The sequence below is a fragment of the Lynx canadensis genome, chromosome D1, assembly GCF_007474595.2.
Source record: "Lynx canadensis isolate LIC74 chromosome D1, mLynCan4.pri.v2, whole genome shotgun sequence".
Classification (NCBI taxonomy): domain Eukaryota; kingdom Metazoa; phylum Chordata; class Mammalia; order Carnivora; family Felidae; genus Lynx; species Lynx canadensis.
The window spans coordinates 92,532,975-92,821,332 of NC_044312.2; the positions used below are offsets into that span (position 1 = coordinate 92,532,975).

Genomic DNA, 288,358 nt, shown 5'->3' on the forward strand with positions numbered 1-288,358 from the left:
TCCAAATGAAACCACGCAACATAATTTGAAGAGCCTTGTGGGAATTCGGACCAAACGTGTGAAACTTCTGATACTGTATTAGAGCTAAAATACGGGCGGTTATAGGAAATCCTTTAGATTTTAAATTCTGGGAGTTAATTTTAAAAACTTACAATCAATGCTGACCATTTTACTGGGCAAGATCTTACATGGCGCCCGCCCCGCAATTTGTAATCTCACTTGTATACGGTAAGTGAAAGAGGTATTTGTGCATACAACCAAGTAACCATCACCCAGTCAAGATGTACAATTTTCTAATACCCTAGAGCATTCCCTTGCAACGTTTCACAATTAGTGTCACGCCCCTTCCACAAGGACATAACTATTCTGACTTACATCAATAACGATTGGCTTTGCCATGTTAGCAGTGTTGCTCTTTGTTTATTCTTGTCCTGGAGTTTACAGTGTGACTTCACAGTGATATATTTATCCATTCTTTTCATGAGTATCAAGATTCTTATTTATGAGTGGGAGATGGTACTTAGACAATTAATATCAACATTCATATAAAAAGTAAGCAAGCAATCATTTTCATAGAAACATGGTAAGTGTAAGATAACAAGGAGAGATTCATGCTATCATGACGTAGGCAAATATTAAAAAACTCTAATGATTGAAAAGTATGTAATTAATGTGAACCAACACAGATCAACAAATCAGAATATAAAGCTCAGGGGAGGATCCTAGAACATAGAAAATTCAATGTACAACTTAGTCTGCCAATCGGTAGGAAAAATAAGATTATTCCATAAATGATTTTGGAAGAAGTGAGTAGCCATAAATATATCCATGAATAAAGTTGGTTATAAAACTCATCCTTTGTAAAAGAATAAATTCCAAGCAGCACAAGATGAAAATTGTATATTTAATGTATTTTCTAACAACAGCAATAACAATAAACACCCTACAACCAGGAAGACATAAGTAGGCATTTCAAAGAAAAGGAAATACACACGGTTGGTATATCTATACCTATCTGATTAACTACTATAATAAGACAAATGCAATTGTCTTTCTCTTATCAGATTTGAAGAATTCAAGGAGTCTGATACCACAGTGAACTGATGAGCATATGAAAATGAGACATTATTAGAAGGTAAATTTAGATATATTTGTCAAAATCCAAAACATGCATAACTTTCACCCAGTAATTTTTCTTCCTAAAATCTTATAGGTTTAAAATTTGAAATAATAAAATGTAAAATATTTTTCCTTCCTTACTGTTTGCAATAAATTCTGAAAGACCTAAATACTCATGAATAGGACACTGGCTAAATAAGTTACAGTGTATCCATAAAACAGACTATAATGTTAGAGAACATAATGAGAAAGTTCTGCATGCACTAATCGGAATATTCTCTAAGATACATGATTAAATAAAAACCCTGGAATATTCTCTAAGATACATGATTAAATAAAAACTAAGGAGAATGATAATGTATCTAATAAGTTTCCATTTGTATAAAAAGGGAAAATGATACACATTTGATTTTATATGCATAAATACTCTGGAAGAATACAAGAAATTTCTAATAACATTGACTAACTCTAGCAAAGGAATATGAGTTTCTTGGGGTCAAGGAGAAAAATTTTCACATGTGTTTTTGTATACTTCACATTTCGAATCATATGAATGGGTTACTTTAAAAAATTAGGTAATTATTTTTTACAAGGAGAATGTCATAATAAAGGTTTATAAACTATAAAGCACTATGCAAATGTAGGAATTTATTTCATATTATATTGCCTTTAGGCACCACCTAGCTAGGAAACTTTTTTAATGATAAGGAATAGAAATTTTAAATTACATTTATTATAGAAACTATAAATGCTCATTTGCTCATTGCAAGAAATGTGGGAAGACATAAGGCTAATAACTTTAATATACAAAGAACTCTCTCCAAATTGCCAAAAAAAAATTCAAACATATAAAAAGGCAATTTTTTAAGGGTGAAATGCAAGTGAATAATAAACGTATGAACAGATATTCAACCCCACTACTAGACAAGATAATAAATATTTCAGCAATGATATAATTCTTTGCACCCTTTAAAATGACAACAATTGTCGGGGCGCCTGGGTGGCGCAGTCGGTTAAGCGTCCGACTTCAGCCAGGTCACGATCTCGCGGTCCGTGAGTTTGAGCCCCGCGTCAGGCTCTGGGCTGATGGCTCAGAGCCTGGAGCCTGTTTCTGATTCTGTGTCTCCCTCTCTCTCTGCCCCTCCCCCGTTCATGCTCTGTCTCTCTCTGTCCCAAAAATAAATAAACGTTGAAAAAAAAAAATTTTTTTTAAAAATAAAAAAAAAATAAAATGAAAACAATTGTAAAGATTAATAACATTGAGTACCAATAATTATAAGTACGCCATGAAACAGGTAGTCTCATGAATTACTGGTGGAAGTTTGAACTGCTGTTACTTATTAGCAAACCAAACTAAGCTCGGCCAAAAGAAGTTTTCTTTCTTTTTTCTTTCTTTCTCTCTTTTTCTTTCTTTCTTCCTTCCTTCCTTCCTTCCTTCCTTCCTTCCTTCCTTCCTTCCTTTCTCTCTCTTTCTTTCTCCCTCCGTCCCTTCCTTTCTTCTTTCCTTTCTTCCTTCCTTCTCTCCTTTCTTGTTTTCTTGTTGTTGAAGTAATATATTCACATAACTGACATAATTTAAAAATCAAAAGACAGAAGGGATGGAGAGTGAAAAGTCTCCCAGAAAATAGTGCCCTCCCATTCTTCTTTCTGAAGGCAACTAATGGCATCATTGCCTTTTAAATTTTTCCAGAGGTATATGTATGTATATGTGTGCATATATGTATACAAATATACATATATGCCTATATATACATCTATACTATTGATGTATCATATATTCATGTATATAACATTAAGTCTCTTCTACTTATGATAGCATATTGCATACATCGGCTACAATTTTCTTTTCTTCACCTATTGACATCAAGTTTTTGGGTGGTGGTGGTGTGGAGGTGACTGCCTATTCCAATGTATGAAAGTACCATAATTTATTTGCTATTGTTTTTGTGAAAATCTGTTTCTTTACAACTGCTGTTTTGAGCAACATCACAGTGAATAAATGTACACATACTTAATTTCAAAAAGGAAAAAGGGAGAAAGCAAACTTTCACATTGGAAAAGAGATCAGGGACATAAACTCAGATAAATACAAAAAACAAGAATTATAGGATAATTCTTTGCTCAATTTACATTAATAGATTTTAATACTTTAAATATTGATATACTGGAATATGTAACATTCTGAGGCTGACCCAATATAGAAAAATCTATACAAACAATTACTATAAGAATATCTAAAAATGGTATTTTAAAAATTCCCTATTACCTTCATTCACTATTTCAACTTTCAAATCTATTCTCTGCCAAAATTTAAAAAAAATGCCTGAAAGATTTCATGAGAGAATGCTTACAAGTTTTTCAATGAATGTATAACTCTGAATTTACTTAATATATTCCAAGAAGCAGTAAAGAAAGCAATGCTCCCAAATTATTGTTGTGGCGTCAGCAGAATAGTAACTGCACGGCCTAACTTTAACAGTGTGAATTAATATGATACTGAAAGCGGAATTGTAATACCATTCATCTGGTTATTAAACAATATTATAGGGCATTGCATGTAAATACTGTGCATATAGTTTGGTATATTAAAATATGCCCGGAAAGAGTTTCCAGCAATTCATGATAATAAGTACCTACATTAAAAGAACTTAGAGAAAAAAAGGAGCGATGGTTTTATTTGCAATGTTTCATTTATTTAAAAATGATTTGAAATATACAAATAGTTCAATGTCTAAATACAAAGCCACCAAAAAAATGTGCATGTATATCCACTGTAAACATATTACAAGAATAGTCCTAGTTGCATCCTGGTTAAAAAAAAGTAAATAAAACACAACTCAAAACAACCTATATGTCTACCAAAGGAAAATGATTACACATTTTATTATACTTAATATGGAATAATTATACAGCAATAATACAGCAATTATACAGCAATTAAATAATTGTATATTATTAAATGAATGTATGCATTAGTATACACAACATAGATGAATTCCACAAACTGTTTTGGGGGGGTGGAGATTGTTTTTGAGGTGGTTGTTATCTTCATTGGTTTGGAGGTGGGGAGCAGGTGCTCAGGAGGTCTTGGTGGGGCGGGATGCATCCCTTTCAGCATCACAGCCTTCTGGCTGGGTGGGATGGGGCTGGCTCTATGAACTGCCGCCACGTGCGGATCTGGGCTGCACTTGTTCTTGTGGATCATGTCCCGGTTGCTGCTGAGGGCGGCCTTGGCGTTCTTGTAATGGCGGTCTGCCTGTAGGAGGTGGCAGGCTTTCTCTGGCCAGATCTCCACTTCTTGACCACCACCACACTTTAGCCTTCAGCTGCAGGCTCCATGCCCACAGCCTTGAGGTGAATCAGCCTATTATAGCAGAAGGGTTATTGGGCTCCACGCTGTGTATCTGCTCGTTCCCCTGGATCAGAGAGTTGAAGCAGTTGTGCAGGACCATCCATTGTGGCTGTGCAGACATGGCTGCTGCTGGTCTCGCTAGGGTAGCTGGAAGCAGAACGAGCCCCAAACGTATTTTTGATGAAAAAAGGCCAGTATAAAGTAATATGAAATGTAGGATTCCATTTACATAAAATTTACAACAGGCAAACATATCTCTGGTGTTAGTAGTCAGTTGTTAACCTCAGCAGGGTGTATCTTGACAGAAGGGGACAGAGGGGGTAATGTAGTATTGCTGGATCTAGGTTCTGCTTACACACAAGTGAACATAGTTTGTCAGAATTCATTAGGCTATACTCATGTTTTATGTTCTATTCTGTGTGCAACTTACGTGTCAATATAAAATATACCGTCACTAGACTGACCTGAAGCAAATATGCAAACTAGTAGATGTTAAATGTGAATGGCAGAATCACAGGTGTGTATATTCTTTTTGTAATAGTGTCTAACTTAATATTAAATAAATTCCTTTTATTTTCATCTATGAAGCATTGACTAGTGGCGGCATTTTCCTCTCACTGTAATCGTGTAGCAGCAGAATAAAATGTATGAAGCAAATAGTTTTAGACATTAGATGGTAGGTACTGAATTTCTCTGATGCTTGGAATAAGGGAAACGTTTAAAGTAAGCCCTGAAATTGTTCCAGCTTCCTGCATAGAATGAGTTTCCAGATCACAGTGCAGGGAGTGAGATTCCCCAAAGACTCCAGAGGGCTCAATGACTTACACAGTTGGTATTTGGGAAGGGAGAAGGGGCTCAAATTCATGATGTCGAATGCAGATGAAGACAGAAAAGTGGAAGGCTGAGAGAGAGAGAGAGAGAGAGAGAGAGAGAGACCCACAGATCTTCAAAGAACTCTGTTAAATTTTTAGCTAAGTATTGAACAGAAATACAAGTAAGGAACAACCCCAAAATACATTAAAGAACCAGAGGAAAGCAATAGCCTAGACAATTACCAGGACTCACACAAGGGGAGAAATAGTTCATGTTTCTATCAACCAGAGTGGATAGACTTCAAGATAAATATATATAACTGTATTAATAATACATTAAATATCCAATATACCAGGGGTGCCTGGGTGGCTCAGTCGGTTAAGCATCTGACTTCAGCTCAGGTCATGATCTTATGATTTGTGAGTTCAAGCCCCATGTCAGGCTCTGTGCTGTCAGTTCACAGCCTGGAGCTTGCTTCGGATTCTGTGTCTCCCTCTCTCTCTTCCCCTCCCCCACTCACATTCTGTCTCTCTCCATCTTTCAAAAAATGAATAAATGTTTAAAAATTTTTTTAAATAAAAAATATCCAATATATCAGTGTATTTAATGTTCACAAGTATTTCACTTTACCATCAGGTCTACAGTGGAATTAGAATGAAGACTATCCTGGACTCACCATAATAAAGCTTAAATACAAGTCGAGAGTAATCAAACTGATCTTTAAGTAACTTAACTGTGTGTTGGAACAAACTCATCCACTCTTTAAAGGCATACAACAATATACACTTAATGTAAACGTTTAACTAAAAGTTTCAAGCCATACAAAGAAGCAGCGGAATGTGATGCATAATGAAGAGAAATATAAATCAATAGAAACAGACCAGAAATGATAAAAATGATGGAACTAGAGGGCTATAACGTCAAAATAGTTATTTTAAGCCTTAGAATATACTCAAGGATGTAAAGGAAAACATGAAATCTGTCAAGGAAAATGTTGGAGCTATAGAACTAGAAATTATAGTGTTAAAAGTCTATCTCTTAAGTGAAAAATACACTGAAGAGAATTAGCAGAAAATTGTAAGCTATATAAAACAATCAATATAGTTGAAAATAGTAACAAAATTATTTAAAAAACACAGAGAAAAATATTTAAAAATAATAAACAGAATAATGAGCTGTACAACATTTTTCACTATAATATATGAGTGATTTTGGTTCAGAAGGTGCAAAAGGTGGGGAATATATGAGAAAATAATAACAGAAAGTTTTCCAAATTTTAAGTTATATCCAAATCCCTAACATAAGAAAAACACTACAAAAAGAGATGTTATTATCAAATTGCTGAAAAACAGTAATTAAAAGAAACTTTAAAACTAATAAGACCAAAAAGATACCTCACATGTAGAAGAAGAAATATAATAACAGTGGATTTGTTTACAGAAACTATAGAGGTGAGAAGTCAATGAATGGCATTTTTAAGTGTCACACAAAGGGGACAAAGTTTGTTTAGATTTCTGTACCCAGCAGAAATACTCTTCAAAATTTAAGGAAAAATAAAGATCTTTAAAAACTAGCAAAAGCTGAGAGGATCAATGTTTTCTCGTATGCATTGTAAAAAATAGTAATGGAGGCTTTTTTTGTTTTGTTTTTTGGCAAAAAGTATATCAAATAGAAATATTTATCTTCTCTTCTTATAATATGTACTATATGAAGTATTAGAACATAATAAGAATTAAAGCAAGTTTGTTTAAATACATACTTTTATCTATATATGTATGAATTATGAAATTGTATTAAATCTTTTTTTAATGTTCATTTATATTTGAGACAGAGAGAAAGAGAGTGTGTGTGTGTGTGAGTGGGGGAAGAGTAGAGAGAGACAGAGACAGAATCTGAAGCAGGCCCCAGGCTCTGGGCTATTAGCCCAGAGCCCTACGCAGGGCTCAAACTCAGAGCCGTGAGATCATGACCTGAGCCTAAGTCAGATGCTTAACCGACTAGGCCACCCAAGTGCTCAAAACTGTATTAAATCTTAAAAGGATCTGAATGGTTACATTTACATAATAGTTGAAATAGTACTTTATATAGAGTAAATAAATGGGATGGATAAAATGAATGAATTGTTGAATTGGAATATCAGATTGAAGAATTTTTTTTGGGGGGGGAGTAGGAAATAATACAGGATAAAACATATAAAATATTAACAGGCAATAAAATCTAAAAATATTTGTCGATATCAGTACCCAAAAAATAAGGCCAAGAAGGAATGAAATGAGGAGAACACAAAGCACAGGTAAATAGACATAAATTAAAAAGGAAGAAGGAACTCATTGAAATTTTTCACTGAGAGTCAAACAGGACAAATAAAGTGATGCCTGTGCAAACATATTTTACAGTGGCTTAAAAGAACAGAGGAGAAAATGTTAAAACTTCCAGAGAAAAGACCAAGCTCCCTAAAAATATATGACATTCGTATTGATACTGGATGTCTTAACCACAGTAATAGCTACAATATGAAGTTTAAAAAACTTAAAACTATTAATGACAAAAGGCATTGAACAAAGAATGCAATATCCGGTCAGATTTTCATTAAAATGTGGGATATATTAAAAACAGTACACAATACACATGGTCTTTAAAGTGTGCCAAAAAAATAAAGCCCTTTTGTGAGCAGATCAGTGGCTGCCTAGGGCTAGGGGAATGGGATGGGCCTGGGCTTGGGAAGTGATGCACTGGAAGAACATTTTCTGGGTGATGTAAATATTCTGGTGGTGGATACTTGGATATATACCTCAGCCAAATCACACTTCCAGAGATGACAAACACTCTAGGTTCTTCCCACATAAATAATAAGAAAAAGACAGTGATGAAAATGGAAACTGTAGATTGAAAGAGAATTAATCTTATCCTTATTGTTAATGATCAAGACTCACCTATATCTTTATATGAGGGAAGAAAATACAAGGAGATAAGGTCATGGTCACTATAAAAGTCGGGATAGTGAGTAATGTTGGAAGGAAGGTCAAACCTGTGGTTGAGACAGGGCACATTGAGACACTTCTAAGGTGGCTGGTGAAATTCCAGTTCTTGACCAGGGTGCTTATTACAAGGGAGGTAAGAGGGTGAGAGACACAGCATGGAGCCCAACATGGGGCTGGATCTCACAACCCTGAGATCATGACCTGAGCCGAAATCAAGAGTAGGATGCTTAATGGACTGAGCCACCCAGGTGCCCTGTTAATATTTTCCAATAACAAAATTAAAATTACTGATTCAAAAATCAATATTGACACAGAAACTTGCATAAATACCACACAGATAATTTTGCAAGCTTTTTAAGAAATATTCAAATCTTATATAAGGTAGGCTAAATGGTTTTGAAAAAACATGATCAACCCTCCTCATTATATAAGGGTATTGAAATTTTGCCTACCAGCAAGGGTAGACAGCTTGGTTATGTCTCTACTACCTTAGTAAAAATGATTTCCTATATGAGTTAACACATGCAGATTGCCTAGGAAGCATGGACCTGCTTGGAACAACATTTTTATTTTAAAAAGATAAAATCCAGAAATGATCTACTACCAACTATGATTTGGTGGGGTAAATCCTAAATTCCTGAGAAAAAGAGACAAGAAAAAGAGAAAAAAAGTAACATTTAGTGAGGATCTAACATGTGCCAGGAATTTTATATCCATTACTGCATTTTCCCATTCTTCATGGTCAATGCTAATATTACTAACCCATTTTACAGTGAGGAAACAGGCTCAGAGAAGTTAAATATCCTACTTATTACCATATAGACAATTAGTTTAATAGATGAAGCTTGAACCTATATACGAATATTGTATCTTTTTAGTTCCTAATCCAATTGACATTGTTATTGGATTTTAAACTTGAAAGAGTTATTCATTCACGGGTTAAATTATTAATTTACCAAGAATTTATAAAGAACCTACTATCATAGCTCAGAATGCAAGTTTCTACTTTAAAGCAAACACTCCATTCAGTGAAAGCAGTATTTTTTTCCAAAGGCATAAACATTGCTACGTTAAGAGCTTTTATATGTGTCTAAAGGAATAAAGCCTCCCATTTCTAAGCAACCCATTAGTATTTGCGATTAATTAGCGTGAAGAATAATGAGGTGACTGAGACCAGAGTACCCTTGCTTTAATTGATTGCCTGAGTTCCTGGATTAATAAAATCCAATTATTTTCTTATGTAATTGGCACAAAGTTTATTTGTATTTCCTTTTTAATAAGTTTGCTAATGGTATAAGAAAGTAAACAAAACAAACTAATCGTAAATGAATACCAAGTTCAATTAAATCTCCAGGCCTGACCAAATATCCCTGTATACAGATTAGTTCAAAATCCTTATTTATCTGTAAAACACACACCAAGTTAATGGCCCCTTCTATCCTGACTTGTGTGTTGAAGTGGGAGCAAGAAAGCATTATAGCTTTTAAATAGAAGTGAAAGATCATAGCTCTCTGGAATTACAAAAAGGCCAATCAGAGGGAAATCTCTAGTGTTTCAGAGACTGAACTTTAACTGAGAGACTAGAAGAGTCGTTTCCATGACACTGATTTTAAGATGTCTCTCAAGTGACTCTAATGGTGCCTTCTGGAATCCTTTGCCAAATCAGCCCCTGTTCCTGCTGTGACTTACTTGTCCTCATTGTCAGATTTGCATACCCCCAGTCCTGCCTGGTTTGAGCTTATGTCCTCTTGTATGCACACTCTAGACTCAAGTTTGAGTATTTCCAGACCACTTAGGACTGGACCACCAAACGTATGCCTGGAATCATATGAGTTGGGGTGAACCTTGGGCAACTCCGTGCTCAGTGAGATTCATTCCTCAGTTCATCATTATTTGGCCTCTGGAGCTTTACCTTACTGAATCTTTATTTCCACTGTTTTAAAAGAAATTGTTCCTTAACCTCAAGCTCTTTGGTTGAGGTTTAAAAAAATGTTTTGAGTACCTTACAAGATATCTAAGAACTGGGGAGCGCCTGGGTGGCTTAGTCGGTTAAGCGTCCAACTGTGGCTCAAGTCATGATCTCACGGTTCGTGAGTTTGAGCCCTGCAGTGGGCTCTGTGCTGACAGCTCAGGGCCTGGAGCTTGCTTCAGATTCCGTGTCTCCCTCTCTCTGCCCCTTCACCACTCACACTCTGTCTCTCTCACACTGTCTCTCAAAAATAAGTAAACATTAAAGAAAAACACTTTAAAAAAAAGAACTCTAAGACAGAATGCTAGATAGTATAGGCACTCCGAGTCTAGTAGAATCTTAAAAAAAGTTGGTGAAAAATATACATTTGCTTTTTTTTTAATTTAATGGATTGATATAGTAACTGTATTTGACAACTATGCCTAATGTGACTGTAGTTTTAAACATCATTCATGCTGAAGACTTATCTGTGCATACCTTTAGCTCTCACCTCCCCCCAAAAATTTAGGCTTAAATGCATGACTATCTGCATGATGTCTCTACTTTGATAACATCCACAGCCAAGCTTCTCATTATCACCAAAATCCTAACGACTTCCATATCCTTTCCATCTCTGGTAGTGGTCACTTCTACATCGTAGGTGCTTAGACCAAAAATTTTGAAGGCAGTTCTTCTCCTCTCCTCTGTCATCCAATCTTTCAGTCAATACTGTCAATTCTCCCTTAAAATAAATCCAGACTTGGGCAATCTCTTGCCATCTCTGCCACTATGGCGCTGGTCCAAAGCTCCAATCCACCATCCTACCTCATCTAAAGTATTGCAATAGTCTCTCTGCTTCCTCCCTCTCTGCCTACATTCTATTCTCAATAAAACAGGCAGAATGAGATTGTTAAAACTTACATCTGGTCATGTCACAAAAATCTGCAGCTGCCTTTGCTTTCACTCAGAGTGAAAGGCACCGTCTTTACAGTGGTTTATGAAGCCACCATATGCTCTTTCCTATCACTCTGGTTTCATCCCCTTCTTTGCATAACTTCACTGGCTTCAGTTTTGGAGACTGCATTTACCGCTTTCCTGTTTTATTATTTTTTTAAGTTTATTTGTTTATTTTGAGAGGGAGACAGAGCAGGGTTGGGGCAGAGAGAGGGAGACACAATCCCAAACAGGCTGTGTGCTGTCAGTACAGAGCCCAATGTGGAGCTTGAACCCACAAACCATGAGATCATGAGCTGAGCCAAAATCAAGAGTTGGACGCTTAACCAACTGAGCCATCCAGGCACCCCTTACTGCTTTCTTGATTAGCTGAAACATTCACTGAAATCCTAATTTATCTGTATAGTGTCCTCACTTCCTTTACATTTTTAGTTAAATGTCCCCTCCCCACTGTGTCTTTCTTTTATCATCCTACTTAAAATATTATAGGCAGTAGCACCTGGGTGGCTCAGTTGCTTAAGAGTCCAACTGGACTCAGCTCACAATCTCATGGTTCGTGAGTTTAAGCCCCACATCAGGCTCTCTGCTGTCAGCATGAAGCCCACCTTGGGTAGTCTATCTGCCTCTCTCTCTCTTCCCTTCCCTGCTCATGCTCCCTCTGTCTCTCTCTCTCAAAAATAAATAATAAAGCATTTTAAAATAATAATAAAAATATTATAATAAATTATGGAAAGAGCTCAAATGTGTCCATCGACTGACAAATGGATAAGGATGGCGCGCACACACACACACACACACACACACACACAATGGAATACTACTCTGTGATCAAAAATAATGAAATGTTGCCATTTGCAACAATGTGGTTGGAACCTGAGTGTATTATGCTAAGTGAAATAAGACAACCAGAGAAAGATAAGTATCATATGATATCACTCATATATGCAACTTAAGAAACAAAACTGATATAAACATAGGCAAAGGGAAGGAAAAATAAAATAAAAACAGAGAGGAAAGCAAACCATAAGAGAGTCTTAGATTCAGAGAACAAACTGTGGGTTCCTGGTAGGGTGTTAGATGGGGGGTGGGCTAAATGGGTGATGGGTATTAAGGAAGGTACCTGTTGGGATGAGCACTGAGTGTTACATGAATCACTAAATACTACTACTGAAACCACTTTACACTATATGTTAACTAACTTGGATTTAAATAAAATTTAAAAATAAAATAAAATAAAATAAATATTATCCCCTAATGCTCCTCATTCTCCTTCCCTGCTTTATATTATTTACTACAATATTATCGTGATCTAAGGAGTACATTATGTATTTCATTTATATATTTTATTTTCTGTTTTTCTCCCCTAAAATATTAATTCTGAGAGACAAGTTATTTTGTTTCCAGCTATATCCCCTGTACCTACATAGATCCTGTCACATATAAATTGCTCAAAAATTATCTGTTGAGTAAATGGCTGAATAGGACTATAGTGGACAGATACTGTTACTATTCTCCATATTCTGCCAGTAACAGGACAGGACATCCATTCTTTTCCCCATGTATCTTTGTATGGTGTTCTTTCACTTTGGGGGTAAGGTGAGGAGCGTTGCCCTTCCTTAACTAAGGACTCAACCATGTAATTTGTTTTGGTCAATGGGCTTTTAGGAAACACAGTACAAGTACAGCACCTGAACAGTCACATAGGCATCTTGCCAGTACCTCTTCTGTCACATGAGAACATACCTCAAGCAAACCAACCAAATCCAACTGAGATCAGTAACACTGTTCAGCTGTGCTGTACTTTATTATAGTAAATTATAGTATAGTACTTTATTTTTATAGTATTTTTACTATTATAGTATATTATAGTAATTATTTTGCTTTTTTTATATTATGGTAATGTACTTTAGCATAGATTTCAGGATATAATCATTTTCTTCTCCCATAAACTATTCATTTATTACTTGATTCTGTTTTCAATCTTTTTTAAAATACAGGTTTTTTTCCCTGTTTTACTTTAATTTATTTCATTTTTTTAATAAATAGGAGTCATGTAAATTAACAATGATAACAATTATTATAATACTGTACTCAGTAGAATTTATATGTTGATACTGCAACATAAGGCTTATTAATCTTTAATTAATCTCACGGGGCCCATGTTCTAGCCTATATAATATTAAGAGGGTAAGTTCTATCATCTATTTTCTGTGTCTTCATAGCTTAGATCTGAGCCGACTAGTAAGATGGAGCTCTGAAGTGAAACTAAATATTTTACTGACGCTTAAATCATTAATTTTTAAACTGATTTCTATATCATGGTAGTTAAATTAGTTCCTATGACAATTCATGTAATAAAACATAAAGTCACTTGCTGAAATAATAAATTCTGAAATGAATAATAAATTATAATATGAAGATTCTAAGTCACTTTTAGTCTCTATTCTTTTATCTGAAAAGAGTTGCAAAATTTCCCCAAAATACTAGGTTAAAATAACAGGTGGTCAAATGTTTCTAAAATGTTCATGTTAGCCTTTAATTTACATAATTAATTTACAGCAGGAATTACTCTTCATATACAAATCTCTCTCTGTCTCTCACTTTCTCACTGTCTCTTCTCTGTCTCACACACAATGCACACAAATTCACTGAGCAGAATATTAATTTTTGAAATTTTCTTTTTGTCTATGTTCAATTATTCCAAAGTATCCTGAATCAATCTTAAGAGCATACACAGAATCATTCTTGACTATGAGTAGATCTATCATTTCATTCATTATATCAGCAGGCTGAGTCTGGTAAGTATAGTATAAAATTCATTCAGGAATTAAAAGTAAAATTAACCCAAGGATTGAAAAGAAAAAAAAATAATGAAGTGAGTAACAAATCATTTTGTTGAGTTTTTCCAGTTTATTAATAGAACTTATTTACTCATTACCCATTTTTCAATTCAATTGAAGTGTTGTGAAAGGAAAGTCAAGTGAAAAAATTCACTTTGTTTCTAAAGCTTGATAAAGTTTGGACAGGTCCTTTTGAGAAACGAGAGGGAATAAGATCAGAACTGAGGAATCAAACTGGAAATAGAATTAATCACTGAAGTATGGTAACCAGATATAAAACACAGATATCTAGATAAATCAAGTGAACTTGGCCTTGGTGCAAATTGGTAGAAGATAAATGATGTTAGAGGATTCAAATTCCCAGTGATGTCCTACCTTTCAAGGGCTGTCTTTGTGACTCCAAGCAATTTCTCTTTGGATCAGGATCTCAACCAATGGTTGAGGTTAAAGGGTACATGATCCAAAATATATTCCACAGAATTTCAGTGTTCTACCCCAGTTTCTTGGACTTATGGAAGACATGCAGTCCTCATGGGAGACTGGACTCTAAAAGGGAAAACAAGATCTTATGAGATACAGAAGTCTGATTAGATGGAAAAGAACAACATGATTGGGAAGGACAGGTTGTGATAGGATTGACATGAGTTGGCTCCTGTTCTTCATCAGTGCTTCTCTTTAACTTGTTTTGTCAGTGAATATTTAATGAGCATCTTCATTGTACTCAAATCTAGTATGCAAGGTTGAACAACATGTCCACCGTAAGTGTGGTACCTACTGCAGGAAGATAGTCAAAGAATTAGGTAATTTTAATAGAATGTGACATATACTGTTTCTCCATAAGAGCAGTACCATTTGTATTAGACCCCTTCTACTGTCAGGTGGAAACCCCTAAAGGGGTCTTCAGATCCATGAGCAGAATTTGCTCAGGAACTGGTTAGAATAGAGCTAATCTTGTAATGGTTACATTTACTAGCTTGGGTAAGTTGCTAACTGATTTAATCTTGGATTATCCTATTTATAAAATGAGTAACAGCATTAAGTATGTCACTGAACTTAGTGATACTAAGTAACACTGCTTTGAGAGAGATTAGTAGAGTGCCTGGCACTCCTAATTATGGCATAGTTATTAGGGTTACTATTTCCAATACTCCTATAATTAGCTATAATTGAACAAAACTAAGGAGAGAGGCATTAGTGTACAACATAAAATACTGTACATGAACAGTATACAAAATCTGGAAGGTAAGAGTTAAAATCTCAGGAAGAGTTTACCATAATTCATATGAATGTCTTTCATGCTGAAAAGCAAAACTAATATTCTTTATAGCCTGATCACAAAAACATCAATAAGCATTTTACCAGAGATCCGCATCCTTTCTAGCCTTATTTAACTAGATTGCATGAATTACGCAAGTTACCCCAACCTCTTTTCCCTCATGAATAAATTCATTCCCTATTTAACTTTGCTTCACATGATACAGCATATTACATTTTGGAAATATGAGGTTCCAGAAGTGTCACACAAATATAGAGCTCTAATGCTTTCTGATCACTCAAAACCCATGGTTAAAAAAATAATAATCCTAAATAGAGATGGACTGATAGTATGCTAGGAGATATTGCTGCTGCTCAGTTTAATAAAATATGATTGACATGCTTAGATTTATCATGGGAAGGATCACATTTTTATAACAATCCAAAATGACATGGAGCAAAATTTGCTGCCAGTGAGTGGAATGAGAAACACAATGCTCTGTGCTCTGTAGCAGAGCATTAGCAACCCAGCATTGAAAGAGACAATGCTTGTTTGTTCAGGGACCTCACACCTTCCTTCATGAGTGTGGCTCCCAGGACCTGTCTCTATTATCTAAGCACCTTCACACACTGCTTTGCACTGTGCTCTCCCCCTATTACAACATTTGCTGGGAGGCCGGTTGTTCTTATTCCTAAAAGCTTTCAACTCGGCCAGTTGATTTTCAGAAAGATGACAGAGGGTTGAAATTCCCAAATACTGGGAAGCATTTCGATAGGATCTAGTGTGGAATGGAAAGGCAAGGTCTTCTTTTCTCCTTTTAGCATTTATGTTAAGCATCATTCTCTTCGACTAAAGGAAATGAGAATTTAAAAGGGAAAAACACACACATGTTCACAGAAACATTATTCATAATAGTCCAAAAGTGGAAAAAAAACCACGAAATTTTCATCAATGGATGCATGAATAAATAACATGTAGTATATGCCTACAACGGAATGTCATTAAGCAATAAAAACACATGAAGCATTGGTACATGCTACGACATGGATGAACCTTGAGAACTTGCTAAGCGAAATAAGCCAGTCATGAAAGACCACATATTGTATGATTATATTTTTATGAAATGTCCAAAATAAGCTGATCTATGCGGACAAGAATAGATTAATAGTTGCCAAAGGCTGGAAGTGGGAGTGGAGTAAAAACGCAGAGTGACTGCTAATGAGTATGAGTATTTGAGAGTGAGGATGAGTAATAAAAAATGTTCTTAAATTGATTATGGTGATGGTGGGGCAACTCTATGACAATCCTAAAAGGCATTGAATTTAAATAGTTAATTCTATGGTAAATGAATTATAGCTCAAGAAAGCTGTTATTTAAAAAAGACATTCATAATGAGAGCTAGCCCTATCGATTTTTTGTGAGGGTAAAAAAGGGCATATAAGATGCAACACCACATCTAATAGACATAGAGCAAAAGACATAGGACTTTTTACTTCTTCCCTAACTGCCCAGGGTGTTTCCATACAGAGTCCAAGAAAGCAGTGGTTATAGTTTCTTAAAGCCCTGTAAACTCAGATTCCAGGCTTATGTTGAATTGTGTATGGTTATGCAACTAGCACGTAATGGAAATGAATCTTCAATTACTTTTTCTGACCACACATTACCTACTCTTTCCACTACACCCCAGTAAACGAGCTCCAACACAACCTATTTTTTCATCTCTTAGGATTTTCTTAAAGTCCTAAAGGCTGCTTTTTATGTTGATAATAGTAATAGTAATAATATTTCAGTTTTCCTTTATAGCATATATCCTTTCTGAAAGTACGTACATCATCTTTTATATTTTCTCTTATTTTCCTCTAATTAGATTTTACTTTAATAAGCCAATTGTAACTATTATAATTTTACTGTTTTATCTTCATCCTACTCTTAAAATTCAATTTTTTTTTTATTTTTTTTAAATTTTTTTTTTCAACGTTTATTTATTTTTGGGACAGAGAGAGACAGAGCATGAACGGGGGAGGGGCAGAGAGAGAGGGAGACACAGAATCGGAAACAGGCTCCAGGCTCTGAGCCATCAGCCCAGAGCCTGACGCGGGGCTCGAACTCCCGGACCGCGAGATTGTGACCTGGCTGAAGTCGGACGCTTAACCGACTGCGCCACCCAGGCGCCCCAAAATTCAATTTTTATAGTAAAGAAGCATTCAAGATTATTCTGCATTCTTAAATTAAAACAACCATTTTTTTACAGGTAGGATGTTGCTTTTTATTTTTTTTTATTTTATTTTTTTTTAATTAATTAATTTATTTATTTATTTTTTTGGGACAGAGAGAGACAGAGCATGAACGGGGGAGGGGCAGAGAGAGAGGGAGACACAGAATCGGAAACAGGCTCCAGGCTCCGAGCCATCAGCCCAGAGCCTGACGCGGGGCTCGAACTCACGGACCGCGAGATCGTGACCTGGCTGAAGTCGGACGCTTAACCGACTGCGCCACCCAGGCGCCCCAGGATGTTGCTTTTTAAAGCATGTTAAATTTGGTAAGGCTTGGTGGGAGATGGAAAGCTTTATGAGGTTTCATTAGTTTGATTGCATTATCTAGTTTCTTCTTTGCTTAAAATTCTTATTTCATGCTCGTTATAAATTACATGTTAACGTTATACATTTTTACATTCTAAACTGCATTTGAAGATATCAATACTATTTGGGATCAATTAATATGAAAATTGTATTATTGGTGTTTTTTATGTCTGTTATTTAAAGAATATTATTTTTGAGGCTAGTATCAGGCTTTGGCAAGAGGAAATCATAAAATTTAAATTGTAATGTTCATAAGTTAAAATACACTAGTTGCTCAGGGAAAGCACTCTTAGTCCTGGTTATATGCCAGGAAGAAATCTCAATTGTGGACTCGCAGAGAGAGAGAATTGTGTAAAACACCGAGCATCCTTTTAAGTCAAACCTTCAGCAAAGTCTAATTTTTATCTTATTTCTGAAGATAGGTCTTTGGAATCATGTAAAGTCACACACAACTTGTTCAATTGGATTCTTTAGGTGACAAGAGGATATGGTGCTAAGCATTAGTTCATTTATGACTTGATGATTTCAGGATAGATTCTCAACGCATGCCCTTCAGTATAGTAGCCACTAGCCACATGTGGCTATTTAAATTAAAATTGACTAAAATTGAAAACTCTATGTCTCAGCCTGAGTAGCCACATTTCAAGTGCTAATGGTGATTGTGTTGAACACAATTATAAAACACTTTTGTCGTTACAGTTTTATTGGACAGCATGCCTTGATTTTATAGACTAGTCATTTTCTCTGCCCCTGGATTCAGTGTTCTTTTGAAAATGCAATGAAATCTGATCCAAAAGAACCAATAGATTGAGATTCTGCCACCTTCCAGCAATCATCCATAATATAGTTTGCTAAGGTGAGTTTTGGAAATTGTTGCTTAAATGTTATCTTTCTTGAAGATTATTAGAAGTTCAGCTACTTAATGTGGCAATCTAAAGACAAAGTCATAACTGAAAGAAAAAAGCCAATTACAGATTATGAATGACATCATCCCCTAAAAACTAAAGAACTGCACAGAAGCTACTTAAATTCTACTGAAGAGGTGATGATAGTAATTATAACAAAACAAAATTGAGAATTACAGTATCAAGTGCGATCACATATATCACCTCATTTAATCTTCAAAAATCCTATGTGTCAGGCACTACTCTTGTACCAAGTTGAGAGAAAAAAAATAAAAAGACCCTCCAACAAAAAGGGTTAAGTAAATTGCCAAAGATAATTCATACTTTGTAAGAGATGAATCAAGGATTATACTCACTTCTCTTTGATTCAGTTCAGATTTAAGGTTTGTTAGATACAGAAAAGGTGATGAGCAGAGCTCCCTTAAGTCACAATTACAAAAATTTTATTATGAAAATGTGAAGGCAGATATAACCATGTGCCCAACTTGCTTATTAAAAGAAAAATAAATAATTGTAAGTCACCTTTGTACACTTAGCTTGAAATTCTTTCCCTTCCTAGAATACAAAAAACTAACCAAAAAACTTGTAAAAAGAAACAAACCTATGTTACTAAATGATTGTCTAGAACGTTGTATGAATATTTTTCCATTGAAATTATGAGTCACAAGCCATCTGTTTCCCTGCAATTTTGCTTTTGGTATATTTTCCCTGATATCCTTTCTTTTTATGTAAATTAATTGAGAAATGCAAACACATATTTGGACCTTAATATCTCTGGGAATTTTTAAAAGACGTATCTAAACGTTGTACTTTAAATTCTTGTATGTCAAATGGGGATGGTGGTGGTGGTTAGTGAATCTGTTCTTTTAGAATTGTCGGGGATAGAGAAAGTTGAATCAGATGGCATGTGTGAAGGTGTTATGCAAGAATCTAAAGCATTACGTTTTGATTGGTATGATTTATAATTCTTGCTCTTTTTTTCCAGTTCACTTTGCTGAACTGCCCAAAATGCAATGATGTAAGAAGTTGAAATAATGTATCCTAAGAGTCTATTATTCATTCTTTTTTTAAACAGCCAATATATTCTACAGTTCACAACCAAATTCACCACAGAATAGCACCAAACAGATCTGTGTTAGCACTCAATTCATACACACACACACACACACACACACACACACACACACTTCTCCATATAATTCATTCATTTGGGTATATATACTTCTAAGTAAATGTTCAGCCAACAAATCTAACCAATCTGACAATAGCTTGATAGCTAAGAATCACTAAGAAGTTTATGCTTTTCCTGATTTTTATCATACTAAGAATTCAGGCTAGATTTACCTATAAAGATGGAAGTAAAGTACTTTTTAGTGCTTTAAATATACCTTTTTCATTCCATGAAATACCTCATTAGGGTCTTAAAACACTCAGTATTTGACTAAGCATATATAAGTTATAAAGAACAAGAGATTTTTATTTTCAACCACTGACATTTTTCTAGATCATTCTAAAATAATAAGCTTAACCACCTCCAGAACTTTCTTCCTACCTGAATATCTTAAAGACCAGATTTTCAGGTGGCTTGACATAGTAAAAAAAGCACTGATAAAGTTATGAGACAGAACACCTGAATTTAAGTACCATTTTGGCTCTAGATTTGTTTCAGAATGACTATTTTCTCATCTATAATTGGGGCTATGATACCTTCCTCAAAAGGCTGTTTTGTGGTTGGAGGGAGATGAGGTATATGAAAGAACTCTACAAATGTAATGAATTACAATTATCATTTTCATTAATGCAATGTTTGGCAAAGCGAAATAGAAATAGCATGACTGATTAGCTCCTGAAAGGGACTCAGCACCCATATGACCTGCAGTTCTTTTCTTCTTTTTTAGTTTTAAAGGTTCCAGAGCCCACTGTAATATTTCTTTTAACTGCCACATATGTGGTATAATTTTCTTTCAAAATTTAATGAAAAATTAGCTTTTTACCATCTTCAGCAAATTGTCTTTTTTTAAGCTAAAAAATGTTTTAGTGTTTATTTATTTTTGAGGGGGGGTGGGAGGGGCAGAGAGAGAGGGAGACTCAGAATCTGAAGCAGGCTCCAGGCTCTGAGCTGTCAGCACAGAGCCGGATGCGGGGCTGGTTCAAGCTGTGAGATCATGACCTGAGCCGAAGTCAGATGCTTAACCAACTGAGCCACCCAGGCACTCCAGAAAATTGTCTTTAATTCTTGTTTTCTGTATTCTTAATTGAGTGACATTTGTGACTTTTGAGAGTCTTCAACATACTGGAAGCCAAAGTTATTAATGCGGTTGACTCTTCAAATCATAAACTAATTCATTAACTCCTCAAGTGTGGGGTCTCTCTCTAACTTTGTTATTCTATTCCACAATGGTCAGCATACAAGACATTCAATGAACACCATTCAATAACAACTCAGATATAGATGGGAGTGTGGAAAAGGACACATTTCAACTAACGAGTTTTCTTCCTCTGAGTCTGAAAGTTAAGACCAATCCCAGAATTAAAGAAAATGATGTAAGAGAAAGAAGTTTAAACTAATTGGCAGAAAGCCTGGCAAAAAATGTGGTAACCATGAGGCGAAATTGAAATTAATATTAGCTGTATAAAATCACAATCATAATTTCCTGTGTGGTAAAAAGCAAGGTAAGAATTAAAACATATGGCAACAGTTATCTGTAAGGAGGGGAGTTTATGGGGTGACTGGGTGGCACAGTCAGTTGAGCGTCAGACTTCAGCTCAGGTCGTGGTCTCACAGTCTGTGAGTTCTAGTGCCGCGTCAGGCTCTGTGCTGACAGCGCAGAGCCTGGAGCCTGCTTCAGATTCTGTGTCTCCCTCTCTCTCTGCCCCTCCCCCACTCATGCTCTATCTCTCTCACTCTCAAAAATGAATAAACGTTAAAGAAAAAAATGTATAAGGAGGGGAGTTTATAGTGGTGTCTGCGGTTCTTCTTTGGTAGAGGGAGGGGGTAAAATGATTGACTACACTTATATTTTGATAAGGAAGTATGCACATTATAATTTCTCAGATAACCAATAGAATATATTTACTCTATATAGTATGTAGGAATAAAATGAATTATAAAAATGTTTAGTCAACCCAAAAGAAGGCAAAAAGGAGAGAAAAAGAAATATAGAACATGCAAGATATATAAAAAAGTAGAATATATGATGACATGTATCAAAAGCATGTGATGTGTTAACTGTAAACAGATGAAATTCTCTGATTAAAGTAAAAAGATTATCACAAAGCAAACTCCACCTATATGCCATTTTCAAGAGGCAAAGATAAAATACATACACACACACACTTTTAAGTTAAATAAAGTTATAACTTAACCCAGGAAATGATAAATGAAATAATCTTGGAATCATTTTATTAATGTTAAATAAAATAATATTCAGAGAATAGGACACTACTCTAAATAAAGAGGGTCAATGTATAATGATGTGTTTTAAATTTACTAAGAATATATTATAATTTAAAAACACATATACTATCTGGTGATATAGTCTCTGGCTATTTTTAAAGAAGATTAAATGAAAATGTATTTTTAAATTGACAAAATATATTCATAATGAGTGATTTTTCATGTTTATCTCTATAACTGACATAACAAGCAATGAATATAAGTATAAATTTATAACTGACTAAGAAACCCAGCCAAGATACAGAAGATTTCAACAGCGTAACTAACATATAATCTTAACACACACACACACACACACACACACACACACACACACACACACTGCATCCAGCATATATATATATACTAGGATGTTAAGAATAGCAAACTAACAGATTTAGCTTACTGAACTTTTTAGAAAATAATTTACATAAAATAAATACTATCTGTTATTGTTATGGTTTAAAAATACTCCTAGGAACTGTTGTCTACCTACTTCTCTAAACTTTTCTCTTGCCATTCATGTATTGATTTAAATATTCAAGTAGATTTTTATAAACCTTATAGCTTCCTGCGATCACATTCGGTTTCATGCTCCTCTGACTTTGTCATTTCAGATCTTTCTGCCTCAAATATTCCAGGTTATTTCTACTCTTGTACATACTGTATTATGATTCAGCTTTATGAAAATAACTTCTCTTTTTTGTCCCTTTTAATCAGGATTCCCTATACCAATACAGGTGACTGTAGAAATGCCCTTTCAATACCTAATTTACCTGATAAGTCTATTGCTTCAGTAGTGATAGTTTCTTAAAGTTGTTACTCCAGTGCGTAAAACTATGTTTTTTTTTTTAATTTGCTTCTCTCCCTGTGCTGAATTTCTATCTTTATTACCCACCTTGATCCCAAATTTAGAAACCTTTGCTAATTCCCACACTAAATATTTAATTTCTAGGGGCACCTGGGTGGCTCAGTCGGTTAAGCTTCCGACTTCAGCTCAGGTCATGATCTCACGGTCCGTGAGTTCGAGCCCCATGTCGGGCTCTGTGCTGACAGCTCAGAGCCTGGAGCCTGTTTCCGATTCTGTGTCTCCCTCTCTCTCAGACCCTCCCCCGTTCATGCTCTGTCTCTCTCTGTCTCAAAAATAAATAAACGTTAATTTCTATTGCCTAGATTCTTCCTTGTCCTCACATCGGAACCCACCCTTCTTTTTAAATCAAATACCTATGATTATATTAATCGTATTAATCATTTATTCTTTATCTTTCCTCTTAGAGCTCAACAAGTTAGCTTTCTTCCAAGATGCAAACAGTTCCCCAAATGATGCTTCCTACTTGAAGTTAGCTCTGATTATTTGGAAGATTCACCAAACTAACTATATTCTGCCTTCTTATAAACAAACCCAAGAATGCAGGTGTACTTTCTTGCCACATATATTAAACTATGTTTAGTGTATATTTATAACATGAACAAATTATATGACTTAGGTTGCACATTTATAGAAAAAAATCAACCATTCTTTAAAGATCCCTTTAAATATTATCCACTACCTATGAAATCATTCAGCAATGTTGGTGGATTTTGTGTGCCAACTGTTTCTCCAATCTTTACTGCTTCTGTTTTCTCAAGAAAAGAATACTGTGGTAATCCCTATGCTTATATTATTATACTGCTTACTGTATACACTTATTATGCATACTTTTATTTTATTTTTTTTTTAATTTTTTTTTTCAACGTTTATTTATTTTTGGGACAGAGAGAGACAGAGCATGAACAGGGGGAGGATCAGAGAGAGAGGGAGACACAGAATCGGAAACAGGCTCCAGGCTCTGAGCCATCAGCCCAGAGCCTGACGCGGGGCTCGAACTCACGGACCGCGAGATCGTGACCTGGCTGAAGTCGGACGCTTAACCGACTGCGCCACCCAGGCGCCCCTGCATACTTTTAACTCTACAATTTGAAAACAAGGTGGAGGTGAAATTTCTGTGAGGTTGAAGATATTGCAAAGGTATCTTTGAGTCTATAAGATAAAAGAAACATTCATTTTGATCTATCAAAGGTAATTACTTCTCTTCAGTTTAAGTGCATTGAAATTGTTGGGAACATTTTATTATTATCCTTAAGTAGGAAATTATACTCTGAAATGCCAGGTTTTAAATATTTAATTTTAGAAATAATGCCAGCTCCTATGTCCCTGTTAACATAGAACAGAGAAAATCAATAGCTCCTAGCAGGGTGATATGTCACCTAAGAAAGGTTATCTTTATGATGAAACTGTGCCAAATGTATTAACTAATTTTCTTATTATTCTGGACCAAAAACATAATTAGGTTCACAAACCTATGGCAGTTGGTGTGGCTTTAATTTTGTTACTCTCAAATGGAAGTTGAGAGGACTACATATTGAATTGATTTTGCTAAGATATGTAAAATATCTGTGGCTCTTCATTTACACATTCACTATTAAACCTCTTTTTTCCCGTGACTTCTTCATCACAGTAAAGATGAACTATGCCCACTCACTTGCTCAAACTAAAAACCCAAGGGTCACCTTCAATTCTTCATTTCGTCTCACATACCAAATTCAGTCCAGTAGTAAGTTGCTGGTTCCACCTCCTGATACATACTGTATTTCATAGCTCCTTTCCATGCTCATGGCAGGCTAGCGTCCTCTCCCAGCCCATTACAGTAGACTCTCGACTGCACTTCCTGAACTTCTCTTACCCTCATGTAATAGTTAACTTTACATATAGATAAATCACCAAATGCTTCAGACTACAATCCTCTAATGATTTCTTAATGCACTCAAGGTATAATTAAGAACTCCTTATCAAAGACAACAAAAGACTTCATATGGCATAGGTGTTGCCCCTGTACTGGACCTCGTTCTGTCAATCCCTCAGTAGCAACCAGCTCAGTCACACTGGTGTTCTTTCCATTTCTTGAACATGTACATACATCTCATTCTCATACTTGCTCTTCCTGTTCTGCCTAAAGAGAGTGCTTTCGTCCCAGATATTCTCTTTGCTATTTCCCCCCAAATGTTAATGCTTCAGAGAATTCTTCCCCAGTTACTTTTCTAAAGTAAGCTGCAAAACCAGAGAACAATTTCTTTATCACCTTGTTTCATTTTATACATAGTATATGTGACTGTTTATTGTGCACATCTCTTCTGCTAGAATTCTTGCTTGTCTCATGCGCCACTTTGTCTGGAAGCTAGGGATAATGACCTGTGTGCGACAGAACATCAATTACTTTTTTAATGAACAAAATCCACTTTTTTTGATAAAGGTTATAGTTTAATTTGATTTTTAATAGAAAGTACAGGTACAACATAAAAACTATGATTCTGAAAATCCTTAAAAATATGAAATCTCAATTCATACACCCCCAAGATGAAAATTTATAAATATTTGACTTTCTTACCATAAGGGTAATAGACTCTTGGATGTTACTGCTGCCTTGAAACTTTAATTCCATTTCTGTTAGGTGGTGAAGAAAATCATCATACAGTGTGGACCATATCACTTGACTAGATTTACAAGTGGTTAAACCTAAAACCTAAAAGTGGCAGAAAGCCTAATTATGTAGAACATGGTGAAAACAGATGCTCACTAACATATAATAGATTGCGTACACTGTCACAATTCATTGCAGCTGAGAGCATCTGAATGACAAGACTTGGCTCTTTTGGAGGCCTGGCACATGATGACAAACAGGATTGTGGGTTGCCTCTCTTAGGGTTGCAAGATGAGTGATTACAGTCCAAAAGTTCTGGTTCCCAGTTCTCACTACTAATGCTGAGTTCTTATGACACTGGAAATGTTCAGTGTTACAAAGGAAGAGCCAAAATTGCCAAAAGGAATCATATATTTTCTAGCAAATCCTGTGAAAATAAAAAAAAAACCTGAGAGAGACCATGTAGAGCAAAACTTTATATTACATGATCACCTGAACCCTGAAGAGACTCAACTCAGTTTTCTAAGCTCTATTGATGTAGAATTGATACACACACCAAAATGCACTCATTTAATATACTGTTGACCCTTGAACAATATGTTTGAAGGGCACGGGTCCATTATAGGTGGCTTTAAAAAAAATAAATACAGTATAGTACTGTAAATATATTTTCCTTCTTATTGTCTCAATAACATTTTATTTTCTCTATCTTACTTTATTGTAAGAATACAGTATATACTACCTATGACATACAAAATATGTATTACTCAACTATTTATGTCATTGGTAGGGCTTGAATTCAACAGTAGACTATTAGTAGTTAAATTTGGGGGGAGTCAAAACTTATATGTGGATTTTTTGATGTCATGAGGAGCCTGCACCACTAAGTTCTGTGTTGTTCAAGGGTGGACTGTATACATCTTGATGAGTGTGGACACACGCAAACACCAATGAACCACCACCACGATCAATGTATTAAACCTTCAAAATTTTCCGTGTGTGTGTGTGTGTGTGTGTGTGTGTGTGTGTGTTTGGTGGCAAGAACATTTAACATGAGATCTATTCTTTCAACATTATTTTCCAGCTTGATGGGGATATTATTGACATAACATGTAAATGTAGATGTGATGACTCAATACATTGAAAAATTATGACCACAGTAAAGGTTAATTAACACTCCACATACCCTTCCTATTTGTGGTGATAAAACTTAAGATTAACTCTCTTAACAATTTTCAAGTGTATAATATTGTATTGTTAATTATAGTAATCTTACTATTACATCCTCAGAATTTATTCATTTTATAGCTGACAGTTTGTATCCTTTGACCAACATCTCCCAATTTCACCCAGCTCCCAGCTTCTGGCAATCACCATTTTACTCCATTTCTATGAACTCAGTTTTTTTAGATTCCACATATAAATGAGAACATAACGTATCTGTCTTTTATGTCTGACTTTTTTACTTACCATAATATCCTCAAGGTTCATACATGTTTTTGGAAAAGGCAGAATTTTCTTCCTTTTATGACTGAATAATATTCATATATATGATATTATGTATGATATAATATATATATTATATGATATTTTTGTTATACACTCATCCTTTAATGAACACTTAGCTGTTTCCATGCCATGGCTATAGTAAATAATGCTGCAGTGAACATGGGGGTGCAGATACCACCTAGACATAGCGATTTGACCTCCTCTGGATATGTACTTAGAAATGGGATTGCTGGATCATATGGCAGTTCTATTTTTAATATTTTTGAAGAAACACCATACTTTTTTCCATAGTATCTGTACTAATTTCCATTCTCACCACATTGTGCAAAACTCTAGACACAGATTAAAGTGCACCGTAATGTATTGTTAACTATAGGTACTATGTGGTATAGCAGATCTCTAGAACTTATTTGTCTTGTGCAACAGAAACTTTACATCCATTGAACAATAATTCTCTATTTCCTGTTGTCCTCAGCATCTGCCAACCACTGTTCAAATTTCTGCTTCTATAAGTTTGACAATTTTAGAGACCTCATATAAGGGCAATCATGCAGTATATGTTCTTATGTGATTAGCTTATTTACTTAGCATACTGTAATATCTTCAGGGTTCATCCATGCCACAAATGTCAGGATTTCCTTTTTATAAAGGCTGAATAATATTCCATTGTGTGTGTATATATATATATATATATATATGTATATATATATATAACCACATTTTCTTTATCCATTCATCTGTCAACTGACCTTTGGATTGTTTCCATATCTTGGCTTTTGTGAAAATTGCTGCAATGAACATGGGAGTGCAGATATCTCTTTGAGATCCATATTTCAATTCTTTTGGCTGTATATCCAGAAGTAGGATTGCTGGAGTATATTGTAGTTCTATTTTTAATTTTTTGAGGAAACTCCATACTGTTTTCCATACTGGCTGCAGCATTTTACATCCATTCTACATGCCCATCAATAGTATATAAAGATTCCTTTTTTTCTACATCATACCAATATTTCTTTTTTTATAATAGTCATCTTAATAGGTGTGAATTGATATTTCAGTGTGGCTTTGATCTGTGTTTCCTTGATGCTTATGATGATTTCATATACATGGTGTCCATTTGTATGTCTTTGGAGAAAGGTCTATATAAGTCCTTTGTCCATCAAATCAGGGGTGTTTTTTTGTTTAGAGAGAGAATGAGCAAGTGAGTCGTGGGGGGGGCGGCAGAGAGAAAGAATGAAAGGATCTCAAGTAGAATCCATTCTCAGTGTGGAATCCAACATGGGGCTCCATCCCACAATCCTGGGATCATGACCTGAGCTGAAAGCAAGAGTCAGATGCTCAAGCGAATGAGCCACCCAGGCACCTCCATCAAATTAGTTTTAAGTCAAGCCAGAACTAGCCTCAATTACCCAGTCCTCTCTTTATAATATTCTCACATTTTCCCAATATGCCATACACTGATTTCTTTGAAAGAAACTTAATTTTTAAAATTTAGCCACAAAAATGCTGAAAATAAATTATGTGATCCATATGTAATTGGCTCATCATATATTACACTGCTACTATAATAAAATGGCTCTAATATGCCTTTTTATGTTCAAATTTGCATACAGTAAAACAAACTAACAAAAAGGTAAACTCATTAGAATATAAGTTCCATCAGTGCTGATACATTAATTACCAAGACCAAAGATTTCTTTTTTTCTTTCTCCCCTTCTTCCCATTCCTCCATCCTGGTGTGAACAAGTTATAAAGAAAGTTGCATTTTTTTTTTTGTAAAAGCAATAGAAGTTCGGAGAAGAGATTACATACTGGTGTTGGGGCACTGGAGGGTAATTAGATATTAATCACTTTTGGTATTGATGTAAGTTGGAGAAGCAAGATGTAGGTAGAGCAGTTTGACCACTGTGAAGCCATCCAGGGGAAATAGTGCTAAGCTCAGAGCACTGAAGAATCATCTTGTTATGTGGGATTTAAGCAAATGAGGGAGGAAAAGATCATTCCACAGGGGATTATTTGCATATTCTCTTGAAGCCTGTATAACGGTGAGAGAATGGGCAGTGCATATCTAGTGATCTGTATGGAGGACACCTCCATCAGCATTTTTAAAATTGGAAATTACAGCATTTAACCCAAGCTAGTTTATTAAAGAAAAAGTATTGATTCATTATATGAAACAAGTCTAGAGTTCTCCTAACGTCAGGAAAAGCAGATGTCAGATTTTATTTTTTTACTTCAGTTTCCTCATCTGTAAAATGGAAAAGAAATATTAGCATTTATTCATATGCTCGTTATGAAAACTGTGAATTGGCATATGTAATGTACTCGTGAAAATGCTTATTACAAAGTATTACCTATAATTCTTTTTTATTAACAAAAATATTTGTAAAAGCCTACAGAATAATTTGTGCACGCTCCGGTTTTCTTTCAGGAGAGACTTGACTAGTGAGGAAACCAAACATTTCAATGAAACTAAAGTAAAATGATTTCAACACAATTAAACAGGAACATTTTGAGTGAAAAAATCAGCAAAATATTTAATAATTATTCTGTCTTCCAGGGATAGGATCCTCCTCTCTTGTTAATAGTGTTAAGAGGAATTATTGCTCACTGTAACTTTTAAACCTGAAACACATTAAAGCATTCATTTTAATTTATGCCCCCCTCTTTAATATTCACAATTATTGGTATTTCCAAATATGTGGGCAAAGAATGTGAATAAAATAGATGAGCAGGACATATTTCCTAAAACTCTCATGGTAATATCTTACATGGTATGTTCAACAAACAACAATCAAATAACACAAGCAGTAAGTCTGGCAAATGTTAAAGCATATGCTCAAGCCACAGGCTGTAAGACTCAGTCAGGTGTAAAATCCCTTAACCTTCAGCCTTCCTTGCCCCAAATGCAACACCTCCCTTACACTGATATCCAAATTCCCCTCCTTCCTTTTCATTCAAAGGAGAGTGTTTTCTCTCTGCCTGACCAAGTTGGAGTCTCCACATGTGCACTGATTCTAATCCCCTCTCAGTCTCAATAAATAAATACCCCCCCAAAAACAGACAAAACAAAACAAAAAAACCCCAAAAACAAAAACAAACAAAAAACACATACTCAACCTCTCTTCTCTTTCCCTTTGTCATGTGACTATAAATTCTACCTCTCCATGTGCTTTTTTGCCTTCTGCTAATCATTATATTAATTAATGATTAACTTTCTCATATTAAAACCTGTCCCTTCACCCTGCCTTTATTGAGGTCATGTCATTTGTCTCTGGCAACTTGATCAATCTAAATACCTCACTAGATAGCTCATACTCAGTAGCTCCTAAGGGTTCATTACTCCTTCTTCACTGCAACCAGATTACCATTTTCTTCATGTCAACATATATATTCTGACCGTGGACAATTTGGCTAGCATCTAGCCTTAGTTGTTTTTAGTTGTTGTTGTTGTTTTAATGATATTTTTTATTTTAATTCCAATATAGTTAACAGTTAATTTCAGTTAATAGTTAATTTCAGATATGCAGTACAGTGATTCAATTCTATACATTACTCAATTCTCTAGTCTTAGATTTGCCATTTGCAAAGAGAAATGTCACACTTGCTTTTTAGGGTTATTGTGAAGATTTAATGAAATAACATATAGGAATTTTAATGTACAATACCTGGCACATAAGAAGCATGCCAATAAATCTTAATTAATTAATAATAATGACACATTTACTGAATAAATTAAAGTTGTTCCCATGAAATTTTTGCCAATAGAATGTAAGCAGAAAACTAGACATGGGAAATTGATAAGGCATGAAGGTGAGCATATTTTCAGGAATGAGTGTTTGCTTCATGGTGGTGATCCTGGGGAGACTCTTATTTCAGTAGATTGACATTTTATGAATTTCTTCAAATTTTCACCTGCAGCAGACTAGTACCTGTCAATCAAAGATTCATGTTTCCTTATTTTTTTCAAACACATGTTTCTGAGAACATCTACCCAAGCTGAGGCTACATTTAGTACACTTAGGGGATGGCTTTGAACCAATTTGTCCCCCAAACATTATGAGTTAACATGTGTGTGTTTCCTGAACTGGCATAATTAAGAATTAGATAAGCTTCCTTTCATCCTCTCTGTCCCTTTACATTGCTGCCTAGAAGAGCCCCATTATGAAGGTACCTGGATTCTTGAATAATGTGGAACATCTGGCATATACCAACATCTGGGAGTTGTGTAAAGGGGAGATAAACGCCTACTGTATTAAATCTACAGAGATTTTTGGATGGGTCTGAGTTACCATAACAAATACATCTTCTGACCTTTTTGTGAGAACATCCACGTTTTTGTGAATTCAGGTACAAGAAGGTTTCTCTCTTTGGGCAGTAAACATGACGTTGATATTTTTATCTCAATTTACCAACTTCACATAGAACCAATGGCTCTTAGATAAATTATTGAATCACTCTTTAAAATGATACACCGACATTATCTATACAATCTTAGATATTTGGACAATTAAAGGGAGCAATCCTGATTTCTCTTAACTTTATTTTCTAGGAAATATTGAATTCATATTTTGTCTAAACAAGGCCACTGTTAAGGAGCAGGGACTGAGTGTTACTTTTAGAAGAACAAATGTGCTTTCTTGAAGCAGGAAATTAAAAAAAGTCTTAATGTTTATTAATTTTTGAGAGAGAGAGAGAGAGAGAGTGAACAGGGGAGAAGCAGAGAGAGAGAGACACAGAATCAGATGTAGGCTCCAGGCTCTGAGCTGCCAGCACAAAGCCTGACCCCGGGCTTGAACTCACAAGCCACGAGATCATGACCTGAGCCGAAGTTGGATGCTTAACTGACTGAGCCACCCAGGCGCCCCAAAGCCAGAAATTGAAATGGTAGATATATGCTAGTCCACGGAAAACTCATCCAAATTGTCAAGGAGTGCAGTGAGCGTAGAAGAGCAGGCCATATAGTGGTTCATTAGCTTCTGTTTTCTCCAGGATATTCCCATTGGTGATAGAAAGATGTTGTAAATCCCTTTTAAAAATAATGAGAAAAATGCAAATGAATATCATTTTCAAAATAAACAAATGCAAAATATAAGCTATGTTAGTGTGCATTTCACAGATTGAGTGTTTATGTTTGATTATGCCATCAGGTAGGGAAAATAACTTTTTTTCTGAAGTTGGGAGAATGGCATAGGACTCATGGTCCCATATGTCATGTTATTTTTTCTTTATTATAATGTAGAAAAGTTGTCCATATAATTGAACTTTGTCAATTTACTTTGGTACCTTGTGTTTATTGGGTGATTACTGTTTTAAAAAACAATGAAGAGCTCTATGCTTGCTTTATAGTAATGGGTTTTCTACAAAATACTTTCTGGAATGGAAAGAAACAGATGAGAATAAAATCAACTTATTTTATCCATAATGTTTTTTTTTAAACAGACCCTATGATCCTAGGAAAAGGGGCTTCCTTATATTCCATCTGGGTAATGCATTTATGTGTTCTTTTCACTAGCATTTTGAGTTTTTGTCTATGTCCTCATCATGAGGCAATTACCCTATTGTTCGCTAATTTTGATTTTTCCATGATTGGCAACATTTATACAGTAATTGTCCATGTATATGGTTGCTTTTAATATCTCAAAGATAGTTAATAACATGTCTAGAAATCATATAGAATGATTAATTTATCAGGACACTGTCTTAATAAGTGATATTTTGAAAAATCTCATATGTCTATGTAAATAAAAATGTTATGGAGCAGGTAATAGAGGGATCACTTTGCTACAGTTTGTATCATTATAAGATTTACTATTAGTGAAAATACCAAAATAAGCCAGGACACAATAATATAAAGTAGAGAATAGAAAAAATAAAATGATGAAACAAACAATTACCACATTTATCATATATGGAAAACTGATGTATGTAATTTAGAGATTTTTTTTAATTAAATATGCAGGGGCACCTGAGTGGCTCAGTCAGTTAAGCATCTGACCTCGGCTCAGGTCAAAATCTTGTGGTTCGTGAGTTGGAGCCCCACATCGGGCTCTGTGCTGACAGCTGGAAGCCTGGAGCCTGCTTCGGATTCTGTGTCTCCCTCTCTCTCTGCCCCTCCACTGCTCTTGCTGTGTGTCAAACATAAATAAACATTAAAAAATTTTAAATTAAATACGCAATTATTATGGGAAGCAGAGCTACATATAAAACCCAATTTAATGGTAAACAGAAAGTAAAATTTTAAATTTGATTTGCTTTTATTAAGCTTAATAGGGTATTTCAAAATCTCATTAACACATCTATCATTTTTTTTGGCCTAAAAGTATGCTGTATGTTTTGTGTTCATTAATTTCTCAAGCACTTTGACTGACTGATGAATTGATTCATGCACACATTGAGGTCTAGACACATTAAAATTAGAATGTAAGTTTAGATCTAGGCTTCAGTTTAGAGGAAATACAGGAGAAAAGGAAAGAGTCAGCACCTTTAAAACCAATGGGACAATTACAAAATATGGGACGTTCTACAAAAATAATTAATACGGTACCTGATATAAGTCAATGTCAATTTTAAAAGTAGGAACTGTTCTAAAATAAGAAACCAAAAAAATAATTTTGAGCATCTTGATTGGGGAATGGTGGGAAAAAAAAAGATTTTAAAAAGACACTTGAGATATAATCTGTAATATTTAAGTATTTCAATTCCACTATAGAGGTCATTAGAGAATTATTGCTATCATTCTTCATTGTGATAACATTATTTTATTTATGTGAAATAGCATTCTTATTTTTCAAAGACATATACTGAAGTATTTAAGAAAGAAGTGCTGTGTCCACAACTTACTTTGAAGTGGCTCAGCAAAATACACACATACACACACGCACACACATACGTGTGCACAATATACATACACGGAACAAAATTATAGCAAAATATGCAATATCGTTGAATCTAGATGGTGGAAATGTGGGTACATTATTCTACTATCCTTTTATTCACCATATTTTTGAAAATTGTTATAAAATCTTGAAAAAGTATAAAGCCACTGCTTAGAAGTTGGAACTAGAAAGTTGAAAAGGGGAAAGACTCTGTGTCAAGTAACTCATAGAGTACATGCCAAATTCATACTCAAAGTGTTTGCAACAGCCATTCTTAACCTTTTAAGGTAAATTCCGAAATTCTACACTAGTGTAATATTGTACCTGAACTTTTCAAGATCTCTCCTGGCACATTGTCCAATGGTAAGCTAATCCATGTGACTGCCACTGACCTCTCTAAAGGTCAGGAGCTCCCCAGACTCTTACATTTTTAATGATCTTATTTCCATTTGCATTCATTGTTCTAGATAAAATTATCAGAAAACATAGCTTTATGAACTTTTTAGAACCTGAACTGAATGAAGTCCCCCTTAATTTGGGGTATCTTAGTTACATTCTCTTGGGCTCCGTCTTGGTCTATTGATTTTTAGATGCTTTCTACAATAGGAATATTATTACTGTAAAATATTTTAGTGGACAGAAATATAGATGCAAGTGAACACTTTTTTTTCAAAGTTATTATTTATATACTCTTTGAAGAGAGTCATATCTCTATGGTATTAAGTGAGTTTCTATACAGTGCGAATGTTAGAAACAGGATTGAAGATCAGGCAAAATTTTGAAAGTTAATCATCAGTAAAGATTTAGAATCAAAAGTTACAGTCAGCCAAAAAGAAAATCATTATGAAATCTCTTATGAAGTTACTTAAATATAACTATAATCAATTAATATAGGTATTCATATCAATATAAATATAATTAAAAGTACAACTGTATTGGTTAATGATTGAGATGGCATATTATTAGTTTTATATATTTATGATAAAAAACAGAGACAAATAAATACAAAATTATGTAATCATGGAGCAAATGGAATAAATGGAATTTAACAAATGGAAGATTAAATAAAATCCATCCTAAAATAGCCATAACTACTAAAACAATTATACCACTCATAGTCATGGATAAATTCCAAGATTCAATTTGTTTTTCTTTGCAATACTTCAAAGCTTAACTCTAATCAAATAGCTAATTGATTTTAAGGACTTTTTTCCTTCAGTTTTCACACCAGTTTATCAATACTAAATTATTCAATTAGTATTTCAAAATACTTGGCTCATGCAGAACATATATAAAGGAGAGTGTGAGTTTAATCCATTTTCTATTAGAAGATTTTGTTGGAAAAGCCTCATTGTTTTCAGTCACATTTTCATAATGGAAATTGGTTCCTGTCCCTAATCTGACTTAATGGAAAGGAAGATCAAGTTCTTGACATATCTGATAGGATATCAACACAATTTGCTGGAACACTTGCCACTTGATGATGAAACTGTCAGGACTGTACTAATGAGAAAGGGATGCTTTGATTAGATGCCTTGTTGAATGTTAATTATGCAGTTAGGAAAATAGAGAGTTTATATTCTGACATGAAATTCCTAGTAGAATAAAATGGATTCATAAAAGACCAGGAAGTCAAGCTAAAACAAAGTACTCTTTATCTTATATATTGACCAAATAAACATCTTCACTATGACCTTGAAAATTCATATAATTTTCTGGTATTAATAGACAGCATCCATCCAGATTCCAGGATACAATGCTCAGGAGGATAAGTTTTAGTAATGTTGGTTCCATGTTCTAAGAGAAGCAGTTGCAAGATAGTGTGGAGTGAGAGATAAGCAATTAAGGTGAAATATCCAGCAACTATGTTACATAAGAAATACATAAAATAGTGTGATAAGTTTTGTTTAAACAACTATATGTTAGCCATCTTCAAACTCTTGAAACTCTATCATGTGGAAGAGAGACGAGGTTTATTCCTACCGGTTAAATTTGCAAGCATGACTTGTACCACAAATGTAGCTATCCAACTATGGAAAGAATAATGTCTAAAGAAGAAGTGTCTAAAGAATAGTGTCTAAAAAAGAGATTCTATGTTAGCACAGCTTCCATTAAGTTAGGTCTCATTTCTTTGAATTTGATTTTTTATAATTTGCCAAAATTAATAATTTCATCTTCTGTAAGTTACAATAAGATTGACATATACTATTAAAGTACTTTGGAAGTAAGTTATTTGACTGTTAGCTTCAAGGGAGTATTATTATATATTTATCAGAAATTCTGTATTTGGTTCCACTCAGAAATTTCCCATTGACCAATTACAACCATTTTATCTATCAGGAACTAATCCAGTTTCCTACTGGTTGAAGTACCATAAAGTAGGAGATAGTAATAAGACCATTTTTTATTTTATAATCATTCAAGGAGGACAATAAGATTGCATCTGCTGAAAAACAGAGGCAATTTTCTAGTTAATTTAATTTGCAAACCACTTTTACTTGACATTTCAGGCAACTTGGGAAAAAGCTATTTTATTTTCAATTTTACTTGTAGAAACATGAAGTCACTTGAATATTGCACCTTTACTTTGCAAGTGAAGCTTTAATCAACTTGGATAATTTGATAATATTGTGCCTACATAGAGAGATTTTTGCATGCATGCCTGTGAATGTTTTATTCTTGTCACTCTTGGTAATGTATGAAATCTGAAGGACTATGCAATAATCCCCATATAATATCTTCATGTACACCAACTGCAGCAGTTCCATTTATATATTCCACAAACACTAATTATTTTCATAGAATGCACTTAATTAACTCCATCCCACAGCAGAAATCTCATCTAGAGGAGATGATGAAACTCAGTTAATTGCAATCTGAGAGAGCATGTGCCTTAAACAGGTGCAACCTCCTGCATCTATTTTGTGACTCTGTTTATGAATAAACATAAATTTTAGGATATCATGTTTAGTCTCATTCTATCTTGTTCTATACACAAATGATAATTTATGGGTGTTTTCATCCAAGTCTTTGGTACCTGGTGTTAGGTTATTATTAGAAAAATAAGTAAAATTAAATCATGTTGCATAACCTACAAGAAGTATTTATAGGTATTTTAATTTAGGCAAATTCCCTATCAGTGTCTGCTTTTAACTTAGAATGAAAAAAAAAATCAAATCAGTCTACTCTAAAGTCATGGCTGGTGAATTGTTATTGCTTAATACGTTTGGCAAATGTTTCTAAATTCTTTGCAGTATAGGACATTGGAAGAAATTGAAATCATTCTTCCATAGGGAGTTGGAAGCATTTTAAATGCTTTTCAACATCTATAAACTCTATAACTTATCAATTTTATAGTATATTCAATATTTTGACCTTACAGTATGTGCCTTCTAGAGCAGAGCCTATCAACAACTTTATTTAATTTTGTGCACAAGTGAAAAAAGAAAGAATATGATACATAATATATATTCTGTAATGTTGTGAATAAATAGCTTACTTACTGGCCCTTCAACAGTCTCAGAAATTACAGTATTATTTGTGGCCTCCATATGTAATTTAAAAAATAAGCAAACAACCAAAGCAAAGTCCAAACATACCAAAACAAAAGCAAAGCAAACCAACAACACACATAGATACACACACACACACACACACACACACACACACACACACACAAATAAGTACTGGTAAGTCCAATAAAATCTTGATATTCCCCATGAAGATATATTAGAATAGTTTTAAAATTTAGAACTATTTTCAAAATTTATGTTTTGCAGCCTCTGCTTTGTTGACTCCATGGCCTGTGTTACCCTACATTGTAGATAGAATTCAAAAATAGCTCCCAAATTCCTTGTCCCCTGGGTCCATGTCACACAAATATGATGGATTTTATTTGTATGATTAGATTATGTGATATGACACACTTAACAGATTATCCAAGTGATCTTTGTCTAATCACCGGTCTTTTAGAAAGCAGGGGTTTTTCTTCTAACCATAACCCTAAACCTAACCCTGTGGAGGGGTCTCTGAACTGCAGGATACCAGGCACATACTCTCACCCTGGCCCTAATTTTAACCCTAATCCTAACTCTGGACATAACCCTAACCGCAGATCTCAGACAAAAAAACATATTTTACACACACACACACACACACACACACACACACACTCATGTGGAATATTAGCCATAAAAAATTGAAATCTTGCCATTTGTAATTACATGGATGGAGCTAGAGAGCAATTATTCTCTTAAGCAAAATAAGTCAAAGACAAAGACCGTATAATTTCATTCATATGTGGAATTTAAGAAACAAAACAAAGGAGCAAAGGAGGACAAGAAAGACAGAGGCAAACCAAGAAACAGACTGTTAACTTTAAAGAACAAGCTGATGGTTATTAGAAGGGAAGTGGGTGGGAGATGGGTGTAACAGGTGACGGGGATTAAGGAGTGCACTTATTGGGAAGAGCACAGGGTGTTTTTGTGGAAGTGTGGAGTAAGTATATTGTACACCTGAAAATAATATTACACTGTATGTCAGTTAACTGAAATGTAAATAAAAACATAAAAAAAGAGAGAGAGAAAGAAAGAAAGAAAGCAGAAAGTTTTCTCTGACAGGTAGAAGCAGAATAAGAAGTTGGAGATTCAGTGCATGAGGATTCAATATGCCATTGCTGGTTAGAGACGTTGGGAGTCACGTAAGAAAGAATGTGGGTGGTCTCTAGGAGTTGAGAGCAGCCACTGGCCAATAGTTATGAATTAAATGGAGATCTCAGTCCTATAACTGTGAGGAACTGAATTCTTCCAACATCAAGAATACACTGAGGATCAGATTTTCCCCAGAGCTTCCAGGTCAGAAGTCAATATGGCCAACATCTTGATTTGAGTCTGAGACTCTAGACATTGAACCCAGTTAAGTCCACTAGACTTCTGACCTACAGAGCTCTGAGCACAAATACAGATTTCTTTTAAGAGACATAAAGTTTGTACCAGAAAAAAAAAGTTATAAAAATCACACAAAAAAAAATTGAATACAATTAATATTACCAAACCTCAGAGGGTCTGCTGCTAAGGTCCAAGGCATTAGTTTTCCAACTTATTTTATTAGCATTATTCACTTTTGAGGTGAAAAATATGACATGTACCCTCAATATATATAATAAATAAATATGTATCACTCTAGTTGAATTGAGACAAGTTTGCCTGGACTAAGGCAGGTTCTGTTCAATATCAGTTTAACACAAATATTTCACTAATATTACATGCTAAGTCATATTTTATTTCATATTCTCAATGCATAGTTGGTATTCTGTACAATATTCCTAAAAGTTCAAGTAATAAATGTTCTGAAAAAAATAACATAAAGTAATATGACAAGGGATGATTAGCATTTCACATATATGAGACATCTAAAAAACCAAACAAATGAATAAACAAACAAACAAACAAAAAAGCAGAATCAGACATATAAGTACAGAGAACAAACTGATGGTGGCCAGAGGGAAGGGTGGGGATGAGCAAAATGGGTGAAGAGGAGTGGGAGATACAGGCTTCGGGTTATGGTATGAATTAGTCATGAGAATAAAAGTTACAGCATAGGGAATATAGTCAATGGCATTGTAATAGCATTGTATGTGATATATGGCAACTACACTTGCGATGAACAAGGGTAACATATAGAGCTGTTGAATCACCATGTTGTATACCTGAAACTAATGTAATATTGTGTGTCAATGATACTCAAATTAAAAAAGAAGAATTGGCATTTAGAAGGACCACTTTTGAGGGAAGGTTAAGGAAAGCCTGGGAGTGAAAGTAATATTTCAGCTGAAATCTAAGTGCAGAGATGAAGCAACCAGGAAAATCTGGTGGTGGCGCATTCTAAGTAACCTTTTGTTCATCACTAGGAGATGTCCACTACAAGAAATAATTATAGGCAATAGTTAAGAACTATGTGTTTTTTCTCCAGACCCAAACACCATTAAGATCACAGAATGATTTATCATTGACTATTACACTGCCCTCCTGTGCCCATGCATACTGTCACTCTCTCAGTGTTCTCACTGGTTCAGCAGGAAAGGAGTATACAGGACAGTTGGCAACTGGAAGCGTGGTTATGGTCAGCACGTAATTTTCCATTGCTTAATATGGAGAATGGACAAGTAGGGTCACACCGAGGAACTCTAAATGGGGTCATACAGACAAATGGCAGCTCTGATAAGACTAATACAAAAAGAGGAGTGCCATCTCACTGAACACACCATAAAAATGTATTTTCTATGCCCCCATTACACTTGAGGAAAAGTAAATCACGCTAATCACTATGAGATTTTAGTGTGATTTCATCAGTTTTAGAGAAATAGGGCTGGACTCCTGTCTTATTCACTTAGCTCTGTCAATCTAGTTAGGACATCATCATCCTAGAGGACGTCATCATCCATATGAAATTCCATAACACATTATGCTAGTGGGTAGAGAAGGAAGGTTTAATAGAATTTCCCCTTTGACTCTCCTTTGCAGAGTTTACTCTCTGTGACTCTATAAATGCGTATTATGTAATTTTCATCATAGTTACTGATTTATACAACTGACCCCTACCCCCACATGACCGTGCATGTTTCCAAGGCAAAGTCAGTGTCAGTTGGGTTTGTACCAGCATCCAAATAGCAATCTAACAATACATGTTTGTTAAATGAATAAAACTAATTTATGTTGTAGTGTTATTAGCTGATGACAGTTCTTTATGTTAATGCTTTCAGAGCAGTGGGGACTGGCATAAAGTTGGCCTTTAATACAAAAGTGTAGGCTGAATGAAGATAATGTAGACAAATATGAATCTTGGGGGGTTTTCCTACCAAGTTTGTCTGAAAAATATAGAGAAATATTTCTTTCTACATGTGTAGGTAGGGAAGGGTGATACGGGAATGGTGTGTAAGCCAGAAATAGGAATTGAAATAATTGCTCATGTGGTATTTGACACAGAAACATGCTGTACACAAACAGTTATCTATGCGTGGCTATATGTAAAGACTATGTCTCTGTGTATATTTGTAACAAGAAGTACTATATTTCATTTCTAATCCCAAAGTATGTACACTGAGCCATGTTTACTGTATGTCTTAACGGAGCCTATTTTAACCAATCGCTAATTGGAACTGGGAAGGAGGTGGTGGGAGCGATTCAGAAATAGGCAACTATTTCAAATCTATTGAGAACAAGGTACATGTAGAAATAGTGGAAGGTGGTCAGGGATTCTTTGTCTTATTTTTAGGCAGTGCAGGACAGATCTCAGGTGTCCTTACTAGATACAGGAAAGAGGAGCCGAATGCTTTCTAAACACAGGATGTAAATCATAAACTCTGTAATGTTTGCTATTAAAGCATTTGTTTTCCATATAAATAAGGCATCGTGCATTTCTTTCTTGTTTTTCATTTTTATTTGAAATATTTCCTGTTTGTGCTGTTTGCCAAACGTTAGCCTCTCAAACTTGCAGTCCATGATAGTCCCTCAAAGGGGATTTCTTGCAGAATAATCCACTAATACTAATGCCAAGGGAAAAGTAATGCCTGTGTCAAAACTATAGAACAAAATACAATTAAGTGAGACAGTCTGTATATTATAAAATGAGAAATAGATTTTTTCATTATTTTAAACCTTCTCTATTTCAAAGCAGGATTTATTAGCCACTGTTTTATTTTCTGTGAGGTCTACAGACCGCCATGGATCAATGAGAAAATAGACATTGGCTTCAGTATCATCAATTTTGCCTACATGTTGGCATTCTTAAATTCTCATCAGTACTAGATTGTTTTAATTAAAAACAAAAAAAAAATCAGAGCATCACATGTAATTTGCACACATTTGGATTTTTCTCTTAGAAATACATTTTTAGATCCTGAAATACAATACATGCCCATACTAGAAAATGTGAAACACATAGAAAAGTGTGATGAGTCACAGAGTAGTCAAGTAAGTAGCAATATACAAACTTGGAGAGGAAATATGCCATCTCTTTATGTATTTTAATGACTACCTTCACAACTCAGCACACTGACTAAAAACTTACCCCCTGGGTTGCACTATAGTTTTGGAGACCCTTCATAAAATGAAACGGGAGTGATTCTGGCACATTGTAATCTGTCCACACAAGTTACCTTAGTGTCCCATAGGAAGGGTCAATTTAGGTCAGCCATTTGGTGTTGGTTCTCTGAACTAATTGAACAAAATAATTTTTTATACGGCTGCTTCTTGCCCTTATTGAGACCAGCCATTTTTCCAGGAGGCTCACCTATCATTGAAAGGCAGCCAGCTAACCGGTCTTGCTATGCAACCTATTCTGTCTTCACCACTTCTGATGCTTCAAATCATTAATTGTCCTCTTCAAGTTGGAAGACCCTTTTCTCTCCCTTCTTTCAGGTCTCTTTTTTTTTACCCCACCTGCTTCACTCTTATTCTTCAACAGATCTCAATAGCCCATTAATACAAATATTACAGATTGTTTTCCTTCCAAATTAAGGAAAAACTTGACCTGAAACTATTACTACTTCAACAAAGAAAACAAAAAAAAATTAAAACAGTTATAATTTCATATTAAAATAGATGGGCCATTCAAATCCTACAACACTGTCTGACTTGTATGTCAACAAAAACATTATCTTTTCTTTTCAATATTTGCTGCCTGAATCACGTCATGAGTGGGACCTTCATGAAGGAGGGACCTGATCTGTGAACCATATGGGCTCCTTTAGGATGATAAAAAAACCCCATGTAAAGGAGCACATGTCTTTGTGGATAGTATTCTCCCCAGGCTATTCAGGTCTTTTATTTTGTCTTGAGTTCTACATGAGTATTTTTGCCTCCATCTTCTTGAGTATTGATTCTTCTGGGTGATTTTTCTCCTTCTCCATTCTAGCTCCATTTCCGGGGAAGTTAAAATTTTAGCACAAGCTGAATGTACTATAGTTGTGGTTACGGCTCTGATCTGTGTTATGTTTTGGGATGTGTAATGTGGGCTGGTTCTCAAGTTTCCTGTTGGAGCTTCATCATCCTTGGCATCATTTTCTTCTTTCAAACTCTGGGACACACAGACTCAGGTGACATCTTGGCTTACATTTGGCATTGTAGAGAAATGAGCAGTGGGAAGCTGTTATATCCCTGTTCAGTTTCCTTCCGTACGTGATACAGTTTCCTTCAGTAGGTGATACTTCCTATTTCTACCATTTCGTGGCTTTCAACTGTCAGATGATAAAAAAACCAAACAAAATAAAACAAAACTCTGGTGCCAGCAAAGTTTAGGCTCTTGTGGAAACTGAGGGATTCCTCTTTTTGGCTTATCTGTACTTCCTAAACCCCCAACTTCTCTGTCATCTGAACTAACATTTGTGTGTTCTCTCCATGAAATTGTCATAAAAGCTCAATTATCAATATAAGAAATATGTTAGCAATTAATACTCCTGTATAAAATTTATAACAACCCATGGGAAAACATGATAAACAGCTTGATATCCTTCTAGTGTTTATATATTTAACATAATCAGATAACATTTATAAATTTCTGTGTAATTTTATATTTATTTTTATCAATTAACAGTGCAACAGAAGGTGCAAACCAAAATCTGAATTTTTCTAAGAAGAAGATTGGTTAGCAGAGTATTTTAAAAAATAAATTAATTCTCAATATTTAAAAAATAAGAGTTTCAGATGTGTGTGGTTTTTTTCCTTAAAAAAGGGAATTAGCAACACTGGATCTGAATTTGAGTCTTAGAATACTCAGCAGTAATAACGTAGGGATGGCAGGTCCTTCTAGTTGGAGCACGTGTTATGAGCTCTTAGTTTATCGCAGTCCCCAGCTGTGATTTCCATTCACTTACTATATTTTCCTGTCCCACAGAGTTGTTTGTGATTTCTGTTACTCACAGGTTTCTATAAAATGAATATACTATTATGTCCCAAATCATTCTCTATTTTTATATATGTAAGGGAGTGATTTGCAGTCTGGGTTGGGGGATTTTGCCTTGCCAGGGAACATCTGACATGGCTGGAGACATTGTTGCTTGTGCAAATGTTGGGGATTGGTGGATGATTATATTAGAATCTAGAGGTTAGAAACTAAAGTTGCTGCTGCTGGACATCCAGTGAAGTATGAGAGACACCACAACAAGGGATAATCCCACTCAAGCAGTTGTACGGTTGTTGAAAATCCTAAATGTAGACATTGTACCTCTAATGATTGAACTTTTAAAAGTATTAAAGTGGATTTCTATAAAGGTCAAAGGGTATGGATAGATTTTATGTAATTGGTGGACATTGTCAAATTTCTCTCGAGAAAGATTTTTCCAATAGACACTGTTTTAAATTTATAGTTATTGATTTAATAAGAAAAGTCATAAATAAATACAAGATAGAGTGTAGCAGAATTTGGGTAAAAAAAGTCTTGGGTACATAATCTTGCCTTGATGTACTTGGAGCACAAGAATGTCTTTGAAGTAGAAACTTTTCCTGTACCTTTTTACAGTGTTGAGGACACACTTCAAGTTCAATAAATATTTAATCACGATAATGGGACATTTTGAGGCGGTCTGCTAGAAAAACATTGTAGTAAGCAGTTCAGTGTTAATTAGCATTCATGGCCATTAACAATGCCTGGGGACTACACATAAGCTGAGAAGTTATGACATACTTTAAAAAGTAATTTGAAAATAATATTAAAAGACTTCCTTTTCTGTTAGCTTTTTTCCTCCTATTTAATTTTTTTTTTTTTTTTTTTACCTAATAAAGTTCTGAATGTTCTAGAAGGAGATTTAAGAATTCAAATTATCAGAGATAAAATTTCAAGGGTATCTACTTTACAAAACTAAGGAAATTGAAGGCTAGAGAGAGACATTTCAGCTTGACTCATTACGATAGCCCAAACTCTGATGTAGGCTCAAATGAATAGAAATTAAACTCAAATGGGATGAGGTACGTCCCAGTGTAGGAGACATTGAATGAAGCAAATGCCTGGTGTGAAGAGTCAGAGCCCCAGCAAAGTGAGGGGGTTGTAAGGAAGGGGGCAGGCAGGGACTCTGCATAACATGCTGAAGCCCAAAGAGGTTGCAGGGGAGTAGTCTTAGGAAGGGGAGTCAGGTTAGAAAGGCATCCATGAAAGTGTGGAATAGTGGTGGGCGTGGCCTGTTATATGTGCCATAGCTGAGGTGGGGTGAGGTAGGTACTGTGCATGGGGACAGTGATAGCTGGCTGGCACAGAATTTCAGTTCCATCAGAGCTGGGGCATACATATTTGGGTGGGTCGTAGTGGCAGCTGCAACCCAGCACAGTGAGTCGTTGTATGCAAGGGTGTGAGATGCTGGAATTCAGTGGGTGTAGAGGGCTTACCTGTGGTGAAGGGAACGGTACATGGTCAGAAGATCACAGAGATGGCAGATGGTTCACATATAGGGAGATTAACTAAATAAGTAAATATGCTAAGGATAATAGAAGCTGATTTTCTGGCTGCCATGGGACGAATCTGCAAATATGTGAAGGGGGAGAACTACAGCAAATCCTATATGGGAGATTGAAATAGGAAGTTAACAGTGTAGCTCAAAGGTTGCCGTATAAATAGACATTAAAATTAATTCAGATGCATGTGTGTGATGCATGTTTACTGAGAGAGTCTTAGAGCAGCAACACCTCAGTAGCTGTGAGCAAACCTATCCCCCAGATCTCAGTTTCTAAATTTTGTTTCTCCACTGGAAGTAATGAAACTATTTGAAGACATGGTAAATTACAGGGCCGTTATAAAAAAAATATACAAAATGATCCTTGAATAACTGCATCATGCCAGAGAGGAAGGAAATGCTGAAAGAATGATGGGTATAGGTGAAGAGTTATTCCCTGGCCAAAATGGAGACAATCTAAAATACTATTAAATAATAATAGTAACTGATTATGAAGCACTGAATAAAATAGGAATTCATGTGTCCATGCTGGTAAAAATACATAAATGAATAAATGATAAAACATGGAGAAAAGAGTTTTTCCTTAGGGTAAAATGCCATCTAATAAAAGTGAAAAGAATGATTGATTTATAATCAAAATTTGACAGCTATCAAAGTAATAATTCAGCCAAGTATTGTCAATGGATGCTAAAATAAGAGGATAGAAGTTTGATAAGATATTAGATATTGACATAATCATAAAAGACCTCCCCAGAATATACTTATTAATTATAATAGTGAAAAAAGTACTTTTTCTGAGAAGAAACACTAAAAGGGTTTCTTATTCAAGTACTAACATTTAATAGGCAAAAAAATAAATGGAATTTGGGACAAATCAAAATCATATGCCACATGGCAACATAAAATGATACTAACCTGAATCTCATCATGGGGAAACATTAGACAAACTAAATTGATGGCTGTTTTACAAAATAACTAGTCCATAATTTTAAAAATTAACTCCTGAAAATCAAGGAAGATTAAGGTATGCCAGATTGGAATAGATAAAAGGATATGACATCTAAATGTGACACATTTTGAATAGGTTGTTTTGCTGTAATGGAGATTATTGAAAGGATGGGTAAATTTGAAATAATTCTTTGAATTATCTGATATCACTTTGGTTTCCACTTTATATCAATGGTACAATATCATTATATAGGAGATATTCTTGACACTATATATGGCATATTGGCAACTTACATTCAAATAGTTCAGGGCAAATAATTATTTTATTATTCTTGCAACTTTTTGTAGGTTTGAAACTATTTTGAAATATACAAAACTTAATACTTTTAAGTTTATCTTTATTTATTTTGAGAGAGAGTGGAGGAGGCGCAGTGAGAGAAGGAGAGAGAGAATCCCAAGCTGGCCTCTGTGTTGTTAGTGGAGAGCCCAACATGGGGCTTGAACTCACCATGGGATCGTGATCTGAGATGAAATCAAGAGTCGGTTGCTTAACTGACTGAGCCACCCAGGTGCCCCAATATTTTCTTTTTTTAAATAAAATTTAAATTTCTTCAGCATATCATGCTAAGAAATGTGACTGGCAAAAATAATACCTTTTATGATTATATTCTTTCACTTAGTAATATTCATTCAAAGTTACTCCATGTCTTTTCATGGCTTGATTGTTCATTTCTTTTTAGTGATGCATAATATTCCGTTGTCTTGGATATACCACAATTTATTTATCACTTCACCTACGAGGATATCTTGGTTGCTTCCAATTAGGCAAGTAGACATAAAGCTGCTATGAATATCCATGTGCAGATTTTTGTGTGGACATGTTTCCAACTCCTTTGGAGAAATACCAAGGTGTAGGATTTCTGGATCATACAGTAAGAATACGTACTGTTTTCCAAAGTGGCTGCACCATTTTGCATTCCCACCAGCAAGGAATAAGAGCCCCTGCTGCTCCACATACTTGTCAGCATTTGGTATTCTTAGTTTTCTGTATTTTAGCCACTCTAATGGGTATGTGGTAATATCTTATTGTATTTCTTATTTAAAATTTTTTTTCAACGTTTATTTATTTTTGGGACAGAGAGAGACAGAGCATGAACGGGGGAGGGGCAGAGAGAGAGGGAGACACAGAATCGGAAACAGGCTCCAGGCTCTGAGCCATCAGCCCAGAGCCCGACGCGGGGCTCGAACTCACGGAGCGCGAGATCGTGACCTGGCTGAAGTCGGACGCTTAACCGACTGCGCCACCCAGGCGCCCCTATTTCTTATTTTAAAAACCACATTAAGGGTGCCTACGTCCTCGGTTGAGTGGCCAACAGTTAATTTTGGCTTCAGTCATGATCTTACTGCTGTGAGATTGAGACCCACATCAGGCTCCATGCTGAACATGAAGACTGTTTAAGATTTTCTCTTTCTCCTTCCCTCCCTCTTTCTCTCTCCCTCTCTCTCTCTCTCTCTCAAATGAAAAAACAAACAAACAAACAAAAAAAACAAAAAAAAAACAGGGGCACCTGAGTGGCTCAGTTGTTTAAGCATCCCACTTCAGCTTAGTTCATGATCTCACAGTTTGTGAGTTTAAGCCCCATATCAGGCTCTAGGCTGACAGCTCAGAGCCTGGAACCTGCTTCAGACTCTCTCTCTCTCTCTCTCTCTCTCTCTCTCTTTCTGCCCCTCCCCTGCTTGTGCTCTGTCTTTCAAAAATAAATAAATATTTTTAAAAATTCTTAAAATAAACAAGCAAACCCACATTCATAGGCACTTACAGCGTCACAAATGATGTGCAATGTTTTCCAAGGAGGCAAAAAATGAAACAAGGTCAAAAGTGATTGCACATAAATGCTAAAATGTATAGCATTATAAAGAGATACTATCTGCTAGTTATAGATTTTTTTAAAATACTAATAAAAATACATGAAATTCTTTAACAACAGGGAAATAAAATGGAGGGATTTAAACACAAATGTTTATGTTGGAATCATGCTGAAAAGCAGGATGAACCCTTACCCAAAATTTGGTTCAGATATTGAGACTAATTGTTAAGGAATGAAAAGCAGCAATTGCCCATTGGTGACAATGCCTTCCATAAAATATATGAACTCCACCTTTGTTGACTCACTTAATCTTAAGGTAACCAATGAGTTTGGAAGAGGGCTAAACTTCTACAAGACCACAGCATCTGACAAGAGAATAAGGACAGGAGAGGCCTCCCCCTCCTGCAAGTGGTATATACCAAAGGGCCGATATTTGGATCCATCCTGTAGCAAGAAGGTCTTTGTCATCTTACCGAGTCTGTGGGGTGCTTCTTTCATGACCCAAGCAAGGCAATAAGCAGCTGAGTACAGAATATTACAGGCTCAGGGCTTGTGACAGTCTCTGTTTTTAGGAGAACCTAGTTTTGTGGTTAACAATTGCTGCTTTAATGATGTATATAGCACAGGGCTGAAGAGGGCAATTTCTTGCATCAGAAATCCATGGCCAACTTATGGATGTCATGGATGGTCCAGAGATTCCAAGAGACATGAGATGTTATTGTTAAAGCATGGGCCGTTAATGCAGTGCCCATTGTATTGTAGTTAGGATTTCTGGAGACTCTTGTTGGGGGAAGACCCATTCAAAGCGGGCCAATTTGCAAGTCACCGTGCAAGTAGGCTTTAGTCAGATTTGTAAATGAGGAATATGTTGCCCTCCAAATCAGAGAGATTCTTTAAAAAAGTTGTAGTGTTGACCAAGTCAATAGGTGTTCTTTGGCAGTGCCAAGGATGGAGCAGCCCTCAAGTTATCAAGTAATTAGCAGGCATTTAACTGTAAGGGTCTTGCATGATGTGTGGGGCAAGAGCTTATTCCTATTTTTGAGCTCCTCATCAGTATGCATATGTCCTGAATGAGTAGTGCCAAGTGAGTAAAGACACCTTTCTCTTCAGAGGAGAATATCACCAATGTAATGTCACACCTATGCTCGTGGAGAAAGTTGTATGCAGTCAAGGTCTTGACTACAAAGACTGAACAAGCCTGCTGAGGTACCCATAAGTAGACAGGTGAAAATGTAGTAACTCCCTTTGGAGATGAAGACAAACTGGCCAAGAGGTTTTGAACTAGGCATGAAATAGAACATATTAGCCGAATCTATAACAGAAAACACAGTTTGGTTTCTGATTATGTGGAGTCAGTAATTTCAATAATATTGCATAAGGGGGGCTTAATGAGTAGAACCATAGCATTCAATGTGCTAAAATGCATGAGCCAATAACCTTCATGTTCTTAATTAATACTGGGACTCAAATTGCAGTTATAAGTTGGGAATCCACTAAATTTTTCTACGGTCAAAGATTTTATTACTGCTTTCACAGATTTTAAGTTTAACATTAAAAATGTTTTTAACCTAAGCATAATCAGAAAGCTAAAGTATTAATTTGATTCTCTTTCCACTAGCCCCCTTGAAATTTGGTTTTGATGCCAAGCCCAATAACACCACACACATACCAAGACAATATTAAAAAGTTTATTACTTAACATAATTGAGGGTTTCTAGGGAGAACAAGGCAGGTTTCCAAAGACATTCCAAAACAGACTGGAAACAGCAGGTGCAGGTGACTGGCTTGGTGCTGTTATTGTGTTTAGGTGTGGAGATGTTTTGAGGATTCTCACGTAGGCAGGTACTTCCAAGTTGCATCTCTTGCCAATGCTAGAGTCTTTCTTACCAGCTTGCCTAGATGTGGGACAGAATAAGAGAGAAGGGTGAGGCTCAATGCTGTAAGTAGTCAAATACCAAGAAATGGAGTCCATCTCTTTAATGTAGTAAAATAAATGTCCTATTGAATATTTTCTTTTAAAACAGTAGTTTACATTTTCTATTGTGAATTCATCAAATCACAAGAACAATATAATGAGTTTATTGTCAGATTACAGGAAACAGCAGTGCTCTCTGAAGCATCTGAAACAAACTTCTAATTTTATGGATGAAAAAAAGCCCTCTGGTGCTTAATGTATTTCTCAAAGGGCAAGTTCAGCGAACATTTCACAGAGTACTGGTCAATATATCTAGGCAGGAGTCTAGAAGCTTTTGTTGAACTCAATTCTTGTCCTCAGGTACTTATAATCTAGAAAAGGAGACAGACCAATAAACAAAACAAAATAAAGCTGTTCAAACAGAAAGAGATAATGAAGTCATATAACTTGCTATTTGAGCAGAGAAGAGAGAATTCTGGATTAACAAACATGGTCAAAACATGGTTCATAGGAAAGGAAACATTCATGATGTAACTTTCATAATGAGTAGAAGCCTTTGAACCATGACTTCTACCTTTGGTAGAGGCTACATTGTATATAAATCATCCTTCACTCCCAATATGAGAGAAGGAAGGCAATTATAAAATATTTCTCTGGCATTTAGTGCAAACTCTCAGTTCTCAGTGATCTCTTTTGTCCCTTGTCTTTGAAATTCTTTAGTATAGCCAGGCATGAAAAATGGTAGTTTTAAATCTCTGACTTGAATTCCCACAGATAATGTGATTATTCTCTGTTGAAATCTATTTATATGAAAAACCACAACAATATTAAGTCAACCTGTATACTTTTCTTAATAAAAGAAGTGTTTATTTTCTTATATTTGCATAATAGGTATACTTAATGTAATATGATTTAAGATTTTAAAAGATGTTCTATGTGCGTGTCTGTGCACAAGAGTTATAACATTTACCTAAAGAAGAAGAATATTTGGTTCATAAACCCACAAATATTTCATAAAGTCATCAGTGATGGATTTTTGTTTGTTTTGGTTATAGTTCCATATGGGTAACATGTCGTGGGATTTTAATCTGAAATTATGAGCTGCCTCTACTAATTCTTACTAAGTTATTGAGAAAAAGTTCTCAGTGTCAGAATTTTATCACCTGTCTTCCTACATATTCCTTTATTAACTAATCTTACTAATAAACAATAACAATAACAGGTGTAGAAAGTAATTTAAAGACATTTATTTATCACTCTGTATGTGCTGAACAATGTCCTACAAAGTGACAATGAGCTGGAGTACAAGACAGTCACCATCCCTTTTCCTCATGGAACTTCTATAGCATACAAAAACTAAAACATACTACCAATGTGTACAAAGAAAAGGGTAAAAGTTATGTTTTGTTATAAATCAAAATAGGCTTAAGTCAGCAACTTTTAGTTTTTTAACTAAAACTAAAATTGTTTTAGGATTTTTCAAATTTTTAGTTGTATATTTAAAATTTATGAAAGAAATAAAGCTTTCAATTGCAGAAAACTTAACTGAAGGATACATGATTTCTAATCCAAAAGAAAATTAGTAGAATGCAACTCCTAATTCAGTTACCTATAAGTAAATTACTTAGTCCTCATTAAGAAGTTTCTGAGTACTTCCTCTTATCTCCTAAACACATTTTTCAGATTAAGTGTCTGTACTTTTGCACAAAACCAGGAAAAGGAGTAAAGTAGAAATGTGTACTTGTTATCTATGGCCCCATGAAAAAGCAATACCCCAACATTTATTGGCTTAAAACAATAAGTTTTTATTATCTCACAGTTTTCTGTGCGTTTGGAATCCAGTTGCTCCTTACTGAGTGTTTCTTACTTAATTATCTCATTAAATTATGGTCAATTTGTTGGCTGGGACATTAATCATCTCAAGACTTAACTGGAGATAAAAATATGCTTCCAGGCTCCCTCACATGTTTGTTGGCAAATATCAGAAGATCTGCTTCCAAACTCATTAACTTCATGTTTCCATGGGCTATCTTACAACATGGCAGCTAGTTTCCTGCAGAGCTAGTCATCCAGGAAAGAGCAAGATTAGAGTGGCCAACAAGGACGTCACAGTCTTTTTATAGCCTAGCCTCAGAAGTAGCATACCATCACACCTCCCATATTCTACTCAGTAGAAGAAAGTCCAACCTACATTAAAGAGGAGGGAATTACATATGCACATAAATACAAGGTGGTGGAGATCACTGAAGTTTAATTATAGACTGCAACGTGCCCTCTTGCCTTCAATAATTCATGTCCAGCACACAGGGAACATACACTCACCTCCTCCCAAGTTCCCCGTAGTCTCATAGTATTACAGTTGAAAACCTATAATGTCATCTTCCAAATCAGGTATAGGTATGGATGAGACCCCTTAGCTATGGTTCTTTAAGTACAGTTCCTCATATGTGACCTCGCTTTAATTGTAGATATGGGATAATAAATACATAATTATTTACTTCATAAGCACCTAATCTCCAGTAGCCAGATAGCATAGGAAAACCTCTGTGGATACTCCTGTTCCAAAGGGGTAAAAGGGAACTGTTTTAGGGATACCCAGGACTCGTTTTCATCAGGTAGGTAAGACACTCAGACATGGAAATGAGTGTCATGAAGAGAAAATTTTATACTCACAGTTCCCTAGAAACAAGAGGCACAGCACACTTTATCAGGAAGCACTGGAGTAAGTCAAAGGCAGACAGGACAAAAAAAAAAATGGTGGGCTAAAGCCTTTATTGTGGTTTCTGTAGGAAGAAAGAAGTGGGGTAGGGTATGTAGGCTCAGTGGCTTGCTTGAAGAATTTTAGCAGGTTCTGAGTTGTATGGGCTGACCCTAGTTGTATGGTAACTGACCCTGGGGTGATTAGCTCAAAGGAATAGCAGCCCAGAGTGTAAGAGCCCTATAATCTAAGTGTTTGGTGAATGAGTTCTGGATTAGTTGCCTTGCATTTGAAAAGTGCATTCAGAGGCAAGTTGTTTATTATCTCTAGGAAATGGCTAACCCTGAGGGGCAATCCTCTAGACTCAGTAGGCCCCCAGAAGTCAAAGTATCAGAATATAGAAAATAAAAAGACATGTTAATAGTGAGATAAAATGGGACATTGGTCCGTAGCAGTTCTGAAATCGAGTTTGGCAATCACAGGAACGTTCTTGATTAATTATTAATGACTGAGAATACCTCATGGCTCTTCACTTTCCCTTCCTTGGTCTTGTTTTTTTTTTTTTTTTTTTTTTTTCCTCAGAATTAGCTTTTCTTTTTCAAAGTGACACATATTTGCAGCTCAGCAACTTTCTCATCCTCAATTCTGCCATGGTATTGTGTGGTCAAAAGGCCTCTTCTCAATCAGTATCACCTCTATGCTCATTAGTCAAAGCAGGTGATGTCTCTGCATTAAGCAAAGTCATACCCATAAATCCCTGGGAGAGAAGCATGGATCTATTTGGGGTTCATCCTGGGAGAACCCTTAAGAGTCCTTAAGCTTTCTACTTCTCAATTGTTTGACAAGAGGATCCTGGAGGCACACCTTTAATCTTTTCAAAGGGCCTGTTGTGTGACTGAATATACAGAGACATGGCCTTTGATCTTTCAGAAGTATTATAAAACATTTACAGTAATACCCTTGGATTCATCTTTTGACCAAGTTTTCCTGGCAGTAGAGTGGATTTTATGTCTGCTTAAAAGCTATTCCTTAATTTTAGTATCGCTGGCCATCTGGAAAGGTTGAGGATTTATAAAACCATCAAATCTTGGCTCCTTCTTGTTTAACAGTCCTTATTTCCATTTATCTATTTTTTTCCTTGTGTTTTACCATAGCAGCTAAAAGACACAGTTGTGGCACCTTTAATACTTTGCTTAGAAGTCTCCTTAGTTAAATCACCCCCTTTGGGTATACTCTCTACTTTCCACATAACTGCAGGCAATATTGTTGCTACATTTCTGTCTTTATATAACAATCGCCTATTCTTTGCTTGCTTTTGAGCCTTAGATTCAGCATCCTCAAAGTGCACATTTCTACTATAAATCTACTTAATGAAATTTTAGCTTTGCCTACCAAGTTAACTGCAATCCTTTTCACATCTTTCTACTTCCTGGTTCCAAAGTTATTCTTACTTTTTCAGATATTTATTATAATGACATCTGTCTCCTGGAACCGAAATCTGTATTAGTTATCAATTTTTTGTGTAACAATTTACTCCCATATTTAGTGGCTTAAAATTAAAAAAAAATTAAAAACTCATAGTTTCTGTGGTTAAGTATCTGGGTGCGAGTTTCCGAGTGTCTGTGACTCAAGCTTTCTGCTGTGGTTGCAATCAAGCTGTTGGCTGAGGTACAGTCATCTCAAGCCACAACCGGGGCTGAAGGATCTGTCTCCAACTTTCCCATTAGGCTACTGGCAGTCTTCAGAAGATCTGCTTCCAAACTCATTCATGTGGACCTCTACACAGGGCTGCCTCGTGACATGACAGTTAGCTTCCCCAGAACAATCAAAGAGAGACAGAGTGTTCAAGAAGAAAGCCATTATCTTTTTATAACTGAATATCAGCAGAGACATCCAATCACTTCTTCCTTTGTCTATTTATCAGATATCACTAAGTAAGTACAGGCAAGGGAAGGGTATTACAAATGTATGTAGACACCAGGAAGCAGGGGTCTCTGAGGATCACTGTAAGAGTTTCCAACCAATACAAATTTTCCTAATGATATGTATATATGTAGATCTAGACCCTATCCGAGCATATTCTACCAATTTCTACAGACTTGGGAGATCTGTCCTTCATAATGGACATTTACATATTTGTCAATATGAATATGTGAGGTAATTGTTTCTCCAATGACCTCCCAATGAAAAAGAGGTGGTTAAGTCAAAAGGAAAGATTAGGAATTGCTGCTGCTCTCACCACCTTAATTGGTGGCAAAAGCAATATTCAAATGAGGAATGTGATATCACAGGCTTCACTAAAATGATACAGAATTTAAGACAATTAAATACCCTGTCTCTAATTCTCTGCAGAGAATCCTCTTTATTATCTCTCTGTCTCTCTCTTTTTAAATTTAGTTATTTTGAGAGAGAGAGAGAGAGAAAATACACATGCGAATGAGCAGGGGAGGGGCAGAGAGAGGGAGAGAGAGAATCTCAAGATGCTGAGCCTGAAGCAGGACTTAATCTCAAGAACTGTAAGACCATGACTTGGGTGGAAACCAAGGGTCCAACATTTAAAAACTGAGCCCCAACCCACCCCTCCGGGAGCTCCTATTGTCTCTTTTTGATAAACAGTAATCCCCTCCTTAACCTTGGTTTTGCTTTCCAGTTGTAGTCACCAGAGGCTAATTGTGGTCCCTAGTGGTGATCCTCCTTCTAACAAATCATCAGAAGATCAATATCAGCCTAATGCATCATCCCACATCATCACAAGAAGAGTGAGTACAGTAAGATACAGAGAGAGAGAGGGGGGGGGGGGCACCTGGGTGGCTCAGTGGGTTAAGTGTCCAACTTCAGCTCAGGTCATGATCTCGCAGTTTGTGAGTTCAAGCCCCACATCTCACTCTGTGCTGACAGCTCAGAGCCTGGAGCCTGCTTCGGGTTCTTGGTCTCCTCTCTTTGTCCCTCCCCGACTTGTGCTCAGTCTCTCTCTGTCTCAAAAATAAACAGTAAAAAAAAAAGAGAGAGAGAGAGAGAGACCACATTCACATAATTTTTATTACAGTATATTGTTATAATTTTTCTATTTTATTATTATTGTTAATGTTTTACTAAGCCTAATTTACAAATTAAACTTTGCCCTAGGTATGTATGCACAGGAAAAAAACATAGTATGTGTAAAATTCAGTACTATCAATGGTTTCAGGCATCTGCTAGGAGGTCTGGGAACTTAATCCCTGCGGATAAGGTTGAGGGTTGGGTGGGGAGACTACTATACATCCATTTAATATAGGAAAGAGACAGGTAGGTAAAGCATGCAGGAAATTTAAATGGGCAATTGCCAAATACGTGGGTCATGGTGGGTTTATGGGAGGCAAATAATGGAAGCAAGATTTTCTGACTACTATAACAATTTTTGCACAAAGTATAAGCATATTGGTTAAGAATTAGTTCCACTAGAACCTATGGATATGGATATATATATATATATATATATATATATATATATGTAATGATTTCTGCTCCCAAATACATTCTGGTGTTCAATACACTTATGATGATTTTTGAATCAACTGCAAGCGTATTAACATGGTACACTGTGCATAGGACACTTTGAAATATGCCTAACACAGATTTTTGAGAGGTTAGTGCAGTATTTTAGCAAAAGCAGTATCGTTGTAATGACAAGTCAGATTAATGATTTAAATTTCAGCTTTGTCATTTATTTTAAGTAATGAATATTCATGCATATCTTATAGGATGTTTTTGAGGATTATAGGAGAAAATAATATTAAAGTCCCAAATAGGGCTTGTTACATTAAAAAAAAAAGCTCAAAAAATACCATTTTAACTATCTTTCCTTTTTAGCAAACATTAACTGAGAAAAGCTGCTTGCCTGTGTTCCCTCCCTAGTGCCAGATTTCTATTCATTTACCTTTTAAATTCAGTCAGTTTAAACATATGTAATTATTCCTGAGAAAGATTTACCATTTAATTTATTGTATGTTAATTTTGTACACAATGCAAAGGGTAAAGTATTCTGAGTAATGTGGAGCTGACTACACTTTAATTTGTAGAGAAAGAGCAAGTTGGTAGGTTTGACTGATGTGCATTGTCAGGGCCGAAAAAATTGTAATCTTGATGTGTGGGACACTTCACCTGCAAAATAACAAGGGAGCACAGATGAGTAGGTCTAAGCATGTAGAACATGTTTATATATATTTACATAGTAAATTAAATTTGAACTTGGGTTTCATATAACTCAAAGTTTTAATCTACTTGAGGTCTTCAATAGGTAAATGCCAACATGAAAATGTAGTTCAAGGAAGGTTTTTCTAGTACCTTTAAGTACAGTAAATTTGGTAAAGAAAAAGGGCAAGGGAAAAATGGAAAGTTGACATATCAATAAGTGAAAAAAGGAATAGATGTGACAAACTCCCTAGTGCTTAAATCAGTGAGTGATTCATAAGCCTATTTTTATCCTGTAAGTTGCAATTCATTGAAATAAGTCATATAAAGTATGTATCTAAATTAGTAAGAAGCATGTTTGTGTGTTCCATTTTAATAGGTGTATATCATTTTGCAATCTCATACAATATCGTGTTTTGTGGGAAATTCAATTATAAAATCTAAATGGCTGATTCAGAGAACTCTGACAGTATTTTTTATCTGAGAAATTCTAAGGATTAATTAGATGTTTCACATAGTCCATAATATATGAAACAGTTTTTCAATAAGCAAACTGAACCATTATTTCCTTAGACCTCTCTGATAAAGACTGTTGGTCCAAATCGTTGGCATGATAAAACCACATTCATTCATTAATAGTCTGCTCTACTGGAACTGTCTGCCAGCTTAAACCATTGAACAGCCCAGTGGAAAAATACACAAAGGGAGTAGACGAGATTGCAAATGATCGTGCTGTTCAGGAAACATATAAGGCATTTTATATACCATCTCCTCAGAGTGTTTAGAACCATCTATTTCTAGAACTGCATGGATCTAATATTCTTGGGTTGAAACTCAGTTTGAAGTGTATCATTTAGATCATTATAACTCTGTTGGATATATTCTTTTATTCCAACAAAATGCTTGGGAAATAATCTTTCCACACTCTCATTGAATTTTTCCATCTCTGTTTTTCAATTTGATCACTTATTGTGGACAGGCACAAAATTCTCTTCCGATTCTTTTTGGACAATTTCCAAAAGCTCCTCCAAAGTATTTTCTCCTTCACTTGCTTTTGGCTCAACATAAAATGCCTCAGAGTCCCTAATGGCTTCAGTGTTCACAGGAAGTCTTTATTTTCTCTCCCTGTTTTGACAGCAATTTATATTAGTATCTTCATCCTTCAGATTCTTCTCAGAGTTATTTTCAGCTGGATTTCTCCCCGTCTCATTAAGTCTTTCTTTATAAAGGCGCATTGTAGAACTGATCCCTACTCATGCAAAACATTAGAATAAAACAAGTTTACTGTTTCTGAAGCTTCACTTATTGTACTGTAATTATCTACTGAAACATGAAATCAGATCAAGACTTAAACATATTAAGAGAAAATTTCTAACTTTTTTTTTTAAATTTTTTTTTTCAACGTTTATTTATTTTTGGGACAGAGAGAGACAGAGCATGAATGGGGGAGGGGCAGAGAGAGAGGGAGACACAGCATCGGAAACAGGCTCCAGGCTCTGAGCCATCAGCCCAGAGCCCGACGCGGGGCTCGAACTCACAGACCGCGAGATCGTGACCTGGCTGAAGTCGGACGCTTAACCGACTGCGCCACCCAGGCGCCCCAAAAATTTCTAACTTTTGAAGAATGTTGCATCCCATCTATTTGAATATAGGCAACTCATATATGACTCACAATCCTAATCAAGAAACTAAAGGTTCCAGTAAATGGTTACAAGAATGGACAGTATATTCTACTTTATACTAGTGCCTTTAGTAATGCTCCCATCAATGGTAGGTTCTTCTGGGAAAATTCCAGTAAAGAATGTACAAATTGTGATTCATTTATTTTGACATGGGGTCTTTCTTATAATTGAAGCTTGGGAGACTATTCATTTTAAAGGGAGAAGTAAGTCTATAATTTTAGATATGAAAGGGACTCGCTAAACAGACAGTGTGATTTATCAGCTTTACAAATGAGGAAGTGTAGTCCACTGAGGTTAGGTGATGATAAAAGACTATTGAGTAACACAAGAGAACTCCATAACTCTTCTCTTCATGACCCTTTGTCATAAACTTTTTGCAGAGATTACTCTGTGTTGCTAATTAAGCTATTATGACAGTTTATCTGTTTCAATCACCTGGACTTAACTCTTTTAGTTTGTATGGAACAAAAGAAGCCCTGGAAAATGGCAGCAGCATTTGGCTTCTGATATCTATTGCAACACCAAAAAAATTCCTCTACTGACTGTTTATGCATTAACTCTTAATCCAATGGAAATGAGACTGCTTTTTACTGCTCTCAGGGATTATTTCTAATTGCTCTTCTTTAACACTCTATTCAAATGTTGATCCTTAGCATGGTACCTCTTTGTGACGGTGGGAGGAAAGATTTTCCCTTCTTTTCTTCTAGGTTCTTTGGCTGGCCTAATAATGAAATTGACATAAACAGATTAACAGGAGGAAAAAAATACATATAATTTCATGCACAAGGGAATCCCAAAGATGTGAGGGTCTAACAGGCAAATTGCTCACGTGCCACCCTGAGCTAAGGAGAAAGGGGTGGTGGTCTTGGGCTTCAAAGGGGAGGAAGACAATTCATAGAAGGAGCAAATGTTTGGTGAAAAAATGTTAGCCATGCTGTGAGAAGTCTTTCTTGTGTTAAAAACCAAACCAAATCTAACAACAACAACAACAACAACAACAACAACAGAAACTATCCTTGTCAGTAGCTCCCTTGCTGGTACAGGCTCCCCATCTAAATTCTTTTAGACAGTTAATGGGGAGGTAGGGAAAAAAAAAAGCTCCTCCTAAATCTGTTGGGCCTTAATCATCTTCAGCTGGAAAGAACCCATATGCCAAAGTGGCACATTCTGGGGCGGCCTGCCCTGAGCCCCATTAGTGAAATACATATTGCCAGTACATGCATGACAAGTAGAGAAACTGAAAAAACTGCATATAGAAAATTTATAACATTTTATCAATGTTGAAACTTCTAAGTGCATTATCAGAGGATTCTTATTGTAGAACAGTAATTCAGATGTCAAATTCACCCGGTGAGGCATGTATGGTACTCAGGTGTTGGTGGACCATTTTTTTGGTCCATTAAAGATAGGGTTTTTTTTTTAATTTTTTAATTTTTTTAAATTTATTTTTGAGAGACAGAGTGACAGAGCATGAGAGGGAAACACAGAATCCGAATCAGGCTCCAGGCTCTGAGCTGATAGCACAGAACTGACACAGGGCTGAAACTCGTGAACCACAAGATGATGACCTAGGCTGAAGCCAGGCGCCCCCAAATAGGGTATTTTTTTAATGGTCCTTTGCTGCATACTTTGAGCAGCACTTCGCTAGAGGAATGAGAATTTAGGGTTTGGTAGCTTCAGTGGCACTGACTGCTTAAATATTTAGTTGGTTTCAATTCCCCATAGCCTTGTCTTCTCACGGTAGCACACAGTTCAGATATCTCTGTAATTATGGAAATAGTTGCCTGAAGAACAGGAAATGCCAATAGCTATGCTCTTAGTTCACCTGTGAGTCCAGCAGAAGTTACTTATTATTAATGAGTTCATTGGGTGGGAAGGTAGAAAACTGTAACAGAACCCAAGAGGCTTGTTTTGATTTTCTTCCTGATTGGAGGAAAGGAAAACAATGGGAAAATATTGTATTCATTCACTAATTCCTAGGGGAAAACATACCCTTTTCACAGGAAGGGGACATACTAAAGTATTTACAGTTTCTTAGCAATTTAGTTTTTCTCAGAGGAGAAACGAAGGAAGACAGAGAGGCAGAAAGGATTCCCCTCAGTGACATGAAACACATTTTGAGATGACCATAGAAATCAGGGGGGTTGAAAGATGCAAACAACCTCTCATCCATTTCTGAAAACGTGTTGAGCTATAGAAATTGTGTAAGGTTTCAAAATATGTTCTTGAAAATTAGGAAAATAAATAAAATATTTTATCAGCACCAAAGAAACATTCCATAATTACTGTAAAAGTCAGCAGGGAGGGTCAGGGAAAATGAAGGAACATCTGTGTTGGGGCTGAGAGAGCTGAAAGTTTTTTGTTTTTCTTTACTGGGGCAGCAAGCCCTTTCTTTCTTTTTTCTTTTTTTTTCTTTTCAGTATATGAAATTTATTGTCAAATTGGTTTCCATACAACACCCAGTGCTCATCCCAAAAGGTGCCCTCCTCAATACCCATCACCCACCCTCCCCTCCCTCCCACCCCCCATCAACCCTCAGTTTGTTCGCAGTCTCTTATGCTTTGGCTCTCTCCCACTCTAACCTGTTTTTTTTTTCCTTCCCCTCCCCCATGGGTTTCCGCTAAGTTTCTCAGGATCCACATAAGAGTGAAACCATATGGTATCTGTCTTTCTCTGTATGGCTTATTTCACTTAGCATCACACTCTCCAGTTCCGTCCACGTTGCTACAAAGGGCCATATTTCGTTCTTTCTCATTGCCATGTAGTACTCCATTGTGTATATAAACCACAATTTCTTTATCCATTCATCAGTTGATGGACATTTCGGCTCTTTCCATCATTTGGCTATTGTTGAGAGTGCGGCTATAAACATTGGGGTACAAGTGCCCCTATGCATCAGTACTCCTGTATCCCTTGGGTAAATTCCTAGCAGTGGCAGCAAGCACTTTCAAGGAGATTGTTAGAGCTGTTTGAACTCATTGTATATGTAAAGTCTAAGAACAGGACCTCAGAATGGAAAGTTTAGAGTAAGAATGTAAGAAAGTCCCATGGAAAGATTTACTTAAAGTTTTCCTAAGCTCTGTAAAAATAAATGTAAAGTTTATAATAATAAATTTCATTTGTATGCCTCATTACAGTCTGGAAGAATGTCCACCTTGACTGTTCTCATTTTATACAACAGGTGAATAAGAGAGTTATTTCCATTTTACAGGTGAGGATGTTGGAGTATCAGTATGACTCAGGGGATCAGGATCCACGCCTACCAAATTTTGGGTTGTTTTGTTTTTTTCTATAGCAATCTCTAAGAGGACATAGAATATGTGTTTTACTTTCCTTACTTTCTCTCCTTTCAAATTCAGGACACATGGTAGGGGTGCATGAATAACAGTTTTACTATTAAAAAATACATAGACTAACCTTGACTGTTATTTTTTGCATTCTTACATTTTTTTTTATCAAGGTGTCCTGCTTTCAGTTAGAGAACATTCCTTCTAAAGACATTCTAAATATATTCAGTCAATCTAAAGATGTTCTGTCAATCAGAGAACTGTGACAGACCAAATTACATTTCATGTTTCATTTTTTAGGTTGCTGTTAGTGTTTTGATGTCTTTGTTTCATGACTTGGAAAATGGAACCTGCATAAGTTCAGGGATGTTTCAGGATTATGTGAAAAATCAAGAAAATATTATTTTGGAGATATGTAGGAATTTATTGAAACTATGTGGAGGAATAATATCTAGCCTTTCTACCTGATTAATAAAAGGGTATAATAACTGTTTTGTTTAAAGGTTAACTGGGGAGTCATAAAAGTTATATAATGGAAGTTAGAAATATTTCATTAGAGAAGAATTCACAAAAGTTGGGCTTATTTTCTGCTTTTATTTTTATCACTTTTGAATGCAGTTTGAAATATGTATTGAATGTGTTCAAAAAGTAATCCAGAAGCATAAGTAATTTGATTTAAATCAATAAAATCTAAATGATGCTTTTGAAATTCTATATGAGAATTTTTGCTTTAGTTTAACGATCTCATGATTTGTGATATTTTTGATAGTCATTGATTGTACTACATTTTTAAAATTTTGATGTTAGGTCTAATCATTTCCCTTGCTTACTAAATGTATTACTTCAATGTCATTCTTTCTCCCCTACCTACACCAATTTGATGAACTACTTTGAAGTCAACATTACCAACATGCTAACTATCCACAGCTATAAAAATCTATTGCATATTTTATGATTAATATATCAACCCTCAAGATACAATCCCAACAAGTAGAAATATATATGGTGGGAATTTTGTGTAGAAAATCACTGAATATCTTTCCCCAGTGAGACAGAGGGAACTGACTCTCATCCTTGCCCTCATCCCATCCATGTGGAAAGTTTACGTTAAACACATTCTCTAATTCCCAAGGAACGTTTCTCAAGTTTCCTTTTACAGAGACTAGCCTATAACTAGGACCCATATGTGCTGTACAGAGTCAAGAGCAAAACGTTGGGGTAATAAGAGCAAGCAAGAAAGAAAGAATAGTATGTCAATAGGCAATGAAAGCTGAAGAAGAGTAGACAAATATTTTATATTTAGGGTGGCAAAGGATGGGAGGTGGAGAATGGGGAAGAATTGCTAGAAAATTTCTTTCTTCCATTTGTAAATCCCAACTCATTTTCTTACAACATATATTGACAGTCTGTTCCAGGCCAAGCATTGTGTTAAATAAAGGAGGTCCATGTTCAACCCACACTCTTCCTCAGATCCTAATCTAATCATGCATGCATTTATACCCATTTTATTTTTGTGCATCCTTTCAATCATTGTCCAATACCTCATCATCTCTTGGGTAGATCATTGTAACTCCCAATTTTTAAATATTATCCAACATCCCCCCAGTTTTAACCTCTCCAAGATAATTTCTCTAAAAGACAAATATAATCAGACATATTTAGAAATTTTACCTAAAGATTTAGATGTGCACGTCTTTTTATAAGATCAAGTTTACACTCTTCAGGGCATCTGAAGTCCTTTAAAACAAATTCTACGTGTTTTCCTATATCTCTGCATCTTCGTTCTAGGTATTTGCCTCCTGTTGCTTTCATGACCTGGTGATAGGTAACTTGGCATCAGGGGCTTAGGTACCATATACACTTTTTTTTTTCTGTTTTCATGGCTTTGATAATATTGCTGTCTTTGCCAACAACCCCCTAGTCAGGCTTTCCAATCAGATTATGTCCTCTCTTCAGTGCATCTTTTCTGCCTTCCTTACACAGAGTTAATTGTTTTATTCTATGGACTCCATAAGTAATTTTGCTCATCCCCACTATAGCAGAACACATTGTATTGCATTTATACTACCTGACTACTGTGAATTCTTCTAGGTTGGAAACTCCTTATTTTCTCTTATTTGCATATACCTAACTTATTGACTGTTCTATAGCAGATACGTAATAAATATAAAATAAGTGAATAACCATTCCTTAACAGTAGCATTGGCTTTTGTGTCTGCATAAGTCACCATCCTAGAAAGAAGAAAGTGTATTATACTTTATAGTGTTTACAAAGCACATAATTGAGTTTAAGATATAGCTCTTATTTGGGGCACCTGGGTGTCTCTGACTCTGACTCAGGTTATGATCTCACAGTTTGTGAGTTTGAGCCCCACATTGGGCTCTGTCCTAACAGCTCAGAGCTCAGAGCCTGGAGTCTGCTTTGGATTCTGTGTCTCCCTCTCTATCTGCCCCTCCCCCCGTCAAGATATAGCTGTTATTCTATGCAGAGAGGAAAAACAATACCAGGTAAATCTTTCCACATGGCTTACCCTACACACACACACACACACACACACACACACACACACACCACTCGTAAAGGGATGCACCATTTGGAGGAAGTAATCTCCCCAGGTCAAACTCCATCAATCCCTACCTAGGTCTTAGAAGCTGAGAGGATGAAGTGTCTGTCTTGGGGAAACCAGTCAGCCTACAACAGTCTTCATCAGCTGCTCCCCTAGCAAGCCTTTTGTGTTGCCCTGATAACATTCTGCCATTGCCAGGAAACCGGGCTATTATTGCTGGTGATTTCCCTGATGAAGAGGCGTGTAGCCATTGTCCCAAAGAAACAGAGGCAAGAGGCAAGAGCAGAATATTACAATTTTCTTTCAATTCCTCTCTTTTCCTTCCAGGCTCTACCTGCTCCAAGTGGCAGGCACCACCCACCTGCCCCCACCCACCCAACCCACACATCAGATTCAAGGTAGACTTCAATCTGTTCCATCTATTTAATCCTGGAATCTGTAATTCTGTTTAACTTCTCTAATTTCTGCAGAGATGCATGCAATGGGGGGAGACAATAGCCCATGCCAGATTAAAGCCTTGAAAGGAAAAAATTAAAATGTCAAAATGTTAACAGAGATGATGTATAGGTGGAAGGGTCTTAAAGAAATATATTCATATCTGTGTATATGCATAGATTTGACTTTAAACAGCCTTTAAGACAAGTCATTATTTTGCATTTTTATATTGTGATCTAAAAGGTTCTTTAGGGATTATGGAGTACAACATTTCATTTCATCTATACCTAAACTGAGGGCGAAAGGGACAACATTATATACTTGAAAAAGATTATAGGGCTAGTTGATTGCAGGGCATGAGCTTGATTTCAGTTCTTTCTAGCTGGCCAAGATCACCTTCCACTGCACCATATTGCTTTTATTAAAATAAGATGGATTTTTAGGGAAACTAATTTAAATCCAGTGAATAGGTAAAGTGAATTAAGCAAAACGAAGATATATGATATCCTTAACAAATGACTCTTTGTGATCGACATTAGGAAGATTTTAGCTGTCTTGGACTAAGCTTTAATGAAATCTTTAAGCTGAAAGGGACCTCTTAATTTCAACTATTTCAAATTCATAAGATTATTTATTTTGTTTAACCTATTTTAATGAGATATTAGCAGTATAAAATTAGAAGGACTCAAAAATTACAATGAAAACAACTTTGTTCTTGTGAATTTACAGTTAAAAGTGACAATATCATCAGGTGATTAATTGAATAAGCATAGGTTGTTCAGTACAATTACCATCTATTTGGTTTGATAAAGTATTTATTTATATGGGTGCCATTGTGGGGTAAAGCACAGTTAGAAATCTTGAAGTAAGTCATTCCCATCTACCCTCCGGAGTTACCTTTCTTTCTTTTCTTTTCTTTCTTTCTTTCTTTCTTTCTTTCTTTCTTTCTTTCTTTCTTTCTTTTTCTTTCAGGGAGAGGGAGATTGAGGGTAATGGAAAATTATAAACTAGCTCTTTTTAGGTGCACGACCTCCAGGCTTGGGTTCATTGGCACTGATTACATTTTATACAAATTACTGTGCAAAGTGATTCTTTGATAGGTGATTGCAATCAGGATGATAACATATAATTTTGATTAATCAAGGGAGTTTGATTAATTTCAGTGTTGATCGTAGCATAATCCCATGCCAGAATGAAATGCTGTTTACTGTCATTTGGGGTGAGTGATACCCAACAGTGAAATGAGCACTTGAAGTCCTCCAAACTTTGAACTGAAGTTATCTAACATTTCTAGTTATTTCTGTTGATGAATATAAATAATGTTTCAATGTTTTCAGAAGTATAAATCCCCAAACTCATTATGATATATAAAAGCACACTAAGAAGTATGTTGCCAAAAAAGACCATTTTGCTACCTTCTTTCTCCTATCAAACCTTACATCTCCAAAGCATTATTCACTTCCTATAGATGTGATTGGGTTTTCACTCTGTTATGTTTAACTATTACTTTTTTAAAAATCCAATTCTGGTTTATATTTCAGTAGAGTTTATATATGACTTTTAGCTCTTGAAAACTACAAGTTAGATATTGTTAACCCTAACCATTAATAATTAACAAATGAACTTAGTTTTTGATCCACCATCATTTTTGCTAGACAATTCTTTTATTGATTTCTGGATATAACTGAGTCAGTGACTACTATATCTATTTCAGCATCCCTTATATTCTTTTGTCACCAGATTCTCAACCAGTGACCCAATTTCCTACCTTATTCAAAGTAACCGTGCCCTGGATCATCCTCAAATTAGGTCTTTTTCAGGTAAAAATTGTGGTTTGTTTTGTTTTGTTTATGATAACTATTTAATTGATTCTGTCAGCAACTTTGGCACATGTTTTCCTAAAAGGGAAACAGACTCCAGCTACCCAGAAGTTCATGAGGTGTAGTGGCCACTGGATAGACCCCTAAAGTCACTGACCCCACTCCATATGCCCGGTGCTCCAGTAGCATAAGTAGAATACGAAGAGAGACAAGGAAGGCAGGGTGAGGGAAGTAGCGGCCCTGGCCTGTACCTTTGCCTGCAGGAGGGAAGAAAGGAGGGCAGGAGACATTCCTGCACAGAAGGGCTAGAATTTCCCATTAAAGTTCTCAACCTCATTGTGTTGGGAGAAACAGATGAGTCTGTCTCCATCTGTCTGTATCAGGAGCTCTGCCCCAAGTGGCCTTCTGTCACCTCTGTTCTATCTTCCCAATTCTGTATTCCAGATTCTGCAATTCCAACCCAACTTCCATCCTCTGTCATTATTTCTCTAAAGTACAACTCTTCCTCCAGTTATCAACATCATGTCACAGTGTCATGTTGCTGTTCCAGCACTTACCATTTTCCATAATTAGTGCTTTGATAAATAGTGTATTTATTTCTATTTGACTTCTCCATCTAAATATAAATTCTATGGATGAGGAAAGCTTTCCTTTTTACTACTATATTTCCAGTGCAAAGGATAAGCTATCACGATAATGGATATTAAAAAAGAAATGTTGAATGAATAAATGAATGTTCTAATGCTCTCTTATTAACCCTCACTTTCATTTCAATGATTCTATTAAAGATTATCTGCTTTCTACTTCTAATAGTATCTGAAGATTCATTTGATCTAAGTTCACTGTACACAATAAATCCTAGTCTCCTAAAGATACTGTCTTACATAAAATGTTTCCTCTTTTTTATGTTCTTAAAGCTCTCCATTTCAATTTTTAAAACACACTTTGTAATATGGGCATTGGATTTAGACTGTTTGGTATTGTAGTTACTCTTCTGCTACTTACTAGTTGGTGCATATGAACAAATATGTTTCCCATTTTCCATGTTGATGTTAACAATCTTAACTCTTCAGTTGTTCTGAGTATTAAATGAGTTCAGATAGTATGGTGCTCAGAACACTACCTGGCTTATAATAATTTCACATTAAATGTGAGCATTTTCATCATAAAAAACTAATTCTTTTTTGCCTTTAAAAAGTCTCAGTAGAGGGATGCCTGGGTGGCTCAGTTGGTTAAGCGTCCAACTTCAGCTTAGGTAATGATCTCGCGGTTCCTAGGTTTGAGCCGCTCGTCAAGCTCTGTGCTGACAGCTCAGAGCCTGGAGCCTTCTTCGAATTCTGACTCCTTCTCTCTTTGCTCCTGCCCCACTCATGCTCTGTCTCTCTCTCTCAAAAATAAATGAATGAATGAATGAATGAATAAATCTTAGTAGAGAGGTAGGTGAGAGAACTGGAGAAAATATTTAGATGATTTTCTTTTCCATGGTATTAGTATTTCTCTATGACCTACCCGGATCCATAAAATGTCCCTATGTGGTAATTTTATTCTTTTAGTTATTTGCTAGAAAAATCATAATCTTTTAAAAAAAATTTGCACCTGTAAACACCTAAACTAAAGCCACTGGACTTTGTTTATGGACCTATCCTTTTAGTGTTTAATTCGAACACCTAAACTACATCTATTTCCTTATCAACATTTTCACCCTTACTTCTTACATATGACTTTATCCATCGAATTAATTATTCTGACAAGAGTGTCATAAATATCTTTCCTCAAAACCTATAGAAAACATCCTTCTGTATCCTACCAGAAAAATAGCGGGTCCAATTAACCCATGAAACCATTGGATAACAAATAACACTTGTAGCTAGATCCAAGGCTGGGAAAGAAATTGCCAGACAGGATACACAGATGAGGTCCCGTCATTGAAGTCACATTGCATTTAATATGCTAGATGTTACTCAAATGATTTCCTACTCCATATTTGTATGAAAGATTCCTAGAAGCACATGTAAGAAATTAAGAGTCAAGTTAAATAGCTGTACATTCGTCATACAATACTACAGAATTAATCAGTTAAAAAGCAAAAGAGAAAAGTCTTGGGTGCAAAATACAGTACTAAGAGAACAAATTGTGAAGTTAAATACAGTTACAATTCAGCAATGCGATTTTAGCAAGCTTGTACTAAAAAGTGGCAAAGAATATTATATAAGGAATATGGAACCAATGGTATAGACTACTCCACTTTTGTCTGAGAGAAGGGATAGCCTCAGCATCTGCTCTGAGATGTCAACACTTTGCATTTGGAGCTCCAGGTGAGCCAAGCACCATTACACAAGAGGAAAAGTTGCACGTAAGAGGAAAATTGGTGGCCATTTCCAAACAAAATCAATATTGAATGGAATGTGAAGATCAGAGACAAGATTGGGATCAGAATGTCCTCAGATTCGGTTGATGGAGCCTGAGCTTAATGCCCTATTTTTTGAAGTTCATTTATTCTTTTATTTATTTTTTTAAGTGCTTCTTTTTGAGAGAGAGAATGTGAGAAGGGGAGAGGGGATGTGAAGTGGGCTTTTCACTGACAGCAACAAACCTGATGCTGCGCTCGAACTCTCAAACTGAGATCATGACCTGAACCAAAACTAAGAATCAGACACTTAACTGACTGAGACATCCAGGTGCCCCTTAAAGTTGTTTTTTTTTTTTTAATTTTTATTTTGAGAGAGAGCAAGAGGGGGAGGGGTAGAGGGAGAGGGAGAGAATATATTGTTTTAACTGTAACTCTTCTCTATTTTCCTCATATGTACTTCTCCATCCTGATATAGCCTAACAGGTTACTAAGTTTCTTTTTTCCCTTATGCCCAATGATACTACCTGGGCTTTTTCTGTTCTCCTCTTTCCCCCCAATTGAATGGACAGATTTTTGAGACCCAAGATATAACCATTTACTCCTGTCTTTTATGAAAATTAGCCTTCTTTTGCTTCAATCAGCACCTCTTAACAATGGCTACCACTCTTAAATTTCTGACTCTGATCAAGGCAATGATTTCTAATCATCTCTGGTATATTGTTGAAAATCTATTTCTTGCACAACAATGAAATTTGTCTAATGGTTTCTTCTCATAAAATTATTCTCTGGTTTCCCAGTTCTGCTAATGGCCATATAATTTTCTTTCTTCCAAATAATAATCCATTGACTCAATTGCCTTCTCGTTCTTTTTCCTTCACTTGCTACTCATAGTCAGTCTCATCAAATCATTTTTTTTGATGATTTCTCAAATTTATCTCTCCCTCTTCATTTTGACTGTTATATAAGTTATCTTCAAATTTCAAATGTTCTTCCTTCTTCCATACCCTAATAATTCTTGAAATTTCAGTCCATGCTCTGTCCTTCTTAAATATCTTTCTAATCTGCTTCCTAATCTGTCTTCACTTTATCTAATTCCTTTTGATTTATTGATCTTATTAACTTGTTTTTTTATTCATGTGTATGATCTTGGTGTCCATATACTGTGTGTTAAAAAGAGCAAAACTTCACTTTGGGTAGATCCTTTATCTTTACTTATTTTCTTTGTCTTTATATTGACTAATAGATGTTTGAAAATTACAATGGTTTTTAAAATGAGAAAACAGGCAATATTTGATTTACTGGTAGTAATCTCAGTATAAAACTATTCAAACCCATTAATTAAATCAATCCTTAATAAAAATTTATCCATTTAATGTCTAATGATTTTTTTTGAGAGAGAGAGTGCATGAGTGGGGGAGGAAGAGAGAGACTCCCAAGCAGTGTCCACACTCACCACAGAACCTGATGCAGGGCTCAGTCCCATGCCCCTGGGATCATGACCTGAGCCAGAATCAAGAGTCAGACACTCATCTGACTGAGTCATTCAGGAGCCTCCAATTCATTCATATATTTTTGAGAAACACACTTATCTTGAGTACCCACTTTGTCTCATGCATGATGTTGGTGCTGTGGGTATTAAAAACAAAAAAAGAAGAAGCATAGTCTCTGACCACATGATTTGCAATATCTAGTAAGGAAAACAATAATTTCAAAAATTATTTTACAGTGTCATCATAATTGATATAATATAGTTAACAATAGGATGTTCTGTTAACAACAGAATGCAAAGGAGAAATATGAGGAAAATATTAAAACTTCAGATAAATACACCAGTTTATAAACTTTTGATGATCTCTAATAAAATAGTGTTATTAAAGAAACCATCACTATTTTTTATCATAAAAAAGTAGGTCAGCTGTAGTTCCTGTCACTAATTTAAATCAATACATATTTGTTTTAATATTATATATTTGTACTATTATATGAAATGAGAACATTAATAAATTAAAGAATTAAAACTTAAAATTTCTACCATGGAAACTGTTGATATTACTATTTGAAAGCTTTGCTTTCTGTTTAGTTAACTTATCAATAATCAATATATGAATCAGAAACTTGTATACTCTACTATAAATAATAAAAATGTGCTATTATTACTTTTCAAAGTTTTTATTAAATTGCTTGTAACAAATGTAATGATCAATTGAATTAATTTATTTTTCCAGTAGAGAATCTCACTAATAAATTATAGAAATTCGTATGATGGAAAATAATGGGAGTTAAATTTCCAGTTATTTTTTTTTTCTAAATAACAACAACAGCATTATAATCATGCTTTCCATCTCCAAAACCTTTCTCGGATTTTGCGCTTATCTGTATGTTGACTTTTACAGAAGGAGATAAAGGAAATTGAGGCATGTATTATGTTTTCACTCCAGTAATGATGCAATTCCAAGAAGCTCTAAACAAATGGATTTGTAGTCATTTTTCATCTTTGATAGAACCAATTTGCAGAACATTTTTCTCCATCATTTATCTTTTTAGACTCTTAATCTCTTTTTAAAACTGTTTTATCTTATGGTTTCTAGTATCCCCAGCATGTTACTTTTTGAAGATTTATCCTCTTTAAGAAATCACTAAAAAATCTCTCTTTTACTCATTTATATTCATTATGTGTGGTTCTAAATCAAATGAAGTCTAATGCTAAGTAAAACAAATGGTATCTCCTGATCTTCATCATATTTTTCTTTTAATATGTTCATTCAAAGGCTATGTTAAAGAAAATGAAGTGGATATTATACAAAAACTATTTACATGATGTCTCATTAGAAAAGGGAAAAATGAAGATTTGTCAAGAAAATAGCTTATTATCAACAAAAAATATTTAGACAGAAAACTACTTTTAGAATATAAAAATGACTTTCTTGGACATCTAGATATAAACCTTTGAAGGTAACAGTGACTCAGCCTGGTTCTCTTGTGTATTCTATACTGATTTTAACTAGTGTCTGCCCATCTTCAAAGTTTTTCTTTTTTTTTCTTTAATTGATGAGTGTTGATTAATCAGAACATAAGATTATGAACATGAAGCCACTTTCTCTGCCTCAAATTCAGGTTTCCTTTATTCAATGAATCCTAAAGATGTTGAATTTCATTAAATTTGTTGGTGAACCTATTATGTTCACCAATGAGACTATCTAACTAGAAATATCCTTATTCTGAGAATGGATTGTGTGAAGAAATGCCATAAAGATCCTTCCTTTAAGCAAAATTGTTAGAAGTTAAATGAACCCACTAAGAGGCGTGGAGTTTGTTTTCCAAAATATCAGATGAACTTATTATAGGCCAGTTTTATTTTGGATTTCCAAAGCAAGGGCCACAGATCAAGAGTACAGAGTGTTTGGTTGAATGTCGCTTAATTACATCTTGAAGGAGATGAAATGCTGTATTGAAAATAATTGCCACTATCTTAAAGACACATTATTTTCGGTTGAGAAGCTTGGTTTTTGATATAAGAAAAATGGAAAAGAGACATAATATTACTATTTAAAACTAAAATAAGGATGTTAGGATTTCACACACAAATGGATATATCTTTTTCAACATGTTCTATTTTAGTTTGGAGCTGTTCTTTCCTTGAACAGGTGCTTGTCAAGCAAGGAAAATGATTTAAATGGATATTTTACAATTAAAAAAACAAATTTAATTGCAGTCTCACTGTCGTGGTTCTGTGAATGCTGTATATATTACTTTAAAAGATAGAATATAATTGAATACAGGAAAAAATAGTCTTTATGACTAAATTATAACTAGAAAAAATGGCATATAATTGTGTCAAAACAAAATTAAAACATCGAGAACTGTTTCTCCCCATCCACACTGTGAAATTCATAATCTTAGCTGAAAAGTACAATGTCCTTTACTTCAAAGAATGTCCCACCACTTAGTTTGCAGACAATTTGCACTAAAAAATGTAAAAAGTAAGTAACTAGAATTAAAAGTTTAAGAAAGTACTTCTCAGATACAGTCAATGGTATTATAAAATTGTTGTACGGTGGCAGATGGCAGCTAAACTTGTGGTGAGCATAGCATAAGGTATAGACTCGTCAAGTCACTATGTTGTACCCCTGAGGCTAATGTGGCATTGCGTGTCAAGTGTTCTTCAATGATAAATTAATTAATTAATTAATTAATAAGTAAATTGAACTTCTCTCACCACTGATGTGGCAACAGATCAAGTAAATCCTCTTTTGAAAGGAAATAATGTATTATCTTATGGTTGTGGAGGTCTGAAATATGAGTTGGGTTTCACTATGCTAAAATCAAGGTGTTGCAGCCTGGGTCCCTTCTGGAGGCTTCTAGGAGAGAATTCATTTACCTTCCTGCTATAGGTTCTAGAAGCCACCCATATGCTTTGGCTCCTAATCCCTTCCTTTATCTTCAAAGTCAGTAGTGTGGCTTCTTATATCTCTCTCTGACCCTTCTCTATCACCATATTCCCCCCTCCTTCTCTGACACCCCTGCCTCTCTCTTTCCCTTATTAGGACCCTGTAATTATGTTAGGCCCACCTGGACAATCCAGGATAATTTCCTATTTCAAGAGCCTCCATTGAACACTGTATACAAAGTCCCTCTGTCACAGATTCTGGGGATTGGGAGGTGGACATCTTTGTGGGGAAGTTATTATTCTGCCTCCTGCAATTACAGATGTGGAAAGGTTATTTAAGAATCCCAATCTGTTTCAGGTCTGCCGGGGTGGCTCAGTTGGTTAAGCATCCAACTCTTGATCTCAGATCAGGTCTTGATCTCAGGTTCATGAGTACAAGCCCTGCAAAAGACTCCATGCTTGGTATGGAGATTACTTTAAAAAAATCCCAGTCTGTTTATGTAATTTTCTTTTATGGTAATACAATAACACAAATATATCAAAAGGGAATATTATCACTTAGATTGTTGTCCTTATATTCCCCAGCTGTGACCTCCAAAGAATTATATATTTTAGTGGCTATTTTCAGGTTCTTATAAATTTATAAAATTATGTATAAAATAAACTAAAACAAGGCATACATTTTAAGAAAAGGAGATAAAATATTAACAACAATTAATTGTTGACATTGGACTTGTTTTAAATATTTTAAAGAATCAGCCAGAATTGTTGCTAACATTTTACATTATTCTCCCCATTTTATGGATGACAAAATTGAGGCTTTGAGAGATTAAGGAATTAACTCAAAACCCAAACAGCTAATAAATATCAGGCTCTGTCTACTATCTGAGTTTTGAACAACTGCAGCATGCTGTCTGTTAATTTGATATATATCTTTCCTTTGAATTATTACATGAGTGAGAATTTTTTTTTAATTTTTTTAAAATGTATTTATTTATTTGAGAGAGACAGAGATGGTGTGAATGGGGAAGGGAGAGAGAGAGAGAGAGAGAGGGAGGGAGAGAGAGAATCCCAAGCAAACTCCACACTGTCAGTGCAGAGCCCCATGCAGGGCTCAAACTCAACAAAACTTGAGATCAGGACCTGAGCTGAAACCAAGAGTCAGATGCTTAACCAACTGACCCACCCAGGTGCCCCAACATGAGTGAGAAATCTAACCACCTCTGTAATTTTGAAGTAAGTGTTCACTGTTAAGATTTATTGAATTCAAGTGCGACTGGGTGGCTCAGTTGGTTAAGCATCTGACTCTTGATTTTGGCTCAGGTCATGATCTCACTGTTCATGAGTTTGAGCACCGCATTGGGCTCTGTGCTGACAGCATGGAGCCTGCTTGGGATTCTCTCTTTCCCTCTCTCTCTGCTGCTCCCTGGCTCACATGTGTGCTCTCTCTCTCTCAAAATAAATCAATAAACTTTTAAAAAAAGATTCCTTGAACTCATACATTTTTGCTAAGTTAAGTAAGAAGTTAGGTGGGAAGAAAGGGCTCATGTAGAGTATGTGGAAAGACAAGAGGAATGAGAAGTAAAAGAGAGGAAACAAAGGAAGGAAATGTCAAGAAATAGACATTTCTTTCTTTCTACTCAAACACGTCTTTCACTTACCATATAAACTGGTATCATTTTCAAATGTGTGGCATATTTTTTTGATAGCAACCGAGGCATTCATGCAAGGGTAGCTTCATGGGCATGTGTCTGTGCAGCTCTTAAGGCCCTGCATTCAGAACTCCACACTCAGTTTATGACTCCACTGTCTCCATCATGTTTTTCTTGTACCTTTCAACCTACATTTTGCGGACAAAGTCAGATGGTGCAGAGAGCATGCCAGAGAACAGAAGAGATCTGTGCAATGTTTGCCTACATCCCTTTCCCATATATTCCCACTACTCCTTTCCCATATAGCATTCACAATGCCCTATGAGCACAGAAATCAGATGGACACACAGTGTGTGTGTGGGGTTTATCAATACTTAAAATGAGTGCAAGCTGTGTTTGCATCTATCCGTGAGGAAACTAATTTCCCCAAGAAGAAGCATAATTTCCATTTCAAATGCAGTAAGAAGGCCATGGTGTTCTGAGAAACAGAAGCAGCAAAGGAACCCTATCATATTCTTCCTTATTTGTGTAATGTTTCTATCTTAGCCAATTATATATACACTGATGATGAGAATACTAGGAAAGTAGAGCAACACATACCTGCTTTGCCTTTCAGTCCTTCCTTACGCATTAGTAGGGCAAAGGTTGAGTATGTTGCTGGAATGGATGAGTATCATGAAGTGATATGAAAGCATTCAAGTTACTTTTGTGTAGTGTTTACATGGTTCTGGTAGGAACAAAATATATATGTGTGTTAGAGCTATTATGTCAAAGTGTACAATATTGGTGATTCCACATATGAATTAAAATTTCTTGTATTTGCCCTTAAAACTGGCAATCCCCAATGTAAAGATGGACAGTAAAATTCATGCTAATAGTTTAATTTTTTTTTTACTTACAGCAACATTAAATAACAAATAGAAAATACCATTGCAATTAGAGAGAGGTCACAAAGAAGGAAAACTTTCATATTTTTGTATCTTTAATGAGAGTTTTTTGTTTTGTTTTGTTTTGTTTTTCATTTCGAACATGGAGATTTTGTCCTGGGCCCTACTATGTGGGTGGCTTTGCATACAGGGACTGCTGAGTCACCCAGCAATCTCAGAGGAATACCTACTCTGTGAGTCATTCCATGCTCATGAGAATAATATACTAGGTATTCAGCATAATTTTAGAGGAAATAAACCAGGGAATAATTGTATTTCCAGAGGAAATAAATGTGTGGGAATGTGGATTCAAACAGGAGCAGGATTGGGAGAGCTTGAAAAGCAATGGGAAGGAAGTGGCTTCCTAGACTCTAGACACCAAGTTAGTTTAACAAATTTTTTGTTGTTTGTGTAAGCTGTTTAATATGATAATCTTTTGCAAGTATATATATATATATATACATATATATATATATATATGGTGGGAGAATATAATCAGCTTTAATAATATGGAATTTCATTAAATTAATTCATTACATGTAAAGTGTTTACAACAAAGTAAGTGTTCAATAAATTTTAATAATTATCACTATGACCATTATTCCTTAACATTCAAAATGATTGTGCGGTGTCATTATCTTCATTTTATAAATGATAAAGTTAAAGATTAAAGGGATTAAGTACCTTATCCATGACTGTGTATCTAGTAATTGACAGAACTGGACATCAAACTATATTCATGAAGAAGATCCCTTTGTGTTCCTTGAATTCCTCATCTCTAATGATCTTGTCTTTTATACCACCTTAGCCAGGGACATCTATGTTCCTATTATAGATCTTAATAATAGCTAATTGCACCTCCTTCATAAGCAGGATTTCAAGATCCTGCTTGAGAATCCCCTACATGATAAACTTTGAGATCACCCTACATGATAAACTTTAGAACTAATTCTATAGTCCTTGCCTGTCCATTAGCAGCCTCACAGTCACTCATCTCTTGTGCAAACACCCTTCACAACTAACTTCCTTCGTCAATCATACTCAACCTGACAAAATTTTAACTGTCTTTTAAATATGAGTTATTGCTATTGCCCACGTACCACACACTATGTCTACCCATCACACCATGAATTTATATCAAATTTCCAATTTCCCCTTGGTGATTCCAGTCAGTCTTAGTTTCCTTAGTGACTTCTTCCACACTCCAGATGGGATCATTGCACACCTTCTCTTCACTCCTCAACCTCTAAAGCCAAGTTCAACTTCTGTCTTCCCCATTCCTGGCTGTTGTTGATGCTTTACAGAAAATACAGGCAATTGACAAGATGTTCCACAAGGTGCCACGACTACCCAACTGACCCTCTATATTTGAATCTGGCCCTGTGCCTCGCCCTATTTTGGTGGATGTTGCCATTCCTCTCATTCCTTCATTATTCAGATGCCTTACTTTTTAAATAATTGATTCTCTCCTTCTTTCATATAAACTTATTTTTCCACTTTTTACTGGATAATTTCCATCACCAAATGATTAATTTCTAAGATTCTCCATGTTATAAAAACAATAAATTAAGAACAACAACAAACCCCTCATTTAACCTCATGTCACCCTCTAGTGCCATCTGATAAGTTTTTCTGTGAGAGTATAAACTTCTTTTTTTAATGTTTATTTATGTATTTTGATAGAGAGAGATCGCATGTGTGCATGAGCAGGTGTGGGGGCAGAGAGAGAGGGAGAGAGAGAATCCCAAGCAGGCTCTGTGCTGTCAGCGTAGAGCCCAAGGCGGGTGTTCAACTCATGGATCTGGAGGTCATGACCTGAGCAAAAGTCAAGAGTCAGAGGCTTAACCAATTGAACCACCCAGGGGCCCAAAGACTTCTAGAGTGTAGTGTACAAATTCTGCACCCTTGTCACCTCCTCCAGGTCGATCTTGAATGCACTACAATCTCATTGTTATCTCCAACATTGTCTATAAGCACTCTCGTAAGGATTTTCAGTTACCTTCATTTTAATAACTCTAAGGTAAGTTTTGATCTTCATTTTTTAAAAAATCACCAGAAGTTGACAGAATTGATCATTCTCTCATATTGAAATTTTCTCTTCCCTTGACTTCTTGGTTCTCCCTCTATCTTCTCTTGCTCTTCTTTTCAGCCTACTTTGTTGGCTCAAACCTCAAATTGCCGGAGGGCCTGAGAGCTCAGTCTTCAGAACACTTGTTTTCAATGTATCACTCACTGACTAGACAATTTCATTCAGTCTGCTCATTGTCTCTCGAAAGGGCATCTTTATATTGACAGCTCCTGATTAACATCTACAGTCTCATCCTTTGCCCTGTCCTGTAAAATAATGTATCCACTGCTGATATGATCCTATATTTAGATGTCTGATATTTACCTCAAAAGTGACATGCACAGAAAACTCCTCTTTTTAATGTTTACTTATTTATTTTGAGAGAGATTTAGAGCATGAGCATGGGAGGGGCAGCGACAGATGGAGAGAGATAATCCCAAGCAGGTTCCACACTGTCAGCACAGAACCCAATGCAAGGCTCGAACTCATGAATCATGAGATCATGACCTGAGCTAAATCAAGAGTCAGATGCTTACCTGACTGAGCCACCCAGGTGCCCTGCACAAAAAACCTCTTGATTCATGCTCAGTCAATGTGTGTTTTCCCCATTCTCACTTATCTCAGTGAATGATCTTCAGTTGCACACACCTAATTCGTAAGCAAAGACTGACAATTCTAGCTTCAGAATATGTCCCACATCTGACCACTACTCACTTGTTTCAGCATTGGTGTTAAATCTCAGCACCTGTAATCTATAGCAATCATGACTATAGCAATAAAGTCTTATCTGGTCATCCTAACCTACTCTTGGGAGTTGAAAAAGCTTCTTTCTAATGACGGTACATTCCTCTGAGTAGTTAAAGGAACCAAAGGGAGCAAAATGTCACAGAATATCCTACTATTTTGGATGTAGGGTTTTTTTTGTCTTTTTTTTTCCTTTTCTTTTCTTTATATGTGTTACGCTTTTTTTTTTATTAATGAGCTAGTTTTCTTCTTTAAGGTGTAGCATTTTTCTGTATTAGGCATTTGCTTAGTTGCTGCAGCTTCTTAACTGGTTTCTAGAGTTCTCACAAAGCTACTCTGGTCCTGATTTCACTGTCAATTCGGCATCTCAGTGGGGGTAATGAGGGCCCAGAGTTTCCTAAATCTGCCATATTTTGATGCCACTTGTCAGGTATATATGCATATATATGTTTTTGTTGTAGTTTATTTGAGCCATTCTAACAAGCGTGTAGTGGTATCTTGTTCTTGTTTAAATTAAGAATTCTCTAATGACAAGTGATGTCGAACACTTTGCACATGATCATTTGTCATATGTATGTCTTCACTGAAGGACTTTCAGATGTTTTGCTTCATTTTTTAATTGGTTCATTTTCTCATTGTTGAGTTTTAAGAGGATTGATATGTGACTGCTTTAACATGTGTTTTGCAAATATTTTCTCCCATTCTGTTTTTTCACTTTTCCTTCTTTTAACAATATGTTTCACAGAAGAGATGTCTTTGATTTTATTAAAGCAGCCCAAATTAGAGATATTTAAAATTTAATGAATCATGTTTTTTTGGGTTCCCTGACTCATTTTAATTATTAGAATTTATTCTCTCTTGTAATGCTAGACAGATATTTTTTAAACATAATTTATTGTCAAATTGGCTAACATACAGTGTTTACAGTGTGCTCTTGGTTTGGGGGGGTAGATTCCTGTGATTCATTGCTTACATACAACACCCAGTGATAGATGTTTGTTTATTGGCTTTCTCTCTTATTAAAATGTAAACTCTTTGAGCTAAGTACATTATTGTGTTCATACTATGTCCCTAAACTTAGACTATGATGTTGCACAGATGTATTTGATTAGTAGTTGATGAATACTTGAATAATTATATGGATATATTATATATAAATATATAAATGCCATATAAATAGGTGTATAAATGCAAAGTCGGGTTCTAAACCAGTAGTTTCCATATATTTAACACACACCTCTGTCAATAATAGAATTAACTGTCACATTCAAAATGTGTGTATCCATATACATATCATAAATTTATCTGTTTTCAATTTATATATATACTACTGTCATAATGGAAACCATAAAATCACTAAAAATTATATAAATATAAATATCTCACAGGCTTTGAAAATATTTTCTTCTGAAATATCAACTTTGGAAAACACTGCCTGAAACCATTATGTCCTATTGCCCATTTTATATAAAAGAGGGTGCTATCAGAGCCTTAAACCCATAACTTTTAAGGATGTAATTACAGGTATCACAGGAGTAATTATTCCTGTGTGAAGGAGGCATGGGGAGCATATCTTAAATCTTTTCTATTTAATCTGTCTCTAACTCCATATCTTTTATTTTGACCCCATAGTTTCTCTTTAGTGTGTCCAATGAGGTATTTACCTGATCTGAGATCCTTCACTATTCTGCTCTCCCAGGTCACTCTACACATTTCAGTAATGGCAGAAGTCAATCTAGTATGGTAAGAGAGAAAAAATTAAAATGTGGTCAGAAACTCATTATTTTCCATGGGTCTCAAGTCACTTAAACAGCACTGCTCAGTTGTCTCTGCTTCACAGAAGGTTCTAGTGTCCCCCTAAAATTCATGTCCACCCAGAACCTGTGAATGTGGCATGATTTGAGATTAAGGTTTTGCACATGTAATTAGGTAAGAAAAGATAAGGTTATACTTCTTTGAGGAAGGCCCCAAATCCAATGTAACTAATATTTTTATAAGAGGGCAATTTGAGCACAGAAACACAGACATTCAGGGGAGAAGGCCAACTGAAGGTGGAGGCAGAGGTTAGACTGGAGTGATGCACCTACCACCAAGGAATACCAAGAATTGCCAGCCACCTACAGAAGCTAGATGAGGCAAGGAACATTCTTCCCTAGAGCCTTTAAAGGAAATGTGGTCCTGTTGACATTTCGATTTCAGACTTGTGTGATTCTTTAACTTTCTGAGATTTCTTTGAACATTAATTAAAAAAATTTGCTACTATCAATATTTGGCAATACCAATTAAAAGTTAATAAACATTGAATGCATCAGGTTTTTCCCTAAGTGCTTTTACACGTGAAGATTATTTAAAGGTAACACTGCCAACTAAGAAGATATCGTTTCCACTTTTCAAGTTGACCTTTCACTGACCAGAGTGAGAAAGTATTTAAAGTAATTTTAGAAAACCAGAAAGTGGCAGAGAAAGGACTTTCATTTTGGTTTCTCTTACTCCAAAACTCAGGTTCCCAACAGAAATACTACATTTGAAGTAAGATTTGGTGGTTTTCTTTCTATTTTTTTTAACGTTTATTCATTTTTTGAGAGACAGAGAGAGAGCATGAGTCGGGGAGGGGCAGAGAGACAGGGAGACACAGAAGCTGAAGCAGGCTCTAGGCTCTGAGCTGTCAGCACAGAGACTGATGCAGGGCTCAAACTCCTAGACTGTGAGACCATGACCTGAGCAAAAGTCAGATGTTTAACCGGCTGAGCCACCCAGGCACCCCCGAAGTGATTTGCCTTTTTATTGTTAATGTTTATTTATTTATTTTTGAGAGAAAGAGAGAGAGAGAGAGAGAGAGAGAGAGAGAGAGTGAGTGATGGACGGGTACAGAGAAAGTGGGATAGAGCAAGATCCACACTGTCAGTGGAGAGCCCTATGTGGGGTTTGAACTCATAAACCATGAGATCATGACCTGAGCCCAAATCAAGAGCCAGATGCTTAACCAGCTGAACCACGCAGGCACTCCAGTAAGATTTTCAAGGTACAGTTAAATATTCATTTCACTGAGATATGTCTAAATATATGGCCACACTTAATTTTTAGCAAAAGTTGGGTACACTTAGGCAGTCCATAAATACATGCTGAATGAATGAACACATGCAGCATTTTTTATATGATAATATTTCTTAATTTCTGGGGGGGCTGTGATGTGTAGAAGTGCATTTTAAAATGAAAAGAGGGGCGCCTGGGTGGCGCAGTCGGTTAAGCGTCCGACTTCAGCCAGGTCACGATCTCGCGGTCAGTGAGCTCCAGCCCCGCGTCGGGCTCTGGGCTGATGGCTCGGAGCCTGGAGCCTGCTTCCGATTCTGTGTCTCCCTCTCTCTCTGCCCCTCCCCCGTTCATGCTCTGTCTCTCTCTGTCCCCAAAATAAATAAAAAACATTGGAAAAAAAATTTAAAAAAAAAAATAAATAAAATGAAAAGAAATACTGATTTTCTATCATAGTAACTGTTACCTGAAAACCACCCTCCTTTCTAATGAAAGCAGCTGCCTCCAAAAAGTACAGAAATCAACACAAACGTTTATAGGGGCCTCTAAGACCCATAAACTACTCACCAAGCATGAAGAGCTTTTCTTCTAAGAATGCTCAAATGGATTATAAAACAATACATTACTTTTATGTTCTCATGGCCCATTAAATCTTTTTTAATGCAGTATTCTTTTGAATCAGTAAGTTTTGAATATGCCAAAATAGTGGCCCTTGCTCTGGTTTTCATTGCAGTGGGGGGCTATTAGTCGATTGCTTCTATCTTTTATTGTTACCTTCATTAACAGCATTAATTCCTCAGCTTAAAAACATTGAAGTAAGAATATCTGTTTTTACTAAAGCAAGGAAAGATTTTTGGTCTTGTTCCTCTGAAAGAAATGGGAAATCTGACTGCATACCTAAGCCCTCCTGTTCAAAAGCAGCAAGCAGCAAATCAAATGCCTGAGTTCCTGATATCATGGATGTAAGAATATAAGTGTTTCACTTGAGAATTTTGCATATAAAGGAAACATCTGATGTGTGTTGAATTATGTACTCCAAAAAGATATGCGGACATCTTAACCCCCGTACCTATGAATGTGACTTTATTTGAAAAGAGGGTCTTTGCTCATGTAATCCAGTTAAGTTGTACAGTAAAATCTTGTATTGTGAGTAACTTGTTCTGTGAGTGTTCCACAAGATAAGCAAACATTTCTAACAAATTTTAACTTGATAAAGAAGCAACGTCTTACAATATTGAGTAGTATGTGATGCTGAAAGCCACATGATCATAACTGAGCCAATGTTTCTTCTCTCTCTCTCTCTCTCTCTCTCTCTCTCTCTCTCACTGTGGGATAGTGGGTGATCGTCTCTCATGCTCAAATGCTTGGCCTCAGGCTGTGGTGTTGGCAGAAATCAGTGATTTTTCAGAATATTGGAAAGTGCCCACAACTGGCACTCATGTATTTTTTGTCACTTGAAAGCACCTATGGACGGTCCTTTGCTTTTCCATGCAAGAGTAGGCTTAGGAATGCTTTGCTTCATTCTAGGTCATTGGATAAATTCCTTGTTAAAATTTCACAAAAAGAAAAGATTCCATTGAGCCAATAGATAGCAGTGATTCCGTTAGTGATAGTGAAAGTCGTCTTTCACAATAACCCTCCTCTCTCTTGTCTCCCTCACACCAGCCACAAAAGTTTTCAAAGTTAAGCGCAGACTGATTTATTTTTCTTTACATTTTGTATTTTCTTTATTATTTTATATTATGTTATAGTATTGTAATCATATTTATATGAATATTTTTTGTGTTGTGGAACAAATCATCTGAGTTTCCATTATTTTTTATGGGGAAATTTGCTTTGATATACACATGCTTTGGATTGCAAACATGTTTCCAGAATGAATTATGCCCAGAAACCAAGGTTTTACTGTACTCCACTAAAGTGGGTCTTAACCCAAAATGTTCTTGTAAGAAATGAAGGCAGAGACACATAGAGCCAAATGCCAACAGAAGACAGAGACAGAGAGGAAAATCAACTATGTGAAGACAGAGCAAGAATTGAAGTTATATTTGTAGAAATCAAGGAATGGTTGGGGCCAGCAGAGAGTGGATGAGACAAGGAAGGATACTCCCCTAGAGTCTTCAAAAGGAGCATGGTCCTGCCAACACCTTGATATTGAACTCCTACTCTCTAGAACTTTGAGACAATAAATCCCTGTTGTTTTTAAGCCATTCAGTTTGTAGTACTTTATTAGGGCAGTCCTAGACTACTAAAACAGCATCTAAAATTTTCCTACTATTTCCAGATTGAGATGATTATCAAGGATCCTAGTGTATAGATGTTTCCTATCATGCTAAGAAACATAGGGCTTTAACCAAGAGGGTTTCTAGCTGCTGAACAGTTCTTAGGTTTCAACCAATGAGTTAAATATTTATTGCATATTGAGGCCACTCTATTGCTTTAGCTGCCATGAAGAAACAAATATAAGCCATAAGACATTTTCCTCAAAAAAATTATGAGAGGCATACATGAAACATTCAAAATTTCCTATTTTTTTTTATTCAGTTCTTCTAGGGAGTTGGTTTTCTGACATTTTGCATGTGTATTGCATGTGGCATACCACTCTCTTCCTGTAATCTGGGAACTATTTGTTATACTGGACATGAAGTATGACTTCCAATTCAATTAACAGAAGATGCATGTTGCAGTTGTATCAGTCATATTGTTTAAATGCTGCAATAGACCTCTACAGCAGCCATCAAGGCAATTGTAGCTTGATAAATCAAACTATTGCTATCCAAGAAAGACAAATTGTATACAAATTTCAATTTCTGACTAACTAAGCGGAAACATCTTCCAGAGAATGTGTTCCCTACATCTTATATTGATACGGCATCTAGAAAGTAGGCAAAATACCCTTGAGTCTCTTTGTATTTTCTTTCTTTTTTTTTTTTTCTGAAAATTCTGACACTAATTTCCTAGAGTTTCCACTGTGGTCTCTCTTGTTTGACATACCGACCAAGAAGTCATCATAGATTCTTAAGCATGCTTTTTGATTCAAGACCCTGTCACAAAGCCTTTGGTGATTGTGGTAAACTTATGTTTGGTTGAATGCTAAGCTTTCCAAGATGTTTTCTGGGAAATGATGATTTTTTAAAATTATGGTATAATTGACATATAACATTATATTAGTTGCAGGTGTGTGACATAATGATTCAAAATTTGCATATATTGCAATATGATTTTTTTAATGTTTTTTTTTTGAGGTAGTCATTTCCTGGCACTCACATAATATCGCCCGGTCTCCAGACCATAGGCTGGTCTAGGGAAAAGTACCAGTGTTCTCATAACTGTTCCATTCACCAGGAATTTGGAACTGGAAAACTAATATTTTTTTCTCCTTGTCAGACAGTTTGGGAAACAGAAAAATTAGATCTGCTTGAAAAATTAGAGGGAAAGCAACATATAAGGAGGGACAGAGATAGGAGCAGAAGATACTTTCTGAGGTCTGTGGGTTTTATCTTGGTCAGTCCTTTTAGCATATAACAACTTGGTCAAAAGCCAAGTGATCATTTGTGCAAAGTTGAATTGTAAAAGTCAGCTCTAAGTCTTATACAAATAGTACACAGTCCTCAGCAAAACTGCAGGAATTTAGCAAAGGCACATGGACCTTAGCAAAATCAAAGGCTGAGCTTCTCTTCAAAGGTGGGGCCTAACAAAAGTAAAGGCTGAGGGGACCTTAACTAGTCTGGTATGATATGTGGCCTCAACATAAGCTGACCACAAAGAAGTCTATCTAGCTTAATTGTGCATTGCAGTTTGGAGAAAACACATACATTCGGTTTTGTTTTCAATGTAGCTGACCCTTAAACAATGTGGGGGTGAGGAGTACTGACCTCCTACCCAGGCTAAAATTCATATATAACTTTTGACTCCCCCAAACTTAACTACTAATAGCTTGCTGTTGACCAGAAGCCTTACAAATAACATGAACAAACAATTAACACTTATTTTGTATGTTATATGTATTAGATGCTATATTCTTACAATACAGGAAGCTAGTGAAAATAAAATGTTATTAAGAAGCTCTCAAGGAAAAGAAAATGCATTTATAGACCTGCAGTGTATTTACTGAAAAATATCTCAATTATGGTATAAGTGGGCCTGCATGGTTCAAACCCATGCTGTTCAACGGTCAGCTGCAGTTACACGCTGAATCTGCAGGGCTTTGGACTGTAGAAGATAAGGTTTTGCTAAGCAGGTATGGATAAAGGAAAATCACTTTGACCATCATGGAATTTATCTTTGTAGAAACAGGACTTTAAGACAATAAATAAATACTGAAGTAATTCTTTCCACTGTTAACATGCAAGGCAGCTAAGTCCTTTGTGCTCTATAGAACACATGGAGTTCTAACAGCATTTTAGGTTTAAATTTTATGACTGTCCAAGATAGGTAGCACTAGCTCAGCTGATCCAAATTTAATTCTGCATTTAGGATCACACTGGGGATATTCTGGAGATTAATTTTGTTTTCAGGTTAAAGAGGCAACCTGGCAACCTGATTTTAAGTTAGGACTGAACTTAACTGCTTGGAGGGAAAACTCATCTTTAAGATGTAAATTTCTTAGGGCCTAAAAATTTCCATAGCAAAATCATTGGAAACACTCCCTGCGCATAGGATACGAAACACCCACTCACAATCCATAGTGGTGCAAGGACAGTGTGATTGGGGAATTTAACTATATTGTTTCAGCCATTGACCTTTGAATATGATGTGGCCTTGAAGTTGCCTTAGTGCTTATTTCTTGTTGTTTTGTTTTGTTTTGTTTTGCTTTATGAAAGGGTTTTGGATTTTGTCAAGTGCTTTTTCTGCATCTATTGAGATTGATCTTGTGGTTTTGCCTTTTTTTACATCTTTCTGTTAATACAAAGATGTCTTATATTGATTTTTTTTTTTTTGTAATTTAAACCAACTTTGCATTCCAGAGATACATAATATGTAATCCTGGATAAAAGATGATTTAACTGATTGGTTTACAATACTTTTTATATGTTGCTGAGTTCGATTAGCTGGTATATTGAGGATTTTTGCACCTATAGTCATGAGATGTTAGCATGAAGTTTCCGTTTCTTTGCATGTTTTTAATATGACATTAATACTAGCCTTTTACAATGAATTGAAAGTGCTTTAGTTTTTGCAAGGATTTTTGAAGGATTGATATAATTTTTTTTAACATGGTAAAATTCATCAATGAATACAGGCCAGGAATTATTTTGCAAGACTATTGCAGAGCAAGTTGAAAGAACCTCAGCATCCCAGATTAGTGGGAAACATTTAACTGACTGATTTAATTTCTTTCATTCGTATAGGTCAATTCATATTTTCTATTTCTTCTTGAATCAGTTTAAGTAATTTGTTTCTTTCTAAGAGGTTGTTCATTTTATCTAAATTATCTAATTTTATTGACTTAAAATTCCCTTATAACATACTTTACTTCCCTAGAGTCTACAATGATATTCTCTCTTTATTCTTGGTTTCAGTATTTGATTCATCTCTTTTTCTCTTGGCCCATCTGGCAAAGGTTTGCCAATTCTGTTAATCTTTTCAAAGAACTAATTTTTGACAGCAGTGATTCTTTTTCTATTGTTCTTTCTTCTCCATTTTACTATTTCCACTCTAGTCTTTTCCCCTCCACCCCCTTTGGTTCTGCTTGCTCTGGATTTTGTATTCTCTTCTTTTTTCAGTTTCCTAAGATGGAAGTCTAGGCTATTGACTTGAAATCTTCCTACTTTGCTAATAAAGGGAGTTACAGCAATAAATTTCTGTCTAGACACCATTTTAGCTGCACATCAGAAGTTTTATATTTCATTGGTATCATTTTCACTTATTTCAAAGTAATTTCCAAATTCCCTTATGATTTCTTTCTTGATCCATTTGTGATTACGAAGTTGCAACAATCCAACCCTTTAAGTATTGTGTTGTTTAATTTTCAAGTACTTGTGAATCTCCTAACTTTTTTTTCTGTTTTCTACTTCTAACATAATTCCATTGTGGTAAATACACTTTTTTATGACTTCAATAATTTTTAAATTGATGGAGGCTTGTTTTATAGCTTAACAATTGATCTGTTCTAGAAAAAGTTCATGTACACTTGAGAAGAATATAAACTCTGCTATCATTTAGTGAAGTGTTGCTCTATAGGTATTTGTTATATCTAGGATATTTGGGTTAAGCTTTTTTTCTTCCTTACTGATCCTTGCCTAGTTGTTTTTATCCATTAAAAGTTGAGTATTGATGTCTTTGTTATCTTTGACTTATTTTTCCTCTTCAATTCTGTCTATTTATGCTTCATGTATTTGGGGGCTCTGTTATGTGCATAAATTATTATAAATTGCTGTCTACCTGTTGGTTTGATCCTTTAATATCATAAAATTCCTTCTTTATCTCTACTAACTATATTTATCTTAAGATCTATTTTTCCCAGTATTAATAAAGCAAGTCCATTTATTTTGTTTGCTCTTTTACAGTAAACATTTTTCAATCCTCTTATTTTTAATCTCTTTGTTTCTTTTAATATAAAATGTGTCTCTTATAGACTATATATTTGGATCAATTTTTAAATCTATTGTGTCAGTTTCTGTCTTTGCACTATAGTATTTAAACCATTTATATTTAATGCAATTAACTAATAAGATATGATTTACATTTGCTGTTTTGTTATTTGTTTTCTATAAGTTCTAATGTCCTTTTTGTTCCTCTGTTCCTTTAATTTTCTTTTATATACATACATTCCTGGTATACCATTGTAATTGCCTCTTGTTTAATGTACCTTATTTTTGAAAATTATTTTTGTTTTGATTGCCCAGGAGTAATAATTAACATTTAAACTTAATATAATTTAGTTCAATTAAACACCAATTAAATTTCAGTAGTATACCAAACTTTGCTGCAATGTTGCTCCTATCCCCACATTTTGTGCTATGATTGTCAAATAAAATCTTTATAAATTATAAGCCCATCAAGACCTTTTATAGTTGTTTTATGCAGCTATGTTCGTATCATATAGGAGAAAAAAATTACAAACAAAATATACTATGTCACACACCCTTTATATTCTTTATATTTACAAATGCAGTTAACATTACCAGAGCTTTCTACTTCTTGTAGTACTTCTGGTAGGATGGATAAGCTGATGACAATTTCTGTTTTTGTTTATCTAGGAATATATTCATTGTTGTGCTGGATATAGAAATCATTATTGACAGACATTTTCTTTTAGCACTTTGTATATGACTTTCCACTTCCCTCTGGTCTCTGTGAACTTTGAAAAGAAATTAAATATTAATCTTATTAAGGATGTGTCAGATACAATGGGTCACTTTTCTCTAGATGTTTTCAACATTCTTTTTTTTCTTTTTCTTTTTTTTCTTTTTGGTCTTTGACAGTTTAAATAAGATGTGTCTAGTGGTCTAGTGTATATCTACTTCACTTAAATTTGTATGGATTTCACTGAGAATCTTTGAATTTTGCATTGATTTGGAAATCCAATTTGGGAAGTTTTAGCACAATATTTTTTCAAATATTCTTTCTGTTCTTTTCTCTCTCTCCTTTCTTTCTGGGTCTCTTATTATACCTATGTTGGTGTGCTTGATGCTGTCCCACAGGTCTGAGACTGTTCATTTTTCTTTATTGTTTAAGACTGGATCATCTCAATTGACCTATATTCAAGTTCACGGATTCTTCTGTCAGCTTAAATCTTCATAGAGCGACCCTAGTAAATTGAAATGTACATTTCAATTATTGTACATTTGAACTCCAGAATTTCTCTGATTCTTTTTTAAAAATAATTTCCTTCTCTTTATTGATATTCTCTATTTGCTTACACCTTTTTCCTCAGACTTCCATTTAATTCTTTTGATGGTCCCTTTAATTCTCATTAGTTCTTTGAACATACTTGAAATAGCTTATTTACTGTCTTTGTGTAGTAAGTCTGACATCTAGGCTTTCTCAGGGACAGTTGCTACTGACTTTTTTTTTTTTTTTCTAGTTTTGGGTCAAACTGTCCTGTTTCTTTGTATGTGTCACCCGTTTTTGTTGTTGTTGTTGTTGTTGTTGAAAAGTGGATATTTTTTGGGGCGCCTGGGTGGCGCAGTCGGTTAAGCGTCCGACTTCAGCCAGGTCACGATCTCACGGTCCGTGAGTTCGAGCCCCGCGTCGGGCTCTGGGCTGATGGCTCAGAGCCTGGAGCCTGTTTCCGATTCTGTGTCTCCCTCTCTCTCTGCCCCTCCCCTGTTCATGCTCTGTCTCTCTCTGTCCCAAAAATAAATAAATGTAAAAAAAAAAAAAGAAAAGAAAAGTGGATATTTTTTTTTTAATTTTTTTTTCCACGTTTATTTATTTTTGGGACAGAGAGAGACAGAGCATGAACGGGGGAGGGGCAGAGAGAGAGGGAGACACAGAATCGGAAACAGGCTCCAGGCTCTGAGCCATCAGCCCAGAGCCCGACGCGGGGCTCGAACTCACGGACCGTGAGATCGTGACCTGGCTGAAGTCGGACGCTTAACCGACTGCGCCACCCAGGCGCCCTGAAAAGTGGATATTTTAAATGATATAATGTAGTAACTAAAATCCAAGTGCCCACACTTCCGAGATTGGTCTTTTGGTTGTTACAATTTGTTTTTGCTGTTTATTTAATGACTTGAATGGGTGAATTCTATTAATCCCACGCTGTTCGTCATGTATGGATACTGAGGTTTTTTTCTCATTTAGCGTAGTAATCAGCTAATTATTGGAAAAAGCTTTCTTTATGTTTTAAACCATATGTCTCTCATCCTTTGCCAAGGGATTACGTGCATATGTGTGTGCATGTGGGCATATGTGTGCACACATGTGCCTGCCTTCAACATTATGGATAGTTCACACCTCTGCTTTATTCTTTACCTCTTGCCTATGCAGAGCATCAGTGTCCTCCATAAATGGAAGATTTGGACCTTCTCAGTTCCTCTTTGGTATGATATACCTCTGAAATGTGTATGGCCTTCTGTATCTCCGGGAATATTTCAGAGTTTTTCAAAGCCTCCTGTGAACATATTATTTCCCAGATTTTCCTCCTAAGTTTGTTGGCTAGCCTCTTGTTTGTCACAACTGGTATCACTGTGTCAGTAGCTGCAGTGTTAAACAATTTGTGCTCATTGTTTTTGACAAACACCCTGGAGATAGAGCTTTTCTCATTGAGCTATTTCTGAATTAGATCAAATAGAGACAAGATCCATGAATGTGTCTTTCCAAAGGACCGGCCTGACAGGTTAAATTACAATAAGTCTCTGGGAATGAGGCTTTCTGAGAAATTCCAAACCCATTTGGCTTCTAAAAATGGCTCCTAGGCTGCTCTTTCTACAAATAACTTGTTCTGAAGCTCTGCTGATTTTCAAGGCTACTGCAGAGAAAGTTGAAACACCACAAAACTCACCATTCTTAATGAAATTTAACCATTTTTTTTCTTAAACACCCACTTTCTGAATTGTTGTAGCTTTTGGTTAATTTCAGAGTGCTGAAAAAGTTGATTTTTGACAATTCTTCCAGTGTTCTCATTCCTTTTAGGAACACGTAGATTTTTGAAATCTAAATTCTGCCATTCTGAAAGTGCTTCTGGTCAATGTTGCTAGAATTTTAATATTAAATTTGTCTCTACTACACTATGCTATTTTTTGAGAACCTTTATGATGTCTTTCGAGCCCACTGTAGTATGCCTCTGGGAAGAAACATTGAGCTTGTGGCTAAGCATAAGATGCTACATAATATAAAAATCAGAGCAAACATTTCAGCCCTGGGTACAGAATGGCCTTTGAGTTAATATCATTAATATACTCTTCTCATAAATGTTGGAGTTTTCTGAGGAAAAAAGTCTGTATCATTAGTACAAGCAAAATAGCTTATAGTGGTTAATATTGGGGAATAAACTTAGACAAAAGTGAGCAGGACTGTTACATTAGGCTACTCACCTCCTCCCTTGAGATGATAACTATTTACCTGGTCAGTAATTGCCTTAAGGTTACCAACACTGGATTAAGAGAATTTACACTTGAAAATGTTATTTGAGATTATTTACTCCCAACTCATGATATTTTCTTCTATGTGAAGGGATTTCTGTTCATGTAACACATCTGGACCTTTTAAAATCAATTTTCTAATCATTACACCCAAGAGATGAGAAATCAGCTGAGTATTGAGCTTGGAAGGAGAAACTATTCATATCAGCCCATACTCCTTTCTTTTTTATCCTTCCTTTTAGGGACAGGTATGTCAATAGGAATTGTCTTCTGCTCTGCTACTCTGAGCTGTGAGTTTTATTAAAGAACCATTCCTTAGGGAAGCCCTTCAGTAGTGAATAAGTAGCTGCCTCAGTGTTACTTGCTTCTCTATTAATAATTCTAATTGGCTTTAGAGCCTAAATTACATTCTTAAATATCAGTGTTAGTTTTTAGTTGGCTCAGAACTTGCACAAGAAAGTGGGCAGTTTTTATTGGACCTCCTCAATGTTTTTTAAAATATATGGTAAAGTCTGTAGTCAATATAAAGGATAAAAATGCATGTAACAATCAACCAATGTTGTCAGAGTTCATAAAAAATATAATAATCAAGGAAATATTCTGTTCACAAGGCTGGAGAACAAATTCTGCATCTTGCTAGTTAGTTACATGACTCAGAACAGTTCGTACAAACTCCAAGTTTCCAGTTACATCACTTTTCACATAAGAATATAATAACACTGACTTTGTCACATTTGGGGGTTGTTAAAATGAGATAATGCTTCTAAAAATGTGTTTGAGATTTTGAGAGTACATAAAAAAAAGCATATTGGCACTGAGAGTTTATGGATAGAATATACCTGGCCAGAAATGAATGAAGTGAAGAGTACTCACCAAAAACATTGATTATGCATGAACCAAGGATATGAAATGAGAGTAAGTCTAGGTAAGTTAGAAGAGACGCATAGGTCTTAAGGAATAATTGTCACATTCAACTTTAATTATTTGTTTTAATGTCTCTTTTCCCCACTAGACTATGAGCACAAATATCTTATTTATCTTTATTTTCCCAGAGCCTGGCACAGAGTACACACTCAATAAATTTGGCTTAATTGAATTGACTGACTGAAGGTAAATAATCAGGGTAATGAATGCATGCCAGACCCTCTTTACCTGCAGGCTAAACCAGGTAGAGAAGCAATTATGAAGGGGACTAGAGATAATGCCAAGCTTCAAAAAGACAGATAGAGGAGAAGAATTTGTCCTAAGCTTTCATGCTGCCTACACCCTGATCTTAAGTTCTTTCAATTATCTGTTATATTTTAGATACTCTACCAGGTATTGAAGATTCAGAGATTAACAGACATCTTTTGACCATAAGAAGCTTAAATTTTTGTGTTAAAAAATTATATTAAATGCAATATCTGAGATATACATAAGAACACAATTTGCTGAGCAACCCTTTGTGTGCCACACACTGTACAAAGATTTTGCAAGGATTATCTCTTAAAATTCACACAAGTCTATAGGATTGATAGTTAATACTCTATTTTACATATAAGGAAACTGAAGCTTAGAGAAGTTATTTAATTTTCCTAGGGTGTGAAGTTTTGGAAAAGGCTGAGCTAACATTTGAAAGTAAGTTTACTGGACTCCAAATTTAGTGCTCCTTCTAGCACTATGCACTATTTTCCATGAAGAAATCATGGAGTGATCAGGGACATGAATGAAAATGGAAAAATATAGGTTGATAAACTCAATGATAAGAAAGAATAACATGATTATATGTAGCCAGTTTCAAGAAAATGCACATTTAAAAACAGGATTTGAGCTAGAGATTTCTTGATGAGGACCCTCAAACCATAGTGTATGTACCCAGGCTCTGTCATAGACCAGCCCTCTGTCAACCAGTAGTGATAAAGAACATGGGGAAAATCACATTGCCTCTTACATAATTTCATGCTATAGATAGAGGTGGCTTATTAATTCCTCTTGGAAAGGTTGTCTGAGAACAGTGCCACTTGCAAGAAATGTCATTTCCCTGAACTCTGATACAAAGGATCTCTTCCTGGACTTTCTATGATTATAGCTGCACCATGCTGTGACTGGTCTGTGGGGTCAAAGGACTATGGCCATCATATCACATGGTTTCTGCTTCTAGATTTTAGTGGACACCAGAATTGCCTGACTAAGAAATCTACCACCCACTTCCCCAAAGCCTCTTCTGAGAAAGTAAACAATCAAGTATATCTCTAGGCATAAGAGATGGCCAAGAAGCAGTTTTGTGGAGTACGTGAGCCTAGATGAGTAAGCTATGGTATGTAAGCATGTTTTTGAGCCCCTTGTAACGCTGAATGCAGTTCATAAAGAGAGAGAAGGAAGCAGCCGAGCCAAAAGCTAAGTGCTAGCTATCTTTAGGTTACCCACGAAAGACATTGAGATTTCTAATTATAATTTTGGCCTTTCAAATTATTTTGAAAATATACAGGGATGCCTGGGCGGCTTAGTCGGTTAAGCATCCAACTTCGGCCCAGGTCATGATCCCTCGCTTCGTGGGTTGGAGCCCTCGGTCAAGTTCTGTGCTGACAGCTTGGACCTCGGAGCCTGGAGCCTGCTTCAGATTCTGTGTCTCCCTCTCTCTCTGCCCCTCCCCTGCTTGCACTCTGTCTCTTCTCTCCCAAAAAATAAATAAATATTAATTTTTTAAAAAAGAAAATATATATGTAAAATACATTAAGATAGGAGATAAGATTACATTAAGAGAGAGAGCATTTTATTAGTTTGATACATATATCTATGTATGTATCTATATCTCTATTTTCACACTTGTTTCATGTTGTCTTACAAATGTCAGGAGCAGAACTATTAGAAAGAATTCTGTTGAGTCCACTAAGGAAAGCTTGCTCTGAACCCCAGAATTTGAATTGGTGAGCCATTGTGTTGAAATGTTAAATGCCTAAAGGAAGGTTTTGTTCATTCTTCCCTCCGTCTAGAACTTGAAATTTAAAGTTATATGAGGGCAGAATTTCTCATAATTAAGGTTGTACCATTTTACTTTTAAATTCTAAATTACTCTTTCCTCTGATTAATTTTTAATATGTTATTTACTTGAAAATTAAGTACAGCATAGTGTAGTTGCCAAGAAGTAAGCAAAGGGAATGAGTGAATAGTAGATTTCCTATTAACAGTTCTGCATGATATATAGCACGGAAAAGTAATCAATTTTGATTGGAGATATTGTCTCCAGGGAAGCTAGTAAAAATGAGCTTTCTTTCCTTCTTATAGCAATATTATTGAAGCTACTGAAATTGGGGTCATAAAGGGTTCATAGTTATTCTTTAGGGACTTTCTCTTCATTGTGGTCTCTAACTCTACATATCTTTTCTAAATGTGTACTTGCTACATTGCTTCAGAAGACTGAAACATGTCTTTTAAAATATTGAGATTTTTGCTTTTTTGGTTTTCTCTTTATGCATCACAGGCATGAAGATATCAAAACTGAAGTATTTACTATAGTATAATTTATGACTAATGCTCAACAGTTATCACCATTGGAGCTAAAAGATTTTCTAAACATGAAAGTCATAACATCTAACATTTTTAAAAAATGAGAAAAAAAAATCAGTCCATAAGGTACATTTGTCCCAGATAGCTGTCTTGGCTACTGATTATCCATTTAGGTAGGATCTCTACATTTAATCTTGCATTTCCTTTTTTAAAGTTTTATTTATTTATTTTTGAGAAAGAGAGAGAGAGAGAGAGAGAGAGCAAGCAGGGGAGGAGCAGAGAGAGTCCCAAGCAGGCTCCGCACTGTCAGCACAGAGCCAGATGCGGGACTCAAACTTACAAACCATGAGATCTTGACCTGAGCTAAAATGAGATGCTTAACCAACTGACCACATAGGTGTTCCATCTTGCACTTCTACGTAGACTTCAGCTTTGTCATCAGCTTTATCACATCTTATATGAAAAGTCTCTTTCTTCAACTCTTTAGCACCACATATCTTCAAGTTTTCTTTATTTTGAGAGACCTTAGATACAAAGCTTTGTCTGCAATATTTAAAAGTCCCAGGCTTAATCTCTTACTATAGCATACTCAGGGTTTGGGGGCCAGTTATTTTATTTCACAGAACCCTCAGTCTCCAATATCTAAAATCAGTAAGTCATATATTAAGTCACTTAAGAGTCACAGACCTCTTAAGTCTCATCTAGATAGAAATATCTGATACCAATATTTTTTCTCTCTAGATTAAGTAACAATCTTGAGATGAATTTATGCATACCTACACATACCATGAGGGTGTATATTAAGAACATCTCTGTTATATAATTTTAAAACATCTGAAAATGAATTTGGAGTGCATTGTTGTTTTCGCCTGTCATGCGAAGAAACTAAGATCAGAGAGTGAATGGTTTCCAGGTCACTCTCAGCTCATAAGAGGCAGAGCAGAATTTGATATCAGGCTTTCAAATTCTTAAATCTAGTACTTTTTTTCTAGTTTACAAGTATTTCTCATTTTGTCTGTAAATACCATGTATCATAATTTATTTTTCAAATTTCTTAGTGGCTGTAATAATGTATTGTATTACCTTAATCCTGGATCTTATAGTATAAATGTAATAGATTAAAAATTATATGCCAATTTTCAATATGTTTAGAAATATTGCATCAGGATAGCTATGGTCTACTCCTCGTCTTATTCTGACACACCTTGAGTATTTACATCAATCTAAATCTATGGTCCTAGTTGATGAAGATGGGAATATATTCTTTTTTTAAAGTTTATTTATTTTTTTAATTTGAGAGAGTGAGAGAGAGCACAAGCAAGGGAGTGACAGGGTCTTGGGGAAAGACAGAGAGAGAGAGAGAGAGAGAGAGAGAGAGAGAAAGAGTGAGATAATACCCTAAGTGGGCTTCATGCTATCAGCCCCAATGCAGGGCTCAAACTCATGAACTGCAAGATCATGACCTGAGCCAAAATCAAGCATTGGTCGCTTAACCAACTGAGCCACTCAGATGCCCTAAGCTGGGGCTATATACTTACATTTGGGCTGAATTTATAATGGAAACAGTTTGGAGACAAGCCAAGCAAATTTTCTACTGGTGTTAGGTATCACAGTCATTGCCGTAATTGCCATCTCATAGAGCACTGGGCATTCCTTATCTTGAGCTCTTCAAGACCCTCTTCATTTTGTCCAATATCCAAACTCTTCCCTTTATTCTTCAATACTTCCTTACATTGCTTAGTTCACAACTACTCTTTATTAAAATTTCTTAAATAACTCCAGTTACACCCACAATAAAACCCAAAGCCCTTACCATGCTCCACCCACACAAGACCTCTTGATCTTTATTTATTCCTGGTACATAATGAATTCACTCATGCCCTAGTGCCTCTACACTTGCCTTTCCTTGTGCCTAGAGCACCCTTTAATTGGGATTTCATGTATCTAGCTTCCTACTGTCATGTGTTCTCTTTTCAGTGAGCCCTTCTCAAGCATTCAATCCAAAGTAAAGCAATCCACTATCACTTCTATTGCAGAATCCTCTTTTACAGTTTATTTTTATTACTTGTGCCTTGCACATCTCCTGCATCCTCTTCCTTTCAAAAATTTGAACCTCATGATAGATGAGATTTATCTTATTCATGGTTATCTTTTCTGCATCTGGAAAAACCAGCCAAATAGTATTTGATCAATAATATTTATTGAGTGAATGAATTGGTTTAAGCAGATGTTTGGCCTTGTTCTGTTCACACACACACACACACACACACACAGTTACATATCCCTTAATTTATCCTGACCAAGGGACAAATAGCTTTCGTGAGGTGGGGAAGAGGTTAGGACAATAGTCTTACTCTCCTCTGCAAAGCCATAGGAAGATATGATCTCAAAACTCCTCTTACTATTCTCTCCTCAAGGAGAAGGCATTTCCCTCACTGTGACTGAAGGGAGACATTCTTTCATTATGCTCTGGTTGTGTGGTGTGTCCAATGCTGATTTTATAGATACTGCTTTAATAATCCTTGCTTCAAGATGAAGCATAAATCTCAAGGACAAAAAAAAGTAAGAAATCAGTACTAAGCATGTCCAAAAGCATATACTAAAGGGGAAAAACACAAGGAATTCTCATTAAGAATAAGTGAAATCAAAACAATAGGAAGCATTTCTGCAAAAAAGAAAAATACCTGTGAAAAGGGTGATCATGGAGATTAAACAATCCCACTAATAAAATGAAAGGAGAAACAAGAAATCTACAATTATACTAAATATTGAGGGCACTAAAGAGTTTTCAAAAATGTGTCATCAATTAAAAATGAAAAAAAAACCATGATTTAAATGTGGAAATGATTTATCTTACCCAATTATGATGAATATGAAAGGGATAAAATAATATGTTTATAAGATTGAAACAAATGCCTGTATCATCTGCAGAACTGACATTATGATCCAGTGTGCAAAGAGAATCTGAAATAATTAAATGAATCATTTTAAATCTCTAACTGATGCTAGGTAAAGAACTATATTTATGTCTATATTTAAGACAGTTTAAGATTAGTCTTTTTTAAGACATATGTTACAAATATATTTTTTTCTTTTTTAAAAAGAATGCCCACTTATCCATGCTTAATTCAACGATTTATTAAGCAAATATTTTTCAAGAACCCAATTATGTGCCATGAATATGGAGAATATTGAAGGTATTAGAAATAAACATGATTATGACAAGAACCATGCCCCCAAGAAGTTTCAACTTTATTAGAGAAACAAAGAAAGATTGAGAAATCAGTGGAGACACCGGAAGATGGGATAGTAGAGGCAAGACTTTCCAGAAAAAAGGGATTAGTTATACATTCTGCATTTGCACACTTTTGAATACAAGACACTTTTTAGTAGCACATGTAATGTAATTAAAAATCTCATAAAAACATTATATGAGAGAATAATAAACACAACACAATCACCATCACACTACAACAGTGTCCCAAATTGTCTATAAAGGTATCCACAGTTATTGCACTGTTGAATCGGTGATCCTCCAGTATTGTATTGCTGTTTGAATTGAATTATTTACTGCCCTGACCACGCTTTCTTGTATACTCACAAGGTAGTTATTATTGATCCCAGGAAACAAAGATTTGTCTTTGGTGCTGGTTTGGCATTTTATTTCCCACCTCTGCCTTGTAGCAGATCACATCCTGCTCTATCCATCCCACACTGAATGGCCTTCCCTACTAAATAGTCTCTCTGGCAGTCCTTCTCATAACAGCAAGTACTTTTAGTTATATCAAAAAACATTTTTTAAATGGATCAAAATTTGGCCATATATCTGCACGATATTTGCTGTTCACTGGCGAAGAAACACTGTACTATATAAAATGCATGCTGAGAAGTTCAGTGTACCTGAAATCTGTAGAATCTCAGTGGGTGAAATTCATTTAAGAGTATGTATAAAGTTGGATGGTAGGAGTTTGAACAGGAATAAAATGGGATCAGATTGTAAAGTTTCTTGAAAACTCCACTAAGAAAGTTAAATTCTCTTTACTAAGCAATAGAAAATATAGTCAAGCATGGAATCAATTGACCTAAGCTATGCTTTAGGAAGCTAAATATGTGATATGGGCCAGGGTGAAATGGGGAGATCAGAGACAAGGTGTCCTGTCAGAATATTGTTGAGAGAAAATGCTATTAGCTTAAATAGAAGAGATGGCTGAGGAGGCAAATTGGAAGGTAGTATCTATGAAAGTTGCAACACACTAGATCCAACACTATTTGGGATAGAAAATGTACAATACAGACTGTTTAAAAACATCTGTTATGGTAATGAAGTGTGAGATGGCACCACTTTCATCATCATCCCAACATTTTAATTTGTCTAGATAGTAACCAAGGTTGAGAATATCAGTAAATTATAGCCAAGAATATCTTTTTCCATTACTGCATCCTTCAGAGTGAGTTATTTAGGTGCTGTAGCCTGGGGGCTACTAATCTTTAAGACTGTCTATGCACAAGCTATTGTGGAACCCAGAAAAACTATAAGTTAATGGCATTGTTTCCTCTGCTTGATGTGATTTAATGGTAATCAATGTCACTTACCAACTCATGAAAAAACCTTCTTCATAGCTCATCGAAAACCAAAACGTGGGGGAGTTGAACCTTTCCAGTCAATTAAACCACAAAGGCACCCAACATTTTTTTCCAAATGCAATTTAAAATCCAAATACACATAAAATAATAGCTAAGTGAAAATATTATTAGTAGTATTCGAAAACTTTGCTTTAATTTTATGACCAGTTTTATAAAAAGGCTTAGTCTGAAAAAAGGAAAAATATATATAAATTGAAGGCTAGTGGTCAAAGAAAGTTTAAATTTTGAGTACTCATAACTTAAACCAAGAAATTTAGAGTAGTCATGCAAAGTTGGCCTTTTTTTTTAATGGGTATTTATTTTGAAAGAGAGAGAGAGCACACACAAGTGGTAGAGAGGAAGAATGAGGGAGAGAGAGAGGGAGTTCCAAGGAGACCCCACATTGTCAGCATAGACCTCCAGGACCTGTGAGATCAGACCTGAGCTGAAATCAAAAGTCGACACTTAACTGACTGAGCCACCCAGACACCTCACAAAGTTGGACTTTTATATTGCATAAACATCTTCTTCTCATTCCTAAGGGTATTTTCAGTTTGATCTTTGAAGTGGAGAAACATAACTAAAAGACTATGATAATGTATTTAAAGAATTGTATAAATATCTTTTTTTGATTTGTTTATTCAGTTATTTTGAGAGTGAGAGAGTGTGCAAGCAGGGGAGAGGCAGAGAGAGAATCCCAATCAGGCTCTGTTTTGTCCATGAGGGACTTGATGCAGGGCTCCATCCCACAAACCTTGCCATCATGACCAGAGCCAAAATCAAGAGTCAGATGCTTAACTGACTAAGCCATCCAGGCATCCCTATCTCTTATTGTTGGTGAAAGCAAGCATGATACAAAAGAAAACAAAACCAAACTCTATATTAAATGTCTTAATTAATTCACCCAGTTAACTTTGTTATTTTGGCTTGTTTTTCTGTTTTGTCTCTGTAACGTATATTGCTGTACAACCCACCATATTTTTTTCAGAAATGTGGTCTTAACTGGAGGGAGCGTTTGTGAGATTTGTGGGAAAATTAAATAAAATTTACATTTTCCTTCCCCTGAGTCTTCAGGAACTCTTTCTAAAGCAAAACCAGTTTATCCAAGGAGTGAAGTAAAGAGATCGAGAGAGCCCCATAACTCAGCTGCTCTGTGTGTACCTGAACACTCCCCATTTCTTCCAAGTGAGCAGAACTACTGGCAATTCAATAGAAAGGGGATTTATTTCGTGTGTTGAAAGAACATGCAGTTATATAGCCAGTTTGGAGCAAATATTCTTGCTTATTTGTAGGAAAGCTTTAATTGCCAGAATGCACAAGAAACATTCATGTCTCACCAAAAAACAAAAAAGAGCAAACCCAATAAAACAGTGTTTCCAAAAATAGCATCAATTCAATGTCATGGGATAATTTCCAGTTGTAGGTTTCTCTTGTATTTCTAGCCAACAAAATTTTAAAGTAGGTACATGGAAGAATCCATTGGAGTAATTGTGTTGCTATAATTCCATGTTAGGAATTTGTATTGGAACATTAACTTATAATAATTATCTTCTTGGCAAATGTAAACATATTTTTAAAACATTTCTGAGTGGTAAATCAGCTTTCTCTTATGGAATCTCAAGAAAGAACTAATCTTTTAGTCTAAACTGTTTTTTTAGGAAATGAGAAAGCACAAAAGTGTTTTGAATGTTATCACTTTTCTTACTTATATCACAATATATGTTATATAGAAATCTTCTGACAGTATGAAATTAAATATGAAATCTGGAATAACCAGTGCACGCTTCTTTTTTAGTCTTTTCCAGCAACTAGGTCAAAAACAAATGGCCTGCAGAAGAGAAGACATGCCTATTTCCACTTATACAAACACATTCACAACTGGCATAGTCTACTGAGCTGATCAAAGGTCCTTCAAAATTTATTCATTTCTGATGAACACTCATGATCTGAGTGATAAGATCACAAGCTGAAACAAAAGTTCATAGGCCCAGATAAACTGTTGTCACATTGTAAATGTTAATACTGAAGAATAACTGATTTTTTTTTGTATGTAACTACATTAATTTTGATCTGGAAAACTACTAGCAATTGGATTCTACATTTTCTAGTCAAACAAGGTAACTTTCTCTATGACAAGTGGAGAAATACCAACTCCTCTACCTCGCAAATCACGTGACACTCTCCACTGTAATTAATTAATTAATGAACTCAACAACAGTTGTCTCCACTACATATGCCCCTTTTTTTGTGCATGAAGTGAATGATAGGACAAAAAGAGAAAGAGGAAATTAGGTGTTACTATCTCAAGTATGACTAAGGATAAGAAATTAAACATTCAAAGTTTTTACTATCCCTAATTTTTATCACCAAAGATGCATTTTCTTGTTTCTTATCATCAAGTTATTACCAGAAAAATGTGACTTATTAAAATATGTTTATTAAGCAGAATTCAATGTTATTTCTTGTTTTAGCTTTATCAAAGCTAGATACCAATCTCAGCACTTGGTCGGAATGAGATCACCACTCTTACCACATCAATTAAATTCTACCATCAAAAGTGATGATACCAGCTGATAACAATCTTATTAATTGCAAGTAAAAACAATATTTTAGTAAGTCTGTTGGTCAGGAACAAAGAAAAATAAAAATAAAAACAAAAGGAAATGAAAAATAGCACTTTCTGTGGGACAGGCACTATGATAAGTGATAATTTCATTGAGTCTATTCCTTCAGCCAAATGAACTGAATGCTGATATTATACAGATTTTACAGATGAAGAACTTAAGGCTTAAAAATGTATCCTCTAAGATTCCAGATCTAGTAAGTGTGAGATATAAGCTTAAAACACATGCAGTCGTACTACAGAACCCCATACCTTTACTCAGTAAGATACATTGACTTGTATAGATTTATCACAGATAAAATATCCTATTTCCATTAGCTTTAGAAAATCTTGAAGATATCTTTAAAATTCACAATGTTAACTTACAATTCTTACAGGAATCAATGTATGGAACTGTTTATTCCATAACCCTCATTTTTCACTGAAATAGTGATTGGTTTAAGAGACTATCTGGAAGTTCTTTATTAAGATCTTTATGTTTGTTTTTTGCTTTTGTTATTGATTTAGTTTTTTTTTTTTTAATTTTTTTTTCAACATTTATTTATTTTTGGGACAGAGAGAGACAGAGCATGAACGGGGGAGGGGCAGAGAGAGAGGGAGACACAGAATCAGAAACAGGCTCCAGGCTCTGAGCCATCAGCCCAGAGCCCGACGCGGGGCTCGAACTCACGGACCGCGAGATCGTGACCTGGCTGAAGTCGGACGCCCAACCGACTTCGCCACCCAGGCGCCCCGATTTAGTTTTTTTTTTTAATGTGAATAAGCTATTTGGCAGGGGCACAAGTAAACAAGGTCACATGAAGAAAAATTTTCCTGCCAAATGACATTAAAGAGAGAATAAGAAAATTAAAAAAAAATCAAACCTCTGCAATTTATGAAATTGGAGCTCCATTTTACAAAAATATAAATAGTTTGAGAAGTTGATAATACTACAACTCTGCCCTTTAAAAAAAAAAACATTTTGGCCTTTAATGTGTTCTATTTCACAGAAAAACTGTTGACATAAGTAAAATGACTTTCATTACAAGACCCATCTATTTTTAATTGCAATTTCCTTTACTTTGGATGCAACACTTATGTTTACTTTTTTATGACAATCTTTCAAACTACTTTTGTGCAAAGCTAACAGAGGCTTTGATACTAAAATATATTCAATATAACCTTATTGATGATTGTAAACCATTTTGTTCAATTAAACTTTAGCTCCAGGGTTTATGCAGCATTCACTCATTTGTAGGTCATTAAATAATCACTTATTGATCATGTTTTAGACATTATTCTAAGCAATGGGGATGCAATGAGGTAAGAAATTAAAGATAAAATCTGTCATTCATGGTCTTTATTGTTTCATAGAACAGACATATATTTATACAAACAATTGTCATCAAATATGGTACATTCTATAGTAGAATTTGATATGGGATAGTATAGGAACACTCAAATGAAGGGAGCTTGTTTTGTTTTTTTGTTTGTACAGGGTTGCATAATTACCCCCCCCCCAGAATTCATATTGGAACCTCAGAATGTGACCTTATTTGGAAATAGTCTTTGCTAGTGTAATCCGTTAGTTTAAAATGAGGCTGTACTGGATTAGGATGGTTTCTAAATCCAATATGACTTGTATCCTTATTATAAAGAGGGAAATGTGGATACAGAGACACAGAGGGAGATGTCCTTTGAAGAAGCAGATAAATATTGTAGTTATGCTGTACCAACTGGAGGAATGACTGGGGCCACTGGATACTGGAAGAGACAAGGAAGGATTCTTCTCTAGGGCCTTCAGAGGGAGTCTGGCCTTGCTTACACCTTGATTCCACACTTCAGCTTTGAGAACTGTGAGATAATAATTTTATTGTGTTAAGTCTCTTACTTTAGGGTAATTTTTATAGTGGCCCTCAAACACTAATGCAGATTTTGGTATCAGAAGTTGGATGGCTCTATAACAAATACCTAAAAATGTGGAAGTAGCTTTGAGAATTAGGTAATGAGTAGAAAGGCTGGAAGAATTTTGAGGTGCATGATTGAAAAATCTTAGATTGCCTTGATGAGAAAATTTATAGAAATGAGTTTTAGAGGTAATTTTGGTGAGGGATCAGAAGAAAGTAGAGAGTAAGATAAATCTTCTATTGTCTTAAAGAATTATGTATATGATCATCAACAGAGTGTTGACGTAAATATTAGCACTAAAAATATTTCTAGTGAGGTATCAGAAGGAAAGAAGAAACTTGTAATTTAACATTGGATGGCAAGGGAGACTTGTCATAGGTAGCAGAAAACTTGGCTAAATTCAGTTCTAGTATTGTGTGGAACATACAACTTGCAAACCATGAACTTGTGTTAGCTAAGGAGATTCCCACCAAATTCTGTAAAGTGTGGCCTGGTTTCATGTTAAGTTTATAGCAAAATTCAAGGAAGAGAGAAAAATAGAGGAAAGAATTTCTAAGCATAAACGAGCAAGTATTTGGTGATTTGGGGAATTTTCACCCCACTTGGATAGAATGTTCTGGAAATATGTCCAAGGTTGTGGCTTAAAAAACTTTTGCTGAAGAGATGATGTATGTGACACATAGATCTAATCACCCATCTCAGGAGGATCTAGGAATAGAGATAGGTTGTATGGGTAAAATCTGTAGAGAAGCTTCTGGTATAATGCTATGGATTCCATCAACATACATGGAAGACTGACAGATTTTTTAGAATGTTCTATCAACAGAAACACTGCCAGCTTGGATTGAAGGGACCAGAGATGGGGTGAAATGAAGGTAGGCTGTTGGATTCTGGGATTCTCTAAGCAGGAAACAAGTTGATACAACTACTCAGGGTAGCAGCATGTACTACCCTCAAGAAAAAAGAAAAATGTACTTCCCTCAAGGGAAGAAGCAGAGGTCAGGTAGGTAGGCAGGCCTAGAGGCATGGGATAATGGGAGTTCTGTAGGCAGAGAGGATGAGGTGATGAGGCCATATTGCACCCAGAAGACAGAGCCTCCATAAACCCAGGGGTGGATTGAACCACGGAAATTTTTCTCAGGGCTTAAAACCTAATGGAATTTGCCCTGTTGGATTCCAAATTTGCTTTACATAAGTGACTCCTTTCTTCATTTTCTCGCACTCAGAATATAAGTGTCTATCCTATGCCTGACCCACTATTGTACTTGGGATCAGATCATCTGTTTTCCAGTTTCACAGGTTCCAAGATGGTGACAAATTTTGTCTCAGAATTGATCATACCCAGAACTTACCCATAGATGATTTAGATTATTTAGATTATAAAATTTGGAACTTTTTGATTTGATATGTATATGAGATTTTGGATTTAGAGTTAATACTCAAATGGGGTTAAGCCTTTTGGGATATTGGGATTAGCTTAATGTATTTTGTGGGATGTGGGATAGATGTAAATTTTTGGTGGCCACAGGGTAGATTCCGCTGGGTTGAACAGCATCTCCTCAAAATTCTTGTCCAGGACCTCAAACTGTGAGCTTACTTGGAAATAGGGTCTTTGCAGATTTAATTAGTTAATATAAGTTCAAATTGGGCTAAAGCAACTCTAAATTCAGCATGACTGGTGTCCTTATAATAATAAGAGGAAAAGTGGATACAGAGACACAGACACATAGGGAGAAGGCAGCCATGTGAATGCAGAGGCACAAATTAGAGTTAAGCAACCGAAAGCTGGAAGAGGCAAGGAAGGAGACTTCTTTAAAACCTGTGGAAAGAGCATGCCCCTACCAACACCTTGCTTTCAGAGTCTGAGCTTCCAGAACTGTGAGAGAATAAATTTCTGTTTTTCCACCAAGTTTGTGGAAATTCATCATGACAGTCTTAGTAAACTAACACTATGGAGAATACATTAGGGAGGGCTTCACAGAGGAGGAAATATGTGAATTGGATTTTGAAAGATAAATATGTATTTTATAGGTAGAAAAGAGTAAGATGTGTGAGATAATAAATGGAGGCCCAAATAAAAAAAAATAGAGAAGTGAGAAGCTTAATTTGGAAAGCAAGTGGTGGCTTCAGGAGTTCACAAGAATAACACAAACAGAACAATGTGTCAACACTGTTCAAATTTTTAAAACTTTATACCACTTGGGCAAATTTGTCACAGAACCCCAGCAATATGGCCTTTGTATGTTTGAACTTTTTAAGAAGCTGCCAAACTGTTTTCTAAAGTGACGGTTCAACTTTTACAGTTCGTCAGTTATATTGAAATATAACAGTTCCAATTTTTCCATGTCCTTGACAGTGGGTGGTATGGTCACTCTTTTTAATTTTAGCCATATTAGTGGAGGTGCAGTGGTATCTTACTGTGATATTAATTTGCAATTCTAATGGCTAATGATGTCAAATATCTTTTTTTGTCTTTGATATTTAAAAACTAAATAAAGTAAGTTAAAGTCAAAGATAAGACTTTGACCTCATTAGAGGTAAAAGGATAAAAATAAATGTTCTTACTTATCATTCCCAGTTATTTATCTTTCACAAATTATTTTTTTAATCCCTCCACTCCTCTTGATCTAAACTGCCTGCAGAGGTTAGCACAAAAAAAGTGAAGACACGAGTGAATATCTTTACAATTGAGGAATTGCTCTCATTGGTACACTTGAATTCTCAGTTTGGACCCTTTCTGCTAGGTTATATTTTGGATTACATCTTGATTAAATGCTAAATTTAGATTATGTCAAAGAAATTGGGAGATTATTCTGAAATATGTTGGTGTCACAGCTCTTCTAGGATTAGGTGACGCCACAGCCCACTATCATCTGTATTAACAATACTGTCATTCTCTAGTATGCCTTTGAATAGAACCACTAAGTGGTATTATCTTGTCTTTTTATTTCATTCCATCCATTGCATTTTCTGTAATTTTGATGGACAAGTGCATGAGTGATCTAAGTGCTATCACTTTGTGGCTACCTATGGAAATGATGATCAAGGCTCCCTGTCTTCAAATTCCATCTCTACCACTTACTAGGTGTGTGACTTTGGGTAAATTGTGTAATTCCTCTGTGCCTCTGTGTCCTCATTTATAACATGGAGATTATAATGGTATCTGCCTTCTAAGATAATTAAGCATATTCGATAAACAACATACATAAATCACTTAGACTATATAATATGTGCTAAGTAAATGATATTTTTGTAGCTCTGCTATAGAAAACAATGATTTCAACTTCTGGAGATTATTGAAGGATTAATAAAATAATATAAAGGAAAGTACCTGGTCGTGGCATTTCCAATAAGTGAAGTACCTCTCTTCTTTACTGTCCCATTTCCATTGCAATAAAACCCAAGAGTTTCTCAAACTATGCTTTTGTGGCTGGATATGGAAAATCTGGTCATTATAAAGAAAGGATGATGCAGAAAGAGTTGATCTATATTGTTTTCTATTGTAAAGGCAATTTAAATTATAATAAGTTACATTTTGATAGATTTTCATTATTCTCTTAATACCCCTTTAGTTCAGCCATATGGGGCTAAGTGTCAATTCCAAAGTACTTCCCAGAAGGCCGGATCAATCAAAGTGCCTGTGTTCTTCACCTACTTTTTTGAGTGAATATATATGATACCACAAACAAAATAAATGAAAAAAATACCAATCTAGTTTCTTGATTGCTAAAGAAGTTGTAGCTTTGCATTCCTTAACTTATGTACACTCTTAAATGTCAGCCATCACACTATGTATGAAAGAATGAATATACACAGTAAAAGGATCGGTGGTTAATTAAAAGTAAAAGAGAAGAGAGATATTTAAATTTTTACTTTCTTTTTTACTGCATGGAGGGTTCTCATCTTTTAATAAGTGGTTGGGACAAATGCTTATTGATGCTAGTTGATAAAGGCATTGAAAGAGAGAATGAACTTTATTTGAGAAAAACATTTCAACTGGAAATACCTCATATTGTTTCCCCACAGGTAATTTTTACTCACAAAGAGCTCTGTAAAAAATGTATTTTTCCAATTTTAATTATATGACCATTAAGAAGAATGGTTTTCTCTTGCAGGCAGCTAAGAGAATTTCCAGTGCTTTAATGTGTATGGAGAACCCAAAACGAGTTATTATTTTATTTTTAATTCAAACTTGGCTTAGATTTGGTCCTCTAGGAGACATACTGGAAGACATTTGGTTTTGAAAAAATAATAAGAATAACAATATTAAGAGTTTATGTTATCCACCAGTTGTTTTTTCCCCCATACCCTAACGGCTGAAAATGTCTCTTGGTGAATTTTCCAAATGTTTGCAGGTGCCTAATGCATCAACTTTGCACCTGCAGATTTACATGAATGTGCTTTCAGTAAGCTTCATGCTGAACAGTATATGGTAAGTGCAATAAAAACAGATGGACCTAGGGACAGCTGGAGTCTAGGAAGAAAGATGAAAATAACAAAAGCAACAGCCACAAAAATCTGGCAAATATATCAATGAAGTTCTCTTTCATTGGATTAGGGGGTGCGGTAGGTGTTTTCAGCATAAAATCACCAGCAGCTGAATTACAACTGGGAATAGAGTTTGCACAGGCTCCTCAAATCAATAACCCAGGTAAAGAAACATAGAATGATGATGTGTAATCCCAGGCACCTCTACAATAAACTAGGCACAATTCTCCGAGGGCCTCAAACTGTACCATTTATCTTGCCTTCTCTAAAGTCATTATGTGTTGTTTATCTTTTCATCAAGTTCTATAGATTCTTCCTTCAACTTGATTCTCTAATTACAGAAGTTACCCATTCCCATAGCCAGCAATTAGCCTCATTATTTCAAATCTGAGAAATTACAAAGACTTCCTGCCACTGGTAAGGCAAGATGGTGTCATGGAGACCATGCATGATTATTTTTAATGTAGTTCTGACCCTAACTCCAACACTTACTTGTTTAATCCTTACAAAGCTTAGCTACCTGATTTAAAAATAAGACTAATAATTCCTTCCTCCTACAACTGTGGAGGAATCAAAAGGATAAGACAAATGGAGTCTAAGTTGTACAGATAGAAATACACTAAACTTGGCACCAAAGAATCCACTGTAGAACCTGGGACTTAAGGTTTCTTCCTGTTTCTGACCCAAATGCAAGACTGCTTTCACAAAAAATATTCTGCATCTTTTTTCCATTGAGGGTGAATAAAAGTCACATGTATTAAATATTGATTAAGCCTGTCATAACATATATTGTAGTTATCTTCCACTGCCTCTCCAGATCTGTTCCCATCATTCTCTAAATTTTATCTGCCCTGGGGTAAGAGGAAAGAAAAGTGTCAAGACAAGTTAGGAGGATATCATCATGGTTCAGACAATAGATAATGTAAGGATCATTTGAACTAAAGCGGGTATGGTGAAGAATGCTCACATTTGGAGAACTCATGCAGTTTGAGAGGATATCAAATGGGAAGGAAAATGTGAGGGAGTGGGAAGTTTCCAAGATGATTCCTAGGATTCTTGTTTAGAGGAAAAAAAAAACATAGAAGGCCAAGTGATTTAGGAGTTTCAAAACCATAAGAGAACAAATTTAGGGGGTAGATACATATAATATCTGGAAGGAGATAGATACAATAGTTTTTTCATCCATATTGCATGATTTTAAATCGATTTTACCTTAATCATAGTATATCTGAATTTTTTGGATTTTAACGAGGATGTGTGTCTTTTGTATTAATGTTAACAATACATTGCTTTTTATGTTGTCAACAAAAACAGACTTTATTTTTTTAATTTTATTTTTTATTTTTTAAAATTTACAATCAAATTAGTTAGCATATAGTGCAACAATGATTTCAGAAGTAGATTCCTTAGTGCCCCTTACCCATTTAGCCCATCCCCCTCCCACAACCCCTCCAGTAACCCTCAGTTTGTTCTCCATATTTATGAGACTCTTATGCTTTGTCCCCCTCCCTGTTTTTATATTATTTTTGTTTCCCTTCCCTTACATTCATCTGTTTTGTCTCTTAAAGTCCTCATATGAGTGAAGTCATATGATTTTTGTCTTTCTCTGACTGACTAATTTCACTTAGCATAATATCCTCCAGTTCCATCCATGTAGTTGCAAATGGCAAGATTTCATTCTTTTTGATTGCCGAGTAATACTCCATTGTGTGTGTATACATATATATATATATATATATGACATCTTCTTTATCCATTCATCCATCAATGGACATTTGGGGTCTTTCCATACTTTGGCTATTGTTGATAGTTCTGCTATAAATGTGGGGGTATATGTGTCTCTTTGAAACAACACACCTATATCCTGTGGATAAATGCCTAGTAGTGCAATTGCTGGGTCATAGGGTAGTTCTATTTTTAGTTTTTTGAGGAACCTCCATACTGTTTTCCAGAGTGGCTGCACCAGCTTGCATTCCCACCAACAATGCAAAACAGATCCTCTTTCTCCGCATCCCCGCCAACATCTGTTGTTGCCTGAGTTGTTAATATTAGCCATTCTGACAGGTGTGAGGTGGTATCCCCTTGTGGTTTTGATTTGTATTTCCCTGATGATGAGTGATGTGGAGCATGTTTTCATGTGTTGGTTGTCCATCTGGATGTCTTCTTTGGAGAAGTGTCTATTCATGTCTTTTGCCCATTTCTTCACTGGATTATTTGTTTTTTGGGTGTTGAGTTTGTTAAGTCCTTTATAGATTTTGGATACTAATCCTTTATCTGATATTTCATTTGCAAATAACTTCTCCCATTCTGTTGGTTGCCTTTAGTTTTGCTGATTGTTTCCTTTGCTGTGCAGAAGCTTTTTATTTTGAGGAGGTCCCAATAGTTCATTTTTGCTTTTGTTTCCCTTGCCTCTGGAGACGTGTTGAGTAAGAAGTTGCTGTGGCCAAGATCAAAGAGGTTTTTGCCTGCTTTCTCCTTGAGGATTTTGATGGCTTCCTGTCTTACATTGATGTCTTTCATCCATTTTGAGTTTATTTTTGTGTATGGTGTAAGAAAGTGGTCCAGGTTCATTTTTCTTCATGTCGCTGTCCAGTTTTCCCAGCACCACTTGCTGAAGAGACTGTCTTTATTCCATCAGATAGTCTTCCTTGCTTTGTCAAAGATTAGTTGGCCACACGTTTGTGGGTCCATTTCTGGGTTCTCTATTCTGTTCCATTGATCTGAGTGTCTGTTCTTGTGCCACTACCATACTGTCTTGATTATAGCTTTGTAGTATAGCTTGAAGTCTGGGATTGTGATGCCTCCTACTTTGGTTTTCTTTTTCAAGATTTCTTTGGCTATTCGGGGTCTTTTCTGGTTCCATACAAATTTTAGAATTATTTGTTCTAGCTCTGTGAAGAATGCTAGTGTTATTTTGATAGGGATTGCATTGAATATGTACATTGCTTTGGGTAGTATTAACATTTTAACAATATTTGTTCTTCCTATCCAAGAGCATGGAATCTTTTTCCATTTTTTTGTGTTTTCTTCAATTTCTTTCATAAGCTTTCTATAGTTTTCAGAGTACAGATTTTTCACCTCTTTGGTTAGATGTATTCCTAGGTATTTTATGTTTTTTGTGCAGCTGTAAATGGGATCGATTCCTTGATTTCTCTGTCACTTCATTGTTGGTGTATAGGACTGCAACCGATTTCTGTGCATTGATTTTATATCCTGCAACTTTGCTGAATTCATGAATCAATTCTAGCAGTTTTTTGGTGGAATCTTTTGGGTTTTCCATATAGAGTATCATGTCATCTGCAAAGAGTGAAAGTTTGACCTTCTCCTGGCCAATTTGGATGCCTTTTATTTCTTTGTGTTGTCTGATTGCAGAGGCTAAGACTTCCAAAACTATGTTGAATAACAGTGGTGACAGTGGACATCCCTGTCTTGTTCCTGACCTTAGGGGGAAAGCTGTCAGGTTTTCCCCATTGAGGATGATATTAGCATTGGGTCGTTCATATATGGCTTTTATGATGTCAAGGTATTCTCCTTCTATCCCTACTTTCTTGAGGGTTTTTATCAAGAAAGGATGTTGTATTTTGTCAAATGCTTTCTCTGCATCTATTGAGAGGATCGTATGGTTCTTGTCCTTCCATTTATTGATGTGATGAATCACGTTAATTGTTTTGCAGATATTGAACCAGCCCTACATCCCAGGTATAAATCCCACTTGGTCGTGGTGAATAATTTTTTTAATGTATTGTTGGAGCCAGTTGACTAATATCTTGTTGAGGATTTTTGCATCCATATTCATCAGGGAAATTGGTCTATAGTTCTCCTGTTTAGTGGGGTCTCTGGTTTTGGAATCAAGGTAATGCTGGCTTCATGGAGTTTGGAAGTTTTCCTTCCATTATTATTTTTTGGAACAGCTTCAAGAGAATAGGTGTTAATTCTTCCTTAAATGTTTGGTAGAAATCCCCTGGAAAGCCATCTGGCCCTGGACTCTTGTTTTTTGGAGATTTTTTATTACCAATACAATTTCCTTACTGGTTATGGGTCTGTTCAAATTTTCTATTTCTTCCTGTTTCAGTTCTGGTAGTATATATGTTTCTAGGAATTTGTCCATTTCTTCCAGATTGCCCATTTTATTGGCATATAATTGTTCATGATAGTCTCTTATTATTGTTTTTATTTCTGCTGTGTTGGTTGTGATCTCTACTCTTTCATTCTTGATTTTATTTATTTGGGTCCTTTCCTTTTTCCTTTTGATCAAACTGGCTAGTGGTTTATCAATTTTGTTAATTCTTTCAAAGAACCAACTTCTGGTTTCATTGATGTGTTCTACTGGGTTTTTTTTGTTTGTTTGTTTCGATGGCATTAATTTCTGCTCTAATCTTTATTATTCCCTCTTTTCTGCTGGTTTTGGGTTTCATTTGCTGTTCTTTTTCCAGCTCCTTAAGGCGTAAGGTTAGGTTGTGTATCTGGGATCTTTCTTCCTTCTTTAGGAAGGCCTGGATTGCTATATACTTTCCTCATATGACTACCTTTGCTGTGTCCCAGAGGTTTTGGGATGTGGTGTTATCATTTTCATTTACTTCGATATACTTTTTAATCTCCTCTTTAACTTCTTGGTTAGCCCATTCATTCTTTAGTAGGATGTTCTTCAGTCTCCAAGTATTTGTTACATTTCCAAATTTTTTCTTGTGGTTGATTTCGAGTTTCATAGTGTTGTGGTCTGAAAATATGCACAGTATGATCTCGATCTTTTTGTATTTGCTGAGGGCTGATTTGTGTCCCAGTATATGGTCTATTCTGAATAACGTTCCATGTGCACTGGAGAAGAATGTATATTCTGCTGCTTTAGGATGAAATGTTCTGAATATATCCATTAAGTCCATCCGGCCCAGTGTGTCATTCAAAGCCATTGTTTACTTGTTGATTTTTTTTTTTTATTTTTTTTATTTTTGGGACAGAGAGAGACAGAGCATGAACGGGGCAGGGGCAGAGAGAGAGGGAGACACAGAATTGGAAATAGGCTCCAGGCTCCGAGCTATCAGCCCAGAGCCCAAAGCGGGGCTCGAACCCACGGACCGTGAGATCGTGACCTGGCTGAAGTCGGACGCTTAACCGACTGCGCCACCCAGGCGCCCCTCCTTGTTGATTTTTTGATTAGATGATCTGTCCATTGCTGTGAGTGGGGTGTTGAAGTCTCCTACCATTATGGTATTATTATCAATGAGTTTCTTTATGTTTGTGATTAATTGATTTATATATTTGAGTGCTTTCACATTTGGCGCATAAATGTTTACAATTGTTAGGTCTTCTTGGTGGATACACCCCTCGATTATGACATAATGCCCTTCCGCATCTCTTGATACATCTCTTTATTTTAAAGTCTAGATTGTCTGATATAAGTATGGCTACTCTGGCTTTCTTTTGTTGACCATTAGCATGATAGATGGTTCTCCATCCCCTTATTTTCAATCTGAAGGTGTCTTTAGGTCTAAAGTGGGTCTCTTATAAACAAAATATAGATGGACCTTGTTTTCTTATCTATTCTGTTACCCTATGTCTTTTTATTGGAGCATTGAGTCCATTGGAGAGTGGATTGGAGAGTGAGTGGAGTGATTGGAGAGTGAGTACTGAAAGATATGAATTTATTGCCATTATGATGCTTGTAGAGTTGGAGTTTCTGGTGGTGTTCTCTGGTCCTTTCTAATCTTTGTTGCTTTTGATATAAATCTGTGCTTCCTGGATTTTGATGTCTGTGTCTTTCCCCAGGTTAGGAAAGCTTTCCACTATGATTTGCTCACATAACCCTTCTACCCCTATTTCTCTCTCTTCCTCTTCTGGGACCCCTATGATTCTGACGTTGTTCCTTTTTAATCAGTCACTGATTTCTCTAATTCTTAAATCATGCCCTTTTGCCTTAATCTCCCTCTTTTTTTCTGCCTCATTTTTCTCTGTAAGTTTGTCCTCTATATCGCTGATTCTCTGTTCTGCCTCATCCATCCTTGCCGCTGCTGCATCCATCTGTGATTGCAGCTCAGTATAGCATCTTTAATTTCATTCTGACATTTTTTTACTTCTTTTATCTCTGCAGAAGGAATTCCAATCTATTTTTGACTATATTCGACTAATAACACCAGTATTGTCATTACTGTGATTCTAAATTCTGGTTCAGACATCTTGCTTGTATCTTTGTTGGTTAAATGCCTGGCTGTCATTTCTTCATGCTGTCTTTTGGGGTGAATTCCTTCATTTGTCATTTTGAATGGAGGACAGGAATTAATGAGGTAGAAAAATTAAAATAAAAAATTAAAATTAAAAAAATATTAAAATTAAAGTATTAAACACACACAAAAATAGAATAAATGATGCTAGATTCTAGGTGTGTTTGGTATGGGTGTTGAAAGTGGTTTGACAGATTAGAGAAAAAAAGGGGGGGTGGAAGAGAGAAAAAAAGGAAATCGTTTGAGAATTTGAAAAAATGAATACACTGAAGTAGACTAAAATTAGATGATGGGATTAAAATAGAATTTGAAAAAATATACACAAAAGTAAAGCATATCATAGAAAAAAAATTAAAGAAAAATATTTTTAATAAAAATAAAAATGAATTTTTCTTTTTCTGTATTCAAGAAAAAGAAAAGAAATGAAAAAGAAAAAAGATTAAAAAAAGAAACAAAGAGGATATCGTTTGAAAATTTGAAAAAAGTGAATTCACTATAGTAGACTAAAATAAAATGATGGAAGTGAAATACAACTGAAAAGATTTACATAAAAGCAAAAAATATAGTAAAAAATTAAGAAAAATATTTTTAATAGAAATTGAAAGTAAAAATTAAGTTTCTCTTTCTGCATTCAAGAAAAAGTAAAGAAACAAAAAAGAGAAAAAAGAAAAAGAAGAAAAAAAAGAAAAATAAAAGGAAAATGTTTAAAAATTTGAAAAGGTGAATACACTGAAATAGACTAAAATGATGGAAGTGAAATAGAATTTGAAAAAATTTACACAAAATTTAAAAATATAGTAATAAAAATTAAATAAAAATATTTTTAATAAAAATTGAAAATAAAAATGAATTTTTTCTCTTTCTGCATTCAAGAAAAAGAAAAGTGTAAAAAAAAAAGAAAGAAAATTGAATAGATGGACCCAACAGATTGACTGAAATTACTTTGTTTTCCCTTAGAAGTCAGACTATGTAGCGCTTTATAGTCCATAAACTGAGCAGGCAGTGAGACTTGTTGAAGAGTGAAGTTGGCCGAGTTGGGCGGGGATCAATGTAAGGACTCTGCTCTCCACTAGATGGCGCTGTTAGCCTACAGGGGGTGGAGTGTTGCAGAGCTCATAGGTGCCTATGCGCATGCACGGGAGCGGTGAAAATGGCTCCACCCAGATACCCAGTCTCTAGTTTTGGAACTCTGTTCTCCCGGATCAGCAATCATGCATCCGTCCTCTGTCTTCAGCTTTCTTCCACACCCTGCTTTTTCACTCTCCGTGACCAGGCCCCAAGCAGTACCTCTCTCCTGAGTTATGTCTTAGATGTGGCTGTTTTCCCTGGTCCTTACTTCCAAAGGACTGCAGCTTTGACCCGTTCCGCCCCCCTGCGGGAGGGTCTCACCAAGCAATGGCCGGATGGGCAATGGCCGAATGTCAGCTGCACCTAGGAATGCTTGCTGGATCCTGCTGCTGCCAGTGCCCAAGACTGCGGCCAGGTGCCAGCCCGCCCTAGAAAATGTTCGCGAGACAGTGTAGCAGCAGCACCTCAGGGATTATGGAAAATCACAACACACGTCTGGCACCAGGCTTCACCCCCAATGACTTTGTTCTAGCACCAACAAATGTGGCTGTTCTCTGGGGTCTGCTGGGCCCAGGTGGCCTCACAGCCCCTACCAAATGTCCTTCCAGCAGTGGAACCGCTTCTCCTGTGTGGCCCAAGAACCTCCTGGACCCCAATCTGCTCCTGGGGATTTGCCCTTCCCACCAGAGCACCGCCAGGTATTGAGCTGCAGAGTTGCAGACTTTGTGCCTCCCTTGTTTACAGTCTTAATGGAATTTAAACCCTCTCCTTTCTCCTTTCTCCTTTCTCCTTTATGCCTTTTTAGTTTAGTCCCTGTGGGTGTTTCCAATTTTCCACTTTCTCTCCAGCTGCTTTTGGGGAGGGGTGTTTTTCCTGTATTCTCCCCTGCCCCAGTCTCCATCCTCTCTCCATTCACAAAAGCACTTTCCTTCCTGCTCCTTCTCACTCCTCAAGTTCACCTCTCCACACCACATACCTGCTGAATTCTGTGGTTCAGGTCATGCAGATTGTTGTGTTAATCCTCCAATCAGTTTTCTAGGTGTGTAGGATGGCTGAGTTTTGGTCTGGCTGTATTTCATGGATGTGACACACACAAAAAACTTCCATGCTGTTCCGCCATCTTGTCTCCTTCCCCACAAGAACAGCCTTTAAAAATAAAGATAAAATAGATTATATATAAATAATAAAATATATACAATGAAAACACTAATGAAAATAAATCTTGAGGGACTGTACTAACAAAGTTAGACTTGGGAATGATAAATATTACTGGGTGGGGGGAGAAGGAATACTTCATGTTAATAAAAGGGACAATTCCTCAAGAGGACATAGCAATTTTAAGTGTGTATAAGCCTAGTAACTGTGCTTCACACTATTTGAAAATATCAAAATATGTGAAAGGAGAAACAGAAAATCCACGATCATAGTATGATATCTCACCATTGCTCCCTCAGTAATAAAAAGAACAATTAGATTAAAATTCAATGATCCTATAGTACATTTGAACAACATGAGCAAGCAATATGATGTTCATAGAACACTTCAGCTACCCATCACAGAATGCACACTGTTCTCTAGTACGCATGGAACATTCACCCAAACAGACCATATCCTGGTCTATAAAAGTAAGTCTTATTAATTTTAAAAGGATTGAAATCATAGAGATTATGTTATCTGACTACATTGGAATCAAACTATGACACAATAGTAGAAAGATGACTGAGAAAATTGAAATATTTTGAAATTCAACAGTATTTTTTGAATAAGACCTATGTTACAGAGAAAAAAAATTCACAAAGAAAATTAGAAAATATTTTGAACTAAATGAAAATAAAAACACACTCAATTAAATTTGTGGTATCAAGCTAAAGCAATGTTTACAGGGAAATTAATAGCAGTGTGTATATTAAAGCAGGAAAAAAAAGATGAAAGGTAATGATGTAAGCTTCTACCTTAGGAAATGAGAATAAGTGAGTGATTTCAATTTAAAGTAAGCAGAAGGAAGAAAATAATAAACTTAAGAGCAGATATCAATGAATGAGAAAACAGAAAAATAATGAGTAAAATCATTGGAATGGTTAGGATGGGGGAAAGCCATCGATTGCAAAAGGATTTAAGTGATTGGAATATTAATTTTTTTAATGTTTATTTATTATTGAGAGACAGAGCATTAGTATGGGAGGGCAGAGAGAGGAGGGAGACACAGAATCTGAAGCAGGTTCCAGGCTCTGAGCTGTCAGCACAGAGTCCTACGCAGGGGCTCAAACTCATGAACCATGAGATCATGACCTGAGCTGAAGTTGGATGCTTAATTGATTGAGTCACCCAGGCACCCCTGTGATTGGAATATTCTTAATGTTGATTGTTCTATTAGTCAAATGACCATACATTTTTGTCAAAACTAATCAAACAGTATCCTAAAAATGGATAACCTTATACATCAGAAAAGCTTCTTTTTAAAAATTACTTACATTATTACTTACATTATATATTCAAAATACAAGGGCTTTATTGTTTATATGTATTTTAACATATGCTCACATTCAATGGCTAGACTTTTCACTTTCTTGTAATGCTTGCAATAAGATTTTTACATTAAAATAGTTTTAGATTTACAGAAAAGTTGCAAGGGTTGTTGTATACCCCCACATCCTGTTTTCCCTATTGTAAATATATCAGTATGGTACATTTGTCATAACTAATGAACTGATGTTGATACATTATCATTAATCATATTCACACTTTATTCGTATTTCCTTAGTTTTTACTTAATGTTCTTTTCCTGTTCCATGATCCCATACAGGATCCCAGAGTACATTTATCTGACATGTGTGCTGAGCCTTGACCATAATGTTTCTCAGACCTTGATTTTGATAACCTTAGCAATTTTGAGGAGTTAGATATTTTTTAGATTGCCCCATAACTGATTTTTGCTTCATGTTTTTCTCATGATTAGGCTGGGATTATGTGTGATTTTTGGAGGAAGTCCATAGAAGTAAAGTTCCATTTTCATTCTAACACATCAAGAGTATACACTCTTGACTCATTGGCTAAAATTTGTTGGCTTTCTCCATTGTAGAGTACTTCTTTTTTTCCCTTTTCATGCTATGCTCTTTGGAAGGGAGTCAGTATGAGCAGCACATATTTAAAGAGTGGGGAAATATACTCAAGTCCTTGAGAGCAGAGTATCTGCATACATGTTTTGGAATTCTTCTCGATAGGAAATGTGCTTCTTCTGCCCCCATGCTACGGCCTGATTTTTGCATCTCCCCAAAACTCATGTTGAAATCTTAATATCCAATATGATGGTATTTGTAGGTAGCACCGTTAGGAAGTGCTTAGGTCATGAGGATGGATAAGTTTTATGAATGAGATTAGTATTCTTCTAAAAGATCCCACAGAGCTCCCTAGCTCTTTCTGCTCTGTGAGGACATGGTGAAAAGATAGCTGTCTGTGAACCTGGAAGTCCTCAGCAAACACTGAATCTGCCGGCACCATCATCCTGAACTTCTCAGACTCCAGAACAGTGAGAAATAAATGTTATGTATAAGCCACACAGTTTATGGTATTTTTGTTATAGCAGCCTAAATTAACTAAGAAACCCCATTTAGTTATTTATGTATTTAATCATTTATTTTTTTTTAAATATTTTTAAGTGTTTACTTGTTTTTGAGATAGAGAGACAGAGTGCGACTGGGGTAGGGGAAGAGAGAGAGAATCACACAGAATCCGAAGCAGGCTCCAGTCTCTGAGCTGTCAGCACAGAGCCCATCTAGGGGCTTGAACTCACAAACCACAAGATCATGACCTAAGCTGAAGTCGGACGCTTAACTGACTGAGCCACCCAGGTGCCCCAATTTTATCATTTACTTATGCTAGTATGGACTCACAGATAGTAATTTTAAACTTCGGGTGACCAGCCAATATTTATTTATTTTGCTCAAACTGTTCCAGCTTTGGTCATTGAGAGCTCTTTCAAATGGCTCCTGTGCCCTTTTGACATACTCTCTTGGTTGTGTGTTTTTGTGTGTTCATTTGTTTACATTTTTTTAGTGCTTTCTTACTGTCTGGCACTAACAGATGCCCCAGGCTTATCTTGTGTTTTCACTATTTCAGTCCTAGAATTACCTATTTCTCCAAGGAACTCTATAGGTGTGAATGTTGCCCAAATTTCAATTTTTTAATGTTGTGCTTAATAAAACTTTCACTGTTCCAAATCCATAGATATTTACATTATACTTTTTCAAAAGTGTATTGTTTTCTTTCCCACAATTATTTACATTAGATCTTCAATCTTCCTGATTTTGTTATTTGCATATGTCATGATTTATGAGCCAAACTTCTTCTATACAAATATCTAATTGACCTACAATAACTTATTTAAAAGGCAAAACTTTTCCCATTTGTAACTGCTAATAAGTTTGTATCCTGAATGTAAAAAGAACTCTTGCAAAGCAGTAATATTAGGGACAATAGCCCATAAGAAATAGGGTCCCAAAACTTGAACTTTTAATCATAAACTAAGGATTTATTACAGAATAAAAAATAGTTTCTTTCTGTCATCAATTCAAGAAACGAAGGCCATGCATGAGCCATGGGTAGGGCTGGAGGCTAAAAGCTAGACTCAGGAGTCTCCATCACACACTAGTTCACAACCTCTAGCTCATGGGTCTCCTCCAGTGCAGCAGCCACCCACTCCTTGTCCACAGCCGCTTGTTCACTGCATGCTCCAAGGCATGGGTCCTTGGTGTGATGTGGACATCCCTCTTGAAATGCTAAGGAAGGGATTGCAAAAGCTTGACTTTGATGGACAGGCCAATAAAGGTGGCCATGCTGTGGTACAAAATGATATGTATGAAGGCAATGGCCACTGTGCTCTTGGAGTCACTCACCTGCACCTGGACTTTTTCTACTGCGTTCAGTTCTTCCAGCATCAGTGGATACTGTTGGTCATTGACAGAGGGAATCAGATTGAAGATCTCATAGAGTAATACTGCCTAAAACCTACTCATCCTCCTTACCCATGGTCACTAGCCACTTCTCGGACCCGTAGTAGATGAGGGAGTTAGTGTTCAATTAAAAAAAAAGTTTAAGGAATAATACTCTGATTAAAACATTTTCACAACTTCTTCCCATAGATATAAATATATTTCAAAATATCTGTGCTTTTTCCTCCATTTCATTCCATAAGTAAAATATTCATTGGAGAATGTTAAATTACCAACTTGGTTTGATGCTGTTTTGTTTTGCTTTTTTCCTAACATTTCTCTCTATATACATGTTTATAGATATAAATATTTTGTGTATAAATAAGGATACTGTATAGAGATACCAAGTCATCAAATAATTATATGAAAATGACCTCTATTTCATTAGTTGTCAAGTGAAAATTAAAACTAAAATGAGATACCACCACATGATCATCAGAATGGTTCAAGTTTTAAAGACTGAAAAGCAATGTGGTGGCAAAGACATAACACAATAATAATTCTTATTAACTTCTGTGGATGGATTTATTGGTACAACCCCTTGAAAAACTATTAGCATTATCTACTAAATTTAAACATACTCAGTTATGGGGCACCCAGATGGTTCAGTCTGTTAAGCATCCACCTCTTGAACAAGGCTCAGATCATGATCTCTTGGGTGGTGGAATCGAACCCCACATCAGGCTCTTCACTGACAGCATGGAGCCTGCTTGGGATTTTCTCTCTCTCCCTCACTCTCTGCCCCTCCCCTGCTTTCTCTCTCTCCCTCTCCTTCTCTCTCTCTCTCTTTCTCTCTCAAAAATAAATTAATTAATTAAAAACATAAAATTCTAAATATACTCAGGTATGTATTCCGTGGAAATATGTGCACCTGTGGCCAAAAGACATGTATAAGAATTATCATAGCAGATTTAATATCCCCTATGGGAATCAAACTAAATATACATTAAGAGTAGCATGAAAAAATTAATCGTGTTATATTCATGCAATGCAACACTAAACTGTAATGAAAAAATGGTCAAAATATCAAATGTTTTAAAAAAGCCCACCTAATTTATAATTCCATTTACATAAAGTTCAAGGATAAGTAAAGTTTATATACTGTGTTAGAAATCAGAAGAATCCTTTCTCTGGGTTTGAAAAGGAGGGCAGTGTTTTTTTTTTAAATTTTTTTTTTTCAATGTTTATTTATTTTTGGGACAGAGAGAGACAGAGCATGAACGGGGGAGGGGCAGAGAGAGAGGGAGACACAGAATCAGAAACAGGCTCCAGGCTCCGAGCCATCAGCCCAGAGCCTGACGCGGGGCTCGAACTCACGGACCGCGAGATCGTGACCTGGCTGAAGTCGGACGCTTAACCGACTGCGCCACCCAGGCGCCCCAGGAGGGCAGTGTTTTACAAGGAGCCTTGTCTATCTTTTTGGGTGTTGGTAACAGTTTATTTCTTGATCTTGGTGGTATTTACATGAGTGTGAGAATTATCATAGATCTATAGACTTAAAGTTAAGCAATTTTCTGTACATATATGATGTTTTAATTAAAGAAAATTAAAAAGCAAATGTAAAAATAAGGATAAAGGAAATTAAAAGATCTATAAGCAAGGTGGTATGTCTTTCTGTCACTGAATAGCATGAAATTTGCCTCATCTGCCTATTGAAAAAAAGTGTTACTTGGAATAAAGATAAATTTAGGGTTTTGCAAGATAAAGATACCAGAGCCATATTCTTTTAAAGGAAAGGTGTGCTTCAGAGAAAAGTGCCAGGAATTATTATTTTTTTTAATATGAAATTTATTGTCAAATTGGTTTCCATACAACACCCAGTGCTCATCCCAACAGGTGCCCCCCTCAATGCCCATCACCCACTTTCCCCTCCCTTTAACCCCCAATCAACCCTCAGTTTATTCTCATTTTTTAAGAGTCTCTAATGGTTTGCCTCCCTCCCTCTCTAACTTTTTTTTCTTCCCCTTCCCCTTCCCCATAGTCTTCTGTTAAGTTTCTCAGGATCCACATAAGAGTGAAAACCTATGGTATCTGTCTTTCTCTGTATGACTTATTTCACTTAGCTCTCCAGTTCCATCCACGTTGCTACAAAAGGCCATACTTCATTCTTTCTCATTGCCAAGTAGTATTCCATTGCATATATAAACCACAACTTCTTTATCCATTCATCAGTTGATGGACAATTAGGCTCTTTCCATAATTTGGCTATTGTTGAAAGTGCTGCTATAAACATTGGGGTACCAGTGCCCCTGTGCATCAGCACTCCTGTATTCCTTGTGTAAATTCCTAGCAGTGCTGTTGCTGGGTGCTAGGGTAGATCTATTTTTAATTTTTTTGAGGAACCTTCACACTGTTTTCCAGAGTGGCTGCACCAGTTTGCATTTCCACCAACAGTGCAAGAGGGTTCCCGTTTCTCCACATCCCCTCCAGCATCTATAGTCTCCTGATTTGTTCATTTTAGCCACTCTGACCGGCATGAGGTGGTATCTCAGTATGGTTTTGATTTGTATTTCCCTGAAGAGGAGTGGTATTGAGCATCTTTTCATGTGCCTGTTGGCCATCGGGATGTCTTGTTTAGAGAAGTGTCTATTCATGTCTTCTGCCCATTTCTTCACTGGATTATTTGCTTTTCTGATGTGGAGTTTAGTGAGTTCTTTATAGATTTTCGATACTAGCCTTTGTCCAATATGTCATTTGCAAATATCTTTTCCCATTCCGTCGGTTGCCTTTTAGTTTTGTTGATTGTTGCCTTTGCAGTGCAGAAGCTTTTTATCTTGATGAGGTCCCAATAGTTCATTTTTGCTTTTAATTCTCTTGCCTTTGGAGGTGTGTCAAGTAAGAAATTGCTGCGGCTGAGGTCAGAGAGGAATTAAAACAAACAACTTGTATACTCTGATTTAAAGTGTGCCTGTTATAAGGACCTAGAGTGTTGCATTCCTACCTTTAAAATAACTCGTAAACAGAGAGAACAACAATAAAGGCAATAATTACAAAGATTTTTTTCTTTGTAAATCCATATTTCATGTGCATTAATAACCATTTAATTTATAAGGATTAATGATATTTTGATGAACACCAAAGCAATTACTGATTAATCTAGTTATTATAGAGTGCTTCTGCTTGAGGTAATGTTTTGCAATGCTGGCATTAGCACAATCCATCTGGCTGTTATATTTATGCATATTTAGACAGAAGTGCATGGAATGTTGTACGCTGAACACTAATAATGTATTTAGCAAATGCATTATTGCCAAATGAGATGTTTTTACTCTTTAAAAACATACCTCTTAGTTAATATATTAATTTTTTTAGTTCTTCCTGAACTTATGTGAGTTTGAGTTTACTGTTGCTATGAGTTTCAGATGTGCAGCAGCCTAATTTATCTAGTAACGTAAGTTCATTTTTCCAATTTTTACTACCTATGGCCTAATCATTAAGACTATGAACTTAAACCATCCACTGGAAATTATTCTATATGACATTAGTAATCCCTGACTTTATTTAGTAATACCCTACAAGAAAAAATTTCTTTTGATAACTGCTGAAGTGTGAATGAGTGCTTGTCCCACAATGAAAATAGCACTTTTGTCATTTCTTTTCTAATTTTTCTAAATTTTGTCATTTTAACATGAAAAGCAGTTACAGCCATCCAGCTTCTTCTAATCTCTTATCAGCAATAGCGTCCAGAAAGTAGAATTATGAAATTAGAAATAATAAACAGGGGCACCTGGTGGTTCAGTTGGTTAAGCATTCGACTTCAGCTCAGGTCATGATTTTGCAGTCCATGAGTTCGAGCCCGACATTGGGCTCTGTGCTGACAGCTCAGAGCCTGGAGCCTGCTTCGAGTTCTGTGTCTTCCTCTCTCTCTGCCCCTCCCTTGTTTACACTCTGTCTCTCTCTGTCTCTCAAAAATAAATAAACATTAAAAAATTTTGAAAAAAAAGAATGATAAACAGTATGGAGTTTCCTCAAAAAATTTAAAATAGAACTACAATGTGACACAGTCTTCCCACTTTTGGGTATTTATCCATAGGAATTAAAATCTAGAAGACCTATTTGCACTCCTGTGTTCTTTGTGGCATTGTTTAAAACAGGCAAGATGTTTGAAAACTTCAATTTACATTGATAGATGAATGGATAAAGAAAATGTAATATATACAAACAGTGGAATATTAGTCAAAAAAAAAAGAAGAGGAAATTCTGCCACATGCTACAACATAGATGAACCTTGAGACGGTACGCGAAGTGAACTAAGTCAGTCATAGTTGGACAAATGCTGCATGATTGTACTTTCATGAGTTATTTCAAAGAGTCAAACTCATAGAAGGTAGTAGAATGTCAGGAGCTGGAGTGGAGGAAATGGGGAGTTTGCTGTTCAGTAGGACTGACTGTTGTTCAACACTGTGATTAGAATTAACAATACTGTATCGTACACTTTGTTAACCGCTTAGGTCTTGTATTAAGTGTTCTTAGTACGATAAAAATATAAGAAATAAAACATTCAATGTACATAAAATTCTGACTCTGAAAGCATAGGATTAATGGCAACTTTTGGAAATGCAGTGTTCATTACATGTATAGGAGATACTTTCAGCCCAATTCCCGTCACTGTCTCTAGATACAGCCCTGTCACTGGAACTAAATACCCAGTCATTAGGACCTCCATGTTATTATGATTTTTAAGAGTTACTTTTTTTATATCAACATTTTTATTTGGATTACAGATGGATTATGTTGTAGAAATTTATCTCCGGATAACATATGCATATTTTCTAAAATTAGGAACTCTTAGGGAAATCTAGACTAAATATTAATTATATTTCTGTAACTTTTCTAAATTTATCTAATTACTCAACTCCTTGGATCAAAATGATTTGTTATTTTTGTTACATCATTAATTAACTTTAGATTTCACAAAGTAGAGTGAATTTCAAATCTATAACAGGAAATTATGTTATATGACTTCACATAAATTAAAAAAACAGACAAGAGAAAATAAACGTAGTTATTGAGCATAGTAATAACTAAATAAATACAAATTAATAGGATTTTTTATTTAAAAAGTTAGCAAAGGGGTGCCGGGGTGGCTCAGTTGGTTGAGCTTCTGACTTCGGCTCAGGTCATGATCTTACAGTTTGTGAGTTCAATCCCTACGTCGGGCTCTGTGCTGACAGCAAGCAGATTTGCTTCGGATTCTGTGTCTTCCTCTCTCTCTCTCTCTCTCTGCCCCTCCCCCGGTTGTGTTGTGTCTCTCAAAAATAAATAAATGTTAAAAAAAAAAAAGTTCGTGAATTTATACAGTGATTACATTTTCCAACTTGCGTGGTGCTGTGGGCAAGAGTGATCAGGGTATGAAATTAAGCCCTCTGTTTACCAACTATGTGACACTGGACAAGCAATTCAGTTTTGTTGTTGATGATGATTGCTTTGTTGTATAAAGGAGATGACAGTCACCTTGTTGAGTTGTGCTAGGGATGTAACACATCAAGCATCTTGTATTGGTGTGGTGCAGACTGCAATTTTTCAGGGTCTATGATCACATAGCAGAGATGAAGCCCATTATCCATTGGCTGTTCTCTCACACTGCCAATGGCTAGCTTGGCAGCCAGACAAGGGAGCAAGGGAAAAAGAAAAGTGGAGAGAGATTGTGTCTATTCCCAAATAAAGAGTTAGAGGTCATTTTCTGTTACTCTGGTTATCCATCTGGTTCTGGGAATGTGGGGTGGATAGAAGACACTTTTTATTGTATGTTTCCATGTGTTATTTTATTGTACTATATCTATATTTCTATTTTAGATATGTGTGCTATTTGCATAACAAGCAAAAAGGATAATCTGCCATTTTCTTTAGAGTATTACAATTTTCTAGAGTATCACTAAAAATGGGTAGGAATCAGTGAGATGCCATTTGTAGTACTGAAATTTTGTTCGATTTTTTTTGAAAAATAGTTTGAGCTCCTCATGCATTTATATAAATTGTCCTTGTAATCTTCTGGAAATGTTTCATAATAAAAAATACAAAAGGAAAACAAACCTGTATGAATAATAATGCCATTTTTAGGATGTCGAGAGTTTAGCTAAGCTACTCCATAGTACTGCTGCCTTGGCATCCATTTTGTTTGGCCAGTAACTTCCCAGGAGTCTTAAGCTGCCACTAAACCCCTCATGCAAGTGTATGCTCTAGATAACAGCCCTCAGAGTCACAAGCAAATATAAGTTCTAGAAATGACTTCCCAATTGCCCTTCTGATTGAAGTCTCCCCTCCTCCTTGGGCCTTCTCCTTGTGTGCCCCTAAGACCCCACCCCCTGCTTAGAGTTTACCCAAACTCCACTCTTGGTTTGAATTGACCAATTGGGTCTTAATTGGGGCACCCCAAAGCACTCCACCCACAGACCCTAATAAGACCCTAATAAGATCATGTGGCCCAACTCTTATGGCTCTTTCTGCCTACCTCCTGCCTTGACTTCCCTGACATGACTAATGGTTCCTCCGTGACCTGTGAGTAATAAATCTCTCTATATCAATTTCTCTTGTGGTCTTTTGTTTTACATCCTGAACTATTTAACAAGGCTTTATTTAACAAATGTTAATGTAACAAAGTCATGCAATAGGTTTGCTCTTAATGCTAAAATTGGCAATAGGCTAAATGACCAATGATAGAAATATGATTAAATCATGCTTTATTTACCATATGGAATATTATGCACACATTAAAATATTTTTTGTGATGATATACCAAAATACTTTTATTAAATGCTAACTAGGTAATTATAATATAAAAGTTCATATAGATAATGACTTAAACTATGTAAAATACTAATGAAAGACATGACTGAAAAGAAACCCACAAATCACCAGATATAAATAGTGATCATTTTTGTTGATGAGATTATGTATTTTTCTTCTTGCTTATTGATAAATTTATTTCCAATATTTGTGCAATAAATATTTTTATAAATACATAAAATATCTTAGATGTTAAATAGAAGAGTTGTAATCTAACATAAGATATAACCTAGTAGAGTCAAATCAAATATATTTTATAAAAATCCAAGACAATAATGCCAAATGCCAGTTAAAGTAAAATATAATGACAGCTGCTAACATTATTTGCACATGTATTAAATTATAGATAATTCATTATCTAAATTATGACAACCACCCTATGACATAGTATTATTTTCTCCTTCATTTAACATTTTAGGAAGATGAAGCAATTTATGAATAAGAAAATTGCTCAGCTAACGAGCATTGGAGTCAAGTTTCAAACTCAGGAAGTCTGGCTCCAATAAGCAAAACCCTAAAAGAATAAAATAAGCAGTGTTGATGCTTAATATATTCCAGTATTCCTAATCACTTTTCTTAAAAATATTATTTAAAAACCCACTAACAGTATTTTAACCTTCAGAGCTTTAGTCAAAGAAATATTTATACACACACATGCATATGTACAAACACACATATATACACAAATATAACCATAATGATTAATTTCTATGACATTCTGAATGCCCTTTGTGAATAATTCACAATGAATGAGTTATTTGTTCCATAAAAGATATGCATTTGTTAATTAAACCTGACTTTATTTATATGACTTCTATTTAATGGTGAAAATTTGCCATACAGCTTGAACCTAAAGATAGTGACATAAAAAAACGCAAGGATAAAATAAAATAAAACAGAAAGATTCAACTATATTCAAGCATCCATTCTAGACAACTGAGTCTAGACACACAAGAATTATTATGTTAGGTCTCCAGTTCCTTTCTTAATTTACCTAATGTGTTTTTTGAGGACCTTACATCACTAAATTCTCAGACAACCCTCCTCCTCCATTCTAGACATGAACTTTTGCCAAAAAAAAAAAAAGTGGTGAAAAAATCTGAAATTTCCATTATTTTAAAAAATGTTCCAGTTTTAATTAAAGGTATTAATGTCACATGAAATAGCTTGCTTTAATAAGCAATTCATTACCACTTAACCTTGAGTCTTACTCAAAACACACACATTTCTAGATACAATTGCCTTTAAAATGTTCTAATAAGTTGGGAGAGTGTACATAGGATTCTGGTAGTAGCTAATTCTCAACTATTAAATATATTACCTGTCCTTGGTTCAAAAAGTAACATGATTTTGACATCAGAAGGTTATGCATACATTTTATGTGTAAACATCTGCAATGAGAGAAAGCAGTACGTGTGGGATAGAGATTAAGAATCTCATGTCAGCTCTTCATTGGAGTCATTCTTTTGAATGGTTTTCAAAATCTAGCGGGTTTACTTCATTCACTGAAATAGTTATTGCCTGACAGGGCTCCAGTGGATTGAAAGAGTTAATGAAGCTTCCAAGTGACACAGAATCAGCAAACAATGTCTTACTAATTGAAAGATTCTAACAAACTACCCATTTCTCGAACAATAACCTTTATGGAAATTTTACTTCAGGTGAATACTGAGACACAGAGATCAACTAACTCCCTGAGCAAAGTTGCCATGCTATCCAAACAAAAATACTATTCGCTTAGATAAACTTGCAGCCAATCCACCCAAATTTCTAATCCTAAGAAAACCAAACCTTGCAGAAAAGTTTCTGAGACACGTAATCCATCATATTTTTTCTTTCTGATATTAACCTGTGTTACTGATATTTGCCGTCTACGCTGCCAAATTATACTTTTTAAACTTTCATCCACTTTTTTAAATACTAGGAATATAGAGCAACACAAAATGTCTCTTTGCAAAGAAATGAAGAAACTCTGAAACCAAATTCTTTAGTATTGTGACCTTGAAAAATAGTTTAATTATTCCGAGCCCTGTTTTGTCATTTCTATAATAACATAGTTATTGCTGTGTTCTTTCTAGCATTAATATTCAATGATTCTTATTTGGTTTGTGTATATGTGTGCAATGCACGTGTTTTCTAGGTCTTATTTTCACAACTTCAACATTCCATTATTAACAATATTGTTCTAAGTGATAAACTCACACAATTAAATACCGTATCATGGCCACAGAGGCAACACTGGTCATCTTGCTTCCAGCAGGATGATAGGAATTAATTTTCTTTGTCAAGGCATGGTATACTTCTGTTCTAAACTCTTACTGTGTACCTACTTTGGATACAACATTCCCGGAAATGACAATGAAACCAGATTTACACTAAGGCATGTAATCCAACTGTAATGTTGGATCAGAAAGTCAGGAAAAGACCAGGCAAACATTTACATAATCCCAAGTAGTGGGAGAGATAGACTCATATAATGAATGCAACACTGGCATTATGATGATACAGACATGATTTGGAGTACTGATTTGCTATCCTAATTGTGTGAATTTAGGAAAATGATTAACCTCACTTATTCTTGGTTTCCTCTGTTATAAAGGTGGAGGTTAATAACTGAACTGCATGTTTTTATGTAAAGACTAAATGGGGTAATATATAAAAAGTGTTGGCATATAGTAGGGGTGTTGCTTGTGATTTTCCTGATTTTTCCTGTGAGAATCTCCTGTCTTTGTCATCTTAGTAAATGGCAACTGCATCTTTTCAGCTACACAGTCCAGATGTGGACTTACTACTGACTCTTGTCCTTGACACGCACACCACATCTCATGTCCGCAGAAAACTTTTTTGTTCCACTTTCTGTATACTGGTCTCTATCTACCATTACCTTGGCCCTAAGGCACCCATGTCTCTTATCTATCCTCGTTTCTATACAGTTTATTCTCAATACAACCATCAGAATGACATTTGAAAAATCGAAGTCCAGCAAGTCACTCTTATTTGACCATCTTAAATTATTAATTTAAATTATTTGACCATCTTCTCAACTCACTTGGATCGAAAATCAAAGTCTTAAAATGGTTTATAATGTCCAGAATGATTAGACTTTCATCCTCAATACCTCCCACCTTTTCTCTGGCCCCATTATCTACCACTTTATCTCCCTGCTTCTTGTTCCAGGCAACATGGCCATGTTTCTGAACATGACAAGGAAGTCTCTGCCTCAGGATCTTTGCTCTTACTTTGTCTGCTTTAAAGGTTTTGCCTAACATTAGTATGACTCATTTCTTTCAGGTACTAGTTAAAATGCCACTCTATTGGAGAAGTCTTTTCTCATCATCTAATTTATATTAGTCACATGTCCTGTTACCACTTGGCCTTAATTTTCTCCATTGTCCCACCTAACACAGTCTCACCACACAGCTGGCTTATGTTCTGTTATTTCTACATGTAATAGAAGGAAAAGTATTTTGTCTGCTTCTCTTTCTTCTATATACAGGATTTAGTGAATGTCTGATACAGGATAGGCACATGATGAATATTTCTTTAAAGAATAAGTAAGTGAATAGATCATATACCAGAATGTACATTTGTAACAACGTTTCACATGTAAAAGGAAAAATCTGAAACAAAAGAACTCAGAAGAGAAAGTAATTATGGTTGCAAAATATATTCAGGAGAATCCAGATTATGTAAAAACTGGTCCATCAGGGAAACACACACACATGCACACACACACACACACACACACACATTGAAATAATATCTACCTCCTAAATACTAAGTAGAGTGCTAACACAGAGAAGGTTGGTCAATAATCATTTGTTAAACGGATGGGCAAAGTAAAAGATAAATGGAGGTGGATGGATGGATGGATGGATGGATGATGTGGGAATAAAGGAATTAAACTATGGGAATGAAAATTGGTGCAGTCACTCTGGAAAACAGTTAAAAATAGAACTACCCTATGTCCTAGCAATTGCACTACTAGGTATTTATCCAAGGGATATAGGTGTGCTGTTTTGAAGGGGCAGATGCACTCCAATGTTTATAGAAGTGCTATCGACAATAAACAAAGTATGGAAAGAGCCTAAATCTCCACTGACAGATGAATGGATAAAGAAGAGGTGATATATGGAATATTACTTGGCAATCAAAAAGAATGAAATCTTGCCATTTGCAATTATGTGGATGGAACTAGAGGCTATTATGCTAAGCGAAATGAGTCAGTCAGAGAAAGACAAATATATGATTTCACTCATATGAGGAATTTAAGATACAAAACAGATGAACATAAAGGAAGGGAAGTAAAAATAATATAAAAACAGGGAGGGGGACAAAACAGAAGAGACTCTTAAATATAGAGAACAAACAGAGGGTTACTGGAGGGTTTGTGGGAGGGGAATGGTTTCAATGGGTAAGGGGCATTAAAGAATCTACTCCTGAAATCATTGATACCCTATATGCTAACTAACTTGGATGTAAATTAAACAATAAATAAAAAGAGAGAGAGAAAGAGAGAGACAGAGAAAGAGACACAGAATCCAAAGCAGGTTCTAGGCTCTGAGCTGTCAGCACAAAGTCCCACATGGGGTTCAAACCCATGAACTGTGAGGTTCAAACCCACGAACTGTGAGGTCACAACCTGAGCTGAAGTCAGATGCTGACCTGACTGAGCCACCCAAGTGCCCTGGTCTTGCTGTCTTTTAAGGGTGGGGACTCCCTTCCTGATGCCCTCAGGGCTCTACCAGAGCGGAGCATGCTGGTTTTTAAAATTCTAGGTTTTAAGTCCCACTGTTTGCAAGAGCTCAGGAAATTAGGCCCCTTTTGCTTTCAAAGACAAATGTTATGGGAATTCATCCTCCTCATTCAAACAATAATAAATAAATAAATAAATAAATAAAGGAATTAAACTAAAATATTATTGAGTCTAAAATAAGTGAAGAAGGGGTGCCTGGGTGGCTCAGTCAGCTAAGCGTCGGACTTCAGCCCGGGTCATGATCTCATGGTTCCTGAGTTCAAGCCTCACTTCCGGCTCTGTGCTGACCTCTCAGAGCCTGGAGCCTGCTTCAGATTCTGTGTCTCCCTGTCTCTTTGTCCTTCCCCCACTTGTGTTCTCTCGCTCCCTCTTTCTCTCTCTCTCAAAAATTAAACATTAAAAAATATTTAAAAAAATAAGTGAAGAAGAATATGGAGGCCCACTAGATGTGTTATTTCCATGAATGAAAACATGACCATTAGATAGTCATGAGCATAGTAAGGATATTGTTCTTTTTGCTGGCAGAAATTTATGATAAGAGGCAATTTTGCATAGTAGAAAAGGTACAGGTTTGGGAGCTAAATCTGATTTTATTTCACAAGTCTGCCACTCTGTATATGAATAACTACAAGTACATTTCTTAACCTACACAAGCCTCAGTGTTCCCATCTGCAAACATAGGTATTTATGTTATGTTGTTGTCACAGTTATTGACATAGTGCATGAAAAGTGCTGATATATAATAGATGTTCATAAACAGTAACTAATATGATGTGGTGAGGACAACCATTGCCATACCCTGTTATCTTTGGTAAACCACCTAACCTTGAACTGTATGATGCCCCTTAAAAAGAAACTAAAAATAATATATATATATATACACACATATATATATTTTTTTAAAGAAATCAGTGGAATGTCAAGTTTTCGGAAAAGAAAAATTCATTTCATAGAATTCCGCGTTTTCTGAACTGATTAAATAATGCACTACTTTTGGGAATATGATATTTTACACATCAGCTAGTTCCGGGTTAAAATGTATCATACTGGTTAAACAGACGCTTTATAACCAGACTTGTGTTTCATTTCCTGCTCTGCCACACACACCTGTTTGACATTGGGAAAGTTAATTAACTTTCTAAGCCTCAGTGATCTCATCTCTAAAATAAGGATTAAAAATGCCTATATCTTAGGGTTGTTTTGAAGCCTGAAAAGTACATTTTACACAAGGCTCCTAACCTCATGTAAATGAGCTTACATTCAATTATTCTTCACAACAAACTATGAGGTAAGTAATATTATTATCCCCATTTGTAGAAGAAAATAGGAGGCACTGAGCGAGGAAGTAATTTGCTCAAGGACACAAACCTAAGGGAATGAAAGGGCTGGATGTGTACCTAGAGAATCTGGTTCTAGAATACTCCTAACCACTTAGTTGTATTGTTCCGCTATGCTTTCCTTGTGGGGATATACCATGACATTGAAGCCATTTGAAAAAGGAAGGAGTGCAACATTTTTTTATATTCCTGGAAACCAGCAAAAGCCCCTCTTGTACTACCTTAGTTGGGGCACTAGGACTTTTAAATGAAGGCTTCTCCGGTAAGAATTGGAAACTCAGGATAGTGCAGATTGTTTTTCCCATGGGAAAGTATTTTCAATTTCATTTTAGAATTCAAAAGAATAACATGATTTGCTGTAGTAAGCCGTGACTTTCATCAAATTGCTGAATTTTATCTAGTCTATAATATGACAGATATTCATACTGATATGTATAATATCTGGGAAAATGGGAAGTGGCAGGTTTTGAAGGAAGCTGTAACAAATGCACTTTTATGACAATGTGTCTATGGTCACGTTCTGACATCAGCTCTGTGACTTGGGATGATTCCCTTCACCTCTGTGATCTTCAGTTTCCTCGTGTGTAAAATCCGGACATAACGATTTACAGACTTGTGACCGCCAGATAACATCAATGTATACTAAAACCGTTTTCCAAGTGGAAGCATCGACTGGTTGCTTAGCACAGTTAGTGATAAATCATTCCAATCTCAGTTTTGAACACATGGTGTCCTCAACCCAAACTCTGCTTTCCATTTCCGCCTTTGGGAGACGAGCTTTTACCAGGACAGCAGTTCCTTAAAAACACATTTAAGCCAGGCAGTTTGAAAGAAAGAGTAGCCCATTTCCCTCCTCAGAGATACTCATCTAATATTTGACACGCAGCCATGGCTCTTTAAACATAATATATGGAACCAAATTTAGCTTTTTTCTTAATGACTTCTCACTTGCGAGAAACACAAGTGACTAAACGGAGTGTCATATAGTGACCCTGTGAGAGGCGAGGGGAGTGAGGACCTGCTGTGGTAGAGTCTCTGCTTTTTGGTACCTTTGGTCACATTGTCACCCACTTCACCTCCCCTGCCTAGGATCTTTAGGACTAAATTTAGCTTCCCATCAATTCTTCTGACTTATTGTCCGTAATCTACTGTGGGAGAAAATATTTCAAGACAAGTGCATTAAGATTATTACAACAGCATCATTGAGTTAAGTCTGGAGCAAGAGTCAAGAGTCTCTTCGAGAATAAGGGATGTAGTTTGGGTGGGGGGTGGTGGGGAAGGAAAGAAAAAGAAGATTGGATGATGGCTGGTGAATCTCCATAGAGATTGGGTCTTAGTTGACTCGCCAGTTTTGCAGGAAATCTTAACCCCGGGTAACTAAGTGTCTAATGCACTTCCCGAGTATTGGCAACATCAAATATCTTGGCAGGCTGGAAAGAATTTATGAATTCCTCTCATAAGAGGTTATAAAATAGTTCAGAAAAACAGGCAAAAAACTTAGGCTTCATTATTAAAACCACACAGTTACTTTGTGCCAAAAAGAGTCCTGACACTGGTATAGAAACGTCCTGCTCCAGCTGAAGGGTATTGAATGGGGAAGACACTAATTTAATTTTTATATCTAGAAAAAGACCAAAAAAAGAGAAATAACGGATTGATTTTAAATACATGTTCTGCTTGCTTTAAAAACAAATGTTTTTAGATACTGCAAAGATCATTTTCAACACATTTAGATATTTGGGCTTGATATATGCAAACAACTTTCTGAATTTTAAAACAAAGAAAGCAGGAAAACATTTCATTTAAAAATATATTTGACAATTTTAGATTACTGGGAAGAAAATCCCTCTTTGGGGCTTTCAGAGTTGTCTGCGGCATATGCCTAATTACCCCTCCTACATGAAGGAGGGGGGTTTTGTTTAGCCCTATTTATAATGTGCTCTTACTTTCAAATTGCATGTTTAACCACAGCAACGTTAGGCACAATGAATGTCATGTTGCTTTCATCCCAAATAGAGAAGTGAATGAGAGAGTGTATATGGTTCAGTTGTCTGGCCAAGATCTGCCACTTTTATTTGTTTTTCTACAAATTCTTCAAGTTTTTCTGTTATGCTCTGTGCTTATCTAATAATAGAGTATTACAAAGCAAATTATTTTGGTTTGTCAAGATTATTTTAAAGGTACAGCTTCCTAAAAAAATAATAATAAATAAAGGTACAGCTTCCTGGGAGTAATTTCCATTATAAAAATAGCTCGAACTGCAGGAGCAATCTGAAGAAGTTTGTGGCTAATAAATGGGCCAAAGATAAAAGCTTTCTCACTAATGAGAGAAAAAGAAATATTCAGCTCTGCTGACCTGTGGTGGGTTTTTATCTTCCTTCAAGAGAAGTGACTTTACTTGCAAGTACTTTTCAAGTCGTTATTAATTCTTAACTATGAAAGATTTTGAAAATTATTATACATTTTCTGAGGTCAGTATATTCTCAGAAGATGTTGAATTACCTAAAATATAATAGAACAAATTATATAAAAGTATTAATGTCACGAATCTTTGCATCACAAAGTTGTTGTTCTATTTGGGATTTGTCAATAATGTAGAAATACCTCATTTCTTATGTGTCAATCATTCAAATGAGAAAACGTAAAAGTTTTAGTAAAAACTTTCAAAGATGGGGGGTGGATATAGGGGTAACTGTAACCATCGATGACCAATTTTGGTTGGAAAGATCTTTAGGTGTCCTTGCAGAACACCTTGCAGAACGTGGCTGTTCATCTTATTATGTTGGGTCTATTAAACAGTTATTTAAACAAATGATGAAAGAAACAGGTATATTGAGTTTCATGTTATTTTTCTAATCTCTGCCTCTTTCCTTTTAGAATACAAGCAAAGTGACATTTATCACATATTATAAGCCTCATGGAAGTACAGAGAAAGAGAGAGAATGAAAATTATGGGAAAAATTGAACTGAGGAATTCATTCTAAGAATATTTTATTTATTTAGTACTTTAAAATTTAATGTTAGTTCAGGTTTAATTTTTGTCTTTAACTTCTTGCCAGAAGTTTTAAGGGTTTGAAATGTTAGGTTAATAATTTCCAACTAAGGTCATATAGCTGTAAAATTAAAGCTACAGAAGTTACTTTTTAAGTTATAGCAAAGTATGAAAAGATCCTTCCTCCTCTTTTCATTATTTATTATAGAAATGCCTGTGGTGATTTTAGAACTGAGCAATTCTTGTGCTGATTGATATCATTAACCTCTTCCAGATTAGTCTTTCCAAAATACGGCCATTATCAAAACAAAACTTCTCTGGTCAGATATCTCCATTTCTCCACTATACGTTAGGCCAGGAAAAGAGCATATAATGCAAATCTTCAGTAATGCTGTCCCAATTTATCATTCCATTCCTATTGACTGTTAACCTGTTTTGCATACACACAAGCTCTTCAATAAAGTGAAGCTACTTGCCATTCTGTAAATATGCACTTTCTGTGTGTGTGCGTGTTGGCACTTCTACTTGAAATCTTCATACTCTATATTCATAGTTCACCTCAGCTCTAGCTTGTTAATTCCTCTTGTTTCTCGTCCTTTCTTTCGGAAGTAATCGCCTTCTTTCCTGAACTGTCCTTGTGCTTCAATTCTTTCAAATGGCATGGGACCTACTTAATTTATATATGCAGCAGATAAATATATAATTTATTTTTATATATGATATGTAAATATATAATTTATTTATATATGTGATATATAAATATATATGCACGTATATATGATGTAAGTATACGGGAATATAAGTGTGCATATATGTGTATGTTTCAGCATTCGGTCTGGGGTCAAGGTTTAAATCTTGACTTCTCCCCATAATGTGTGAGTGTTCTTGTGTAAATTCTCTAATCTCTTTGTGCCTCAATGTCCTCATGTAAAAATGCAGTTGATAAAGGTACTTTATAGTGTCATTATGGACATCAGATAACACAGGTAAGAGTCTGAGGATTGCATCTAGCTTATACCTTGAGCTCAATAAATGTTAGCTTTTCTTATTATTACATGTCACAAATTCATCTTATTTTATGTATTACATATATTTCACATGATTTTTATGAAACAACATCTTTAGTACATCTATTTGTGTTCATTTTTGTCACCAAAATGTTTATACAAATGTCCTTATGAAGTATTTATACATAGCACCCCCCCAAAAAAATATATATATATAATTTTAAATTTGAAAGGAGTTTCAAACAAGTGCTGTGAGAAAAGTTAGGTTTATATAAAATTTTATCAAAAGCAAATACCACTTTACTAATAGGCATGTTAGGAAAAAAACCCAAAGCTGGACACATATTTAAGACAGTCATTAGCACTAAACATATAGAATGCTACTGTGAAAGTATCAGCCCAAATATATAGAGACAGCCTACAAAGTTCCAGATGTTCTAGGGGTGATGTGACACCCGTGAGGTCTCGTGCTGTGGTGCAACCACCCATTTCCCAACTCTGCCGTCACACTCGGTGGCGTGTGAGGGATGCTGACAGAACTGCATGTCCTCCAAGATGACCAGTGCTTGAGCCACCTGTAACCCCAGAAGACTCACCACTGAAGCCAGTCTGCAGGAGGTTGTCATTAGAATCAATTATCCATGCTTAATTAAAAGACAATGAAGATATTCTTGTCACACTTCTTTACCTCAGTTCTGACCCAACTCTGTAAGCTATCAGCTGGATTTCTGTCCCCTGTGTACATCTCCTAATCTCAGACTTCCCCAACTCCTAGAGCCCTTCTCCCATGCCCTCTAATACATGTGGTCTAAAACAGATCTTCTACACTGTAAGCCTCCACTCCAAACATTCTTTCCCACAACACCTCTCTGTGAATTGGAGTGACAAAGCCCCGAAGCTCTCTTAAGGGTGACTACTTCTTTCTCTCACACTACATACTTTCCATGGGGCTGGGGCTGAAGGTGGAGGAGTATTCTACCTGCTCTCATTCCTGGCTCCGAATGATTTCTCATCACTCCCCGTCTTAATAAGCTTGGGCTGCTATGGCTTAGCATCACAGACTAGGTGACTTAAACAACTGACATGTATTTCTCACAGTTCTTAAGACTTGGAAGTCAAAGATGAAGGTGCCATTTCCTGGTGAGGGCTCTCTTCTTTGATTTCAGGTAGCTGCTATCTCACTGTGTGCTCACACTACGTTTTTTGTTTTTGTTTTTGTTTTTTGTGCACAGGAGAGAGAGAACTCTCATGTCTCTTCTTATAGGGCACTAAACTCATCATGAGGGTACCCTGCACATGACCTCATCTAACCCTAATTAACTTCTAAAGACCCAGCCTCCACATACCTTCACACTTGGAGTTAGGGCTTCAACAGAAGAATTGAAGGGGACACACAGTCATGTAATTCATAACACTCCCTTAAATCCCAACTATTTTGAAATTCACGTTATCTGACTATACTACATAACATTTCGAAATTTTGTAGTCAATAGAAATTATTCACTTAAGTATTAACACCTGAGTCATTCTCCTCTTTACCTGTAATTGTTGCTTATTATATGGTCTTCAGCATTTAGTAGATTGAAGGTTCATGTCACTGGGGCTTTCAGATCTTGTCATCCTTATTTAAAATTTATTTGATATAAATTTTTCCTCTTGCCTGTCTATCCACTTCATCTCATAGTAATTTGTAGATTTTTTTTTTACTTCCAATAAACATATGACATCTCAAATCTTGATTTAAAGTATCCTCTCTTGGGGTGCCTGGGTGGCTCAGTAGGTTAAGCATCCGGCTTCGGCTCAGGTCATGATCTCACAGTTTGGGAGTTCGAGCCCACATTGGGCTCTGTGCTGACAGCTCAGAACCTGGATCCTGCTTTGGGTTCTGTGTCTCTCTCTCTCTCTTCCCTTCCCCCATTCATGCTCTGTCTCTCTGGTCTCTCAAAAATGAAGAAACATTAAAATTTTTTTTTAATAAATAAAATATCCTCTCTTACTACAACCTTCTAACATTTACAAAAAAATTTTATGTTTTATTTTTTTTGAGAGAGAGTGAGAGAGAGCAGGGGAGGGACAGAGAGAGAGGGAGACACAGAATCCAAAGACAGGCTCCGGGCTCTGAGCTAGCTGTCAGCACAGAGCCTGACGTGGGTCTGGAACTCACAAACCGTGAGATCATGACCTGAGCCAAAGTCCAACACTTAACCAACTAAGCCACCCAGGAGCCCCTAATCTTCTAACATTTCAACTCACTGACTTTGCATACATTTCAACAATTCTTTTCTTTCCCTGAATCGTACAATCCATTAAATTTATCACTTTTTTAAGTGTTTACCAGCATACCCAATCTGTGGTCTGATATGTACTCTTGTACACAACTTATATTCCTTTATCCATCACCATAATTTCTTGCTCAATATAATCAAGATACACAACCCACTATTCCTCTGGGTTTCTCACTTGGCAAAATCCCAACTGTGATTACATGCAAAATTTCACCTAACTTCCAGAAATAAGGACTGAAACTGATTTGCCTCCCTTTAAATTTATAACTACAAATTTGGCATGCATGATCACAGGAGCCTGTCAATAATACTTGTTTTCATTGGCAATTCCCTTTTCTAGTTTTAGAGACAATAATTTTATACTTTCTCCGCTCAAGGAGAAATTCTCAGATTGACTCCTGGAATTCTAATTCTGCAGCAATATTTTCTCTCACGTGTTTTGACATTGTGGTTTCTTCTCACTTTACTTCTGAAGATTATATTGTATATATTCTTTATATTCTGAGACTAAACATTTCAAGCCCATTGTTAATATTTCTCTTTCAAATGTTATTTTAAATTTCTATCTGCTATTTATATATATCTCTCTCTTTCTCTCTCTCACTCTCTCATCTCATTGTATGCAGAGCAGGAGAAAATAAAAGTATATGTTCAGAACATCATCTTGCTCTAATCCCATTTCCCATTTTTTTCTGAATTAATGTTTTGTTTATACTTTGAACATAATCATGTGTGTGTAGTCTTAAAATATATAGTTTGAGCTTTGATATATTTCCTATCAGACTCTGTCTACTGTACACAATTGTTTAGATTTTTTCAAACACATCTTAAACACAGCATATCCAAAAATAAACTAATTTTCTTCCTAAACGCAATCCCCCTTTTTAAAAAGTATAGATTTCAAAGAATGGCAGCACTATCTAGTCTGAGCACACCATTGATGCCTCCTCTCCATTACCCTCGCTTCTCACCATCATTCCCAGGTCACTATCATATACTACCATGTCTTATCTTGATTATGGAAATAGCATCTAATTAGATTCCATGCTTCTAGTCTTCCTCTTCTTTGGTTTATTTTCTAGGTATTTATAAAGGCTATTCTAAAATAAAACTTTATCAATGTAATATTCTCATTAAAAGCTTCAAAACATTTTAATGCTCTTAGTCCACCGTGAAAAACATTATCGATTACCCAACCAACAGCCATTCCTCCCATTTTTCTGGCCAGAGGAGCCTATCCCCTATAATACTCACTGAAAATGATACTTCCTTTCCTAGATGTGCTTGCAGCTCGAGAGTCAGCAAATAACTCAATCTTGGCCAACTGAACCTGAGACATGACCTATTACAGAGCTTCTCACAAACATTATCCTCCTTGACAAAATGAGAGTGATGAGTAAAGATTATTGTATTAGCTCCTACTGCCCCTTCTGGCTCTGTTCTTGCTTCTCTGTAGCCTATTCCTAATATGGCAGCCACTTAAAAAGGAAAACCTTTAAAAGGAAGTCAAATCATGATGCATCTTTACTCACAACCTCAGGTGGCTTCCTGTCTCACTCTAAATGGCAAAGTACATAGACTAGCCTATAAATTTCTATATAATCTACCTACCCCCATTCTCGCTGATGCCATGCCTAAGATGGTAGCCCAATATGTATGAGACACAAAATTGAGAAGCTGAGGAGTATGTAAATACAACCTGTATTTATTTTATTTTATTTTATTTTATTTTATTTTATTTTTTTATGTTTGTTTTAGAGATGGAGAGAGCACATGTGAGTGAGCAGGGGAGGTACAGAGGGAGGGAAGAGAGAGAATTTTAAGCAGGCTCTATGCCTGATGCAGGGCTCAATCTCATGACCATGAGCTCATGATCTGAGCCGAAATCAAGAGTCAGACACTTAACCACTGAGTCACCCAGGTGCCCTGCAACCTGTATTTTAAAGAAAGCTGCAAATAATTGGGATCATAACTTTTTAAGAACTTACTAAAAAATGATTGAACAGGCTTTGGTATACTTAGATATCAACTTAATTTTTCCACATCCTTTTTGGCCACCTGAATAAGCAAATGACAGGGGAGAAGGAAAAAAAAGGAGAACTGTGGGACTTGTGCCAAATGGAGAGCTGTGTGTTTTCCTTCCTGATCCCCATGGGAGATGCCTTACCCTAAAGCCAAAGTGAGAAGGCTTCCAAGAGCCACTGATAGGAATTGGACGTATTTGCAAAAAGGGGAAACTGGTGTCTTTAATTTGAACATTCACTAATGCAGACGTGCTAACCTGTTTCCTGTGCTTATTTAGCAGCAAAAAGATTTAGACAGAGATGGCCAGATGTAAAGAAGGGATGTCAGTGAACAACCTGCACACATACTCCTCTCCCAACAGGAGGTGACAAGGGTGAAATTTTGTATGGGTGAAGTGCAGTTGCAGAATATAGCTGTAATCGATACGCCTTGCTGTTGCCTCAACCCACTTGATCCATTTGATGTGAGCTGACAGAGTAAGAAGCATGGAATATGCATCAAATGATGAGACTCAAAGTAAGAGGCTGGCGAAGAGGTTCATATTGAGCTAGATGTCTCCAGAGAATCATGTAGTGGGTTTTAGCAGTGCATGTACCCACTGACAGAAGTAGCTTTTGAATGCCTGCTACACAAAGGATATTGACAATGACACTTTGCCAAAAATTCTGCTTTATGGCACCAGTATCTGAGAACCTAGAACCAAAAGAAGGATGAAAGGAGTGAACAAGACCACTACCTTTCCAAACCATGAAAGAAGAAAAGAAATATAATTAAAACAGATATGAAATGGAGGGATAACTGAGTTAATTAGGACTCCTAAATAATTAAAATTGCACAGAAAGTCATTAGATCTGAAAAACGTGATTGAATACTGAGGGCACAGAGATTTTACATATCACAATTGGTGGCACAGACCAATAATATAGAATCATTTTACATTTGTATCACAATAAGTTTTCGTATCACCCAATATAGCAATCCTTTAGATAGATGCTTTGTTTTATATTGCACCCTCCTTCTGGGGAGCACAGTGTTTTTCTCATTTATCAAATAATCGTAATTCATAGAGAAATTAAGACTGAAAAAGTTGATTTCCCCCAAGAGGATAATTATAGGCTTGGTCATAAGCTGTCTCAAATACTTTACTCATTTGAATTCATACACTCCATCTTTGATAATAAAGGCAGTTTTTGTGTAAATGTAAGTTTCACTCTTACATAAGGAATTCTCAGACACTTTTAGTGGAAATAATTTTACTATTTTAGTTTTCTCATTCTTAAAAATATGAAGTTTCCCTGGAAATGTAAACTGGTGCAGCCACTCTGGAAAACAGTATGTAGGGTCCTCAAAAAAAACTAAAAATAGAATTACCCTATGACCTAGCAATTGAATTACTAGGTATTTATCCAAAGGATACAGGTGTGCTGTTTCAAAAGGACACATGCACCCCAATGTTTATAGCAGCACTATCAGCAATAACCAAAGTATGGAAAGAGCCCAAATGTCCATCGATGGATGAATGGGTAAAGAAGGTGTGGGTATATATATACGGTGGAGTATTACTCAGAAATCTTGCCATTTGCAACTATGTGGATGGAACTACAGGGTATTATGCTCAGTGAAATTAGTCAGAGAAAGACAAATATCACATGAATTCACTAATACTAGGAGTTTAAGAGACAAAACATGTTCAAACATAAGGGAAGGGAAACAAAAATAATACAAAAACAGGGAGGGGAACAAAGCATAAGAGACTCATAAATATGGAGAACAGAGGGTTACTGGAGGGAGTATGGGAGGGGGGGAAGAGCTAAATAGGTAAGGGGCATTAAGGAATATACTCCTGAAATCATTGTTGCACTATATGCTAACTAATTTGGATGTAAATTAAAAAAAAATAACATTTAAAAATATATGAAGTTTACCAACTTTTTTAGAAATCACTTATGTTTCTGAATGTGTTGAGTGAGATTGTATCAGACCAATACTAACAACTTAAACAACTATTCTAAGGAGTCTGAGGGTTCTCCATACAATCAAAATCTGAGAGGGTAGGTAGGAGGGAAACACAGAGAGAGGAACATGGCACTTAACTCCTTTTTCCCTCTAGATGCATCTGTTCGTTCCAAATGTGGAGAGGGGACTGAAAAGATGAATCTTTTCTAGTGGTTCCACTAGACTGCAGAGACAGAAATTGGGCATCACACCTGCTAAGGTAGAAAGGCCTCATAAAACAAGCCAGGCCTAAAGGAGTTCAAAAACTGGAAGTTTTTCCCTTCTAGAGAAAGATAACATGATATAGAACTTCTAATAATCTTTATAAAATTTTATTAAAATTTTCCAGTACTTAATGACAATTAGCCCAGCAGTTTGGAGTTATTAAGTGGGAATATTAAAACAAGTGTGACTAAAATGTTCAATAAAACAATGAGAAGGAGAATTTTGGCAGAGAATGACAATCTATGAAGAAAAAGTTAAAAGCATGTAACTGGAAAATCCAAGATAGAAAGCTAAGAACAAGTTAAGTGGATATGATAATCAAAGGGACACAGCTGAAGAGAGAATTAAGGAAACTGAAGACAGGCTTACCAGAAAATATCTAGACTGACACAAGAATTGTCTTGTTTGCTTGATTTGCCACTATATGTAGAGTAACTAGCACAATTCTTAAACATAGTAGGCATCTACCACTTCTACTACTAGTACTTGTTATTACTGCTTATTATTACTACTATTACTACCAATACCACTATTTCTAGCTTCAAAATACTGGTTAGCAATTATTGAACACTCACTATGTGCTGGGCATGATTATGAAAACTTGAAGGTGTTAATCCACTTGATTTATACTAGAATTTAATTAAGAGATAACTAGTGTTGTCCTCATTTTATAGATGATAAACTGGAGCACAAAAGATTAAGTAAGGGCGTCTGACTAGCTCAGTCAGTGGAGCATGTGATCTCGGGGTTGTAGGTTCTAGCCCCACTGTGGGTGTAGAGATTAGTTAAAAATAATAAAAATGACTAAGTTGTTTGAGGTCATATATTTAGTGGAATAGTCAATATCAACTCTTCATCAACTTAATCCTATTATACTGATTCTCAAAAGTGTCAATAAGCTGATGAAAAAAAAAACAAGCAAAAAGGATTTGAGGGAGAGAATGGGAAAGAGGAAGAGAAGGATGCCTAACTACTTTCTCAGTTATCTTTTCAAAGTTTTCCATTTCTTTTCTACATGTAAAAGGAAGTGTTCCTATGAAAGTAAAATCTTGATCATTTTGATATTAGTATAGGATGGGGAAAGGGAAAAATGGCATCTGGTCTACATCCCTAACTTTATTATCCATAATATTATTTAACATCATCATAGTTTCTATAACTTTCAATAGCAAGCAACTTAATGCTAATTTTTTACTGTGGATTTTGTACTGGGAATAATAGAGTCACTTGTCTATAACTTGTCAGAAAGTCTAGATTAATGAGCTAATGTTGAGGAAGCATATGAAATGCAAAGTAGACATTTGAGAGATTGTCTAAAGGTTTTATTAAAAACAAGCAGAGGGAGTTCTATTGAACACACATGGAATATATGCTGATATTGAGTAGTGACAGTATCCTCAAGGTTCCAGCATCCCCAACTTTGAGAGAATTTGCAGTCTTGAAAATTAAAAAGTCACCGACACAACAAATAATTTGTATTTCTACACTTTATGCTCTAAAAATGCTAGTGTTTGAAATATTTCATCACAGTGTTTAAAATTGTGAACTACTTGAAAAATGAAGAGAGTTACAAGCATCACATAGATAATCCATTTGACTATAAATGTTTGGGGTTTGGGGGATACAAATATTTAAAACTGCCAGGTCTCACTCAAAGAAACATATTTTATATCCCCTGTAGCCTTAATACATGTCTTCTGTTCTTGTTGACCTTCCTAAAAGTATCTATTCACTTTCTGTTTTTTAACAAATTGTCCAATACAGACCATTAATAAAAAAAAAAAAAGAGTAGAGATTTTCTCTCAGAAGTGCCCGAAAAAGATTTCTTTGACTTACCAAATAAATATTAATTACATTCATTGTATTAGATATTCTTAAGTCATTTAGAATGGATTTTCTAAAATAGGTTAAGTAGAAATATGTAATCAAATGAAGCAGGGTCACTATATTTCACACCCCAAATAAAACTAAGCATGCAAATAGGAAAGTGACATTTAATTATACAAACAGAAATTAGAAAAAAAGAATGAAAGAGAGCATTTTACTTTTTTCATAGTTACCAGGATTTTATTAACAGAGATATTTAAAACATGAAAAAATGATTTAATTCTTATTTAAACCTATTCATAACACTGCAATTATGTTTAAGTCATTTAATGTGTTAATGATAATCACCATTATTAATATTTTTTTTATGCTTCTGCACATTCTAAGGTCAAAAGAAGTGATGAAAGACAGCCCAGTTGTGCTTTGTATCTTCCAAATTTAAAAATTTGATTAACAATATTCAGAATCAGTGAACTATTTAAATCTTACAAAAATACTCACTTTTCTAAGATGGTCCTGAAAAAGCTTGTTCCTTTATTTGGAAAGTGTTGAGAGTCTATTACATGCCAATACCTTTGTAGACCTGGAACCATAGTAGTAAATAATACAGAGAAAACCCTGCCCTCATGGAGCTTATAATTCACTCAAGGGAAAATAGACATAAAAAATTACATCTGCTGGCAGAGCCGAGATGCGTGCCCCAAGCGGTCCGCCTCCGCTGCCTGTAGCCCGGGGCCCCAGCAGCAGCGCCCCCACCGGGTGGAACATCTTCCCCCCACAACCTCAGGGCAGCCGGCACCTGCCAGGATGCGGCCGTTGTGTGCTATAAGGACTCGCCTTCTATCTGCCAGCAGTCCCAGGGAAAACCGTGATCAGCATCATGCCAGCTGAGGTTGGTGTCCTAGTTGGAAAAGACAGGTCAAGTTTTCTTCGTGAATGAGCTGACACTTGGGGGCCAAAAATATTGTTATCCAGGACTCGCTGCTGCAGAACGGGGAATTTACCGCGGATCTTCCTACCGGAAGGGCTGGTGGAGCTCTCACTTTCAGAGCCACTATCACCACGACTGCCAAGACGCCAGTCGTGCCGATGGGCAAAGAAGGTGTCCCCTGTGGTGTGATCAACAAGAAACGTTATGAAATGGCCTCCCACCTGCCATGTTCCCAGTGCTGACCTCTCTGTCCCTTTCCCCAACTACTCCCCACTGGTTTTCCACCCGTCTCCTTCCCATGCAGAACATACATCATTTTTATTTGGCAGGAGGCATTACCCCACATCCGTTATTGCTGACAAAACCGCGTGGGCTAGGGGCTGGGGCTGGGGCTGGATGCACAGACAACTCCCCCTCCCCTCACCCCTCCTGTGTGTGGTTGGAAAACTTTTTTGTTTGGGTTTTTTTTTCCCTGAATAAAAATGAGTCTACGAAGAAAAAAATTAAGTCTTACGAAGATTATGAACAATGTGAGTGTGAGTTGGGTGAGGAGCAATTTAAGTATGCAAATATGACTTGCAGAGGTGGTGATCTATGAGCAGAGACCAGATGACAAAAAGCGACCGAGGCTATGAGCAGGTAGCAGAGCCCCCCAGCAGAGGAACAGCAGGCCCTTCACCCAAAGGAGATTCACATGTTCCAGTAACGGAAAGAAGTTCCTGTGGCGGGAGCACCGAGAGGCAGCTGTGTAGGAGATGGATCATAGAAGAACAAGGAAGACAGCCTTCAGACCATTAGGGAGCTATCTGCATAGTCCGGGTGAGGATGCTAACACTGATGCGTGGACCAGGTGGTAATGGTAGAGATGGAGCAGAGCAGCCAACACTCAGAATGGATTCATTGCTTGGCTTTTAAGTCTTCAATTAAATTGAACCTCGGCGAGTATTTGCTCTTGATATTACATTTTTAGGTTCTCGTGTATCCCTTCAATTAGTTTTCATTCCTAATTAATATAATTTGTTTGTTTTTCATTTAATCATGGACAGCGTCGACCAGGTTGGAAGGAAAACCACATCTGGATCTTAATAAATCAGTATATGTGAGACTATTTATACTTTCACTTCTGAGCCTGGAATAGAAAAGGAGGAATGTAATTTTTAAAAATATAATTTTCTTTCATATAGATTATATATGGTGAGTTTGGCAGCTCTTTCAGGGTTGGAGGCCAATTTGCTGAATAAGTTCTTTTGACAAACTAAGATTTGAAATATGACCAAGAAAGTTATCTGTGAATTTTTAGTTTTTCCTTTAACAAAGATTTCTAAATGCACCGTTATAATCTCTATCACAAAGCCTTTAACAAGAGATCATTTTAGTGGAACAAATTTTATATGTCAGTATTACTGTACATAATTCTACCTTTTTAAATGCACATCTATGGCCCATTTCTAACTTTTAATTTTAGAAGTTGGAAATCCCCATTATACATGGAAGAAATATAGCCTATGCATATATAATATATATTTTCATGTTAAAGGACAAAAGTCATATATTTGGAGATCTAAAATCAGCTCCAACTATTTCTACTCCAGCTCCTTTCTTTGAGGCAGAACTTTCTTCAAGCCATGCTAAATAATTTTCTACTGTAGCTCAAGCCCTCTTGTGCCTGTAATAGCCATGTACAGAATAATAGAACACTAAATCTCTTTAACTGGCTTTGATTTTTTTAAATATGGTTAATTCAATATTTAATTTAATATAAAGAGAATGTCTGGACAAATAATACATTTTTATATCCAAGCTGTCACTTTTACAAAACTACATTACTTCCAGCTCCTACATCCTCAACATTTCCTAATAATTTAAAGTTTATATTGATAGTTTCAATAAAATTTCAACGTAATCTATATTTTTAACTCATTGCAAGCTGCTTTTTCTGGGCCTTCTTGTCCAATCTACTCAAACTCGTCTGAAAAAAACCCTGAATATTCCAATCTCTGAGTTAGCGCACCATTATCAGTCCATGGTTTTCACATCAAAATATCCCCTGTTCCTCTAGAACCTTCTAAATACTAATCTGTCAAAGCTGAACAAAGATCCATCTCCTCTGTGACACCTTTTTTGACTATTCCGTCAGTTGTGTCTCTTCCTACATTATTCGGTAAGATTCATGTGAGACTTAGTTAATAACTGTCTTTTTTGCTTTTTTTTTTGTTTTGGTACATGTTTATCTCTCACTTCTTGACTGTAGGAGTTCTTTTGTTGCGTTTGTTTAGTTGAATGCATTCCGAAGAAGAAACATATGCTCTCCATTTGAACAGAGTTCCTAGAATATCCCACAGATGTATACCCATTCTATTTATTTCTTGCTGACCACTGTGGGTGCTAATTTGATGATTCTATTCTGTATATCTTCCTTAGAGTACAGAACAGAGGATAAGTTTCTCACTCCACTAAACTGAGAGATGGAGGGAGCTTTACATTGTCTTCTAGTCATCATTCAGTTGGACAGGGATAAGAAATGTGTTGCTCACATTTCAGAAGTAAGAATTTTCTTTTTGTCACCCTCGACTTCTCTTTGGATATGGAGAGAGCAAAGGGCTAAAAGAACTCCATGAAGAAGTCAGGGAAGAATATCTGACTTGCAAATCCAACCTGTGTCAGGAGAAGCCAAAGAAAATAGCAGGCTTCTAGTAAACTAAAGTTACAAAGAATCTCAGTGGAATAGGACCAAACAAAAAAGATCTGTGGAAGATAAAGCTTCTGTTCAGAAAAGACAGCACAAGGCAATGGAGGAGTAAGACTTTGGAAGAAGGTACTGATTCCTTCAGTACTTTCTGAAGTTCCACCAGCCAACCTGCCTTCGTGGAGACATCCTGTGGGCCTGGTGCCAACAGCAAAGCTGAGCACCAAAGGCCGGAAATTAGATGCACGTAAGCAACTCTGTGAATATGCTTACCCTGATCAAAATAAGAACGTTCCTATCACCACAAAGGAGGCCAGGAATCTCACAGTCAGAAAGAAGACCAAAGACAGACAAGAGGGAAATGTCCCTGGAAAGTTCTGGAAAAAAGGTATCTTCTGATGGAATGCACACCCCTGAAGTGGCTGCTCCCCCTAAGGGTCGGAGGTGCCTGCCTCCTGAAGGGAATCCATACCACTGTTGTGACAATGTTGGGCCCAGATGCTGTGATTACCTCCTGGTCCAGAAACTGCAACCAGGGACTGGGAAGATGGAGACAATGGAATAGCCACAGGAGGCCTATGGTGTCAGATAGTTTCATTGGGAGAAGTCTGCCTGAAGACACAGAGGGTTGGGTTCACCTGCAATTTCATGCAGAAACAAGCCTGAGTGCCCTGAAAAATGGGAGAGTATGTGTTCTCTTCTGGCTTCTGGCCTGCCATTTTTCTACCCGCCCCCCCCCCCCACCTGGAGGACCAATATGCTGTACCCCAAATGTTTCAGAAGAATAAAGTATTAATGAAAAGCCTCAATGAGATTATAATACCAGGAAAAGAGGTACATCTGTAATTATAATTTTTTTATTTTTATTTATTTTTGAGAGTGAGCATGCAGGCGTAAGGGAGGAGTAGAGAGAGAGGGGAAAGAGAGAGTCCTAAGCGGGCTCCCTGCTGTCAGCACAGAGCCCAATGTAGGGCTTGATCTCACTGTTCATGAGATCACGACATGAGCCGAAATCAAGAGTTGGGTGCTCAAACCGATTGAGCCAACCCAGGTGCCCCATGCGTGATTATAATTAGCGGTGGGAAGGGAACCATGGTCAACTCCATAGTACACTGACAGCTGGATGGAAGGCGGCTCCCACACCTCCCATGCTTCCTGCTTACAGAACACACAAGCTGGTGGGTACAGGTGTTATCCTCAGAACGTCAACAAGGCCTGAGGCTTCGTGGGTTGGGATACAGAGGTTCTTATGTTTGAAATTGGAAAAGCATTACAGCAATTACCATTCATTCCAGTTAATAAAAATAAAAGGTCATTCATACTACCAAATGTTTACCCTTCTGAAATTGAAGTGGGAGCCTGAGCTGCCACCATCATGGCAGGGGTGAAGTGGAAAACAGCTGTGTTTCCATGCTGGACCTCCCTTCTCTTGGGATTCCTCTTGGGAGGCGGCTACCTTCTCAGTTTCCTGACTTCAAGCTGTTGAGTATTTTGTTAATGTTTTACTTTATTTATGAGAGAGAGAGGGAGAGGGAGAGGAGAGAGAAAATCCCAAGCAGGCTCCCAGCTGGCAGTGTGGGACTCCTACGTGGGGCTTGATCCGACGAATCATGAGACCATAAACCTGAGCCAAAATCAGGAGTCAGATGCTTAACCAATTGAGCCATCCAGACACCCTTAAAACTGCTTGAGTATTTTTAAACCAAAGGGAAAGCGGTTTATTCTTTCCCACTCCCAAAAACATACTGTTAATATAAAAAACAACATTTTTTTGATGTTTTCTTAAGAACCTGAGATGCTGTGCTGTGTCTCTGGGATAAAAACACAGGGCACTTTTGCCCGTATTGTTTCCACTTGTAACTGTTATGTATGTTTCTGCTACTTAAAAATGTTTAAGATTACTTCTGAATCAGAAATATATTATGTATTTGGTTTTTAAATGTATATATAAAATCATCTATTGTTTATAGCAGACCACATGCCTTGTGGGCAGATTATTGTTAATATTCTTAACTCAGAATTAAGCCAGAACAATGATTTTCTTTGGCATGAGTCTTTTGTTTTTTTAAACCACTCAAATGAGATGTGATCAACACAAAAAGCTATACATTTAAAATTTTTTTTTTCAACGTTTATTTATTTTTGGGACAGAGAGAGACAGAGCATGAATGGGGGAGGGGCAGAGAGAGAGGGAGACACAGAGTCGGAAACAGGCTCCAGGCTCTGAGCCATCAGCCCAGAGCCCGACGCGGGGCTCGAACTCACGGACCGCGAGATCGTGACCTGGCTGAAGTCGGACGCTTAACCGACTGCGCCACCCAGGCGCCCCAAAAGCTATACATTTAAAGCATAGAATTTGATAAGTTGGCTTCATTTTTACTTTTTGTGTACTTCCTGAATTCATAGTTCTGTGACTCTTAGAAAAAGATGTGTTTTGAGGGCACCTGGGTGGCTAGTTGCTTCAGCATCCAACTTCGGCTCAGGTCATGATCTCGCGACTTGTGGCTTCAAGACTGCCTCGGGCTCTGTGCTGACAGCTCAGAGGCTGGAGCCTGCTTCAGATTCTGTCTCTCTCTCTCTCTCTCTCTCTCTGCCCTTCCCCTACTCATGCTCTATTTCCCACAAAAATAAATATTTTTTAAAAAAGATTAAAAAGAAAAAAGAGTGTTTTTCACTTGGTCTTGTGTTTCATGGCAGTTTCCAACAGTGTTTTATTATGGATTTTGAGATTATGAGACTTTTTCCCCCTTCCAAAATGCACTAGAAGGAGCCGTAGAGTTGAAAGTTTGTAATCATCATGATATAGACAAATTTGGACAAGAATCCTCAATAAACATTAAAAACTAGGAAAGAAAAAGAAAGAAATGTCTTGCTCAATGAAAGATACACAGCAAAGCAGAGGAGAGTAGGGACTAACTGGGTTCTATGTGCTTCTAGTTTTTTGTTCATACAATTAATACAGGATTCATACCTTATAAAGTGCTTGTTAATGTGACTTAGACTCTTCATTAGAACAAGAACTGTGTATTTGAATTGTCAGTTCAATGCCCAACATATAGTAAGCATTGAATAAACAAGGGTTAAATTATTTTTCCAGCATATCAGGTGGAAATTAATTTGCTTTAATGTTTTTTTTTTTCATTCTTCTAGCTATCCCTTTTTCTCACTGTTTCTTTTCATTTTTTGAATCTTTTTTCAATTTGCCCTATATTTTCATTGACTTTAAGGTGGGAAATAAATAAAAAAAAAGATTGTTAATTTATTTGGGGCTTTCATCATCTTGGTGCATCAGCTGGAAAAGGCCAAATGCAAATATGTTTGCCAAAACAGCTTATGTATTCCTGTCAATTTCTGCCTGCTCAAAACATACTCTTTCACAGCAGCCAGCAATGGAAGAGATTTGGAGCAAGGAAAGCAATGAGTCTGCCTTCCTTTCCAGCTTCATATCATGTTGTGCATTTGGAACAAGAGCTAAGATATTTTATTTATCTCTTATCACCAAAAGAAGCTTAACTGTTTTATAATGCCTTTCAGTGCAGGTGATTGGTGAACCTCAAATAAGTATTATATATGATTTTACCATGAATTCTTGAAACATTTCATCAAGTTCCCTGAGGGATGCACTATTTTTAAAAGAACAATTCACTTAGCACCCCCTAAAAACAAATTCTGTAAAACTTACTAATCAAGAAGAAAACAAGTAGGCAGTATGGCTGTGCAAATCCCAGCTAACCATAGTTCCAACATCCCGATGATCTAATCCTTGTAGTCACAAGGATATATATGGTCTATCCATTATGTAACAATAAGCGTGTATCTGTGACAAGGGTATGGTGTGCAGCATTTTATGCCTCTGAGAATGACAGAGCTAAATTAACACTGAAAATGTATTTGACACACATGCAGTTTAACAATTACCAACGATCTTCTCGGAGCAGTTCCAATAATTGCATCTCATTCAAAAATACATGGCAAGGCCACCATGTTTGCCAGTACCCTGGGTACTGCTTGTGAGTACAATGTCCCCACCCTGGAGTTTGGCAATGTGGTAGCCCTAACTGCACAGAAGACAGGATCAAAAAGTTTTCCTAAATATTTTGGATGTTAAAGATATACACACTCGTCGCTCACACACACACACACTCCCTACCTCCCCCCTCATATTATATATTGATGTGTGTGTAGGTATAAGTATATAGATATAGGTATAGATGTATCTACATCTGTACTTGTATCTTATGCCTTCATCTATATCTTTGTTATACCTATACTTATACATCTATATCTCTTTTTTAAAAAAAATAATGTTCATTCATTTTTTGAGACACGAGAATGTGAGCAGAGGAGGGGCAGAGAGAGAGGGAGACAGAGGATCCAAAGCAGGCTACATGCTGACCGTAGCAAGCCTGATGTGGAACTCAAACTCACAAACCCTGAGATAATGATCTGAGTTGGCACTCAAAGGACTGAGCCACCCAGGCCCCCTCTATCTTTATCTTTATATCATTCTATCATCTGTCATCTATTTATCTATTTTTATCTATCTATCATCTATCATCTATCTATCATCTATCTATCTATCTATCTCTATCATTTACCTACCTACCTATCATCTATCAATCATCATCTCTCATCTACTACCTGTCTATCTATCTATTATCTATCATCTATCGATCTATCTAGAGAACCAAGCATCCTGTGTACATCTAACCTAGCTGACAATGCCCAATAGAGTTTCTATGATACATTTTTAATTTAATGTAAGTTTCATTTTATAAATTTTATAATTTGCAAATGTTTCTTTAAAAGTCACTCATTTAGGAGCTCTTGGCTGGCTCAGTCAATGGAGCATGCGACCTTGATCTTGGGGTTGTACGTTTGAGCCTCACATTGCATGCAGAGATTAAAAATAAAAAATCTTTTTTAAAAAAAGTTACTTAAATTAAGGTGCTTCCAAAATTGTGTTCAATACATTGTTATTTCATAAAGGATTGAGTGATAGTAAAAACAAAAAGTTGCACAGAATTTTTTTTTCAAATGTTTGTAGAATTTATTCATTTTTGAGAGAACAGAACATGAGCTGGGGAGGGGCAGGAAAGAGAGCGAAAGACAGAATCCAAAGCAGGCCCCAGACCTCTGAGCTGTCAGCACAGAGCCTGATGCAGGGCTTAAACCCATGAACCATGAGGTCATGACCTGAGCCAAAGTCAGATGCTTAGCTGACTGAGCCACACAGACACCCCCTAATTGACCCAGAATTTAATGACCATTATAAATTATTACGATTCTTTAAATATATTCATAAAATTTACTCAATTATTTTATATTTAGTTATTTTTTATTGTTTTTCACACCACTAGATTTCCCCTCTTTTGACTTTTGGTGTAGAAAAAAATTTGAGATAAATAATTCAGAGAAAATAATTTTTAAGGACATACTTAAGAATATTGTATGGGAGGGCGCCTGCGTGGCTCGGTTGTTGAGCGTTCTGACTTTGGCTCAGGTTATGATTTCACGGTTTGTGGGTCGGAGCCCTGAGATGGGCTCTGTGTTGACAGCTCAGAGCCTGGAGCCTGCCTCAGATTCTGTGTCTCCCTCTCTCTCTGCCCCTCCCCCTATCACTCTCTGTATCTCTCTCTAAGATAAATAATAACATTAAAAAAAATTTATTTAAAGAGGATGTTGGTATGAGAATGAATCACTGAAATTTGGGAAAATAAAATTGAAACAAATAAGCTTATGGATAAACTCAAGAATGTAATTAAAACTTCTGAGACTACATGTTAACTTTATTTCTCTTATAACTCTTAACAAATAGTGTGTAAGTTCAGGTACTAACTTGCTCTTTTTTTTTTTTTTCCAGCCTACAGAAAGATATAGGTTAATTTGTTCTAGTATTAAGTAAATGCTTAGTCCAATTTAAATTCATAAAAATCATTACATTAAAAAAGAGACTGTATATATCACCTAATAAAATAAAAAAATATATATTTCAACCTAATCACCTAATAAAGCTATAGTTTATTTTTCCCCATACCATTAATGAAAGTTTATATTTTTCCCTTTTACTTTTTAACGTTGTCTGTGGTCTCCTAAAATGTAGTGAAAGATTAAATTAACATCATTCAGTATTCAATTAAAAACCAAGATAAATATGATTTTATGAATTCATAGTGCCTTAATATATTATTTGGCCTTTTAATAAACCTATCAATATATGGATTAAAAAATTAATTGTATTAGCGGTTCTCAAATTTGGTCCCAGATCATCAGCAACAACATCACCTGAAAAATTCTGAGAAATGCAAATTATTGGAACCAATTTAAGACCTATTGAGTCAGAAACTTTGTGGTGGGCCCCAGAAATCTTTCTTTAAGAAAAGAAGAAAGACCCTGATTTATAGTATTTGTCTATTTCTGTGGTATAAATACTCCCACCACAGTCAATTTCAAGATGCAAATGTAACATCGCTGGGTCCAGAGCTGGGAAGTGATTTATACCACTGCCTGTAGATGATATTGATGCACACTACAGTTTGAAATCACAATGTTGAAACTGCAGGAAAGTGGATATGAGCATAGGCTGGGGCGGCGGGGGAAAGCACAGACTGAACATCAGATATGTTTCAGTTTGTTAGATAAGGTAGGTCTCTGCCACTTCCTGGATTACTAATTTGGTCTTGGGCAAGTTACATTAGTTCTGTATTTATTCATTTCCTTTTCCTAAGAGTCAATGAAAGTGTCTGCATAATGGTGTGAGAATCAAGGAGCTAATTTGAATAGAGTGGAGTTGCATCTCATACAGGATTTTAGTCGTGAAGTCAATACTTAGGGCATTATTCTCTATAGACCAAAATCACCCTAGCGAATTCCTTACGCATGTCTGAATGACCAATATATCCTCCATTCTTCCATCATAGAAAGAGATCTCTCTTTCTTCAGTCAAGTACCAGATGCAACCCTTAGGTTGTATTTAGACTGCATTATATAAAAAGTTATTTTTGCTATTTTTATTATTTTTTAAAAATTTTTTACAGTGAACACTCTAGACAGCATGAGTGGGGAGAGGAGAGAGAGAGTGAGGCAGAGAAACTTAAGCAGGCTCCACACCCAGGGCAGGGCTTGATTTCATGATCCTGAGATCATGACCTGAGCCAAAATCAAGAGGCAGACCGAACTGACTGAACCACCCAGGCACCCCATCCCAAAAGTTATTTTTAACACAAGACTTACACAGAGTGCAGTGTGGCTTATTCTGTGGTAGGGCCATGAACTGAGTCTAATGAAGGTGCAATTAATTCATACTTTACACTCTTAGTTCTCTCCTGTGCATAAGGGAATTAAAATAATTTTTTCTATTGTTGTCATTATTGCTGTTGTTTGCTGTTGTGTCATTATTTTTTGTCTGTTTTTTTTTTTCTCTTTTAAGGAATGCGGAGTGAAATTCATTTGAATCCAAATATTGGAATTCTTTACACTGAAGTATTTAATACAGCTTAATTAATGCGGTTTTATTACAATTCAAATGACATATCATAGACCATCCATATATTACTTAATGTTATTTTTTTTTTGGTGGATGCATCTTAATTAAAATCTAAAATGAACAGATCCTCAGATATTATTCAAAGACCTCCACCTCTCCACGCATATATACACACAAAATTGTTGTAAAAACAGTAGCAACGAAAGCATAAAACGTCCAGTTTCCACCACTCATTGAGTAAAGTTTAACACATGTCTTAGAACTAAGTCAGTCCATTCTAGTTTTACTACTTTCCTACAAAGACTGTGTATATCTTACAGTTCAAATTTCACCAAATATCCCTTTTTCTATATTTCATCTCAACACTCTCAGCTGTCTAATACCTCATACCAAAATAAATAATTCCTCTTTTACTTTGACATTTGCTCTATTCAAATATGTGTACAAATTAACCTATTCCCCCTTCAGCTGAGCTATAAATATGTATTCCCTTTAATCTTTCCTGATAAGGCAACCCTCTAATCAATTTTCGTGTTCTCATTTCAGAGCTAAATTCAATACACTGTGTAATTTAACTCTTATGAGAGAGTTGACCAGACCGAAAGTAACGCTTTTTAGTCTGAATTGGAAGGTTTGGGGCACACTTAGAAAACCACTCACCACTGTAAATGTATAATGAAGATTAACCTGAAAGACATTGATTTTTATCTTGATATATATTCTGAAGCTCACTGGTATTTGAACACTTTCAGCTCTTGTGTACCTAAAGCAATAATACATTTTTCCCCTGGCCTTTCAAGAATTAATGAAGCTTCCGATATCCATCATATTTGAGCAAAATCAATAAACCTCAGGTTTTTAAGGCTGCTGTAATACCTGTTAGAGATATTGGCTATTTAGATGTTTCTTGTTTAATCACTGGATTTGATAGCTAATGGTTCTTGAGAAACTGAGTGGCAAATACAACAAGGAAGCTTATGTAGTAATTAGTAGAGCTTTATAGTGAGATTTGTATTCATTTAATCCTATATAGAGGTAATTAGAAATGCTTGCTGATAGCTAATATTCTAGATCACCAAAGCCATAAAAATCCTAATAATTTCCAGTAACAGAGACTTCTTGAATCTCATATCTTTTGAACAAGAATTTGAAATTCTTGGGGCGCCTGGGTGGCGCAGTCGGTTAAGCGTCCGACTTCAGCCAGGTCACGATCTCGCGGTCCGTGAGTTCGAGCCCCGCGTCGGGCTCTGGGCTGATGGCTCAGAGCCTGGAGCCTGTTTCAGATTCTGTGTCTCCCTCTCTCTCTGCCCCTCCCCCGTTCATGCTCTGTCTCTCTCTGTCCCAAAAATAAATAAACGTTGAAAAAAAATAAAAAAAAAAAATTTAAAAAAAAAAAGAATTTGAAATTCTTTTATTTTTGTATATTTTATTTTAATAACATATTTATTTAATATGTTTAATAATTTTTAATTATTTAATAATTTTAATTAATTATATTTATTTTATATATTAATTATATTTATTTATATATTATTTAATTATATTATTTAATACTATTTTAATAAGAGATGGGGCCCCCTTTTAAAATATATTTTTTTAACTGTTTATTTTGAGAGAGAATGTTAGTGGGGGGTGGGGCCGAGAGAGGGGGGAAAGAGGATCTCTGCACTGACAGCAGAGAGCCAGATACGGGACTCGAACTCACAAACTGTGATGAGATCGTGACCTGAGCCAAAGTCATGTATTTTTTCCAATATTTGCTTCTCAGAGTGTCTTTCCATAAACATCCCACTTTATTTTTTAAAATTTTTTTTTTCAACGTTTATTTATTTTTGGGACAGAGAGAGACAGAGCATGAACGGGGGAGGGGCAGAGAGAGAGGGAGACACAGAACCGGAAACAGGCTCCAGGCTCTGAGCCATCAGCCCAGAGCCTGACGCGGGGCTCGAACTCACGGACCGCGAGATCGTGACCTGGCTGAAGTCGGACGCTTAACCGACTGCGCCACCCAGGCGCCCCTCATAAACATCCCACTTTAAATGACACCTCTAGAACTCTATTTGTCATGAAAGTATGGGTTCTGAGGATAAAGACTTTCTCTCTTTTGCGTATCAACGTAAGAAGCACCCACCCTCCACGCAGCCAAAAATCGCATACAGCTTTTGAGCCCACCAAAACCTTAACCAATAAGAGCCTACTGTGGACTAGAAGACTTACCCATGACACAAGCAATCAATTAACACATATTTTGTATATATTGAATTCTCACAATAAAAAAGAAAATGTTAAAATCATAAGGAATAAAAAACCATTTATAGTACTGTACTGTATTTATAAAATAAAAATCCACGTATAAGTGGATACATGCAGTTCCAGACTGTGTTGCTCAAGGGTCAACCATATGTATGCATACATGCATGGTTTTATTTGCCATTGTGAACTACAAACTGCCTTGACATACACTCTTTACCAAAAAAAAAAAAAAAAAAAAAAAAAAAGAAGTTATTTAAGTATGATTTGCATATCATAAAACGTTCTAAGTGAACGTTTTAATGAATTTTTAAAATATACAGGCACTCATATATCCATACCATAATTGATAAAATATTTCCGTTACTTCAGAAAGTTCCTTTTGTGGCACTTCCCAGTTAATCCCTACTCTATGCCTGGTTTCATGCAGCCACAGAGCATCTGCCCAATGGATTATATATATATTTTTAAACTTATTTATTTATTTTGAGAAAGGGAGAGAGACAGTGAGAGAAGGTGAGAGCAGGTAGGGGCAGAGAGAGGGAGAGAGAGAGAGAATCCCAAGCAGGGTCCTGCTGTCAGCACAGAGACTGATGCTGGGCTCAAATTCACCAACTGTGAGATCATGACCTGAGCCAAAACCAAGAGGTTGATGCTTAACCTACTGAGTTACCCAGGTGCCCCAGATTATATTTTTTTCTTTTATCGGAAGTCATATAAATGGAATCATACAGTATGCATTTTGGTCAGCTTCTTTCAATCAGCATAATATTCTTGAAATTAATCCACGTTACTGGGTATATGAAATTCATCACTGAGTGTTATTCCACCGTGCCAATATTCTACTTTTGTTTATCTTTTCAACAATAAAAGAGATGGGACTGTTTTCATTTTGGAGTTATTATGGCAGAAACTGCTATGAGCAGTCATGCATCAATCTGGTATGGACATGTTTTGCAGCTCTGATATTCCAGTAAGCAGATGCTGAGACAGAGTTAGGAGTGCAAAACCTCTACTTGGAGGTAAAACCCATGGAAAACAAAGGGTTGGGTGGGTCAGAGGATTGCAGAGGACTACAGTGCAGATCTGGAGCTTGCAAAGGAAAAAGGAAATAAAGCAAAGTTGGGCAGGGAGAGTCTCCAACTCAAATATAGACCCGACAACGTTTCAACCAACCCAATAGTAAGTGCCGGCGCAAAGATTTCCTGTGAGAGGGAGGAGTCATGCCCTATTAGTTTAGGGTGTTTCTGAGAAGCAGGTGCCAAGTTAGATTAGACATATGGGAGCCTTATTGGACCACCTGGGTTGGATGACAAGACTCTTTTCACTTCTGCCTGGCCCTGATGCAAAATTCTTTCAGTGTCAATTAATATAGGGGCTGGAACATAATTCCTACATATGGCATAGATATGCTTTGGGAATGTATGTGTGCCTACCATGGATTTTTGCTTCCCTCGTGGCATGGGATGAACGATTCAGGAAATCTTCCCAATTTATAAGGGATGTGCCAGTATGTTCTTAACACCTGGACTTCTAACAACTTTACTTATGTTGCAGGCTCCTAAATAATCATGGAGCTTACATTCAACCTTCTGGGGTCTATGTGTTTTCCCAAGGCCTCCCTCATGCTAGCCACTTCCTGCTGGTCCTGCCCCATCATCACAGGTCATTGATTTAATAATTCAATGTGATGTCCAAATCTCTTCTGAATAGTATGACAAGAAGATGTAGCTAGACCTGGAGAAAACTCTAAATATGTACTGATGACAATGCTGTGACAATTCAACTTCATTATTTTGTAATATTTTGTTTTCATTTTGATCAGTTATATTGAGTTATACTTTATATAAGTTTTTTTTTACATTTTAAGTGTACAATTTATTTTCTTTTTTAAATTTAGTTTATTTATTTTTTTATTTTAGAAAGATAGAGCACACAAGTTGGGGAGAAGGGCAGAGGGAGAGAGAGAATCTTAAGCAAACTACACTCTCAGCATGGAGCCTGATGTGGGGCTTAATCCCACAACCCTGGATCATGACCTAAGCCAAAATCAAAAGTCAGACACTCAATTGACTGAGTCATCCAGATGCCCCAGTTTAAGTGTATAATTAAATAGATTTTACAAATACATACAGTCAAGTAATCACCACTACCACAAAAGATATGTAACATTTCTGTAACTACAAAAAATTTCATTATTCCCTTTTAAATTCAACCACATTCCCACATCCCAGCTTCAGGAAGCCACTAATCTGGTTTCTATTAGTATCGGCTTTCCTCAGATTTCATATAAATGGGATAATATAATATGTAACCTATTGTGTCTGGCTTCTTTCACTTAATATAAAGCTTTTGAGATTCATTCACATTGTTGCAGCCTTTTTTATTGTTGAGTATTACTCTGTTGTCTGAGTAAAACACAATTTCTTTACCAAGTTATAAATTGATGGTTATACCAAAATATGTTTACTATTGTTCCCAGAGGATTGATGTTTTTCCCATTTTTTACTACTAAGAATAAAGCTGCTATGAATAGTTGCATACAAGCCTTTGTGTAGACATGTGTCATCTTGGAAAAATACAAAGGAGTAGAATAGATGGGTCCGATGGGAAGCATATTTTTAACTTTCTAGTAAAACGCTAAACTGATTTTCAATCAGTTATATATGATGGTTCTACTTGTTCCACATCCACACTAATACTTGGCATTGTCAGTCCTTTTACGTTTAGTCTTTTTAATACGTGCTGGGATATCTCATTGGAGAATTCATTTGCATTTCCTCGGTAACTAAGGTGTGCATATTTTTCTAGACTAGTTTCTCAGCTTTGCAACTCTTTTGCAGAAGTGTCTGTTCAAATGTTTACCTATTTTTTTATTGAATGTTTGTCTTCTTTGGTTGTTGTTATTGAATTTTAAGAGTTTATATATATATTCCAGAAATGATTTGTAGTTGAGATACATGCTTTACAAATAATTTCATCCAGTATCTGACTTGCCTTTTTAATTCATTAACAATGTCTTTTAAAATATCTCTTCTATGTATAATTGAAGCACAATAAGCTATACATATTAAAAGTGTGCTATTTTATCAATCTTTACTTATATATGTGTACACACACACACACACAAATGCACACAAAATTTGAAACCATGAAAATAATCAAATAAATAAACACTTCTGTCATCCCCCAATTTTTCTTTTGCCCTATTGTAACTTATGTCTACATCCACTCATGTCAACAGGCAAGCAATTATTTGATTTCTGCCATTATACATTAGCTTGAATTTCCTGAAACTTTATATAAATGGAATCATAGTATGTACATATTTTTGCTTGGTTGCATTCACTGCACATAATGCTTTTGAAATTCATCCATGTAGTTTTTTGAATCAATAGTTCATTTTTATAGCAGAATGCTATTATTCCATTTTAGGTCTGTATAAAAATGTGTATATTAATGCACTATTGACGAACATTAACATTGTTTCAAATGTTCCTATTACAAATGATGATGCATGAATGTTTGCATACAAGTTTTTTATGTGTGTGTGTGTGTGTGCTGTTTCATTGTGTTTTTAATTTGCTTTTACTTAATGATTAGTGATTTTGAGCATCTTTTCTTGGATTTATTGGCCACTTGTATATTTTCTTTGAAAAAATGACTATTCAAATTCTTGGCTCATTTTTAAATTGGTTGTTGTTTTTCTGTTGTTGACTTTTAGAAGTTCCCCAATTTGTTCCAAATGTCATCCTTTATCAGATATATGCTTTCCAAATATTTTCTTCCATTCTGTGGATGCTCTATTTTTATGTGTATGGTATGAAGTCAAAGGCAATGTTTGTTTGTTTGTTTGTTTTCATATAAGTTGCAGGCTTCTGTATACTTTCCATAAATACTTCAGTATGTTTATTTTTACCTAATGTTCAGTATTTATTTATCAATTCTATGCAAAATTTATATACATAAAATGCACAGATCTTAGTGTATTTGCTTAGTTTTTTGAAATGCGTATACCCATATAAACAAAATGCCTGTCAAGATACAGAATATTACTACCATCCAGGAAAGTTCTCCATTGTTACTCCCCAGTTACTTCCCACCATCTTGTGCCCAATGTAACCATATCACTCTCTTTTTTAACCATAGATTTCATTTGACTGTCCTAGAGCTTCAGAAAAAAATAAGGAAAAAAGAGAATATGCACTCTTGTGTGTATGGTTTGTTCCACTTTGATAAGTTAGATTAGATTCATCCAGGAGCACCTGGGTGTTCAGTCAGTTAAGCATCTGACTCTTGGTTTTGGCTCAGGTCATTATCTCACAGGTTTGTGAGTTTGAACCCCATGTCCAGCTCTGCACTGATAATGTGGAGCCTGCTTGGGATTCTCTCTGTCCTCTCTCTCTCTCAAAAATAAAGTAAACATTAAAAACAAAGATTAGATTCATCCATGTTGTTACATATAATCAGTAGAGTCTGTACCTTCATCGTGTCAATTATGCTTCATTCTGTGAATATACCACCATTTTCTCACCCTTTATTAGTTCCAATTTAGGGTATTTAAAATTTTTGGCTGCAATGATCATTTTTGTATAAGTCTTCTTTTGTGAATACATATTTTCATTTCTCTTGGATAAATACTTAATATTTGAATTTCTAGTCATAGGCTAGGTATATCTTTAATTCTGTATGAAAGTGACTGAACTTTTTATAAAGTAGTTGTATTTTTTTAAATATGTCCACCAACAATGGATAAAAGTATCAGTTGTTCCACTTTGGTGTTATTAGATTTTTATATTTCATCCATCTGACAGGCACCCTGAGAGGTGTGTAGCAATATCTCATTATGGTTCTACTTAAATTTCCATCATAAATAATAATACTGAACACTTTTCCAGGTGCTTATTGTCCATGTTTATACCTTCTTTCTTGAGCTGATTGTTCAAATCATTTGCCTAATTTTTACTACATTTTCACTTATTTTATTATTTAATTATAATAATTTTTAATATACCCCAAATAATTTCATTTTATTATTGATGTCTTTTCATGAGGAGACATTTCTAAGTTTGAAGGAGATTGATTATTTTTTTTCTGTTTATTGTTTTCAGTGACCTCTATATATTTTATTTTAATTTTGGGTTCTTTTTTAAGTTTATTTATTTTGAGAAAGAGAGAGAGCACAATCAGATTAGGGGCAGAATGCCAAGCAGGCTCTATGTCATCAGTGAAGAGCCCAATGATGGCTTGAACTCACAAATCGTGAGCTCATGACCTTAACTGAGATCAAGAGTTGGACACTTAACTGACTGAGCCATGCAGCTACCCTATTCAGTGACCTCTTTAAAGAAATATTGCTTATTACCAAATCACAAAGAAATTAGTCGACTTTTTCTCTATAATCTTTATGCTTTTTCTCTCAAATTTAGGCTCACAATCTATTAGAAGTTAACTGCTGTTTCAGATGTGAGGTAGGTATAGAGGTGTGGGTTTTGTTCATAGGTAGCCAGTTCTTTCAAGATCATTTATAGCAACTTTTCCTTTCCCTACTGGATGGTTATGGTGCCCTCATCAAAAATCAAATAGCCATTTTAGTTTAGGTGTATTTCATGGCTTGCTCCTATGTTTCATTTATCTACTTACTCATAATAAGTATTATTATACTGGTAATACCAGTACCAGTATACTTTCTTAATTATTGTATCTTTTTAGTACATCTTGAAGTCAAATTTTGCTCTTCTTTTCTAAAATTGCTTTGTATATAATAAGCTCTTCCCTTTTCACATACAATTTAAAAGCAGATTTTCAGCTTCTATTAAATATTTTTTGGGGAAAATGATTTTTCTTGTATTAAATCTGTAGATCAATTTGTAGAAAATTGGCATCTTAACAATGCTGTGCTTTTCAGTACATGAATATGATATATCTTTACGTGGATTTCATGATTCTTTAATTTTGCTCATTTGGTCATTTTTAGTGCAAGTATCTCTCAAATTTATTCTTCAGAATTTTTATTATTTGAAAACATTACAAATGGATGTTTAAAATCTAATTCTGAGGTGATTTCTATATCTTGACTATTATGAATAATGCTGCAATGAACACAGGAGCACAGATTTCCCTGAAATAGTGATTTTTGTTTTCTTTGGATTTATATTTAGAATTGGGATTGATGGATCATATGGTAGGTCTACTTTTAATTTTTTGAGGAATCTCCAGAGTGTTTTGCATAGTGACCTCACCAATTTACATTCCCACCAAGAGTGCACAAGGTTCCCTTTTTTCCACACTTCACACCTCACAAGTATCTCAAGTAACAGATACCTGCATCTCTTGTCTTTTTTAAAATAGCCTTCTAATAGGTGTGAGGTGATATCTCATTGTGCTTTGGATTTGCATGTCCCTAATGACTAGTGACATTTAGAAGGTTTTCATGTGTCGGCCATCTGTATATCTTCCTTGGGAAAATGTCCACTCCACCCTTTACTCATTTTTAATGGGGCTATTTAGTTTTGTTATTTGTTTTTGGCTTCGGTTTTACTTTGTTTGCCTATTGAGTTGTATGAGTTCTATATATATTTTGGATTTTAACTCTTTATCACATGTATGGTTTGCAAATATATTCTCCCATTCCATAGATTGCCTTCTCATTTTATTGTTTCCTTTCTGTGCAGGAGCTTTTTAGTTTGATATAATCCCACTTGTTTATTTTAGCATTTGTTGTCAGTGCTTTTGCCATTATATACTTTAAAAAATCATTCCGAGAGTAAACATACGATCCAATCATGTAATCCCACTTTGGGTTAAATATCCAAAGGAAATAAAATTAGTATCTTGAAAAGATATCTGAGGGTGCCTCAGTAGCTCCGTCAATTAAGCTTCTGACTCTTGATTTCAGCTCAAGTCATAATCTCACCATTCATGAGATTGAGCCCTGTATCCGGCTTTGTGCTGACAGTTCAGAGCCTCCTTGGGATTCTCTCTCTCCCTCTCTTTCTCCCTCTCTCTCTCAAAATAAGTAAATAAGCATTAAAAAAAAGAAAAAAGAAAAGATATCTGTATTCACATGTTCATTGCAGCATTATTCACAGTAGTCAAAATATGGGAACAACGAAGTGTCCATTGAAGATTTAATGAATAAAGAAAATGTGATATATAAATTAGATTTAGCTATAGACACAATGGGATATTCTTCAGCCATACAAAATAAAGAAATATTTCCATTTGTAATAACATGGATGAAGTCAGAGGGCATTATGCTAAGTAGAACAAGCGAGACAGAGAAAGACAAATACTGCATGATATCACTTATACAAGAAATCTAAATAACAACAACAAAAAAGTTGCTCTCTTAGAAACAGATAGTAAAATGGTGATTACCAGGGTCTGAGGAGTGGGAGAAATGGGGAAGTTGGTTAAAGGATATACAAATTCCAGTTAAAATAAGCTCTCAGGATCTAATGTACAATCATGGTGACTATAGTTAATAATACTGTATTGTATAAATTAAATTTGCTAAGAGTAGGTCTCAAGCATTCTAACCAAAAAAAAAAAAAAAAAAGTAATTAGGTGAGTTGATGGATATTAATTAACTTATTGTGAGAAGCATTTCACAAGTACACACATATCAAATCATCAAATCATCACATTGTATACTTTAGATTACTACAATTTTCTTCAATTACACCTCAATAAAGCTAGAGAAAAAGATAACTCTGATCTTAATCTACTTAACTCACTGAGACTCTCAGACTCTGATTATTAAGCACCAACTCTGTGCAGATCACAATGCAAGACACTGAAGATAGAGAGTTGTATAAATTCAACCCCAGGGCGCTGGAGTGGCTCAGCCCATTAGGCAATTGACTCGATTTCAGCTCAGGTCCTGATCTGGGTTCTTGAGACCGAGCCCTGTGTCTACTTGGGATTCTCTCTCTCCATCTCTCTCTGCCCCTCCCCCACTGGTTCTCTCTCTCTCTCTCTCTCTCTGTCTCTCTCTCTCTTTCAAAATAAATAGACATTTAAAGATCCCTAATAAAACACCTATTTTAAAAGATGATAATCATAAAAGGATGCATATATTAAATGTCCAATATTGACTGCGTGGTTGCCACAGTGGAATGATAATGTGATTGAGTGAATGACATCAATAGGTAAAATCATAAGATAAAAGATCTTTTTTAAATTTTTTCTAATGTTTATTTATTTTTGAGAGGGACACATACACACACGGAGCACGAGCAGGGAGGGGTAGAAAGAGAGGGAAACGCAGAATTAGAATTATGCTCCAGATTCTGAGCTGTCAGCACAGAGCCTGACATGGGGCTCAAACCCACAAACCACGAGATCATGACCTGAGCCAAAGTTGGACGCTTAACAGACTGAGCCACCCGGGCACCCCATAAGATATAAGATCTCTTAATGTGGTAAATAGTTCTGGTGTAAAATGATTTCTCCTTCATTGAATCTGTAGATCAATTTGGAGAAACTTGGCATCTTAAAATTGGCATTACCCCATCTGTAAAATGAGGACTGCCATCCCACTCTCCTGTCCCCCTGGGATTATCAAGAGGTTCTGAGAGGATGATTTGAGTCCCTAGACAGAGGAGAGGTGCTAGGAGGGGATGCCACCCTCCCCATTCCTCCCTCACCACTCACTGCAGCCCTCGCTGTTTTCCAACAGTATGGGTCTCATGAATGAGATGTTCCATGCAGATGAAAACTGAAATTTTCCTCAGATACTGTAGCACTGCTGGTTGGAGTTAAGCATCTCTGGTCTTCAAGGTACCATGGGAGACGTGCCACTGCCCACATCACCCTATCATCCTTAGAATTCATCAATTCTCAATCTACTTTTACTAATTCCACTGGGTTTTTGCCCTCTACTGATTTTCTGTTTCATTGAGAGACTCTTGAATACCTGTTCACCTATCTATCAGGTACATTTACATGATAACATCCATAGCACATTTCCAAGAAACTAAAGTGCAAATAGGTAAATTGAAAGTTAAGTGAATTGAAAGCAATTTTCTAGAAGTAAACAAGACCAATTTTCTGTCAACAAGACCTGCTTTTAGGCTTCTCACAGTCTGTCTCAAGGTCTGTCATTCAAAAGTAGCTGGTATCAGTGTTAAGGAGTTTAATCGAGGGAGCAGGGTTTTTTTTAATAACACACTAGCTGAAAATAAGACCATAAACAAAAGAGATGATCTGGCTTTTAAGAAAACATCTTTAATGCATGGAGGGGTAGGAGGTTCCAGAGAGGGAATAATGACTGGAAAGGTCTTGAAAGCAAGGACTATGTTCTTGTTCATACTCTACACACAGGTGACAGTTCAATGAGTCTGCTGAGGTTAGGTTGTGTAAGATTCCATTTGGTTCTTTGTACCTGCTGCCCATGCTACAACTCCATTAATATACTTTCAAAAGTTCACACTGCCAGTGAATTTCAAGATAAAAAGAAGAAAGGGGTACCTGGGTGGCTCAGTCGGTTAAGCATCTGACTTTGGCTCAGGTCATGATCTCACGGTTTGTGAGTTCAAGCCCTGCATCGGGCTCTGTGCTGTCAGTACAGAGCCCACTTCAGATCCCTCTGTCCCCCTTTCTCTCTCTTCCCCTCCCCTGCTGGTTCTCTCTCTCCATCTCTCTCAAAATAAATAAATAAACTTAAAAAAAAAGAAGAACATATTAAAGTCCTTTGTGGCAGGAACAAAAGACTCATCAATCCTCCTAGGAAACACTTTATAGATGGTTGAGGACGAGGAAATTTCTAATGCAAAAAGCAAAAATAAAAGTGTAATAATCTAGAATTAATAATTATTAATATTAATAATAATTAATAATCTGGGGGATCTGTAGCATTTTTATTAGATTTAAATGAAATTTATTTACTTTAGAATTTTGATTTAAAGACTTACCAGCAGTAGCATGCAGCGCAAGCAAAAAACAAAAACAATGAAACTCAAATTATTTCATTTTATATATACTTATTTTGATTTTTATTCAAATCGTTACCACAATTAATGCTTGTGAATAATATTTTTGTATAATGACATATGAAGGGAATCCTCTCTGGTGGCATTTCATTTATTGTTTTCCCACTAATAAAAACTATCACTTATTAGTTCCTAATACCAACTGTTTTCCAAGTGTGCACATTATTTATTATAAATAACAACAATGTTTTACTAATAGGTTTTTAATGAGGAGTGAATAATTGCTCCATTAATATAAGCACACTACTATTTATTTTTCATGAACTTAATCCTCAACTTGTCTTGCAATCTTGTTATAGGATTCTAAATTATGTTTATTGGTTTTATTTTATATGCAAACAATAATCTTATAAATACATGTAAGTTTACACTCACTTTATGTGGCCCAAATTGCTGTATATTTTTCCAATCTTTGGAAATTGATCCTTGAATTATGTGATAATTACTATTCAGTGATAGGGTAATTATAGAGTAATTGCTAAGTCATTACTGAGTAATAACATTGTAACACCATGAAATTACAGGGTAGATAAATGCATGCCAATTTTTACATACTAAAGCACAATAAAATACAGAAAATCCAATAATTATATTTTGTTGCACTTAAGGAAGGTATATAATAAATCATACTAATCACTTTCAGCATTGAGATATGTTAGTGAAATTGCTTCAAAATAAAACCTTTATTACTTTTCAGATGGAATCAACAGGCTTAATTTTTGTGGAAAAGTTTTAATGGTGAAGAAAGAGGGTGAGATAAGCTTTTCTGTTTTCTTTTTAAATATTACTGTTCATATTACCTTGTACATTTAAGTAAATTGTATTACAAAGCAGAAATGAGATTTCTTAGGAAAATAAACAGTGCTATTATTTTTAAAGTAGTTATCCACTGAATTGGGCACAAACTAGAAAGAACTAGCCTTTATCATTCTAATTTATATTCTGAATTTACATACACATTCCCACTTGTATGAAACACACAAAAACATGCTTCTATGGGAAAAGCAGTTATTAAAACATCAACTGTATACTTTTGCAAGGCTTCAGTGTCATGAAAGGCAGAAAATTCTTGGAGAAATTACCTTAGATTAAGAGAGAATTAAATTCATTACAAGTAAAAGTAAATGATTCTAGCTTACAGATCCTGGGTCATAAAAAAAATAACAGCTATAGTGTATTATTGAGAGAACTGGGGAAATTAGAATCTGGGTTATAGATTAAGTAGAAGTATTACATATATGTTAATTTTACAGACTGTGTTTATTTTATTATTTTATTACAGAGTGTGTTTATTGTTTTATTTTATTTTGGAGAATATACTTGTTCATTGGTAATACATGCCTCACTAATAACCCTAATGCTCTCCCTCTTAGGAAAAATAATGTGTGTCTATTCACACACACACACACACACACACACTCACAAGCACACACTTATGGAGAAAGAGGAGAAGGATGAAAAGGAGGGAGAAAGAAAGCAACAATAGTGAATGTTGACAATAAGAAGAGAGAGAAATATATAGATGATAGTACATAAATGGTCATTGTAGTATTCTTGTGTTAGTTTGAAACCTTAGGAGCTTCCTGGAAATAATCTGAAACCAGACCCTGTATGTTGAGGGCTAGGAGAAAATGAAGAAAGAGGCAGGCCACTCCAGATAGATTTGTTAGGTGGCAGGTTTAGTAAGCATGAGAACTTACATACCAGGCTTGTCTTGGATGGCCTTAAGAGTAGATGTCTGCACCTGCCCACTAAATCTTAAAAGCTTATACAGAGGCCTTAACTGAGCTTAGTCATGTATAGCATTCTGTTGGTCTCAACATCACATTACTACCTCAAGGCTGTGTCTTGGGCAGCTTTTAGCACAGGAAGGCAAACAGAATGTACATTCCAAAGACAGGGGTAGAGGTAAGGGTAATGTAAAGGCCTGCATCTAGCTCACAGGCCAATTGGCAGTCGTGTCCACTCCATGATCTTTTCTGACGTTTCAACCCTATGAGCAGTTCTTATGATCTCATATGCCCCCCTCTGTTGCAATGTGTCCTGAGAAGTCAGCAAGAGGTTTTGGTAGCATGGGGGTGGCTCCTTTGGCAGCTGTCTGTCTGCAGTGGAGCAGATGCCACAGCAACAATATGGGTACATGCAAGAGGAAACACAGATTAAGAAATTGATTCCCCAAATCAGTGGCAACTTTTCCTATCAAGAGCCCTATGATCCAAATCATTGACTTAAGTCCCCTAGGCTATGGGTCAGATCACACAGGGCATTCACTTGTGTCCTCATGTGATTAAATGGAGATCATTTATTAGCAGACTCATCAAGTATGAACATATAACATCCATTTGGATAATGGCACAGGTGCCTCCTTGCTAGGCAATGATAATATTGAAGGCCATCCTATTTTGGATGACAACATTTCTCTTCGAGGCATTTCAGTATTCAGTAAGGACAAGCTGTCATTTAAGGCCTACTGTGTAAATATAGTAAGGGCTTTTATGTGTGATATAACATCTTCCAGGCCAATGGAGGGAACAAAAATGATGGTCAAATGATCATACCAGTGGAAACCAGAGCATGCCCATCTGGCCATAGAGAAAGTAAGGTTGGCAATTGTTACCATGAAGCAGATTCTCCCCTGTGCCCTGGGAAGACCCCAGGTGTAGCAGCCTAATCACCCAGATGGAAGCCACAGCTAAAGATCTGTGCCACATAACCACCGGGTTCCATCTGGAATGATCCAATAAATATCTAGGCAGCACAACCAGTCATTGCCAAACCAACAACTGCCTTTAAATGTGACAGAATGGCTACACAGTTCCAATGCTATCCATTCCATATTTCTAGTACAATTGGGTTGGTTTTGTTTAGAGTGATTTTTGTTGTCTTGTTCTCAACATAGGGATGCCTGGGTGTTTAAATGTTCATAACCCAGGGTAAGCCAGATAAACCCATCCCAATTCTGAGCACAGCCACTCATAGCTCTTGATGGTGGCATTTCTAGGACTTCAGCCAGTAGTTTGATGAGCCGCCTATGTAGTTTGATTGTCATAAAAAGAATACCATGTCCAGTGTTATTGATAGTGTGTACCACAATCTAGGTTTCCGGATCAGATAAATTAAGAGTACTAGGCCTAGCTTTTTCTTCCTTAATGTACTTCTTTAGGGCTTTTTCATCCCCTTCCTGGAGTGGTGATATGCCCCATGGCAATCCTGATGAGCTAGAGAGGAGCAGTTGCCCACATACCCAACAGTTGGATTGATTTCTTTGCTGGGCATATGGGTGGACCCACTGTGGAAAGGTATTTCTATCAGGTGTCCATTCTGTGAATGGTCACCACAGGAGTAGCTAAAATCTAGGGTCAAAAGACAGATATTTAGTAGGAACTTGTATGGATGGGGAGTCTTTCCCTTCTTGCTCCTGTGGACTGATCCTTAGATGTCAATGTGGTTGTGGCTTTAGGAATTTGACCTGGTTGGGCATACCATTCATGTCAGCCAGAGGAGGCAGCACTGTCAGGAGTGAGGAGATAGAATTATGGAGGAATATTCTGGACCAGGACCCCCCTTCTTCTCCCTTCTTTCCATGGTGCATGTTCCATTCCAAGTATCATGGATTTCAACAGGTTCAGCTTGCAATGTGACAACAGGATCCCAGTGGAGATTGGGTAGCTGCACCTCACCTAGGAGTAAGAAGTAACCCACCCAGCTCAGTGGGACATCTCATTGCAAATTCCAGGAGAAATTTCCTTTCCCTGATATGATTGGTTTTGGTATTCTCAGCACTATATCATATTGATTTACAGTGAGAGTCAGGGCAATGGTTGTCTCCTACAACTTCTATTGGGTATTGGGTGTCTCAGCAGAAGTTCCTAGTCTGTCATAGGGGCAACAGGCCCTACTTGTTGATCATTCAAATCTATTAGAGCCTGGGACAGTACTTTAGTTAAATCCAACCAATCTGGCATTATTTGTTAATAATTAAATCTACCACTTTAATATTCTATTTCCCCTTTCTACCTACCATGCTGCTTATGTGTTATGGGGGAGATGTGACCTCCATTCAATGTCATGTTCTTTTGCCTAGTCTTGTATACCATGATCTTTGAAATGTGACCACCAATCACTTCAATGAGGGTAACCATACTCAGCTTCTCTAATCCCCTAATGGAGGCAACCTGGTTTGCATGGTGATAGGGAAAAGCTTGAGTTAGACCAGGTTCAGTGTCCACACAAACTAAGGCATATTTAGAACTCTTGGCAGAGAGGGTCCACCACAATTTGCCAATCCTTCACTGGTTGGGAAATCTAAAGGATGGCTCCAGACTCCTTTGGCAGCTCTTTGGGCATTGTTCAGAACACATAAGGCATGCTGTTACTGCATTAACCAAGTAACTGTATTTCAGAAGCCATCCAGCATCCTTGGCAATATGCCATCCCACCTGGGCACTGCAATGGCCACTCTCTCTATGCAACTAATCTGCTGTATCTATTGAAGGGTCAGTTCCTAAGGCTTGTCCCTGAGCTAGAGTGTTAGCTTCCTGATTGCCAGGGCATGCTGATGTCTCATGAGTCAGTGAGAACTGCCTCAGGCTCTTGCAGGCAATCCCAAATGTCTTCCCACATATCCTGACCTTATAAGGGCTTATTCATAATCATCCATCCCTCAGTTTCCCATTGTCCAAGTCATAGGGTTAATCTCCTTAGAACAGCCCAAATGTCAGTGCAAAGAGTTAGTGGCTAGGGCTCATGCATGATCACCAGCCAAACAGCTGAGTTCAGCCCACTGGCTGCTAAGGTTCATTCCTGTTTCTGCCCAGATGGTGTCAGTGTTGGGCTGAATAGCCATTGCAGTCCTTGTGGACAGATTGCCTCCACTAGACCAATCTATCTATATACCAGGCACAGGATGGTATTTCCCCTACTCCCATTTTACAGGTCTCAGGGACCACCACAAGAATGCAAGAATGAGGGTGGGGGCATCTGGAACATCTACATACTCCTCAGGGCTTAATAGCACCTGTAGTTTTAGAGACAGTGGGCTAGGGACAAGGCAATCCTTTACCGCAAATACACATGCCACGTAGTCAAAGTGGGAGTGTGAGTCTTGACAAAAGTGGGCGGATTCATATTTTCAACCCAGCCCTTGAAAGGAAGAAGTTCTTACTATGAAAATGTTGTTCCTTCACAAAAGGTTCTACCTGGAGCTGAGTACACTGCTGGGAGCACTCTTGCTCTATGGGAATATGTCTATATGGGACTTCTACTTCCTTCCAAGATTGAGATCAAAATCCTGGTAGTGCTCTCTCCTTCTGTTGTGTCTGCCCCAGTGCCCAATCATCCATTTTGGAGTCATGCTTTAACACTTGCAGTAGCCCTGCTTGAGAGATGGCTAGAATTTTAATCTGCTTCCCTAGTACTTTTGCCTTCTCAAAGGTGATTTGCTGGTCCGACCCCCAACCCCACGGGTGCTCTTTCTTTACCAGGTAATATAGGGAACGGAGGCACTGTACCAAGTGGGGAATAAAAGTCCTCCAAAATCCCTACAAAAGTTTGAACTTCTTTTACCATCTTAGGAGTTGGACAGGCTTGTACTTTGTCAGTCACAGCTTCTAGGACAACACACGTCTCCCCTGACCACACAACACAGCTCGCAAAAACTTTATGGTGGTGCCTGGGCCTTGAATTTCCTGTGGGATCATCGTCCATCTTCTTCACAGATGTTCCTGCAAAGCCTGCGGCAGAGGGCGGTCATCGGATGTAAACATTACATCATCAATGTACTGGGCCTAATTTACTGATGCAGGAAGAACGGGACAGGTCTTGGGTTACCATCCCATAACATCTGGTGGGGCTGTGCAGGTAACCTTGGAAAGTACTTGAAAGGATAATTGCTATCTCTCTTACATGAAGGCAAATTGATCTTGTGACTCAGTGGCAAGATCTCTTGCCTGAAAAAGGAATTTACTCAGTCCAGCATAGTCTAGTATATTCTTAGGACCATGGCCAAGTATCTAAGATGGTAGCAATGTTAGGCACCACCACATGGATCTGCAGGGAAAGATACTACCTTGTTCAATTCTTTGTAATCCACTGTCATCCACCATGAGTCACCTGACATTTTATTGTTTATACTGGGCTATTGAAAGCACTATGCGCAGGGCAAACAATACCCATTTGGTGCAGTTTTTGGTAGTTTCTCCTGTCTTCTTTTGTCCCTCAGACAATTTATACTGTTTGACAGTTACCATTCGTCATGAGGGTAGCAACCTTCCCAGTGTCCAGCTGGTGTTTTCCCTCAGCACTGGTGTGATTAACCCTGGGGTGGACTTCACCTATAGAGACTTCCAGAATTTGACCTAGTAGGATATCAATGCCCAATATGTTTTCTGGTGTTAGAGTGATAAAAACCTCATTTTCTTGGGTGGGGCAGGGGAGAATACCCAACCTGTAGTGTCAAGAGGGTCTTCCTGACCATAACTGTTTCTCCTCTGTAACCATTGATGGTGCTGAGGGAGCAAGAAAACTTTTGAGGGTTACCATGTATTAAAGTGCATTTGGCTTCCATATCCACCAGAACCATCACCTTTTGTTCATTTCTGGAGGCCCAGTTGATAGTGAGCTCATTACGAGGCCTCCAATCACCTCCAATAGTTCTCATTTGAACACAGTCTTGGCCTGCATCTTATATGTGTAACATAGGCTCCACCCACTCTGAACAGAACCGTATCTTTGAAGCCTCTGTTGGAATAGGTAGGGAATCAGGTATGGTAGGGGCAAATGGGCAGGACTGCACTGTTGTTCAGGTTTTAAGGCTTTCCACAGGCCAACCAACACTGTTTGGTCTGTTAGTCTGTCCAGGTGGGGTCCCTGCAGCAGTGACGTCAAACTGCATTTGCTTCCAGGTTATTTTCATCAGACTCTTTATAGCAGTTGGGGGGAAATTTTGGCTTTCTATGCTTCCTTTCTGTCTCCAGTCTTCCCATAGCCTTTCCCATTCCTTGGATTTGTCAGTTTCCCCTGCATCAGCCATAGAGTATCCAACATCATAAATATCTTGTCCCACAGCTGGGCTCAGTGTGGGTATCAGTGTTCCATGTCAGGTGTTGGGGCAGGACTGCAGAATCCCAACTTTCATTCCTGCAGTGAATGTGACCGAGTCAGGGCCTTCAATGATGGGTGTAGATTGTCAGTACCAATCTCAATTCCCTAAGAATTTGTTGTATTTCCTTCATAGATTTCCAGGGTCCCACATGATTAGCGAGATCTCCCTCATTGAGCCAAGCCTCTCTGTATGCTGGAATAATACAATTTATAAGGGAATGGGTACCTTAAACCCATTGATGTTGCTCATTTTCTCTGCCTCATGCCCAGTCAGAGAAATCCATGTCCCTGTATCACATAACTGCACTAACCATGCCTGGATTCTTGCCCCAGCCTTTTGCTGGAACTTGGCAGCTATACCAATAAACTCCGTGGGAGTATAGTCTCTCATCATGAATGTCTCCTGCACCGGGGGCTGCCCCACTGGCTGAGGTTGTGGTTGCTGTGTTTTGCTGTGTTTTGTTTTTCCTTTTGGGGGGTGGGGGATGGATGGCATGGGGGCATTCCTTTCATTTCATTGTCAATCACCATTGCATCTTCCCTTTACCGGGATTCCACCTCTTCACATCCCAATCAGGCTTTGTCACAAGCTCTGGGACCATAATTAATAGTATCTTGCGTGGCAAAATGGCATGCCAAGGGTTCCAATTTATTATCCTGTTCTCCCTGCTTCCTCCCAAGTTAGCAGAGTAGTGGTGGACACCCACATGTCCTTCTCTAACCTAAGCTCTTCTTCCAACATTCTAACCCAAGTTTTAGCCTTTGGTTGGGCATTGGTGTCCAGACAAACTGCTTACAGTAGAGGCCAGCCACCACAACAACCATGTGTTTCCCTTCTTTGCTACAGTACACTCTGTGCAGTTACTCAAATGCATTAAATCAGCTGTAGTTTGGGGCAGCTGGGTGGCTCAGTCAGTTAAGTGTCTGACTTCAACTCAGGTAGTGATCTCAGAGTTCGTGGGTTTGAGCCCCCTTTGGACTCTGGGCTGACAGCTCAGAGCCTGGAATTTGCTTTGGATTCTGTGTCTCCCTCTCTCTCTGCCCCTCCACCACTCACTCTCTACCTCTCTCTGTCTCTCAAAATGAATACACATTAAAAAAAAGTTTTTTTAATCAGCTGCAGTTTGCCAGGAGCATCTGGCAATCCACAAACATCGAATAACACACCCTCCCCACACACAGGTGGATGGCCAGCTTGGGATTGCCTCGCAGCTGCCTTTCCCAAGGCCTATGTCTCTCCTCTCCTGGCAGGCTGCCAATTGTTGATTCATAACTTTGGAAGCTTCCTGAATGTAATCTGAAACTGACCCATATATGGGGAGTGAAATATATATTTGGAGAAACCAAAGAAAGAGTCCACTCCCAGTTGATAGGTGGCAGGTTTACTAAGCAAGGGAACTTAATATGAGGTTTGTGTTGGGCAGGATAAGGCACGTAAATCTTCACACCCACGTGTTAAACCTCAAAAGTTTAGCATTGTTTGGGTGGCTCAGTGGGTGTTAAACCTCAAAAGTTTAGCATTGTTTGGGTGGCTCAGTCTGTTAAGTGTCTGACTTGGGCTCAGGTCATGATCTCAGTTTGTGAGTTCAAACCCCACAGCGGGCTCTCCGCTGTCAGCACAGAGCTCACGGTGGATCCTATGTCTCCCTCTCTCTCTGCCCCTCTCCCTCCCATGCTCACTCTCTCAAAAATAAGCAAACATTAAAAAAATCCCAAGAGTTAATACAGAGGCCTTAAGTGGGCTCTGTCATGTATACTGTGCCCCTGTGTCTCGACGCCACATTATTGTCCTAAGACTATGTTCTTAGGCAGCTACTAGCACAAAGAAAGCAAGTGGAGCACACATTCTAAGGACTGGGGAAGGGCAAGGAGCCTCTGATTACCTAAGTCCAGCTCACAGGTCAACTAAAAACTATGTCCATTTGATGATTTTCTCCAACATTGCACACCTTTTTTAAGTTTAATTTTCTTTTTTTTTTTTTAAATGCAAAGTTAGGGGAATTGCTTCACATATCTTCAAGTGTGCGGAAGTTTCCCTACGTTCAACCAATATATTTTGATTGAGTCAGAAATACACAGAATAAGACAGGATGTTTTTAATTCAGGGATGATAGTTTCTTGATTAACATAGGCATGTACAGAAATTACCATATGATACAGAAAAATGCATTATTTATTTTCAACTATCGAGTCTTACACGTGTGTTACCCCACAAAAGAATTGATAAAGTCTAGACGATGACCTAATAAATCTTAAAATCGTATAAGAAGATAAAAAGTGAGGAGACCCAGGAGTTTCAAAGATGATGATGTGATAGATCAGAGGATGCCTAAATGTGCACTGCATTTTATTTAGACTTGTTTATCATGTGCTACAGTGCACCTCTCAGTTTACTTCAAATTCATGTCCATATTCCACACACATACATGTACTGTACATAAACACTTTTACATATGCAATACATGTAGATATATACATGTCATGTCAACTTCTCTTTGACAAAGATATTTGGTGACTAGAAGGAAATGGACATGCATGTTTTAGGTATTTCTAGTCTCCTCTTTTTCTAATCCTCATGTCTTTTTTGAGACTAAGTTAATCCCCTCCCCAAACACACACACACACACACACACACACACACACGAGATACATATTTAAAACATTAAAAAAAAATCTTGTGTCTTAAAAAAGTAGCATGTCAACATTATAAGATCTCTGAAAACATAATTCTCAAATTATAAAGAAATGTAGTTTTTTCAGTTGAATTAGGCTTAACAAAATCAAACTTTGGAGATATGATTTTTTTTTTCATTCTGATTTTCATGGTGTCATTCAAACAAAGGGAAAGACTGGATTCTGAATAATTCTTTGTTCACCACTTGATATAGATGTTCAAATAGTGTGGAAAAATATATCATAAAGTTGAATTTCTATTAAAAATAATTTCAGAGCAAAATTAAAACTTAGGAGATTTTGATGCAGCATTTCAAATGAAAATCATTTTTTAAAATAATAAAACACTCAGAATTTGATAAAATCACAGGCATTATAGGGAGATTATCCATCCAATCTCACATTGAACTTGTTACATTGGAGGATGTAAGATGCACTTCGTTATTATGTAAAACCTTCTATAGTGAACCAAATTATAAAATGTTATTAATGCTAATTGTACTACTATCCCACTTAGTTTATTGCTACCAGAAACCTATTTAGTTTTATTACTTCTTCTTCTTCTTCTTTTTCTTCTTTTTCTACTACTACTACTATTTTTTAAAGAAAATAAGGACAGTTCTTCAAACAAAAAGTTCTCACATAAACTGGGAATTATAAGTCCCCTTTTTCATCCTTTGAAGGCAAGTTTTTCACAGTAAACCTGAAGTCCTAAGTCATTAGTAATTACTATTAAAATATTACTGCTAATATTCTGACTCAAATTATTATTCAAGTTGATATTTAATTTCATGTGGGTCCATGAGATTAATTTCAGATTCTTTTGAAAATAAAATTACTTACTAATGATAATATATTTACAAGTTCTATTTTTCTTAAAATACCTGTCATTTTTTCCCACAGAAAGATTTTCTTATTTTTCCCATTCCACTATACATTTTATGCGTACGTAGCCTCCTCCCCCATCCACAAAATATCAGTATTTTGATATTGATATATTATTTGAAAATAATTTAAGATCATTATTTCAATTTTGCAAAAAACCTTAGGAACATATTCAGTTTAATAAACCATATTATTTTCCATTCAAACTTACATTCATCTTCCACACACCATAGAGAGTACCAGAAGAAATTAATGTGCCTGAACATTCTGAATATGCCAGTTCTGTGTTCTTGGAGAGTTTTTGTTCTTCCAAATACCATATTTTCTTTTTATTTTTGTCATATATTTACAGAGTTGCTCGATTTAGATTTTATCCATTACCCAGAAATAGACATCTGGTATCTCACTATATGTATATAGCCATACCCCATATATATGCTTATATAATTCACATAAAAAAAACACACATTTCACTGTGTCAACAAATGCTGGATACTGGATATTTTTTAGGAAGATATGAAATTCACTATCCTTTTAATCAGGGCAAAGTATCTTTTAAGAATGATTAAGAGTTTAACAACTTCATTACTCCTGAAACTTGCAACCACTTGTATATTTTTTTTTGCAAATTTCCAATCAAACTTTGATTAAGATGTTTCTGTTTAGTCAGAAAAATAGCCCAATTATACTGAAAATGCTTATTTGAATTTGAGCTTTTTCTGATTTTAAAAATGAAGTCATTAAGTTCAGAGAAAATTATGTCAAACATCTTTTCGTCTTTCTTTGAAGATATCAGAGTTTTCTCCTTTATACAAAAAGAGGACATAGTTCTGTCTTATTCTCATATTCTACAATCAGCAATGTGCTAGACATTATAACAGTGAACAACAAACCCCAAAGAAAACATAATTCTCCCCTCTAAGAAATATAATTTATGTGGGGAAATAGCAATGAGAATATACTGCAATTAGGTAGGCTTTAGATGTTGATAAATATTTAAATAACAATTTAAAATATTTTTATTATTAACTTTTGAATTCCTAATAAATTTTTAAGTAGTATCCATTTTATGTTCCTTAGTTTATGAATGTGGAATGAGATCCAATAACTTTCCACAATCACACAGCCAGTTACCAACATAGCTGAAGCAAGAACTTAGGTCTCTCCAATGGTAGGCAGAATGCTTTCAGTTATATTGCTCTGAGATATGATTTAGCATCAAAAATTAATTCTACTGTGTATATGCTTTTGTTAATGCTATTGTTAATGTTCATAGCAGGAAATAAAACTAACAAATTAACAAAATTCTGTTCTCTAGCATAGTTATATATTTGTTTAATAAAGCAAAGTCTTATTCTAAGATAAAAATTATTACCATCCTTATTAGAATTTTTAAATAATGAAAATCTCTGTAGCAGAGTAAGATATCCTAAAGAATGGAGACTGCATCCACCTCTGCATTTTATCCTCAGTACAAGGCACAAAGAAAAATATTTGTCAGGCAGGACTGCACTTTTGTCTAAGCCTGGTTGACCCCTTATGAAATTCAAACACACAAAGCACTCATAAACTGTAGCTGGTAAGCATAATTAGTCTGACATGCTGAAGGAAGGTGGGCTTGCTTAGTTATTTAGGTAAAATATTCCTTCTGTGAACTAGCAGAATAAATGCTAAATATTCTTTGCTACTGGTAACCTAGGAGGGTAATTTTATCCGGAGGTGAAAGAGGTATCACTTGAGTTATGTGATTTCATCAGCTTTGTAATAAAGTATGTTCGGGATTTTTAGCAACAAGAAATGATATCTTGAATAAAAGAGATCTACTTCCTACCCAAGAGGAGCATAATAATCCATATCCATCATGCGTGCCTCAACATCAGATCAAGAATCAATTGGCCTGATCTTGATATTCACCCTGATCTGTATAAGGTAGGAAAGTAACAGGCTTTGGAGACCTCAGTTCTATTCTTCTTTTACTAGCTTTCACTAAGTAACATCATCTCTTTGAGAAACCGTTTCCATATAAAACATAGAAAATAAACCTACCTCTTTGATAATTTATATAAATCTTATATTAAGGATCTGAATAGGAGGTGAAGAAAAATCATGACTGACAGGCTACAAACAATAGTTTTGCAATGGTGGGAAAGGGGATGCAGAAAGCAAAAATTGCTGCTACATTAGATAAACAAACTTTATTTTTTTTTTCTTTTTGAACAGGTTTGTGGTCTATATTTGAAAGACACAATGGTAGAAGTTGGGGATTGGGAAAATTGGCCCTCATAGCCACCTGGTGATGTAAGGCATTTTTTTTTTTAACATTTCTGAGCTGCATTGGGAAAAGGAAAAATACGATTATATAATGAATGACATATCCACTGTGAGATTTCATTGAAATAATTCACGTAAACAAACTTAGGGCAAAATTAATACAGAGCTGATAAGCAAATAATTGGTCTTTCCATGTTTTAATTTAGATCTATAAAGTGATAGTATTTTCTCATTTTTTTAAGTGATAGTATTTTCTAATTCACATAAAATTGGGATTCAGATTTAAACCTTGAAGAAGAAAAAGTTCATCTGACTTTTATGTGTCTTAAACATATGTCCTGTTACTGATATGTCTGTGTCATGCTGCTTCAGTGAACATTGCTATTGACAAATAATTATAAAATAAAATCTTAAAATAACATAGTTTCCAGGAAGTGCACCCTATTATAATTTTTGAGAAAAACATGTAGGATAGAATTTTTTTTAATTATTTTAATGTTTATTTATTTTTGAGAGACAGAGACAGAGCATGAGTGTGGAAGGAGCAAAGAGAGAGGGAGACACAGAATTGGAAGAAGGCTCCAGGCTCTGTGCTGTCAGCACAGAGCCAGATGCGGGGCTTGCACTCTGAGATCATGGCCTGAGCCAAAGTCGGGGCTTAACTGACTGAGCCACCCAGACACCCCTAGAAGTTTCTTAAATATAGCCATGTTGCTAGTTAAGAAAGAGGATAAAATTCAATTCTTTTTTTAAAAATCACATTTAATTATTCAAGTACAATTTAACTTTGCGTTCTCCCTTTCACCCAATAGCAACTAAAACTATTCTTTAATAACTTGATTTCATTAATTATAGAGTTTCTAGTGGGGTCAAGCAGAAATAATTTTTTAAGTCTGCCCTATTATTTTAACACAGTGTGCACCTTGGGGCACGTTGGTTGCCCTTTGTAGATCTCACTTTTCCTAACCTGAAGGGTTAAGGGAACTAAATTCTCAACCCCTAAATTCCAGTTATGTAATATGAGTTTTAGAGAGTGTAAAAAGACCCTAGCAGAGCACCTACCACAGAAGGAGCAAAGATTACAAATGATTACAAAGATTTTGATCATGATAAAATATTGCTCTTTCAGGTGAATATTATAAGCTATATCGTACTATGTAAAAATTAACAAAACAATAATGTATAGCTTTAAAATATCCCATATTTATATAATGCTTAAGCCTAGAATATCATTTTTTGGTTTACTTTCTGGAAAAAAATCCACAAATGTCCTATATATTTTTATGCATTTGAAATACATGGGTTTATATTTAATAGGAAAGAGCTTTCAACTAAAATATAGAGAGAGAGGTTGCATTAGAAATAAAATGATGAGGGTAATGTTGAAGTCAGCCTTACTGAGGGATAAGAAAGAAAGGTATTTCTATGAAGACAATTATTGAGAGTTTGAAATTCATCAAAGGGCTATTAATTAAAAAATATCATAGAACTTCCACTTCTAATTACTTTTTAGCAGATAATTAAATCTTTTTTAATAAAATAAAGCAAAGAGTTAACAAGATAGTGAAGCGTTTGCCAGCTTCAAATAAGGAGAGAAGGATTGAGAGCGTTAAAATTATGTTTGTCCTGGGTACTGCAGTGGAGAGGAACTCTATTTTTGACAGTGTCTTAGTCCATTTGGGCTGCCATGCAAATTACCACAGACTAGACGGCTTAAACAGTAACCATTTATTTCTCACAATTCTGGAGGCTGGCAAGCCCAAGATCAAGGTGAGGGCAGATACAGTGTTTGGTGTGGGCCCACTTCCTGGCTCACAGAAAACTGTCTTCTCACTATGTTCCACATAACAGAGAACGAAAATAGGGAAAGTAAGCTCTCTAGGGTCCTTTTCTAAGGTCATGAATCCCAATCATGAAGGCTCTACCTTCATGACCTGATTATCTCCCCAAGGCTCCACCTCCTAAATACCATCTCATTAGGGTTGGGATTTCAACATACAAATTTTGGGAGGACTTAAGCATCCAGTCTGAAACATATAACCTCACAGAACTAAAACAATACAAGTAGAGGCAAAGGCCAATAAAGGAAATAGATTTTGGTAAACCATTTCCTTCCTATATCTCCAAAAGCTCTACTCCAAAGTTGAGCAGAATGAAATTAGCCCTCATACATAATGAAGGCCAGTTCGGAATACTATGAAAAGAGCAGAAAATCTCAAACCATGCAATTGTATTGAGTTAAATAAGGATTGCTAAAATCCACAGATAACAAGCAAAAGTAAATGAGAATCCTTTTCTGGAGTAAAATAGTATCATAGGTAACATGATCCTAATCCTCAAGTTTCTTCTATAAAATCTTTTTTAATGACAATATACAGCACACCTGATCAAATGAACCATGCAAAGAAAAAAAGGTGGTGAGATGACATATGGAAGAAACTTCAGAAATGAGAAAAAATAAATACATAGAAATTACAAATGCAGATACATAGAAATTGCAAATAGTGGCATTATCAGGCTCAGACTGAAGATAATATGTATTTATGCAGTAAAGAAGATAAAAGCTAAGCTCCGGCAGAGTACTGGAAACAATAGAGACTTAGCATATTGAAGAAAAGTTTTTATAGAATTTAGTGCAGTGAATAATAATATAATAAAATAAGGGATCAATGGATACACTGAAGAGAAGATTATAGAAAGTGAAAAAGAAATGATGAATTGGAAATTTGACCAAAACAAACAAAGCTGGATGCAGCATTTAGAGACAGAAATTTGGAAAATTTTATAAAGGAGAAAAGAAACAAAGAGGATATAGGAGAAACTCTGGCATATGTTTAATTAGAGTCTCTGAAGTGGAGAAGCATATGAATGAGACAGAAGTAATACAGGAGGCAGCATCTGAGAATTTACCAAAATGCAGACAGTCTGCTATTTCAAGAAATTTTATGATGCCAAGTAAGGTGACTGTAAAGAAATCTACACATAGACCATCAAAATAAAACTAGAGAAAACCCAAATCAGGCCACCCATCAGGTACTGGGCAGAAAGCCTGTAGGACAGTGACACAGAGGATGAACGTTAGTGGGATACAGAGGCAGTCCACCAGCAACCAGCCACCAGCCTGGCCAAAGGAAGTCTCTGAGCTGCAGCCAGAGCCCGCACGTGGTCAAGAGGAAGCCCCCGGTGCAAGATGGCACCTTGTGTTCCCTGAAGGTTCAGACAAGGTGAAAGGCAGTGCCCTCCAGCACTGACAGCGAGGGTCTGCAGAACCTGGTCCAGTCTTCATGTCTTGCAGGGCTTGGTTGGGGGCTGTTGGAGGAGGACCTTTGGCTACCTGTCTGGTCTGCCTGCACCCGCTGCCCTGCTTCTGGCTCATGACTATTGGTCATGGGCCAGGGACAGGTGCTCAGGAATGGATCCACCATGTACCAAAGCAGGCTGGGCCCAGGGTTCTATTTATTGCCTCTCATACCTCTACTTCTCAGGTGTGGGACTAGAGCTCTCCTCAAACCCCTGCAATTGAAATGAAATGCCCACTCCACTGTATTCACCCCTTTCTGTCCTTCATAGTACCTGACAGCCTTCTCTAAGATCTTGTGTATGTGTCCTGGTTGCATGGTTGGTGTTGGTGAATGAGATCAGGTTTGTACAAATTTGTGCAAATAAATACATAAAAGTGAAAAAAATTCATTGTCATTGACAAAAAAGGGACGGTAGGAGAGGGAATGAAGCCAGATACAAAGGAAAAATATTGTATAATTTTTATTATATGAAATATCTAGAATGGGAGATTCATAGAGACATAAGATAGATTAGAAGTTACCAAGGATTAGTGGGGAGGGGAGAATAGAAAGTTATTGCTTAATGGTTACAGAGTTCCTGTTTGGATTGATGAAAAAGTTTTGGAAATAAATAGCGTTAATGCTGCACAACATTGAGAATGTGATTAATGCCTCTGAATCGTATACTTGAAATGGTTACTATGGCAATTTTAGAATATTTTACTACAATAAAAATCCACATATTAAAAATAGTTCTATAGGAGTGCCTGGATGGCTCGATTGGTTGAACGTCTTGACTCTTGGTTTCAGCTCAGGTGGTAATCTCACAGTTCGTGAGTTCGAGCCCCACGTTGGGCTCCACACTGACAGCACAGGGTCTGCTTGGGATTCTCTCCTTCTCTCTCTGCACTTCCCCTGCCCACTTGCACATGCTCTCTCTCTTTCTCTCTCTCAAAATAAATAAACATTTTTAAATAGTTCTGTAGATATTATAGACATAAATAATATAGATATTTTCATAATTACATGTAATTAAAAAATTTGCCTCAGTGAAAACCCCACTTCACTGTTGAATTCTATCTAATATTTAAGGAATAAATAATGTCAATAATACTGATTTTATAGATTCTCCCAGAAAAGAGAGTAACCATATATCTTCTCCCATCATTTATGAGCTAGCATAACCTTGATCCCAAACCCAACAAAAACAAGAAAACAGAAATTACACTGTAATGTCACTCATAAAATTAGATGCAAAATTCTTAACAAAAATACCACTAAGTAAATAGGACCCCAACATAAAAGAAAATGCATCATGTCCACGTCGGGGTTATCACAGGAACACATATGTTTACTTAATATTAGGGAAGGAATGCATAGAATGACCACATTAACAGAAAGAAGAAAAAAAATTATGAACATACATAATAAATGGGAATAAATTTTGAAGCAATTAGAAATAGAATAGAGTTATCTTGTTCTTTAAAGAAAACCCAAATCATATTTCTATCACTAATCTCAGATGATATGTCTGTGTAAGTAAACCTAAATATGAAATATAGAGATATTAGCTTTTATAAGAAAATATCTTTATTAAGCAGGAGAATAAAGTATCATCCATAAAGAAAAGTTTAATAAATTTGATTAAATATTAAGAATTATGTCTCTACTCTCTCTCTCTAAAGCAAAATTTAAAAAAAAAAAAAAAAGGAGTGCCTGAGTGGCTCAGTTGGTTAAGTGTCTGACTTAGGCTCAGGTCTTGATCTCCCAGTTCGTGAGTTCAAGTCCCCCATCGGGCTCTGTGCTGACAGCTCAGAGCCTGGAGCCTGCTTCGGCTTCTGTATCTCCCTCTCTCTGTGTCCCTCCTCTGCTCTCTCTCTCTCTCTCTCTCTCTCTCAAAAATAAATAAGTAAATAAACATTAAAAAAAAAGAATTACCTTTCCAAGTGACACCATGGAATTATTAAAATTTATGTTCAGACAGGGAGGAGGTATTTACAGCATATGTAGCTAATAAGAAATCATAACAATAACATATAAATATTTTTTTGTTTATCAGTTAGGAAGAAAATGGAAAACCCAGTAGAAAACTGGCAGCAGACTTAGGCACTTACCAAGAAAACTATAAGCAATCAATAAAGATAGACAACACATTTTCATAAAATTCAAACTCACAATGATATACCACTACACACCTATTAAATAATAATGCCAAAGGTAGATTATGATATGTAAAAACAGGAACACTCATCCATGGCATCCAGTGGTAATGGGAGGGTGACTGTCCTAATTATTTAGGGAAATAGTTTGCCAGTGTCTAGTCAAAAACACATTTATGCCAAACTCTCCCAACTCTATTACAATATGGTTACCCTACAGAAGTGAATCCATTTTGCACTATCAGGCTTAAATAAAAATATTCAAACCAGATATTAAAATATTATAATATTATAAATATAAATATCCTGTGAAAAGAAATAATGCAAATGCCCTTGAATAATATAATTAACAAATAAATAGTGGTTTATCCATCCAGGGAAATACTTATACAGCTACAAGAATAAGCAATCCAAAAGATAAATCTTATACAAACAGTTTGAAGAAAATAAGGTAGGCAAAAGAGAATTCATAGTATCATTGATATCATTTGCATAAGCTTTAAAAATAGGCAAGACTAAAAGAATGGGTCTAAGGATGAATAGTTAGGTGGCAAAATTGTAAAAATAAAAGGAAGGAAGTAATTAATATAAACTAAGAATATGGGGGAAGTAGAGGGGTATGGAGAGAGGTTTCTGAATATTAGTAATATTCTCTGTCCTGGATGTGATTACCTGAGCAATTCTCTTTATAATCTGTTAAGCTGTACCTTTATGTTTCATACATTTTTTCATACACTGTACTCCACAAAAAATGAAAAGATAGGGACACAACACCACATTCTACTTTCACACATCTGTGTGTGTACGTGTATGTATGTGTACATATGTGTTCTACAGTGCGTATCAAGCTATTACAAGAGCAGGTTCCAAGAAATCACGAGGTAAATTTCAACCAGAATGTTTTTATGTTGGACAGTTCTTAAAGAGATACATGAGTGAATTAGATTTGAGTCATGGGTAATATATATTGTCTCTTATCAGACATGTCTCATTTTCCTAGTCGGAGAATGATATTCACACTCACAAACTGATTCCCCGGAAAGGTTTTTTCTCTTGATGCTCTGATTTCGATTCATGGCAAACACCATGTGCCTAACCCACCCCCCTAATCTCAGTCATTTCTGACTTACAGCATTCTGCCCTTATTCTGTTAAATGGTTCATAGCCATATTCTGTTTTCCTGCATCTTGTCCATATGACCTCACTGCCATCCCTTCCACTGCAAATGACCTTCTTAGTTCAAATTCTCTTATTGCCACATATCTTAATTTCTTTTTTTTTTTTTCTCTTTTTAGAGAGAGAGCAGGGGAGCAGGGGGAGGGTCAGAGGGAGGGAGGGAGGGAGGAAGAGACAGAGAGAGAGAGAGAGAAGCAGACTCCACAACCAGCATGGAGCCCAACGGAGGGCTACATCCAGGATCCTGGAATCATGACCTGAGCCTAAATCAAGAGTTGGTCGATAACCAACTGAGCCACCCAGAAGGCTGCATATCTTAATTTCATGGTCTCAATCCCTAGCCCAAAGATCTCTCTACTAAGTATCCTACATGCCAATGTGAATTATTTTATTAATAGTAATAGTAAAAATATTCACCATTCATGAAGCTTTTATATGTAAATCACTGAACTAAGACTTTATATACATCATCTTATGAATCTTTATTCAAGCCTTACATCATCCCAAAGATGTTGTGTTTGAAAAAGTAGGCACAGACATGTTAGATAAATTGCCCAACTGGTGAGTGACAAAGCTGGAACTCAAACACAAAGTTCTAAGTAGTATGATAGATTTCTCACTACTTATGGAGTAGGATAAAATAAAGTAAAAAAAAAAAAATTATGTAACCAGCATTGTTCTCCACGATCTGGTTCCAGCCTATAATTTCAACTGTGTCACCAATAATGCCCTTTCTTTATTCATCATTCACACTATATCTTCCCCTGTGCTTTTGTAACAACTGTTCTTTTCCACCTGTCTGTCTCATCTCAATCTTCCAATTATGATACCATTCCTCTGTCAAGACCCTGCACAGATGTGAACTCCCCCAAAAAGCCTTCAATGAACTATCAGGAAGAATGATCTCTCCTGAGGGCATGGTGCTAGTGCCTTTAGGGACATTGCTTTTTAATCTGCGTTATAATTTGTACACATGTCATTGCCTCGATTATTGAAACATGGCTTACAAAAGCCTTCACGATCTAGCTCTGCCTATTCCTCCAGTCTTAGATCCTATATCCGTTCACTCCATCAATTCTAACCTACTGGTTTCTTTCTGATTCTCCAAGACCTTCACCTCTAGGCCTTACATGGACCTTTGCTTTGTCTTACCCCAACCCCTATCATCTTACCATTTCTCCTCCCACTTCTACTTCTCCTTTAGGTCTTGAATCAGAGTACATAGTTCAGGACAGCCTTCCTTCCGGTCCCCAAATCTAGCCCTACCACTCCCTTGCTATAGATTCACATGATACTTTGTATTATTCCTGCAGATTTTATCGCAATTTGTATAAAGTACACTTATTTCTGGAATTGTCTAGTTTCTTTCTCACTCACTATACTATTGCTGCATGAGAACACAGACCACAGCTTTTTCTAATTCAATCCTCTATGCCAAGCCCATGTCAGGTCTGTCGTAATAACTCAGTAAATATTTTAACGGTCAGTGTCTTGCAGACATGGACCATATTTTTAGCACTGCCCTGAAATCTGGGGGCTCAGAAATTGGTTTTCATAATGACCCTGTCCTATACATTCAGGTAAGTTTTAAGCAGAACAGAGCTACCCCTTCATAGGTTTACAACTGATTTAATACCAATCCCAACTAACAGAAAATATGTGGGCCTATCTAAATGGGAAAGGACTTCTTTATCTAAATGCTGTTGCATAGAGGACAATCTTCATGACTCGGGTTTTATTTATACTGTTTTAGATATGGCTGTTCTAGTGAGGAAACATAAAGCTTATGCATCATTCTATTTTTATTTTTAACCAATTTTCCTCCATTCTGTTTATATCTACATTTCCTATATTTGCTAATATCTGCCTGCTTCTCTTTCACTGTCAGTTACTCAGCAATATAATCTTTACTGCATTGTAATCATTTTAATACCATCCATACCTAACTTACAGGATCTGCTCATAAATTATAGGATTTGTGCCCCTGACATTCTTGTATTAATGCCATTTTTCCATCTTGGTTTCTCCATCTGTCTCTATCACCTATCTTTTCCCTTTTTTGCCCCTCTATCTTGTCTGCCAGCTGGTGTTTTACTAATGTCTTTTCAGTCTTTTCTGCCTTTCAGAATAATCTGTATATCTCTTCCTTACTAGGAAATTGCCCAGCAGTGGATTTCTAAATAGCTGAAACTCAGGTATGGGCATTTTAACTTGAGGCCCCAGAACAAAACTTGGCCATAGAACTACATGTCCTTAAAATGTCCTTGGGCACACCCCCAGCACACCCCCAGATGCACTAGAGAGCCTTAGGCAGAGGTGTCTCTCATTGTAGCAACTTCAGGGGTGTTTTTAAAATCTTTTTTTTAGGGCGCCTGGGTGGCTCAATCTCAGTTAAGTATCTGATTCTTGATTTTGGCTCAAGTCATGATCTCACTGTTCATGGGTTCGAGCCCTACGTGGGGATCTGTACTGACAGTGTGGAACCTGCTTGGGATTTGGTGTCTCCTCCTCTCTCTGCTCCTCCCCTGCTCATGCTTTCTGTTTCTCTCTCTCAAAATAAATAAACCAACATTTAAAAAAAAATCTTTTTGTATCAGCTATTCATAGGACATGTTTCCAAAACTATGCATTTTTTTTTGTTCCCTTCTCTTTTTGTTCCCTTAAAAAAACAATGAGTTTCTGCATTGACATAAGTGATCCAATTAATAGCACTCTATTAATTTCAGAATAGGCTTGATTTTTATATTTTCAAGAAAAAAAAATTAGAGCCATTCTAATACATCTTGCCCTTCTAGGATTCAAGATGGCTAATACTTCCAGAATATGATGAGGAAATAAGTACATTTCCATCTTTTAAGAAAAACATCAATAATAACAATTTGTTACCAGATTCTGAGTTTGGAACATAACTGCTTTGCAGAGAAACTGGGATAAAATGTAAGCAAGACTTGGGGCCTCAAACATGATGGAGCTAACACTTAAGACATGTCAAAGGCCCGATGTTTACCTACCATTCATATGGAAACTAGGCTAAAATAAGGATCCATGAGAAGTCATAATTACATTGTGGGTGTCAAGAAGGTTGGCCATTGTGCTTTTGAAATTGGGGAAAAGTTGATCTACACTGAACAGAGATCACTGAGAGTTTTGAAAAAACAGATAAATTCGGCAAAGTCAAAAGGGGTTCTAAGTGTCCTGCCTTCTCCCCTCTTCCACCTCCTCTCCTCTCTTACTCTTCCTCTCCTTTTGGGATCTCTCCTCTTCTTTCTCTTCCTTCTATTCTCTGTGTGTGAGTGTATGTGTGTGCGTGTGTGTGTGTGTGTGTGTGTGTGTATCTCTTTTATTCTCTTTCTCTGTTTATATTAATTAGAATTTTATCAAGTTTCATCCAGTTTTAACTTCTGGGATACATCCTTTTCCCAAGCTACTTATTCTAAAGTTTAAGCTGAGAACTGAACAGGGAGAAAGGTTCATACCAATGTGGTTGATTTCCCCTGGGAGAAAAGATAATGTTACGTTAAATATAACAATAACTGTCAGTCAAATGTTGTTTTTATATTTTATTGGGATGGTTTAGTATTCTAGTGTCATAGGTTTCTCTTGTCTGTCACTTGTTGATTACTGCATTGTCAGTAGAAAATAAAGCCAGCTGTGGCTGTGGCAATTAGCCTCATTTGCTCTATGGGTGATATTTCAATTGATAGGCTTATATCCTATTCTACTTCCTTTACTGGAATAAAATCCCTTTCAGCAATCAACATGTGACTTTTTACCATCACATTCTGTTATTGTTATTAAATTGCCTCAAATAATTAATGTTTTTCCTGAAAGTCTTTCATGTAGGAAAAAATGAAGTAGTAATTGCAGACATGTAATTTCATAGAGTAATCTTACAAATAAGACTTATGGCAGCTAAAGTACCTTTCTTTATACAATCTCTCATAATTTCATTGTAGTTTGTTATTTTTAAAAAGTTTTTTCAAAAGTACATATTTTAGGGGTACCAGGGTGGCTCAATCGGTTAAGCATCGACTTTGGCTCAGGTCATGATCTCATGGTTCGTGAGTTCGAGCTCTGCATTGGGCTCTATGCTGTCAGCTCAGAGCCTGGAGCCTGCTTCAGATCCTGTGTCTCCCTCTCTCTCTGCCCTTTCCCTGCTCATTCTGTCTCTCTCTCAAAAATAAATAAAAAATTTTTTAAAAGTACATATTTTTAAAAATAGTGATATAAAACTCATATTATGTATAACTTCTAGATCTACAAAGACAAAACAAAATCCATTTCAATGTCATTTTCTCAGTAGTTGCAGTGGATAACATATTTACATATTATATTTTGTCTTCATAGGGGTTAATATGGTAGGTTGGTGGGCAAATGGATAGGTCTAGAAATAGAGCTTGAATAGAAGACAAGTTTCTGGCAACATAGACTATCCTGACATTGCCAGCAGGCAGAAATTCTGGTTATGGATAGGACACTGTTAAAAGGAAGGAAGGGGAATATTCTAGCAGTAGGGTATAAACAAGGATTAAGGATGCTAAGCAGAGCATCTTCTGGCAAAGCATAAGAACTGAATGAGTAATTTATGAATTAATTGATGTGCTCATTCAAGAAAGGCTGAATCTTAGAATAGGAAGGAACTGGGTACCAAGTGAGGCTCCAGGTTAAAGGAAGATAAGATGAAATTTATTTTATCTGTTTTGTAAATGGACTAAACTGGAGCTTAACAAGTTAAGTTGGTCATGCAGTTATTATGATGTAGAGTGTGATGTCAATCCATTTCATAACTTTTATCTATAAGTCCTCAATCAAAATCATTTGTGTCTGTTTTCTCTACATAACAACAACAACAATAACACAATAATAATAGTTACTGAATGAAACAGACTGTTAACTAAACATTTAATATATTTCATGTCTAATTTGTATAATGACTCAGATATATAACATTACTCCCATTTAGACAATAAGGAAATTGAAGAATAGAGGTTAAGATTAAATCTGTAACCAACTGATTCCAGAGACCCAGCTTGTAATCACTAATAAAAATCTCTAGTTAGTAAGTCTCTGCATTGGAATTTGAGTGAATGGTCTGTTATGAAAATCTAGTTTTTAGCAGTACCTTTGTTTATGCTATTTCTCTGACTTGGGCCAGCTTGTCTGGCTCTTCTAATAGTAGGATCAAAGTCACCTCTTCAGTCCCTGACCATTGTCTAAGGCTCACCCTCCCTCAGTCTCATCAAGGGTATTTTCTTTACAATGCTTTTTTTTTTCCTAACTAAAATCATCTTACTTACATGTTTAATTATACATTATTTGTCTTCCTCAACTAAATGTAAGCTCTAAGAAAATCACATCCATTTATTCAACATCCCTGTATAAATTATCAATAAGTAGCAAGTGGCAGTCAATCAATAAATATTTATTGAGTAACTACAAAGAAAGGAAATATAGAAGGTCAACAAAAAGTAACTTTTCACTCAGTACTTTAGCAAAAAAGTGAAAATACCCAATGTCTGGAAGTGTAGGAAAATGGGTACTTTCATATCTTGCTGGAGATATGGATTGGTGAAGTTCCCGTGTGGAAAAGTACAAATTAGAATTGTTTAAATACCCATATTCTTTGACTCAACAACCTTCTTTTTTTCCTAAGAATATTTTCAGAATAATGACATTTTTAAAAAGTGTAAGGATGTATGAGAAATATATGTGTATTACAATAAAGATTATACTTACGTTTTGTAAAACTTGACATTTAAAAAGAAATGAAAATGTAATCAATGATAATCAAATGGAATATAGTTGAATAAATTATATGGATAACTATGCAACCATAAAAGAACAATAGGGCATTAAATGTTATTTTTATTACTCTATTATTTTCTTGGTAGCATGCAAAAGAAATAAAATAAAAAATTATAAATGTTCATGAGTGAGAAGACTGCAAAATGCCAAGATACATTTCAACTAATTATGAAATTCTAATATGATTTTCATGTAAAATGTCCTTATACCTGGGGGATGGTTGTGGGAGAAACACAAAAAAATTAAGAATAAAATTTATCCATATTCACCAACAGTATGGATATTACACAATAGCTAAGAAAAGGAAATGAAAGAAATCTAATTTTGACAAGAGGTAGGGATGTAAGATAGAGGAGCTCTAACATCAACATTTATAAAAGTAGGTAATTTAAAAGAAATACTTACATAGAATAATAGGAATTAAATGAATAGATTTGAAACAAATCATACTGTATAAAATAATTTAAGGTGATATGCTTTAAAATATATCATATATATAGGGAAGACAGTTTTTCAATAAATGGTTATTTTAAAAGTGACATTATGTCCTATTAAAAATCAATTCTAAATAGATTGAGATAAATCATAAAAGTAAAAAAAAATCTTTGAAATGTAGAAATATTTGAGTAATTATGAAATTTCTAGAGGAAACTGGCTTACATTTAAAATTAATGAGGGACGGGAGGCATCAAATATGGCGGCAGAGTAAGAGGACCCTAAGTGTGTCTGGTCCCATGAACAGAACTAGGTAACTATCAAATCATCCTGAATACCCCAGAAATGAGCCTGAAGACTGACAGAATAAACTTCACAACTTAAGGGAAAAAAGAAGCCATGTTGAAGGAGGTAGGAAATGCAGAGACATGGCTTAGGGGACAAATGGATCATGAGTACTATGAAGGGGATGGGGCTGTGGTCACAAAGGTCAAGAGAGAGAGGAGCTCACAGGGGAACGCACAAGGAAAACATCCTCAAAACTATTGGCTTAGAAAATGAGAGGGGCTGAATTTTGTGAGTTCTTATAACCAGTGGGTCTTAAAGCATGTAGTTTCAAAATTCAGTGGGGCTTGGCTGGAAGAAAGCCCAGAGGATATTGTGCTGCTCCTAGAGAGAAGGCAGGCAAACAACCCAGGGACAGAGAGCATGGAAAGAGGGATCTGTAAAATGTCTGTAACATACAGTGGGGAGATTATTTGCTCTTCTCGGAGAGTGACCCTGGTAGGCAACATTCATAGAGATGCCTCTCCAGGAGCAGGTGAGTTGGCCAGTTCCATTTCCCTCCTCCACCCCTCAGCATAAACACAGTGCTACCAGCGGGAAGCAGCGCAGTATCAACACTGGCCAACTAACTAGCTTACACCAAGACCCACCAACCTGTGCCCTGTGGGACTGCCCTTCTTGGTCAAGTTTGCCTCAGTCACAGCATGGCGGGCCCCTCTCCCAGAAGACGAGCACAGGCCCCTGCCCGCACCACATCGCCCAACCGGAGAATTCTGCAGGGCCTCTGTTCTGGTAGAGTTGGTGTCAGGTCTCATTTCACAATGAGACCAGAGCACACCTAGTTAAAACTTACCACGTTCAGTCCAGGGACCAAACACTGCCCACGGCAGGCAAAGAGGGCTTCTGCAGATGGCTGGCCTGAAGGACAGCCAAAACACAACAGCAGAGTGCACCCAGCACATACCAGAGATACTCCCTGAAGCACCAGGCCCTTGGCACTACATGACCTGTTCTTCATAAGGAGAGGAGCAGAAAAATTAACTGGCTTTTCCAACACATAAGACAGAGAGTTAGACAAAATGCCAAAACAGAGGAATTTATCCCACATGAAAGAACAAGATAAGGCCAAGGCCAGAGATCTAAGCAAAACAGATATACGTAACATCCCTGATGGAGAATTTAAAGCACCAATCAATCTCACTGGGCTTGAGAAAAGAATAGAAGACTTCAGAGAGACCCTTACCACAGAGATAAAAGAGTTAAAAAAGAATTAGAGATGAAGGGTGCAATAAATGAGATTCCAAACAGGCTTGATACAACGGACACAAGCCTGGAAGAAACAAAGGAATGGATAAGTGACAGAGAAGATGAAGTAATGGAAAATAATGAAGCTGAACAAAAGAGAGAAAGAAGAAATATGCAGAATAGACTCAGGAAACTCAATGACTCCATCAAACATAATAACATTTGAAAAACAGAAAGAAAAGGGGACAGAAAATTTATTTCAATAAATAATAGCAGAAAACTTTCCTAGTCTGGAGAAGGAAACAGACATCCAGATCCAGGAGGCACAGAGAACTCCTATCAAAATCAACAAAAGCACGCAAACACCAAGACATATTTTAATTGAATTTGCAAAATACAGCGATAATGAAAAAATCTTAAATGCAGTAAGACAAAAGCAACCCTTAACTCACAAGGGAAGATCATAAAGCTAGCTGGAGATTCTCAACAGAATCTTGGCAAGCCAGAAGAGAATGGCATAATATATTCAAAGTACTGAATGGGGAAAATCTGCAGCCAAGAATACTCTACCCAGAAAGGTTATCATTCAGAATAGGAGAGATAAAGAGTTTTCCACACAAGCAAAAACTAAAGGAGTTCGTGAATACTAACCCACCCTGCAAGAAATAGGAGTCTAAGGAGACTCTTTGAGTGCAAAGGAGAGACCAAAAGTGACAAACACAAGAAAGGATCAGAAAAAATATCCAGAAACAATAAAACAAGTAATATAATGGCACTAAATACAGATCTATCAATAATTACTCTGATAGTAAATGGACTAAAAACTCCGATAAAAAGACATACAGTGTCAAAATGGACAAAAAAAAATCTAAAAGCCCATCTATACGCTTCCTATGAGAGACTCATTGAAAAAAAAGTAAAGCTTTTTTTTTTTGAGATAGAGAGACAGAGTGCCAGCAGAGAGAGAGGGAATCCTCTCTGCCAAAGTAGGCTCCAGGCTCTGAGCCGTCAGCACAGAGCCCAACACCTGGCTCAAACAAACGGGCCGGGAGATCATGACCTCAGTTGCCACGAGAGACTCATTTTAGACTTAAAGACACCTGCAGACTGAATATGAGTGGTAAGAGAAGAATTTATGACACAAATGGATGTCAAAAGAAAGTCAGAGTAGCAATACTCACAGGGGACAAAGTAGACTTTCGTTTTTGTTGCTGTTGTTGTTGACTTTGTTCTTGTTGTATTGTTTTTATCCTGCTCTGGTATCATGGTGGTACTGGCCTCATGGAATGATTTTGAATATGTTCTCTCTAGCCCATTATTTATAACATTTTAAGATTGTCATTGTTTATTTTTAAAACTGTTTTAATTTTTTTCAATATTTATTTTTGAGACGAGACAGAGCATGAGCAGAGGAGGGGCAGAGAGAAAGAGAGAGGGAGACAGAGAATTTGAAACAGGCTCCAGGCTCTGAGCTGTCAGCACAATTCCCAATGTGGGGCTAGAATTCACATGCTGTGAGATCATGACCTGAGCAGAGGTGGGACACCCAAGCAACTGAGCCACCCAGGCACCCCTAAAATTTTTTTTGAGTTTTTTATTTATTTTGAGAGAGAGAGAGAGAGAGAGAGAGCACAAGCAGGTAAGGGGCAGAGAGAAGGAGAGACAGAATCCTAAGCAGACTCCGTGCTAGCAGCCCGCAGCCTGATGCGAGGCTTCAACTCACAAACCTTGAGATGACCTGAGCTGAGATCAATGGTCTGACCCTTACCCGACTGAACCACCCAGGCACCCCATATATATTTTTAAATGTTTGGTAGAATTCACCAATGAAACTATTGTAATTTTATGGTTCATATGATGTTGGGCTTTTTTGTGCTGGGAGATTTTTGATTCCTCATTCAACTTTGATTCTTGTTATTGGTCTAAGATTTCTTGTTTCTTGTATTCAAAATTAATGATTGAATCATGGTAACTTGTGTGTTTTTTAGGAATTACTTGTGTGTTTTTTCACCATAAATTATCTGATTTTTTTTAGTATATAATAGTTTATAGTAATCTATTATCACACTATGTATTTCTGTGGTTAGCTGTTGTATTTTTTTCTCTTCCATTTTGGTTTTGAGTCTTCTCTCTTTTCTTAATTAATGTAATTAAAGCATTACCAATTTTGTTTTGTTTTGTTTTTGGAAAAACTGGTCATTACTTTCAATGTTATTTTATTGCTTATTCTGGTTTCTGTTTTATTTATTGCTGATTTTTCTTTGCTATATTCATCTTCTATTAAATTTCAGCTAAGTCTTTTTTTTCTAGTTCTTTCTTTTTCTAGTTTTTTAAGTTGTTTATTTGAACTTGTTTTCTTAATACAAGCATTGATACCATAAATTTTACTCTAACATCTCCTTTTGCTATATCCCATAGATTTTAGAGTATTGTGTTTTCTCTTTTTTTTTTTTTTGACACATACTTTGATTTGCAGTTTGGTTTCTTATCTGGCCCGTTGCGTGTGCAGTAATGTGTTGTTTAAATGTACATATTAAATATTTAATATTTACATTGCAGATTTTTCAGCTTTGCTTTATTGTTGACCCTTGGTTTTGCACCAAGGTTTTGCACCATTATGGCTGGAAAATATACTTGGTGTGATTTTAGTTTTCTTAAATTTGTGATATTTGTTATGTCACTTTTTATGTGATTTAACCTGGGGATTCTTCTATGTGTACTTGGAAAAAAATGTGTATTGTATTTTTTGGATGGAATATTTTATGTATATCTTTTAGAACCATGTATTCTGAAGTGTGCTTTAGGTTAGAAATGTTTTTGTTGAAAAAAAACACAAAGTAAATATGATAAAACATTAAAATTTCACAATGTCAAGTGGTGGGTGTCATACTATATATTTTCTATATGTTCAGAATCCTTTATAATAAAAATAAGAAAAGGAAAAACATTAAAAAAAGTAATGAGGGAAATTATAACAAAAAGTTTGAGACCGATGCATGTCAAAAAAGCAATAACCATTGATTAGAAAGAGAAAAAAAGTGGAATATGATCAATTTTACCACAATAAAACATATACCAAAATGAAATAGTCATGCAATTTCTGTTTTATAAATTCAAAGATAAAAACAAAAATATTCAGTGTTGATATGTTTTGCATCACAGTGGGAAGGTAAAGTAGTATAACTACTTGGGAAGACAATTTAACATTACCTAACTTAGAGATTTGAGCTATTAATTTCATTACATAAACACTATTCTGATAGAATAGTCTAGATCTAGAAAAAATATTTGGGAAGGTAATTTACAATTAATAAAGAATGGAAACTTCCTATGTATCCAACAAGAGAACAGTGAGGTACATTCTCATATAGAAGCATACTCCATCCTAGTTTATACCAAATCCATCATTTTTAAAGAGTAAAATTTGCTTTAGTGTTTTAAAATATAAAATAGGATGTAGAATTTTATACAGAGTATAATGAAACAATAATAAAAAAAAAACTAGGGGTGCCTGGATGGCTCAGTTCCTTGAGTGTCCAACTGGGTTTCAGCTCAGGTTGTAATCTCAGAGTGATGGGATGGAGTCCCTTGTTGGGCCCCAAGCCAAACATGGAGCCTGTTTAAGATTCTCTCTCCCCCTTTGCCTCTCTCCCTGACTCGTGCACTTTTGCTCTCTCTCTCCAAAAGCAAAAAAACAAAACACACACACACACACACACACACACACGAGCAAAACAAAACAAAAACTCCCAAAATGATAACAGTGGTTATCTGTGAAATGTGGAACCAAGGTATTTTTCTTCTGTTTTCCTCTTTTCTGTGCTTTGCTGATATTATATGGGTACGATTGAATTTTAAAAAAATTTAAATTCTAAAACTCTTAATTTTTTACCTAACATTTCTAGTCATCATTTATTCTTATACTTAGCTTCAGGGTATCTTTTCATTTTGTGATCATAGTAGGCCATATTATATTAAGGGGTCTGCCTTATATGACAGAGAGCACACAAAGAATATCTTGTTATCTAAAGGCTTGACTTTCAAAGTTTATGATTTTGGCAAATAATTCTAACTTATGCCATAAGGATTGGCTACATACAATATGCTACTCCTTCTGTTAAAATTTTTGTGTAAACGATTGTTTATCTTTTTTTTATTACAATCAAGGTTAAGAAACATTGGCATCCATTTCCTGAATCCCTGCCAATAGAAACTATTTCACATTTGCTTCTGACTAATGTTCTTGTCACTTAGATTTAGATAATTTTCTTCAAAAAAAAAAAGAGCATTCTAGAATTTAATTAAGAAAGTACTTAATACAGCAATAAATTAATGCACCTAACTGTACTTATTCAGGGCAGACTTGTTTTTGTTCCTCCCTCCCTCCCTTTTTTTTCCTGTCCATGATATTCATTCTAGATATCATCACCATAAGAAAAAGATGAAAAAGAAGCACATAGTGTACCTAATAGCTATAATATTTTCTACTTCTACTTCTACTTCTGATGAGGAACAGAAGAAGAAAACTGTTCACCTGTAGCCCAGAAGGCTGACCAATAGCCTGCATAGTTTCAATAGGATCAAATATGCTCTGGGTGCTATATTCTTAAAGGTTTCATGACTTTCTGCACATCTCACCCATATCTAGTATCAAACTGAATGCTAATCCAGACAAACCTTGTGAAAGTAGGTTTATGAGTAGAAATTCAAAGAAACATTTATTATTTAATACTCCCTGCCTGTGCCTCCTCCTTGAGCACTAAGCTATAACCACCAGCTTCATACAGCAAAAGTATAGCCTTTTCAGCCCACAGGTCCTGTCCCTGTGCTACCTAAATAAACCTACTAAGCTACACCATAAAACATTTCAAATGCTTTCTTGATTATTATGCTCAGCAACCCTGCAACACTTCTGGGTTGAAGGAATATGGGTTGAAATTAAATGAATATTTGGGGCTACAATTCAAAAATAGCCATGACATCTAAAGACCCATGAAAGTTTCCAACAAACTAAATTATAAAAACAAAAAAGGGACAAAAGCTGTTTCCTAAAATTTAGGCGTATAGTGGGTGATGGAAAATATTTACAAAAACACAGAAATGGAATTTAAGTCAGGGAAAGACTGGAAGAAATGAATGAAATGTTTTATAGAAGATACATGCAACGTTTATTTGGAAAAGGGGAACTGGATGCTTAGATGATGAATGGTCATTGAAATACAATATTTTCATCTAAATTAAATTGGAAGTTAGTTTTTTCAGGCTCCTTAAAAGTAGATAAGATCAGGGGCGCCTGGGTGGCGCAGTCGGTTAGGCGTCCGACTTCAGCCAGGTCACGATCTCGCGGTCCGGGAGTTCGAGCCCCGCGTCGGGCTCTGGGCTGATGGCTCGGAGCCTGGAGCCTGTTTCCGATTCTGTGTCTCCCTCTCTCTCTGCCCCTCCCCCGTTCATGCTCTGTCTCTCTCTGTCCCAAAAATAAATAAACGTTGAAAAAAAAAATTTAAAAAAAAAAATAGATAAGATCAACTCAACCTTGGAAAACAAACTTTAAAACTATGCAGATTGTTCTTATTTCATGTATTTTTTAATACCAAAGGTCATATTTTTACAAATCAAATAACAGATGTGAACAACTCTAGGAATACTAGGGGGTGTACATTTCAAAGTTGACTACTCACCTTCTCCCTACCACAAATAAAATAAGTAAATTGTGCTCTAGATTGCTCACTTTTATGTCTGTAGAAGTAACTTTCCAGATACAAGTGGTGCTGCAAGCAATAATTTTACAGACCAGGGAAGAGATATAAAATGGAATTGAATTGAAGATATGATAAGTGACAATTCGACACACAATTGAAATAGCTAGTTTATATGCATAAAAAAAAGAATACTCAAGGCAAACATACCACCTTCCTTACTTAGTCTAAAAAAGTCATAGAGTAGGGCCCAGGGGAATTTATAGACATATTTTAAGAGGCTAAACTAAAGTTTACCAAAGACTGAGGGAATCATCCCTAGAAGTGACCTCTAAAACATCTCACAGTTCTAGAACTCAAACATTTTAACTCTTCTGAGCCCAGAGAGAGACATAGATGACAATACAAGTGATGGCATAAGAAACAAGGCTGTTGTGCTATGTGGCTATTAGATTTTAATCTATCTAGGGGATATAAAAACTAACAAAGAAATATCTTACTTTGCTAGAAACTTTATCAGTATTTACAATAGCAAAGTGAGATTTTTTTAAGTAACAATTCAAAATATTTAATTTCATGTTTTTTAGAAGGACAGTTGCATGTGCATAATAAGTGAGAGTAATTTGGGGCAAACTGTCTAACTCAGATTATTTACTTGTGTTTCTTAGGATTTCTTCTATCTGTTCACTAGTGAAACATTATAAACTGAGCCCTCCAGACAACTCAGTTGATGAAATTGATGGTGGTGTATTGTATCCTATAGCAATGTTGACAAGGGCTATAGCAGTATGGTTTTCAGTTACATGGCAAAATGAAATATATTGTAATTCTACAATAAGCAACCTAAAAGGAAAATTCTGGTAATGCATTGCAGAAAATACCACAGAGGAAAAAAAAATCTGAAGGTTGCTTAGGAAAATTCCTTCATGTAAATGCAAATTTCACTTAATGGTAAGTTTTTTTTTATTACAATAAAGATCATTTATTATTATGCTAATCTTCATCGGGTGGAGTATTAAGATAAAATGGCCGTGTCAGAGCTAGAGGTAAATTAGAACAAGAGGGCTGAAACTAAAACAAAACAAAACAACAACAAAAATAAAAACAAAATATATATGGAATGTGGGAAAACTTGGCTCCTATAGCTCCTATAAGCAGAGAAGTAAAGAGGTCAAGTTCAAAGAAAGACACAGTGATGAAGACCTACCAAATGAATGCTATGATCATTCTTTAGCCATTATCTTCTCAAGTATGCCGTAAAAATTTAAGGGTTTCAAATCATGATAAGGTCTAAGAAACTTTGAGAACTGTTACATGAAACTATGGCTAAAGGAGTAGAATCAGAGAAATCCAGAAAGCAGTTTCATAAATAGAGTTAAAATGAGGAAAAAAAAGTACAGAAATAAATAAAGTTTTCCTTTCTTTGGGGCATTTCACTAAATAAGAATCTAGGTTTTCAGAGGAAAGAAGATGTGTGATTTGGTGACTGGTCTCAGAAGATTAAAAATAAAAGACCGAACATTGAGAAAGTGTGCTACAATCAAAGCCATGTAAATGCAAAAAAAAAAAAAACAAAAACAAAAAAACTAAGCCATCAAAAGCTACACGCACATGCGCACACATATAAACCCATACAAGATCAGGAATGATAGCATCAAAGTAAGGAGAATGTTTCCAATGCCAGTCCTGAATTAAATTCGTTTATATTAATTGATTTTGTAAATCAGCTTTGTAATAGCATACCTGTCCTGAATTTCAAATATTACCTGTAGGGCTGAGGGAAGATTATATGCCAACTCTGCAATATTCCATGATACTAAAAAGGTTACAGAACACAATGTTAATTTACAAAAGGCAATCACTTTACCATATACCAGCGATGAACAAATGGAATCTGAAGTTAAAAACACATTATAATTTACATAACATCCAAATAACATGAAAAATATAGATATAAATCTAACAAAACATATACAAGACCTATATGAGGAATACTACAAAACTTTGATGAATAAAATCAAAGAAGAATAAATAAATGGTGAGTTTCATGAATAGGAATACTCTATATTGTCAAGATGCCAGTTCTTCCCAACTTGTTCTATAGTTTCAGTGAAATCTCAATCAAAATAACAGCAAGTTATTTTGTGGATATAGACAAACTAGTTCTAAAATTTATATGGAAAGTCAAAAGACCCAGAATAGGCTGTGGTAGAGCCCCTTCCTAAAGAATGTGGTGGAGGCCTTCTCAGAACAAAGGAAGGTAATGTGCAATGTGGCCCAATCAACTCTTATATACATATGCATAACTGTGACATGACTCTATGACTTGGACTGTATCCAATCAGACTATATATGTGTCACCATATATGGGAGACACAGAAGTAGAAACTGCATAAAAGGCTATACCCCACTGCACTCGGGGCTCATCCTTTTTGAGGTCTTAGCTCACTCAGTCTGTGCCGGCACAAATAAAGCTGCTTCCTGGAAAGAAGAGCCTAGGTGTCCCATGTTTCTATGCAAGAATCCTGCTACAAGGCAACACAATATTGAGGGAGACGGAGTAGTCAGAAATTGACGCTACTCAACTGCAAGACTGGCTATAAAGCTACAATAATTAAGACAATGTGGCATTGTCAAAAAAAAAGGGGAGAAAGAAAAAAGAAAAATAGATAATGGAACATATTAGAAAAATACTCATATAAATATGGTCAAGTAATCTTTGATAAAGGAGCACAGGAATTATAGTGGAGAGACGTTTGTGTTTTCAGCAAATGGTGCTCGAAAACTGAACGTTTTCACATGTAAAGAAAAAGGAAACTAGACACTGCTGTTAAACCTCCACAAAAATTAACTCAAAATGAATTATAGATTTAAATGTAAAATGCAAACTAAATGTTTCTATGAGATAACATAACAGAAAATTAAGGCGACCTTGGGCTTATTAAAATTAAAGACCGCTCTGCAAAAGACAATGTCAAGGGACTGGGAAGACAAGCCACAGACTTGGAGAAAATATTTGCAAAAGCTATATCTGATAAGGGAGTTTTGGGGTAGGAGGATCTTCCTCTGCTCTATGGTCCTTCTAGCTGTGTTTAGAATCAAATTGATATGAGACAGATTAACAGTAGAAAATCAAATTTAATAGGCCTATGTACAGGGAATCCACATAGACATGAGATTCCAAAGACAGTGAAGCAACATGAATCTTACATGCGCTAAGGGGAGAGGTCAGGTCCTGAGGACACTAAAGGGAGCAAGAAGATGAAAGGAGATATTTGGAAAAACAAAGGTTGTCCTATTATCCAGGTAAGTTCCTTAGGTAAATAAAGGGTAGCCTCTGTTCATAGTTCTCTTCTTGATATAGGCTTTCTTTTCTAATACAAATTTAGGCAGCTGTCGGGGGAGGCAGAGAGCTTTTCCTACATCTTCTTGGGTTTTGATAACTTTTAATTCAAAATAATCTTTATGCCAAAGTGGCCCATGTTGGGGCCGCCTTCCCCGGGCCCCTATAGAGTGTTATCCAAAAATATGCTAACAACCCTTAAAACTCAATAAGAAAGTTAAAAATATGATTTAAATATGGGCCAACGACTTTAATAGGCATGTCACCATGAAGGTATATAGATGACAATCAACCCTATGAAAAGGTGCTCCAAATCATATGTCATCAGGAAAATGCAAATTAAAACAACAATGAAATACCACTGCATACTAATTACAATGTTCCAAAATCTGGAATGTTGCCAACACCAAATGCTGGTAATAAGAGCACTCATTCATTGCTGGTGAGAATAAAAATGGCGCCCACTTTGAAAGACAGTTTGGCAGTTTCTTATGAAACTGAACACACATTTACGATATGATGTAGCAATTACACTAGTTGGATTTACTCAAAGGAGTTGAAAAACTTATATCCATATAAAAACCTGCATGTGGATATTTATTAATAGTTGCCCAAACTTGGAATCAATCAAGATGTCCTTCAGTAGGTGAATGGGTCAATAAACTGTGGTACATCCAGACAACAGGATGTTATTCAGCACTAAAAAGAAATGTGCTCTCAAGACATGAAAAGACATGAAGGAAACCTAAATGCATATTGCTAAGTGAACGAATCCCATCTGAAAAGACTACATACTATATGATTCCAACTATACAGCATTCTGGAAAAGGCAAAACTATGGAAACAGTAAAAAGGTTAGTAAGTGCCAGTGGGCGAGGTGTGGGAGGGATGAACAAGTGGAGCACAGAGGATTTTTAGAGCAGTGAAAATAGTCTGTATTATATTGTAATAGTGGATACATGTCATTGTACAATGTACAAACCCACAGAATGTAGAAGTCAAGGATGAACTGTGAAGTAAACCATGGACTATGGGTGATAGCGATGACTCCTTGTAGGTTCATCAACAGTAACAAATATACCTCTGTTGGAGATGTTTATAATGGGAAAGATTATGTAGGTCTGGGGGAAAAGGGCATAGGGGAGGTCTCTATACCTTCCTCTTCATTTTTCTTGAAACCTAAACTTTCTCTAAAAATAGTCTAAAAATGTTAATGGTCACTTCCCATAGACATCTCCTATCGTACCATTGACGTTTTCTATTCCTGTATCTTTTTGAGGTTTACCCACACTGGAGCTTCAAAAACAAGATGCCTAAAAATCAGGGAGAATACTTCCATTATAGGCTGAATTGTATTCCCCCAGTACTTAAGAACTTGACCTTTTTTTGGAAGTAGAGTGTTTGCAGACGTACTTTGTTAAGACAAGGTCATACTGGAGTCACATGGGTTTCTGATCCAATGAGGCAAATGTCCGTATAAAGAGGGAAATATGGAGACAAACACATGTACAGGGAGAATGTTTTTTAAAGATGAAATCAGAAATCTATAAGGCAAAGACTGCCAACATTGCCAGCAAGCCACCAGAATCTTGAGAGAGGAATGGAACAGTCTCCCTCACAACCCTTGGTAGCATCAGCAGGAAATCTACAGATGCATTCATCCTAGGCTTCTGGCCTCCAGAAGTGGGAGGCAATAAATTTCTCTCACTTACGGCACCTCGTTTGTAGTACTTTGTTATGGTGGCCCCAGGAAATTAATATATTTTTTTCTGCGCCATTTATTTCTTGCCTTGAATTCCCAACAGCCCAAATAAAAGTGTGACTTCATAACAATTTTAAATGCAGTTACAGTTGCTCCAATCTGTAAAGTTAACTGTAACTTTGTGTTAAGAAGAAGATAGTGCTGGGGCGCCTGGGTGGCGCAGTCGGTTAAGCGTCCGACTTCAGCCAGGTCACAATCTCGCGCTCCCTGAGTTCGAGCCCCGCATCGGGCTCTGGGCTGATGGCTCAGAGCCTGGAGCCTGTTTCCGATTCTGTGTCTCCCTCTCTCTCTGCCCCTCCCCCGTTCATGCTCTGTCTCTCTCTGTCCCAAAAATAAATAAACGTTGAAAAAAAAAATTAAAAAAAAAAGAAGAAGGCAGTGCTATGTGAAATGCTAATATTGGATATTGCACCATTTGCAGAGAAACTCAGTAGAAGCTGGATCTCACTGCCACCCATTTAGATACTGATCCCTGAGGTTTGCTTTCCCTCCATCTCTCCTCTGTCTCTGTCTCTCTCTCTTACACACACACACACACCAACAAAATTTGTACAAGTTGAAGAAATGGAAGAGTTTATTTGAAAATTGTACTGCATCCTTCACAAGAATGAGATGACCCATGTGCTGCCACAGGAAAAATAACAAGCTAACAGAACCAGACCAAGGAACAGGTCTGCAAGCCTGCTAGCGTTATGGCATTAAACTAAGTTTCAAATTAATCCTTTTAGTGTCAGAGATTTCTGGGCACTATAGTTTCATTGCTTAACATGTGTAATTACTAAAAATAAATTACGACTATAAAATGAGACAAGCAGAGAGGTTTTATATCCCTAAAAGTGCAGTTCATTCCTAAATAAAAGGATTTGTCATATCACTTAAGGTGGAGAAGAGACTCATTCATTGCTTCCCCTTCTGTTGGGTAAATAATTTGTCACCTCCGTGAACTGTTTACTGATTCTTTCTATGTGTAAAACAAGAATGGGACTTCTTAATCTTTTTTTTCAAGCCATAGATCCATAATCTTTTATTTTCCTCAAACTATAGATCCGTAGTCTATTCATAATTGCAGTGGCCTAAAAGCAAATGAAGCATTTCAATTCACCTCAGCAACATTTACTATTTACCTAATGATATGTCCATACCATATTTTTCCTCTAAGGAGTTTAGGCAGCTTTCACAAGATTCAAGCCTAGATTCATTCTTGTGATAATGCTGGGTTGTTTTGAAGTAACACACCTTAAAATATCAGTATAAAGCTTTGTTTCCAAGACTCAATGACAAAGTAACCACTATCTCGCCACTTTGGACAAAGGACCCATGAAAGCTATGCTAAGACTTGTTAAGTCAGTACTAAATACCAACACAAAGAGCTCCAGGGAGAAAACATAGAGCACGTGAAGACTGTACCACCATATTTTACTTCCCTTTGAGAGAAACATCTGGAGTGTCAAATTGTGTATGACTGATAGAAGACAAAGACATGGCAAGAATCTCAACTTGACAAGAATCCCAAATTTCCTATTTTTGAGAATTAAAAAATATATATCTATTATGGACCTCAAAAGAATTCTTTACTTGGAGTTGAGGGTCATATCTCAGGTCAGATTTTCAGACTTCCTGACACTTCAGCAGGCAATATTTGAGAAATAAATGGTAATTTTATTTTACAATCTAGTGTGCTAAAATGAACATGAAATTCCTAATTTAACTCGGAGTAAAAAGTCTTTAGGACATCATCAAAATCACTATGTCCTCCTAGCATTCTATCACCTAGCAGCGTTTTCTCCTAGATAACTCTTTTTTTTTAATATATGAAATTTATTGTCAAATTGGTTTCCATACAACACCCAGTGTTCATCCCAAAAGATGCTCTCTTCAATGCCCATCACCTACTCTCCTAGATATCTCTTAAAAGGATGCATAATGATCAAATAACCATGTCCTGACTGCATATATATTTCTAAACTACTCTAAATATTTTTTACTTTCCAACCTCCATCTTCTCCCCCTACTTCTTAGAAAACAGTAATTTGAATACAGTAGCAAAAAAGTAATCTTAGAAGTCATCTTGTCCAAATTTTACCTTTTCCAGATGAATTAAACTAAGCAGAGACACTAAAGGACTTGCTTATCCTAAGGAAAGCAATTCCAAATAAGGAAATAAATTAAGCACAAATATATTCAATACAACATTATGTACAGTAGCACATATTTGGAAAAGACCAAAATATCTTTTAAAAAATATTCTATAATATGAAATAATAAATAACCATTTTTTTAAATTTTGTGATTTTTTTTGTTTTGTTCTGTTTTTTAAGAAAGAGAGAGACAGAGCATGAGCAGGGGAGGGGCAGAGAGAGAGGGAGACACAGAATCTGAAGCAGGCTCCAGGCTCTGAGTGCCAGCACACAGCCCAACATGGAGCTGGAACTCATGGACCATGAGATCATGCCCTAAGCCAAAGTCAGATGCTTAACTGACTGAGCCACCCAGGCACCCCTAGTAAGTAACCATTTAAAGTGAATAAGAAATCAGCTATGTATTTATCATTAACTGTTAATTACTTCATATATTTCTTATCACAAGTTCATGAGGGCCTATAATTACCAGAGACTAGATATAAAGCTTACAGTATAATCTAATAAAATGGCAATAGTAGAAAACAAACTTTTACATACAATGTGTTTATGATTATGTGCTACATTAGTCTCTTACATTGCTGCAAATTACTGTAAAATTAAAACAACAGAAATTTATTTTCTCATAGCTCTAGAAGTCAAAAGTCCAAAATTGGTTTCACTGGATCAAAATGAAGATGTCAGCAGAGCCACGCTTCTTCTGGAAGCTCTACGGTTGAATTTATTCCTTTCCGTTTAGACCCTCTGAAGGTTGTCAGCCTTTCTTACCATGTAGCCACCTTGCTGTAATCTCTGCCTCCATAGTTGCATCACCTTCTCCGTATGCCCACTCCTTCTACCTTCCTCTTCATGCAAGAGAAGGTATATAGGTGATTGTGTTTAAGATCCATCTGGATAACTAAGGATAATCTCCTTATCTTTGTAATATTTTGTTATGGCAGCCCATTTATTTAGCATATTTAATTTAATCATTTGTGCAAAGTCCTTTTTTTTTTTTTTTTTTTGACACGTAAAGTAACATTCATTAGTTCCAAGAGATTAGGACATAATTATATTTTGGGGGCTTTTTTTTAGCTTATCACAAGTGATATTATATGTGTCCGTGTGTGTGTGTGTGTGTGTGTGTGCGTGTGTGTGTTAAAATACTTTTAGGAAATCCTACATGTTTATATTGCTACGTGTGGGTATAGGGATTTGGGGGAATTTTTACTTTTTCATTTTATTTTTGTTTTATTATTTCCCCAATTTTTAAAAAGCTGTTGATTTTTAAAATTATACTAATAACAAATATTTTGCTTTCAAGCATTTCCTGTACATTCATGATCCAAATCTACTGGCTAATGGAACTAATGGAATCCAGATAAAGTTATGTGATCTTTTTATTTGCAGTGGTTTAGCTCATATGTAAAAGTTATAAAAATACATGAACATATTTATTTTTAACATAGAATTTCACCTTTAAGGCAGCTTAACCAATAGAGTGTTGAAACATCCATGCTTTCAGATTATAATAGAAAACATAAAATAAACTTCTTACTGAATCTTACATACCTTAAGAAAAAGGAACTAGACACAAGAACAGGAAGGGAGAGTTGACAAATACAGACTCTGTCATTAAAGAATTAATGGAAATTGCTACATTTTTGTTTATTTTGTTTTAACTTCAAAATCTATTTTGGACTACTTGACTGTAGTCAAATAAAAATGTTTCCACTTTTGGAACTATGCTCACACCAGAGTTTTCTTCAATGACCTTCACCAGAAAAATACTCCAAATGGTACCTGAAACAACATGCAGGTGAAAAATAGCTAACCTTATTGCTTCAGTAACTCAAAAAATGGAGAATGGAATTTCACCAAATTTTCAATGAAAATCCTCATTTAGGAATGAGAAGAAAAATGATGATGAATTTCAAGCCAATGCGTTTTTGAAGTGGCTGCAAATAGGACTTATCACGAAATGCCTCCTCAGCTCCTGCGGTAGAGTGATGGTATGAAGCCGTAATAGGCACAATCAATTTTTATTAAACAAAAATGAAAAAAAAATCTGTAAGTTCTTCTGTCAATCATACTATTTATTACCGGAGTCCCAAGAATGCAGGTGGTTTTCTCCAGTTTTGTTTAATAATATAGATTTCACTAAGCTTTTTTCATAAGAAAAAAGAAAAATATACCCACTTTTAATACATAGAACCACTGTGATCCTTTAATATTAACACACTTGTATATGACTAACAATTTGCCATGACTTTAATCTCTTTTTATAGTTATACATACTTTCTTGTTACCACTCTGAAATAGCAGCATAGATAATATGAGCTGTTGGACATTTGAAACTTAAACATAATATATTTATGTTATTTTGTTTTTAGCCCTATATAAGTCTCAAAAATATTTTTCCTTATCTAGTATCAACATTATTGCCATCATCATCATCATCATTATCATCATCAATCATTTACTATTGAAGTACTTAAATCATGTTCTACATATTTGCAAAGTCCTTCAAAAATTGTTTCTATTTGCCATCAAAGAACATTAACATTGAGTTCCCAGGACTCTAATTGTGAATGTCAAAGAGAAACCAGTGAAAACAGCTTGTTAATTAAATTTACATCTTGCAAACAGCAGACTTATTTCAAGTGTCAAAGGAAAACAAAATGCATCAGGTAGAGTTAAACAGGACAGGAAGACTTCATTCAAGACCATCTCGATAGGGTTCAAGACTATTGCAATAGGGATGAGAGACCGAACTCAACCCCTCTGAAATAAAAGAGAGGAGGATTTTTAAATGCTGAGGTGAGCTAATGGAAAAACACTGGAGGACTTGTGGGGTAAGGTTGGTCAATGTGATTATTCCATTTGTGTTTCTAACTGGTGCTGTGAAAGTTAGGCTCCAACTTTCCCACAGAGACTAGGATATAGGGCCCTATCTTTACTGATGATTACATTTCAAAAGTATGGCCCCCAGGTCCTTGGGAAAAACATTGCTAGGTCATAAAAGGTTTCTATTTTTAAGAAGTAGGGAAATAATTTAAAATTGCAAGTTTCTAAAGTAAATCCTCTATGGAAAGGAAGGTCAGGGCCTCTTATCAGAAAGAAACCTGTCTAAAGCTTAGTCAAGCTGAGGAGAACATCAAGGCCACGTTCATAACAAGACAAAAATTGTATTTGCTTGTTAATAAGAATGGCCAGATAATATTAACTCTATTTTACCAGAGCATTTTTCTGAGTATATGTGTGTACGTGAATTAGGTTCATTAAATACCCAAAACCATTGTCTTGCTACATGCCATATGAAATTGAGTATATGCTGATAAGACTAAGACAAATAAGCTATATGTGTCTCTGTTCTCATTTTTAAATTTTTTTAAATGTTTATTTATTTTTGAGAGAGTGAGACAGAGCATGAGCGGGGGAGGGCCAGAGAGAGGGAGACACAGAATCGGAAACAGGCTCCAGGCTCTGAGCTGTCAGCACAGAGCCTGATGCGGGGCTCAAACCACCAACCATGAGAACATGACCTGAGCCAAAGTTGGACGCCCAACTGATTGAGCCACCCAGGTGTCCCATGTTTTTTTTCATTTTTTAAAGATGGATTCTGGTTAATCATTCTAGTTTATCAAGGTACAGAATAAGATAAAAATAAAACATGATCAAACTTGTGATAAAATATTACATTTTTTAGTCTGATTGTGTTGCATGCAATGTAAGCTAAATCCTTATGGGATTATTTTTTTTACATCAACAAGGGAAATAAATATATGGATAAAGTTTATGTAATATATTTCTAACAATTTCGTCATAAAGAAAATACTTCCCAAATGGTGTTTACTCTATGTGTGTGTGTGTGGGGGGGGGGTGTTTTGAGTAGCAGCCATTAACTATTTCTAAGGTTTCTGAAAAAAAACTTTGGGCCTTAGAACAAGATGGACTTGAATTTGAGTAGCAACTCTGCCACTTACTAGCTATGACATAGTGACTACTTCATCCCATCTCTCTGAGATCCATTCTCTTTATCAAGTGAAATGGTGTTGATGATTATGGCATATTTTATACTCTAAAGATGGCTACGCTTTTTCCTGTCCCGTATGATTTTTGTAATGTAACATGCAACACTCACATTAAGAAACAGAATCCCTCTGTATCCTCTTGAAAATGGATAGGACTTGTAACTGCTTCTACAAATAGCCAGCTCTGGGTGGAAACTTCATTTAGCCTAGTAAGCTTCTTCTTGCCTCTTAGAAGACAGCCACTGTGTAAGAAGTATGACTACCTGTAGTGTGAGCCCTGACAGTTTTTTTTTTTTTTTTTTGTAACATAAGAGATTGATCCAAGCTTTGATTGCAGATGCATCTACTTGAAAAAGGTATTTACTTCAAAGGCAATCTCTAGTAAGCTTATTGGCAGCCACATACAACATAACCAGCCTCAGGACTAGATGAAAAGTCAGGCCATGCTCCCACCCCCAGGCTCCTTTGTTTTAGAGATCCTAGTTTATTTCCATAACTGAACATTTGGACTACTTGTTTTTTTCTTTTCCTCTACTTTAAATTCCCACTCTGATGTCATAATTAACCAATAAAGAGTGAGTTTAGAAAACCCTAGGACCCTACCCTCATTCCCAATAAAAGCGGAATGTGAGCCCCATGCTTTCTTTCTCTGTCTCTTTGTCCCTGTCTCTGTCTTTGTCTCTCTCTCTTTCCTCCATGACCTCACTACATGGCCCAGGTGTGCTGTGTGATTTCTAGGACTTATAAGTAATAAACCTTTTTTCCCCAAAGTTCCCTGATGGTTATTGCTGATGGTGTGTTACAATAATAATAGAAACAACAAGGCCCAGCCACAACACTGGTTATAACACTACCCTGGGATCACTTTGATCTGAGAAACCCCAGCCACATACAAGATGTGATCGTGCATGAGAGAAAGAGCCGCCAAGGAAAATCAATGTGTCAGCTGTAAGAATGAAGGGACCATCCAACTAAGACCAGTTGAGCCTTTAGATAATCTCAGCCACAGTTGTTTTCCCATTGCAGCTGCAAGTAAAATCCAGAGAGAACTATCCAGCTGAGTCCAGTCAAACCAAAGAATTGTAAAAGCTAATACTAAATTTTTGTTTTCAACCACCAAGTTTTGGGTAGTTTGTTATGCAGCTCCATATAGTTGCAACAGTGTCTACTCATTTGTGTCCATTAAAAATAATGCAAGCCAATTATTTGTATATAGGATACTATTATTAGTCCTAGGTATACTTTATAATTTTGAGCTGGCCATCTTTACTAAATTGAAAATAACACCAGTATTTTTTTCTCAGAATTTAAATTTTCTTGTCATGAACTATAATTTTTCATCTTTCTCTGGTGGCTTTTCGATATCCTTTATAAGCCTGAAATTAATCAAAATGTGAATTTTGAGGTATTCCAAACAATGAACAAAAACAAAAAATGAAACTAAGTTACATAAACCATGCATTAGTTTGCTTGGGCTGCCATAACAAAGTGCATAACAGTGATTTAAACAGAAATGTATGGAGGAGCTAAGATGGCTGTGGATTAGGAGGACCCTGGGCAATTCTGATCCCTCAAACACAACTAGATAACTGTCAAATCATTGCAAATACCCCAGAAATCAATCTGACAACTGACAGAACCAACAGCACAACTAAAGGGACAGAAGAAGCCACATCAAAAAAGGCAGGCAGTATGGAGGCATGGTTTAGGGGATAAAAGGATCATAGGTGCTGCAGAAGGGAGGGGGCCCTGGTTTCTTGCAGAGAAAGGTGAGAGAGAGAGAGGAGCACACAGGGGAATCCACAAAGAGAACGTTTTCCCAAAGCCATTGGCTGGGAAAATAAGAGGGGCTGAACTCAGCGATTCCCTCAAATATAACATCACTCATATTATAAGAGTCACTGAAGAAGAGACAGAGAAAGGGGACAGAAAATGTATTTGAGGAAGTAATAGCTGAAAATTTCCCTAATCTGAGGAAGGAAGCACAGATCCAGGGGGCACAGAGAATTCCCATCAGAATCAACAAAAGCAGGCCAACACAAAGACATTTTGTAATTGAATGTGCAAAATATCGTGATAAAGAAAAATCTTAAAAGACACTCCAATCAAAAGATATAGGGTTCAGAATGGATAAAAAAAAAAGCCCCACCTATGTGCTGCCTGTAGGAGACTCATTTTAGACCTAGATACCTGCAGACTGAAAGTGAGGGAATAGAGAAACATTTATCATGCAAATGGACATCAAAAGAAAGCCAGAATAGAAATACTTATGTTGGAGAAACTAGACTTTAAAAAGTAGACTAACAAGAAATGAAGGGCACTATATCACAATGACGGGGACAACCCAACAAAAAGAATTAATAATTATAAATGTTTATTCATCCAACATGGGAGCACCCAAATATATAAAAGAATCAATAATAAGCATAAAGGAACTCATTGATAATAATATAATTATAGTAGAGGACTTTAACACCTCACTTACATTAATGGACAGATCATCTAAACAGAAAACCAAAAGGAAAAAATTACTTTGAAAGACACACTGGACCAGATGGACTGAATATATATATTCAGAATATATATGATATATGCAGAATAACACATTCTTCTCAAGTACACATGGGACAGACATTCTCCAGAATAGATCACATAATAAGTCACAAATCAGGCCCCAACAAGTACAGAAAGATGAGATCATACCGTACATATTTTCTGACCACAATGCTATGAAACTTGAGGTCAACCACAAGAAAAAAAATTAGAAAAACCACAAATATGTGGATGTTAAAAACCATCCTACTAAACAATGAATGTGGGGCACCTGGATGGCTCATTTGGTTGAGTGTCTGGCTTTTGATTTTAGCTCAGGTAATGAACTTACAATCATGAGATCAAGCCCTATGTTTGATCATGCTGGATGTGGAGCCTGCTTCATATTCTCTCTTTCCCTTTCCTTCTCCCTCTCCTTCTGCCCACCACCCCCGCCCCTTCACCCATGCATAGACTCTCTCTCTCTCTAAAATAAATAAATAAAATAAACAATGAATGGATTAACCAGGACACCAAAGCAGAAATTTTTAAAAATACATGGAAACAAATTAAAATGAAAAAATAATGTTCCAAGATCTTTGGGATACAGTAAAAGCAGTCCTAAGAGGGATGTATATTGCAATATGGCCTACACCAAAAAGCAAGAAAAATCTCAGTTAAACAACCTGACCTTCCACTTAAAGGAGATAGAGAAAGAAAAACAAATGAAGCCTAACACCACAGAAAAATAGAAATAATAAAGAGTAGAGCAGAAATAAATGATATAGAAACTTAAAAAATCCACAAAGAACAAATCAATGAAGCCAGGAGCTGATCCTTTGAAAAAATTAACAAAATTGATAAACTCCCTAGCCAGAGTTATCAAAAAGAAAAGTGAAAGGACCCAAATAAATAAAATCACAAATGTGAGAGGAGCAATGACAACCAACACCACAGAAATACGAACAATTACAGGAGAATATTATGAAAACTCTATGAAAACAAATTAGACAACCTGGAAGAAATGGCTAAATTCCTAGAAACATATAAACTACCAAAACTGAAATGGGAAGAAATACAAAACTTGAACAGACTGATAACCTGCAAAAATCTTGAATCAATAATCAAAAATATCCCAACAAAAAAAAGTGCAGGGACTGATGGTTTCATAGGCAAATTATATCAAACATTTAAAGAAGAGTTTACACATATTCTTCTCAAACAATGCCAAAAAATAGAAAGGGGAGGAAAACTTCCAAATTCCTTCTATAAAACCAGCATTACCCTGATATCAAAACCAGATAAAGACTCCACCAAAAACAACAACAACAAACAAACAAAAAACAAAAAGAACAACTATAGGCCAATATCACTGATGAACATGGATATAAAAATCATTAATAAAATGGATTGCAAACTGGATTCAGTTTGCTAGTAGATTAAAAGAATTCACCACGATCAAGTGGGATTATTCTTGGGTTGCAAAGGTGGTTCAGTATTCACAAGTCAATCAAAGTGATACACCGCATTAATAAAAGAAAGGATAAGAACCATATGCTCATTTTAACAGATGCAAAAAAAACATTTGACAAAGTACAACATCCATTCATATTGGACACCCTCAATAAAAGGTTCAAGGGAACTTATTTCAACATAATAAAAGCCATATATAATAAACTCACAGCTAATATCACCCTCAATAGGGAAAAATTGAGAGCTTTTCTTCTCTGGTCAGGAAAAAGACAGGAATGTCTACTCTTATTGCTATTATTTAACATAGTATTGGAAGCCATAGCAATCATACAACACAAGGAAATAAAAGGTACCTAAATCAGCAAGGAAGAAGTCAAACTTTCATTAGCTACAGATGACATAATACTTTAAGTAGAAAACCCAGAAGACTCCACCAAAAAATTGCTAGATATGATACACAAATACAGTGAAATCACCAGATACAAAATTAATGTATAGTATCTGTTGCATTTCTATACACCAATAAATGAAGCAGCAGAAAGAAATGAAGGAATCAATCCCATTTGTAATTGTACCAAAAAGAATAAGATATCTAGGAATAAACCTAACCAAAAAGGTGAAAGACCTGTACCCTGAAAACTATACAACACTGATGAAAAAATTGAAGAGACACAAAGAAATGCAAAGACATTCCATGCTCATGGATTGGAAGAACAAATATTGTTAAAATATCTATATTACCCAAAATAATCTACATTTAATGGAATCCCTATCAAAGTTCCACCAGCATTTTTCACAGAGCTAAAACAAACAATCCTAAAACTTGTATGGAAATACAAAAGACCCCAAATAGTCAAGCAAAAGCAATCTTGAAAAAAGAAAAGCAAAGCTGGAGGCGTCAAAATTCCAGACTTCAAGTTATATTACAAACCTGTAGTTATCAAGACAGTATGGTACTGGCATAAAAATAGACACATAAATTAAAGGAAAAGAAAACCCATAAATGAACCCACAATTATCCGATCTTTGCAAAAGCAGGAAAGACCATCCAATGGACAAAAGACACTCTCTTCAACAAATGGTGTTGAAAAAACCAGACAGCAACATGCAGAATGAAACTGGAACACTTTCTCACACTATACAAAAAACAAGTTAAAAATGGATGAAATACCTCAATGTGAGACAGGAAACCATTAAAATGCTAGAGCAGAACACAGGCAGTAACCTCTTTGACATCAGCCATAGCAACTTCTTACTAGATATTTCTCCTGAGGCAAGGGAAACAAAAGCAAAAATAAACAATTGGGACTTCATCAAAATAAAAACTTTCTGCACAGTGAAGGAAACAATCAACAAAACTAAAGGCAACCTTAGGGATGGGAGAAGATATTTGCAAATGACATACCTGATAAAGGGTTAGTATCAAAAATCTATAAAGAACTTCTCAAATTCAAAACCCCAAAAAGCAAAAAATCCAATTAAAAAAGGAGCAGAAGACATGTATAGACATTTTTCAAAAAAAGACATACAGATGGCCAACAGATAAATGAAAAGATGCTCAACATCACGGATCATCAGGGAAATGCAAATTAAAACTACAATGAGATCACCATACACCTTTTAGAATGGCTAAAATCAACAACACAGGAAATAACAGGTGTTGGGGGGATGTGAGACAGAGGAACCCTCTTACACTGTTGGTGGGAATGCAAGTTTGTGCAGCCACTCTGGAAAACAGTATGGAGTTTCCTCAAAATTTAAAAATAGAACTACCCTATGATCCAGCAATTGCCCTACTGGGTGTTTATCCACAGAATACAAAAATACTAATTCTAAGGGACATAAGCACCTCAATTATCTACAATAGCCAAAATATGGAGACACCCCAAATATCCATCAATTAATGAATGGATAAAGAAGATATAGTGTGTGTGATATACACAATGCAATGTTGCTCAGCCATAAAAAAGAACAAAATCTTGCCATTTGCAATGACATGGATGGAGCTAGGGAGTATTATGCTAAGTGAAATAAGTCACTCAAAGAAAGACAAATACCATATGATTTCAGTCATATGTGGAATTTAAGAACCGAAACAAACAAGCAGAGGGGGAAAAAAAGAGAGAGAAGCAAACCAAAAATAGATTCTTAACTGTAGACAACATGGTTACCAGAGGGGAGGAGGCTGGGGGGATGGGTTGAATGGATGATAAGGATTAGAGATACACTTGTTTTGAGGAGCACTGAGTATTGTATGCAAGTGTCGAATCACTAAACTGTACACCTGAAACTAATATGAAATTGTATGTTAACTAACTGAAATTTAAATAAAAACTTTAAAAAAAAGAAAAAAGAAAAAGAAAAAAAACTATACCGTGTATATAAAAGAATAAACAGAAATGTATTTTCTCACAATTCTGGAGGCTAAATATCTGAGATCTAGGTGTGGCAGGGTTGATTTCTTCTGAGACAATTCTCCTTGATTTGTACATAGATGGCCGTCTTCTCCCTGTGTCATCACATGGTCTTTTCTCTATGTGTGCCTGTGCTCTAGGCTTTTCTTATAAGGAGATCAAATTGGATTACAGCCCACCCATGCAACCTTATTTTACCTTAGTTACCTCTTCAAAGGTTCTATTGCCAAATAAAGTCACATGTTGAGGTATTATTGGAGTTAGACTTCAACATATGAATTTTGAGGAAAAATTCAGCCCATAAGATAATATAATTTGATGATGATCATCTTTTCTGAGTTGAAAATAATACTATTATTTTCAAACAATGAACAACAACAAAAAATGTAGTTTAGTTAAACATAACACAAAAGGGGTCGAAACTAACTGTTGTTTGGGGGTAGCTAGGGAAGATGTGATAGGCTTTCAATGAGGCAATCATTCATTGTTCCTCGGCACGTTAGCTCGAACTCAATTATTCCTCTAAATTTTCTGCAAAATATAAAAACATAATAACACACAAAACTTCTCAACCTAATACTAACATTGAATCATGGTGATGTATGGCACGTATGATGCCATCTCAATAACTGCTATGGAATTTTGTAAATTGGCAACAATGCTTTGCAGATACTCCTGTTAAGGGGTAGAGTTTTGTTTGTTTCCCCATTTCTTGTATCTGACTGGTCTGTGACTTGCTCTGAGTTTACACATCATCCTTGATACATTACACTTTTAAGCCTTGCAGGTTCTACTCTTGATGTTTATGGGAGCCCAGATGCCATCTAAATTAGCCTGGAATAGCTTTCCTGTTGATGTCAGAGAGACCATGTATGGTAGAAGAGATCACTCCCAGGGAGTGCATCCTAGGCCAACCAGTCCCCATCGGCTGACCCCAGTGTCCAGTGAGCCCATCCAAGAACTAGCTAGGCAACAGCCCAGCTGAGGCCGGCCCAATGTGCTAACCCACAGAACTGCAGTCAAAATAAAGAGTATTATTTTTAAGCCACTAAATATTGTTCTGGAGCAAAAGCTGACACAAGTATATTACCAGTTAATTAAAAGTCGAAAATATATTTATGAGCATATTTAACACTTTTATTTAACAAATACTGATATCCTCTAAGGAAACATTAATGATTTTATTTTTTTGATCAAATCATCAAGATATAGGTGAACAGGTAAATTGAGTTTAATTAAAGATTAGGAAAAATAATTGGACATTTAAATAGAAACTCTTTTTAGAATTACAGTGAACCTACGACATTCTCTTTTCAAATGTCCTTGATTCACAGCAAGGGAACAGTCTATGATTGGGAACATCATTTGCTTAAAGCTAGAGTCCAAAACTTATAACTTCTGTCTCAGGTCCAAGTTTGCTCCATTTCAAGTCATGTCCTTAAGCTGCTATTTATCTGTTTTATATTTTCCATGCTATTATGTTATTTTTTGGACAATATTTACTACCCACCAAAACGTTTTTAATATTTTAAGCCAACCCCTGAGTCATGTTGTATAACATAAAGTTTTTAAATGAAAAACATAATCACAACAGTGTTCATCCTGCAGAACTTGAGTTAAATCAAAATTAGATTAAAGATTAAATGGCAGAATGTAAATGCTAAGTGTTTGGAGTCATTATAATGAATATCTTTAGATGGGAGTATTCTTATCCTGTATCAACAGTAACGACTTCTGTCTGGGTAAATGGCAATAATTAATTTTTTTCAACGAATAATGTACTTTTCACAAGGAAGATAAAAGTGGCACGGCAGAGTTCAAACCAAGTGAGACATACGCTACGTTTTGCTTTCATTGTGATGTACAAGTTAAGAGATTCATTCCAATGAAAAGAAGTAAGGAATGGATGTAACTCTCAGAAGGCGGAAACCTTCAGTGTGATGATATCCAAACAGCTCTAGTGTTTTCTGAGCTGGAGACAAAAAAATTAACAAATTCTCACACTGAATTGTGGGTGTCCACAGAACACCCTTTCGTTGTTTTTTGTTTGTTTGTTTGTTTTGCTTTTATGTTTTGATGTTTGGTGCTTATCTGTCATTTATTTTTGAAAAAATAACAAAATAGAAATAAAACCCCTGTGCTCTTCAAATGTCCAACATAGTTCCTTAAGAGTGTGCTTTTCTTTATTGTGAGCTGATGTTTAGAAGAGGTTTTTTTTTCTTTCTCTCTAAATGTCGAATCTTCACAGAAAGATAATGGCAAATATTCCTGATAGTCATGCTGGAATGATAATCTTTGTGTTCAAATGTTCTTAACTAAAATTGGCACTCCGCATGACTTCACAAGTTGAGTGTGGTGCCAGCTTCTCCAGCACACCTCAAAAGAGTCACCTGTGTTGTCATGCATGCATATTATATGACCCCACAGTGTGTCCCCAAGCCAGCGTGTTTAACTAAGTTGTTCTTTCCTCCATTCAAGTGGCATACAGCTTGAAAGATAAAAAGGAACTATTTGTATAAACTAAATAATATATTAGCCATGATTTTTATTTAAAATTGTGTTTTCTCTGTCCAGAAAGACAGATGGCCATTTACTTCTGTATAGTATGTGGCACAAAGTGACAGGAGTAAAGATAAAAACAGGGAGATGACATCTTTGCTTATATTTTCCTCAATGTATCACTTATTTGTGTCTTACAGACTCATTAACCTTAAGGGAACTTTATTATCTAAAATGTAGAGGCCAGCCCCATTGTCCATTGACTGATGAATGAATAAAGAATGGTATAGGGGCATCTGAGTGGCTCAGTCAGTTGAGCATGTGACTTCAGCTCAGGTCATGATCTCACGGTTCAGTTTGTGGGTTCAAGCTCAATGTTGGGCTCTGAGCTGTCAGCTCAGAGCCTGGAGGCTGCTTCAGATTCTGTGTCTCCCCCTCTCTCTCTATCTCCCCCCTCCACTTGTGCTCTCTCTCTCTCAAAAATAAACATTTTTAAAAAAAGAAGTGGTACATATTTACAATGGAATATCACTCAGCCATGAAAAGAATGAAATCTTGCCATTTGCAATGACGTGGATGGAACTAGAGAGTATAACGTTAAATGAAATAAGTCAGTCAGAGGAAGACAAATACCATACGATTTCATTCATATGTGGAATTTAAGAAACAAAACAAGTGAGCAAAGGAATAAAAAAAGAGAGAGAGGCAAACCAAGAAACAGATTCTGAACTATAGAGAGAGGCAAACCAAAAAACAGATTCCAAACTATAGAGAACACACTGATGGTGATCAGAGGGGAGGTAAGTCAGGGGATGGGTTAACCAGGTGACCAGGATCAAGGAGTGCACTTGCAATGAGCACTGGGTGATGTATGGAAGGGTTGAATCACTATATTGTACACCTGAAACTAATATTACACTGTATATTAACTAACTGCCTTTAAATAGAGGCTGTATATAGGGCAAAAAGAAAAAAGAGCAACACTATTTCAGAGGGGGAAAATGTGGGGAGTGGAAGAAGAATGTCCACTTCCTCATGTGGGCTTAGTAATGTTAAAGGACAGTGTTGAGGAGCGCCTGGGTGGCTCAGTCGGTTAAGCGTCTGACTTTGGCTTAGGTCATGCATGATCTTATGGTTTGTGAGTTTGAGCCCTGTGTCAGGCTCCGTGCTGACAGCTCAGAGCCTGGAGCCTGCTTCGGATTCTGTGTTTCCCTCTCTCTCCTCCCCTCCCCCACTCATGCTCTGTCTCTCTGTGTCTCTTAAAAACAAATAAACTTTAATTTTTTTTTAAAAAAGGATAGTGTTGAGCACCGATGCTCTTCCCTCATAAATACTAAAAGTGAGCACCAAATGGCAGCAATAAGTCAGAGTACAGAACCTCTAGGTATTTGAAGAGACGCTGATGAGGATTCTAGCTAACTTCTGCATGAGCTAAAATAGAAATTAATGAGGAAACTCATATATGAAAGTTATTAGCAAAGGGAAGGAAGAAGATTTTCATGTGGTATTTTTAGATATATAAAAATAAATGAATCTAAGAAGGCTACATGTCTCTTATGAGTCTGAAATAATCACATAGCATTACCGCAATTGATTTCTTGAATATGTGGATGAAAAATTCTGAAGTCTTTTAATACTCTTTATGCAGTAGTAGTTATCCACATTCCTTTTTAATGCTATCAGCATGTTCTATCTAGTCTTACAGGTATAATTTCACCCCACTTGCAGGTATAATTGTCACAGAAGACACAATTATAGCAATAAGTTTCCTTTATCAGACAGGTTGGGTCAGGACACCAGCCAGGAGCATGTGCTTCAAGGTTTGCACTCTAGATTCAGGGTCTAGGTTGGGTGGAATGATACACAAAAGTGGCTAAAAATGGAAAGAATCAGAGGTTAAGTGAATCTGGGGAGGGGGTGCATAGTGTCGGACACTAAAAACATCACTTTAATCATTAAGTCCAACTGAGGAAGAAGTGGTAACAAAGTCAAACAGTTGAATTCCATGACGATACTTGAAAAAGAACAGAGTGAGGATGGAATCAAACCCAACTGTTTTAAAAATAGCTAAAGACTTTCAAGCTCGTTTCTTCCATTGTGTTATGATCAATTTAAATGTTTAAGCTGAATGAAATGGAACCAGTTTTGTTGTGTTTTCTTTTGGTTTATTGTGGGAATCACACAGTGCCATCTGTGATGAGAAAAACAACTTTTCTTTTTTTCTGAGGTGTTGCCTGGAGTTAAGCCCACAAAAAGTCACCTCCACCCCAACCGTCTTTGAAGTAATAGGTAATTGCTGCTCTGCATCTCCAGCTGGCACAAGACCTGGGGCAGAGGACTGCCCTTCCCTCAGGTCACTGCACACTCCGCTCCCCGCCACACTTTATGGGATTTGTAAGTAATAACTCTTGTAACTTTACTTCCTTTACGTGGATGCATTGATACTGTGCCTTCAATCAAAAGGACCCCAGGGATTTTCACTTCCCCAAAGTGGGAGTTTGTATGCAGAGGAAGCTACCTGCCCACCTCCTGTGGGTGGCCTATGCCTACTAAATCAGGTGGTCATTAAATCACATATTCTTAATTCAGTGTTTCAGCTCCGGCATCCCAACACACCAGGGCACTAGAATTGTATCCTATATAGATCTACCTGAAGAGCCTTTAATAAAGGCAGATACCTGGACCTTATCACCAGAGATTTTGATTCAGCAGACATAAAATCTGCCTTTTATTTAATAAATTCTTTAAAATTCTTGGTGCCATTTTCCCATCAACTATCCTGAGGGGAAAAAATGGTGTCATGGGTAAAGGTGTCAACTTTGAGATCAGATTGCTTTTGAATTTTAACTTTACCACATATTAACTCTGTGACTTTGGACCTTTCTAACCTTGATTTTCATTAGCTATAAAGTAGGTTAAATAATAACCACTTCATGTTTTTATGGTGAAGTTAGGTGACATACATATATATGGCACGGAATATTTATTATTTATGAACATAGGTGAATCAACCTTATTTAATGAAAAATAAAGACAAGAGAGGACAAATGCAGGATGTAAATCCATAACTTCCCTAAAGCCATATCCTGAATTTGCCTGTTTCCTTCTCAGTATTTCTCCTATGTACCATTTATCATATCCCTTCATCTGTAGGAATTCTTATAAACTAGATTTTAGACCTAAAGTCTTAATTAGATTATGTTCAACAGGTTTGGAAGCGCCAAGAAATTAACAATATAGAGAAAAACATTTTAATCATCATTTCCGCATGTTTATTAGCAACTGAAATTATGAAGTATCTATTAATGATTTTATTATAAATCCCATGAACAATCACCTTGCCTCCTCCTTCCAGCAAGAACTGCTTAGTCTCTAATGCAAAACAAATATAATAGAACTTAATAACTCCAAGAAACTATTACAAGTTTCATAGAATCATAGAATATTCATCTAAGACCCCCCCCCTTTTTTTTTCCCCGTGTTTCCTTGTATTTGAAGTGAAAAGAAAAATGAAAATGGTCTTAGGATTCATGGTAGGGGGTTCAACTGACATAAAAAGAAGTCTCAAAAAATTAGTGTAAGCAATTAGGTGGGTGTGGAATCTCCTTGTTCTCCATATACAAAGTGAATTCGTACTACTGTGTATGCATGCTAGTTTGTTTCTACCTAATCATGGGGATGTGAACAGTGAATTGACATCCACTTCAATAATTTCACATTTGCTGGATCTGTAAGTATTGAATCAATTTCATTAAATATTTGGTCAGTTTGGTGAGAAAAGTGACATTAAGAAGAAAGAATTTAAGAATGGTTTGAAATCCTGTATAAACAAGAGTGATTTTCAAAGTAATATAAAGTCCATAGGTGGACTTCAAATGCCCTCCTGATAAACAACCAGCTGGATAAATAAGCATATCTTTTCCATTTTTACTGGAAAATTATGCATAATTAAACGGTCGTTCATTCTTCATACTACACAAATCTCCTTACTGGTGAACTAACCAGTTCATGGTTGCTAAAATGTAATATTCTTAAGCTAAAATAGTCAATTAAGTGCTTATGATTATTTTGTGTGTTTTAAATAATATAAAGTCCACTATATAACTTATGTTATGTTACAACTAATGTAAGTTTAATAAAATTAGTAGGTTATTGTGTGTTTATATTGCATTTTTATATATAAATTTATATGAGTTCAAGTTCTTTAATCATTTACATATTAAATAATTTATGTATGTTTCTCTCCGATTTATTGTTGACTTATTTTTCTACTGAGACAAGGGAATAAGTGGGATAGATAGGTCTTTTGACTTTGAGAACTGACAGACTGGAATCAGGGTATCTTGGGATTTTTTTCTAGACCTGTCTGTACCTCTATAAGGTAGTGTGAGCCTTTGGGCAAATAGCTTTCATTTTCCCCCTTTAGAAGTCAATTTTCTCACCTACAACCTGAGGGGATTGAACTAAATGATCTTTGTTTATTGCAGATGCATATTTCTGAGACACTACAAGACACCAGACAAAATGTGTTGGGTGAAAAAAAACAAACAAACAAAAAAAAAAAAAACAAGATAGCTAATTAGATCAGCCTAATGAGAAATGAAGTAACATCAGTAATGTGTTGTTTTCACAGTTGTGACATTGCTGCCACAAGCTGCTTCTCCTTTTTAAAAAACTGCTTGATTTCAAGTTCTCATAAAGACAGCAATACTGTATCTGATTGCAAAAGATATCCCAAGTATAAATCTCCTGAAAGCTAGTGAACAAATATGGGGAGGAAACATGTAAGAAAGTGGAAATAGAACTATCAAACAAAAACAAAAAAGAACTATTACTAGCAACCAAATATGGCACTTTTCAATTCTCATCAAAATATTATGAACATTAGTAGACATTTTGGCAAAAATTTAATGCCATGCATCTCAAACTGGGGCAACATCCCCAGAAGGAGCATTGAATTACAATATGGAGTATCAGCTGGCAACATCAGATTTTCAATGATTCTGTGATGAAATTTTGGACTTCTGTACTCTCAAAATTAAATCGGGCTTTGAAATTGGTCAAGCTTTCTTTTCCTTTTTGGGGGAGAGGGAGGGTGTGGTGGGGCAGATGTCTGTATATGTCATGAGTGATGGCAAACGTTGGTACTTTTATGTCCTTGGGGAACGTATTGGTGGAGCTAATGTCTCATAGAGAAGATAATGTTCCTCAACACGTTTCAGAGGTTCATCTAGCTTGTCACTTTGCTAACCTGTGAATTATTAATTTTTTATTATACAAAATCTACTGCTCCTCAGAAACCAATTTATTTTCTTGCTGAACTATCGCTTGATTGAATATTGGCTTACAAAGTTGGGACTAACTGTAGCCCCATCTCTCAACATACTGAATTCTTTGGTAAAATAAAAAGGAATGTAAGTTCTAGGAGTTAATTTCTTTCTTATTTTTGTAATATTTTTCCTTTAACCATTTATAAGGTAATATATCTTAAATTCTAATTTCAGTTATAAACATTGAAAGACAAAGAGAAGGGAAAACAGAAAGATGGTAGTGTAAGTTTTAAGCCAGTTTAAAACAAAACAAAACAAAATAAAACACACTGAGAATTTTGATAAGCATGGCATCGTCTCTGAGACTCCACACATTGAAACTGACAATGAGAAGATGCTATCCACCAGAGGTAAGTCTGTAGTAAGTCTAGCTGTCACTCCGAAATCTTAGGATATACCTGTCTACCTATTTCGGATATGGATTTTATATTTGAGAAGATTCACGTGAGTCTAAATCTTGCCAATTTTTGTGATCTCTCCTGCAGTGACATTTAGGAATCACACATACACATTCTGAATAAAAATTATTAGAATTGTTTGCAAACAAAATGAGAATTTTTAGCCGGGGACAAGGCAAAGATATAAAAACCAACATATGAACATTGATGTTTTTTTAATATAACTTTCTGAATTATCTATAAAATGAAATGTAAGTCATAGGAGAAAATCTTGTGAATCTTTATGCTTTGTAAATATGCACAAATATTTTTCGACTCAAGATGAGGCGGTTTTAATAAGTTGTACTCATTACAGTACACTATAACTGTATATATTTTATGCCATTTGGGACGGTTGGTGGAAAGATTGGATTTAACTTATTTACCTTATATTTGAATGAAATAGAGACATTCATTTTTATTGGTCAAAATGAAGAGATCTGTGAAGATATGTTCAAATTATAGTATTTCATAATAAAATAATTGGCAAGGAATTTTTAAGTATATATGTCAATATTGTGCACTGTATCATCTAGAAAAACACGTGTAGACCTATACAATGAGATACAAAAGTAGTGAAGTACAGGCCTGAATCAATGGAATTACACAGCTTGAAAACATTTTTAGTCATTCTGTCATTCATGAGTACTTTGTCTCAAAAATCTTTCTTTTTTATTTTCTCAATGTGTGCAATGGGATGGAAACTATGATAAAGTTACTAACAAAAATCAGGAATTTGTTATAGAGAACAAATGGTTACCAGAGGGGATGTGGGTGGGTGAATGGGGAAGGTAAGTGAAGGGGATTAAGAGTACACTACCTTGATGACCACTGAGTAGTATATGGAACTGTTGAATCACTATTTTGTACACCTGAAATTAATATAACACTGTGTGTTAGCTATACTAGAATTAAAGCACAATTTAAAAATAATTTAAAAATCAAGAGCTTGTGTGTTTTTATTTTAGGCCAATTTGTAATAAATAGGAGGCTCACTCTGTCAACCGTATGGGCAATGCTTTAACTAGGGGAACAGTTAGACTGAGTTTTTTTTGTTTTTTTTTTTTTTTTTTTAATTTTTTTTTTTTTCAACGTTTATTTATTTTTGGGACAGAGAGAGACAGAGCATGAACGGGGGAGGGGCAGAGAGAGAGGGAGACACAGAATCGGAAACAGGCTCCAGGCTCTGAGCCATCAGCCCAGCCCCTGACGCGGGGCTCGAACTCACGGACCGCGAGATCGTGACCTGGCTGAAGTCGGACGCTTAACCGACTGCGCCACCCAGGCGCCCCTAGACTGAGTTTTTGAGATCAAGTTTCAATTGTTAATTTTTTTAATGTTAAAAAAAATCACTGCAGTAGGTAAACATCTAGATTAGTTTAAAAAACACATAGTCATATTAATGACACATAGTGGCTTACAGAATTACTGTAATTACTTGGGGTATTTTGCCCCAAGTCTTGATACTCTTAAGCCAAATTGACATGGCAAATCTATAAATTTTTGCACTGTATGGAAAGTAATAGACATTTTTAAGAGTTGGATAAAGGGAAAAATATTTTGTTGAAAGCTATGTGTCAGACTCTACAATAGGCATTAGAAAGATAAATAAGATACAGCTACTATCAAAGAATAGGTTTCTTCTATTTAATATGAGAAAATACATTCAAATTAATTTATTTACATAGCAAAATTGAAAAAAATATTTAAATTTTAATATAGGACAATCACTATAATGATAAAAGTATCTATAAACCCATGCAAAACAAAGTTGAGTGTTACAAACTTTATCTGCTGAAATGACTCAATGGAAGCTCCAAAGAAGCAATTATAAGGAGTCGATTTTGAAGGCTCAGTTGAAGTTCAAAGTTATCCAAGTTATTGCACAGTTATGCAAGAATGTTTTGCATAACTCAATCATAAAGGCATGAAATGGCCAAGTATTTTTAGGCAGGGTAAATTACTACTACTTTACTACTACTGCTCCTGCTACTGCTACTATTAACTATCATGGACTAGTGCGCTTAGGAGGAGAAGCCAAGTAGACTTTTGGGAATTGAGTCTGAAAATCCAGACAGGTTAGTCAAAGTATCTCTGACATGCCAAGGCAGCTGAATCCTGAATGTGATGGAAAACCATTGACTGGTTGTGAGCAAGGGATAACATAATTAGCTTTGCATTTTTAAAGAGATTATTTTGTCAGTATTTAGAAGAGCCTAAAGTAGGAGCTTGTTCCAATCATTCAGTTAAGACCTTCTATGTACTGCCTCATTAACCTTAAGCCTACAATGGGCTTATTTACAGCCATCACTATGGCAATAGGCTGGTATCATAAAAATAAAAGTCATCCTCAACATCATCATTATCATCATCATCTTAAGGACTCTCTCACATGGCTACACTTTACTCCAATGGCTCATGGAAAAGGATGCATTGCCTGACTGATTTTGCAAGCCTCTGGTAACCTGTATAAGATATGAACAACATGGCATCAGCTTTGATGGTATTAATTATAAAAAAATGCTTTAAAATGTTATTAAAAACAAATATTGGGGGTGTGGTATGATAAATACAATATGTATCATAGTCTTTATTTTTCTGTTTTACAGTCTTGCATGGGAAGTTCAAGGGATCAATGTATTATACAACCCCGCCCAAGGCAGGCTTTTCCTCCCCATCTGCCAATCCAAATGTTAACTTCTACAAACAACAGAATGGCCTGCTTAGTAGCCAAACTATAGCAGTGGTTTTTCATCAAAACACAAACTATTACTATATAATGAAGTAGACATCTGGTATTCAGTCTGGAAAAGCAAGTCTCTTAAAAAAGGAGAAGTGTGAACCAAAAAGAGGGGGAATTGAGTAAACATAATAAAGGATATTAATTTTAGAATATCGGATTTCACTGTTTCTTTCTAAAACTAAAATCACTGTGAAGTAAGTGAATCCTCAGCCCAGGAGATAATTGGTGAAGGCTTCACAGAGGCATTTTTTACACAAACAACCCACTTTCAGGTCCTTTGAACCCTGAACTAAGCCTAAGTTGTAACAAATGCTGGAAAATTCTTTTTTAATGTTTATTTATTTTGAGAGACAGAAAGAGAGCATGAGCAGGGGAGAGGCAGAGAGAGAGAGGGAGAGAGAGAATCCCAAGCAAGCTCTGTGCTGTCAGTGCAGAGCATGACATGGGTCTCAATCCCACGGACCATGATATCATGACCTGAGCTGAAATCAAGAGTCAGACTCTAAACCGACTGAGCCACTCAGGAGCCCCCAAATGCTGGAATATTCTTAAGTGGTGGGTAGTGGTAGTCGTTAGAGAGGGCAAGCTTCCCTGGCCTTAGTCTTGGTCACAATTGCTCCCTGTCCCTCCGACTGAAAACAAATAACCTACATATTCCCAGAAGATGGGTGTCTGACTCTGCTCCACTTAAGAATTCTGGGACAACATGGGGGCTGCAAGCTGATGGCTCATACCAAAGCAGTGTGAGCCAAGAATCATACTGAAAAATTACTCAAATTACTGACTTTCAATATTTTGTAAATTACTAAATATAATGGAAAAAAATCAATGAAAAGACTTGCATTGTAGTTCTAAATCTGCTACTTTCTAAATCTGTATCTCTGAGAAAGAGAGAAGTACTTGTACATCATTATATTTTTTGTAGCATAAAAATTATACCTGTAAAACTTAATATAGTAGATTTTAGCTCAAGAATTTATCTATGCATGTATATTTTAGAACATTAGAACATTATATCTAGAACATGCAAGGATATAATTATAATTAAGTGACAGAATTTATATATGCATATATAGGTATGTATGTGTGTGTGTGTGTATACCATTGATACTCAGTTTCAAAAATTAATACATTTGCTAATTATCATAGTATCACAGTGATTTCTTATTGAGGAAAGGTAAATTCTGATATAAAATAAGGGATCCACAATAAAACACCAAAGCCCTCTTAAAAGCATAGCTGGAAACCTTTCAATGCCTCACTGGACTTTGAATTTTCTTCATATTAGTTTCACAATCCATGAAATATTAGGAGCATTAATTTATTCATTCATTTATATGTTTCTTCATTCACTCAGTCACTTGCCAAATTCTTGAGCTTACCATGTGCTGTGACCGATACAAAACCAAGTAATATCTTTTCTTTGATGAAAAGCACTTTGGCAATTCTGACAAAAGAAAGCTGATAGCAAAAGAGCAGAGACAAAAAAATAAAATTAGGAACAAAACACAAAGAATGTAGCTAACTGAGTCTTTAGTGCAAGGACAAAAAAAGTATTCACATGTCAATACATTGTGAGGGTAAACTTTAACATAAATATGTATTCAAGAGGTTGTTAGCCTTGCATCAACTTAATATAAATGTGTAAGAGAGGGTAGCATTTAATTCTAATCTATCAGCACAGGTATTACTATTCCCAATTTACTGAGTTTCAAAGAAGTTAGATAATTTGGCTGAAGACTCAAAACTACAAAGGAGGGTCAACTAATATGAAAAACCCAACTTTTCTAATTTCAAAGCCTCTGTGCTTTGGGCAATATGGCTTTCTGAAAGGAAAAGAAGAAATTGTTTGGTATTTGTCATTATCAGAAGCATGCACTTATGAAGAACACCTTTCCCCCTGTCACTGCCACATAAAATAAGGCTACCATTTTGGTTAATAATGTCAACACTAACAAGGATTTTTTAAATGCTTAAGGTTTAAAAAGGGAATGTTTGTCAATATGAATCCTTATGCTTCTATTACATCTATCAGACCAATGTAAAAAGGATCACTTAATTTCCAGTTGGGTTTCTCCTGTAATCTCTGACTTTTTTTCCTCTCTTCTCTCATCTTCTAATTTTCCAATAATTTTAGGTTAGGAAAACTTTGCAAAAATAATAAGAGTTCTTACAAACACTTCACTCAGTTTGCCCTTAAGTTATTATTTATATAACTGTAATGCAATTATCAAAACCAGGAAAATAATCTTGGTACAATAGTACTCACTACTAATCTACAGATCTTATTCAACACTCACTGTTTTTCTAATCTGTGACAATCCTTCAGCTTTCCTTCTCTTTCATGAATGACCTCGATGTTGTTGAAGAGTGTTGGTCAGTTATTTTATACAACTTGTTCCTCCATTTGTATCTGCCTGATGTTTTTTTTTTCTTTTATGATTAGACTGGTATTACCTATTTGAACAAGAATACCAAAGGTGTGATGTTTTATCTTTCTCAATACATCAAATCAGATACCTTACTACTCATATGTTAAACTTGATCATTTAGTATCAAGTATTTAGTATATCAAGGTATTTTTTTCTGGGCTTCTCCACTGAAAGCTTCTATTGTCCCTTTGTTATTCATCAATATCTTGAGAGAAGATACATTGAGACTATGCAAACATCCTATCTTTCCTCAAAATCTACATCTCTTAGGATATGCATGATATTGGATAGGGCACTTAAATTCTCTGCCTCAGTTTCGACTTACTTAAAATAGAGATAATAATTATCTCTATCGAAGAGAGTTCTGTAAGTATTAAAACATCTCGTGTAAAGAGCTTAGAAAAAATGTCTAGAGTACAGTAAGCACTCACTAAATATTTTCTTTTAAATGTAAATGTTGAGCATTCTGAAAGGTAAGGAAGAGTTAAAAGATAAAAGAGCACAAAAATTCTAATAGAAGGCCTAGGATTCATGAGCAGTAGGAATCATGTCAAATTTTAAATACTAAAAGAAAGCTGGAATGGTGGGAAACAGAGCAGAGAGAAAAACATTGCAAGATGACTCTGCAGAGTTTGGAAAGGTCTTATACCAATGCTACAAATTTGAGACCTTATCCTAAGACCTTATTTGATTTTAAGTAAACATAAAAGACTCTCAGAATGGCCTTTTAACAATATTTAAAACAAGCAGTAACATGATCTGATATTTAGTTTAAAAAATATTCTATCTGTGGGGCGCCTGGGTGGCTCAGTCAGTTAAGCATCCAACTTTGGCTCAGGTCATGATCTCATGACCCATGTTTGAGCCCCATGTCAGGTTCTGTGCTGACAGTTCAGAGTCTGGAGCCTGCTTTGGATTCTGTGTCTCTTTCTCTCTCTGCCCTTCCCCCACTCACACTCTGTCTTCCTCTCTCTCAAAAAATAAATAAACATTAAAAACATTTTTTAATAAAAAATAATATTCTATCTGTGATCTGGATAATATTTTGGAGGTACAAAAGTAGACCTGGCAAGACCAGTGGGAAATCAAAATACTGGAGATTGAACAGGAATGACTACAATAGAGATGAAGAAACATAAAACAGAATTCACCATCTTCCTTTACAGTGCATTTCTCTCTCTGCATTTTCTCCATTACAGGAAAGTACCAGCCATTTGCCTAAAGTGGACCACTGGATGTTACACTAGTATAACTCTTTCTGGTTATAGAATGTGAAATGCCAGATTTTTCCTATTTTACCTTCCCAGTAATCCCACAGCATAGTACTTTTATTATATTGATTCTACAAACAAGGAAACTGAAGTTCAAAAAGCTTAAGTAATCCAATACAGTCCCAACCAAACCAGTCTAATGTAATCAATCACTAAATCTTGTTCATTCTGTATCTTAAGTATTTTTTTTTTTTAATTTATGTTTATTTATTTTTGAGAGAGCAAGAGAAAGACAAAGCATGAGCAGGGAAGGAGCAGAAAGAGAGAGGGGGACACAGATCCAAAGCAGGCCGCAGGCTCTGAGCTGTCAGCACAGAGCCCAATGCGGGGCTCAAACCCAGGAACTGAGATCATGAACTGAGCTGAAGTCCACGCTCAACTGACTGAGCCACTCAGACACCCCTATATCTTAAGTATTTCTTAAATAATGTCTTCCTTCATGTCCACTGCTGCTAGCTTGGCTCAGGTTCCCCCCAAACATCCACCAACTTCCTTCTAACTGGTGGATTATTTCCAGCATTGCCCCTCTCCAGTCCATTCCACATTTGAAACCGGAGTGATCACTGGGTATCTTCTTCCCCTGTTTCAAACCCTTTCTTGCTTTTCCATGGCTCATGGGGCAAAGAGCAGATGCCCTAGTACTGATGAATTCACTCACTTCCTCTCCAGCCTCATTGATCAGCAAGTTCTCTCCCCACTTTTCCTTTTATCCCATCCCTCTCACTTTATCACCCTGTGACCACCCAATTGTTGTCACTCTGAAGGCAGCATATTCTCACCTGCTGGTAGTTGTGCACACCAGGAACCCTTTTCCTGATAGGTACTCATCTCATTTCTTCACTTAGGCAAACTGCTTGGTTGGCGTGGGTTTGGTGACAATCTTTCCTCTTCTAGGAAAACTTCCATTTCTCAAAAACCTGAATTTAGGTCTTTTAGGTAAACCCATACACCTTGCACTTACACCTATGACTACACTTAATACTACATATTCCCTATGCATTCTTCTAGGAATCTTATTCTCCTTCCTCTAAATGGTAACTTCTTTAATATCTTGTTCATCATTGTATTAATGCCTTGTAGAGTGTATGTCCCATGATAGGTGCTAAATATATAACTATAAATAAGGGGTTTCAATTCAACAACAGGAGCACTGATTGAGTAAATTAAATAATTTACAAAATAACTGCAGTGTTTGTTTTTCGGTAAAAGTATAAAATAGCAAATATTAGTGAAGTTAAGGAAATTTCCAGAAATGTTTGCTAATATATACACCTCGGTGTGTATAAATAAATAAGTTGTAAAGACCAGTTAAATACATATTTACCTATCTGAAGTAAGATGTGCTTTTCTACTTCTCATTCTAATCTAGTTCATGAATCTCTATATAATGATGACTGCCATTAAAATATTATGCCAGTCTCCCACACTACATAGAGTCCAAATTGTTCATTTATTCTAACGATTTAGAGGATGACTTTCTGTTAGCTCTAAATTCATGGCTTTCTATTTTTATTGGATTCCTCTTCTCAGGCGCAAGGGCTAGAAGTGTAATCAATCATGGTTACAAATCTTTAGCCCCCGCATTCCATAATTTGATTGCTAAAAATGCTTTTATTCCCCTGGAACAGGTAGATTATGAGTGTGTTCCTTGGCTCACTGGACATGAGCACAAAGTGGCATGAACAAGAGGATAACGTGGAGAGACAGTGGGTTTGGCATTAGAAGTGGCAGCATCAGGAGTCTCAGCAGGGGTGACAGCATTTCGAGACACTTCACAAGCATCATGTCATGAGTCCAACCTGTTCAGGTTTCTCCTGCCTGGGGAGGCTGGTTCTTGATTAATATCAAGTCAAGTGTTTTGTCCTTGTAAGTTTTCCCTCAGTAAGCCTGAGGTTAAACACGAGTTTTCCTTTTATCTGTGAATATTTTATCTTCCATGTATAGACAGAGGGCCTTTTCTCCCACAGGTGAGTTCTAGTATGCTAAATCTCTTTTGATTTAACAGTTGTCTATTAATAAGGATTAGACGAACAAGATAAATTCAATAAAATTATAGATGAAGATAAAATAATTTATGTTCAGTATCCATACCTAAAAGTAAAATTGAGTTCTTCTCTTAGAGTGGATTTTGAACATGCAAGGAATTTTAATCTGTCACTAAAGACATGTGGAGCGTGTCCTGAAATTGTCATCTTGATAGGGTAGGTAGCTGTCATGTGATATGCATGAGCAGAAGTCCTGTAAGTTGCAATATTAGGTTTATGGCTAATGACACCTTTGACTGTATGACCTTAGCCAATTCACTCAAATGCTTTGAGCTGCAATTGCCTTGGAGATAATCAACTATGTTCTTGTAAATAACAGACAGAAAGAGTTTATCTTTGATGATGGGAGTTCATTATAAGGCTATGTGGTGAAATGTCATGGTACAGGAATCTGTGTTAGCAATTTCATAATAGCCTGTGTTCTTAAGTTCAAAACTAGAATGAGGTAGAAGCTAAGAGAGAAACAGAAAAATAAACATCATATAGGATGTAGCCAATATTATTATTATTAATACCTATTATTAATATTGTCAAGATATATCATATGACTAGGTACGTTTACCACCATGCAGTATGGACCATCCCCATAAGAGACAGTTTTTTGTACCAAGCCATCTGAAAGGCTACTGGCTTTTATTCTGATCTGTCTAAACAGGTTGCTTTTGACTCATAAGACTAGTCTTTCTATAATCAATTATGGCCAGACTATGCTATATCTTGACAATATTAACAATAGGTATTAAAAATAATAATACTGGTTACATCCTATATGATGTTTAATTATTTTTCCATTTCTTTCCTTTAAGATGCCTTCATACAAAGCTGTCTCTAATTGATTTTAATTATTAAAGTCCCAATTAGAGTCATGTTTTACGTGAAAAAGATTTTATGGAACTCCATTACGTTATGTCATTTGCCCAATGCAGTCAATCCTCGTTATTCGCGATTTCTGGATTTGCAATTTCATTCACTCGCTAAGATTTATATGAAACCTCCCAATGTCACTCACAAGCATGCACAGAGTAAAGAAACTTTTGAGTTGCCCCAGGGGTGTGCGTTTCCAGCTGAGGTTGAACAAGGCCACACTCTGCCCTCTTGTTTCAGCTCTCAAACCATACACGAGTGTCCTCTTGGCAGTTTATTTATTGCCACATGTCTTGCTTGTTTGTGCTGTGTCTTGGTAATTTTGTTGCTTAAAGTGGCCCTCCTGTGTAGTACTGAAGCGATGGGTTCCAAGTACAGAATGGCTGTGATGTGCCTTACAGGCAAAATATGTGTGTTCGATCAATATTGTTCTAACATGAGTTATAGTGCCCTTGGCTCCAGGTTCAATGTTAATGAATCAATTGTATATTAAATAAGGGTCTTTAAACAGAAACACATATAAAATAAATATTGATTGGTTGATGAAAATATGACCAGAACTTCACAGGAACCTATCCCTGTGTCTTCTCTAACACAAATGATTCAGCATTCACTAATTCAGTGTTTGCAGTGACTTTTATAGATCACAACTACCACACATTTTTTAATTGACTGTATGTATTTCATTTGCTGTATGTTCCTGCATGTCATAGAATGAGAGAGTAAGCAATGGTGATTTGTCTGATGAACTTGCCATCACGAACTAAGATTTAGGCTTAATTTATATAATGGCACTCATAGTAATAAAAGGAAACTTTGAGGAGGGGTAGAGCAGAAAAGGGGAAGTGTGAGAGTGAATTGTTAATCTTCCTCCTCACTGATTTAGTTGAGGTGAACTTTGTGTAGAACTCAATTATAAAGCCATGTTTTAAGTAAGTATTTGCATGTCTGTCTCACCTAAGAGACCATGGATTTCTTAAGAGCAGAGACTATACCTGACTTATGAAATGTGAGTATAAACTAAGCCACACCGAGACATAAGTGAAATCAGCCTTGTAATTACAGTCATCATCCATATTGCAATGACTCTTATTCTGCTGCTGAAATAATCCCACCAGTATTTCTGACACTCCTGCGGGATGTTACCCATGAGCTCATTAACACTTCTGGCTCACTCAGGCGATCACGAGGTCTAATTTATTTCTTGTTTGCTTGTTTGGCTTGGATCCTCTTTCCCTGTGTACCGCACCATCTACTGACTCTGCTAAATGTTCGCACGTCACTATGGATTCTTCTGATTACTGACATATCTGACACCAAGGCTGCTCTGTCTGGCCAGTACTACCCTCACCCTGGGCACTAGGGATGAATTGGCCCCAAACCTCTGCCATTCTCTATGATGGACACTGTTGCTCTACATTCCAGGCATTGCTCCCCTCCAGCCAGACGCCACACACACAGATGTCTCTTAAGTATAAAGTTTGAGTGTCATTCTGTGGTGCTATGGAAGTAGAATACACCTCTGTTTTGTTTCTGGATTCCATTAAAGGGGCAACATAGAATTGCTCCTTGAATACCAGTCTTATAAAGTTTTCAGTAAAAACAAACAATTAATTAAGTCCTTGCTTTCACGCATACTCCCCTCTCACCAGAACTTAGCAGAAGCCTATGGGCTATTGATAGTGAAAGAACCAAGTACTAAAAAAAAAAAAAAAAAAAAAGAAAGAAAGAAATATTTTATCTTTTTCCAAACCTGGATTATGACATCTTATTCTGGGTCCAAAATTATACGATATTGTGGTTCAGAGTGTAGGTTCACGGCCTTATTGACGGTATTGCAACACTGACCCCACAACATAATTGTTGACTGATCTTGGCAAATTACTTAATCTCAATGGGCCTCACATTCTGTATACATGAAGTCATTATTTCAATGGCACCACCTGCAGAAGTCTATGGGATCAAATTGGCTAGCATGTATACATGAGCAGCATTTAAAACTGGCTTTAGTAAACACTCAGTGAGTTTGAGTTATTATTTTCCCTTTAAGCTATGTTCTCACCTCATACAAATTGATGTGAATTAGATTACTCCATCAGTTTTCCAGACATGTCCAGATATGTCTTAATAGGAGGGTTGGACACACATATCTCTAATCTTTCAGTACCTAGCAGCTAGCACATATTAAGTGCTCAGGAGATTCTTGTTGAATAAATGATAAATACAGATAGAAGCATCAAAGTGTACAGAAAGAGTATAGGTCAATAATAAATACACAGTAGTGGTTTTAGTAGCAGAAAGACAGGAGAGCTGTATTCTGCCTGGTAATAAGCAAAGTGCCTTGTCAGTACTCAACAAACATTTCTTAAGTGAAAAATATTATCCTACACTTACTGAGTAATTCTTTATGCCATGAACTGCTTAACATCTGTCATCCCATTTAACTGTCCTATGTGGTATGTTTCTTTTTCTATTCCCATTTTTTGGATTGAAGATGCTGAGGCAGAGAAAGAGTAACTCATCTGTTCAAGATGATACAGCTAAAATGGGGCAGTGTGGGTAATGACATGTTGACAATCTGAACATGAAAGAATAGTCTTAACCTCCTTTCTTCCTTTCATGAAGGAGGAAGAGGGAGGGGGAGGCGGGAGGGGAGGGAGGGGGAGGGAGGGAGGGAGGGCGGGAGAGGCGAGAGAGAAGGGAGGGAGGGGAAGGGAAGGGAAGGGAGGGAAGAAAGGAAAGGGAAGGGAAAGGAAAGGAAAGGAACTGAAAGGACGGAAGGGAAGGAAGGAAGGGCAGGGAAGGGCTTTCCTTTCCTTTCCTTTCCTTTCCTTCCTCCCTCCCTCCCTCCCTCCCTTCCTTCCTTCATTCATTCCTTCCCTCCTTTTTAAAAAACTACTTAAAAAAGGAAAAAGTAAATGAACTAAGACTTAGGCTCTTGTGTCAACTTGTCTTTATTTGCTGCTAGTTGAATTATTATGGGCTTATACATATTTTTCTCTATCAAAAAGGGAAAACGTGATATTTGTGTCATAAGTTGTTATGAGGATTAAATGAGGAACAAGGGTACAGCACTAATTCAGTGCCTGGCACATAGTAAATGCTTTACGAAATAGCTGCAATTATCATTATTTTACTTGTCCTTGATTTTATTGTTACTTATATTTCGTATTTTAATAATTTATTTGCTTAAAAACAAAGCGAAAAGATTAAATTGCATTTGTGATACATATTTATTTTTAAGGTTACCCATTCAAATAAGTTCTAAAATAGTTTGATGGGTAAAAATGCAAGCTTCAGTTCTTTGAAATGTTAACTTATCTGAAACTCTTCATTATCTAATTATTTTAGAGAAAGGAAGGCTCCATCCAATTTTTGTGGACACAAGTGTAACAACAGAAAAAATACAGACATGCTGTTCACATATTATTTGCTTTTGAAAGAGCTAGAAAAATAAAACAGATTTTTCCAAGAAACCTTTGTGTGAGAATAACGGGAAAACTCTAAGATGTCTTTTGTTATGGTCACGACTATTCTTACAATGGCACTTTAAATGAATACACATTTTATGAAGCCGACTTAAAATATAAATAATATCTTTCTTCTGAGAATTATACAGAACAAGAGAATGTTTATTCTCTGCTGTGAAGTACTTTGATCATTTCTCTGTACATTATAGACATCAGCAAAGAGGCCAATCTGCAACAAATAATTCAAGATACATTCTGGTTTTTTAGCAGTCAGGTGATTGTTTTAAGATGTTCTGAATGTGGCCTGCAAAAATGAGCAGTTCTTTCATGGAAGATCGTAATTATTTCTGGGCTATTACTGGGGAATTGTACCATAATTAATATGTTTTGAAAATATAAGTTCATGTATACTTATAGAATTTTATATAAATAGATGTTCCAATTTAAATTCTAAATTCTAATTCTGAATTGAGAACTATTTTGGAAAAACTGCCAGTCCCTTTTAAGCCTGCAATTAAGAGTTCTCATTATACCTAATCATCAAGGTCTCCACAATCACAGTCTTTTAAAATTTGTATATAAATATATGTGCTTTCTTAGTGCTCTGTTCAAATCATTAGCTGTCAGTTGTATTCAATATTTTTCTCCTATCCCCCTAAGAGCAACTTGGAGAAAGGAGCCTATCTTTTTCTTCTAAGACTATTCCCTTGTTTGGAGCATTTGAGGTGTTCAATAGCTACTGAAATGAAATCAACGGTGTTACAATTAGTTAATTTTTGCACAACAGTAAATTTATAAAAATTGAGGAAAGTATAGTTCTTTCAAATACTAAACATTTTTCATGATATTACGATATACATATTAAGTATATATATGTATATATTAAATCAACATATAGTTACTAAAAGTAGGCATGACCTGGAAACCGATGTCCTATATCTTAGTCAAGGCACAGCTGGCCCTTCATATTACTTATCTGATATTTTTAACGATAAATATTCCAAAAAACATTTTCCAAACATTTCTATCTCTTAAGGTATGGACGGCCTCCCTGATGAGCAGCAGGCACTTCTGGATGAATAAATATATCAGGAGCATATGCAGCTAATTTAAAGTAGTGATAAGTGGTATGAAGAAAGAACAAAGCAAATTAAGGGAATAAAAGAGTCGTGAAATTATGGTAGGTTTTCTATTTTGTAGAAGGTAGTCAGGTGGGGCCTCTGGGAGGAGGCGATATTTAAGTGGAGCCCCCAGTGAAGAGAAGAAAGGAAGGGAGTCATGTAGGGAGGAGGAACAGTCTGGTGTAGGCAACACAAGTGCAAGTGTTTGAGACAGGAATGTATTAGATGTGTTTTAAGGAATTGCAGGAAGGTCCATGTGATCCAAACAGAGTGAGCATAGCTGAAATAGGAAGCTATGTACATTGAATGTAAATTAAATAACGTGAGGCCCTATAACCTGAATTAGGAAGTTGAGTCTCTTATTTTTTTTTGTACATTTATTTATTTTGAGAAAGAGAGAGAGAGGGAGAGAGGGAGGGAGAGAAAGAGAGAGCACAAGCAGGGGAGGGCAGAGAGAGAAGGAGAGAATCCCAAGCAGGCTCTGCACTGCCAGCATAGAGCCCAATGCGGGGCTTGAACTCATGAAAGCATGAAATCATGACCTGAGCCCAAACCAGGAGTCAGACACTTAACCAGCTGAGCTACCCAGGAGCCCTGGGAGTTGATTCTCTTCTAAGTATGATGCAAACCAGCAGAAAATTTTGACTATAAGAGTGGTAGGTCTTCTCTAAGATTTTAAAAAGATGACTCAGATGGCTACATGGAGACGAGCAGATTCGAAGTAAGCCAACAACTAAGGTTGTCATTGAAGTAGATCATGTCAGAAATGATGGCAACTTGGACTAGGGTATTAGTGGCAACAATGATGACAAGTGGTTTCAATTCAATTTATCCTTTGATTTTTCAAGACATATGAACTGGGTTTCAGATGAGAGTGAAAATTTAAAAAAATCAAGGATGACTTCTCGTTTTGAACAAGTGGATAAATGGTGAGTCCTGAGATGGGGGAGATTAGAGTGGGTTTACACTAGAAAGTAGACTTATATGTTGGACATGTTAAGATCATTTAATAGATATGTTTACAGATCTTAGTTGTAAAGTTCTTAGTTGTAAAGGTTTCATAGCATATCAGGCTATATGTTTGAGGATCAACTATAAGAAGGCTGGATAGAATCACACAGAAGGAAGATCTAAGTAGAGAAGAAAGGTGGTTGCAGAACTGAGCATGGGTTACTCTGACATTTAGAAATAAGAAGAGAGTGACTCCAACGAAAAAGTTGAAGAGTGAGTAGCAAGGGATATAGGAAAAAAACACATCCAAAAGGTGGACATAGTAGGCCAAGTGAAAAATAATTTTAAGAAGGATGTCATCAAATTTATCGAATATTTTTGAAAGATACAATTAAGGACTAAGGACTGATCATTGAATTTGACAAATGATTATTATTGATGATCTTGACAATAATGAGTGCTGGTGGCAATATAAATAGACGTTGAAAATACCAACTATCCCATTCATAAGTTTTATATAAAGGGAAATATGTGAATGAAACTATAGAGGAGATAAGTAGTCAATAAAGGTGTTTTGTTTTATACTGTTTTCTGTGATTATGTTTTCTAAAATTTGGATTTGATGGAAATTGGATTTTCTTTCATCAGCACCGCGAATACAGGATTTTCTTCCTGATATACACGTTAGCATCCTTAGAAATAGCTCACTGTATATGTTGTGTCTATCTGGCAATTTCTTACAGTATCACAACTTCTCTAACTCCTACATATATCCAAGAATTACCTTTGCTGGCCACCTCTGTGAAGCACTTTTTCATCATTCCAGCTATTATAATCTCTCTACCAGGTTAAGACATTTTTCTTCTTAGTTGTTTTTTTTTTTTTTGTCTTTACTGCATATGGCATTTTATAATTATCTACTTGCTAACATGTTCACAATATATAGATCATAATTCTATGGGATCCAGGTCAAATTCCTGTGTTCAAGGTCTAGTTCTGATATTACCACTCCTGCCATGTTTGGCAAGTGTCTTATCTCTTCTAAAGTTCATTTTTCACATATGCAAAATAAGAAAAATAATCATAAGCATATTCCAAACTAGTTTTGAGAATTTCAAGACAAAAGCATTGGTACAATTTAAATTTCAATAAACGCTGACTTTTATTATTTTTTATTATTATATTATATTATTATTTTGTTATTATATAACCTATTATATAATGTTAGTTCCCCAGATTCCTGGATAATACCTTTTACTCAACAAATGATAATTGAATTGAACGAATGAGAATTAATTGAAAATTTGCCCATATGATCATTCAACTCATTTATTCACTATGTATCTTTGAGTGTTTATATCTTCCATTCATTGTTCTCAACACTTGATGTAGGTCAACATCATACAACATGACAATATCATACAACAACATAAGAACAACAACATTACAAAAAAATCGCTAGAATATCACCAAGTTATTTATTTTAAAGAACGTAATCACATGTCTATAATTTCCAAACCCCAAATATCAAATACTGGAAAACTTATGCAAATCCTGATAGAACTAAAGTAAGCCTCTTTGTATAATTATCCCACAATTCCAGGGCACTAGAGTTGTATATAATGTGCAATATATAACCATATTACCTTAGAAAATTTAAGAAGTTCTGAATTCTAAATTTTATCTGGCCCCAAGGATTGTAGTTAATGAGTGTGGACTTGTAGTATCCAGCCTTCAACTGAGTTCGTTTTTTAGAAGCTGTTTTTCAATAAAATGTTTATTAGAATATTCATTTAAAATTTTCCATTCTATACATACATAGCAAAGATTTTTATGGCCAATGAAGCAGCTGTCAGAGCTTTACTTTAGACTGTTTTAAACTTAGAAGTTATGGTTGACGCACAAAAAGCATGGTGTGTGTTTTAGATTTCAGAAAGAAATTATAGAAGATTTTTATTAGAACAAAAATCATAAGCCAATTTATGCTGGACATTTCTGTAAGATTGTACTCAACAATATTCCTTTACAGTCCACTTTTTAGAACATAAATGTTCTTAACATTAAGCATTCTGGTGTGGAGGGGAATTGAAAAGGATTCCATACGGAAAAGATTTACTGCAGAAATTAGAGAATACCCCTGGTGACAATGGCTGCCATCCTAACCCAGCCATGATTTTTATTCACATAACTCAAGTTGTGAAGAAGGTCTTAACTTTTCCTTACAACACTAAAAAAGAGTTTGCCACCTGCGTCTCACTACATATCTGTAAATAACAGATTGCACCAATTATGTTAGTGTTCTGTTGCTGTGCATTAAAATAAAATGCAGCAGTGGGAAAGATTTATAGGCAAATTCCTCCTTTAGAATTCTAAAGCTGATAAGCAGAGAGGTATGAATTATTAAACTGAATAGAAGCTTTATAGAAAAGCTTGTAATCAAGCTTTGCTTGCACAAAACAAGAAACCTGTGACTAATTTCAAATAATGTTGTTTGCCTAACAAAATGGGACATTTAAAGGTCAACTTTATAAAAAAAATCTGGTTTCAAGGAAAGGAAACACTGTTACTTTAGTCTCATATTTCACTTAGAATAGACATTATACTGAATAAAATAAAGCACAGTATACCTGCTAGAAGTTAAATGTTTCTGATGATAGTTTACAATGACTTCAAATATATGCTAGACAATAATCGAAGAAAGCCTAAAGGTTAGCACTTCAAATTGTAAGTTAAGGTAGCCAAAGTTAGCTAAATACCAGTTTTTATCTTTACTTTGAGTTAAAAAATACAAACTTCCAGGCAATTGTGCTCTTACCTTAGTATGATGTTCCCCTCTTCTCTTCAGCCTTCTCCTAGGAAAAATAAGTTGAGGCAGTTAATTAAAGGGATAAAAAAGGAACTCAAAGCAATCTGAGATTTCATAGCTTTGAGCACTATATTAGGCATATTTATTAAGGAAAATCTTTTCTCTTTCTTATCAATGCTCCAACTTAATTCTCTTTTTAATTTAACATGTGGAACAGATAGAATACTAATTGCTTTTTTAAAGGACTCACATTAAAAAATAAAAATCTCCTTATGAAAGAGGAGATGTCACAACTGATACCACATACAAAGGATCTTAAGGGATCTTATGTGCCACAACTTGGACAATTATACACACACAAATTGGACCACCTAGCCGAAGTGGATAAATTCCTAGAAACGTACAACGTTCCAAAACTGAATCACGATGACGTAGAAAATTTAAATAGACCAATTACTAGGAATGAGATTGAATCAGTAATCAAAACCTCCCCCAAAAAACAAAAGTCCAGGACCAAACAGCTTTACTGGTGAATTATAACAAACATTCAAAGAAGACTTACAATACCAATCCTTCTCAAACTCTTCCAAAAAATAGAAGAGGAGGAACTCTTCCAAACACAATTTATGGGCCCAGAATTACCCCCAAACTAAAACCAGATGAGGATGCCACAAAAAATAAAAGTATAGGTCATTATCATCGATGCAAAAATCCTCAACAAAATATTAGCAAACTAAATTCGACAACGTGTTAAAAGGATCATATACCACCATCAAGTAGGATTTATTTCAGGGATTCAAGGGTAGTTCAACATCCATAAATTAGTCATTGTGATACACCATATTAATGACATGAACTATAGAAATGATAGGGGCATCTCAATAGATGTAGAAAAAGCATTTGACAAAATTCAACATGGATTTATGATAAAAACTCTCAACAAAGTGGGTAAAGAGAGAATATACCTAAAAATAATTAAGGCCACATTTGACAAGCCCATGTCATATTCAACATCATACTCAATAGTGAAACCTGAAACTTTTTCCTCTAAGACCAGGAAAAAGACAAAGATGCACATTCTTGCCACTTTTATTCAACCTGGTATTGGAAGTCCTAGCCAGAGCAAGAAGAGAAGAAAAATAAGTAATAGGCATCCAGAACAGTAAGGAAGGCATAAAACTATATGAGGATGGCATGATATTATATACAGAAAACTCTAAAGACTTCATCAAAAAACTGTTAGAACTGGTGCACCTGGGTGGCTCAGCTGGTAAAGCATCAGACTTCAGCTCAGGTCATGATCTCATGGTTCATGAGTTTGAGCCCTGCATTGGGCTCACTGCTGTCAGTGCACAGCCCGCTTTGGATCCTCTGTTCCCCACCTCTCTCCCTCTCCAACTTGCACGCTGTCTCTCTCAAAAGTGAATAAATATTGAAAAAACTGTTATAATTAATAAGTGAATTCAGTAAAGTTGCAGGATACAAAATCAATGTGAAAAAATCTATTGCATTGGTAATATAATCTATACATTGGTAATAAACTATCAGAAAGAGAAATTAACAAAACAGTCCCAATTGCAATTGCATTGAAGAGAAAAAACAGTCTAGGAATAAATTTAAATAAGGAGAGGAAAGACCTCTATATTGAAGACAGTAAGGCATTAAAGAAAGAAATTGAAGAACACACAAATAAATGGAAAGATATTCCATGCTCATGGTTTGTAAGAATTAATATTATTAATATGTCCATACTACATGTTTAATGTAATCCCTATCAAAATTCCAATGGTATTTTTCATAGAAACAGAGCAATCTTAAAATATGTATGGAATCATAAAAGACCCAAAATAGCCAAAGAAATCTTGAGAATGAAGAATAAAGCTGGAGGCATAATACTCCCTAATTTCAAAATATATTTAAAAGCTATAGTAATTGAAACAACAGGGTGCTGGCATAAAAGCAGATACATAGATCAGTGGAAGAGAATAGAGAGCCCAGAAATAAACCCATGCATACATGGTCAAGTAATTTGTGACTAAGAAGCCAGGGGTATACAATAGGGAAAGAAAATCTTTTTGATAAATGGGAAAATATAATAGTCACATGCAAAAGACTGAACTTGACCATTATCTTATACCATACACAAAAATTAACTCAAAATGGATTAAAAACCTGAATGTAAGACCTGAAGCTGTAAAACTCCTACGAGAAAACATAGGTGGTAAACTCTTTCACATCTGTCTTGGCAATGATTTTTGAATCTGATACCAAAAGCAAAAGCAACAAAAGCAAAAATAAACAATTAGGACTACATCAAACTAAAAACACTCTGCACGGCAAAGGAAACCATGAACAAAATGAAGAAGTAACTTACTGAATAGGAGAAAATATTTTCTAATCATGTATCTGATAAAGAGCTAATATCCAAAATATATAAAGAACTCATACAACTCAATGGAAAACAAAACAAAACAAACATTCTGATTAAAAATTAAACAGCAGAGGAGTGCCTGGGTGGCTCAGTCGGTTAAGTGTCCAACTTCAGCTCGGGTCATGATCTCACAGTCCATGAGTTTGAGCCCTGCGTCGGGCCCTGTGCTGACAGCTTGGAGCCTGGAGCCTGCTTCGGATTCTGTGTCTCCCTCTCTCTCTGCCCCCCCACCCCGCTGATGCTCTCTCTCTCTCTCTCTCACTCTCAAAAATGAATAAATGTTAAAAAAAATTAAACGGAAGACCTGAACAGATATTTTTCCAAAGAAGACATACAAATAGCCAATAGGTGTGTGAAAACATGCTCTATGTCATTAATCATCAGGAGAATGCAAATCAAAACCACAAAGAGATGTCACCTCACATATGTTAGAACGGTTATTAACAAAAAGTCAAGAAATAACTCGTGTTGACAAGGATGTGGAGAAAAGAAAACGCTTGTGCACAATTGGTGGGAATGTAAATTGTTGCAACCACTGTGGGAAACAGTATGGAAGTTTCTCAAAAAAATTTAAAATAGACCTACAGTATGATCCAGCAATTCCACTTGTAGTATTTACTCCAAAAATACAAAGACACTAATTTGAAAATATATATGCAGCCATATGTTTATTGCAGCGTTATTTATAATAGCTGAGATATGAAAGCAACCCAAATATTCACTGTTCACTGGTAGGTAAACAGATAAAGAAGTGGTATGTATATATGTATGTGTGTGTGTATATATATATATATAGAGAGAGAGAGAGAGAGAGAGAGATGTGTGTGTGTATATATATGTGTATATATATGTATATATATGTGTGTGTATATATATATATATATATATATACATACACACACACACACACACACACACACACACACAACAGAATATTACCCAGCTATAGAATGAAATCTTGCCATTTACAACAACCTGGATGGATCTAGAGAGTATAATGCTAAGGGAAATAAGTCAGTGAGAGAAAGACAAATACCATATGATTTCACTCATTTGTGTAATTTAAGAAACAAAGGAACAAAAAATAATAGAAACAAACTAAGAAACAGACTCTTAACTAAAGTCAGCTCGTCAGTTTTTCCAGTATCCTCCTAAACCCATCCATAATTTCTTAATTTCACAGTATTCATCTATTCTGTTCTAAAATTACCATTTGAATATATATTCCAGTAACCTGGTGAAGTTATCCATCTTGTCGTTCCTTTTCCTTGACATATTAATCACATTTATATTAAAGTTAATATCTGAAAGCTTCAGTATCTGGGCCATCTTAAAATTGTCTGTTACCAATTGTTTTTCCTAGTCATTTTCCTAGATCACCTGTTAGCATTTCACTGTGTATGGGACCCTGTGTTATGAAACAAGATAGAGGCTTTGGATGCTATCTTCCTCCAGAGAACATTCAACCAGTCATGGCTCAGGCTTCTGCAGTGGGGAAAGATCGCCTTAGTCCACCATCAACCGTGCTACCTGGAGGCTGCTTGTCATACATTTAATGCTTGATCTCTTTCAGGCCTGACCCTTTCCAACTTGCCAGGTACTGAACTCCAATTGATTTTCAGAAAAAACAAAAAACAAAAAAACTAAATATTCAGCATTGTGAGATTGTCAGAAGCTCTATTAAGCGTCTTAGCTGCTTTCCACTAGGGTTTTTAGCATCTGTCTCAGTGTAGACTAAGAACTGGAAAACAATGTGAAGAGAAAGCCAGGCAGTGTCGTGTTCAACCTTCTCTGCACATCACTTTCCCTGAGGATCTTGGTCACACAAGTTTTGTCTGCTGAGGTAGCCAGGCTCAAATTCCATGTTTCTCTCCTTGTCTTCATGAAATTGCCAAAAGCTGTGTAGTTTCTCTGCATCACATTGGTTGTTCTCTATCAAGATTATTAGCCACCTACTCTGTGCTTGCTATGTCCGGCTTGAAAAGGGCTCCAAGGAGAAAAGTGAAGTGTATTGTTTGGGTTCATCTCAGTAAATTTCCCGTTTCAAGAGTTACGGCATCTCCTGTCTCAGATGCCTGAGGAGCTCTTGCTGTCTTCACACATAGGTGTATTTCTCTGTTTTATTTTGTTTTGTATTTTTCCAACTTCTCTTACAACAGAAACCTTGGAATATTCTACCTCTTGGTTTGGATGGTGGATTCAAAAATCGTCTTCCTATAAATAAACAAATAACGAGTCTTAAGAGAGTGGCATGCATGTCACAATAATAACAGTGTGTTGTTAATGTATATTTAAGATTAATCCAATCTGTGCAACTAGACTTCAAGTTGAGAAGTAGAAAGAATTGGATGACAAGTGCCATCTATATTTTAACCCAACCTCTTAACTGAAGCAGGCAGGGCTCCGGGGTTTAATAACTGCAACCCTAAAAACCACATAGGGCAACTAGTATTTATGTATGTTGTAAAGTTTCAGAATTTTAAAATTAAGAGTAGCCCTGATGAGGAGATCTAGAGTATATCTTACATGAGTTCTAAAAGCATATAATAAACCACCCTCTCTTTACTACTTCAACAGTAGTAAGATGTGGCTTGCTGACAGGTCTGTGATTAGAGTCCTATAGCTTCATATGAAATCAATGTCCACTTCCTCTAGAAAGGATTTTTGTGTCCATCTTGTGAATTTAAGATTTGATCAGAACATTCTAATGAATGACAAATGAGACTCCCTTTCCTCTTTTCCCCCCAGAAACAAACACTGCATAAAAACTTTGAAAAAACGACATTAGAAGAAAGAAACTTGGATGATTGTCCCATGCTTTGCATAGTTAAGGATTTATTTACTATAAAACATTCACAGCTTTCCATATGTGTACCCAACAGACATTTCAGTAATTTTTAACTTTAGAAAATGTAAAATGACCAAAACTACTATATATTTAGGATTACTTTCAAGTAAAACTGTACTTTAATAATAGCCATATCATTTATTTTATTTTATTTTTTAAATAACCATATCATTTAGAAACATGAAATGTTACAGCATTTATGTGAGAGATATAAAAGCATATAGAATCTACAAATATTCTTGATCAAAAATTGATACTCAGTACCCCGAAGTATAAAAACAAAATCCCTTCCAATTTTTGTAACTAGAGTAAATGAAAGTGATGGTGTAGAAAGAAAGAAAGAAAGAAAGAAAGAAGACAAGTCACTGCAGAAGCACTGTTCCTCCTTATATGTCAATATTAAGCTTATCAACAAATCCAAGAAATGGAGTAGAAAAGTAAGTCATATCATCAATGAGCTAATACAACAGTATACGCACACACATATATGCATGCATCAGTAAAATATACATAATTTCATTAGACAAAGTGTAGAATTCTATATTGCATTAAGAAATAAATGATATTATTTTTACCTTCAAGCCACTTACCTAACATTATCTTTTGACTTTTATAAGAAAATTTTACATGGAACTTCTTAATAAACTCTGAGACATATTTTTTTTATCAGAAATATGTGGATGCTGTCAAAATGTTGGAAAAGAATAGTTGAGGGCTTAGAACAAAAAAGATCACTTAATATAAATCGGATATTTAATTTTCCTACAAATTATTGGCAATTTTGCATTTATTCTTGGCTTAGAAACAAATATGTCTAGTTCCAAGTAGAAGAGTGTGCTGAAATAATCAGATAACCTGTTCTTTTTAAAAATAATATTTTTTTTTTAGATTTGATGCCAAAGCACTTTGTTAAGGTGTTTTTGTTTTTGCTTTTAAGAAAGGTAAAATCTCTCAGATTTCTAAAGCTTTTGTTGTACTTTCTAGGGATTTGTTTTTTTGGTACCATAGTTTTGTTAAATTTTGTTGCAAGCTGGGACGCCGGGGTGGCGCAGTTGGTTAAGCCTCCAACTTCAGCTCAGGTTGTGATCTTGCAGTTTGGGGGTCGGAGCCCCATGATGGTCTCTGTGTTAACAGCTCAGAGTTTCAGATTCTGTGTCTCCCTCTCTCTCTGCCCCTCCCCCACTCAGTCTGTCTTTCTCTGTCTCTCAAAAATAAACATTAAAAAAAAATCTTGTTGGAAGCTAATCCACTCTAATGATATCTAACCATCAAATCCATGAAATTAATAATTTCAGTATCTTGATTATCTATAAATAATAGTAAAAATAAGGACCATATACCAGTTCTTTGGTAAACTAGTATAAATTAATCTCCCCTTCCCTTGTATTCCCATTGAATTCTTTTTAATCTATATTCTAACAACTAGTAATTTCAGCTTCCATCTACTTCCATTGGATTAAAAGCTCCATGAAGGTAGTAACAGTACCTCTGAGCTTTACACAAAGTAGTTGCTCATTAAACATTTATGGGATTTAATTAATCAATATTTTTGTTATAATCTAGGTTGGCTAACCTCAAGAAACAGTTGATAAAATCACAAGGAAACAAAGGCATTCCAAATTCTGGTGTGAATTAATCCTAAATGATCTCCATCAACAGATTCATAAAGTACTCTGAAATTCTCAGAGGAAAGGTCTCCTCAACTTATACTTGTCCCTTACAAGTTCTGCTCTATAAGTCTCTGGGTTTCTGCTGATGGGTTTGGTAAGAGAGCTACTAAATTATTGCGAAATATTATTGAATTCATATGAAAAAGTTATGGACTAAATATGATTTTACCCATTTTACAATTTTTTTAAGTATAAAACAATGAAATATACATTTATTGAGTCTTTACGTGTGCTATGCATTATCACAGTTTACATATTTAACTCCCTTAATTTCATTTAGATGAGATTGTTACTTTGATTAATAAAATGCATGTTCTTCTAACCGATTTCACAGAACTTTTGGATCATTATTTTTTCTACTGATGGTTGTTAATAACATAAATGACTTGAAATAATATGCACGACAATAAAAAGAGAATCTCATATTCAAAATATTGAAAAGTACTAGAATTGTCCAATGACCGCTCACAATTTGAGGTACATGTACTATTTCTTTCAAGGAAACTCATTTTCTAAAACCTAAATCACTATGTTGTAGTCTTTTATCCCTAAAATACAGTGAGTAGATGGCTTAAACTAAGTTAAACAATTACCAAGAAGAAAGACTTCTGTTAGCAGGCCCCTCCTAGAATAAACTGGTTGTTTTTTCCTTTCTATAATCCAACACAACAAGAAATCCCAACAAATGTACATCTTTAGGGGGTCGTTACCCTAGAAAAGAAGCTTTGATTAAGTTTAGATCCATTTGGTATGTCCTGATTTCTTAAGGTAGCTATGTATCAATTAAAACTTATCCATCTTCCAAGAAGAAACTGCTTCAAAGATCTTTGATTCTTAGGTGAGGAGTACATGAATCACTAATTGCAAAGCATTTCTCAGCTTTCACACTTACTTTCATCTTGTGAGGAGATTAATAGCCATCCTTGAGACAACAGCTGCTTTCTATTTATCAAAGAGAAGCCAGTGGCTGGCAGCTCTTTGGGAGGACTAAGGGAAGATAGTACATGGACTTAAGTGCCTGGTTGGTAACCTGAATGTGGAGATGAAACAGAGGGCTTCAGACTCTGTGGAGTCCCTGAATATTGTGGCTGATTTTTCCCATTTGGTTAATATACCCGTCACATCTTTAATTGTATGCTGTTCATTTTATTTTCTGTGTTTATAGTCTAAAGCCACATCAATACTACAGACAGTTATGCCCCACATTGCTTTCATGAGAAACCACATCTAAGTAGTCTAAAAGCTGGTGATATTGTTTTTAGCTGTGTCTTTCATCCTCTCTTATATTTTAAAAAAGAAACTAATTCCTTGCTCTCAAGATTACACAATCTTAAAATCAGTGAGTATTAGATAAATAATTTAGACTATATTCTACAGTCAACTTCCTGCTTGAAATTTAGCTCTAATGCCTGTGCTGTAATCACTTCAAAACATGTGTGTTAAAAAGAAACTCATGAGAGGACTCTGGGAAGATGATACAGTAGGAATTCCCAGGAATATGTGCCCTACCTAGACAATTCTGCATGGCAGAATCCATCTGATGTAAGGAATTCTAGTGTCTATGGAAGACTTGCAATCTCTAGGGAAAGAATTGGACAGCAAATTGTGGTTAATTTTGGGCAATTTTGGCTCTGCACATTAACAGTTACCCATCCCATCCCAACTCGCCCCCCCCCCCCAACCAGGTCTCTGCAAAGAGGCAGACTACAACATTATAAATGAATGAATAGATAGATAGATGGATAATAGATGATAGATCGATGATAGATAGATAGAGAGATAGATTAGATAGATAGATAGATGATAAACAAAAAACCATAGGCCCAAAATGCCCTCACAGGTTCAGGCCCCAAGTCAGTAAACCAAGACTTAATACCTAACCTGACTGCAGTTTCAACCCCAAGAAACGTAACCTTTAACCTATCAACATGGGAATTTTCTGGTCAGCCCTAGGAAATTACAGATAGACCCCCTCCTTTCCCTTTTCCCCTTCTTCACTAAAAATGTCCTTTTTTCCACTCCCTCTCTACCTTTAAAAACCTTTCCTTTTCCGTAGCCCTTTGGACCTCCCCTCTACTTGCTGGATGGGAAGCTGCCTCATCCATGCATCGACTGATAAAGCCAATTAGATCTTTAAAATTTACTCAGTTGGGTTTTTGTTATTTAACAGTATATACTTGGGCAATTATAAAATGTAATCCCCATGGTAACCACAAGAAAAGGGCCTTCAGAGGAAAGAATTTACATAAGGACAAAGATTTTTAAGCAGATACAACCAAGCTTGTTGCAAGCTTTTAAGTAGGTAGATCCAAGCAGATAAGTCAACCCCTTGGCTGTTCTTTTTCAGTGCCCTCCTCATTGGTGAACACTGAATGTGAATATTTTATACTCTTTCACCACAACCAGGTAGGCAATCATTTCCTCATTTTTTTTTCTGTAAGGAATTCCCAGCTCAAAGTTCCCCATTCAGCAAATAAGGGCAGTAATAGAACACAGACGTCAGGCTGTTTGGGTGCAAAATTAATGCCATTCCCTGTCTGCTTCTAAAGTAGAAGTGGAGTTCATCCAGCAGCGGAATGTTATAGTCATGTTATTGGGAAATTAATCCTGAATTTGCCAGAAGGGACTAGAAATACAGTTAATAGGGGAGGCCTAGTAAACAGCCTTTGTAACTCAAAAATTCAAAGAATTAACCTAGGCAGAAAGGTTTGAGCAGGCTTAAAATTTCAATAGATTTCTTACATGTGAAATCTAATAAAACAGAGAGTAGAACATAAGGGAATTGAAAGACACTATTAAGACTATATAATACAACAAGGGGGTTCAACCATAATTTATAAGTATGTCTATAAAAACAGAATATGGAAGTTAAAGCTAAGACTTATCAGGACACATAAACAAGAATTCAAAATTTACTTAGGATCCAGCTCTCGGAGGGTCACTTGTAACAAAATCTCTACTACCAAAATCTCTCCCACGACAGTGACTTCCATTAAGATGCAGTGTATTTTGCCAGAGAACTGCTGGAGCTGTGAGTCTCCAGTGTGGGAGGAGGCATCCAACTCTCTGCTCTTCTTAGATATTCTTGCAAAAATGTTTGCCAGTGGGTTTTGCTCAGCCTGCAGCAGGTGACTGTGGATACCACCATTAGCTCTGTGACCCTTTGCCAGTCAGGGGACTATGTCCCCATCACTGGAACAAAGTTCTGTACTTTGTTTTTTTTTAAGTTTATTTATTTATTTTGAGAGAGACAGTGAGAGTGGAATAGGGGCAGAGAAAAAGGGGAGAGAGACAATCCCAAGCAGGCTCTGCAGTAATAATGCAGAGCCTGATGCAGGGCTCAAACTCATAAACCATGAGATCATGACTTGAGCCAAGATCAAGAGTCAGACACTAAACCGACTGAGCCACCCAGGGTCCCCCAAAGTTTTGTGCTTTCAACTGGGAAGATCAGTCAGCAGTTGTTCTGGCCACAGTAAAGACAAGAAAAGCAACAGATTCAACAATGGGAAAGTGGATCCCTCTGGGAGATACTTTGGTGGTATCATGGTTGAAGAAGAAACAGTCTTGGCAATTCTCAGAGGGGCACCAGGGGTCCCTATACTCCCTCTTTCCTGACTCCCACGTGGAAAAGTGCTTTGACCAAGTGGACATGTTCAATGGTTTGGATTGGTCCCTGGACCACAAAACCTTCTGTTACATTGACAGCCTATCCTACCCTGTGGATGCCTTTGACTATGACCTACAGACAGGAAAGATCTATATGTATTTCTTCATCATTCTTTTTAAAACTGCTGGTATGTTTTTCATATGTATGTAACAAGTAAGCTACCTCTTCCTCAACTCTTATGAAAAGGTCCTTACTTGTGAAATAAATAACTGTCTGATGTTAAAAAAAAAAGCTACTTAGCCATAGAAATCAATCTGGATGTTAATTATAATTTGGAAGACAATTTTAATTTTAAAGATCTATTTTAGGCATAGTTATATATTATCCACTTGACAATACAGAATACTATCGCCTACAAACTAAAGAGAAAATATAAGAGAATAATACAAAGAAAGTTTTTCTTTACCTCTTTTTTTTTTTTTTTTTGTGAGTAAGAGAGAGAGAGAGAGTGCACATGAGTTGGGGGAAGGGGCAGAGGAAGACAGAAAGAGAATCCTTAGCAGGATCCATGCTCAGCGGGGAGCCTCTATGGGGAAGGATCCCAGGACCCCAGGATCATGACCTGAGTTGAAATCAAGAGTTGGATGCTTAGCTGAGTGAGCCACCCAGGCACTCCTACCTCTTATTCTTTAAAGTAGATATGTTATATTTCTATAATCCTACAATCACATTAGAGTACTCAAGACTGAAATTAGGTACACATATCTGCTCCTACAGTAAAAGTTAATAATGTATTTTATAAAGTCTCATATATGGAGGGCCTGCATCAGAAAGTCAAGAAAAACACACCTTCTGTATCATTGATATAATTCTTGGAAATATGGAAAAAACTATTCATGGGAAAAAGTATAAAATAAGGTATAAATTTTCATAGATTCAGATTCTATCAGTTTTATCATATATCTTTGGTGGTGAGTATTTGAAATTCAATTCTACCTGATTTATCTACTATAATAATATATTCAATGTCACTTTAAATTGTGCTTGGAATTATATTGTAGGATGTGAGCTTCTAGGTCTTGGAATATAGCTATATTGAAAGATTTTAATAATCAGTATATAAAATCTATTTCCATTAAATAATTTGATTTTTTTTAAAAAAGCTTTTAAATGAGAATAACTCACATGTTACAGTAAAAAATATTGGCTTTGTGTGCTGATATAGGAAAACCCTGTCCCAGACTAACTCCAGACCCTATCTGCAAGTGCAAAATTGGTTGTAAACGTGCAACCCCCCTAGCCTGGGTGCAACCCCATTACCACATTGCCTGGGCAGTAGTACAGTGAGGTAGGCTTCTATTATTGCTGTAGGCTAAGGCAAGACTGGGAGAAAATGAGAATGATGTCACCTTGTGAGGGAGACAGCATTATATTTACTTTAGAGATTAGTAAACAGAGGTCCCCAAACTTAAATTATTTATTTGAAGTGAAATGACTTATTTGAAGATAGTAAGTTCTAGCTTTGAAACAAAATCATTTTAGTTCAAGCTTTATTATAGTTGCCTTTTGCAATTGTAATTATAGACATTAAAACATGAAATTTTAACTCATTCTAGTTCTGTAAAATGTCAGTGAGAAATGTAAATACATTTGTAAAAATTCATTAAAATCCCACATATTCAAATCTTCCTATCTTCTGAAGATAGAAAGTTTTGCTTAAATAATATATAATTTAGAATACTTTGTAATTTTTGTTTTCTTTTTTTTCCTAGTCAGGGCATAATTTTTAGCACCAAATCTATTATTGTAGTGTATTCTTCATTAGAATACAGTGCACAGAGTGGTGGTCAAAAGCTTTCTTCCCAGAGCACTACACGAAGCAATTTTCTCCTACGAGAATTATAGTTTAGAAATACAAAGGGTAGTGGATCAGTGATTCAAAAGGCAGTCTCTGAAAACATATTTTGCAAGCTCACCCTACTGAAAGAAAAGTTCATGAGTTACTAGCATGCCATGTTTGGACAATTAAAATTAAGAAAAATTTTCTAAGATGGATATATAAGAGTTTCTTCACTTCTTTGATTTTGTTTCTTTGAAGGGAGGATTTTTTGACTGTAGACATGAAGTCAACTGAGCCCTGTCATTTGATTCAGTTTGAGCCCTTCAGTCATGAGCAATGTCCACTGAACTGCAGACTTTCATCAGAGAACAAGGCCACCCGTGAAGACAAAACATGATGAATAGTTTGGCACTGTTACCCTGAGGAGCTGACCTTGGCATTGGTGGGACTCAAATTAGTATAAAATCCATAGCTCATCTTTCATTAAATACCATCCCTCATGGGTCACAGCTTTACCCAGATGTTTGGCAGTTACGTGAAATGCGAAATAATCTCATCTTTCGCAAATATGAACTCACCCACATAAGACTATTACAAACAGTTAGAGAATTACAGAGGAAGAAAAGGCTTAATCTAAGGTTATTTTTCTTTCTTTTTTCCTGTCTTTTAGTACTCAGCTCCTTAAATAACACCATTGTAATATTACCAATTACATGATTCATGGTACATGATTTTAACTTTCTTGGTTGTTATACAACAAAAACAAAAGATCTTACAAATAGATTCCATTATCCTTGAAATGGTCTTAATAATTTTTTAACAACAATTTCGGAGAAGAAAGTACTTACACGGCTTCTAGAAAATTGTTCTGGTTGATCTATCCTCAATGGTACCCTCTATTTACCTTCTAAATGCATCCTAGAGAAATAAAATCAGGACAATTTTATTTTGCCTGTGTGTATGTATGTGCATGTGTGTATGTGTGTGTATTGCTTTCTTTTTTATAAAAAATTTTTTTTAACATTTATTTACTATTGAGAGACAGAGAGATACAGAGAGCATGAGCAGGAACGGGGCAGAGAGAGGGGGAGACACAGAATCCAAAGCAGGCTCCAGGCCCTGAGCTGCCAGCACAGAGCCCAATGCAGGGCTTGAACTCACAAGCTGTGAGATCATGACCTGAGCTGAAGTCAGACGCTTAACTGACTGAGCCACCCAGGCGCCCCGTGTATTGCTTTCTAAAGTCATCTTTGTGGGTAGTCCAATTTTAAAACGTAATTAGAATTCTGGAATATAATCTGCACAGCATTCTGCAATTTGTATGGTAAATCCATTTCTTCAAATTTTTGGGATAATGCATGCATCTTCCCTTGTTTCAAACAAAAAAAAATGTAAATGTCATGAATACTGTTTCAAATATCAGTACTACAAGTTAAAGAAAAGGTCAGTCTTTACTGATATCATTTGAAGTATTTTTTTATAAATTGCCAAAATTTTTCTCATTTATCTTCACTTATTCTTCCCAATTCTTACCTCTCCCACCCCATTCTAATAAAGCAGAGCTAGTGAAAATCTTGGCTAATCAAAGAAATGTGTTTCAACCCATAACCAGGAAATCAAGCATCTTTCACTAAATTCAGCTGAAATGATGTACCTATAAAATATGAATAATCATTTGTTATCCCAATTTTTCCTCTCAAACCATTTCTCCATTACAAGTTCTATATATTTGAAATAAATATAATGAAATATATATAATGAAATATATGAAAAAATGTTATATATATATGAAGAACATATATTTATTCAGTAACATTTATTCAGTTTTGAGAGACAGAGCCTAAGTAGGGGAGGGGTAGAGAAAGAGGAAACCATAAAATCTGAAGCAGGCTCCAGGCTCTGAGCTGTCAGCACAGAGTCCGAAACAGGGCTCAAACTCTTGAACCATGAGATCATGACCTGAGCCGAAGTCGGACGTTTAACCGACTGAGCCACCCAGTTGTCCCATTTGAGATAATTTCTTAATGATGAAAAACCCACAGAGCAGCTTAGTAAAGGTTCTAATAGAGAATAATACTTCTGCTCAAACCTATAACTCTGAGTTAGGGATTAACTTTAGGTTGGGATTTAGTAAATTTCTCTGTGTATAGACCAGTATTCCAAGTTAATGTGTGTGTGTGTGTGTGTATAATTTTATGTAATTTATATGTAATATATAATAGTATCACGCTAAACACTACTGAAGATGCAAGAAAAATGCAACATGGATCCTAACTCAGAGGGGAAGGAAACGCTGGACAGACAGTGATCGCAACTTCATTGAGCACAGAATCCATTTAGAAGTTCAGTGTAGCATTTTAAAAATATAAAATACAGTGAAGATAGGATACATCAAGATACCAGTTTATAGGACTAAACAGATGGAGGAAAATAAGAGAGAGTGGGATAAGGCAGAATAGATGGGTTTAATGGTGTAAGGTTAGAATGGAATACAGCAGAATGGAATCAAACACATGAGAGCAGGCCGAATGGGAAGGATAATCATGTGCACACTGGATAAACCCTATAGAAAGTATTTCTTACTGAAAGTACCAGTCAAAACACTTTGGAAGCTACTATTGTGGGTAAAGTAAGTAAACACAAATATTTATACTATAAATAAGAAAGTGTTAAATGTTTTAAAAAGTTGACAAATAGAAATTCAGAAATGGGAAGAGATTTCTGCACTGTGAAGATGATTCCAATAACTCTGTAGCATTTTTGTGACATAGAAAAGTTTCTTCAGAGAATGAAGGGGAGAAGGCAGGGGGATAGCTGGGATGAGATGGGAGGTGATTGCTCTGTGAATACTTCTTCAAAAAGAGGTTTTTTGGGGTGCCTGGGTGGCTCAGTCGGTTAAGCGTCCGACTTCAGCTCAGGTCATGATCTCGCGGTCTGTGAGTTCGAGCCCTGCGTCAGGCTCTGTGCTGACAGCTCAGAGACTGGAGCCTGTTTCAGATTCTGTATCTCCCTCTCTCTCTGCCCCTCCCCTGTTCATGCTCTGTCTCTCTCTGTCTCAAAAATAAATAAACATTAAAAAAGTTTTTTTTTAAAAAAGAGGTTTTTCCTATAAACATCAATCATAGCATATATATATATAATTATGTACCTAATTAAATATATCATTGCATATATAATTGAGTATATGTAATGTATATATAATATATAATAGTATAATAAAATATATTTTATGTGTGTGTATATATATATGTAAAATAAAGATCTATGATTTGATAAGCTTTTTGTATGTCTTCAAATTTTAGGTCCACTTTAAAAATAATAAGGCTATTGCTAAAAATAACTCTGACTTTTCCATTCCTAGTGTGTCAAAGATATCATCCTGGGTACTTCCTGTCATCCAATCCATGCAAAATATGATCAGGTAGATGTGCTTGTTGTTTCCACTTTAGATGATGAAAATAAACTCTGAGAGGTTAGGGAATTTACCTCTTGGTCATGCATGTAGTTTATGAGTGACTGAGCACTGATCTGACGCCAGGCTGTATTACTCCTGAACTGCTGGGTTAGAAGAACCATCACATTCTCCTACCTCTCAGAAAGTATAATGATATCTGACTAGAGGAAATTTCTCAGTAAATGCATGCAGATGCTTCATTATAATGAAGTGTCTTTCAGGTGTAAAGAAACTTTCAAATATGTGAGTGTTGCCTACACCATCTAAAGCATCTCACAGTAACTAAATAATCGGTCCTTTTTCTTCCTTGATTTTTTTCCTTTTAATAGGTTTTCCAAGTTGGTTCAAACCAATGTGAACTTTCTGGATCTGATCCAGTGATCCACAGTGCACAATATAAGGAATAAAAGCTTACCCTCACTTTTCTCCAGATGGATTTCTGGATGTGAGTTTCATCTCTTTTGGCATCAAATGCTAAAACCTGCAGTAATCACAATGCAGATGTGCAACAAGACAATTTTAGCTACAGCCTCGTGCAGAAAGTACAGCTCGATTTGTATGAAAAAAAGTTTGCAAGAAACATATTGGGATGCCTGTCTATTTACATTTTAATGGGATATGGGTCCGGGGCTATATTTTCTATTATATGGAACCAGTTTCCTTGCAAAGCATTGTGAATACAGCTGACATTTTGCCTTAGTGGCTCTCAATCATTTAAATACAACATTTGAGCTTACATAATCTTCCAACATATTTAATTTTGTTCTGAAGTTCACAAAATTAGCCCCTGGAGTATAAGTGCAACATGTAAATAAGTGTTTTACAAAATGCCATAAAGAAAGGATCAATGCCGATAGAATGAGAGAGTACTTTAAGAATTTTTATAACTATTTACAGAGCAGTTGGTAAAGAGCAGCCTGATGGCAATCCAGACTTCTCTCTTGCATTATGATCCCTGAATCTGGGGGAGATTTAAAATGATGATGTCTCGAATATTTTTTAAAAAATGCTCCGCTCTACTTAGACCCTTCATTTTTTTCTTCAATGTGATATAAACCTATAAAATCCCCTTTCATCCAGTGATGCTTCCCTTTACTAGCTAACATTTAAGAGTTTAAAAAAACAATTTATGCAATACGCATCTGAATTATTTCCCCACAACAGTTGAAGCCTCATTGTGTGCTCATTATCACTTCCTCCTCACACCTCCCAGAGAAATTCACAAGCCTGAATGAAGTGCTTATCATTGCCCAGGTATCCTTATAATTTTCTTATCTATATTGTTTGGAATGTTTTAATATTATTTTGAAACAGCATAGTATTTTATACATACATATACATATACATGTACATATATATGTACGTATATATGTATAAAATATATGTATGTTATATATATGTTATATATACATATATATATATATAAATTTGTGACTTACCTTGTGTCTTTAAGCAGTTAATTTCTAGGATTTGTCCATATTGAAACACGTAGATGTAATTTACCTATCTTAATCAGTGTATGGTATATCATTGCAAGAAAAATCCTGATATTATTGGGTTGTTCTCTTTTTTTAATAATTTTTTTTAATGTTTATATTTGAGAGAGACAGAGAGACAGAGAGAGAGACAGAGCATGAGTCGGGGAGAGGCAGAGAGAGAGAAAGGGAGACACAGAATTCGAAGCAGGCTCTAAGCAAGCTCCAATCTGTCAGCACAGAGCCCAGTGCATGGCTCAAACCCACAAACTGTGAGATCATGACCTGAGCTGAAGTCAGAGGCTCAACCCAATGAGCCACCTAGGTGCCCCTGGGTTGTTCTCTTTGATGAGAAATGACTTTGTTTCTAGTTTTTTTTGTAATGCTAATGCACATTCTGTTGAACTTCAGTGAATAAACAAAGTGTAATTGCTGATTTTAAGAATATAGTAACGTACAAATTGTTTAGTTATTGTTACATATTGGTGCTAAAGGTGGAATGCTATTATAACAATAATGTCAAAGTAGCTTTGAAATTGATTAAATATGTAGGGCCTAGAAGAACTTTGAGCATCAAAAAAAGTAGTCTAGATTGCCTTAATGAGGCTAGTGAAGGGTTAGTAGAAGTATGGATGTCGAACACTATTGGTGAGGGCTCAGAAGGAAATAATGATTGCAGTAGATAAAACCTACGTCATGCATGGATGTTAAAGGCACCCTCGGTGATGGCTGAGATGAAACTGAGAAACACAGTAAAGAAATCTATATTGTCTTAGAAAATACCTACATCTATGTTCCTCTCTCTGTTTCTTAGTTATCTGGGTGTGGTTAATATAATGACAACATTCCCTCTAATAAGAGGGACATACAGGGGCGCCTGGGTGGCTCAGTCTGTTGAGCGTCTGACTTCGGTTCCAGTCATGATATCAGGTCATGATATCACAGTCCGTGATTCAAGCCCCGCTGCTTCGGATTCTGTGTCTCCCTCTCTCTCTCCCCCGTTCATGCTCTGTCTCTCTCTGTCGCAAAAATAAATAAACATTTAAAAAAAATTTTTTTTAACTAAGAGGGACACACACACACAGACACACACACACACACATACACACACACACAGATTTCCAGATATCTCTTCCATAAAATTAAGAAAATATTACATATACTTCTCTAAGTTAAAATTTTAGGTTTTCTTTTGGGGACGTTTTATTAGCAAACGTTTAGAAGACATTGGGAAGGGTAACAAAAATAATAACATCAATATTATCAAAGTTAATAACAATATAGAGTTATGTTTCCGTATAAAATATTGTTTATTAAGTGATATGTTATTTATTGACAAGATAAAATTTTGTGGCCTCATATTTCTCACATTTTAGTGGATAGATATGGAAAATAATAAATAAGTAAAATGTATAGTATAATAGATAAGTACTTTGCAGAAAAATAAATTTAAAAATAGGAAAGGACAGTGGTTGACAGAGTTGTTTTTAACTGCATTATTAAATAGAATGGCTGTGACGGCTTTCACTGAAATATTAGCCTGGATGTTTTACATGAACAGGAAAGATGTATGAGCTCATGGGAGGTACCCAGATTAATGTTTACTCTTCTAAAAGGCATTTTCCAAAATGCATTGCAGAAGCAATTTTTCCATATGTTAAATCATTCAAGTCTGAGGGAACAGCATGTGCAAAGATCTTGAGGCAGGAACCATGTCTTCCATGTTTGAAAATTATCAAAAACCACTGTAGCTCAAAGACAGGGAGCAAAGGAAATAGTAGTAGGAAGTCATGTCTGAGAATTAAGGCAATGGGGCAAATCCTGAGGAACTTTTGAGGGATTGACACGACTGGCTCTCACTCTGGGTAAGTTAAAAAACTATTAGACAATTTTGAGCAGAAGAGGGACACGGTATAACTTACATGTTAACAAAAGACTGTACAAGGGCAGCGGAGGAGCATGGAAACCAATACAAAGATCATAGTTTAATCTGTGTGAGAGAGGGGCCTGGGCCAAGGTGGTAATGGTAATGGTGGAGGAGGTGATGAGCCAGATTCCATGCACATTTTCAATAACATTCCTAATGATCATTATATGAGGTAGGTGACAAAGAGAGAAATCAAGAACACCTTCAGTGTCTTTGACCAGAGCCAAATGGTGGAACTGAAGTCTACTGAGCTAAGAATGATTGCATAAAATACAGGTTTAGGGAGAAAATCAGGATTTCTGTTCTGAACAGCTTGTGTCCTTGACACCTAAGTGAGGATATCAAATATGCAGCTGGAGCCTGAAATTTAGCAAAGTGATCTAAACTAGAGTTTTTTAGTCCTTAAAAGGGCATTTTTCTAAAGTGCATTCCATGTTCTGCTAGGTCTGTAGCAGGTTAATAAGTAATAAACACACAGATTATATAATCAAAATTTCTGGGAAAGGTTGAGTTACTTTAGTATTTCTTAGAATCATTAATATGATAATGTCATTTTGATGCATAAAAACTAAGATATGATATTTAGAATTTTCCAATTTTTTTCTACCTGGAAACTTTCTTTTCCAGGAAAATTTTTGGGACTATTGTTTTGAAAGGAGCATGTCCCAAAAAACTATGACAAAAACTCTGAAAGAGCAAGTATTATGCTGATTTTACGGGTGAGAAAATCAAGTATCAGACAATTTGAGTATTTGTTCAAGGTCATATAGCTGGGGTTCAAGCTCAAATCAATTATTCTTGGTGTCTAATTGAATTCATGAAAAAGAAGGAAGATTGGCAACATAGGTGCATGAGATTTTCACTTAGATTTTGGGTGAAGTAGAGCAAACCCAGCAAAATGCCCCTCGACTTGGTACAAGATCCCTAGTGGAGAGAACAGAAGGGCAGAGTAGAAGCAAGCCAGAGCATACGGTTTGATTTACTTAGTTCTGCCTGAAAGTATTGTAACTAATAATGGCTACATAACCCAGAATAGTGTGAAGAGCTTGGGAATTACCTTGAAATTAGCATGGACAATTTTCCTCTAACATATGTAAACCATGTGGATCACTGGAAATTGTTCCTAGCTCAAGTTATTCTGTGTATCTTCAGCCACAGTCATCTTGAGATGTGAATCAACAAGATAAATTTTATCCAATAAGATAAGGATCAGATGGTGGCAGAATGGTGGGAACTGATAAATATCCTTGCACAAAAAGGAATCAAATAATGAAACTTTTGAAAGCATGCTTTGAGGAAATTACTGTTCAATAGTTTGAAACTGGGTTTAATTATTATTCTCTGAAGTTTGGGTGGCCTCAAGAATTGAATCTCAAAGATGACCTGGGTTCCACAGAGGTGGAAGGACATCATAGTGGGCTGCACCCTGAGACCTCCAGTGGCCCACACTGTTGCTAACAACCAATTCCATAGATTGTAATTTTGAACCTTGAACTTCAGGCTGTTTTCTCGTAATGTACTTAACAATTAAAGGTTGCTAAAAATGTTATTCATAATCTAAACTTTAACACACTACTAACATTTACTGATGGCTTTAATTCCACCTTTTACAAATGAGATTAGCTGCCATGCAGTGTTCGCCAAGGTGGCAAAAGTGTATCTGTGTGTGCACACATGCAAGTGACAGAAATAACAGAATATCTACCTTGCTGTTTAAGTTTTAGGACGCAGTATCTTCAAAAATTATAGAATACTGTTGACAGACTATAGGAAAAGCAAGAGAAACTTAACTCCTGTAAAGCCATGGTCAGAGACAAGGGTGAAAGTTTCCATAGGCTTAGAGACAAACACCTCCTTCTGGGAATAAGAGATAACAGCCCTTAGGAGGTAATGGTTGCTTGGGTAAAATTAAAAGTAACAATTTAAAGCCTGCTTACACAAGTATTTGTGTTTTCCAGAAGCCATAAAATAATGTCAACCATGGAGAAGGGCATCTTGTGATTGTCTTGTGCCCACTAAAAAGTAAGGACCACAAGATAATGACCATGGGACTGAAGGACACACCCTAACATCCAGCACCCTCACTCACTCTTTAGAAAAGCGCCTTTTTAAGCCTTGCACACTATCCCCTCAGGGAGTGACATTCTTCTTTCTTGTTGCCTCCCTTGTATACAAGCTATCTCTAATAAACTCCACTTTTCTCTTTCTCTCAAGTTCAGTGTTCATTTCTAGGATATTGAGACTCAAGAACCTGGTCTTAGCGGTCCAGTAATGCTATGTTTATACTCAAGACTGTTCAGACTCTCCAGGACAGTTGGGGTAGCTGTTAAAATCTCCAGCCGTCTCTTTACCAACTCCAGAAATTCACCTTCCCTTCCAACTGGTTCCAGGTTCTCCTTCTACTACAATGAAAAACTTAAGGAATCCACTCTAAAATACACTCTCAAAATGAGCTTCTTGACCTCTGTGAGATGATAGATACTGACTGCTGAAGATACAGACAGGTGCTCTTAACACTGCAGTTAAGAGTGGGAGTTTGGGGGGCGCCTGGGTGGTTCAGTTGGTTAAACATCCAACTTCGGCTGAGGTTCATGATCACAGCTTGTGAGTTCAAGCGCCACGTCAGGCTCTGTGCTGACAGCTCAGAGGCTGGAGCCTGCTTTCATATTCTGTGTCTCCCTCTTCTCTCTGTCCCTCTCCTGCTCACATTCTGTCTCTCTCTCCCCAAAATAAATAAACGTTAAAAAAAAAAAGAGTGGGAATTTTGATGTTAGGAACACGTGAGTGTAAATTTTGGCTTTATAATTTATTATCTGAGACTTTTTAGGGACAAGACAGTTACTTAACTTCTCTAAGTATCAAATTTCCGCTTTATAGATGCCAATAAGAACAATTGCCTCATAAGGTTTTGGAGTTAAAGTAAAGGAGAGAAATCATGTAAAGCACTTAGCACATTATACAGGAAGCAACTGGTAGATGTCAGCTAAAGAAGAAATCTTGTTTTACTGTGGTAAATCTTGAGATTCTTCTGGAGCTATATTTGTTGGTTCTATCTACAGAGAATTTAAGGCACTTAAATGTATTAAATAAACTCACTGAAAGTTCTGTGAAAATGACCTCATCTCTGCCTCAGATATTTTCCATTCTTGAGCCAAAGATCACATGGCTCGGATACTCCTGGGGAAAGGGTGACTGATAGATATCTGCCTCTATGGTTTTTGACAAGGTCAACATCATACAGCTCTACCAATAGGCTTCACAACCTGAAAGGAGATGCTATACCTTATGGCATCTGTGTCCGTTGTCAAGTCATAAGCTACCATGGCAAATTTCAATAGAACTTTCCTTCCCGAAAGACAAATAGCAAAGAGGTAGAAAACAGTGGAAAGACAATTATGAGTATCATACAATAAATGGAAGCTGATTTGGTATGTTAGAGAATCAGAGTCCAAAGTTCATTTTAATAATGATGCATCTCCTCTTCTCAAGATGACATGAATTAAATTACGATTATTTTATTTCTGCCAATTTCGAGGCAGTGGATAGCCTTGTGTTTTCATTTTAAAAACAAGTTGACAAGACCTAACACCTGAAGGAAATAGTAGGTACAATCATTGTGATTTACTTGTTGAACAATTTATTTAGACATTAATTAAATCACATGTTTAAGAATAAAAGCAGAATGGGCCCAAACTAATGTTCTAGACGTAGCTGAGTAGGTCAGAGAGTACTGAGCCTATATGCTTAAAGTTGGAGAGAGGCAGGCAAACCACAGTCAGGGAAAGAACAGAACGAGGTTAAAACAGACACCAAGCCAGAGTAAAGGAAGATAAAGCAGGATCCGGAAGGATTGAGTAAGATGAGCAGCCTACGTCCAAGCCAGTAGTCTAGAAAAAAAAAAGATAACTACAATAGAGTGTACAGGAAAAATCAAGCAAAATATCACTGAAAGTCATTATATCAAAAAAGGAAAAGGAATCTCTGTTAAAAAAATTTTTTTTTACATTTATTTACTTTTGAGAAACAGAGTGAGACAAAGCGTGAGCGGGGGATGGGCAGAGAGAGAAGGAGACACAGAATCTGAAGCAGCCTCCAGGCTCTGAGCAAGCGGTCAGCACAGAGCCTAATGTGGGGCTCGAATCCACGGACTGTGAGACCATGACCCGATCCGCACTTGGATGCTCAACCGACTGAGCCACCCAGGTGCTCCAGAAAAGAAATCTCTGTCAATGGAGATATTTACACATCACCTGTATAAATTTTGTATGACTTCTGATAAGTCGAGAGCCAGTTGATGTTTAGCTTTTAGAGATGAGTAGATATGAATATATGAGATTAGCTGGATCTTACAAAGGCTATAATGAAGCAGGAACAGAAAGGGTGTGATAAAGAAAATATGAGAGAAAATAATTTTTAATTAATTATAGAAATTATTCAGTGTTTAAAAATTTGTTGAAAGTTTCCACAAATATTTCTTGTTTCATTTTGTGTACTTAAGTGAAATGATAACATGCTTTATTAATAAGGTGGGAATTGCTATTATGACTTCTATACAAATTTAATGAGAGAAAAATTCTTAGTTAATAAAACGCTTTCACTGAAACTTTGTGTTATTTTCTAGGGACTGTATCAATTAAAGGCAATGCATGCAAGAGCACTTGATCAATATAAACCAATGTAAGAACTGAGAGGTTGAAAAATCATTCCTAAAACTTGAAATATGTAACAAAATAGTTTGCCATTGAGATTTAGCTGAACCCTGTGTCTGATTCACACACACTCCCACTACAACCTCGGAATTGATCTAATAAACATTACAGTTGAAACAAATCACAAAGCATTGGTATTATTAAATTATTGGGGGCAAGAACCTAGCAAGCTACTTTATTGAATTATCTCAGGCCTTAAACATCTCTTTACCAGGTTACTATTGAATAAGGTAGATGGTGTACATACTATAGATCAGGAGACAGCCAATGGCCTTCAAACAGATATCAATCTTCTTATTTTACACAGACACAGGAAAGGCCCAGAAAGATTAATAGGTTCAAACCCTCCAGTCTATGGGAGGGTTTGAATACTAATAATACTAGTAGTATTCCTAGCTACTTTGGTCAGCATAATCAAAGAGATTTCTCAAAGCATGGTGGCATGAGGTCAAAGAACTAAACAGACACGGATAAAATAAAATAACAATGTATAAAATTTCTTTTACTCTCTAATTATTATTCTCAACTTTGATAGAATCAAAACAATCAAAGGGAGGGGCACCTGGGTGGCTCAGTCGGTTGAGCGTCCGACTTCAGCTCAGGTCACGATCTCACGGTCTGTGAGTTCGAGCCCCGCTTTGGGCTCTGGGCTGATAGCTCAGAGCCTGGAGCCTGCTTCCGATTCTGTGTCTCCCTCTCTCTGCCCCTCCCCCGTTCATGCTCTGTCTCTCTCTGTCTCAAAAATAAAATAAACGTTAAAAAAAAATTAAAAAAAAAACAATCAAAGGGAAATCTTGCTGTGACAGGATTTATGTGTCATAGTTAGGAATTGCTTGACGGTAGAAGAGAATTCCATCTCTCAAGGTGTGTGCCTTTTTTTTTTCTTATTTGCTGACATTTCTCGGCAGAGGAATAAAAGCCAGTGTCAATGCTAAACATGTTTGTCCACTACTACGAATGCATATTGTTTCCTTAGAACAAGCACTTCCTAAACAGCACAGAATTGGGGCCGCTATCACCCATCCTTGGTTACATGAGATGTTCCTTCACACAGAGGAAACATGAGTGTGAGACAAAACCCTTATATCTAAATAAAATTTAGAAGCATCAATGGATCAGTTACACGCTGATGGCAAAGGATTTGGGAGGGTGGAAAAGCAAGATAAACAGGTACTAAATATAATTTAGGGAGAACATAATTTAGGGATATAAAGAGAGAGAGAAAGAAGAGAAGAGCAAAGATAAAGATGTTAAAAAAAAGAGGAAGTACAAAGGGAAGGAAAAAGCATAGGAGTCAGAGAACATGGAGAGAGAGAAATCAGGACAAAGAAAAAGAAATACCAAGACACTGAGATATGAACTAGAGCTTAAGGCAGACACAGAATTTGAAGAAAATTTTAAGAAACTAGCATTAGAAAATTATTTTAAAAGCCATGGACACGGTGTATTCCAATTCATTGCCAATTAAAAATAATAAACTATAGTAAAAAAGTTTCAATTACTCCTGATATTCTTCAATTAAATCTAATATTGAGATTGAATGAGGTAATCCAAGCACACTGCTCAGAAGTGTGCTTGACACCTAGTAAGTGCTCAATAATTTTTGGTTATTAGTATTCATTTCATTATAATCCAGTTCAGAGGTTAGCCAGACTGTAACGAATAAGGGCAGAATACATTGGAGGCCCAATAAATTCTAAGCAATAATCTGCATGTCAAATGATACTCTAAATGCTCTTGTAACATGTGATATATTTTAATTTTCTATGTTTCTCACCATTCCCTCCCCCCCAACACACACACACACACACACACACACACACACACACACGCACACATTGCCTCAAGACTGAGGCAAAATTCTTAATTTGCATTGATCTGGTGGTAGGAAGTTTATAATTTTTATTTAATAATTATGTAATGTAAAGAGTTAAACACTATCCTTAAACAAGCCCAAATTGCAGAAAAAACTTAGTTGTAATTTCAGAGAAGAAATCACCCAAATCCCTGGGTGGGCCAAAGTGGCTCTCTACATATCTGTAAGAGAAGTCATTGCTCATATTTTAAAGATTTCTTCAAAGAAATGGAAATTTTTTATTCTAAGAGGGTATTTCTTGATAGGACAAACGTTTGAGTTGTTTTTCCCATGGAGGTGAAAGAATGTGTTTAGAGTTAAGAATTATGCAGGTATTCTAATGACTGTTATTTTCAGCAGTATCATTCACATTTTATATGTATCAATTCAGACACAGGTGCAAACATTAGCTTGTCAATTATTAACAATCAGCGTTCTTCAAGCCCCATTTCCTTAAAGAATTTTAAAAATGGAAAAGAAAGAACTAAAAGGAAATAATACTTTTCTTTTGTTACACAAGTAATTCTAGGATAATAAAATACAAGATAAAAAACAATTATTACTAATAAAATTATCAGCGAGAAAAGCCTAAGCCATTTTATAATGGAGGACCACACAGGTTCACTGTGGTTCAAACCCTTCAGAGGCAACATAATTACTTCTTCTACTGGAGTTCATTGAAAAACACAGCTTTCAGGTCTAGTTTGTTCTGTTTTTTGTGATAGCCCCAAATTAGAAAGATTATGGCTTTTACTCAACTAAAAAGAACCTCTTCGTGGATGTTTTCTTGTGTTTACCTATAAAGTTTCCTGGAACCACATTTTATTCTGTAGGTACTTAGCAGCACCTTTCTGTGTTCTGAATTATAGGTGCCGTTTCAGTTTTGTCAATGCAAAAGGAAAGGAAACACCTTTTATTGGGCACTGAGGCGGGGGGGGAGGAGGGGGCGCAAGCAAAGCATTAAACACCATTCTGTTAATATCTAATTCTCACACTACCTTGCAAGGCAAGAACTTTGACCCTTTTAACATGTCAGGAAACTGAGTCTGGGGGTTAGAGAGTTTCCCAAGATGATTCCATGGTCTTAGAGATTCCAGAGTTCTGATGCTTTTAACAATACTACAAGCAACACATGAGATCATGAACTAGCACACAGTTTTACAATTTAAGATTCAAGCTTCTTAGTCTTTGATATAGTACAACTAACTAATAAGCCTTTTTACCTTGGCCTTATCACCATAAATCACATTCTCTTTGTCTAAAGTTGGGGAAGATTTTCGTAGTGTCAGTAATTTATTTTAGAATCCATACCTTAACTCTCACTGAAATGTTACATGTGCGCAAGGTAGGTCAGCACACGTGCACGATCCAGAGGCCAACTACTATCCATTCCTCAGTTAAAATCCGATGCTTTGCCAATCAACATGATGAATGCTCAAAAATGCGTTTTTATCAGTAAAGATAGTATTCTGTTGTATGGCATGATGAATGATAGAGATTGGGATATCCCTGTAAAATTAAAGGTATTCAGGTTATTTGGCATGAGCTGAAAAATGCTTTAGAGGCACCCACCAGTTTTTTTCACAAAAACAGTATAAGAATCCGGTGAAGGGGCGCCTGGGTGGCTCAGTCGGTTAAGCGTCTGACTTCGGCTCAGGTCATGATCTCACGGTTTGTGTGTTGGAGCTCCACGTCGGGCTCTGTGCTGACAGCTCCGAGCCTGGAGCCTGCTTCTGATTCTGTGTCTCCCTCTCTCTGTGCCCCTCCCCGACTCATGCTCTGTCTCTCTCTGTCTCGGAAACAAATAAACATTAAAAAAAAAAAAAAAAAAAAGAACCCGGTGAAGACTCTTGGCTTTCCTCTCAGACATGGATCACAAGGTTTTTTCCCTGAACAGTCCCGATTACCAGTTGTGGAAGATTTATTGATGCCAGATATCAACTATAAGGCACAGAACCTTGCCTATGGAAATTTGTTGTATCTACCCAGAGTAAAGTTTTTAGTAAGGTGGGACTGGAGCTCCCCAAAAGACAAAGTACAGCGACTTTACCAGCAGCTTGCTAGTAAATGTTTGTTTCATAACCATCTGTTTGAGGAGGGAGGTTTGTTCTTAGGTCTCGCATTTTAAACCAGGAGCATGACAGTGGGGGCATAGCTAAATCTTATTCATCTCAAAAAAATTTTGGAAGCTAGTATTTATCTCAAAAAAAGAACTTCAGACAGGCACAAGGTCATATTGCCTTAGGACAGTTAGCAACAGTTTGTGCAATGACCCAGGAGATGCTTTGAATATACGCAAAAGCAGAAATCCACACTCTTTTGGACTTAGGGAGAAACCTAAGTGGGATTTTGTTTCTAGGGCGTAAAACACCACTGAATTTACTATTCAACTATCAACTTTGTACTTTCTTTTAATTTCTTTTTATTTTCAAGCCCTTTGTGTGTGGTTTTTAAAAAATTGATGTTCAAAAAATAAATAAGAAATTGATGTACAGGTTACACACAATGATACATTAGTTTCAGGTGTCAAACCCTTAGTTTTTAATCGCATTCTATTATTGGCATTATTTCCATTTATACAGACACACTTCATAAGGCAATGTACTGACTAAAGGATTCCTTATCACTCCTACTTCCTTACAGCAGGGCTGGAGTTTTCTAATTATGACAACATGAAGAGGGAAAACATCTGTGCTGTCAATGCTGAATAGCAGCAGCTCTCAGTAAGTGAAGAAAAGAGCTTTCAGATACTTTAAATATTTGAGGGATTAAGTGAAAGTTTGCTACTGATGTCTCCTTGAGTAGTCCTTTGGGAAGCTTGGGGGAGAGTCTAGGTATGTGTAACATAGTAATAAATGGAAATTTAAGAAAAAGAAGAAAAGAGGCATTTATTGTACAATGAATTTTAAGAGATATTTAGAGTCCCCAAAGTAGGTTTAATAAATGGTGATGGAAATATTAAGAAATCTCTCCATTATATCCTATAGGCTCATCTATGGATTCATAAAGACATTACAAAATGCACTAGCGTTAAGTTAGATCAGTGGACCAACTCACCCAGTCTCAACCTGTCCATGGCGATACAAGTCTTATCTGACAACATTCTCAAAGCACAGATCCCTCAATTGCTCCCAAAATCACTTCAGAAAAATTCTAAATTCTTTAGCATGATATACATAACTTTAATGGTTAAACTGGCTCCACGCTCTGTTTATTCACCGCCCCCTCCAGATCTGTAAACTTTCCCCTTTTTCTAGCTCAAGCCCTAGCACTGTAGCAATTGCCTGTGCTGATCTCAATCATCAAGTCAGGATGCATGGTGCCAGCTGGCAAAGAGAGACTACCGCTGACCATCTGGTCAGACTAGATGTCTACACCCTGAGCCACTATACTTTACTCTGTCACTAATGAGGAAGGGCGTGAATGAGCAAACGAGCAGGTGAGTAATAATACCATCAAAGTTCTCTTAAAGCTTGGCATGCACAAGTACAAACAGTACTCCAGGTCTCATGCACTGTTTCCCCTCAAAATGAAATTTAAGTGTTCACATAAATTCATTCTACTACCTTTAACCGTGATGCCAAGCACTAAATTGATTGTATTTATTTGTTTTTTTAGTTTTTTTTTAACATTTATTTAGTTTTGAGAGACAGAAAGAGACAGCACAAGTGAGAGAGGGCAGAAAGAGAGGGAGACACAGAATCTGAAGCAGGTTCCAGGCTCTGAGCTGTCAGCACAGAGCCCAACGTGGGGCTTGAACCCATGAACTGTGAGATCATGGCCTGAATCAAAATCAGATGCTTGGCTGACTGAGCCACCCAGGTGCCCTGAAATTCATTTTTCTTAACCACTCTATTGGTTCTGCTTCCAATGACCTCTAGATTTTTGCCATGACCTGTGAGAGGAAAGTTCATCGTTGTGATAGTATTTGCACTACATTTTTCAAATGTTTTACCATATGTGCATGATTTGTTCTTGATATGTTCTGATTTACCATATGTTCTTGTTCGCACTAAAATATACCCATTCTTACATATCAAATCCACACAGCCCCAACATTCAGCTCTATGGTTTATTCTTAGTTGCTTGGCACTTACCCACACCAAACTATATTCTGCTTCAAGTCTGGAAATTTCTCAGTAACACGGTTTCATCCAGGTCATTTACGAGAAAATATTAAATGAGGTTGTTCATATTGCCTAATCTAAAAGCTACAATTTTAACATTTTTTTTACTTTTGAAGGTTTTTCTAGGCATACTATGTAGCACTTTACAAATTTTAAAAATGAGAAAATATATTAAAAATGGCCACAGAAATTATTCTCCTAATGCAAAATAATGATCATTGTATTTATGATCATATTTAATCTCTACATATTCTTTAATCCAGATCTATGAATGGGCTAAAACTGCCTCAATTCTTCAAAGCCCCATATATTCAAGATATATTCAAAGTAATTACATTGCATTCCTTGGACCCTGCTTATACATATTCATAATGACGTTTGATGATTTATCAGGCATAAGTTTCCAACTTCTAGGGTACTCAAACTCCTTCTCTTTACCGGTACACATGTGATCTTGTGACAATCTTTTATGAGCTTTTTCACATAAAAGTCATGATGATTAAATGAAGTGAGATCAGAGCAGGAAGAATAGTGGGCTAACAGTCAGAAGCCCTGAATCTGGGCTCCAAGGCTGCCATTTCGGGTTTGTGTGCAATTGCATCACTTCTCTGAGCCTCAGTTCCCTCATCTGTAAGTTAGAAATAATGATGCTAAAATCACTTCTATGCGAAATTAAAAAAAAAAAGATATATATCAAAATGTTTGGGGATCTGCAATATGAAATATTAGGTGTTTTCTTTCTCCAGTTTCAATACAGCTTTGAAAATTGGAGTTTTCACCACAGGCCATCTGAGTCATATATATTAGATTCATTTCATTCAAATGAAAGCAATCACTGAGTGGTTAACACGTGCCAGACTCTGTGCTGAGCACTTTACTTGCATTATCTCACTCAAAACTCATTAAAAACCTGCAGGGAAAGTATTATGATTCTCATTTACATCAAGAAAGCTGAGTCACAGTAAGCTTAAGTGATTTGCCCAAATGTTGGAACTGACATATTAAAGTAAATCGAACCGGTTTCTTGTTTGTTTGTTTATTCTTTCTCTTTGGATATACATGAAGACACTGAATTCCTTTGACAAACCAGGGAAAGTAAAAAGTAGATCTCTAGAACAGCAATGACTTTAGCAATAAAATCTTTAGAAATAAAAATCATTTATTGCCGGGGTGCCTGGGTGGCTCAGTCGGTTAAGCATCCGACTTCGGCTCAGGTCATGATCTCACGGTTCATGTGTTCAAGCCCCACGTTGGGCTCTGTGCTGACAGCTCGGAGTCTGGAGCCTGCTTCTGATTCCATGTCTCCCTCTCTCTCTGCCCCTCCCCTGCTCACGCTCTGTCTCTCTCTGTCTCTCAAAAATAAATAAATATAAAAAATAAATTTAAAAAACTTAAAAAAATCATTTATTGCCAGCACAGAAAGACAAAATAAGAACGAAAATAAATGCCTTGATATAAAAACATACAAACAAGAAAACAGAAAGAGGATTCCGGTTTCTAAGATTTAATTTGTAAATGCAGGTATTACAGAATCACAAATCTCAAAGTTTGCCATCTTTAGGTTACTGGTCCAATGCTACTGTTTTTAGCTCATAGCCTCATCCCCTTGGAAACATTCTCCTGAAATAGGCTTCTAGATCAGTCATCTTCAGCTGCTCTGTTTCTCTCCACAATACATGATGAATGATATTCACAGACACAATAAACACATATGGACTTGAGCTGAGACAATGAAAAAAAAGTCTGACTTGTGCACAACTCTTGGAATGATAGTTATTAAAATGCTTCTTTTACTCCCAGTTAAGTGATACTATATCATTATATGATAACTTCATATTTTTCTTTATTTTAAAAAGATACCCTCTCAAATTTTAGTAATTCAAACTAGAAATAGCAAATTCCTCCTATACAATAGCCTGTCATGATGATGTTGATGATGGAATTCTCTTCTGCCCTATATTCCTGCAACTCAAGTGACAGGTTGTATCAGTTTGCTTTGGTTCAAAATGACATAAAACTTCATTCAAACGAACATAAATAAAAACTGAAAATTTACTTTTTCATTTAGTCACTGAACCCAGAGGCATGGCTTAGTTCAGGTATGACTTGATTCTGGTACATCATGGCATCAGGACTCCAGCTTCTTTTCCATGCTACTCTTTCTAGTATTTTCTCTCCCCTGTGCCCACTTTATCCACAGATTGCCACCTCCTCACACTACGTGGTTTCACAGTGCACATGCATTGTCACACACATTGGTCCAAGAGGATGAATCTTTGTCCCCAAACTCCCAGGAAACACCCAGAAATGCACCGTCCTGGGATCGGTTTAGGTCACATGCCAAATATGAGCCAATCACTCCTACCTAGAATGGAACGCACTGATTGGCTTATTCTTGATCACGTGTTGCATACCTGGCGAAAAGAGCCAGCTCCTATGAAACTACAGAGACCCCTCCCTACAAACTCAGAAGCTATCCGAAAGAGGGAGAGGAAGCTGTTGCATGGAGTATAGCCTGAAAAGTTCACTCTTGAGAACTTTCTCTGAAAAGATCTCCTTCCCCTTTTAAACAACCAGTTAGAAAATTCTCTCCTTTTTTAAGCCTAACATTATTTGCTTACAGATTCTACCCATGAATCTACCTTCTTCTCTTGTGGATCCACAGAACAGATTGTATCCTTGTCTTTGCTATCTGTGGCTGATGTTTATCAATAGGCTATCTTCTCATAGTTTACTTCCTTGAAAAGCAAAAAATTTAGCTTCTGGTATTTTTTTTTGTAAACTTAAATAAGGATATCTCAACACAATAAACAGAGAACATTAATATTCAATTTATCTGTTGATTTCCAAGGAAACCTAGTGATTTATGAGAACCTATCTTGACATTTTATAAAGAAAAGGTATTTCTTATATAAGTATTAATCAAAATTCATTAAGTATTCTGTAGCTTATAGGACAGATTATAATGAATGTGACTGGTCTCTTTATTTCTGGATGGGGAAAGGTAGACTTTGTTTAACTTCTTTAATGCCAAGTTAATAGGGGCACATTGGAGCAGCTGAAGTCCTTCGACCTTGAGTGGAATTATTTTAAGGCCCTAATTCTTCACAACAGGAAGTCAGAGAAAGTGTTATCAGATCTCTCTTCAGTTCATTGAAAGACCGTCCCATTCTGCAGGAGCTTAGAGATGTAACTAGATGCTTGCCGCTCCCCAGGACCCCAATGGCATTCCTTTTGGATGCCATTAAATCTTTTAAGATTACCCATCATAGTTTAATCATTCTTTTAAAGGGGTTGTGCCTTTCCCACACCAGCTCTTGTCTCATTTTTCATAGAAAGGAACTATCTCCTTTTTTTTTTTTTTTTTTTTTTTTTTTTTGATAGTAGGAGGGGGAATGCTACCTTAAAGGATGTAAGAAACAAGCTTAAATCTAGGAATCTTCTTAGGAGTGTTGCTTTGGATTACGCTGGGTATTAACCACGAGAGAGTATTCAGAATTACACTAGTGATTTTTCTTCATCCCAAATCTGACAAATGAATTGATAAATGTGACACGAAGCGTTTCATTTCTAGTAAACAGATGGTGTGTTCCAATTAGATGTTAGTACATGTTGAATTGTGATAGGTCTACTAGAAGGGAAATTTGTGGTGCTTCACCCACGAAAATAAAACTATTCTAAATTGGTTTTTGAATGAAATACTCTTTTTTTTTATTCCAACTATGGGACGAATCAGTGATCAAAAATGGCCTTTCATGTATGTGCATGCCTGTGCGCGCGCATACACACACACACACACACACACACACACACACACACTCTAGATGTTTTCAATTAAATTGCCAAATAACTGTAGAAAAGATTCATAGATTCAAAGATCATATTAGTCACGGCACTTACTAAGAACAGCACTGAAAAACCAAATCACTTAACTTATTAGAGAAGGAAGAAACATTACAAACATGAGTTCTAGGTGTTTAAACTGTCATAATGGGGAATATAAGTGGATACCAGCTGGACAAGTTAATCTCTGAAACAGTTCAATTCAGAATATATTGATAATTGCATTAAGTGGACAGCTTATTGTTATCAGGTTAGAATATGATTATTTAAAAGAAAATTGTATAGCTATCATATGTCTTTTGAATTATATATTTTAAATTATAGTTTAGTTTTGAAAAGAATAGGTAGGATGATGTAATCATCTTTTTCCATTAATGATTAATAATTAACTCAAATATTAAAATTTCATAGTCCTAGAAACATTCTCTATCATTTCTTCCTAATAGTGACAGTGAAATATATATATAATGAAATGAAGGTGTCAGACTCCCGGATGAAAATAACATTGTTTATATTTGTGAGTGTTTAACACCCAAAGTACATTATTTAGACATTCCGTAGCCACAAATTAGCATTTCGTCTAAGAACATGGATTAAAAGGTATGTACAAGAAGTCATGTTTTTAGTATCACGAAACTAAAGATATGTTTCCGAGATTTTTAGCTAACCAATATGGAAAAATCGCATTTTGATGTGTGAATTTACTAGGTGTTATGAATTGAATTGTAGGCTCCAAAAAGATATATTGAAGTATTAACCCCTAGTACCTCAGAAAATTATCCTATTTGGAAGGAGGGTTGTTGCAGCTGTAATTAGTTAAAATAAGGTCATAGTGTATAGGGTGGGCTCTTAACCCAATACTACTGATGTCCTTATAAGGAGAAGATTTAGAGACACAGGGGAAGAGTATAACAATGGGGGCAGAGATTGAAGTTCTGCCCTCACAAGCTAAGGAAAGCCAATGATTGCCTGCAACTGCCCCAGAGCTAAAAAGAAGGTAGAGAATAAATTCTCCCCTAGAGTCATTGAGAAATCTTGGTCCTGCAAACACACTGATTTCAGACTTCTGGACTCTAGAACTGTGAGAGAATAAATTTCTGTTGTTTTAAGTCACCCAGTTTGTCATACTTTATTATGGCAGCTCTAACAAACTAATACAGATTTTAAAGCAAGAGAAATTTTTTTGCTTCACAGTTGTTGAGCCTGGAATCCCAAAATCAAGGTTTTTTCAGGGTCACACTTCCTCTAAAACCTCTGGAGAAAGATCTTTCTTTTGCCCCCTCTAGCTTCTGGTAGCCCCAGCTGTTTCTTGGCTTTTGAAATCATATCGCCAGTCTGCTTCTATCCATATATGACCCTCTTCCCTCTGTATCTCTGTGTCTTCATGGGACATTTTCCTCCCTGTGTCTCTCTTTTCTTAGGTGGACACCAGGCATATTGGATTAGGACCCACTTTAGTTCAGTATAACCTCACCTTAACATGACTACATTTGCAAATATTCTACTTCCATATAAGGCCACATTAACAGATATGGGGGGGGGGGCAGGACTTCAACATGTCTTTTGGTGGGCCACAATTCAAGCCAAAGCACTAAGCAAAGAAATTTAAGATTGAAATATAGTGGAAGTATGTTAGGTTTCAATTACCCATATAATTCTAGTGTATGCTCTTCAACACCCCCTTTTAAAGGTAGCATAACCTAAAATCTATAAGATAAAATTGATCGCTAGACATGTGTTAGTTTACGTACCATTTGAAAGCAAATAAAACCACCACCAATTAAACTACAATACAGTGCCTTCTCAGCATTTAAGCTGCGTACTTACGAAAGCCTTCTTTTGTACTTAATTAGGCATGGACATCTTTTCATACATGACTTTTGTGCATACATTAAAAGCAAAATAAAAGCAACATAAATTGGTTAATGAATTCTAAAATTTCTACACCCCCAGAATCTTATTCTTTTGAATCAGCCAACTCAAGAGTCAAAGATGCTTATTTTTTTCCCACACAAGACCATCCTCTACATTATCAGTAGCAGTGGCAAGATATTATTACTCGCCTACTTCAGGAATGTTATTAAACATCTAATCACCATCAACCCTCCTCTTCCCACAACCATTTGATTTCTGGGAGGTAATATTTAGGATTATCTTTCAATCTTGTGACAACTATTCTTCGTTTAACGCTGACAATTTCTAATGATTTGAAATACATGGAAAATAATAATTATAATAGTAATTTTAAAATAATATCACATGAAAGAGACATTCCAATTTCAGAGATGTGGTAATGTGAAAAGAAAATATTCCTACGTAAGAAATAAGGTGTCTGAACATTTTTACTGACAGAAAATTTGGGTATCTCAAAAAGTAGTCTATTCTGTCAATAATTATTCCTTTTAGGAACACCTGGGTGGCTTAGTCGGTGACATGTCCAACTTCAGCTCAGGTCATGATCTCATCGCTTGTGAGTTCAAGCCCAGTGTCTGTCTTTATACTGACAGTTCAGAGCCTGGAGCCTGGATCCTGCCTTGGATTCTGTGTCTCCCTCTGTCTCAGTCCCTCCCCTGCTCATGCTCTGACTCAATCTCTCTCTCTCTCAAAAATAAACATTAAAAAATTAAAAAAAAATAATTATCCTTTTAGAAAGCTTTCCCAAGTGTCAAATAAACTCTGGCCCCATAGCTTTAACTTGTCTCTTGCAGTTCTGTCACTTGCTATTTTACCTGAACCACCTTTCTTCTTCTTCTTTTTTTTTTTTTTAATTTTGTTTTAATGTGTATTCATTCTTTGAGAGAGAGAGACAGACAGACAGAGTGTGAGCAGGGGAGGGACAGAGAGAGAGGGAGACACAGAATCCAAGGCAGGCTCCAGGCTCTGAGCTGTCAGCACAGAGCCCGACGCGGGGCTCAAACTCACGAATCATGATCATGATCTGGCTGAGGATGGACACTTAACCTACTGAGCCACCCAGGCGCCCCCACAACAATCTTTCTCAAAAGTAAACTCTACTCCCATCAAAGGGCTCGAACTCATGACAGCAAGGTCAAGAGTCACATGCTCTACCGACTGAGCCAGCCAGGCACCCCTTTACCCAAACAATTTAATGGATCTTCTAAAAGAAGGCCTTCCAATTATTTTAAACAATTACTTAATTCCTATCCTCCTCTCTCAAGACTCTTCTCTCAAGGTAAGCATGTTCATTTCTTCAAAAATATTTCTCATATCAGTTCTTGAATAAGCACTTGCTAGATGAGTCATATGCAACAAGGACCATGTTAGACACTGGAGAAGCAAGTCTTGACAAAAGATGGTGTGTGTGTGTGTCCATGAATGTGTGCATGTAAGTGCTTACATGTACATTTCATCCCCTCAGAAGCACTGAGGTGACAGTGCTGATACTAGGAGCAGAGGGAGTGGAATATTCACAGAAAGAGAAGAGCAAGTTCAAAGTCCATGATGCAACAAGGTGTTGGCAAGCAAATAGAAGATCTTCTGGCACATGCTTATAAGTTTAAGGTTTATTTATTTTTTTATTTTTAACGTTTATTTATTTTTGAGACAGAGAGAGACAGAGCATGAACGGGGGAGGGTCAGAGAGAGGGAGACACAGAATCTGAAACAGGCTCCAGGCTCTGAGCGGTCAGCACAGAACCTGACGCGGGGCTTGAACTCACGGACTGTGAGATCATGACCTGAGCCGAAGTCTGCCGCTTAACTGACTGAGCCACCCAGGCGCCCCATTTTTTTAACGTTTATTTATTTTTGAGACAGAGAGAGACAGAGCATGAATGGGGGAGGGTCAGAGAGAGGGAGACAGAGAATCTGAACCAGAGTTTAAGGTTTAAACCTAACACCAATGAGATGCCAGCCTCCAGTGACTAGCATTAAGAATGTTTTGGGGCACTGGGTGGCTCAATGGGTTAAGCGTCTGACTCTTGATTTCAGCTCAGGTCATGTTCTCACAGTTCATGGGATTGAGCCCCATGTCAGGCTCTATGCTGATGGTGTGAAGTCTGCTTGGGATTCTCTCTCTCTGCCCCGCCCCCCATCTCTGTCTCTCAAAATGAATAAACAGTAAAAAAAAAAAAAAAAAAAAAAGATAAAAAAAAAAAGAATGAAAGTAGCTTTAAGTCACCTGCCTGTCTTGTGTGTACCCTAGGTAAACTCTTTCAATTGTCTTTTTAAATTGTCCTTTTAAAATATGACATCTAAATCTGAATGCAGGAGTGCCAGTACTTTTCCTGGACATGGCAAACAGAATGTAACCCTCACTATCTTGCACTTACAATGGTGGAACTGTGAGCTATCTTGTTGTATTTAGTATGTTCTAGTCTGCCAGAGCAGATACTTGAGATCCTTTTGTATTATGATTCTTTTATTCCTTGCAACCACAACACTCAGTGTCCCCCATCAGCTTCCCACCACCTACTGACTTTTCAAATGTTCAGCTCCTTGATTAAAACAATAAAAGTGGAATGGGAGACAGTTAAAGATCAGGTCTTCAATGTCACTCAAAAATTTCTTGTGTTCTAACATTGATCAGCAATTCAGTATTTTGAGGGCAAGGCCATTCAAAAAGTTGTAAATTAATCAATTTACACTACATACAAAGTCATTTATCTTCATCTTTTTTTCAAAGACATCATAAGGAAACTTCACAGAACTTACCATATGGTATAATTACATTGTTTATTTTGTGAATACGTTTTCCCCGATTCTTTCCACTAAAATGTGAGCCTAATGGAAACTTTAAAAGTTTATGATATGATTCATTTTAGGGAAAAAATGTGCTATCTCAGGGAATTTCTTTCAGGGAGCTTCCATAAAACTAAAACTTGCTCAGTCTGATGGCACCAGAGTGGAATGTTGACCTGAGGTAGTCGTGGAGGCGTGCTTTGAAGATCTCCTTAAGAGAGGCTGAGATTCCTTGGTGTCTCTCATGCACTGAGGTGATGTTCCCCAGCCATTCACCGAGCATGGCAGGGTCTCGAACTGCACTATTTCTGCTCAACATAGGACTCCTCCAATGGGCAATCTTTACTTGGGGACTCCCTATCCATTATGTCCAAAATTCTCTCAGAGCTGCGATACTGTCCTAGGCTCTTTCAACATAAACTTTCCTCTTTCCATCATTTATTTATTTCATAGGCTGGGTCCACACTGAGGGCTGAATTTCTCCCTGCCTCCTAATTTGCCAGCTCTCCTAGGTGCTCTCCTAGGTGCTCTTTCGCATGAAATTCCATCCTGCTGTTTGCTTCTCAGAAGATTCAGACTGATGCAAATATCTTCCAAAAGACTCTCAGGATTTAGACCACCGCCTTCCAGATCTGCTCGCTCTAATCAATTGCCTGAAGGCTAAGTTTCTCCTTTATTCAAGTGTCTTCCAGTAGTTTACTCTCATTCTCTTAATGTGACCAAAGAATTTATCCATACATTCCTTTCTTGTAAATCCTTTTAAGATGCTCTCTGGTTTCCTAAAACATGATCATCCAACTCTCCTACATCTCAACCAGTTCGCAAAATATTACCATTGTCTCTTTAACCAAAGTGTGACTGCAGCCAGGGAGCACTTCCTTCTTGACCCCCACTTCAAACCCTGTTTACTTTTGTACACAAATTGGCAGGATAATCATATTCTTTGTTCACAATTTGTATTTCAGAACACCAAGCTTCTACTTTATTATAACAAAGCAAAAACTAAGAGCAATAAAACAAAACAAAAAAACCCTGCTCATCTGATATTCACAGAGATCCCTAGAGATACCAGCCTCTTCATCTACAGACTTCCCCACCTCACCTCTTGATTTTAATGATCCAATGAAAATTTTAGTTCTCAAACTGGTTCATAGTTGTTTTTTTTTTCCCCCTGTGAACTCCACTGGAGCCAAAAACTCCTTTGTGAATAGTCCAGTATTCTTATCAGTTTATTTACTTCCTTATCATCAATCATCAATGACCTTCCCTCTCCCCAACACACGACATTTCAGACACTCAATTCCAAGGGCACATTTCAGAATTTATCATCACCAAACTAACCAATGCCAAAATTCTGAAAGCATGCATCCCATTCTATCAACAATTTCCTATCTATCCTCTATACTTATTCAGGTATTTCTGCTTAAATATTTTTGAACATACATGACCCATACTTTATTCATATCATCAGTTTTTTACTATCAACAACCTCCTGTCTTCATTTCCCATTTTATTCAGGTTAGTCTATGAGTCATTATTTTAATCACACCCAAATAACATAACCTGGCAAATTAAATTCACACTAAAATCATAATTCTGTGTGTCAAATGGACTCTAAACATAACTTGGTAATCTTAGTTCTGTTGTGTTTTTTTTTTTAATATTTTTTAATGTTTATTTATTTTTGAGAGAGAGAGAGAGAGAGAGCGTGCACATGAGCAGGGCAGGGGCAGAGAAAGAGGGAGACAAAGAATCCGAAGCAGGCTCCAGGCTCTGAGCTGTCAGCACAGCTGACTCGAACTCACAAACCACGAGATCATGACCTGAGCTGAAGTCAGAGGCTTAACCAACTGAGCCACCCAGGTGCCCCTCTTAGTACTGTTTCTTAAGAAAATTTACATTTCTTTCCAGATTCCCCAAATCACCCTGCTTTCTACTCCCTGTCACCATATCAGCTGATGATAATAATTCATATTTTGATGATGTTAAAATATATAACAGGCATACCTCTATTTTCCTATCTTTACCTAAAAATTTATCTGTGCACATCCACACCTTCACCCATCTGTTTGTATCCAACAAAGTGCTTTTTATTTTTTAATGTTTATTTACTTTAAGAGAGAGAAAAAGAGAGCACAAGCATGGGAGGGGCAGATAGAGAGGGAGAGACAGAATTGCAGGCAGGCTCCACACTCAGTGCAGAGCCTGACACAGGGCTCAATCCCAGGAACTGTGAGATCAAGACCTGAGCCAAAATCAAGAGTTGGATGCCCAAGAAACTGAGTCAGCCAGGCACCCCTACAAGGTGTTTTTGCAATCAAAGGCCAGTTGCTCAATACTGTAATCTTTCTCCTATTCCCTTTTGCCTTTTTAAGAATTTTGAATGTGAATCTGTACCTTGTTAATCTCACGATCCTTTTAAATATTTTTAATGAGTACATAACTGCCTGTTAATGTCTATCACCCTAAAGAAAAACAAATGAAAACAAATTTGGTAAATGCTTCTAGTTCTTCTCCCTCCACCAGTGCCCATGCTTTCAAGAGTTTTATAGAAACTTGATCCACATTCTCATACCCCACTCATCTTTTGACAAGCTGCAGAGCACCTTCTTTTCCGGACGATAAAGTGAAATGGCTCTTCATTTTACCGATGACCCTTAGGTTTACAATGCCAGGTTTCAAGTCAGGATTCTAGGCTACACAGACAAGTATGGTAGCAGATACATCCGGTTCTTCGTCGTGAGCACAGTGGAGTGTTTGGTGTTCTCACTCTAATGCTATAGATGCCATATTTAGTGAGATGATAGCTAGGGCATATCCAGATGGGTCTGGACATTTTTCTGGTTAATCTCCTTAAGGCTCTTACACATCCAGGCTCAATTTCATCATCTTGCCAAAAATACTGTAGATCACATAACACTTTAAATAAATACCTTTGGCTTTAATAAGCAAGAGGAAATTTATTTATCACCACCTGAGAATCCTAAATATTAGAGATCTTGCAATACCATACTCTCCTGATTGTTTTCTTAGAAATAGTCATATTTGGTCTCCTTTCAAATCGCCTTCTCTGCCTCCACTAGAACTATAAATGCTTCCCAGTATGATTTTATAGGTACTTTTCCCTGTCCATAACTTTCCTAGGTGATTTTTGGCCTTTATTACAGCCTTCCTGTCACCTAGATAGTGTCAGATCATTTAGACCA

General features: G+C 36.1%; 2 pseudogenes; one reads left to right on the forward strand and one right to left on the reverse strand.

The window, feature by feature from the left end:
• Positions 1–4,045: 4,045 nt before the first annotated feature.
• On the reverse strand, positions 4,046–4,595 carry LOC115526350 (annotated as a pseudogene).
• A 14,987-nt stretch (positions 4,596–19,582) lies between these two features.
• Positions 19,583–147,831, forward strand: LOC115526351 (annotated as a pseudogene).
• Positions 147,832–288,358: the final 140,527 nt, after the last annotated feature.